Genomic DNA, 288358 nt, shown 5'->3' on the forward strand with positions numbered 1-288358 from the left:
ACAGTCTGTGTCTTTGGCACCGGGGTGAAGCCCACTTTGGATTTCTGCCCTATGAACCTGCCAACGCGGCCACACTGATGTGTCCGTGTCCACTTCAGGGTCTTAAGTTCTCCTGAAGTGATGATTCTGCCTTCAGTAGAAGGAGGAGGAAAAAAAAAGTAGGAAAATTTGAACTGTGTGAGTTTGACAAAGGCATGTTGGAGTCACATAATGAAAAAGCAGATTTTTTTATTATGATGTTTCTCCATATTTGGCATTGCTGTAAATGGCTAACTAACATTTACTGCCAATTCAATACAAATGTGTGGTTTGGTAATACCAGAACAGCAAATTTAAATGAAAAATAAAAGTTAAACATTTCCACACAAGATTTTACAGTCTGACATTTCACTGTGTAGGTAAAAAGACATTTTTTTTTTTTTTACTACAGATTATTATTCAGCATGAATAAAAAACTACAACTTTTATTTTTAAACAGGAGTCACTGGTTTTAATTTTTACACATTTTTAAAATTACTGTGATAAAAAATAATGAAAAAGCTTCTTAATAATGCCATACACAGTATAATATAGATTTGTCCCCATTATATAGCATTTGTTTAATATACAAAATAGAATATTGACACACTCGAATCTATATGTAGTTAAGCAAGTTATTTGAGGAGGGTATTTTCATACAGCCTTTCGTCACAAAATAAAATCCTTCTTTCAGGCATTTTCTAGAGAGAAGCTAATCCTTTCCTGAAAACCTGGTCACTAATCCCTGGTGGACCAGGCTGACTTAGCAATCTGGAAAACAAGACAACTTCCATTCAAAGTGGTTCAAGTGTCCTCCTCACACTCCTGTTCTCCCATCCAACTCTCAAACCAGGCACGTTAAAACACATTCATTTACAGCTGCAGTCTTGAGGGTGATGGGCCAACACGGAAATCTCACTGAGGGCTGCCAGGGTTCTTGAATTTGGACAGATCAGCATATAATCCTATTGTTCATTCCACAGTGATGTAGTTTTAGGGTATTTAACATAAAACTAAGACTGATGGATAAGAGGTGCTCTAGGTAAGTGAAACTAGAAGTGCCCTTCCCCTCCCGCCCCCCAGTCCTGAAGTGACATTGGCTTCCCTCTGTACGCACATCCAGAGCTCCCCTTATGCTAACTTTCAAGCTCTTCAGACGTGAGGTGTGTTGGCTTTCCTTTTGGGGTGTCTTTTCTCTCTCTCTAGGAGAAGGTAGATGATCCTTCAGGTTCCCCTGCCATAGGTTTGGACAAGCACTTCTACAGTATCCCCGGCAAGGCCTAAAAACACTGAGAAGGTCACATTTCTCCACCACTAATTCAAAATACTTTTCAGGATTTTCTGTAAGTCACTGAGGCATGTTGCCAACTCTCCCTGAAGTGGCTACAAACTTAGTTTGGCATGGCAAGACACCACATAGGTAGAAAAAAGCACCGGATCTTTTCTCACTGAAATTGTAATTCTACTCAAATGTAATTAAGATAACTTTCTTCCCGCTTATTTTACAAGGGCCTGGGTTCTTTTCCATTTAGGGGACAGTTTCCTAGTTTCACGAATGTCAGCTGATTTTCTTTTGACAAATGGCACGTATCTTTTTTTTTTTTTTTTTTTTCCACTGAGCTCTGTTTCTTGAGAACCGAGGTTGGGACTAAAACAAGATTAACATGTGATGTGCTTTCTGGTTCTAACCATGTAACTTTCCATAAATGAACAATAATTTACCTTCCAGAAGCTCTTTTTGAAACTTAACCCTGTCATTGATAATATTCAAGCGGTATTTCTGAGGCACCAAAAGTTTCACATCCAGCTGGGTTACAAACCATCCTAAAATACTTTTGAGATCAATTTAAACCATTAAAAAAGGCGCATTACCTTTTTAGAGAGCATTCGAAAAGCAAATTACACTTTTTATTAATTTCTCCAGATACTGAAAAATAACAAACAACATTCAAAAAAAGCACTTAAGGAAAACAAACATGTACTCATTTTGTTTGGAAATGAACTCTCGCAGGATAGAAAGCAGTTAGTGTGTTATCTGGCAACCTGTGGGACTCTGCGCTATTTACATGCTGCGGGTACCTCTGTGCATCTTACTGCCTAACGCCTCCAGGCTCTGCGTTGGGCCACACTGCCAGGGGGGGCTCCGTGTGAAAGTGACCCTGATGGCAGGTGTGCTCGCAGGCGCATGCTTACAAGCGCCACCTCTCTGCCCTCCCCCCGTTCGTTTGCACATGCGAGCGCCGGGGGAGACCCGGCCAGCGGACCTGGGACCTTCGGGGACAGACTCACTGGAATGAGGGGGCGGTCACCGCGGGTGGCAGGGGATGACTCACTCTGTGATCTGAATGGGATGGAGCCTCGCGGCCTTCATCGCACATGGGGCCAATCACTGTCTCCCTCTTCCCCTGGAGCAAACCTGTTGCGTTTCTGAGACCACTGCCTGTATGAATGCTTACACACACTATAAATCATATGGGTTATCCATCGACATTTCTTTGACCCCTACAAAAAATATATAACATGTCGTGATAAAACAATCTCGTCTAAAAATCATTCTTATTTTACACTATACAAGCTATTTTACAATCATTTTAATAAATTGCATGTAAAGCTGCAGTAGCCCTTCCCTTCCTAGATTAGTGAATACCAATATGATATATATCTGAAAACTATAACTAAATATAAAAATATATTAGAAGTTTCATATTTTTAATATTAGATTTTCAGTTTTCTATTACACAAATAATTTGGCCACCTTGAATAGAAATCAGATTTCTTGTGGCTTAGTAAATACAAGTTTTGAGTTTACAGAAAGTTGGTAAGGTGCACACAGAAAGGGCTACTACAGCTTCTATTTTGTTTAAAATGATCATTCTCAATAGTGAGGAGGAAAAATTCACAAGACTTTTGTTAAACTATGGCACACGGAGGGATGTGAGGCATGTGTAGTCTTACAAACATGGAAGTCTGACAGTTCTAAATCACAAAAATCAGTAGCTGAGCTTTCCTGCATCGCCAGGAAAGGTAGACCAATTGGTGACAGATGGGAATGTGAAAATGGGTGTCTGGCTACATTTTCCATATTGAAGATTGATTTGGGGGGTAAAGTTGAGTGAGAGGAGATACTTGGTCTGATTGAAATCTCTCAGCTGTGTCTCAGCTGGTTATCTGGAATCCTGACTTTCAAGAAGTTATACAAACTACAACAAAAGGTCCTGAAAGACGGTTGACCAACCTTCTTGCCATCCAGTCATAGCAACAATAGGGCATTAAGTACAAACAGGGCCTCTTGGTAGTTTTTTTGTGTTTTGTGTGTTTGTTTTTAAATTAGTTGTTTGCAACCATCATCCACAGTTTACCCAGCAGGTCACTGGACTAGGTGCTCTATACCAGTTAGGACGGTTAATTTGCACAACCTAGAGAATTCTCCACTGAAGCAGATATATACAAAATATGAGCTTTTTTGATGAGAATACTGGAGATATGAGTCAATTTTTGTGGTCTTCTGATAGCTAAGTGCCATCAGGTTAGAAGCACCAACCCATTTTCACACAGAAGATTAATGTTTAGAGTTTATTTAGGAAAGCTATGAACTAGCTGCCCATCTCAACAGCTGTACAATGACTTGAATACAAAAATTATGTAAGAAAAAATGAGCAAGCGTAGTTCACCGAATATAAAGGAAATTGTTAAAACCGGACAGTAAGAGCTATAAAAGGCACAACTTCCCTTTTCTGATATACACTTGTAAACTTTTTTTCGGGTTTCCATGCAAAAAAATCAAAAAATGCTATCCTAACTATACAGGGGAAAATACACCCACATAAAGTCTAGAAAATTTTGTCCAGCCAACTGTGAAAAGTATGAGCAGAAAGTTTACACGCAGAGTTTGGGCACTGGTGGCTTAGGTGCCATCCTTCCCTGGCAGTGGAGATCACCCCCATGACTGCTGCTAATTTCTGGGCTCCACCAACTAGCACTCTCTACTCTGCCCACCACAGAGAAGTGATGGTTCACCTGCTTCTGTTGCCAAGTCTTGGCCCTCTATAAACCACATGTAGTGCGTATTTAAAACAAAACAAAAACAAAGACCAGACAAAAACAGAAAGGAAAAAATAAAACAGCAAAACCGCTACAGGACAGATTGATAGTTTGTACAATAAAAGCTATAAATTCAACTTTCTTTAAGGCAACCTTTCTTATTAAGGCAGTCACTTTTGATGAAACAGAAGTTTTTTGATATTTCCACTTGAATATTTTGGTATCTGATTGGTGATGATTTCAGCTAACATCTCTGGGAATTCAATACTCATGGTCTTATCCAAAAATGTTTGGAAGCAAAAGTTAAGGAGATTTTCAACCACCTGCAAGAGAAAATAATACAAACGATTGTTGAAAACTTACTAGTAGAAACATCTCATGCTTTTTGGCCTTTAATTTTTAAAAATATATCTGACCTAGAGTATACCAATCTTGGCTGGAATCCACCAGCTAAAAAAGAAGTTAAAGTGGGCATTCAGGTACCAGGCACATTTTGGATTCTGTAGAATTGTAGAGAATTATACGGCCTTAAGTGTATCATGATGAACTGTAGTACATACGACAATATGTGAAGGCCATATGCTAATTTAATTAGTCACATAAAAATAGGGAATTTGGCATTTTTGTTTTTAATAGTGCTATTAAATTTTGTCCTGGCACCATGATGTTCTAAGCATGTAACTAGATATTTCATAATTGGCCTTAGGAGAAATGTGTACCAAACCGAGGCTGACAACCTGAGCCTCAATCACCACCAAAATGGATCAAAAGGAAGAAAACCAAACCAAGCCAAAACTATTGGTATATCATCATATACACAAATCAAACGTCCCAAACAACACTGCGGACACCTGGATTCACGTGTGACACTTACATCATGCATGGAGTCCAAGAGTTTTGTCAGTTGATAAAAGCGTTGCCAGTTCTGGCTGGAGTTCCCTTCCCTCTTGACAATGGCTTTTCCTAGCTCTTTGATGTAGGTCATTCTAATTTCATCAAACAGTTCTTGGCTCTTCAAACCTTCCTTAGGAACTAAAAGGTTAAGATGTGGTCAAGGAAAGAATTTTCTTAAGGTAACTCTGCCTATGTGCCTGTAGGGCATTTATTATTAACAATAGCATGCTTCAGGACATGTATTGTATATACACTCTAGATACATTCCATGAAAATACAAGCATCTCACAGGATCCTGAAAGTACAGGCAAGAGAGATGAGGGGATAATAGAAAATCAGAGGATTTAACCTGAAGTCTTGCCTTGCTGGGGAGCATGTATCAGCCTTCCCTTACGCACTTAGAAAAAACCTTATGGATTCCAGATTGTAAAATCGGTATAAAAATGAATCATTTATTGCTCTTCAAAAACTGATACCAGTAAGAAGGACTGTGAACAGAAGGTTAATCATGTTCATGAATCCTGCAAAGACTGACTGATTTTTGTACATGGCCAAATTTCTCCAAGTGTGCTCCTCAGAACTTTGGTTCTGTGTTAATGGTTAGGGAAAAAAGGATTTGGTCAAAATGTAAGCAAAATTAAAGGTTAATACAAAGTTAGGTAGACTATTGGTTTTCAGGATTTATCAGAGCCAGAATTAGGGAAGGAAACATGATGTTTCCCCAAACTTAACTTCATTGTTGATGACATCTTAGAAAATGCTGGAATTAAGGTAAGGAAAAGCAGTGGTTTTAGGAGCAGGAAGATTTAATTCTTACTTGTCCTGGGGATTTGAGTATAACCTGCCTTAGCTGCATGTCCTACTCTTTCTCATGGAGTTTTAAGTTCTAAAAATTTAGATAAAATTGACATTAGTTTCAGGTTGTACAACAGAATGACTAAATATTTGTATATATTGCAAAACGATCACAATACATCTATAGTTAACATCCATCATCAGATAGTAAACATTTTCTCATGATGACATATAATATTTACTGAGCAACTTTCATATATATATATTATTAATAACTATAGTCACCAAGCTGCACATGACATCCATGTGACTTATTTTATACCTGGAAGTTTGCACTTTTTAACCCCCTTCCTCCATTTCTCCCACCCTCCAAAACACCCTCCTCTGGAGACTGCCAGTCTGTTCTCTGCATACAAGAGCCCGTGTCCCTATTTATTTTTAGAGTCCACATATAAGTGAGATTATATATTTTTAAAAAAAGATTTTATTTATTCATGAGAGACACCGACAGAGAGGCAGAGACATAGGCAGAGGGAGAAGCAGGTTCCTCACAGGGAGCCCGATGTGAGACTCGATCCCAGGACCCCGGGATCACAATCTAAGCTAAAGGCTGATGCTCAACCACTGAGCCACCCAGGAGTCCCTATATATATATTCGTTTGTGCTCAGTTTTCTCTGACTGGCTTATTTCACTTAGCGTAGTGCCCTCAAGGTCCATCCAAACTGCTACAAGTGGCAAGATTCCACTCCTTTCTATGGTGGAATAATGGTCTATTGGATATATTTACCAAACAAACCATAGGTGGACTCTTGCATAGGTGGACTCTTCGGCTGCTTCTGTATCTTAGCTACTATCAGTAATTATGCCATGAGTATGAGGCTACATATATTTTTCGAGTATTTTCATTTTCTGTGGACACATACCCAGAAGTGGAACTGCAGGGTCGTGCAGTAGTCCTGTTTCACTTTGTTGAGGAACACCCATATTGTTTCCACAGTGGCTGCATCAATTTGTATTCCCACCTGCAGTGAGTACAGCTTCCCTCTTCTCCACACCTTCGCCAGCACTTATTCCTTGTCTTTTGGTAACAGACATTCTAATAGAGGTCAGGTGGGATCTCATGTGGTTTTGATTTGCATTTCCTTGTTAATGATTAGTAATGATGAGCATCTTTTCATGTGCCCTTTGGCCAATTAGGATTTGCAAGGATTTTCTCCCATGCTGTAGGTTGCTTTTTCATTTTGCTGATCATTTTCTTTGCGGTGAGAAAGCTTTATAGGTAGACGTGGTACCGCAAATGTTGTGGTATCTTAGGCTATTCTGGGTCTTTTAGAGTTCTATACAGAATTTAGGATTTCTTTTGTGAAAAATGCCACTGGAATTGTAACAGGGATTGCACTGAATTTGTGGGTTGCTTTTGGAAATGTCAACATTTTAAGAATATTCTTCTAATCCATGAGTATGGAACATCTTTGCGTTTATTTCTGTCATCTTCAATTTCTCTCATTAGTGTCTTACTGTTTTCAGTGCATGGGTCTTTCACCTCCTTAAAAACATTTTATTCCTAGATATTTTATTATTTTTGAGGCAAATGTAAATGGAGTTATATTCTTTAGTTTCTCTTTCCGATAGTTCTTATTATTAGTGTCTCGAACTGCCGCAGATTTTTGCATATTGATATTGTATCCTGCATCCTTATGAACTTACTTGTTTTTAATAGTCTCTTTGTGGAGTCTTTAAGTTTTTCTATATATAATATCATGTCATCTGCCGAGAGAGTTTTATTTAGTACTTTTAGATTTGAATGCCTTTTATATTTCTTGTCTAATTGCTCTGGCTAGAACCTTAATACTGTGGTGAATAAAAGTGATGACAGTGGATAGCCTTGTTTTATTCCTGATCGTAGACAGAAAGCTTTCAGCTTTTCACCATGGAGTATGATGTTAGCTGTGGGTTGTCATATATGGCTATTATGCTGAGGTATGTCCCTCTGTACTCACTTTGTTGAATGTTTTCATCATGAACAGACACTGAATTTTGTTAGATGCTTTTTCTGCACCTGTTGTTGAGATGATTGTATGACTTTTACCTTTCATTTTGTTAATGTGGTGTACCACTCTCCCTGGATTTTGAATAGGGTTAGACCAAGGAACACATATGATAACGTTCAGATTCTATAAAGCAACACTTGGCACTTCTAAGATGTCAGTATTACTGTGAAAATGAAGTCTACTTCATCAGAAGTGCTAAGAGCCTACTATGTTAAAAGTGCATTAATATATTACAGATAACCTAATTATTGCTAATTTCTTAAATACTAAAATTTAATATTTTCATCGATTGTTGAGCTGTATTTTTTTCCTGCTTATTACCTGAACTCTAAAAATAATGATTGGCAAAGCCCTATCAGTACTTATATTTAAAAGAATTCCATCTATCCCAAATTACCCCTAATTATCCTTGGAGCTTCATTAATTTTTGCTCTATGCATTTAAGCGACATACTTAGAATTACTTTTCTGGTAAGTAGAATGCTTTATGTAAGGAGTAACTTTAAATAAAGTGAGAAAAAAAAAAACCCAGCTCTTTAACATCTGTGCTGATCATAAATGAAGAAAGCTGCCACAGCTTTCTTCTGGTTTCAAAGAGCACTCAGCAAAACACGACTGGTGGCCTGGTCACACCAGCAGCCTGTGTTTGTAAATAAAGTTTTATTGGAACATAACCATGCCTGTTCTTTCTTTGGGTGATGACTGTGTTCATGCTGCAAGAAGCAGAGTTGAGCAGCTGTGACAGAGTCTTGCAACACTTAGAACATTTACCACATGCTGCTCTACAGCACAAGTCCGCCGCCACTGGGTTACTGGAGGGCCTTTAACGTCAGTCATGGAAAGAACTTTTTTTTATTTTTTATTTTTTTTTTATCCAGTCTTGGATTTCTTTGTGTATCTTTTGACGTTGAAGCTTTTAGCTCCTCTCTATTTAATGAAATTGCAGATAAATTTATCTGTTCACCATTTGTTTTTTTCCCTTCCTGTGTGCTTGTTTACCCCCTTCCCTTCATTTCATGTGTTTGGGTTGCTTTTCCTTACAGTGTTTTCCTTAAGGGCTCCACCCCCCACCTCGGTGCTTTGGTACTCTGCGTACCTTTCCTATCTTTAGCCATCGTCACTGAAATTTGAACATTCCTTATTGAACTATCCTTCTAGCGTTCTGGTTTTAGATCTTCCAAAACACTACTGCTGTTATTTTATATAATAGATGTCAGCTTAAACATATTTACATATTACCATTCTCTTTGTTCCTCTTTCCTTCTTAGACATGGGATTCCTTACCCTTAAACTAAGTAGACCCTTTAGTCTTGTATTATATTGAGGATTGGTGGTGGCAAACTTTTCCTTTCACCTTCATTAAAAAAAATAAAAATAAAAATAAAAAGACTTTTTGACTATACACATGTCAGGTGACCATTCGATATATTTGGGTTAATAGGTACTATGTTTGTAACCGTTTTTGCACTCTTTGCACTGATGCTTCCTTTTGTAATCTTTCCCTCTTTTCTACTTCTCCAGTTTTTGATGAGCATTTCATATGATTCTATATTCTCTGTTCTCAGGATATCAATTATTACATGTATTTAAAGTGGTTTCAGTGCTTGCCCTGGAGTTCCACATATACATAGACACTGGATCTACAGCTCCTTTAAATATGACCATTCTACTTGATCCATATAGTGCAGGTACCCGCTAACAGTATGCCCGGGTCCTCTCTCCTGTTGTTATGATGTACTGGTGCTGTAATCACCTTCCACAGTTGTGTGGTAGATCAGGTAAGAAGAAAAGTCAATTTTCATCTTCATCGCTTCCTCCTCTCATGTTCTCCTTTGTGTAGATCCACATTTCTGAACTGCATCATTTTCATTTCCTCTGAACTTCCTTAAACATTTCATGCAAGACAGGTCTTCTAGTGACTAATTCTGTTTTTGTTTGAGACTGTTTATTTTACCCTCACTTTTGAAGGACAATTTCACTGAATACCCAATTGTAGATTGATATATATTTTTTTAACGTTAAATGCTTCACCTGACTCCCTTCCTACATGTGGAGAACATTCTGATGTCATTTTTATCTTTGTTCCTCTATGAGAAAGCTGATTCTTTTTCCATCTGGTTTGAGGACTGCTTGTCTTTGGTTTTCTGCAGTTTGAGTAAAATATGCCTAGATGTAGATTTTTTTTGGTATTTTTCTTGGAGTTTTTTGAGCTGTTTAGGTCTATGTTTTGGCATCTGTCATTAATTTTGGAAAACCCTCAGCCATTATTACTTCATATATTTCTTCCATTCCTTTTTTTTTTTCCACTTCTGTCCCTGTTACTTGCACGGGACACATTGTATAATAGCCCTCACCATTCTTGAGCACCATTCTTGCTCAGTTCCATGTTGTTTTTATCCTTCTCTTTGCACTTGAGTTTGGGTTTCCACCAGGTCCGGTCTACTGATGGCCATCCTCCATTTTCATTACGGTATTTTTAGTCTCTAGCATTTCCTTTTGATTCTTAAGAGTTTCCACCTCTCTGCTTACATTACTCATGTGTTCTTGCATGTTGTTTACTTTTTCCATTAGGGCCCTTAACATAGTCATCATGGTTGTGTTCACTTCCCTATCTGATAAACATCTGTGTCATAGATGAGCTGGGTCAGATGCTTGACTGTCTCTTCGGAGTCTTACTGCATACGTTACCTTTTTTTTTTCTCCCTGAAAGCTGCATAGTGATAGAGCAGAGCTGAGATAATAATGCTTTTGGTCTTATGTTAAACTGGCTAGAGCTGGGCTGTGTTTCATAACTGAAACCTGTTTCCCTGTTTTGTTTTTCTCCTGTTGTTTTTGGGTTTCCCTGAGAACTTCTCAAGAGGCCATGCTCTGTAGTTCTGGCAGGTGTAATCCAGTTCCTATCCTGGAGCCCTACTGATACAGTGGTAAGGTGCTGGTGATGTGGGGTATCTTACCTTTTATGATAAAACCTGTTTTGTCATGACCTTCAGAAGTGTTTCTGAACCTCCTCCCCCACCTCACACTCCTGCTTCCCTTACGTGAGAGAGGAGGGGAGAGGTGGCCACAACGATCTTTTTGCCCTTGCCCTCAGGTCAGATGAAGCTCTCACAGCAGCTTCCCTCAGAGAGCAAAAAACAGAGGGGCTTTTTCTCTGATCTTCCTGGTGAGAACCTGTTGTGGCTTATGCCTTGGAGTAAACCCCAAGAAAGTGTGAGGAGACAACCCCCTTAGTTTTGAATTTTCAAGCTCTTCCTCCCTGTTCAGCAGTTAATCAAAATTATTGTAAGCATTTCTAGTAGTTCCTGGCTCCAGATTCTTCTGTCCCTAATAAACTGATCATGGCTGTGTGTCTCTATGTTTGCCTATTTCTCCAGATTCTGATGTGGTCATTTGCCTCGTGACCTCAATTCTCTGATAGATGATCACATTAGACCAAAGCTTTTTTTTTTTTTCAACTGGTATACTGTGAATGTAGTTACTAATAACAGTTAGTATGTATGAATGTAGTTACTAATAGTTATCCTAACTAATAGGTTAGGATAATCATTTGCCATGGTGGTCACAAATGGATCACTTTTTTAAAGCACGGTTTCAGCCCTCTTCCCTCACTCATATCTCTTATTCTGTTCATTTATGTACATGGTACACACATGTACCTATATATGCATTTAAAAAAACTACATTCTGACTAAAAATTTCATGTATGTTTCCTGTCTTTGAACTTATTAAATATACCCTCTTAGTATAGCTAACCTCTTTGGTTTTTTGCCTGCCTGCTTCTTCAGGCATTTTTAGTGGGAGGTTAGGGTATCTATTCTAATATTCCATCAGAGTAGAAGTCTGATTATATCTTATGGTATATATTTATTTTTTTTTTTAATTTTTATTTATTTATGATAGTCACAGAGAAAGAGAGAGAGAGAGGCAGAGACACAGGCAGAGGGAGTAGCAGGCTCTATGCACCGGGAGCCCGACGTGGGACTCGATCCCGGGTCTCCAGGATCGCGCCCTGGGCCAAAGGCAGGCGCTAAACCGCTGCGCCACCCAGGGATACCTATATATTTATTTCTTGTTAATTCTATCTTTTTTTTTTTTTTTTTGTAAAGGACCCAGTGATACATAGTAGTTCAGTTTACTTTTTTATATCCTATGCAATGAAAAAAGTACATATAGCTAGTGAATCTGGTATGTATACAACTTAAATTACCATTTTTGACAAGTAAGATAGGTTAGTATTTTGCACTGATCTGTATCTGGGCATTATCAGAATTTTAACTGTTAAATCACATTGAGCTCACTTCTTTACCAAGTGTGCTGCCTTAGGTAACCTTAAAGTCTCTAGCAGTGATCTTTTCCTTTAGGGTTTCTGTAGAACAAAGGTAATATGAAAGCTTAATGATACGTGTGCCTTAGGAAAGCTGGAATAGATCCAGTTGCTTAAAGTTATCTGGCAGTTCTGAAACCAGAGTTATTCAGGAAAGAAGACTTTAAAACACTGCAAATTTATTTATTTGCATATGAAAGAAATATTCAGTCATCAGCTTAGTACTTTATGAACATTAACCTGATACGTCATTTTTATTGGAATAGCCTATATGTGTATAACAACAACTGTTCACAGACCTTCTTGTACTGGTTGTTGAAGGTGCCTCCTTTTTACTGCCAAGAGACTTTGTATTTTTCAAAAAGCTTTCTAGGTTTAGTAAGGAATGCCTTTGCTAACCACAACGTGTCTCCCTGGAGTTGATATACCCGTAGCTTTATCTAAACTTTTAAGATTGTTGGATACCCTCTCACTGCTGTTTTTTAGGTAAACACCTCTATCCACCATGGCAGCAGCAATGCTGCATCAGCCAGGTCTCTAGTAGTAATCACATAGATCTTCCGTACGACCTATTTTTCTCCCATCATTTCTGGACATGGTAATATTCCTTGGGGAACTAATTTTTGACCAAGTTACAATATAGTAGAGAAACAGAGGCCATTCTGGTTGGCTCTATTTCTCCAGTTTTCCCCCGGTGCTATTACCAAAGGTCCCAGGGAGGAAGAAGCATGTCCTCACTCCAGATCGTCAGAGGCTCCTGCAGAGCTCATGTTCCTCTCTTTTTCTATGGCACCTGTCTTACTAATCTTGGTACCACTAGCTGTGCCTTTATAACACTTGACATTCACGAAAAATCTAAATTTCTGACTAGAAGGAAATAATAATGGTAGACTTGGGGCCACGTATACAAAAAAAAAAAACCTTTGTTTCTGCACGTTTACATTTCATGCTCTTGATGTACTTAGAAGTGAATTTTAGAAGCAAAGAGTGTTGCTCTACCAACCTGAAGAGAGAAGCAGTAAGGTTTTCATACAGAGATACTCTTCATAAGAGACCTGAAGCCTCTGTAACTCGGAGGAAACAAACAGCATGTGTTTACATTGGTCATACATGCAGGGGAGGGTCATTCTCTGCCTGTAAAAGACAAACACCGGCATTTGGGTTAGTTTCCCCCCAAAAGTATACTCCTTGGTTTTATTTTATAGAACTCTGAACTTACAAAGGAAAATAGAACTATATTGCTATTAATGCTAATCCCCTACAGGTGAGATCTATGGAAGACTAAACTTGTTCCTGGGTTCACAGCATCTACAGAGACTACTGAATAAACTGAGTGTACACTGGAGAAGTGTTCTGTTGTGCATGCTGTAGATTGTTTTATTCACTTACTTTCTGCAGGGATTGGTTGGAAGCATTTAAACCAAGGTAGGTTTCCTGGCAGCATCTGAATCTGGTAGTGATGGGGTAGACCGGAAGCCATCCGGGCCAGGAAGCTTGTCTGGCTTGTTCTCTGCTACTCTGTACCAGGCTGACTAGGAATGTGAGGAGTATGTGGTGTGCCCTCTGATCCATTCTCCAGCATGTTATGCTGTTTGAAAGCCTCCAATGGCTTCTTCTTGCTCCTAGAATACAACTGAACTCTATTCCCTGACCTCCAAGCTTCTGCTTGACGTGGTCCCTGTCCCCTTCTCTGAGCTGGTATGGGAATTCCAGCCTTTGCCCTAGTTTCTTCTGCCTGCAGGGCCCCCACCTTTCGCATGGCTTGTTCTTCTGTACTGTTTGGTGTTCAGCTCCCTAGATAGGTCTTCTGTGGTCCCCAAATCTAAGTAGCATGTACTCCTTCTTCCCCTTCTCCACCCCCCACCCCCCAGTCACACTCTTATATCATGGCTCTCCACAAGAATTTCGGTTATTTATTTAATTTCCCCAGTGGAATGTTAGAAGGGGCCTCATCTTTCATGCTCACGATTACAGCTCAAGCTCCTAAAATAGTGGCTAGCACTTGGTAAGGACTCCTGTATCACCAAGAGAATACTGTGCCAGAAAATAAGTATCACCAATAGAGAAAGGATACCAACCTTAACTCAGGATTGGGCTTAGCCATGGTCTTTGGACTAGTTTTTTATGCAGCTAGCTAGCCTGATAGCAGAAAGGAGAAACGTCTACTTTAGGTAGTTCCTATTTATCCTGCCAGATAAGCGGCCTTGGAATAACCTAGGAGCAGTATAAAGTTGTGTTCTAAATCTAGAATTACCCTAGTCCTTGCAGTTTCTTTCACAATGCCTAAGAATGTCTTTAAAAATATCTGGAGCTAGTATCATCCAGTTTCTACTATAAAACACTTAAAATAATGCAAGCTTATCACATGGTAAGGCAGGCCCCTCCCTTTAACACTGCTCAAATAGATGTTTTTCTGGAACTTCTACCCATTACTTTGGGCCTGGCACACCCAACAGATATGAGTGTCTCTGTGGGCTGTCCTCCTTGCTCCCAACTCTACCTTTCTCTTTCCTCCAAACATCCTGTTTGTCAGCTGATGTAAGTTTCCATACTCTGTGCCATTCTGGACATAACTAAAGTTGTCACTCTTAATTTTAATATGACATCTAGTTCTAAACACAAACTACTGACGATGGATTGACTCATATAGGGTGCAGTGGGACTATTCTAATGGATTTAACCCCAGAGCTCATAAAGAAATCGTTTCTTATTCTGATCTTGGGTATGTCTGTGTGAGAGTGAGAACTCCTTGTTTTCACTCTCACAAAGCAGATAAGTTGTAGGCACCAAAAATTGCAATATAGGGTAGAAAAGTGATAAGAGCTAGGGATATACAACAGAGAGGTCCTACAAGGTGCTAAAAACATCATGAGTCAAAATACTTGAGGAATAACAGATCATCAGAGTGAGAATGCTCCATTTATAAAAGATAACAGTGAGAAAGAAAAAGAGGCCAGGTTCTGGGAAGCCAGAAGCCATGCTGGGGATGCACTGAATAAGCAGGGCAGAGAGAATGAGGACATCTGTATGTTGGGGAGGTACGTGATGGGATCAGACTGTATTTGGAAGGAAAAAATTGTCAACATGTTGAAGGACACACTGGAGGCAGAAAACTACTCGGGAAACAAGTGCAATGAAGTCAGGGGAAGGGATGCCTCAAATATTTCACAGATGGAAGCAAAGGTCTAGAAGACACAAGAATAGCTCCTTTACAAAATCTGAAAATTGGATTGGTTCTTTTTTTTTTTTTAATAAATTTTTTATTTATTTATGATAGTCACATAGAGAGAGAGAGAGAGAGGCAGAGACACAGGCAGAGGGAGAAGCAGGCTCCATGCACCGGGAGCCTGACATGGGATTCGATCCCGGGTCTCCAGGATCGTGCCCTGGGCCAAAGGCAGGCGGCAAACTGCTGCGCCACCCAGGGATCCCGGTTCTCTCTCCTTAAAAAAAAACTTTGCAAGTCATAAACACTGAGTGGGCCTTGTCATGCTATGAGGGTCCTTCTGTCTCTGGGCCTGTCCCTCCTAGGGTAGGCCAAGATGTCCTCATCTATAGTTGTCTCTATTGAAAGTGAGATCAATTGACCCCAGAGATGCTCACTGTATTACAAAGTACCCTTTGAGGGCAGCCCAGGTGGCTCAGCAGTTTAGTGCTGCTTTTGGCCCGGGATGTGATCCTGGAGACCCGGGATTGAGTCTTGTGTCGGGCTCCCTACATGGAGCCTGCTTCTCCCTCTCTCTGTCTCTCATGAATGAATAAATAAAATCTTTAAACAAACAAACAAAAAAACCAAAGTACCCTTTGAAGTGCCTGGTGGTTCAGTAGGTTAAGCGTCAACTCTTGATTTGGGCTCAGGTCATGGTCTCAGGTCATGGGACCAAGCCCCAACATGGGTTCTGCACTAGGCAGGGAGTCTGCTTGAGATGCTTTCCCTCTGACTCTCTTAACTCTCTAAAATGGATAAATAAATCTTAAAGAAAAAAAAAAGTACCCTTCAGTGTGTCCTGGGACAGTAATAATAATGTTCCATGTACGTTTGGCCGGCCATTAAGCATTGATAGACAACTTTATTTCAAGTTTTTTCAAGTCTGCCCAGTTTTAAGAAACCTGATAGAATTGATTGAGTCCTGAATAATCACAATAGCAGTCCATCAGGAAGACATCAGCTGGTTAAAAATACCCTATGAATACAGGGAAAATGACTCATAAATAACTTACTCATTAATAATCAGATCAGGAGCAAAACACAGCATGCTTCCACTTGATTGTCTATATGATCTCCACCCCAGGGCAAATGCCATGAGGAACATCCATGAATACTGCAGTAGGGTCATTTGGTCATCCAGGTGTAAGTTCCTGAATCCTGAATGAAGAAGAAGTAAAGCTATGAGGAAACAACACTCTACTTGTCCAAGAGAAGATCATCTCTCTGGGAACTGCCACAGACCAATGAGGACTTTAGCCTGGTTGGGGAGGGTTGGGGGATGGACCCATGACAGAGTAAGTGAAGCACCAGGGGACATGGTTCTCCTTTGTCATCTGACACGTTAAGATCAAAGCCCTCAAGTGCTTTCTAATGGCATCCAATGTAATAAAAGTTACTGTCACTTTTTTCCTGTTTACTCAGTCACTGAATTTAGTTTTAAAAGTGTCCTCTGACTGTTACACCTCTGTCCCTCTTGACAGAGTAGGAATGACAGGAGGTCAGGTTACTTCCATCTTGCTCTGTCCCTTCTCTATCAGTGAGAACATGAGGTTGTCACATCTCTGCAGCTGTAAAGTCTGGGTTGACATGAACGGTAACCTCTGCTGTTTCACATCAAGTTCTTTCCAATAGGGGGACTTTTATATCATCTTAAAAATGATATTAACTAAGACTTACATTCACAATGCATCATTTTATAATGACTTTAGAGTTAAAGTCATTCTGTTTTAGTACATCCTGACCAAGTGTCACTATACCTGATATTTTACCAATTGTACTCCTGAGTCTTAAAAGCAATACGCTGATGGAAATCTAGTGGAATTCTGAGAAGCATTATCCGTATCCTTGCCCTGGCTTTGGGTGTGAAAGGAATTTTAAGTCCCGTGACTCTACTTCTGACAGGACCTCGTCCTACCTGAAATCACTCTGCTCTGAGCAACAATCTGAAAAGCAGGGAGCAGTGTACCAGTTTTATTATAAACCCTCCACTCCTATGCTTTCTGGCCTCGCCCCTGGCTAGGCCCTAGCAATGAGGAAGAGAAAACAGGACAGGTCGTGAGACTTGGATGAGAGAGCCTCTGTTTAAGACAATACGAAGCTTTGTGCCTTCGCAGTGTCGTCTTCCGCATCTTACCTGGTATTGCCTTGGCCCATTTCACTGCTGCGATCACTTGCCGCCCACCTAACATGTTGAGTGTGGTCATGATCCGCCAAGTCGAATCTGGGACAGAGCTGTCATACCCTGCGTATAACACCTCGGGTTCAATGACCTCCAGCAGGGACACCAGGGTAGGGGTGAGCTGTGGTAACGTTGCAGGAACTATTGTTTTGTTAGCAGGATTTTCAGAAGTTTCTTGTGACGCTCCTGGAGTGGCCTGCTGAATTCCTTTTATCTTTTTCTTTGTTTTTCGAGCTGTGGGTGTTAAAAAATACACAGAAGTGAGATTTAATGGGAAGGTCTGGGTGGCAGAGTTTATTCAGGAAGTACTTTAATTTCTGAAACTACTTAGCAATTATAAAGTGACACAGAAGAAGAGAAAGCAGAGTCAAGAGGAACCCATTTGTATATGAAGCCAGGTAATTCTTCATCAGTTACACTGTACATAAAATTAAGTGTCTTTCAATATTATGCTAAAACAATCTAAACAAAGCCCTTACATAGATTCTTGCATAAATTATTTTTACATTTCACGCCAAAGTTGAAATTTTCATTGGTTAAATAAGGTAATACTTTTACTAGCATTTGAGAGAAAGAATCTAAGCTTGTAATAGCAGACTAGAAATGGGGTTTAGGGTTAATCTTAATTATGGTATGTAAGGAAGAGAGCTATACTAGGGATAACCTCACACAAAGTCCCCTTCTTCTCAGGAAAATATTAACATGACATTGCAGATCACCTGCTAGAAGCAATATTAACTCCGACAGCAGAAAAGTCCAATTTTTACATTTATATGAGGGATATTACTTGGTTCTAAAAACATTTGAGGAGATGGAAAACTTTGCATTTCTTGACATAAATTAGCAGTGGGGAATTTCCTTTTCTAAAGGGATTTATATTGATGACTCCGCAAACCAAAAGCATCCTTTCTCATATTATATACAAAGTAAAGCTATCTTCTAACTCTGACTTAGGCTGGAATGGTGTAATCAGATTACAATAGGGATCCACACTCTTGAAGTTACATGTTTTAGTAACAAATGGGAATGTTTCTTTTGTACTCTATGTGCTGCTAAAAGGAACAGAGTATTATTAAAGAGAAAGTTCTGAGATCCAAGGAAGTACAGCGAGTAGAATTTATACTAAAATTTATATGAAAGAAGACCTGCACCTGTCTCACTTATGATACAACCCATTTTGCTAAGAAAGTAAATACTAATCACCTTTTAAAATAATTATTAGATTCTTTGTCCTTCAAATGATGGAATGGTCCCATTATTGTACTCTGTGTTGAATATGGTAGTGAGAAGTTGAAGAATTGTCATGTAACATTTCAAAACACAGCAAAAGGATCATGACAGAGCTATTTATATTGTACCATGCTCTACTGAAAACACAGTATGGTGTAGCAGTAATGAGCATAAATCTGAAGCCAGCATGTTTGAATTTAAACCCTGGCTCTGTCACACAGTCGGTGGGATCTCCCTGTTATTCCCTGGGACTTAGTTGCCCTCTTCTGTAAAATGATGATAATATTCGTACCTCACTCAGAGGGTGGTTGGGAATGAAACCATTTAGAATATGTAAAAGGCTTAAAACAGTTGGTGGCAAATATTAAGTGCTACAGAGCTATCATTACCTCCACTGGTGGCAGACTACAGCATTAGAATATTTTGAATGCAGATGGTACAGGTAGATAGAGGTGTGATCAACTTTAAAAAAGGAAACACTACTGCATGTAACATAAAGGAACACTTGAGACACCAGAGGTACCGCACGGAAACCCAGATTTCAACATGATGGCAAGTACTTTATGGAGAAGGTAGACGAGAACATGCATGACCCAAATCAATATCCTGGAATAGTAAGGAACTCAGCTAACCATGACTTAATGCTCCACATGAAAACAGGGGAAAGGACAGTGATGAGCTGGTGGATTTGCAAGAATCTTCTATACTTGGTAAATAAGTAATTTCTTACTATTTTTTCTATGGTGTGAAGTGAGACAGTGAATGATTTTGAATAAAGCTCAAAATACTTACTAGAGCAAGAATGTAAGAATGTGTACTAATATGCTTTCATATAACTTAAGAAGTTGTTAACTGAATTAGTTAAGCAATCACTGTTTGTAAGCACTTTACTAAGATTTTTACTTGATAGAAAGTTCCTGATTCCTTGGAGCACAGAGATTATAGCATCTCAATTCTATAGAAGTGTTCCTGAGTCTGCAAAAGTTCCCCTCCTTTCTTAAAAAAAAAAAAAAAAAGTCTTAATTTAAAACTTAGCTTAAAAATATTAGGTATGATATCTGTTAAAAACTTCCTTGTTAAGTTCCATTTGACTCTTTACACCAAAAATAAAGCTATAATTTGGAATGATTACAATACACCTTAAAATGAAGTAGAACTTTGAGGATTACCCTTAAAAAACTGATGTGTACTCAAATGCCAGGCTCTCGAAGCACTGAGAAAGGCTGTCTTAAAATAACTCTGGAGAATCACTGGTATGGGGGCAACAGTATGGTGGAAATAGACCACTCTGATCATAAGCTACATTTATGGAGAGAATCAGGCTTTGAGAAGAGCTGAGTTGTTTTGCGACCTCATTTTGGTTCAGTCCTGAAAGGGGAGAGTCAACTCTATGGACAGACACATATCTACTCCAAATAAAGGTTTTTATCTATACAGAAATAATTAAGAACAAAAATGGGGCTTTCCCATTAAAACTTCACAAGAAAATCTCTATAAACTTATTAGATTTTTAAAAAGCCTTTCAGTTTTTCTACAATTAAAATTCAGTTATCGTGTATATGTGCTACCTAGTATCTAATACATTCTTAAGGGACAAACCAGAACTGGGTAGTACAGAAGTGGACACAGCTGAATCTGGCTAAGTTCCAAAGTGTTTTTCATAATGTAAGAATCTCAACCTCTCTGAGAAGAAGAGAAAGTATATATATTATATAGAGAGACAAGCATGTAGTGGCTCTTAACAAATGATAGTTTCTCCACTATTCTCATAGCTTATATTGACATTTTATAAAAGCATACAATGTATTTTTTTTTAAATAGTGTTTTGAAAAACTGCAGCTCCGTCTAAACTGTATGCTTAAATTTCAAGATCTGATTGGAAAGGGCAGTGATGGTATTTTGCGAACACAGAAACTCTGATGTCTCTAGCTGCCCTGGTTGTCTTCTAGTGAGGGAAGGCAGTGCAGTTGTTACTGGAGAGAGAAGTTTTATATATATATAAGTAATACAAAAATATATTAATATATATAATATATTTTTAATATATATAATAAGTTTTATATATATATAAAGAAAATGGTGGTCAGCAAAGTGGTCATAGAGTTTATATATATAAAGAAAATAGAGAGCAGCAAAAAGAAACTGAGTAAAATTGGGAATGAAATAAAGATAACAAAAAAACCCCATCCTTGTGGCACGTGAAAATGAACTATAGGAACACGTGATTCATCTCTGAGCTTCTGGAACACCTACAAGAAGATGGGCTGCTAGCACTTTCTTTAAATCAGTGCTTAAATATGCTGGCACTTTGCAGTAAAGTTGAAGCAACCTAGTCACACTTAGAAAATATTGGGTTAAGTGACTGGTGTGCCACGACTTTTTTTTTTTTTAAATATTTTATTTATTTACTCATGAGAGAGGGGGGGTGGGCAGAGGGAGAAGCAGGCTCCATGCAGGGAGTCTGATGTGGGGACTGCATCCCGGGACCCAGGGATCATGCCCTGAGCCAAAGGCAGACGCCCAACCGCTGAGCCACCCAGGTGTCCCATGACTGTCTTTAACACGGTGCATTTCATCTGTTATGTTACTGCAGTGCTGTGAAGGAGTGAAGATAACTGTGAACATGGGTTGGGGAATTAGACTCTTCACAGTCAGACCCATAAATCTATTTAATAACAGGTACACACATACAATGTGTTCTAGAGGGCACAGTGTCAGTCTCTCTTCTACTGGAAGAACCACACACTCACTCTTCTCCCTCTAACATCATGCTGTGTCCTCTGGATTACTTCTATAGTCGTTCCATTGGTCTCTCTATGCGAAATGAGCTTTTTTGACATATAAATTTGGTAATACCCCTGCCTTTTTTTTTTTTTTTTTTTTTACCTAACTCCTCCTACTCAGCTTTTCTAGACTTCCAATTCAGTGTTCCTTCTGCCAAGGGAGCTTTGCCAGCTTTCCAGGACAGAACTAGGTGACCCTGCTTGTGCTCCTGAGGCTCTAGTCTCTTCTGTCCTGTGCCATGCCATCCTGTGACTCTGCAACTTTAAATGCAGGCACTATTTCACTCGGTGTACGTCTCTGGCCTGCCTCCTTGGTGGCTTCTGGAGAAGCAAAGTGCTAGCGTCACAAGTACTAAGTGTGGGGGTTACTCCAGCACCACCACTAACTTCATGGACCTTGTATTTTCAATGAAAGCAGAATTCCAAACTCTTTTCATAGCAAAGTTTTTAAATAATGAGATAAATGTTAATTATACAACTTGTTACATAAACAGGGATATAAAACTCAAAATTTCTAACTAATTTCAAGTTTCTTCTTCACTTGAGAAAGAAAATCAAACCCAGCCAGTACCTCCTTGAGGAGTTACTTCCCCAGGCAAACTGATTATCCATCTGCATCTCTCCAGCTACAGAGCCAGGGAAAAGGTAAATGATAGGAACATGGACAGGTAAACACTTTTGACAGATAAACATTTTCAACTCTATGGAAGAGTTTGGAGGCTGCAGAAAGGGAGGAGAAAAAGCTACGAGTAATGTTGCTTCAAGTCATTATTATCTTGTTGACTTTCTTAGTATGTAGTCTGGCCCTAATGAAGGCTGTGTGTGCTATACGAACTGGTGAAAAGACTTATGCAGAATAGGAAATATTCATAAAAAATTCCTAGTTAACAAAGCAGTCATATAAAATTATGTTAGTTAAGCATATATATTGTAATAACTAAATTATTACTTTGGCTTACTTATATTTTAGAAAGGAAAAGAATGCATTTTTAAATGAATGCCAAGACCATTCCTTTCAGGCATTTACATTACCTTCCAAGTTCATCCCAGCTTGAAGACATTTCCGATAGCGGCATGCTGGACAGTTTTTTCTTCGAATCTTATCAATGATACAATCATTTCTTCCAGCACAAAGATAATTGTGTTGTCCTAGATGGAAAACAAAGGTGCTATCAAAATTTCCCAGGTTTTAAAGGATATTTTTAACGTGGAGACTTGCTGCATTTGCACAGCCTCAGACCACAGGCACCAATGAAGGAAGGTATAGTGCCCTTGCTGACATGGCCCTTACAGAGCTGTGAGCTCAGCTTACAAAAAGTCTCTTTCTTGTTCTGTTCAACAAATAAATGTAGGTATATGTAGAGAAAAGCACACAAATGGTAAGTGTAGCATCAGAGACACTTTCCTAAACTGAACACCTCCTGATGGAGAAGCAGAACACTTCCCCACCCATTGTCCCCCTGCCCCTTTCCAGATACCACCCTCCACAGCCACCTCGTTCCATCAAGCAGTTTCACAGTGATGGAGGAGGCCTATCATCACTCTCTCATTAGGAGTTCTCACTTAATGCTAAGGAGGGTTAAACAAAGAGGAAATGGCTTTTGAAATGCTCCCAGAGTCCCACCCAGAAAAAGACTCTGATTCAACATCATGCCACCATATGCAAATCCAGTGTGCCCCGTCTTCAGTTCCAGGTGACAGGTAGCACACTTACTCCTCCTGAACATGAAGGCTGCCAGCTACTAGCGAGGGGAACCACACACCTGGTAAACTCACTACCATACATGGATCCGACAGATACTTGTTCATTATTCCACATGCTTCTAGGATGTAAGAATGTCTGAATTCACCATTGACCCCAAATATTTACAACTGTTGCTGTCTAAAATCTTCTGGCACCTCGGATATAATAATGTGGTGTAAGAGGCAGAAGTGCAGTTTTTACCAGGCAAAAAAAAATTAACAGGAAAAAGACTCAAAGTCTCTGTACCCTAACCCACCCCAAAATGCACATTCTGGTAATTTTCTTTTAATCTGGTTATTGAATGTTGAAGAAAACTCTGAAGATCTGTTGGCCTGGCAAAAACTCTGAAACGATCCTCCTGCAAAGGATCAGTGCAGCTAAATGGACCCCGGGTAGATAACTCAGAGTCCATGAACCTTACCCCAGAGGGGATGGTATTTACAGGACTATAGGACATCTCTCTTCTCAAAAAGACATCTCCTTCAGGGGAAAGAGAAAAATCACCAGTATCAATTCATGAGATTGAAGATACCTCATTCTGATTTCTGGGTAAGGATTCTTTCTGCACAGGACACTCTCAGACTTGGATGGAAACATACTCTGTTCACTTCTTTAGAACAAGATAAATCACAGTGCTGTTAAGCATGTGTTTTGGGTACATGGCTAACTATCAAGTTCCATTCTTTGTGAGGAGTAGGCCACTGAGTTGACTAATGGCCTACAGTTGAGCTTTGTTCTAGCGCTGCTCTCCAATGCCAAACATCTGTGCCAGCTGTTTCAATTCCTTTCTACGTCGTGTAGGTTTTGTAGCTTTTCTGTGTGACCTAAAATGGAAGCACTAACCCAGCATTCTAACCTCTTTAAAGCAAAAGTAGGAACAGTGGATGCATCCATAGTTGGAGCAGTTAAAAATATAAAGAAGTTCTGCTCCGTAAGCATCTCCCCAAATCATTGTTCTACAGAATCTGAGCTATTGGATCTGGGGGGCATGTGAAGTTGGGCAAATCTGTTTGTGTCTTATCTATAAAGTGAGAAGTTTTGACTAGTGGTCACTATCTTACAAGACATGGACCTGGACCATTAACCGTCACTCCTGGTCAGTCCCTTTTGATAACAGTGAATCATCTTAGTTGGGAGTTCCTGTGTCTTCTACCTAATAGGAGATGTGAGAGAAAAGACTTGGAGACAGGTGGAACTTTTTAACATTGTTTTGTTTGCATTGTATTTATTTTTATGGTTAAAACCTATTTTTGGCAAGAGAGTCTGTTTTCTATTTGTGGTTGGTGTGGTAGCCAGCCTCCAAGACAGCCCCCAATGGTCCCTGCCTCCTTGTATTCACCCTCTTGTGTGTCCCTTGTCACACCCTCAGCCAAATCTGTGTGACCAATAAAATGTGGGAGAAGTCACAGTATGTCATCTCTGAGATGAAGTCATAGGGACATGATTGCTTCCATATTTCTAACTCTGTTCTGTGGATCATTTGTTCTGGGGGAGGCCAGCTGCTATGTTGAGAGCAGCCCTAGTGGAGTCCCACACAGTGAGGAACTGAAGCTCCCTGCCAAAAGCAGTGTTAACAAGTTTGGAAGTGGATCCTCCAGCCCCAGGCTGGATGTCTGCACCCCCAAATCTACAGTCTGAAGATGAGGGGCCCAGGATGGCCCTGCTCATGAGCTCCTTCCAAATTCCTGACTCAGAAACTGCAGGACATAATCAGTGCCTGCTGTTATAAGCCACTAATTTTGGCCTAATATGTTCCACAGCAATAAATAACAGTAGGCTCAGTAAAGTAGTTGTTTTTAAATTTAAAGAAACTGTGGGGGATCCCTGGGTGGCTCAGCGGTTCAGCACCTGCCTCTGGCCCAGAGCGTGATCCTGGAGACCTGGGATTGAGTCCCACGTCAGGCTCCCTGCATGGAGCCTGCTTCTCCCTCTGCCTGTGTCTCTGCCTCTCTCTCTCTCTGTGTCCCTAATGAATAAATAAATAAAATCTATTTAAAAAAAAAAAAAGAAACCGTGGTCCAGGGGCACCTGGGTGGCTCAATTGGCTAAGTGTCTGCTTTTGCTCAGGTCATGATCTCAGGATCGTGGGATAGAGCCCCACATCAGGCACTTGGTCAGTGGGGAGTCTGCTGCTCCCTCTGCTCCTCGCCCCCCCACTTGTGTTTTTTCTCTCTCTCTCAAATAAATAAATAAGATCTTCTAAAAAACAACAGTGGTCCAAGAAGAGGGCATGTTCTGGGGGTTTCTGCACTTTGTCTATCCTATTTGAAATACCTAAGTTCTAAACATGAACTCTGTGAGCCTGAGCTGCCTTCTTTACCTGCTCTCAGAAACCGTGTGGTGTGGTAGAGAGAGCACTTGTGAGCACCAGGAAGCCCTTGATGGGAATCGCAGCTCTGTTTCCCAGCTGTGTGGTCCCAGTAATGTTTATTACCCCGTCTGAGCCCTTAAATATTTCCCCATCTGCAGAGCTGCAAGGGTTGAAGGCAGTTGGGTAGAAGGCTACACATAGCACCACACGTTGTGAGCACTCAACAAATGCTCACTGGTAACTCCTGTGAGAAGGCTTTCATGTCTGTATCTTAACTCGATTATAGGAACTCCCAGATGACAAAACTTTTGTCGTCTACTCTCAGGGGGTCAGTGTAGCACTGAGGTGAAAAGCCTGTTTGCAGACAGCTAGCTGTGCTGGAATCCCAGCTGCCACTTACAGCCTCGGCCTCAGTTTCCGTCTATCAACTAAGAGCACAACAGCATCTAAGAGCTCACATAGTCCTTAATTCAGTGGTAGGATGGACATAAAACATAGTACTAGGTTCATGGTAAGTTGAGGGTAAGTGGATGCCTGTTCCCATTGTGATCTACCAGCAGAGATTACGTGTACTTCTGTGCAAAGGAGACCTAAAGGATGCTGGAAAACCGACTCCTAGAATATTGAGTTTAAAACCTCAAAATACCTATCCTTGATCTGGGTTGTAGGGTAAGTAATACATAAGTAAAACTGGTGCAAGAACAGTTGAATGTTTAGGGATTTATACTATGCAAATTTGAGGGGGGCGGGTAACTATTATTTCCAGCAGGTGCCGAAAATGGGAGTGCCAAATGTAATACAGATCTTGCAAACCACATCTCTGTAATTAGCTCAGACAGTGCTCCAAAATATGTACCTGGACTTTAGAACATTTCCATCATATCTACAAAGGAAAAGTAAAACTGCTGTGGGTCAGGTCATTGAAAGATTACAGATTTTTAGAGCTGGAAAGGACATTGGAGAAAATGAAAATCCAAATAGGATTTAGTTAACAGAGTCCGCAGTTAAACCTTTTCCTACTAATTATGTAATGGAGCCATCAGACTTAAACGCCAAATAAACATTTTGAAATGGTACAGCTAATATTCTAGGAAATTTTTTTACCGAAAAGCAAGTATAAGAATTTAATTCTAAAACAGGGGTTAAACCCAGAGGGCCATATGGCCTGCTGTGGTATTTTACTGGGGAGTTATGTTTAACTTTTTTTTTTTCCCCAATTTTTAAAGGGCACTGGATGCTTTTAGGTAAGCTTGCACTGACATCAGTGCGTGCCTGCCTTGCCCCAAATGTCTTCTCTTTGCCAGAATGACACAGACTTGGTCCCTGTAAGCATTTGAATTTTTAGTTCTGTTTTAAAGAATTTTTCATTCTCCTCCATTTTAACTAATATTTTTTTTGAAATATTCATTCTTTCTTCTAAGGTTCCATGGTCTTATTCTGAATTTCAGACATCAATTTGTCAGTATTACTGTAATACTGTATTACTGCTATCACTGCATTTGTATCATGGAAATAACTCCTGAGTTAATAAAGTGCTGAAGTAAATAAAGTGAGGAGAAGAACAGGCTTCACTGTCTTGGGTCTGTGGTGGATAATGTCTGCTTCTGTCAGAGGCATTGTACCAGGGAGGGGTGGGCTTTCCCTGTGACTCCTCCATAGGACCAGGCAGCTCCTGACTGGTCAGAGCCTGCATCCCTGCGCTCCATGTGGGGTAAACAGGAGTAATTTTATAGTTTGCTCATGTATTACAAACTAATCCAGACAAAAGAAAGTGACTCATCTAATTCTTAAGGATATGCAAACAGAACTCTAGGCAAATAATAATCCTTCTCATACTGTGAATGGATAGATAATTGCACTTCTTTAAAAATTAATCTAATCAGAGCTTTAGGTAATGCATTCAGGCCACACTGCCTTCAACCTGCTTTACAAAGAACTAAATAAAGCACATGATTTTTTCTCCCAAGACAATTTGCTGGTAAGATGAGGAAAATTTTAGAGTAACTTCCAATAATAGTTTGCTATGGAATGAATTTCTCTTTCTTGAAGGAGTTGATGTTACTGCCCTTGTCAGCGGGCTGAATCTGTAACAAGGGTAAAGTTCATTTTAATATAATATTCATATAGTGAAATCAGCTCCTCTGAAATACCTTCTTGACCTCCTGAGGCAGTTCTCCATATTTTAACCTCTGTACCTGTAAACTGTTAACTCATCCTTCACTTCAAGTAGACCGTGACCACCCAGAGGGCAGGGACCAGCTCTTAATGCTGAATAAGATACCTGGCTCAATAGGGGGGGGGAAAAAAACCATCCAGATACTTTTCCCCCTCATAGTTCTATCACTCATTTCTGTCACACTGGAAGAGTTGGGGGTTTTGTTTTTTACTTTTTAAAATTTAAATTCAATTTGCCAACATCTAGTATAACACCCAGTGATCATCCCATCAAGTGCCCTCCTCAGTGCCCATCACCCAGCTACCCCACCCACCTCCAATTACTTGATGGGAGTTAAAGTTCATGATTCTGGGACAATTAACATGATGTTACCCCCACCCCCAGCCCCCGAAACTAACACCACCATTTCACAGGACAGCCGTCTCTTACGTTTTACCTTCTGTTCTCTGATCAAACTCCCTCCCCTGAATGTATACTTTCATAATTTATTCTAGTTCTACTGGTGATGCTTTTTAAAACCTCCTTCCCGCTGGAAGGCCTAGGAGCCACCCCCCAAGCCACCTGCCTTTCTGGCTGTGCACCCATTAAGGGGGTTTGCATATAACAGAAACTTCAAAAATAAAACTCTTCAAAACACACACTACCTTCCACCGCTCTTTTGAAGAACACTTTGCAGCTTCCACAAGTCAAGACCCCGTAATGACACCCCGAGGCCTCGTCAGAACACACGAGGCAGAGTTTGGGAGGTGGTCCCGTTGCCGCTGAGGAGCTGGATGGAGGAGAGCTGACATCTGGTCTCATTCCAGGGCTGGAGGAGGAAGACAAGCAGGATTAGGATTTAACTGTTGTGATTGTCCGCCAAAAAGAGCAAAATACTCTTCTCTTACCTTCCCACTGGCCAGTGAGCATGGGCTTGGCGTCCTAGCAGGCCCACAACCGCCAGCCTGAATACATTCAAATAATGTGTTATTCTTCTTTAAGACAACATGAAAAAGAAATGACTTCACTCCTAAGTATTCCCTAAAAAGAAGGGCAAAAATGAGCTTTACCTAGAAATGCTGATTTTCAGTGGCTAAGGGCGGGTTTGTGTCCCTAATGCCCTTCAGGAAAGTGTCCTGTGCATGCAGGATCCTTTGCCCCTTGTAGGCGTGCAGCTGGCAAGTCCGGCTCCCCGTCAGCCCCACATCTACCGCTGGGACCAAGACGCAGTGTACACTCATCTGCTCAGAAGGACACCCCCTACTGCTGCCACTGCTTAGGACATTAATTTTTGGTTTTTCAGATCTCGTGCAGGCATCTTCCTAAATCTAGTGGAGTCAGGACAGCTGTACCTGCGGGCTCCCCTCAAGTCCTGGCCTCTTCCACGGTGTGGGTCTGGGTCTGGGTCTGGCCTTGAGGCCTACGGAGGGCTGACGGGAGACATTACCACCTCCCACCCTCAGCCAGGCTCTGGGCGGGGAGGACTGTGTTTCTGCCCTCCCCACTCGTGGAAGGCACGGCCTCAAGAAAAAGGAGCCAAAGGGGGCATCTGCTCCTCCCAGTTCTCGTTTCCCCTTTTGAGGACTGCTCAGCACACTGCTGTCCTGGTGTTGAAAGATCCTCTGTTCCTAATTTGTTCTGAAGATCTGCAACAAGCCCCAAAGCACCCCTCAATTCTATCCTCAAAGGAAGCCACTGCACCTTGCCAGTCCTGTTCTGTTGGTCTAAGAGGCTTCTGTCAAACGGACGGGGTTCCCACCACTCCCCTTCTGGGGATAGGCCTCAGGGTTCCACACAGGCCTCTGGACACTGTCCACAACTTCTGGAGACTTCTCTATCACAAGCTGTCGTCTCCCTGCTGATCTGAGGGAGCGGATGGAGCACCCACTGACAGCCCACAAGGGGAGAGAGTAACCCGAAATGACTGTTCTAGGCCTGGCGTAAGCAGCCTGTGATGAATGGAAACTCGTGACTAATGTAGAGGAGCTGCTCGGGCCAGGCTTTCACAGAGAAGGAAGAAGGTCTCAGAACGAGTGAAGAGAGCAATGTGTCAGGGAAGCAAAACTTCCTTGGCTTAAGTCCTGAAGATGCTCCTATTCCTGCTCAGCCCATCTCTGTCATCTGACATCTATTTTTAGGGACCAACAAGTTGTTTATGGAAAAGGAATGTAATATTTAAAGATCTGAACGGTTGCTTCTGTACTGTTTCCTCAACCCATTGTATACATTTGTATACCTTACACACAAATACATATGTATATTATACAATTAAATTTTTTTTTACAATAGTGCTTTGTAATAGAGACATACCAGAGTGATCAGATCCAGACCATCAGACAGCAAAAATGTATTGCAATACAGCAGCAAGTCAAATGACTTAGTTGGCTTCCTAGGGCATATTAAAGTCATATGTATACTATCTTCTAGTCTATTAAAAGTGTGCAAGAGCTTTATGTCTAAAAATGTACTGTGTATACCTTAATTTAAAAATACCTCATTGCTAAAAAAATGCTAATCATCTGAGTTTTTTCAGCGCATCATAATCACAGCTCACCATAACAACCATAATAAAGAAAAAAATCTGAAATACTGAGAATTACCAAAGTGTGACAAAGAGTTACATAATGAGCAGATGCTGTTGGAAAAATGGCACTGATAGGCTTGCTTGACTTCATGGTTTTGTTTTTTTTTTTTGTTTTTTTTTTTTACACAAACCATACATTTGTCCCAAACCTAGGCGCAATAAAGCAGAGCTCCATAGAACACGGTATACCTGTACTTTGTAGCTGTGAAACACTCTCATGAAAAAATCTCGTCTAGCCTCTCGTGAGCCCTGGTGAAGGATGCATCACCTTAAGAGGCCACAAGCTAGAAGGAGGGGGGTTACAGGGCCTATTTGCAGTCATACCGACATGCTTCATATCCGTGCCCTACCTACTGAAAAGCCCATGTGAATACACAGAAAATCTGGCACATCATTTCTTTTTTTTTCTTAAGATTTTTATTTATTCACGAGAGAGAGAGGCAGAGACACAGGCAGAGGGAGAAGCAGGCTGCATGCAGGGAGCCCGACGTGGGACTTGATCCTGAGTCTCCAGCATCACTCCCTGGGCTGAAGGCAGCACTAAACCACTGAGCCACCCGGGCTGCCCTGGCACATCATTTCTGCACTAAGCAAGCACACCACAGATGTTCCTTCTTTGCTGTTTCATGAAAACTGGAGATTTTATGAAAAAGCATTATGTAAGTATTATGTAATGGAAAACAGTATTAAGCCTAAACCCCAGGATGCTGTTCTCAAATTCTAGCTTATAAATTAGAGCACGTGCACAATGGGCCACTGAGCCCCGAGCTTCCGACGGCACCGGGGAAAGGGAAAATGAGATAACAAAGGCCCTGATGCAAGTGGAGCTAGGAATGGGTCATTCTGGCCAGCCTCGGCGTCCCCTCAGTCCTGTTCCACTACAGCATGTAAGGGCAGAGTATGTGGAAAACTGCCACGTGCAGCACAGATATTAGTGGAAGAAATGCGTTTCTGTCACACAGACAGGAGGACGGGCATGGCCCGTGATGAACACCACTGGGAAACATGGACGAGGCCTCCATGGGATGCAACTCCAGGCGTGACCCGATGATACTGCTCCAGGGCTGGGGCCCACCTAAGAGTCTGGGACTACAAACAAACCTCTTGGAATCACCATCTTTGGATAAGGGTACATGGCAAATACATGACACGAAAATGAAAATGCACGTAAGAACTCGAGTGTGCATGACTCCCTTCTGAACAGGAAAGCGAACACATACTGGGTCTTTGATGGGTGACTCTGCGCTGACAGCTATGCCAGACATCCTGCAGATCCTGACGGGTTCTCTGATAGACTATGTCCATGGGGCTTCCGTTTGGGTGAAAACTCCTAGGAACAAAATGCCTTATTCCAAGTGGATACTCGAGTGCTGTTGCCCATTTACGGTGGAGAGTATGCTCAACACCAGCTCAGTCCTGAGGCCCCAGGGTTTACATTAGACTTGGGGGGGCGGGGAGAGAGAGAAAGAGAGAGAGAGCGAGCACACACACACACACACACAAAGCTGGATTTTTCCTCTTGTGTTCTCCTGCAGGAAAAACAAGTGATGAGAGGAGGTGCATGGACGGATGGTGAGAACTAATCACATCTTAAGGTGCACCTTTCATTTAGCCCATGCTCACAAAACCTGACCAGCAGGCACTGTGACCGTACAGAGGTCACATCACACACGTAAGTGGTGCTGTGGGTGAAACACGTCCCTGAAATTATGAACCTTGAAACTTGGTAAATGTTTTTTTTTAATCTACCCCCTCTGTCATGGGACTACCTGGAGGACCTCAGGTAAGGGCAAATACTATAAACGCCTTTCCCTGTGAGCCAGGGGACGGTTAATGGTCCTCCAGGAGCTTAGTTAGTTCAGGGAATGGTAGATATTCTTTGTGATTCTACCTCAAAATACGATGTGATTCTACCCCAAAATACAACATTTTGGTTTTTTATTTTTTATTTATTTATTTTTAAAGATTTTATTTATTGATTGATGAGAGACAGAGAGAGAAAGAGGCAGAGACACAGGCAGAGGGAGGAGCAGGCTCCATGCGGGGAGCCCGACGTGGGACTCGATCCTGGGACTCCAGGATCATGCCCCTGGCTGAAGGTGGCGCTAAACTGCTGAGCCACCCGGGCTGCCTGACATTTTGGTTTTTTAAAGGTTAGTGCTGCTGTGTGGAATCTGAAACCCTATCTATGAACTTTTTGTAACATGGTTACATTAAATAATCCACTGGTCTGTCTTGCACTTTGAACGGATCTTTTCCCCATGCATGATTTTGTACTGTCATGCGTTAGTCATTTGGAAAATATTGGTTCACTGAGTTAGGCAGATTTTCCAAATGTTGACACAGTTCATTAAACAATATAAGAGTCACATCTGTCAAGCTCACAGTGGCAGATAGAAATCTTTCAAAGTCCTAAATTTTGTTTGAAAGCTCACAGTTTTATAGACTGGCAACAATTCCTATCAGTTGTCTTTCTTGAAGTGATAGCCTCACTTCAGTCATTTTTTAGAAAACCTCTGCAAACACTCAAGGCTAAAAACCATAGTTTGTTTATGGTATGTCATGAAAAAGGTGACTGTTCATTGTACAACATAAACAATCTTACACCTCCTCCTCTGACACAAGGCTACGTGCTCTGTGCAGCCTACGTGCGTAGTAATCTTTCTGCTTTGTCACAAATAGATCATAAGGGGACATTGTCCAAAATGGAGATTTAAGAGACTTAGTAATATTTTGCTTCCTCAAGGATATTCTTAAGTGGAATTGGCTTTAACTGTGAGTGCATGGCAGTGAATACAGTGACCACTGTACCCTAGGATGCCAGTAGTATTACTCATCGTTGCTTTTGTACCACCAATGCAAGTGTCAACACAGTGAAAAAGGCAAATAAAGACTGTGTATTATCATGAATGTATTTCTGAAAAGATCCTGGGGACTCCCCGGGGTCTGTGGACTACACAGGGAGAACTGCTGTTACAGAGAATAGTGAGGACTCCAAGGCAGGCTAGAATTCATATCCTAACTGCAATGTAGTAGCTTGGTGACCTTTTCATCTCTGACAATCTCAACTGCCCAACTTCTAAATGGGGACTGTAATGCACCTGGCAGAATGATCCAGTCTTGCTTACTGACTTAGCGCCTTTCTCCCCAAAGACAAAGGAACAGGAACGATAAACATTACAAACCCAAATGGTGGTGTTGGTTGGTTTAGCCTTCAAGTTAAGTGAATTAAATCAACATTTTTTTTTTATTTAGAGGAAAAAAAAAGCAAAAAAAAAAGCAAAAATAGTATGACCTCAGAAAACATTTTTTCCCCAATTACCATGGGAAACAATAATCCCGAAAATAAAGCTATTCCAACTGGATTTTTACCAACTACACACGGAACAGGTGTCTTCTCATGGGCTTACCGGTTTTTGTCAAAATACTATAAACCAGTGGTTCTCGTTTGGGAGCAGTTTTGCTCCCTGGGGAAGGGAAAGGAAGGAAGGGTGGGGGGGGGGGGGGGACACTTGGCAATGGGTGGAGACATTTTTGATTGTCACTACTGGGGAAATGCTACTGACATCTAGTGAGAAGAGATCAGAGTGCTGCTCAGCATCCCACAGTGTGCAGGACAATCCTTCACAACAAAGAATTACCCAGCTTCAAATGACAATAATGCTGAGGTTAAGAATCCTCTGCCATAAAGCTTTCAGCAACATAGAGAAAAGAAATTTTCACCAAGGACCAGAAACATTTTAAAACCTTTTAACTATCTTTAAGTGGAACAAATACCCTATAGAAGCAGCCTTATTCTTTGATTCAAAACAAGTCCGGAAAGGTATTCAAAACAGAGCTAACACCAGAGACTATACAGACAGGCCTAGTGATTAATTTATTTGTCCCTCTAGCACTAGTCCTAAAAGGTGGTTTTTACACACCAAAGTCTCCTGCATTTTTCTTATCTTTTTTCATTAGGAAGAATGTAAATATTCCAACTGAACACACACCAGGTGATGACATTTTCTGACTGCCCATTTATCCCTGCATTAGCTAAAGGATTACTGATTTGTCTGATAATGAGCTATGGAATAGTTTTCAAATCAAAAAGAAAAACTGTCTGCAGGAAGGCTTTCATGATCTTTCTGTGAAATGGTTTTGAGCGACACATTTTGTTTTCTTGTGACCTGAAGAAACACCGATGATTCCCTTTGCGTTTGTTGAGAGGGTTCTACTGGTTTTAACTTCAGGTGTGTATTAAGACAGTTCCTCCAAACTATGCATCCTTTATGCACACTCATGCTGGAGAGAAGGTTAGAGCAACAAAATTATACTGTAATAAGGCAGGACCATTTTCAGTAAAGGATGCTTGAAGGAGAAAATGCCTTTTTCACACCTTTGAGACACCAATGGCCTGTCACTTAGTGTTTCTGGGCTTAGCTGCAGTCTGTAAAATGAAGGTCTTCCATCAGTAAACTCCAAGAGCTTGCCCAGATTTCCCCAGGGGGGCTGTGGGGGTATGGTAGGGAAGAATACAGTGGGTCTGCAAAAAGTTTCTTTGGCCCTCTGTATTTATTTATATGAAGAGAGAATATGGTCACCTTATCTATGCTGCTTCTTTAAGTCTGATCTAACATGTTTCACAGAAGAAATGTATTTCTCTTTGGGAGGATCAGTCCTGTCTGGTCACTGTGTTAGGTAACTTGAAACCATAGGCTGCCTGTTCTCGACTCTGTTCCCTGCAATGGGAGTACATGAATTTTAACTACTAATGATGTGATGGAGTAAGGATATGTGTTTCTCACTTCTTAAAGAGCACACAGGGATAATGATGGTCTGGTACATACGGAATTAGGACTGTGACATCTTCAAAGAATTCCAGAACAGGTGTGACACAGTGGTATGCTGTGCATATCATACTGTGTATCCAAGGTTGAAGCTGATGGCTGTGGACCTGTGTTTTTGAGCTCGAATCTCACTTGTCATGTTTTCCATCTTTTCATGATTTGGGTTTTCTAACATACCAATGTATATGCAGTTTGGATTTTATTTTTGGGGAGTTGGGTGCCACTCAGATTGGTTAAGCTACAGTGGTATTCAGTAGGGACCTGACAATGAAGGTCCACAACTGAAGGCCACTGTTTTTATAATTATCTGTGGTCTAACTGTAAGCTTGAGTTTAGGCCCGTACCAGCATCTTTGGGAGTCATTCTGGGTTTCAGTCACATATGTCCAGTTTGCAAGATTAAGTAGACTTTATCAGCTATGGTTTAAGTTGGGTTTGTAGTTTAATTTAGAATTATGTGATTTTCTTTTTTTAAATTTTTTAAAAATTTATTTATGATAGTCAGAGAGAGAGAGAGAGAGAGAGAGAGAGAGAGAGAGAGGCAGAGACACAGGCAGAGGGAGAAGCAGGCTCCATGCACCGGGAGCCCGACGTGGGATTTGATCCCGGGTCTCCAGGATCGCGCCCTGGGCCAAAGGCAGGCGCTAAACCGCTGCGCCACCCAGGGATCCCCTAGAATTGTGTTAAATCAATGGTTTGTGTTGGACTTCATTTTACATTAGTCTGAAGTGAACTATTTTTGAATTCCAGAATTTTGAACATTTACTATAATTTGTAATAGAATTGCTGTGAAATACTTGAATAGAGACGCTAAGAAAACCAAATACTGCTCACTTCCCATCTACAAAAGGAATGCATTTCTAAATATTCCATACTTAGAAGGACATGAACTCCTTGCTCTGTACTTAGTAAGTTGTGCTTAAATGCAGACATTGTGCCAATTTCGACCCTTTTTCCACTCCCTGGAACTTGGTCACGTTACCTTTTCCTTCTTGTCCACTGTGACTGCAACCATCCTAATGCATGCCTTCACTCCTGCCTTCACCACGATGGTGGTGTATACTTAGTAGGCCTCCTGACTCTCCTGGCTGCTCCTTCCATTCCTCCCCACACACTGCTAAAACTGCTTCTGTCCAGCACGAGTCTTTTAATAAACTCTCTGGGAATCCTCCACTATATATAATTCACTATATATAGTTCAAGCCCATGAGGGTCCACATTCTGGCTCTTGTTTCTTTCTCCAATTGTAGTTCTTCCCTACTTCTCTACACAAACCGTGTAGTTCATCACTTAGGGATCCTGCTTTCTATAAATATTTATGAAGTGACTACTGTGTGCTACATGTTTCCAGGAGTATTATGCTAAGATCTGTTCTCCCAGCCTGGAGTGTCCACCATGGCTTTTTGGTTCCATGACCACCTCTAGACCCCATTTAATATTGCCATGTAGCACTTTACATAGTGATCCTAGGATACCTTCAGATGGAGGTTTCTGTCAGTAATTCCTTTTACATAAGATCCATGGCTTAGGCCTGTTTTTATTTCCAGCAGCTCTTACGGTGTCCAACAGATGTTACTGTATTTAGTTTATTTATACATTACATCCTTATCCATTCTGCAAAAGAATGTAAGGCAGCTACATTCATGGTAATCTCAAACATGGTAGATGTTTGAGATTATACCTGGGCTGGAGGTATCAATCACCTGAGTACTACTAGGAACTACTGTGGAAGCTCTTTCTTTATATACATCATCCCCTGTAATCTATTCCATGAACCTATGAGGAGAGTCCTGTGCTGTTTTTGAGATTTAGAGAAGGTGGCTTGCCTAAGGTAACATTGTAAGTAGCAAAGGGAGGTTTCAAACCCAGGTCTTTCTTGCCAACAAAAACAGTGTTCTTATCTGATATTCCACCTCTCTCACAAAGATAAAGCAGCAAAACTGAGAAGCTGAGGTAGATCTCGGTCTTCTCTGTGAGGTACCAAGACTGCCTACTTTGGAGGCTGAGGTCTGACAGCTCCCTGATACCCAACACAAGGTAGCAAATTCCCTGTGCGTGCTTCCAGCCAGGGTCTGCAAATCAACATTTCTGCCCAAGTAACAGTTGCCCAAACAGGTCAAATGGGTAGAAACCGTTGCCTTAAAATTGTGCAACAGTCTGTACATTGAGCTAAATTTTCAAATGACCCACACTAACTAATGATCATCTCATCCTACACAATTACCACAATTCCTGAATCCCTACAAAGACGTGTTTGTAAAATAAAACAAATTCAGAGCAGCTGTGTTCTTATTCATATTTGTATTAGTATAAGGGAAGGAACAAAACCCTCAGAACCACCCCCAGCTTGATCTATGGCCACATGCTTCCTCCCTTACCTTAGTCCAAAGGCAAGGATAGATTCTTCATTTCTCAGATCTTTAAATTAGTGTGAAAACTTCCTGGTTTCTCTATCATGCCAATCTACCAGATGAGAGGATTTTTTTTGTTTTGTTGTGTGGTTCATTTGTTTCTGATTTTTGCTATATACATACCCCTCAGGTTCTTTTTTAAAAATTTTTATTTATTTATTCATGAGACACAGGCAGAGGAAGAGGCAGGCTCCATGCAGGGAGCTCGACATGGTACTCGATCCCGGGTCTCCAGGATCACGCCCTGGGCTGAATGCAGCGCTAAATCGCGGAGCCACCAGGCTGCCCCACTACCCCTCAGGTTCTTGTGATGAGGGATATTTCACATCCTGGTTTCTCTTTTTAAGAGATTTTATTTATTTATTCATGAGAGACACAGAGAAGGAGAGACACAAGCAGAGGGAGAAGCAGGCTCCCTGTGGGGAGCCTGATGTGAGACTTGATCCCAGGACCCTGGGGATCATGCCCTGAGCTGAAGGCAAATGCTTAACCACTGAGCCACACGCCCTAGTTTTTAAATATCCACTGGAACAATTTAAAGGAACAATTTTAAGGACTGAATCAATAGTGAAAAGAATGGGAAACCTGTCCCTTGAGGATGAAAGGAAGAAGAAAGAAGCCTTTAAGATGTAAAAGTTACTTAGTGGACATCTGCAATCCAGGCAGGCAGATGAAGAACTGGAAGACAAAGGTTTTTAGGAGGTGAGACAAAACACTCCCATCATAGTCATAATCCTATTATAAACTAGTTGATGGATATCAAGGTACTTTAATAAATACATTTCCTCAAATAATCGCTCCTACTAGTCCAGTTTACTGATGACAGTTAAGCCACCTGTTTGCTCAGAGCATGAGCACAGCTTGGATCTGAATTCAGGACTGCCTTATTCCAAAATCTATGCTCCTCACCTTCCAAACTGTGTTGCCTGGCAGGGACCTGCAGGGTAATATCCATTCAAGCTGGAGAGTGGCTTTTAAAATCTTGTGTGAGTCACTAAGTAGGCAGTCTTGAGGTAAAGTTAGACATTAAAAACAATTTCTGCTTTTCTCTCTTCTATCATTAGTATCACAATAGAATGAAAACTGCCCATAATTAAGAGCCTTGAGAGGTGGGAGGAACAGGGGGATCCTGGGCTTACTCCCTCCCATGGACACACCAAGATCTGCAACTACAAGTGGAGCAATCATCTCACAATGAACCAAGGACTAGCATTAAAACTCATATACTCTGAAGGATATTAGAGAGCCCAACTGAGCTGTGCAGGAAGGGCAGAGACAGTCTGGTCACAACCCACACGCCTGGAGGGGGAGGCCCACAAGTGGGAGGGATACAATATCATAACCCCAGAGGTCCTCACTGAGGAAGGAAGGCTCTGAACCTCACATTGGGCTCCACTGCCCAGGTCAATGGCACCAATAATGACAGGTTTTAAAAAGCAACAGGGGCTTATAGCCAAGAGAGCCAGAGGCAGCAGGAAGTGGGGACTGTACTCTTCCAGGGTGTGCATGCCCTCTCCCTCCTGTGGAGGCCTGGTGCAGAGGCAGCAGTTTGAAAAGCACCTGGGCTAAACGTGAAGGAAGTACACTCACTGCTGTAGGGTGTGTGCCAGAGGGGCAGGGATCACTTGGGGCATTCCCCGGGGACAGCAGCCCCGGCGGCAGCATTCTGTACTTGCCGCTTCTAGCTAGCTGCACTAGCACTGGTGGGCACCACTTCTAACATTTTCTCTCTCTTGTGCTAGCGCTGTATCTGGCCCAAGTGTTTCCCCATGAATTCGCCCCAACCAACCAACTGGAGCCCCTCCTGAGTGGCTTACCACCTCATCTGTCCCACAGGTACCACAGCCCCTGCTAAGCACCCTGCCATGGGATGCCAGCCCAGCAAACTAAAACACCTACAACAGATGCAGCCAGTTAAGCAGGAGGCCCGCCCTGCTCCCTCTCCCCCACCCCAGCTGGGCCATACAGTTGCAACTGGGCATTGAAGTCAGCTCCTGCAGCCAGCCCTACACACATTAGTGGGAGTCCATATGAATCAAGACCTACCACAAAGGGGGGGTGTGTACAGCCCACCCAGGGGTCACTCCTTGGGCACCTGATGGGGTGACGAGGGCATTTTACATTACTGCACTCCATATGACACCTCCTGCATAAAGCCACTCCTTCAAGACTAATAGATGTACCTTATCTACTACCACATAGAAACAGAGAGCTAGGCAAAATGAGGAGGCAAAAGTATGATGCAGATGAAAGAATAAGACAGAAACTCAGGGGGGGGGGGGGGAACCCACCTAAGTGAAACAAAGATAGGCAACCTACCAGATAAGGAATTATAAGTATGCTTATGAAAATGTTAACTGAATTCAGGAGAAAAATGGATCAACACAGTGAGAATTTCAACAAAGAAATATGAAAAACCAGAGCTGAAGAATACGAGAAGTGAAAAATATACTAGAAGGAATCAACAGCAGATGAAACGATGCACAAGAAGGGATCAGTGAACCTGGAAGAAAGGTTAGTGGAAATCACCCAGTCGAAACAGCAGAGAAAAAAAAAAAATTAAAACCCGAGCAAAGTTTAAGACTATCCTCTGGGACAATGTCAAGCATGCTAACATTTGCATTGTAGGGGGTCCTAGAAGGAGAAGAGAGAGACAGGAAACCCATTTGAGGAAATAATGGCTGAAAACTTCCTTAACCTGGTGAAAGAAATATAGAAGTCCAGGAAACAGAGAATCCCAGGTAAGGTGGGCCCAAAGAGACCCATCCACATACATGATAGAGGATCTTCAAAACAGCAAGGAGAAAACTTGTTCCATACAAAGGAACCCGTATAAGACTAACAGATTTTTCAGCAGAAACTTTACAGGCTGGAAGGGAGTGGTATTGATATATTCAAAGTACTAAAAGGAAAAAACACACAACCAAGGATACTCTTTCTACCTGGCAAGACTTTCATTCCAAATTGAAAGGGAAATAAGGAGTTTCCCAGACAAACAGAAGCTGAAGACATATTCATCGACACAAAACCGGCCTTACAAGAAATGTTAAAGGGCCTTCCTTAAATGGAAAAGAAAAAGTCTTTATTTAGAAATAAGGCAATTATGGAAAAAAAAAAACCCTCTGGTAAAGGTAGTGGATCATTTCTGTCTAGGTGATCATAGTTGTATGAAACTAGAATTATAAGAAAATTGTTGTTCAGCCAAACCCATGAAGGCTGAACAACATGCTATTCAACAACCAATGGGTCAGTGAAGAAATCAAAGAGGAAATAAAAACTACCTTGAGAGATGGAATGAGCACTGGGTGTTATACTGTGGCAAATTGAATTTAAATTAAAAAAATAAGCATAGAAAAATAACTTGAGACACATGAAAATGGAAACAGAAGAGTGCAAAATCTATGGTCACAGCAAAGGCAGATCTAAAAAGTTTATAGCAAGATAAGCCCACCTCAAGAAATAAACAATCTAACTTTACACATAAAAGAACTTAAAAAAAAATGAAGTCCACATTAGTAGAAGGAAGAAAATAATAAAGATCAGAGTGGAAATCCATAAAATAGGAACAAAAAAAAAGCAATTGAAAAAATCAGTGAAACTAAGTGTTGGTTGTTTGAAAAGATGAACAAAATAGCCAGTTATAAAAAAACAAAAGAGAGAGAGAGGCCCAAGTAAACAAAAATTAGAAATGAAAGAAGTTACAACCAATACCACAAACATGCAAAGGATCATATGAGACTTCTACAATTACTTGCCAACAAATGGGACAACCTAGAAGAAATGGTAACTTCCTGGAAACCAACAATCTTCCAAGGCTGAATCAAGAAGAAATAAAAAACTTGAATGGACCAATTATTAGCAACAAAATTGTTGGGAGTTTTGTCTGAATCAGTAGTCAAAAAAGTCTAGGAACAGATGGTGACCCAGGTGAGTTCTACTAGATAGAGTTCATATCTATTCTCAAACTCATACACAAAATTGAAAGGAAAAAATGCTTCCATACTCATTCTCTGAGGCCAGCATTATGCTATTATCAAAACCAGAGAGGGATCCCTGGGTGGCGCAGCGGTTTGGCGCCTGCCTTTGACCCAGGGCGCGATCCTGGAGACCCGGGATCGAATCCCACATCGGGCTCCCGGGGCATGGAGCCTGCTTCTTCCTCTGCCTGTGTGTCTCCGCCTCTCTCTCTCTCTGTGACTATCATAAATAAATAAAAATTAAAAAAAAAAAAAAAAACAGAGAAACCACTAAAAAAAAAGTATCCCAGATGAATATTGATGCAAAAATCCCCGAAATTTTAACAAACCGAATTCAACAAAACATTAAAAGGATCTCACACCAAAAGGATCTTACACCATGACCAAGTGGGATTTACTCTGAGAAGCAAGGATGGTTTCAGTATCTGCCAATCAATATAATACACCCCATCAACAACAAAAGGATAAAAATTATTTGATAATCTCAATAGGTACAGAAAAAGCATTTGATAAAATTCAACATCCATTTCTGATAAAAAACATTCAAGAAAGTGGGCAGAGAGAAAACATACCTCGACATAGAAGGCCACACATGACAAACCTACAGCTAACATCATACTTAATGATGAAAGGCTAAAAGCTTTTCCTCTAAGATCAGAACAAGATAAGGGTGCCCACTTGCCACTGTTACTCAATGTAGTACTGCAGATTCTAGTACAGAAGTCAGATGAAAAAGAAGAAAATAAAAGAGATCCAAAATGGAAAAGAAGTAAAACCGTAAAACTATTTGCAGACAACATGATACTATATATAGAAAACCCTAAAGGGTACACCAAAAAAGCTAATGAGAACTTATAAAAAATGAATTCAGTAAAGCTGCAGGATACAGAATACACACTTGTTGCATTTTTAATACATTTCTCAGAGGAGAAATTAAGAAAACAATCCCACTGATAATTACATCAACATGAGATTATCTAGGAATACATTTAATCAGAGGTGAAGTACCTCTGTGCCAAAAACTTAAGATATTAATGAAAGAAACTGACAATGACACAAATGGGAAAATACATCATGCTTATGGACTGGAAAAATTAATATTGTTAAAATGTCCATACAACCCCAAGGAATTGACAGATGCAGTGCAATCCCTGTCAAAATACCAATAGTATTTTTCACAGAACTAGAAATAGTCCTAAAATTTGTATAGAACCACAAAAGACCCCAAATAGCTAAAGCAACCCTGAGAAAGAACAAAGCAGGCGGTATCCTGCTGCCTGATTTCAAAGTACACTACCAGGCTGGAGTGATGAAAACAGTATGATCCTGCCAAAAAAACCGACACACAGATTAATGGAACAGAAAAGAGCGCCCAGAAATAAGCCCATGCTTATACAGTCAATGCATTCATGACAAAGGCAAGGGAAAAAGATAATCTCTTCAATAAATGGTACTGGGAATACTGAACAACAGGCAAAACAATGAAACTGGATCATTTTCTAACATTATACACAAAATAAACTCAAATGAATTAAAGACTTAAATGTAAGACCAGAAACCATAAAAGTCATAGAAGAAAACATAAGCAGTAAGCTCTTGGGCATTGGTCTGGGCAATATATCTTTGGATTTGTCTCCTTGATGTGCAAACCAAAGCAAATATAAACAAATGAGAATACGTGAAATTAAAAAGCTTTTGCACAGTGAAGGAAACAAAAAGACAAAACAAAAGGACAATCTACTAAGAGAAAGTATCTGTAAATGATACCCCTGATAAGGGGTTAATATTCAAAATATATAAAGAACTGACATCACTCAACAACAAAAACCAAACAATTCAATTTAAAATGGATTCAGAGGATGCAAATAGGCATTTTTTCCAAAGAAGACAACCAGATGTCCTATAGACACATGAAAAGATGCTCAATATCACTCGTCATCAGGGAAACAGGTCATAACCACAACAAGATATTGCCTTATACCTGTCAGTTTGGCTGTTATTAAAAAGACAAAAAATAAGTTTTGGCAAGAACGTGGAGAAGAGAGAACCACTGTGCACTATTGGCAGGAATGCAAAATGGTGCAGCCACTGTGGAAAACAGCATGGATATTAATAAAAAGAATTAAAACTAGAACTACTATACGATCAAGCAATTTCCCTTCTGAGTATTTTTCTACAAAAAAATGAAAACACTAATTCAAAAAGATACATATATACCCCCACATCCACTGCAGTATTATTCTCAATAGCTAAGATATAGGAGCAATCCAAGTGTCCACTGATAGATGAAAGGATAAGAAGCTGTAGCTTATGTATAAATGATGGAGTATTACTCAGCTATAAAAATGGAATCTTGCCATTGGTGACAGCACTTATGAATCTACAGGATATTATGCTAAGTGAAAAAAAGAAAAAACAAAGATAAATACTATATGATTTTACTTATATATGGAAATCTAAAAACCAGAGTGAACAAACAGAAACAGACTCATATATACAGAGAACAATCTGATGCCTGCCAAGGGAAGGAAGGTGGGCAGATGAACAAAATATGGAAAGGAGACTAAAAGATACAAGATTCAAGTTATAAATAAGATAGGGGAATGCAATGTACAGCATAGGCAATATATTTAATATTATTGTAATAACTGTGTGGTGCCAGATGGTAGCTAGATTTATCTGGGTCATCAGTTTGTAATGTATATAAACATTATATCACTATTTGTATACTTGAAACTAACATAATATTGTATTCTAACTATAATTCAATTTTTTAAAAAAGGTACCAGAGTATCCACATCACCTCCATTTTTAAAAATTCTAGTTGCATTGACTTAAATTAGTATATTCACATTTTAAATCATTAAGATGATGTCATTCAATGGCCATTAAGTAGCCATTAAATAGTAAAATACATGGCAACCATGGATCAAAAATGTCAAAAAACAAACATGAATGTGTTGTATATTTATAATACCATTCTTGCCCTTAGAGGAGTCTTGAGGAAATTATGTTTTACTAACATAGTAGACCTTAGACTTTCTTGAGATACATTTGTCAGAATACATTGCTCCACGTTAGTATCCTGCTGGAGATACATGATATCTGAATAGTAATTATTCTACTTTTTTGACAAATGCATAACACTTTATATTACACAGCCTTAACTAGAAAGGTGCTATCTAGCCACACTACTACTTTTACAGATGGAAGGTTTATACCTGTTGACTAGAAAAAAATTATAGGTGTAAATTACCATGTCATCTGGTATTGAAAACACTGATAAAGAGGGAAAAACGTACATATTCAATTGAAGAGCATTAAGGTACTGTAATTATACGTTCAACTAGAGTTATAATAGCTACCTCTTATTTAACATTCTTAGGCGCTAGGCAACTTTTGATATACATGGTCTATTATCTTCATCACTATCCTGAAAGATCTCATTAATCCTTATTTTACAGATGCAGAAATTAAGACTCAGAAATGTAGAGAACTAGTCCCAGGGCCCTATAAAATATTACTGAAGGGCAAAGTCTAAGTTTCAATCAAGTTTGCAAGTTCTACGACTTTTTAAAGTTTTGGCTATCTCATTACATAGTAGATTAAATTAGAATAGGAGTATGTTAGAGCTCCGATTTCACAGAATGTAAGGTCCAGTGAGGCCCAAAATAACAGTCATCCTAGATCTACAATTAGTACTTTTCACCAATATTTTGTTATCTATTTATCTTGCAATCTACAGATAGATAGAAAAGCTGACTACATTTTTAAAAAATATATGTGAATTGTTTAAATTGGTTATTTTCCTTCCTTTGGGAAGAGCTCTTAGTAAATTACATAATCAAATCAGTGAAAACATACTAGAAAATATAATTACTGTGGTGTCATATATAATATATATGTACACTGACTTAAACATATTTGTCCGCATAACATTTGCTCAACAAAGTTTTATAAAAACAGTGATAAGCAACAAACATAAGCTATCGTGTAGTTCTACATCTGCTAAATTTAGCTTTGGTTTGTTTTTCATAGTCCATCTAAGTGTAGATAACTGTAGTTCATTCTAGAATATTCATTACAAAAGTACTTCTATTTTTTCTAAAGTAGTATCTGCTAACATTTTAGAAACTATATGGGAATGGAGAAGAAACTCTGAAAGCAAGTCATGATGTGATTTTTGTTTTAAAGTTTTGGGGATAGTTGGAATGTAAAAATTTCAAGGGCCTAAGCAGCACTTTTTGGAGATCAGATAAATGGTAACTATTGCTGCAGTGGAGAATCTGCAAGCTGGAAGCTCTGAAATTGAAAACAGTGTTTATGATCAAATAACACTAAGTCAATTTATAAAATAAATTGCAGACTGAAAAATAAAACCAATACTGTACTTTCTAACTTGTCTTAAATGCTCCCAAAGTTTCTATTTTCACGGAAGTGTTAACAAAAATTGTTATTTTAACTAAACCAGATCTCTTACTTAAAAGAATAAGAATGTGAATAGTCATTCATTAAGAAAGCATTTTAAAGTTTAATTCTAATGTAAGCGATTGGTTGTGTATGCAGGAAATAGGACCTGCCTAAGACCAGCGCAGATCTGACATTCTGTCAAAGGACAGCTCCAAAGTCTAAGAGAAATGAGGTTTTTGAAATTAAAGTCTTCAATTTAAAATACCAAAGGAGTTTTCAGACTTGTTACTTTCAACAAAATCATCACTTCAACTTCCCCATTCAACACAGTTAAATAAAGCAACAAAGAAATTGTAGGGTGTTGAGCACAGTAAGGGAGGAAGGGAACCAATGTCACAATGAATTGGACAAAATTTTCACCCATAGTTTATTTTTAAAATTTTTAAAAAATTTTTATTTATGATAGTCACACACACACAGAGAGAGAGAGAGAGAGAGAGAGAGAGTCAGAGACACAGGCAGAGGGAGAAGCAGGCTCCATGTACCGGGAGCCCGATGTGAGATTCGATCCCGGGTCTCCAGGATCGCGCCCTGGGCCAAAGGCAGGCGCCAAACCGCTGCGCCACCCAGGGATCCCTCACCCATAGTTTAAAACATGAAACATTCATCTGCCAAAACATTAATTACAACATTGATACTGTAAGGACAAGTCATTAATTTATAGCGTGAGTATCTGACAACTCTGGACTGAGTGTTTCATTGGTGATAAATGATTCTCTCACCTGAATACTGAAAGCTGACCATGTGTTTTAGAGCAGTAAACAACACATCACAATGTGGACTGCTAAGTGGATAATCAATGCATGTGCTGGCTGTACCAGGCTTATTTTAAGACAGCTTGGGCACCCTGACTGTTCATTTTGGTTTCTGTACTTTCTAGAAGAACCACAGACTGAACTATAACACCCAAGCCATAAGAATTAACAGTACTGAGAGCAAGATGGTAGAGCCAATCGCTTAAAAATTAAATAGAGGTGGTCTGCCTAGTTAGAGAGAGAAGGAAATGTGTGCCCCTCCCAAAAAAGGGAGACAAATGGCCGCACACAAATAGCAGCTGAAAACATCGCTGTTGAAAAAAATTTTCCAAAGATTTATTGGAGGAACAGAGAGAGAAAGAGCAGAGGGAGAGACAGAATCCTAAAGCAGACTCTCCCCTGAGCACAGAGCCCTACATGGGGCTAAATCCTAGGATCCCAAGGTCATGGCCTAAGCTGAAATCAAGAGTCATCCACTTAACCCACTGAGCCCCCAGGTGCCCCCTCCCCATTTAAAATTTTAATTTTTCTCACAATGCTTCAAAAGAACGAAATAAAAGAGTAAAATCTTCTGTGATTTCTAAAATGTTGTTGAAACCCTAAACCTGAAAAGAATGAGAAACAGTGACTAAGGGGAACTTCCGAGACAGAGACCATGGGTTCACACTTTGCTGCCACTGGACCAGGTAGCTGACACTCCTTGCTGGCTCTGTGTGTGGGCCTGAGGCTCTCAGTTGGGATAGGAAGCTATGTGCTTCTCTCCCTGCTAGAATGTTCCACGCTACAGCAGCTCTAGGTGTGGGGCCGCCCTGTTTTTCAATCACAGGGAAAAGAAACCTAAAGAAACTCTGTAACTCTTACCACTACACTGAGGAGAGCTCATTACATGTCCATAAAACCCCACCTCGTTTTGTCATAGTTTACTTCTTTACATAGGATCCATCATCAACTCCAAGATTATTGCTTTACAGTCATTTAGAAATACACCACTAGATATAATAATTTGGCAAATAAAACTGAATTACAAGGTGTTTTTTAAATTACTAAGTAAATATTTAGTTAGAAAATTTAGAAAGCACCATTAGTTTAAATGAGAAAATAAAGCTATCCTACTTTTGTCAGAGAAAACCAGCAAACACTTTTTACATATTTTATCTTTTTTTTTTTTTTAAAGATTTTATTTATTTGACAGTGTGTGCACAAGTAGGAGGAGTTGCAGTCCGAAGGAGAGGGAGAAGCAGGCTCCCAAAGGCACAGGGAGCCCACCGTGAGGCTCCATCCCAGGACCCTGCGATCATGACCTAAGCCAAAGGCAGACGCTTAAACCTCTGGGCCACCCAGGTGTCCCATTTTTTTATCCTTAAAAAAATTTGTACGCATTTATTTTGGGGATAGTATTATAGATGACTGCTTTGTATCTACCTTTTTCTATTTGAGGCACTGTTCATTCATTGTTCATTACTTAACGTTTTGAGAAAATGTCAATAGATTATGTCTTATTACATGACTCTTTGATGGTTGCAAGGTACTCAGCATAACTTAGCTCTTCTCTCATTACTGGTCCTTCTTTGTTTCTGTTTTTCCATTATAATAAACACCAATGCATAAACTTTTGTAAACATCTTTGACTATGTACTTTAGTTAAAATCCCAGAAGGGCAAAAAAAGCCAATGGAGAGTTTTACATACATGCATTTTCATACATGCTATTAAACTGCCCACCCTCTCTTGTTTCAGGTAAGCAGACACATGCATTTCCCTACATTTGCTCCTAATAGAAAACCTATCTGGTCAACTAGCCATTAATGAACACTCCCTATTTCCCTGCTGGGGTGTTGGTCTGCTCTTGATTTATAAGAACATTTTGGACAGTAAGTATTTTAACACTTAATCCACTGAGGACATACCTACAGAATCCTAAATTTTAAATAAAATTTTACAGTAATTCAAAATCTAATGGAATAGCTAGTTCAGAGTCTTTGTTGTTGCTCACGTGATACTTCTTTTAGCCATGTTACCGCTTCCAGTGTTACGTGAGCTTGAAAATAAATCGACCGGCCACATTAGTTTTGGTTAAAGGTGCTATCCCTACGACGACATGCTTTAATTTCAGCTTCTTTTGGGACCTGGGAAAATGAGAGTAAAGGTGTTTTTAAAAGGTTCAAACCTCTAAGACTAAAGGCAACCAGAAAACTGATATTTTTTGTCAATTATACCACAATAATGGGGGAGGGGGGGAGGATGACAGCAGCAACATTTTACACCAGAATGGGCATTCCAGGTTCTGTTAAATTACAGGGGGAAGCTACGAAGCAACCTAATATGACAATTTTCAAAAGGCTCAGAAACTGGGGACAAAGGCAGGGGTCAGAATCAGGTAGACTGATTTGAAGTCTGTTTAAGAACATATACAGGTTTCTTTTAAGGGATATGACAGGCCAGGTTATGGGGGCCAAGGTGACTGTCAAAATTTAAATGTTAGCTCAAAAATGGAACCGGAAAACCTTCTTAAAAGCACCAATGCACTGACAAAATGATAAGGATTTAGGTTAAAATTGAAGGGAAAGCAGCCTAGCCAACTGTGCATCTGACAATATTTACACCTTTAGGCAAATGTAGGTTTCAAACAAAAGGACAGAAAACCCACAAGCACAATGGACAACAAATTATACAGATACTCTACCAACTAGGAACTCCACACGGCCAATAAACATATGACAAGTTTTTCAGCTTCATCAGTATTTCAGGGATATGCAAATTAAAACCATCACACCCACCCACCAGACTGGCAAAAATTAAACATACTAAGTTAGGGCCTGTGTTTGAAGCGCACATGGCTTGGAAGACAGCATGGCAGTAGGAGGGAAGGAGGAGATGTGGTAGGAGGGAAGGCAAGAACCCCTGTGATCCGGCCACTCCACCGCAGGACATAGGCTTCCAGAAATTTATACTCTTAAGGAACCTCGTGTGTGGAGTATGTATACAGCGAAGCGTGTAAGAGGACAGCAGCTTTTGTAGTGGACCCCAGCGAGAAACTGGTCAGGGGCTCAATGCAACGGAAGGATGTATCATCACAGTGGTACAACTGGATACAGCACAGTACTCAGTTACGTATTATAAACCTGATGCAGTGGAAGCAACACAGACTCAAAATAAATACTATCTTATCTATCTATTTCCATTCTATTTATTAAACATCGAACATGTGAAGTAAGCTGCGATGCTGACAGACATATATTGAGGTGGTGAGGAAAGCAAGAACATAATTATTCTGTCAAGATAGTGCTCACCTCAGGAGTGGGAGCGAAATGCACCTGTCATCTTGGAAGGTCACCCTGGAGGCGCCCAAGGGGGAAGGGCCCTCTTCTGCTTATCTGAGTGCTAGCTTTGTGTTTCTTCTTATGCATGCTTCATTTCATAGTAAAAAAAAAAATTACTTAATTCCGAAGAAACCAATAGGAAAAGCAGGTTACTTAATAAGCACTCTGTTACCTCCTCTCCTCCAGTCACTGTTGGTTTCTTGTGACATTTTTTCCTCAAACTCCTAGACTGGTCCTCTTTCTTATTTTCTCTCTTATTTTCCAGCTCTGTCTTTCTGCTCTGATTTCTGTTTTTTTTTTTTTCTTCCTTTTATCTTCCAACCCTTCTACTGAGTTTTTCATTTATGATGTGACCTTTTAAAGTTTGGTTTTATTCTCTGAAAATTCTTTTTGAACACCTTACTCTTATTTGATGAACGCAGTATTTTTTTTTTCTCCAAGCATATAAAAACACTAGGTTTTGGGAAGTTCCTTTCTATTTTCTACTTCTTCCAAGGTGGATTCTTCTGTTGTTTGTTTTGATCTCTGTTTTTTAAAACTAAAAGCTGTCCTTCCTTTCACCCTCTGTCCCCTCCTTCTAGGCAGAAGATTGGAGACTTTTCTCTGTGAAGAGCAAAACAGAAAGGCTCTGGACAAGGATTCCAGACACAGTTGAAGGTAGAGGTATCTTAAAAAAAACAGGAAGATGAAGTAAGCTGTTATATATCATTTATCAGTGGAATTCCCGTGGTCTGAAGAACAGAGAGGAAGAAAAGATTGAAGGAAAATTAAGAGTGCCTCAGGGACTTAAGAGACAGTATCAAATTGCCTAAGATACACATAAATGAAGTCCCCAAGGAGAAGACCATGAGAAAGGAGCAGACGAATATTACCAAAAAAAAAAAAAATCAATTAATTTAGCATGGTCACAGGGCACAATATTCAAAAATCTGCCTTCTTTCTATATACTGCCACAAACAATTCAAAAATGAAATTTAATGTCATTCATGATAGCAGCAAAACACCAACAACACATTTACAAATAAAACAAGAGTAGGGGCACTTGGGTGGCTCAGTCTATTTGTTAAGCATCTGCCTTTGGCTCAGATCAGGATCCCAGGGTCCTGGGATCCAATCCTGAGTCTGGCTCCCTGCTCAGTGGGGAGTCTGCTTCTCCCTCTCTCACTCTGCCCATCTTTGGTCTGCTCATGCTCTCTCTGACTCTCTCTCTCTCTCTCTCTCGAATAAGTAAAATCTTAAAAAAAAAACAAAACACACCACCAAACAACAAATAAAACAGGAATAAATGGTGTGAGAGATGGGAGAAGCTATGTAAGAGCTCAAAGGGAAAATCAGAAGACATTATTGAAAGTAAGTACAGAAGATCTAACTAAATGAAGAGACGGACAGTCTGATTGGCCGATTTGCAAATTCTATGCATGACCAATCATAATCTCACCAGGCTTTTTTCTGTGTACAGAAACTGTCAAGCTGAGCCTAAAATTCACATGAAATTGCAAAGACAGAGAATATCCTAGACTTTGGCTCTGCCCTCTGGCAGAGGGCTAAATATCTTGAAAGATGCTATCATTCTGTTATCAAATATTTTTGAGTACCAGGCACTGAATATATAATGAATGCAGCTTATCCATTAAAATGGAAAAAATTCTTCAATCTGTGGGCATACACAAACTCTTCTGAATGTTTTTATAAGTTCTTGCAGTTTCAAAATAATGACGTGTATTACTTGGTTTAGTTAAAAGCCTAAAAAATATATATTTTGAAGATTTTACTTATTTGTAAAATAAGTTATTTGAGAGAGAGAGAGAGACAATCTCCAGCAGACTCCATGCTGAGCACAGAGGCCGATGCAGGCTCAATCCCAGGACCCGGAGATCATGACCTGGGCTGAAACCAAGAGTCGGATGCTTAATTGACTGAGCCACCCAGGTGTCCCAAAAGCCTAAAATGTATTAAACAAGTCACTGTTCCAGAGAGAGTATCAGCAAATAAATAATGGAATGTTAAAGGAAAGCCAACCAACTTAAAGGAAACTTCTTTTAGCAAGGCTTGGTGGGATGTGTTAACTTAGGATTACAGGTGTTCTTTGATTTACGAGGTTCTCTTTTGAGTACTTTTAAAAATTAAAGGTAAATGTTCTGATAGCTTACAGCAAAAGGAGATGCTTTACTTAAGCAAAAGTCATTACAACAACAGTGAGTCTCAGGTGAAAAGAGAAGTCAATCACTGACCAATGAGAATGGCAGGAAAAAAAAGACCAAAGTCAAAAGAACTGCATGCACCGTGGGTCCTTTCTGAGTCCTCTGTATACACGGCTCACAACTGCCCTAAGGATCATGCCTTCCAAGTGTGAGCAGATAAGTCTTCTAACTGCCAAAACTCTCTTAACAGAACACAGTCATCTCATCCCTTAGTTTTTGCCTCTCTTTGTTTTGTTGTACCATCAGAATGTTCATAGTAAAAGGACATTAAATACTTAATATAGAGCCTGTTCTTAAATATTCTTAGACAATTATTATTCTTTCATTATTAAAGTAGAAAAAACAGATCCATTTCAAATACACTGTGACTGAATACAGAATTGTTCAGTGTGTACAACAGATAATATATGCAAATGCCTTCAATTTTTATTATGAATTGAACTAAAATGTTACTTCTGTGGGCTTGACGTGAATAGTTTGTGGCAAAGAAAATACAGAGCAGGAAAAGGGGAGAAACGAATGCCTTTCATCACATCGTGTCCTGGCTCACACCCATCTGATGCCTGTCCAGGATGACGCAATTGTTGAGTCATAGACTGTTCCACTGACGCTGTGTTCAAAGTGACAAACTGGTCTCTCAGGCCCTCAACAGGAATCCAGAACAGCCACAGTCAAGAAGAATATGAATAACAAAAAGGTGCCATGCAGGTGTTTCAAGGGGGGCAGGGGGAAGAAGTCCTGAAACATAATATGTTTCAAGAATAACACAATTTCTTTCCTTTTCATTGCCTCACTTAATCTGTTAATTAATGTACCTAACTGAATTTACAATTGATTGTTGCTGACTTTCACTTGCTATGTGTCAGACACTGAACCAAATACTGTACAGGAATTATTTTGGTGATTTTCATCTTTGAGACATCTTGGATAATGGGTTCTGTTATTATACCTGCTTTAAGGATAAGAAAACAGGCTCAGATGGTCAGGTGTCCAAGGCCACTTGGGTGGTAGCTCTGTGAGAATGACCTCTTACTGAGGACCCTCTTCACTCGATTCTACTGCTGCTTTTCACTTTGATGACATACGAGTAATATTTCCAATGGATACACATTTGAAGAACCAACTTTCAGAAGCTGGAAAAGCCATCAAAAGGCTTCATGCCAGTAAGAGAAAATGTTAGCAAAAACCATGAGAAGGAGATGCTCCAAAATGTTTGCAGGTAGAATCTGAAAATCCTGAGCAAGAAGGGAAGATGGAGTTCTTAGCCAGGACCTAGGAAATGCATTGTATACTTAGGATTGTAAGACAGACACAAATTATGTTTTCATAAGTCTTCTGCGGTCCGTTGTAGGAGACATAAAATGAAATGGGCAATTACCATACACTCTGTGTGATTCACGTTACCATGGGAGAATATAGAATGGAAGGGCCTAGAGGTGGGGGAATCAGGGAGTCTACCTGGAGGAGATGGCATCAATGCTAAGACCTAGAAAGGTAAGCATGAGATGGAGACTGAAGGAGACAAGATACAGAGGTCTTTCGGTACATAGCACAGAGTAAGCTCTTCTGGAAACTCAAAGGCAACAGAAGATGACTGACAAAAATATTAAAGAACATTAGAAAATTATGTCCAACCAAGATTCCAAAGTGACCTCTAAGTCATACATTACCTTTCATAAGGTGCAAATGCAAGATAGCATCTAGGGAAGAGGGTAAGATAGAAATTTTAGTAACATGGTGGTCCTTGTGCTATTTAGAATAGCACAGCATTCTAGTGCCAAGCAGACCATACCCCACCCCAACTAGAAATGGGCAACCAGAGAGATTTCAGACATCCTACCACCAACTCCCTGGGTAGCCATCAAAAAGCCATTTAATGTCCCTGGACTTCAAGCTCCCTCTTCTGTTACTCACAAAGACACTCACACTGCAGGGAGCAGGATGCTCAACCTGGTAATTTCTTCAGGATTCTTTCAGTTCTAACTAACATCCATGATTCTCTCAGATACATGATGGCAAAGAACCAGGGAGGATGGCTACAACAACATGATCTTAATGAGAACCAGGAATAGCAGCAAATACAACATGAATATGGGCTTGAACTGCACAAGGTCATTGAGATGCCTATTTTTTTCAGTAAGTATGTGGAAAAGTTTCTAGAGATTTGGGACAATTTGGAGAAACTTGGAGATGGACTGCTTATCTTAGAAATATCAAAACAATTAAGAAAAATGCATGTCCTGAATGCAGAAAATATACATAGATATTAGTCTGTTTTATCGTTTGCTACAATAAAATATACAAATTGTAAAAAGTTCAAACTTATCAAAATTTATGCACTCACAGACCTTACGTGGTGCCATTAACAGTCAGGAGAAAAGTAAACAAATGTAAAGATACAGTATTAAATCATAACTGCATACAATTAACTGTAGTACACACTGTATTACTGTAATGATCTCACAGCCACATCCTATTATTACCCGCCTAAAACACTGTGTGACACTAACCTTCCAGGTGCAAGTAGTTCGTCTCTCTGGTAAACTGCGTATCACGGTAGAACATGATATCATGGTGTGTTGTGCAATACCCCCTACACCTTAATAACATCATGGAAGACATACAGAGTGCCACTAGCAATGCTGGAAGTGCTCCTAGGAATCAGAAGTCATGACACTATAAGAAAAAGTTGAATGCTTGATGGGTAGCGTAGATTGAGGTCAGCAGCTGTGGTTGCCCACCATTTTCAATACACAGGAGTTCAGTGCAAGGAACACAGTAAAAAATAATTTTAAAAATTTAGAAATAAAGGAAAGGAAATCCATGTTAGTATCACTGCAACTACTTCAGCAGGCACAAAAACCTTATGCTTTTTGTGAAGTACCTTTGTATTTTGTGTCGAAATGCAGCTTTTATGTGGATGCAGGATTGCTATGAGAAAGGCATACCTATAGACCTAAATATGGTTCCAAAAAAGCAAAGTCATTATAAGACAACTTAAAGCAAAAGAAAAGTGAAGGATTTAAAACTAGGGAATTTAACACCAGCAAAGGATGGTTTGATATTTTTTAAGCCAAACCTCTTTCTAAAATTATCAAGATAACAGGAGAAGCAGCTTCTGCCATTCAAGACGCAGCAGACATGTTCCCAGACACCAATAATTAAGAAAATCAATGAGAAGAAAGGGTATGTGCCTAAACATGTTTTTATTGCAGACAAAAGTGGCCTATTCTGGATAAAAGAATGCTAAAAAGGAAATTTATTAGGAAGAGAAGTGAACACAGGATTTAAAGGCAGGAAGGGATAGGCCAACTCTGCCATTGGGTACAAATGCAGTGGGGTTTATGATCAGAGCTGCCCTTATCTGTGGAACTGCTAAGCCCCCAGCCTTTGAAGGGAGAAGATAAACACCAGCCACCAGTCTTTTGGTTGTACATTAAAGCAGCCTGAACAACAACAGCCCTTTTTCTGGATTGGTTCCATTGCTGCTTTGTCCCTGGCCAGTAAGCAACAGCTTTCTAAAGTTCTTTCGATAATGGACAATGCCCCTGCTCACGGACAACCCCAAGGATGCCAAAGTAGTGCACCTACCGCAGACACAGTGTCTCTAATTCAGCCTCCAGACCAGGGGGTTATTCATAAGGACTTCTGCAACTGGTTACACAAGGTACTCTGTGGGAAGAGTCATCAACGCTATGGAAGAGAACGCTGACAGAGCACCATAACATCCGCATTACCCCACTGAATGGGGGTATCGTTTTTCTGGCATCATCCTGCCAGAAAAAGCTGTGAAAGCCATCAAAAGCTCAAAACAATAAATTCCTGCTGGAGACAACTGTGTCCAGATGTTGCTGTGCAGGACCCCACAGTATTTACAAAAGAGCCCATCAAAGACAAATTCATGCAAGAGATGGTAGATATGCACCCCCCCCCCCCAAAAAAAAAACAAAGAAAAGAAAAAGGTAGTGATGAAGGGTTTCAAGATATGGCTCATATAGAGGTTCAAGAGATAATAGATACCAACCACACCAGAGGAATTAATATGGTGACTTGGGGGAGATGATGCCAGACAATCAAGAAGACGACACAGAAGCAGCAGTGCCAGAAAACAAACTGACAGAGACAATCTGGCAGGAAGGTTCTGATTATTCAGGGCTGCTTTTAACCTCTTTTACAACAAGGACCTTTCTATGATATAAGCACAGACACTAAAGTAAACAATAGAAGATGGATTGGTATCACACAGAAGCACCTTTGGAGCAAGGAAAAAGCAAAAAAGGCAGAAGTGACGAGGTATTTCTATGAAGTGACCCCTGAGTGTGCTGCACCTCCTGGCTCCCCTTCCACATCTTCCACCTCTGACACCCAGAGTCACCAACCCCAACCCATCTTCTTTCTCCTCCTCCTCAGCCTTCTGAACGTAACAACAACAAGGACGAAGACCCTTATGATGACCCACTTCATTCCACTTAATGAATAGTAAATAATCATGGTGCTGTACAGTTAATAAACTTACCTGCTGTGTCTGTGTGTGTCTTCGTGTGGAAATCTAACTACAGCAACAACTGTAGGACATCACCACCTAAGTACTCAGTGTCTAGAACATCATGTGCAAGACACGTATATGGAAGCAGATTAGCCTACCCTTACATAGGCATAAGGTGAGCAATATTCAATATAAAATTAATAATGTGTTAATTTCATTACTGTTTTATAACTTTGCTTCCAAAGAACATTACCAACATTATCATATAGTTTGTCTCATCATTAGAGAAACAGCACATGAGCCCATCATCATGGTTTTTTTTAAAGATGTAACCATGTTTCCAATACTGTGTTATGAATATAATACTGAATGCCATTAAAATTGTTTAACAAATCATTCATTAATGTGTAGGCTAGGCTACTATGAAGCAATATTATCAATTACACTAGGCTACCCTAAAGCAATTGGACTGTTGCTTCTTCATTATCAATGCATGAATCCTTATAAAGTATGAATTCTTCATATATTTTCATTTTTGATGTATAGCATTCCTAATTCATAAAACATCTACATTGTTTCATATCACATAAGACTATTGATATAGGTAGTAAATGATTCATCTTGTAAACAGATGATGTACACTTACGGTACTGATAAATACAGTACAGAATTATAAAAACATCTTTATTTATTTTTAAGTCATTTCTACACACAATGTGGGGCTTGAACCTACAACCCCAAGATCAAGACTCATACACTGTACCAATGAGCCAGCCCAGCACCCCTAAATATATTTTCTCTTACGGTTTTCTTAATACCACTTCTTTTCTCTGGCTTACTTTATTATAAGAATACAGAATATAACACATAAACAAAATAACTGAAGTTATTGGGAAGGCCTGAAGTCAGTAGTAGGCTAATTAATTAGTACATAGTTCAGTTATTGAGGCGTCAAAACATATATGGAAGGTCAGCACCCCTAATCCCTGCGTTGTTCAAGGGCCAAATGTACTTTCAAGACTGAGCAGTGTGCTATCACTAACATCCCTTACCTTAATCTTCACCACAACCATATGAGGTAGGTATATTATTACTCCTACATAGACAAGGAAAATGCAGACTCCCGGTCATGTGACTAGCAATTAATGGAGCCATTTCTCTCTCAGGCGTTCCAGCTACAGAGTCCAAGCCCTTAACCAGCAATGTGTGCCCTATGCAGCCTCTATTTTGTGCACTGTTAGGAGCCAACAGTAGTACTGCTAGTCAATGTGCAGGGATAATATTTAGCTTTTTCAAAGTATTATCACAGTTAGCAATTTATCTTATTTTCATAATATTCTTGGAAGGTAGACTATTATTATTCCAACTTGGAGATGAAATAGCTGAAGTTCTCAAAGGTCCTGCAGGGAATTAGGAACGGTGCTAGGACTAGAATCCAGGTTTCATGACTTCCGTTTCCATACTCTTTCAAATATAGCACATTACACACAGGTTTAAAAATGTTAACATCATAGACAGAAGTTGCAAATGTTTTCACTCCCACTTTTGTATTACTTTATAAAGGGTGACTAATAAAATATTTTATTTGGTTTTAATCAATCAGTAATTTTAGGCTAGCATTTTTTCTGAGCAAACTTTATGTTACTTTACTCTGGTATAAAACTTACCATTTAAGTACATTTTGCTACTTTTCATTTGAGGAATCTAGGCTTTAAAAAAAGTAAGATAAATTGACATGGAAGTGAAAAACAGACTTCCTGACACAGTCTTCTATACTTGTATAAAAGTTTGCTTTTCTCTAAGATGAAGTCAGTTTTAAACTTCATTACAGTATATCCTGTTAATGCACAAGCAAACCAAACGAGAACCACATTAAATAGAAACGACAATGAATACTAAGTACGCACTATGTGTTATACACTGGTATAAGTATTTTATAAATATTAGTTCATTCTAATCCTTAAAAACCCTGTCTTATTCAATTTTCACCACAACCATTTGAAATAGATATTATTTTCCCTAAATAATAAAGGAAACTGCAAACTCAGAGAAATTACCTACTCAAGATCCTATAACTAACAATTAGCAGAGTTAGCATTCTTTAAAAAAAAATTATTTATTTGAGAGAGCAAGAGCATGAGCGGAGGGGAGGGGCAGAGGGAGAAGGAGAAGCAGGCTCCCCACTGAACAGGGTACCCGATGTGGGGCTCCATCCAAGGATGCTGGGATCATGACCTGAGCCAAAGGCAGATCCTTAACTTTTACTGAGCCACCCAGGCACCCCTAGAGTTTGCATTCTTATTCTATGTATTAGCTCCATTTTATGGATAAAGAAATTTAGGCTCAGAAAGGTCAGGTAATCTTATGAAAGGAAGTCACACAAGTAGGAAACAGCTGTATCTGGATCCCAGACAGGGTAGACCACTCTGGATGCCAAACTCTTAATTGCTATGCCACAACCTTAGGCCTCTAATGAAAGCTGGATTATTAAGATGCATGCACTGCATGCTGTCAGAATCTGGAGTCTATGTTATCAAACTAAGTTACTGCAAAGCTACAGAGAATTGGTAAGTGACTGAGCTATATCCACTTGGTTAGATGACTTATAAGCTGTGCTCAATCAAGGGGCTGGGTCAGGGTCATTGCTTCGCTCTCTCCTTTTGCCTCCCTTACAATAAGCTTACAATTCCATGGCATCTGTGGTTTCAGACATGACACAGCCTTCTAATGCATTCCTGCCTAGGTCCCACAGACCTGTACAGAAGAAAAGATGAGACAGGAGTGGAAAAGAGGCCTCTACCCAGCTACTCAGTGAAAGTCATAGTTTTCACCTTATCGTAGTTCATGATTTTCCCATCTGTCATGCCATCAGTACTTATAGATAATTTGGTAAGAGGCCTAGGGCCCTGAAGAATATACAGGAAAAAGGATTTTTGTGCTTTTGTAAGAAAGTTACAAACCTAGGAAATTAAAATTTCCCAAATTTGAACAATCTCTGGATTACAAGGAAAAGATCACCACCAAAATAATTTTCAGATCCAAAGTGAAGCTAAAATGAAACATCCTTATGTTAAGAAACTGGAGCAGCAAAATGGAAATGACCAGAGACTTCAAAACTTAACTATACCTTTAAAAACTAAAAACATAGCAAGCAGTTTTTCAATTTAGGCAGAAAACTATTAGGGCAATAAGAAAATCAAACAAAATTCTTTCATAATTCAAGACTGGGGCACCTAGGTGGCACAGTTGGTTAAGTGACTGACTCTTTTTTTTTTTTTAATTGTATTTATTTATTCATGAGAGAGAGAGTGAGAGAGAGAGAGACGGGGGGGGGGGGGGGGGGGCAGAGACACAGGCAGAGGGAGAAGCAGGCTCCATGCCGGAAGCCCAACGTGGGACTCGATCCCGGGTCTCCAGGACCACACCCTGGGCTGAAGGTGGTGTTAAACTGCTGAGCCACCGGGGCTGCCCTGACTCTTGGTTTTGGCTCAGGTCATGACCTCAGGGTCATGAGATAGAGTCCCTGCATCAGGCTCTGCGCTCAGTGTGGAGTTTGCTTAACATTCTCTCTCCCTCTGCCTGTCCCCACTGTGTACATGTGTGTGCGCGCGCGCTCTCTCTAAAATAAGTAACTCTTAAAGACTGATTGGCAGAAACAATAAATGTTACAAGGTTACTGAAAATGACTTCTAATACTACTCAAGAAGCAATTAAGAGGGTGACTTTATGTCTGCTTTACAATAATATAGGCTTTAAGAAGTAGAAAAGTCTGAAAAAGAAAAGTCCCTCTTAGGAGAAGAAGGAGCTCTTCTTAATGAGAAGTGTCTTCCTTCACTCCTTTCTTGATACTTAAACATACCAGTATATTAATTAGGTCATTAGCTAAAGAAAATGTCAAATGTCCACCTATCCATAAATACCTAAAAATCTTTTTTCAGCGTTCCTTATTGCAATTTATTCTGATTGTCTTTTATTGGAGTAGTAAGAATGTAGAGACTAATGTCCAAATTTTCTCATTTGTTACAAAAGGGGATACAATGTTTATGACTTTGAGCTATTACCATTTGTAAAAACTGAAACTATTACTGGCACCCCCCCCCCCCCCATTCCTATTACAAAACAGAGCAAAAACTTATACCTGAAAACTTCTATCTTAAGCCATTGTCACTACTTCTAGGCCTCAAGTCTATTATCAATTATTTTTAACATTTATCACTTTTTTAAAGAACTAAAGGCCTCTTCTTCACTTGTAAACCTCATTTAGATTACATGATATTTCTTGTATCTGTTATAGACATCAGAAGGCACGGACACTGACTTTTTGGGAAATCTGTTTCACTAGCTTTATTAGACACCAATTTTTTGCTACCTAAGAATTTTGGCCTAAAAAGGCCACGTACTTCCTCTAATCAAGAATACGTAAGGGCCTCCTGGGTGGCACAGTTGTTTGAGCGCCTGACTCTTGGCTTTGGCTCAGGTAGTGATCTTAGGGTCCTAAGACCGAAGCCTGCCTGTGGAGGGCTCTGTGCTCAGCAGGAGTCTGCTTAAGATCTTCTCCCCTCTCCCCCCTCTTGCTTATGTGCCCTCTCTCTCTGAAATCTTAAAAGACAAAACAAAACAAAAAACAAAGAATGTGTAAAACATTCCCAGTGTTGAGACTCAAGTCAAACTAGACACAGAGGAATACCATTTGGTGAAATGACACTGATACATTTGGACAGGTCACTGCTCTATCAAACATATGGTACAAAAATGGAGTTTTGCAACCCTTGAAAAACCAAGAGCTTTATTTTGTAAAGGATAAAGTCTGAATTTCTTCTCTTGGCAAATACAGCTCCCCACAGGCTGTGCCCAATATGCCTTTCCTCATTGAGCTCTTTCTCCTCTGAGGACACACTCCAATGTCTCTGTCCTCCAACCACATTCTCTGAACTTCTATGTGAGGAGGTCTTTAGGGAGGGGATGTGTATCAGAGAAGGTTTGATCAGGCATGATTTATAGTGCTGTTGGCTGTGCATTCAATGTTAATGAATCAAGGCTATTTATTAAATAGGGTGTCATTAAACAGAAACACATAAGATTATTTAATGATGGGTTGGCAAAAATATTGTGACCAAAAGCTTAAAGGAACCCGACTTCCTATTTCCTTTAGGAACAATAGCTCAGTGTTTACTAATTCAACATTTGCTGAGATGATTTCAGAACGTAACTAGAGTGAATATGAGAACTGCCTATATACCCATATGACGAATAGTATACATCCATTAAAAACAATGGTATAAATTGGGGGCCAGTAATTTTTTTCTGTAAAGGGTTAGGTAATATTTAAGGCTTTGCAGACTATGTGTTACATATTTGTTTGTTTTTACCACCCTTTAAAAATGTAAAAGCCATTCCTTAGCTCATGGCTTTTAGGGCTAGATCTGGCTTGTGGGCTATAGCTTGCCAATCCCTGATGTCTATTTAGATGCACTATCCATGTCCATCCATTATCCATATCCATTATGTATATAGTGCCTCTATTCATAAATATTACATGCATATATTTTTGTCAGAATATTAATCACTTTTCCTTTTAAAAAAATCTAAGGGCTCAATTTAAAATTTTTCTATAAATATAGAAAGAGAATGGATTTTCCTATATTTGTAAATATTTTCCTACAAATGGTCCTTGGAAAAAATACAGATAATTACTTTTCTCTCCATACATGCCATCCTAGTGAAATTTTATACAAATTCTTAATTATTGCTGAGTAAATGGGGGTAGGGGTAGGGGTGAGAAGCCTTTTATGTAAAGGTTTACTCTTCTTAGCTCTCCTAGTTGAGAAATGATGGGGAGAGGATGGTCATACTATCCTTTTGTGGTGGTGGTTCTTTAGCTGCTTCACTTTACAAAAACCCATTTCCCCACTGATACCATTTTCCTTGCAACCCTATCTGATGATGGCTGCTCCTCCTCTGTTTCAGTCTGAGAGATTCAAAGCCAGGAAGAGGCAGCAGATATCTCGTCCTGCATGCTACCATTGCTGTTACGCTCTTCCCTTGGCTCCATCACCCTGTAGATATGGGGTCTAGATGTGCAGTAGGCTCATCTTTCTATCCCCGAATCCTTCCAGCTGCCATCACTTTAAAGAACTCTGGAACCTGGCTGTCTCCTACTCCCCTCCAGTCTCCCATGACTCTCCACTCTTTGATGATTCTGTTTACACCCAAGGCCTCAGTTTTTTGCTTCAGATATCATGGTCTAAAAACACAGTATTTCCTAAAACAGACTAAATGTCTTTTCCATCTCGTAACCTGTTCCCTTCCTGCACAGTCTTGTTTCCTTGTCCTCAAACGTCATCCCTCACCATTTTGTCTCTTCCTACATTTAACAAATATTTACAGAGTGTCTATCATGTATGAGGTTCTGGGTTTACCTCAGTGAGAAAGGTAGCCATGGTCGTCTACTGTCACAGAACTTTGAGACTAGAGGGGGACAGACACAAATAAACAGAGAGTTGCAATATAAGGAGATAAATGCTAGGATAGGGGAAATGCCTGGTGCTGAGGAAGGGCCTCTAACCCAGATGCAGTGGTGGGGGTGGGGGTGGGGGTGTCCAGGATGGGCCTGCTTGGGGATATGATGTTTTAGCAGAGTTTTGGCTACCCAGGCAGAGGAGCTGGCTCTACAAGTGGAAAAGTTATGGGGGCTAGAGGTGGGGTGAAATATAGGGAATAGCATCATGCAAAGACACAGAGGCAAGAAAGAGGGAAGGAAAAGCAGTTTGGAAAGGTAACACAATAAAGAGCTTACCAGGTCATCATAAAAGCCACAATAAGCCATGAGACTGTCCAGAGGCAGTGAGAATCTGCGGTGTTATACACAGACTCTTGTGATCATTATCTGTGTGTCTGAAAGCTCTAGCTGCACGAGAGCGTACAGATCGAAGGGGACAACGAGAAAGGCAGTCAAGATGATACTGCACTTAGCCAACTATAAGGTTACCACAGCCTGAGCTAAGGTAAGAGAAGGGAAGGAAGGAAGTAGATGGGTTTGTGAGGTACTGCTCAATCAAGTCTCTGAGGCTTGACAACTGAAATATGGGGTTAGAGCAAAAAAGGGGTAAATGAGTGTTCATGTCAAGACTTCTACCCTGGGGAATGGGACTTATGAAGTACTGTACTCAGGAAGCATGACTTGGAATAAGCTGATGAATCATTCTGGACATGGAAGATTTTGGAAGATACTCAGTAGCTCGTTGGAAGTAAGGGTCAGGAGGTCAAAGGAATGTGTCTGACCTGGAGATACAGAAAATATGAGTGTCTGCTGCATATGGACAGGCTGTAATTAGAGCAGCAGAGAAGGACAAGATTACTCAGGAAAAGGGGGAAAGTGAAAAGAGGGCTGAGGCTAGAGCTCCGAAAACTCTAAAAGGAAGAACGTGCAAATGAGAGGCCAGAGAACTTGCTGGAAGAAATCTCAAGAGTATTATGTTACAGGCACCTCGGTGGCACAGTTGGCTATGCTTCTGACTCTTGGCATCAGCTCAGGTTATGATCTCAGGGTCCTGGGATCAAGCCCCGCATCAGGCTCCCTGCTCAGCACACAGTCTGCTTAAGATGCTCTCTCTGCCCTTCCCCCAATTCCTGTGCATGCTTTCCTTTCTCTAAATAAATCTTAAAAAAAAAAAATTGTACTGTGTTATGAAAACCGTAGGTAGATGCTGTTACAAAACAGGATCGTGGTGTCCAGCACAGGGCTCTGTACAGGTCACTCACCGGAAGTGTCCACTTAATTTAACAAGAAGGTAATTGGTAACCTTGAAAAGATGTCAGTGGAGTGTAGTCAGAAACCAGTGATTCTCCAAGGTCCAAGAGTTGCCTCATCATATCTTCTAAATGGCTCTCACACCTATCTCTGTACTTCCTTCTCCACTGCCACCATTCCAGTCCATGCTTGTGCTACTTGCCTTCACCTTTGTCAATGGCTTGACTACCTTTCCACGTAATCTTTTTCTGCAACTCTTCTCCCTTAAATAAGACAAAGCAATATTTAACCTGTCCTACACATGACGCCGAGTAGTTTTTCTAAGATATAGCTTAGAGCAAAGCAATCCTGGCTCAGAAACATAATGGTTCTCTACTGCCTTTAAGAGAAAATCTGACCTCCTTAGCATGACAAAGTCTTATTACTTTGTCCTAATCTGTGTGTCTAGCCATTTTGCTCCCACTCCTAATAGCTCACACTCCACACGAGTTTGTTAAAAAAAAAAAAAAAGCTACTATTAAAAAAAGTTTTTTTTTTTAAAGATTTTATTTATTCATGAGAGACAGAGAGGGAGAGAGAGAGAGAGAGAGAGAGAGAGAGAGAAAGAGAGAGAGGGGCAGAGACACAGGCAGAGGGAGAAGCAGGCTCCGTGCAGGGAGTCTGACCTGGGACTCGATCCTGGGACTCCAGGAAATCGCCCTGGGCTGAAGGCGGTGCTAAACTGTTGAGCCACCTGGGCTGCCCTCTTTTTTTTTTTTTTTTTTTAAACACTTAAGGGCAGCCCGGGTGGCTCAGCGGTTTGGCGCTGCCTTCAGCCCAGGGCGTGATCCTGGAGACCCAGAATCGAGTCCCGCGTCCGGCTCCCTGCACGGAGCCTGCTTCTCCTTCTGCCTGTATCTCTGCTTCTCTCTCCCTGTGTCTCTCATGAATAAATAAATAAAATCTTAAAAAAAAAATAAACATTTAAAAAGTCAACATTTTAATTATGGGCATGCAGGTGAGAGTAATTATTATTTTTCTATTAAAAAAAGAAGGTCCAGGGCCTCTACTTTCTTTATTCCACCACAGCAAAACAAGTAACACTTGACAAAGAATTGTCACATAACACAGAAACTCCCTTTTGTGCTACGGTGTGAAACACGTGGCTTAAGAAGGCAAAAATGGAGTTTTCATTTTTATTTATTCATTTTAAAGATTTTTGTTTATTTATTCATGAGACACACACACAGAAAGGGGCAGAGACATAGGCAGAGGAGAAGCAGGCTCCCTACAGGGATACTGATGCGGGGATCTCAGGTCCTCGGGATCACAACCTGAGCCGAAGGCAGATTTTCAACCACTGAGCCAACCAGGCGCCCCAAAACTGGAGTTTTTAACATTCAATAATGCACTTTATAAATACTAATCTGTTATAGAAAACACGCCACCCTATTATCAGCTCACTTCTTCAATTAGATTCTCAGCTAAGTAAAATGATAAGAAAAAGAACAAAAGAGATAATGGCTTTTTTAAAAGGATTCCCCTTACCAACCCTGAAGAAGCGGTTCAGTGACATCTAACTGGAAAGGGCAGTTTGTACATGCAACTCCCCCCCCCCTGCTGCCCATATCCACTGTTCAGTTACCTATGGTCCAACCACAGTCCATAAGCAGATGATCCTTCTGAGGTATCATCTTCAGGTCACCAGTAGCCTAGCTACATCATGACACCTGTGTCATTCACCTCACTTCATCTCATAGGCATGTTATCATCTCATAGGCATGTTATCATTTCATATAATCACAAGGAGGGTGAGTACAATACAGTTAAGTTGTTTGGGGAGAGAGAGAAACCACATTCACGTAACTTTTATTACAATTTAATGTTATAATTGTTCTATATTGGGATGCCTGGGTGGCTCAGTAGTTAAGTGTCTGCCATTGGCTCAGGGCGTGATCCTGGCTGGAGTCCTGGGATCGAGTCCCACACATTGGGCTCCCCGCAGGGAACCTGCTTCTCCCTCTGCCTAGGTCTCTGCCTCTTTCTGTGTCTCTAATGAATAAATAAATAAAATCTTTAAAAAATTGTTCTATATTATTAGTTGCTGTTGTTCATTTCTTACTGTGCCTAACTTATAAATTAGAGTTTATTATAGGTAAGTATCTTATAGGAAAAAAGTTTAGTTATGGTTGGGTGCTACCCAGTTTCAGGCATCCACTCTTAGAACATATACACTGGGGATAAGGAGGCACTACAGGACTACACTAAACCAGCAAGTGTCAGAGCTTTCCAGTTATACACGTGTTTATTAGGAAATAATTATATGGGTCAAAAGCCATTTAAGACTTTCAGATCAATTTTAATCCACACAGATCAAAGGGAAATGTGACACATCTGAGCAATGTGTTGAAGATGACCTAACACATTGAGCAGATTATGTCATTTTAGGCAGAGCTGTATCCCTCACAACATTTTTTTTTTTTACTATTCTAAGATTTTGCACAATCATACACATGGACAAAGACCCAAATGCTTAATGCAGTGCAGTGATGATAAAATATGCTTACCAAAGATGTTGCCCTTTTATAATTTACTATGGTTGGCTTGGTGAATGAAATTAATTATATATAAATATATGTTTATTATGTAAGGTTATATAAATGATGTATAAATGTAATTATCCTAGGATCAATCATCAAAAGATTAAGGTGCACTTTATAAACCCTACACCCAAAATAAGTAATATTTATGAAGAATCTTACTGAGACTGATAAAGAAAAATTTACCATTGTGAACTTAAAATTTCAATGAGTTAATCCTTGTTAACTTCTGACTCCCCCAAAACGAATAGCTACTGTTGACCAGAAGCCTTACTAAAAACGTAAAGTCAATTAACACATATTCTTTATGTTGTATGTATTATATCCTGTATTTGTAGAATAAAGCTAGAGAAAAGATACTATTAAGAAAATCATAAGGATGAGAAAAAACATTTGAGTACTGTACTGCATTTATCAAAAAAAAAAGAAATCTACATATAAGTTACCTGCCCAGTTCAAACTTGGTTGTTCAAGGGTCAGCTATAGTAGCATGAATTGATTATTCTGGACATATCTTCCTTGTTTGTAGAGGAATGCCATGAAGTCTGTTTTTTTTTTTTTTTTTGAGACTTTATTTATTCAGGAGAGACAGAGAGAGTGAGAGAGGCGAAACACAGGCAGAGGGAGAAGCAGGCTCCATGCAGGGAGCCTGACGCAGGACTCAATCCTGGGTCTCCAGAATCAGGCCCTGGGCTGAAGGCAGTGCTAAACCGCTGAGCCACCTGGGCTGTCCCTGTTCCTCTTCTGTAGCTGTAATTTAGCACTGACCCCAAACAAATGCCTTGTAACAGAGGGGATTTTTTTTTTTTAAGATTTTATTTATCTTTGAGAAACAAAGAGAGGGGCAGAGACAGAGGGAGAAGCAGGCTTCCTGTGGGGAACCTTGATCCCAGGACCCCGGGATCACAACCTGAGACAAAGGCAGACGCTCAACCGCTGAGCCACCTAGGTGCCCCAAAGGGTACTTCTTTAAGTGGGAAACAAAAGACAAAAATTAGGAAAAAATGATGAAAGGAAGAAACTTCCTAAGTAAAAGTGAACATACTGTAAAGATAGTAATGACTTATAATGCTAGTAGGAGGGTTAAAAGACAAAAGTAGTAAAATCAATTGTATCTAGAAAAAAGTAGTCAAGGATACTCAAAATAAAAAGTTATAAAATATGACAATATATACATAAAATGTGGGAGCAAAAATGAATTTCTTTTAGAATGTGTTCAAACCTAAATGACCATCATCTTAACATAGACTGCTATGTACTTAGGATGTTATATATGAACTTTGTGGCAAACAGAAACCAAAAACCTATAATAGATACACAAAAAATAAGGAGAAAGGAAGCCAAGTATAACATTGAAGAAACTCACCAATCATAAGAGAGCAAGAGAAGAGGAAAGAACAGAGAACATTTTACAAAAACAACCAGGCAGTAAAGTACATGGCTATCAATATGTACTTTAAATGTAAAAGGTCTGAATGCTCCAATCCAAAGACATAGAGTGTGTTCAAGAAAAATGGCAGAGGAGAGACTCCTGAGCTCACCTTATCCCACAGACATACCAGGTAACAGCTACATATATGCAGCCAACTCTGAAAACGACCTGTGACTGCCAGAACCGACCTCCCACAGCTAATTGAAGAGAAGAGGCCATGCAGAAAAGAGTAGGAGAGCTGGGATATGGTTGGGAACCAAAGCCCTGGCAAGACTAACCACAGCTGGGAGGAATAGCATATCATGGAGAAGCACAAGGTTCAAACCCCATACCAGGCACCCCCAGTACCAGGGACCTTCCACTGAAAGAAGAGTCCCTATATCTGGCTTTCAAAACCAGTGAGGTGAGGCTCAACTTCAGGAGCTTTTAAAATCATTAGGACTTAAAACTCTGGATACTTCAAAAATCAGTGGGCTCAATGGAACAGTACAAAGAGACCAGAAATAAACCCATATTTACATGGTTAATTAACTTATGACAAGTGAGGCAAGAGTGTACAATGGGGAAAAGACAGTCTCTTCAATAAATGGTGCTGGGAAAGCTGGAGAGCTACATGCAAAAGAATGAAGCTGGACCACTTTCTCACACCATATATAAAAATAAACTCAAAACAGATTAAAGACCTAAATGTAAGACCTGAAACCATAAAACTCCTAGAAGAAAACAAGGCAATAATCTCTCTGACATAGGCCTTAGGAACATTTTTCTATGTAGGTCTCCATAGGCAAGGGAAACAAAAGCAAAAAATAAACTATTGGGACTAAACCAAAATAAAATGCTTTTGCACAGAGAAAGAAACAGTCAACAAAAAGAAAAGGCAACCTATTGAGTGGGAGAAGATATTCACAAATGATATACCTGGTAAGGGGTTTATATCCAAAATATATAAATAACCTCCACAACTTAGCGCGCGCGCGCACACACACACACACACACACACACACACACCAAAACCAAATAGCTGGCTCAGTGGGTAGAGCATGTGACTCTTGATCTCAGGGTCAGGAGTTTAAGCCCCACTTTGGATATGGAACCTACTTAAAAAAAATTTTTTTTAAATTTTGTTTAAAAAATGGGCAGAGAACCTGAATAGGCATTCTTCCAAAGATGACATACAAATTGCCAAAAGAAACACGAAAGTGCTCAGCATCACTAATCATCAGGGAAATACATATCCAAACCATAATGAGGTGGTAGGATACACCAGTCAGAATGGCTAGCTAGCATCACAAAGAAACAAGTACTGGTGAGGATGCAGAGAAAGAGAACCCTTGTGCACTGTTGGTGGAATGTAAATTGGTACAACCATTTTCTTCAAAACACTAAAAACAGAATTATCATATGGTCCAGTAATTCCACTACTGGCTATTTACCCAAAGAAAACAAAAACACTAATTTGATAAGATATATGCAGCTCTATGTTTACTACAGCATTATTTACAATAGCTAAATATGGAAGTAACCTATGCACCCATCAATAGATGAATAGGGAAGATGTGTATACACAAACATGCACCCCAGAATAAAACTCAGCCTTGAAAAAGAATGAGGTCTTGCCATTTGCAACTACATGGCGAGACCTAGAGAGTATTAGCTAAGTGAAATACATCAGATAGGGGAAGACAAATATATAATTTCACTTACATGTGGCATCTAAAAAACAAGAGCAATAAACAAAAAAGCAGCGATAGACCCATGAATAGACAACAGATGGTTCCCAGAAGAGTTGGGGATGGGCAAAATGGGTGAAGGGGGAGTAGGAGGTAGAGATTTCCAGTTATGGAATGGATAAACCATGGGGATGAAAGGTATAGCACAGGGAATGTAGTTGATAATATTGTAATAGTGGTGACAACTGGTAGCTGCACTTGTGGTGAACATAGTATAACTACCTGAAATTAATGTAACATTGCATCAACTATACTTCAATTATATAAAAAAAAAAGAATTTTCTTAATTAGGAAAAACACCATTTTCATTCATATTGCTGAAATCTCAACATCTTCTATAATATGTATTTTTTTAAAGATTTATTCACTTTTAGAGAGAGTGCCCACATGCACATGTGCACAAGTTGGGAGGAGGGGCAGAGGGGGAGGGAGAGAATCTGTAGCAGACTCCTCACTGAGCATGGAGCCCAATACCTCACAACTCCTGAGACCTCACAACTCCTGAGATCATGAACAAACCGAACCCAGGGGTCAGATGCCAAAGTGACTGACCCCTGGCCCTATAATAGGTACTTATCTTTTTTTATGTGCTGTGTTTAATTTTCAGCCACAAAATATTATTCATATCTAAATGTGACAAACTACTTCTATAATGTTCACAGCTATAATATTACCAATTGTTCTCAGAAGACATGAAGTATTTGGAGGTCTTTATCAAAATACAGATAACCAATTCCAGGTCTCCAAATTCTGATTCGTAAGCCTGGAAGAAGCCATAGAACTTCCCAGATAGGCTGGTCCGAGTGCAGTGGTGCTTACAATTAATAGAACTTCCCAGATATTCTGATGTGTTGATTAGCTTATAGGATCCATTTTTCACTCATCACAGTCTTTGCAGCAATCCAAGGGGACAGAACACACAATTTACATGTTACATACTTGGGGGATATAACATAATTTCTGTTTGGAGCCTCTGTTGTTGCTAATTGTTTAGTTTAATTCAAAGATACATGTTTTTGTTTTGTTTTGTTTTTGGTAAACTGCCATAGATAATTTTTAGAGATAAAAGCCAATTTCTTAGTACTGTTTACATCATCACCTGCCCTGATTTTTAACCCACTGCTATATTTTAAATTGGGTAAAGTATCATTGTCTGAAATGGCAAAGGCTAATCCCAGTTTGACTTGCTTTTCTAGCTTTCAAGAAGAAAGGAGTTTCGCATTATTTTAGTTCCTTCAACACTGGCAAAAATAGAGATGTTCAAACCTAAACTTTCTAGGATTTATTCTGTCTGCAATGTAGACAGAACCATAGGATGTATTAACTTGAAATAGGTCCAAGGAGTTCCTCAATAATAACATTAAAATACTGCAAGTATGTGTGCTTTGTGAGGTTTTTTTCTTGAGGAGAAATTCAACTACTTTCATGGCCCAAGAAAGCTTAAAAACCCTGATCCAGGGATCAAAATGGAAAGGGTCACTAAAATATACTGTACACACAAAAATTATTTTCATATTTTAACAATGAAAGAAGCATGGGCTATCGAAAATCAAACATCTTTCTGTTTTGGACTTGCGGTTTTAAATTCACCGAAAGGACAGACAAGGATTTAAGTCATCTTATAAAGGGAAATATATATCAACTCAATAAATGTCTTTTTCATCTAAAGAAAACTTACTACTTTGTCTTAATAAAAATCAGATTTTTACATCATGCAGGTAAACCTTGCCCTGAGAGACTTTCAGATATGAAAAGGCATATAAAGGTCAAAGACATAAACTACTATATTACTGTATTCTCAAGTGATAGTATATAGTTTTACTGTAAAAAACAAAATATTTTTCTAACCTTTTAGTGTTCTGTGTTGTTTTTTTAAAGGGAGAACGTGTGCAAGCATGTGCATGCACGGGGGGGGGGGGGGGGGGGGGGAGGAGGAGCAGAAGGAAAGAGAAAGAATCCTAAGCAGGCTCCGTGCCCAGTCCAGCGTGGAGCCCAAGTGGGGCTCAATCTCACAACTCTGAAATTATGACCCATAATTTCCAAACAGAAATTATGAAACCGAATTCAAGACTGGGATACTTAACTGAATGAGCCACTCGGACAAACCCTAGTGTTTTAATTTATCAGATGAATTTTAATTTGGACAAAATTCCCTTCTTCATAAAATTTACAAGTAAAAAAATCCTCAAAAATCTTTTAGCAACCTTCCAATTAGCAACTGGATTCCATATAACTGTTCTAATCTTAATAAAAAAATAAGCACAGGCATTCGAGTTGTGAATACAATATAACAGAATACTCAAAACCACCATTAGGTCTTGGCCAGTTTTTCAATAAAAAGTTGTACAGAGTTTGGCAGCGTCCACTTTTCATGCAGGGATGACATTCAGCTGGGTTAGGTGGTTCAATGAGTCACCAGCTCCAAACAAATGCTTTGGACATAATACACTTTTAGAGACAAGATATTTTCTAAGATTTCTGTTTATCTTATAGAAATAAAAAAATAAAAATAATTAAGTTTTTATATTATGTAACATTCTCCCTGCAAATAGTATCGGACAGAGTAAATACTGTGGAAGTATGTCAGCGGAAATCCCAAATATAATGCCAAATAAATCAGACAAGGTGACAGCAGGCCAGTTTGAAAGACTCCTTTTATTAAAACTGTCTTTTAAAAACTGTCATTATTACAGGAGAGGGACAGCAGAGCCAATGTAACAGTACTAGTAACTTCTGGGGGTAGTGACAAGATTCTGTAAGCCTGAAAAGATCTTCTGCAGCACTTAATAAGTGAGTACAGTTGTGCCTTTTCTCCATGTTTAAAAGAAACGGAAATGAACAAGTTAAAAGGCATTTTCTGAACCCTGACTGCGAATCACAAGCCTAAACTTACTTGACGCCAGCTGGCACAACGCCCATTTACAGTAAGTTGTTTACTCCCTGTCCACCAATCACACCACAGAGAAAAAGTGCCTTCAGCCAGAGTCAGGGGGTCTTTTCAAGACAGAGCAACAGAGAAAGAGAAGTTTATAAGCTTTATTAAATTCTTAGAGGTATTATTTTTAATTCTGCTCCCAAATATCCCAATCCAGTTTCCATAACCTCAGCACTTTTAACTCCACATAATTATCTTTCAACAGCCAATCTGAAAAATAATAATTCATCAGTGGCATGGGTAGTGTCTTCTGATCATTTTAAGTGCCTTCTTAATGTAACTTTTAAAGGCCACAATGTCTGCCTTAAAATGGATTTTAACTTTAAATTAGACTGAAACCTTTAAATGAACAATATTTAGCATAAAAACTGAGAACGGTAAAAGAAACAGAATGTCCAGAGGAATAGAAAACAGAAAAAGTGAACTCTGAGTATCAAGAGAGAAACAGGTATGAGAAACGACAATTCAAGTAAGTGATTCCAGGACTGGCCCCAGAAGTCACGTTTGATTTGCCCTTGGGCCTCTTCCCACCCACATGGACCAGCTCAAGGAAAACTAGTAAGAAACTGTTTTCTCACGGCCAAACTTGTCTCCTATAGCTGTTCCCTAAATGTCTTTCTAAGTGACATGCCATTGCTGGCATCAGTTGCTTGGGAAAGTTCAGAGCCTATCTCCCATCGGTGTGTTCAAGGAGGGTTCAAATGAGTAAAAGACATAAAAAGAGATCATCTCAGATTTTCTCATCAACATCAACTTGATCCTAAGAAACAAAACAAGCAGCATTATATTTTACCAATAACAATACTGATTTTATTGGAATCTGGAACGCAAACAGATGATTTCAAGCAATCTAACCTTATAAAACTGTATGGCATTACTTAAGAGCTAATAAAGAAATCCTCAAGTATGAAGTGGACACCTTGAGCTCTAGCCTGGCTGTGCAAAGTCCCCACAGCTGTGGCATGTCTCTGTAGCCGGGGAGGGGAGGGGGGGGACCTGCCTGCAAACCACCTGGTGACAAGTCCCCAAAATGAAATCAGCCCTATTTTTTACTTTTAAAACAGAATCTGTCTTCCTTTGCTAACATGAATTTTCAACAGACCTCAGCTCAAAAGGCCCTACAAATGAGAACTACTTTTTAAGCCACACATCTGGATTGTTTCCCTCACCCCCAACCCCGTTTTAAGTATACTATGTCCAGTGGCTGCAATGTTTGGTCCTATAATACTACTACTGCTATGTATTTTACTTTTGTGTATTTCTCATAATTCCTATTTCTTCAAAAAAGATCATGTGCAAATTCTATCAAAATAAAATAATAAATTATCATATACTACATTCCAAATATTTTCTGGTTGGGGGGGCAGGTAACAAATTCAGTATGACATACTTAGTCTTCTTTTATAGGAGGCTCAAACAAAAAAGAATATACACAGAAAGTACTGGGAGTCGGCACAGGTCAAAGGGCATGTTGTTTCTAAGATCATACTAGGGTCTGAGGTTTAGACTTCATTCAGTAAGTAACAAAAATAAAATTATATCTTTGTTACAATAGTTAATAGCTGGAGAGGTGCCAGACTCATGGCCTTGGCAATTATATGGTTTGTAAACAGGATTTCAAAATAATGCTGAAGCAGCAGTAGTACTTCCTCACTTTCTCAGTCACTTCTGAATCCAAAGGGAAAAAATAATCAACTATGCATGAAATAAGTTGAAAGTTTTATTTTATATGTGTAATGGATTCCTAGAGCATTTGCTATGGGAAAGTAGGTTGATTCGTGAACACAATGATAGCTTGAGAGTAAGATTATGCATACCACTGACAAAGGATATTCAAATTTAACAGGTTCATAATAATTATTGTCAAATTTTAACTATTACTCTTTAATAATTATAGGAATAGTTCCATTTCTCAAGTTTCTAACTTTTTCTAACTTATTTTGATTTTAACCAATGAAAAATACAAAAATGAAAAACACCATTTCATTAGTTTAATAAAACTATTCTATACAAAATACAGCATCAAAGCATGAGAAGTCTGAACCTGAAGAAAATCAAAAGATGCTCATTCTACTTATTAAATGAAAATTCTTCAATTAAAATATTTAAATGGTCAACACAATATTATAAACCAAATTCAACAATACATTAAAAGGATCATACAAGATAATAAAGTGGGATTTATTCCAGGGATACAGATTCAACATCTGCAAATCAAACAGTGATTTGCACATTAATAAAACTAAGAAAAATCATATGATCATCTCAATAGATGGACAAAATGCATCTGACAAAATTCAACATCCATTTAGATTAAAAGCTCAACAAGGTGAGTATAGAAGCAACATACCCCACCATAATAAAGGTATTTGTCTATCAGCTGACATCTTAATAGAATGCGGAAAGTTTTCCCTCTAAGATCAAGAAAAGGCAAAGATGCCCCCTCTCTCCACTTTTATTCAGTATACTAATGGAAGTCCTAGTTTTAGCAAGTAGGCAATAAAAAGAAAGAAAAGGCATCCAAATTGAAAAGGAAGAAGTAAAACTGTCAATATTTGCAGATAACATGATACTATATAGAGATAACTCTAAAGAACCATCAGAACTAATAAATGAATTCAATAAAGTCCCAGCATACAAAATTAACAAAGAGGAATTGGTTGTGTTTCTAAACACCAATAAGAAGCTTTTGGAAAAAGAAATTAAGAAAACCCTATTTATAATTACGTTAAAAAGAATAAAATACATAGGAATAAACTTAACCAAGAAGGTGAAAGACCTGTACACTGAAAACTCTAATAAGAGAGTGATGAAAAAATTGAAGACAACACAAATAAATAATTTACTGTACTCATGGATCAGAAGAATACTATTAAAATGTCCATACCAGTCAAAGCAACCTACAGATTCAATGCAATCACCATCAAAATACCAATGGCATGTTTCACATAACTACAACAAAGAATCCTAAAACTTATATGGAACCACAAAGACCCTGAATAGTGTAAACAATTTTAGGAAGAACAAGGTGGAGGGGCGCCTAGGTGGCTCAGGCGGTTAAGCATCCCACTCTTGATTTTGGCTCAGGTCATGATCTCAGGGTTATGAGATTGAGCCCTGCAACAGGCTCCATACTCACTGGGGTGTCTGCTTGAGATGTTCTCTGCCCCTTCCCCTTGTGCCCCCACACACTCTCTTTGTCTCTGAAACTTCAACAATAGCAAAACAATGTGGAGGAATAATGCTCCTGATTTCAAACTATACTACACAGCTGTAGTAATTCAAATAGTATGGTAATAGCACAAAAAACAGACATAAATCTATAAAGCAGAACAGAGAGCCCAGAAATAAACTCACACAAATATGGTAAATTAATTTATGAAAAAGCAAGAATATACTGTATGATTTCACTAATATGGGGAATCTAAAAAACAAAACAAACAAAAAGTAGAAAAATATGCATAAATACAGACAACTAATGTCTGGCAGAGGCATGGGACAGGAGATGGGCAGAATGCATGAAGGGGAATGGGAAATACAGGCTTCATAAATAAATCACAGGGATGAAAGGTATGGCAGAGGGAATATAGTCAATAATATTGTAATGTTATGTAGTGAGAGTAACTAGACTTATTATGGGGATCATTTTATAATGCCTAAAAATACTGAATTAGTATGATATACACCTGAAACTAACTGCATATTGTATGTCAACTATACCTCCAAGAAAAAAAAAAAGAAAGAAAAAAAATTTAAGCATTCTGTAATCTTCAGCTTGTAGGTGAACTGAGGAAAGGCAATGTAAGCAGATATCATGAACTACAAATAAGGGAATGCCATGCACTCTTTTCCCCTCTTTTTTCCCCTCATCAAGTATTTTAAGTTTTCTGAGAAATAACTTCAAAATGGCATTTTGAGCACTCAATAAAAAAGAAAATTCTATGGTAATATGTTAGTTGCTCTCACTGAAAAATATACATCTTTAGAATTTCACTGTCTCACTTTAATTTGGTATTTCTATTCCTAAAGAAATCCTCTCATCTTTCTCCCATTCCTGACCATCCCTTATATAGTTGTTAGACTTCTAGAACTCAAACTAGCTCTGAAATTTTGGTTAATAGTTAACCAAAAAACCTGAGGTAAACAAGAAAAAAGCAGATACTTTCTTTTCTTTTCTTTCTTTCTTAAGAGAGAGCATGCAAGCCGGTGGGTAAGGGGAAGAGGGCGAAAGAAAGAGAATCTTAAGTAGACTCCACAACTGAGCTCCCTCTCATGACCTCAAGACTATTATCTGAGCCCAAATCAAGAGTGGGATGCTTAACCAACCAAGCCACCCAGGCGCCCCAAGCAGATTATTTTCCTGAAAAAATATTTGCTCAAGCAAAATGAACAGTTCTTTCATCTGAAAACAGTTAAGATGTCTTGATCTTTAGGTTATTGCATGCTACTGAATAGGATATTTATTTTTCAGTAAAGGATGTTGGGATTTGGCTACATGGGGCTACAAGGTAGGCATCTCTTCTCTGTGATATCCTCTTTTACCAGCAACTCTTTCCATTCCCTACCCCATAAACAAAACATATTTATAAGTGTTGTTTTGTTCTTTCGTATTTACACATCCTTTCAAAACTTTTGCTGCCATTTTCCAAAAGTCATCATTATTTAACACTGACTATATAGGGAACTCTCCACCAAAGATGTTTTTCTTAATCATATTCCGCAAGACCCAGGTTATCTCAGCAGTGAATAAGGGCCAAGAGGATACAAGAAAGAAACAAAGGGAGATGAATGGATAAAGAAGATGTGATATATGTATAAAATATTCCACTGTGTATCTATATATATAGATAGATAGATAGATACACAATTCAGCCATCAGAAAGAATGAATACCTACCATTTGCATCAACATGATTGGAACTGGAGAGTATTATGCTGAGAGAAATAAATCAGAGAAAGATAATTATCATATGGTTTCACTCATATGTGGAATATAAGAAACAGCACAGAAGACCATAGGGAAAGGGAGGGAAAACTGAATGGGAAGAAATCAGAGAAGGAAACAAACCGTAAGAGACTCTTAACTATAGGAAACAAACTGAGGGTTGCTGGAGGGGTAAGTGGGTGGGGGGATGGGGTAACTGGGTGATGTGATGAGCCCTGGGTGAATGATGAATCACTGAACTCTACATCTGAAACTAATGATGTACTTTATGTTGGCTAATTGAATTAATTTTTTTTAAGTAAAAGAAAAGAGAAAGAAACAAAGGTTTGGGGACATTGACTTTAACATCAAGCATTCCATATAAGTAAATCATTTAATTCTGAAGAGGAAGAGCCTTAATGTCATTTTGATCATGAGTCATGAATATGATGCCATCCTGTGAACACTTCAGCCATTACAATCCTCTAATATCTGATACCATTAAATGTTTATGGAAGGAATTCTATTGTGTAAATGTTGGCAAAGAATTCTGACCACAAGGGTCGCCTAACAGTTCTCTTCACCTCAAGTTTTAGTCTACTCTATTCCATTTCTTCCAGGTGTTTTTAACCCCTTACCAGCAAAATCTTTTCTTGTGAAGGATTAGGGCTTATGGAGAACCACCTGGCCTTCTATAAAACAGGTAGAAGTGATATTATACTAAGAAAGTGTATCTTATAAATTCATATTTACAATATTAATCTGTACAGGAAGCAATAGGTGAAATCAGTAAAGTTTTGATGAAACCAGTAAAACTGAAATTGGAAATGTCAGGCTTACCAAACTTTGTATTTTCAACAAAGTTTGGAAACCACTGCCCTAAACCCTCACTTCATCCCCATTATCAGACCCAAGCTTCATTTCCAAACTTCTGTCAAATCTTCTCCTAAAAATAAAGCCCAAACTTTAATAAGGCCCATCTAAATCTGGACCCTAACATTAGCTCTCACCAATTTCTTACAGCAACTGGCTTTCTTGTAAAAGTATGTTTTCCTAGTGTCCCTCAATATGCCAAGTTCATTCATTCATTAACAAGTATGTTCTCTGTACCTACCTACAGTGGGCCTCTATCTAGATTTTTGCTTATTCTGTCCATTACTGCCTTAGAATTTTCTTCACCTTCCTCAACAATAGCTTTCTCCTTTTACTTCCCAAAGTAATGATTCTTGCCACTTAGAAATTCTGAATTGAGTGTCTTTCATAAGGAATATGCCACAGGGTACAGAGTCAAGACTGCTAAAGGAGAAATGTTCTAAAATACACAATTGCTTCCTCCATTTGGATTTTTTAAAAAATCAAGCTTTTGGGGCACCTGAGTGGCTCAGTCAGTTAAGTGGCTGCCTTCAGCTCAGGTCATGATCCCATAGGCCTGGGATTGAGCCCTGGGTCAGGCTCCTTGTTCAGTAGAGAGTCTGCTTCTCTCTCTCTCTCTCTCAATCTCTCTCAAATAATATAATCTTTTTAAAAAATCAAGCTTTTATTTCTTTTGAAGAAAACAAACCCATTTCTAACTTTCAAAACTAAAGATTTAAGTCCTAAATATTCTATTGAAAAAGCATAAATGAATGTATAGTTTGATTTACATTTTGTGTTTTCACCTTACCCTGTATGATAATTAAAAGTTTAAAAGCCATACTTTGGCATAAAGAAAAGTTCCTACATTGAGGGGGAAAAAGCACATCTATCCATAGACATGATTAAAAAATAATCATCTAAACTGTTTTTCACATAATATTTGATCAAAATTTTAAGATACACTAAATGCATGACTTCTAATCTCTACCACAATCTATAAATTTAGTTAAAACTACTTCTAGTTTCTTGTATATGATTCAGTTTTGAGAGATATTTAAGAGATATTCTCTGAAAGTTTATGTACTATTAAGCTTTTTAAAAAAAAAAAAAAGTTCATGGGGTGACTGAGTGGCACAGTTGGTTAAGCATCTGACTCTTGGTTTTGGCTCAGGTCGGAATCTCAGGGTGGTGAGATTGAGCCTGACCTCAAGCTCAGAGCTCAGTGCAGAGTCAGCTTAGGTTTCTCTCTCCCTCTGCCCCTCCCCCGAGGTGTGCAAGCACGCTCTTTCTCTGTCTCAAATAAATATATCTATAAACAAATTCATAAGCGATGCCTGTTATGTTTCAGAAAGGACTTGAATCAGCTTTAAAAGACCTATAAAATTTGAGATGGTAATTTAGAAGAGAAATTTTCAAGCTTATCAATTACATTACTAAAGGAATATATTACTAGACAACTGTTAAATTATTTAAAAACAAAATATTTGGGATATTCAAAGATTCTTATCTTTCTTTACTAGTTAACATAAGCCTAATTTATAATTTTCTACTGCCACATAAAAGGAACATTAATATAAGAAAAAGGAATATGGATGTTTTATCACACAGATGCCAAAACTGATAATGAGGCTTTGTCTCACCTACATCATTTAATGAAACATTAATGACATTGCTCCACCTACTGACGTTACTATGGTTTCTGTTCTCTCATTAAGGGACTCCTGTAAAGTAACTGATAAATAGTAAGCAGAATGACTTCCCAGTTAAATACACGTAAGCACACAGCCTAGCTCTGTTCTGTTGTCTCCACTATAAATTGACAGCTACTGTTGTAAGGAAACCTTAAAAGTTTTGTTTTGATTCTATCCAGTGAAAAAAAAAAACCAAGTAGAGCACACAAGACTTACTGCATGCTGAGTACAATTTAAACTGAATAAAAATGTCCCACAGAAGAAAGAACAGGGATGAAGTAAAATAATGTTACAGGACACTTCTGCACTGAGCAGAATTACAGCAACTGGAGCGTCTACTGGATATTAGTTTGAAAATGATTCAAGGCTGTTTTTCTAAACTTAAGCAATTTCCTTTTTGATTGTTAGATTAAGCTAGTTTTAATAATCTAATTAGGAATCATTGCTGAATGACAGAAGACCAAACAGGGAGCAGCAATACAGGAATTAACTTCACTGGATTAGAACCTTGCTCTGGATTACAGCATAACTAAAAGGTGTTAAATTTTAATAGCATAATAAAAGGAAAGGAAATGAAAGATAGGTTAATTAGCAGAACTTTTCTATAAATTATTTCCTAGACAATGGAGAGTTCTTGATTTAGTGATAAATATAGGCATTCCCTACTGCTATACAAGACATATTCTTAAAAATCATCTTTGGTGAGTGAGAAGACTTACATTTTACAAGGGGAATGGTGGAATGCTCTATCCTAAGAGAGTTAAAATATATTACAGAATCCCTATTTGTATTTAATTCTCAAGACTCAATATTTAGTGATATATTTCTGTACTTCACTGAGATTCTCTGATTTTTTCCCATTTATTAATGAACAAACATTCCACCTAAGTGTACGGGAGCATAAAGGTGAGGCCAAAATTGATTGGTGCATACTCACATTTCTATTGATGTCCTTATCTTATTAAATATAGAAACCCAAGATTGTTATCCCTCTATCAGTACCATAATTTTTTTACTTTAAATCCATTTCCCAGAAGAAAAACATAAAAATTCAACACAATATAATAAGTAGCATTTGAAGTATTTTTTAAACCATAGAACTCTTTCTTCATAGAAAAACATCACGGGAAATCAGGTATATACTAAAAGCTGGGAAGATTTCTCTATGCTTGACTCCACCTCCCTACGTTACCACTGAAGTTCCTAACGGCTCTTCAGAGTTGTCTGAAATACGCTGTAATAAAATAATGAGCTGCTCAAATGCCAGCATCCAGATAATGATGTACTATGACTCAAAATGTTGGCTGGCAGTTAAGTACCACCACACAGTGACTTGAAATGTCTGTCAGCTGCTGTAAGAAAGTTCTAGATTTCCCATTAAAAAAATTTTTTTGTGGCTACAGCATCAATATACACTTCTCAAACAAGCACAACTTCTCTACAGAAAAACCCTCCTTTGTTCCAAAGTTGAATGTATGACAATTCAAGACCACCTGTAATTAGACAATACATAAGACTGAATGAATTCTGAAGTTCAGATAGTTTGCCAGAGCTCTAGTGCTGGATTTTGGCCAATATGAATTCATTTTCCAAACTAAAGGGCCATAGTAGTCTTTTTCATTATTCAGAGCTGGAGAGACTTTAAAAAGAAAACATTTGGATTTTACAAAAATGCTTTTAACATAAGAGAGTGAAGTCAGCAAAAATGGTGGAGTAAGCAACTCTAGACTCCATGCCTCCATAAGAGCAAAGAGAAAGGTAAAAACTGTCAGAACCAACTTTTTCTGAACTCTAAAAATTAACCAAAGGCTTGCAGCAACCCAGAGTGTTATTCCATCCCTCACCCCCCACACATACATTGATTCTTGGTAAGAATAGTGAACTTTGTAGTGTTTTAACTTACCCAGTCCCAACCCCTGCTCTCCAGGCTCTGCAGTGGCTATGAAAATAATTGCCCCCATTCCTAATACCAGAGCTAGCAGAATGAAACTCACTTATAAACAACCATAATTAACTATGGGTCCCTGGAAGACTACCTCAGAAAGACTGCCTTTCCTCTGCCTAACTCAAAACTGGCCTAGTGCTAAAAATGTTATACTTTTGGAGTTAGGGGATTGAGGGGAAGGAAGTAATTTGTTGAAAACATTCATGATAATACCTTAGTGTGTTGCAGCCTGAGGTGATGGATATTAGTACAGTTGGGGGCAAACAGCAGACTAATCAAAATGGTTAGGAAGAAAGGCTGGAGGTTTGAAAAAGTCTCACATATTCCTACAGGCCTGACTAGAGCTGCACATATGCTCTGGAAAGATCTGATAAGGCATGAGGTTTTCACCTCCTATTGACACTAAAGTTCTACTAAGTTGAAAAGTAAAGCCTTAGGCAAAGCTGCCAACTGCAGGGATGAGAGCTGAAGACCTGCACACGGAGCCCGAGCAAAGGTGGGATGATTTTTCTTTGCTTCCAGCTATTTAATAAAAATCTCTGTGTAATCCTTAGCTGACCACTAAGCCAATGCAACAGAGCTTCACAGTCCACATGGACAAAGAATACAAGCTTTATAGAATCAGTTCAGAAAAGTCACAAAACAAACAACATTCTGTAACACCCAACAACACACACTTCATAGGAGAAAATCTGATTCCCAGAGTTGCTTCAGTCTTAGTATTTCAAATGTTCAGTTTTCAACAAAGAATGTATAAGATACACAAAGAAATTTTTTTTTAAAAGTACGGCATATCCACAGGAAAAAAGAATAGGAACTCCTAGAAGAAGCCTAGATGTTGGACTTTCTTGACAGACTTAAAATCAGGTATTATAAATGTGTTCACAGTGACATATAGTAAACTACATCTAAACAATTAAAGCAAAGTCAAAAATAAAGTCTCATCAGGTTGAGATTAATAAAGATAGTCTAAAATTGAACCACAAAGATGGAAAAGTACAATAACTTTGTAAATGAAAAATTCACTCAAGAGGCTCAACATGAGAGGTAAGCAGGCAGCAAACCTTAAGAGAAGTCAATTATTTAGTTGAAAGACCTGAAAGAAAAAAGACCAGGAACAAAAAGCCAAACAGAGTAACAGATACCTATGGAATACCATCAAATATACCAACATGTGCATAATGGTAGTCACAGGAGAAGGAGAGAAGGAGGCAGCAAAAATATGTCAACAAATAATGGCCAAAAATATAACCAATTTAATTTAAAAAAAAATCCAGGAAACCCACAAACCTCAATGGGAGAGACTCAAAAAATTCCAAGCCTAGATATATCATAATCAAACTAGAATGACATATTCAGAGTGCCTAAAGAACTAAATGTCAACCAAGAATTCTATACCTGGCAACACAATCCTTTAAAGATGAAGGAAAAAGTAATGCATTTCCAGATGACAAAAACTGAGGCAGGGAGTGCCTGGGTGGCTCAGCTGGTTAAGCAGCCAACAGCTGAACTCAGCTCATATCTTATCTCAGGGTTGTGAGTTCAAGCTCTATAGTAAGTAGTGAACATTACCACTTAAAAAAAAACCAACTGAGGCAGTTCATTTCTATCAAACCCACCCTCCAACAGATGCTAATGGGAGTCTTCCAGGCTGAAATGAAATTATACTAGATGGTAACAACTTCACATGAAAAAATAACACCAGGAGAGGTTACTACTTAAGTAAACTTGTGAGACAGTATAAATGTATCCTTTGTTTTCAGCTTTTTCCCCATGTGATTCATAAAACAATTTGTGAGCAATAATTATAAATCTAGATGGCTAGGGTACAACGTATATAAAGGAAGTCTGAAACAATAATAGCATAAAAGGGAGGAAAAGGAGATGCAGAGGGATGTTTCTGTAAACTACTGAAATTAAGTTGGTATTAATGCAAACAAGAGTATCCTTATTAGTTAATATGGTAATGTAATCTTAAGGGCAAACAGTAAAAAAATAATTCAAGAAATATGTTAAAAGAAATGACAAGGGAATTATAATTGTTACACAGACAACATCTACTTAACACAAAAGAAGGTAGTAATGGAGGAATTTAACAACAAAAAAGATACAACATAAAGAAAACAAACAGCAAAATGTCACAAGTCCACCTTATCAATAATTACATATCAATGGATTAAACTCTCCAATTAAAAAAGGCAGAGATGAGGGGTGCCTGGGTGGCTCAGTCAGTTGACCATCTTGGTTTCAGCTCACAGTTGTGGTACTGAGGCCAGTCAGACTCTGTGCTCAGTGGGGATCTGCTTGAGATTTTCTCTCTTCCTTCTGTCCCTTCCCCAGCTCATGTACATACACACTCTAAAAGATAAATAAATCTTTAAAAAAAAAAAAAGGCAGAGATTGGCAGAACGGATTAAAGAAAACATGATCCAACCACATGCAATCTACAGAGACTTATCTTAGATTGAGACACAAATAGATTGAAAGTTAAATGATGGGAAAAGAACAGTACACAAAAGAGGGCTAGAGTAGCCATATTAATAACAGATGAAATAGGCTACATAAAAATTGTTCCCAGAGGAAAAAAAGACACCATATAACAATAAAGATGTGAATAACAGATATAAACATATATGTACCTAACAATAAAACCCCAAAATATATGAAGCAAAAACTAAGAGAATTAAAGAGAAATAATCCAATAATATTAGTTGGAGATTTTAATACTCCATTTTCAATAATATAACTAGATAATCAGCAAGGACACAGAAAAACATGACCACCACCATATACCAAATAGATCTAAGATACATCTATCAAACACTCTGCCTAACAAAATATGAATATTCATTCTTCTCAAGTGCACGTTGAACATGTCATAGGACAATATAGTAGGCCATAAAACAGATCAGAAAGAATTTTGAAGGCTTAAATCATATAAAGTATGTTCTCTGACACAATGGAATAAAGTTAGAAATTAGTAACAGAAGAATATTTGGAAAATTTACCAACAAACCAAAATTAACACTACAAAATAACCAATGGATTAAAGAAAAATTATCACAGGTAAATTAGCAAATGCCATGAGACAAATGAAAATAAAATTACCACATACCAAACATTATAGGATGCAGTGAAAGCAGGGCATTTATAGAGGAAGATTTATAGTTGTAGATGTCTAATTCAAATCAGTAACTTTATCTTGCACCTTAAAAAACCAGAAGAAGAGCAAGCCAAATCCAAAACAAGAGTAAGGAAGGAAATAATAAAGACTAGAGTAGAAATAAATAAAATAGATAAGAGAAAAATAGAGAAGATTGAGAAAGTCCAAAGTTGCTTCATTAGAAATCAACACAACTTTAGCTACATTGGTAAAAAAACAGAAAGCAGACTTAAATTAACAAAATCATAAATGAAAGTCTGAACATCACTACTAATCCTATAGGAATAAAAAAGATTACAAAGAAAAATAATGAACAAACCAATTAGATAACACTGATGAAATGGATACATTACTAGAAAATACACAAACTACCAAAACAGTCTCAAAAAAATTAAAAAATTTAAGAGACCTATAAAAAGCAAAGACATTAATTTAATGATCAAAAACGTTCCAACAAAACCCAGATGGCTTAGCTGGTGAATTCTACCAAATATTTAAGAAGAATTAACAATAATCCTTTACAAACTCTTCCAAAAAAACCAGGAGAGGCAACATTTTTAACACTTTCTAACAGTCTGAAGCCAGGATTATTCTGATATCAAAGCCAGACAAAAGTATCACAAAACTACTGGCCAATATCCCTTAGGAGGATAAATGCAAAAATCCTCAACAAAATACTGGCAAACTGAATCTTAAAAGTATACACAAATGATTATAAACCCTGAGCAAGTGAGACTAATCCCAGGAATATAAGGTTTGTTCGAGGCATGAAAATCAATTAATGTAATAAACTATATCAATAGAATGAAAGTAAAAAATGACATGATCATGTCAGTGATGAAGAAAAAGCATTTGACAAAATCCAATATCTTTTCACAATAAAAACACTAACCAACAAGGAAAAGGGAACATTTTCAATCTAATAAGGACATCTATGAAAAATATGGACGTCTATAAAAAACCCACAGCTAACAACATACTTAAACTCAAAGTTTTCCCCCTAAGATCAGGACCAATACAAGTATGCTCAACTCTTATCACTTCTATTCAACATTATACTGGGGGGTTCTAGCTAGGACAATCAGACAGGAAATAGAAGTAAAAAAAAAAAATCCAGATTAAAAACAAAAAAGCAAAACTATATTTGCAGATGAAAAGATCTTATATATGGAAAATTCTGAGGCATCTACCAAAACAAACAAACAAACAAAAACCTTTATTTAGGCTAACAAATGAGTTCAGCAGTTGAAGAATACAAAATAAAAACACAAAAACCAGTTTAAAAAAAAAAGTTGTACTACTGTGCAGTTGTAGTGAACTGAAAATAAAATTCAGAAAAATTCTTAATAGCTTCAAAAAGAACACAATAAAATTTATTAAAATAACTGTTTATTTAGGAATAAATTTAACCAAAGAAGTACAAAACTTGTATACTGGAAACTACAAAACATTGTTGAATGAAATTAAAGATGTACACAAATGGAAAGAAATCCTGTTTCTATAAACTGGAAGACGTAGTGTTAAGACTGCAATACTTCCCAAAATGATCTACAGATTCAATCCAATCCATAACAAAACTCCAACTGCCATTTTCCAGAAAAAGACAAGCCGAACCTAACATTCATATGGATTTGCAAGGAACACAGAATAGCTGAAATAATTGGGAAAAAAACAAAGTTGGAAAGACTGACACTTCCCAATTTCAAAATATAGTACAAAAATACAGTAATCAAAACAGTGTGGTTAATGGCCTAAGATTAGACATATATACCAATGGAACAAAAGTGAAAGCCCAGAAACAAACTCATCCATTATGGGCAATTGATTTCAATGACGGTACTGAAATCATTCAATGTAACAGAATTATCTTTTCAGCAAATGGGGCTAGGACAACCAGCTATATACAAGCAAAAGAATAAAGTTTGACCTTTGCCTCTCACTGCATACAAAAATTAACTCAAAATGGATCAACAACTGAAACATAAGAACTTAAACTTGAAAATTCTCAGACATAAGGGGCGCTGGGATGGCTTTGTCAATTAAGAGTCCAACTCTTGACTCTGGCTAAGGTCATGATCCCAGGGTCCTGGGATGGAGCCCTGTATTGGGCTCTGTGCTCAGGGCAGAGTCGGTTTGTCTCTCTCTCCTTCTGCCCTTCCCCCTGCTTGTGCTCTTACTCTCTAAAAAATAAATCTTTAAAAAAAATTCTTATATGGAAAAATAGGTAAAAATCTGTGGCAAGGAATTAGGCAGCTTTTTAAATATTGCTAGGGCTATGACACCAAAACCATAAGCAATCAAAGAAGATAAATGGGACTTCATTAAAATTAAAAACCTTTGTGAGTCACATGACACTAGAAAGTGAGAATACAACCCTCAGAATGGGACAAAGCATCTGTAAATCTTCTCTGGTAAGGGTTTAGTATCCAGGACATATAAAGAACTCCTACAAACAATAATGGAAAAGAGAAGCCCAATTAAAAAATGAGCAAAGGGTTTGAAAAGACATTTCTTCAAAGATATACCAATGGCCAGGAAGCCCATGAAAAGATGCTCAATATTAGCAGTCATTTGGGAAATGCAAATCAAAACCATGAGATATCCACACTCACATGGCTGTTATAAAAAAAGACAGACAATATCAAGTATGGGCAAGGACATGGAAAAACTGAAATTCTCACACATTGTTGATGGGACTGACAAATGGTTCAACCACTATGTAAAACAGTTTGGCAGTATCTCAAAAGGTTAAACAGAGGGTTTACCATCTGACCCAGCAGTTTCCCTCCTAGGTATACCTGCATAAAAAATGGTACACGAACGTTCATAACAGCATTACTCACAATAGCTAGGAAGGGGAAACGACCTAATTGTTCATCAGCTGATGAGTGGCTTAAAAAAATGTGGTATATTCATACAATGGAATATCATTGAGTCAAAAAAGGAATAAGCACTGATAAATGCAACAACATAGAAGAACCTTGAAGACGTGTACACTGAAAGGATCCAGACACAAAGGCCACAAATTGTATACCATTTATATGAAATATCCAGAATAAACAAATCCATAGAGACAGAAAGATTAATGATTGCCAAGGATGTTGCTAAACAATCCCACGATGAACAGAACATCCCAGAATTGCTCAGTTCAAAATGTCAATAGTGCTGAGGTTGAAAAACCCTGTTCTAAGGTGAAGTTTATCTATTAAATGGGAAAAAAATAACCCATCATATAAAATCATAAATACTCTAAACTTATTAAAGTTGTAATTCCTCCTGCATTTTGACAATATGAAATAAGATGATGAAGGTGTGTTTCAAGAATCAGTCTCAAGTTTAGAGTGTACCTTTAACGTCGCCAATTTTAAGACATCTTTAAGACCTTGCAATTCAAATAAATTTCTTTTCTGAAAAGACTTAGCCATATTGGAGATGAGGGTTTTGGGAAATTCAAATGTCATCACAGTGTTTTCAGAACCTGTTTTAAGGAGGTTTCTTTTGTAGAGATCTCCTTCCTGTTGTACCTTTACATCCAGTCACTGGAGATAAAAAACTTCAGAAGTGGCTTGGAAATATAAGGTCATGTGTGTTGCTTGCTGGAGTTGCTCTACACAATATATGTGTAACAGTAAGAAAGCTGTGAGCATACTGGTACTTGTGCGTCTTTTCTAATCTTTTCCCTAGAACTGGAACCTGACTAATTACTAGTTCTTTTATTCTTCTTTGAAAGATGTGATTAAAATGTGTTCACAAAAGCTTTCTAAGGCAGCTGTTCATGGATGAAGGTGTTTGTAAACCATGAATATGGGCAGAAATGCGTTAATTTACAGAACAGATGCACTTCTGAAAAACAGGAGAATATATTCATGTGTATAATTCTGTAAAGCAGAAAAGCACCTTAGTGGGGAAAAAGCACAGACTCAGAAGTCATGACCTAGTTTCAAATCCTGTTTCTACTGAATTAACATCCAAGTCACTTAATCTCTCTGGACTTGTTTTCTCATCCCAAAAATAGGGATAATTTTATATTTGCTGTAAGTATTTCACCAGATTAGAGGATCAAAAAATAATTTGTAATACAATTTATATTTACCTAATAAAGGATGCATTTTAATGTTTTTTTTAATGATCAAAATTAAAAATTCATGGAAGATAACACGGAGATGGAACCTGGCTCTACAGTTTATTACAATACTGAAGCAGTTCAATGGATCTTCCTAACAGTAGTCCCTCAAATCCTTTTATCCTCAACCCATAAAAAGATCGTTTCTGGTATCTATTTAAAAGTAAGATTTCCAAGTAGCTCTGAAACACGTTGATAATGCTGTCAACTTGGGACGTCTGGGTGGCTCAGTGGTTGAGCATCTGCCATTGGCTCGGGCTGTGATCCTGCGGTCTCGGGATGGAGTCCCACATTGGGCTCCCTGCATGGAGCCTGCTTCTCTGTGTCTCTCATGAATAAAATTAAATAAAATTAAAAAAAAAAAAAAGAATGCTGTCAACTTACTAAGCTTACTCTTTTTAGCTGACTTGTTGTCACCTTGGGCTGGCAGCCAGGTGCCAAAGATGGTACCCCTTGCACAGCCACTGGCAGGAGCCTACTGAATTTTTGTTTCTTAAAGGCCTGAAAATGTTAACTCTGAGGAAAAATGTGCACTATCATCTTTCTTCTCAAAATCCACTAATTATAAATATGCCATTATTATTTGGCCAACTTTACTTAACGTGAGAGGATAAATTATTTTTGAGAGTCTCTGTTCTGGGGCAGAATGATAACTTGAATTTCCTCAGCTGTATATTTAGGGAAGGGAGTCTTGAGACATGAAGCCAATATATGAAGAACACTGGCTACAGATCCGTGTATTATAACACAGGAACTCTCTCAGGCTTTAGCAATGACTGGCATTTAGCTGAGGCTGTACTGGTCTGGCTTTAGGCTGTTACTGGACGCACCCCTACTCAAACACCTAATTATCTGAACAGTTTCATGACAATGCAGAAGCTCAAAAATTCCCACCTGGAAGTTCTTACTGACTCTCAAGAATTCAATAAAAGAGTAGGAAGGAAAGGAAATCTAAAGTTTAAAGAAAGTGAAATTAGGTCTATACAAAAGCAAAGCAACAGGAACCTATAAATGCTCGGAAGCTTAATATGTGATAGTGAAGGCCATATGATGCTAGAGGAGTAACCATTCAGAATAAAGCTATTAGAGTTTGTCCACGGATTCTATAGAGCACAGCTGAACCAAAAGTCAAGTGCAAGGCATGGTAGGCTATTAATAGAAAAATTTAGAATCTTCTGTTTCTCTATTTTTAAGAGTCCTACTCTGATCACTAAATGAGTCTCTAATTGACCGAAGGCCAAAAAAGGGGAAAATCTTTAGATTCTGTAGTAGTCTTTAAAAATAGAATGGTTGGTTGTTTTTTTTTTTTGCATTACGTGGACATCCTCCATTACACGGAAAGGCAAATGTAAGCAGATATACCTTAAGTAACCAGACAAATTAGTAATACTTTACATACCAGAATGAAAAGGCAATTTTTTTTTAAAGAAAACTCAATTAGAATTTTGAAAATAACTTGTAATTTCAGTTCTCACATTTTTATTCCACTACGAAAAGTGCCCTTGCTTTCGGCTGACAACTAAATCAGGTTTTTACTACATCATCTAGCATTCCATTAGAAACCACTTTGATCTTTCTTATTTCCCATCAGTCTTTTCCATTGTTCCATAAGACTGTATGCTCGTGGGCAGAACTGTGGCTTTCTCTTTTTAGTCCTTAGCAAGACCTTCAAGCGCTCCGAAGGCAAAGGATTAGTGCTTGTTGACGGACATGAGTCAGGGCAGACTGCGGCTGTGGCGCTCAGGAGGCAGAGAAGTGAAGCAACAGAACTGTCGGCTTGGCAAGAAGAGTGCTGAGGACACACTCCATGTGTCACTTACCAGATGCGTGTCTTTGGTCAACCTGCTTCGCCTCTCCTACCTTTTGTCTCTTTATCAATAAAGCAGTGGTAAGTGATACTCTTCTTTTTGCATTATCATTAAACAAGATCACAAATGGGAACATTCTGCAAATGTTAAGAGTTCTAGGTGACTGTAACTTACTATTACCCATGCCACTGTTCAAAGGGTGAAATATCAACCCTAGTTCTTTGTCCTTTCCCAAATAATTTTTTGCCTACCCACAAAGTGCTGAACTGATCATCCCACCTCTCTTCCTCAGCCTTCACTTAGCACTTGGTAGTAAATCTCAAAATTTCTTACACAATTTATGTTCTATCACAGCTGGTCAGCATCATGCTCGCCTAACATGAATCTTTAAACTTCGGTACAACTGTTGGCATACAAAAGTTGGGGAGACTGAAACTGACCCAAAGTATCCTCCGTGCAACCTTGCAGCAACAGCTTACTACTATTCTGTTCAATAAGCAAGCATGACTACTGGTCTGACTTTTAAACCACACATGCGTAATTTAACCTACTAGTTTCATTTGCTGAAGAAGAGCAGCTCCAGAATATACAGAAAGTTTTTCTTCTAGGCACTTTTGTAACCAATGTTTACTCTAAGTCCTAATCTCAATTTCTGCATTCAAACAAAACAAAACAAAAAAAAAAAAAAGGAAAAACAACCTTGCTTTCATTTTTAAGTATTTTTTAAAAATCTACTTAGAAGGTACTGTGAAAAACCAAAATGTAAATACTTTACACCCACTACTCTGGCACAAAACTAAGAGCACTACCACATGTTGGTGAGGGCAAAAAAGAACACTCCTAACAAATTGTAGCTGCATATACCTTATGACCTGGAATCACTTCTAGATAGAATTCCCTAGGAAAACACTCTTACAATACGTACAGTTTCAGAGAAGCACTGTTCAAAAGAGAAAAAACAAAACAAAACAAAAACCCTAGAAGCAACCCAAATGTCCATTAACAGGAGAACAGATAAACGTGTACTTCTCCATTCAGAGGCATAACATACATCGCTATTAATAAAAGTCAGGTTACACAGATGAATCCTATGATGTTAAGTTAGAAAAGAGAAAAAAGAACAGGCTGTAAAAGACTACATTCAACATGAACCGTTATGTGAATTTACAAAACATCTAAAACTAAGTGATGCATTATTTAGGAATATGTAAATAGGTAGTCAAGTCATAAAACAGAATAAAAATAAACAAAAAATTCAGTTCCCACAGGTGAGGAGGGAGGAGATGCGACCGAGATGGGGCTGACGGTGAGCTGCTAACATAATGGTAACAATATCTTCATTACTTTAGGTGGTGAGTACAAAGGAGTACTTGCTCTACTATTCTGTAAATCCTACCTGTACGTTATAGATGTTTTCTATAGGTATGAAATAACTCGCCAAAAAAAAACATGCTGCCTATGGTAAAATTAGAAAATGTGTTTTCAAGAGAGGTCATAAATTTAGTTTCTCTTTCTGGTCTTTCAGCTCCTGCAAAGGTCTCTTTTTGCCACTCTATTACCATATAAAATGTGTGACTGCCTTTAGAAGATGTTCCCTATTCATTGTTTATATTAACTTCCCATATTCTAAATTGTTAGTAATTGGCCTGAGTCTCACCAACTTGGGGATTATTTTGCAGAGCAGTAAATGAAACCAAAAGATTAAACACTTAGGATGAACCACAAAGAAAGAAGAGAGCTGAATTTAGGGCCTGAGACTTGAATTCTCGAGTCATGTTTTATTGAGTATCTACATTATGCCTCTTCTCCCAAGTCCTTTGGGCCTTCATATTCTACCTATTTTCAGAAGTGCCATCTTATAACTTGGGGCAGTCAGCATGAAGTGAGGAAAACCACAAATCTCAGCCATGGGATGCTGGCATGCAGACAGTTGCTAGATTGAAGACACCGCCATGCCAGACTGCAGGCCAACATCATCACGTCAGCAGCTATATTTGCACACCTTCTCCAAAATCCTTCCCAGGCCCTCACTCTTTCAATGTAAGAAAGTCTAGCCATCCCACCTATGCTTACATGGAAGATTTCAGGAATTTTGCACAAAACAAAGCAGTGAAAGCCAGTCCTGCGGATGACACATAATTTTAAAAGAAAAATATAAGAAAGCTATTTAACACTTCTGATGTTACCTTAAAGCAAATTTCAAACTTTACCTTTGTTAAGAACTTTAACCTAAAGAAATACCTCAAAAGGGGGGAAAATATGTACACACACATACACTACAACATTGTAATAACAAAAAAAAATGTTATTCTAAATTCCCTTCAGTGGATGTCTAGTTAGACATATAACAGCATATCTACTTAGTTATTTAAAAAATGAAGTAGATTTGACAAGGAAATAGGATACGTTTTTAAGAGAATTTATATACATACATATTTTATAAATTACTCAAAATTTTTAAATATTTTAAAGTATTAAAAAATGGGCACTTTTATTTACAAGTAGATCGTCAACTTCTGGAGACTATAAAAAATACACAACATGCTGCCACTCGACAATTCTGACGGGAATCTACGTCTCTGAGAACTGACTACTGTATCAGTTTGCACTACGTGCTGAACTGATTAATGAAAGAGGAAAGTATAAAGGGCTTAAAAAAAAACTAAGAAAAAAGTCTTTATTTCAAAATCATCATGGTAATTTCTTAATCGTCTCTGGATGAATATTTGGGACAATGTGAAACACGGGATGGTTTGGTATTTTGCAACTTTTTGCTATTTATTCCCTGTTAAAGTGGGCACAGTGCTCTACTCTATTTTCATAAACCCTCACTGTTATTTGGCTTTCATGGGAGGCTCCCTGAAATTAGGTCTTTGCCCATTAGAAGTTTTCTAAGGCAAAATGGGAAAAAATCATTACCTGTTTGAAAGGTGTGTGGGGGGGGGGTGCAAAGCCATTACAGGAAGCTGAAAACGTTCTCTTATTTGACACACAAGGGCCACGGGAGAAAATAAACTGAAAGGTTAGGAACCAGGGGAGAGTTAGAGCACCGCAGGAGCAGCGGATGGTTAGAGAGTGTCCAGGAGCACAGAGAAGTTCTCACATTGGGATGGGGAGGTCCTCACGGGGCTACCGCACCTCATCCATCTACAGCTACCCCTGGGGCTGTGCCGCCGCACCCCCCCCCCCCCCCCGATGGTGACATCCCGGGAGAAAGGTCAGGTCAGATGAGCAGGCACGGGGAGCCAGTGCCCACCGCTCTGCTGCCTGTGGCATTCCTCCTGGGGGTGTAACTGGGGGCGCTGACTCCCAGGCTGTCACGGGCTTCCCCTCATCTCAGCGGGGGTCCAAATCCTACCCTCTGCTCCTTGCCAAGGGAGTTTACTGGCACCTCTGTTGTCCTTCTTGGAGCAGGGACTTCAAACGTGAGTCATCCCCCTGGGGTTTTGTGGAGTATCTGAAAACATTCGGAATCCCGGTGCTCCGCCCCGCCCTGCCAGAACTCTTAAAATAGAGCGAAGGCAGGAAGGAGAGAGGTCCTGTATAGAAATCAGTATTTTTCTTATAGTATGGCAGGAAGCTTGGAAGCTCTTGGAAGAGCTTGGTACCACCAGCTCTTAACAGCAGTCCTGATGGATTCACACTCTCCAACTCGAGGATACCAGGGTCTGGAGGGGCTCTGGTGAGACACTAGACATGAAAAATGACCAGGGACAAAGGAGAGCCAACAACGGGGCAGTCTGCTCCCTGGGCAAGGGGCGGTGGTGCTGGCTTCACATACACGTCAGGTAGGCACCTGCCGTGTATGTGACTGGGGTACACTGGGAAGGCTCTGGTACCTCACTAGCTTTTCACTAGAAAAGGGGAAATGGGGGATCCCCGGGTGGCGCAGCGGTTTGGCACCTGCCTTTGGACCGGGGCGCGATCCTGGAGACCCGGGATCGAATTCCACATCGGGCTCCCGGTGCATGGGGCCTGCTTCTCCCTCCTCCGCCTGTGTCTCTGCCTCTCTCTCTCTCTCTGTGACTATCATAAATTAAAAAAAAAAAAAAAAAAAAAATTTAAGAAAAGGGGAAATGTCTGAAATTCCACCATTAGGATTTCACTCCTTCCTTAAAGTTGTGTCACTCATTAAAACAAAAACAGCCCTCGGTATTAAATTGTTATTTTCACTGAGGTAGCTAAAATTCATTCACTTCTTTTTCATAAGCCCCTAAAAACAAAGGAGGTTGGTAGGGAGGAATGTATCCCTTGTCCTGGGAGCCTGGGGAAGGGGGTGATCTGGCCACTGCCTCAGGCCAGCCTCAGGGCTGGCAGCAGCCGCCTGTCTGGGACAAGACTCTACCCACAGGAAGTGTGCATCTGCTTAAAAAAGAAGCACCTGAGGATGAATTAGGCGGTCCCTTCTCCCACACTCACGTGACCGTCCTCTGACCTCAACATGCTTCAGCACCTGTTACAGCGAATTGTTTCTCACAATTTGTATTTGACACCATGTCCTCCCAGCCAGATGCAGGCTCCTCTGAGATCAGAAGTTCTGAGCTCTCTTCCTTCTCCAGAGCACAGAGTGCCACGCTGAACGATAGTAGTTAAAGGAATTGAGTACATTTGAAGTTTCTGGTCCTTCAGTTGGTGATACTCTAATTGCTTATGAAACTTGCCCAGGGTGGAAAAGCACAGTGTGACCAAAAGGATAAAAGTATGGAGTTTAGACACTAACTGGGATTCAAATTCCAGCTCTTGCACTTATTTCTGAAATCCTGCACAAGCCACTTAATCGCCCTGGTAGGCACTCAGTAATGATTGATGCACCTGAACTTCGGATTCTTCATATGTAATTTATTAAAAAGAAAGGGCTAGGTATCTGCTAGGTACTTAAGTAATGACTTTTATTCATGCAAAATAAAAAAAAGTAATGTCTAAAGTCCATAAAGACCAGTAGTCTTAAAAACCAACCAACCAACCAACCAAGGCTTCTAAGCCAAGGACTTTCACTGTCCATACTAAAATATTTAATCCATCATTCATCAAAAAAGTATAGCCAACCTTTCTTAGAATAAAGGTCATCAGAAACATGAAACATAGTTATGGTACAAATAGCAACAGACTTGCTTGCATTCATGTGATTAGCAAATGCCAGAGGTGGTTCAGTCAGTTTTCAGTTCTGGACCTCTCCTGAGAGATGCAATGAAAACTCCAGTTAATATTTCTGAATATCTGGATTCTGAACTATCTGGCTCTTCTTGTGAATTCTGTATATGTGACCTTTCCCATTTCCTATTAGTAGGATGGAGAAAATAAAGTGATTTCTAGATGTGACAAATCTATCTAGTGTTAAGGTACCCAACATGTCTAAAAGGAGCCAGAATTCTTAAAAAAATGAATAAAATCCAGATTTGCATCTCATCCCATGAATCACAGTGAATCCTACCCCCTTGGCTTTTTACTTAACTATGGGTCTCAGCCACTCTTTTCTTATAGGAAAATACCCTAATGAGTAGTCACTTCATTTTGAGGCCACAACTAGTCAATTATTCCTCTTTCCTAACATACTTTCCCTTTCTTTTTATTCCAAGGAAGTGACTGGAGTGTGGGAAATAGGAATGAAAGCAATTTCTTTTATTTACAAAATAAGGTTGAAGCATGTGACTTGATTAATTCAGGAACTTGCAAGGTGCTTCAGTATAGGTAATAACTTTTTTTTTAAGATTTTATTTCAGAGAATGAGCAAGTGAGCATGAGTGGGGGGAAGGGCAGGAGGGGAGCAGACCTCCCACTGAGCAGGGAGCCCAATGTGAGGCTGATCCCAGAAACCCAAGATCATGTCCTCAGCCAAAAAGGCAGATGCTTAACCAACTGAGCCACCTAGATGCCCCAGGTAATTAATAACTTTAGACATGGACACAAACAATGGTATATTTGAAAACTGACATCCAGAAAGTCCTTTTCATTGAAGGATTTAATTCATACTGAATCATAAAAACTAATTTTTAAGTTTTTCTCTAAAGAGGCAGAACCTTTGCATTGTAATGTGACTCTTGGACAGTTAATATTCTCTTTTAAAAAAAGCCAAAGATGGGGATCCCTGGGTGGCTCAGTGATTTGGCACCTGCCTTCAGGCCAGGGTGTGATCCTGGAGTTCCGGGATCGAGTCCCACATCCCTACGTGGAGTCTGCTTCTCCCTCTACCTGTGTCTCTGCCCCTCTCTCTGTGTCTCTCATGAATAAATAAAATCTTTAAAATAAAATTTTAAAAAAGCCAAAGACATACTAAGAAATCAAACAGGAGCAATGGAATTATAATACCCCAAGAATCTGTCAAGAAATGAGAAGATTGCTCTTCCTTAGTTATTCTGATTTACCTTAGTCAAGTTTCTAAAAGTAGTAAGAGAGCAACTCTAGAGGAACAGTGGTGGGGATGGGGGGCAGGCAGGAATGGGAGAAAGCCAGACAGGAAGCACTCAGCACTCATTTTAATGAAACATCTATCACATATGCATTTTTCAGTTCCTCTTCAAACTTAACAGTCCAAAAAAAAAAAAAATCTGATAAATGATCCCAGAGGTTCAAGTCTCCATTACATAACTATAAATACTTAGTAAGAAAGTTAAGATCACAATGAAGCCAGTTTAAAAACTATCTATTTATGGGGGTAGGGGGGAAGCTTAAGAAGAGGGTGGTATGGCACAATGGACAGTGCTGCCAAGCATGAACCTTTGGCATTAAGGAGCCGTCTCCTTTTAGCCATCTCACCAGAAATAATAGTGACACTTCGTAAGTGCTTTGTAAATGCCAGACACTGTGCTGTGCAGTATATGTGCATTATCTCATTGTGTTCATTTTAAAGGTGAGGGGTAGGAGGGTTTATAGGTTATAAACTTGCTCAAGGTCACAGAACAGTTAAATAGACTCACATCCACAGAGTGTGATACAGTCCTAATTCTGACCCACAATACTACTAATCGTACTAGGCCCTAGTTTCCTCATGTGAAAAAAAAGTAGGTATCAGGACTGCCTCCAGTTGGAATTCTAGGATTCTGGGACAGCAACAGGAGCACACTCCTTGCGGTCCATGTTTTGAATAGTAACCAGGCTTGGAACCTTCTCCTTGCGGTATATGCTAACATTAACCACCCTATCTACACTTTTGCTTCTACACACAGATACAGAAATGGTGAAGCTGGTTTGGGAAACAAGTCTCCTATCCACAAGCAGTCACTCTGGTCTATTGGCTACCTCTCAGCAAAGGCCTGGCTACCCCTGGGCCTTCCATTAAGTGCCTAGAGGGTAGGCATTGAATGAATGGATTAATACTCCACAGCCTCTGTTGGAAAGAGCCTGAAATTGGTTACCACTGCTTTAAGATTTCCTACAAATCTTTTAAATGTAACATCCATAGACCATAAGCTCCACAAGGACAGAGACAACGTGGCCTCACTCCCTGCTCCATCCTTTGTAACTTGTGTTGTGCCTCAGATATTCTAACAGCTTAATACAAGTGTTTTTACTGTTGTAACTGGATTTTTATAGTTCCTAACCACCCTAAAGTGGGTAAAAACTATGATTAAAGGCCAGGCCATGCTATTTGCTTCCTCTCCTATATGATTCTTTGTTCAAATAGCCAGCCTGAATTGGGCTTCTCAAGTGTGAGGTTCTGTAGTGAAAACACTCCTCATCCTTAAGAATGGATCTAGCAGAAAAGATAAGTCAGAAACATATAAGGCAAAAGGGAGGGGAAAGGAAATATATAAAGAAATCAGTATTAATTCAACAAATATGTATTGGATATCTACCATGTGATAATCATGGAGTTAGGTATAAAGAACTGAATGGTGAGCAGCTGCTACAGATACCATCAGAGAGGATACCAAGACTGAGAGGGACTGGCAGGGACACATAAAGGAAACTGCAGAAACTAAGTGGGCATTCAAGTGTAAAGAAGGCTACACAATGTGAAAAGCAGAGGAGGAGCCTGAATTCCAGACCACAACAAACCTCAGGTCCATCATATGGCATATGCTGGTGCGCTGTGATCAATTTTAGGATTTGCGGAAAAAATGTCAGTAATCATTTTTTAATTTCATTGTAAAAAAGAATATAAACACTGCAAGATCAGACTGTGGTTTGCTGTAATCCCTGTGAAAAGTCATTTGGAAATACACATTAAAGATGTAAATACACATACCGCTGACTCAGCAACCCTACTTTGGGAGGAATCTATCCTTAGAAACAAAGGTACTACATGTTAAGTATTCATAGAAAAGGGTGTTTACTGAAGCCCTGTTTGTAGTGGCAAAAAAATCAACAACTGAACAGAATACTCTACAACTACTAAAAAGAATGGGAAACACATCTGTTGATCTGGAAGGATGTTCAGGATGTCCTGTTGGCTGAGAAAAGCAAGCTGCAGAGAAACTGGTATGTGATGGTACTATTCTTATTTCCAAGCAAATAACCCAGAATGCCTTCTATGTGTGTGTATACACTTACATGCTGGAAGAGGCAGGCAGGTGATAAGGGGAAGACTGGCAGGAATGGGTGGAATAAAGAAGGAAAAGACAGGCAATGTAAGTTTATTAGTGTTTTCTTGGTATAATGTTACTGAAGGGAAGAAAGACATTTTTGCCAATTTTGAAAAGGCATTTGGAAAAATAATAATGAGTAAAAACCATTTGAATAGAACCAGTTCCCAGACTATCCCTATACATTCACTCACATGCAGATATTCTTTCCTGGATAAGACAGAAGAGCACAGAGTGGTAGGAAATTGTGTAAAAACCAAATCCTCCAAGGATTCTGGCACATGGCTCCTTGCCATGTGCCACATTTGGCACATGGGTCGTAGTGGAAAGAACACTGGAGAACCACTAGGCCAGGAGCAACAGAACCACAGACATTTTTTGATTAGGCCAATTATATTGAAAGCAGTGTTGTAGAAGATTAATTTGGCAGTATTGCACGGAACGAATTGAGAAAGGAGAGGGGGGAAACTAAGAAAATGATTAAGAAACTACTGAGGTGCAAAGAGTTCAAACTAAGGGATGGCCAGATTTTTTTTTTTTCCTGTTGCACTGACTTCTTAAGTAACAGACACTTATTTCCTCCCGATTTCCAGCCTTTGCCCCTTACTCCTAACCCAGGATCAGGGTCTCTGTGGTTTCAGGAGTGTGTTTCTTATTATTCACTTTAATAGTTTAATCTAAATTTCAGAGACTGATTAAGCTCTCAAATTTAGAGTTTCTTCTTTTAAAAAAGGAAAAGTATACACTAATCACTAGTATGTTGTTCCATTGAGGGTTTTACTGACTTCTCTTTGACTTCTGAGAATGTTTACACATTTGAAGGACTGGCTTCAGCAAGGATTTCTTCTTCTTAGAAAACTCTGTTCTGTCTCTCCTACCTCCACTGCCATGATAGCATGAACTACTCTGTCTCCACCCTGATTTAAACCTGCTGCCTTCTAATTCTCCAGCTATTCGTTCAGTATCTTTTGTGGCTGCTTTCTTTGGATGCCTTCCAGAGCCCTGTCCTTGGTCCTCCCTTCTTTTTTCCCCTAAACACTAAAGTAGTTCATTCTTAAATGACCTCATCCGCTTCTCTTGCTTTAGCTATTACCTACTTACCCTGCATTTTCTCTTTTCTGTGCCCTGACCAAATGAAGCTTAACTCTCCTACAACTCTTAGTAGGAGAGATAACTTCTCTTACTGACCTTTTCGATTGCAGTTATGTACTATAGGTGAAACAAGTCAAAACCATACACAGAAGAAGGTAAATCTAAAATGTAACTAAGTTAGAGAAAGGTAATTTAGAATTCAGGCAAAAATAATCTACCTCTCAGAGTATTCGGTATAATTATTCACACACTTACATGAAAAATGGGCAAATCAAATTCTTGTTGGACTTTCAAGTCAACACAAACACATATGGTAGGTATCTGCTAGAATCATCCCAAATCTTAAACAGAAAACAGAAAGATGAGACAGCTTCTGCTATGAAAGGTTACTATCTTGAACAAGATAAAGAAAAAAAAAAACTAAACCTCAACTTCATTTACAAGTTTGGTTACCCTGATTTGTTCAATGGTGAATGTACCAGAGATGTCGTAAGAAACTATGAAAAGTAGTCCATTTCAAAGTCATAAAGCAAAGTTAAAGAATGACAATTAAAAAACACATTTGCTTTATGCAGTCTATGTATTCAGAAGTGCTTGTGCATCTTGAAACCAAAACTGTGGAGGAGATAATCTGTGCTGTAATTCCTGTTAGTGATACTGACAATTTCTCTTCCTCAGGGAAGACAGAAGTGTGGTCCATTCCTACTCATCTTCTTGGTATCTGTATCAATTTTCTTTATTCATATATTCGACATGTATCTGCAGGGGTCTTGCTATGTGCTAGACATTCTTCTACTTGCTGGGGTACAGGAGTACAGGATACTGGAAGACAGTATCACTGCTCTCATGGAGCTTACAGTCTAGCAGGTGAACAGCTAAGACACACACAATCACTCAAATGTGGAAGGCAAGGGAACAGCGTATGAAAGATGCTACTATTTTACACAGAGCCATCTGAATAGGTCTCTCTTAGGGAGTTGACATTTAAGTGGAGACCTAAATAAAGAGAGAGAATTAGTGTGGGTATCTGGGGAAAGAAGATTCCAGGCAAAAATTCCTCAAGTGTGGGCTCATGGGAGATCCACAAAGAGGACTATGCTTCTAGAGCATAAGGCAATATTCTGAAGTGACTAGAAAAAAGGTGTCTAACACCAAGGGTGCATAACCATAGGCCATGTGTTAAGGGTGAAAATCCTGTTTTCTCCCTATCTTGTATCACAGAACGACAGACTGTACATACCAGTTTCCTCCACAAGTGACTGAAATCTGCTGGCTCATTCCTAACTACACAGTCCTCATCTGATGAGCTCATTTGTTCTATCTTTTCCTTCTTCTGTCTCAGACTCCTTATTATCACCCCCACTCACCCACCCACCCTTTTTCCCCCCTAAACAACAGAATCAACTGTTTCCCATTCATCCACACTTTCCTCTATGAAGTCTCAGTCATGCCTCTCTGGGGCAAAATTTAACCTCCTCCAAGTGTACATTTCGAAAAGCCAATTGCACAGGGGTTGGGGAAAGGGACAATGAAAGAGGTACAGGGATCTGGTGATGGACAGAACATCACCAGACTGCTGTGTGAGGCTGGAGATTTTTGTCTTCTTCGTCTCTGTATGCCCAGTGCCTAGCTCCATAAACGTCTGCTGCCGCTACTGCAGTCGGAAGGCTCTTAGAGACCATGTAAGTTAACCTCCCACTCCACCCATTTCAAGAATTCCTTTCTCAGAACATGCCTTTGTAGCTCTTCCTCCTATTAACACCGTGTAGCTAGGCTGCTTATATATTTCCCAGTGCTCATACAGAAGCACTTAGGCACAGAAATATCAAATTTAACCGGATGCTGGAATTGGAATTTAGAACTTTCATTTTCCTTTTCCATGGGCCTCTGAGTTCTAGCTTTTCCCTCCAGCTTCATTTACTGTTTTCTCTTTCAAATAGGTCTTTGGTAGCTCCAAAGCACTGTGCGGTTCTATTAAATGACATTATGAATCAAAGGGTCACTCGTCCCTAATACACTGAATTAGAAACTGCTTCACCTATGTTTTTAAAGAACATTTCTTCTTATATTTAAAATCTAGTAGACTGCACCAACACCAGACCACTGTAAGTGCTTACTGATAAGGAACATTATTTTCTACCTAATAGGAAAACAGAATGTAACAGAATGGTTACAAAAGGAATATCCTATTACAAATGCCACTGCATGTATCTTTATGACTTCAAAGTCTGGGATCTACTTCAACTTTAGCATTTTGTAAATAATAAACATGACTAAATTTAGAAAATAGTGACAACCAAAATTTGCTTCTTAATTTTTTTTTTTTCTTTTAAAGTACTTTCACTATGACCAGGACATTTCAAGCTATAAAGAATAAAAGAAAATGTGTGAATATGTGAATTTTATATTGTAGCTTTAACTCAAACTATTTTATGGGCATAAATAATTTAAGTGTACTCTGAGTTCTTGACACATCAACTGTCACTTCGTTAATTCCTCCAAATATTGAGGATTAAAATGAGAAATTAAACTCTGGGAGATGAGGAATTACACATAGGTATTTACTTTATATTACCTATAGTTAAATTTCCTTCAAATCTAAGGGAAAAATAGGCACTTCATTTGAACATAAACATGAAAAAAAATCAGGCCTCGGGCAAATACTATCTATTTGTTCTGTACTATGTCAAAAGGGAATATATAAGCTGTTAACATAAAGCTCCTGGGTAGCCTAAAGCAAATAGATCACACCTTAACCATTGAGCACCATCTATTTCAGACTGGTCACCCTGGGAAGCTAGGCTTTTATTCCAGGGAAATTTAACAGTTTTTTTTTTTTTTTGAAATTTAACAGTTTTAAACATCTAAAGAAATACCTACATGGGTTCTTTTAAATAACTTCAATGAAAACAAATGTTATGATGTGTGAGAGGATTAAATTTCTAAATTTTTGGAAATGTTGAAATCACCTGGAATCACATAAAAAAGGTGAAAGGTAAACCATGAAGCTAAGGAATAAATAAATTTTCTGATTAAGCAAGAGCATTCAAGTGTTAACTATAGTGTAATGAGTCCAGTTTCTTTTATGGCTTACATGGTGGGTCTGAAGGCAATTTCAAAAGAGAGATAATATATATACCATTTCAAGGTGGAGGCTTAGAAATACAACATTCGTTTTGGGTTTCTGTTTAAAAAAAAAATCAATCTATTTTATAGTCACACTTTCTCCTTAATAAACTCAGCTGGATTCCAGATGACAAATTTCACATAAAGTTCTAATTAAATTTTTTATTGTTTCCCTTTTTAAAAAGCTGCTTAAAAACTTAAGTTATATTTGACATTGGCATGTTTACCATTTTAAACTGCCATTTAACTTGTTTCTGTACTTGGTTCTTTGTGATATAAAAAATATTCATAACTTTGGTTTAATCTGCCAAATGTTTTTTTTTTTTTTTTTTTTTTTTTTTTACCATTTGATCAATAAAGAAAAAGGTTACATAATCCTCCCAAAATCTATACACTTTAGATAAATTTTGGTATTCAATAGGGTCAGAAACTCCTTTCACCCAGCTTTGCTAAATAAACATGAAAAAAATTTAAAGAATTTCATTCTCATTTTCAGGCAAATTAAAGTTTTTTAATGAAACTTTAATGAATCTTTGCATACATCATTTAAGAATACTGACAGTAAAACATCAAGGGGACCTTCAAGCATTTATTAATAAAAACCTAACAATGTAGCTGACACTATCAATACCCTATTAAATTTAAGATGACAGACCTAATAAACAGAATGCACTGAAAAGCTAACAAAAAAACAAAAGTGAAACAAAATTAACCTAAATACAATTACCTTGGTGCCTGAAAACTTTCAATATAACTTTCCTTATGGCACTGGCATCCATGACCCTTCGAAGATTGCACACAGTTGCTGCAAAAGTCTTAGTGACCAAGGAACAGGATACACCTAACACAGGCACAGATGTCCTAATGTATTTGGCCAATGAAAGTCATGCTGGTTTGAACTCAGGAGAACTTGGCAGAGCTTGAAAACCTCCACCTTGAATTTTTATAGTTTTGAATTTTTCTTTTTTTTTCTTTTTCTTTTTCTTTTTATTTATGATAGTCACACACACACACACACACACAGAGAGAGAAAGGCAGAGACATAGGCAGAGGGAGAAGCAGGCTCCATGCACCAGGAACCCAACGTGGGATTCGATCCCAGGTCTCCAGGATCGCGCCCTGGGCCAAAGGCAGGCGCTAAACCACTGCGCCACCCAGGGATCCCAGTTTTTAATTTTCAAAGTAAACATACATGCACAAATCCTGTGAGGCAAAAATGCCAGGCATGCTGTTTTACAGAATCTGAAAATGTCATAGAAAGCTGTGACTCTACCAACATACACAGGACAGCATAGGCTTGATCCCATTTCTCCTATACATATTGTTTAAAGATTCACGGATGACAAATAAAAACTTGTAAAGACCCATTGGAAATTTCTAACCAGTATTTATATAAATACTCCCCTTCAGATCAGTATTCAGTTTTTCTGACTATTCTTTTTTCTTGAAATGTCTTGTTTTTCCACCTGTAAAGTTAATAACAGCTGTCTCCTCTTCCACATAGATAATAGCAGAATAACTTAATACAGAAACTAGAATTACAAACCTTCACAGGTTACAAAGGAGTTTAAATGAGATGAATGCATACAAAGAAAGCCCTTAGCATGGTGCTGCCACTTAATGCACACTCAACATTAGTGGAGGAAAGGGTTAAAAAAAATACAAGAAAGAATATGGATATGGTACATTTTCAAAATCCAAAGTTGTTGATTTCATAGCAACTTTTATGAAAATACCTGGTAATCTGTATTACCTTTCAAGTCTCTAGAACTAGAGAGCAAATTAGTTAAGAGAAACCTGCTAGAGAAATTTAGACAACAAAGAATTACAACAGTCCACTCAGCAACACCACAAACTAATTCTGCAGTGTTTCTCTAGGCATTTTGTATGGGTCTCATTTCCTCATCTGGAAAAATGAGAATGTGGGAGATGAGCTCTCAAGAGCCTTTGTGCTCTAATTTAAAATCATTGTACCTAGCATATAAAACAAGTTCCGAGAACCCAAGTGCTCCACCTTTCCAGCTCTACCAACAATGGTAGAAACTATCTATCCTTTTCTGCCACCAACTACACTAATTCTTATAAAAATACCAAATCCCAGTTTGTTTTTTGTCTTGTATTTCATAATAAACAAAAGAAGTCAAATAGCCAACCTGTGTCATTCCCTACCCCACTGCCTCCTTCACTAAGGACAGGTTAAGAGGACTGTAAAATTTTAGAAAGAGAAACACACATACGTGTTAAGAAAATAATGCATCTATAATTGTCAAGAAAGTACTTTCATTCCATAATCTCTAATCATTCGAGGTTAAAGACTGGCTCTGCTCAGCTTTAGAACTTTCTGATTTTGAGTCTAGTTCTTTTCTACTGGGACACCTGGGTGGGTGAGCAGATGAGCATCTGCCTTCAGCTCAGGTCATGATCCTGGAGTCCCAGGATCAAGTTCTGCATCAGGCTTCCTGCATGGAGCCTGCTTCTCCCTCTGCCTATGTCTCTGGCTTTCTCGCTCTCTCTCTCTCTCTCTCTCTCTTTTAAAAAGTTATTTTCTGCTATTTCTATTACTGAATAACTAAATCAAATTGGAAGGAATTTGAGGGTTTTTTTAAAGTAACTAAATTGCAATTTAAATCATAAAATTAAGACCTTTCCCTCAATAATTATAAAACATTAAAACAACAACAAAATCTGTCCATAACAAACTGGTAAAGCTTTAATGTTCAACATGTGACAATCATAAGGTCACAAGTCACTGTGTTGCCCCAACAGCATGAAATAATAAATCAGGAACTAAATTAGATGTCATTTCAAAATAGCTTTAAAAAAATTGGCTATCAAACACACTTTCATAATAGCCACCATTAAATATTATGGATGATTACGAAAACAACTAGAAGAAAAGCTCTTTTTATTATAAAAAGGAGTAAGAGTTAACATTTATTGCAGCCAACTATATGTCATACAGCATACTCAAGTTGAATACTCATAGTATTAGTCAAAAAAAATAAAAATTCATCTAAGATCATGGGCTAAACAGCTGCAATTAATCATTAACCCTTTCTTTCCCTGTATATATACACATGTAGACATGCATGTATGTATTTGGTGCCTCATAGAATGAATTTTAAAAATTCTAGGGATGCCTGTGTGGCTCAGCAGTTGAACGTCTGCCTTCGGCTCAGGGCATGATCCTGGTCCTGGGATAGAGTCCCACATTGGGCTCCCTGCATGGAGCCTGCTTCTCCCTCTGCCTGTGTCTCTGCCTCTCTCTGTCTCTCATGAATAAATAAATAAAATCTTAAAAATTCTAAAATAAGAAGTACTTCCACTAAATTTACTGCGTTATTAGGTACTGTCAAATCTTATAATATCTTGAAACTGGCTCAAAAAGTATTTTAAAGCACTCAAAATTCATATTTGAATACTCTGAAAAAGTATGTTTAAGCATACAGCTCTACCAAGATAACCAATTAATATTTAAATTGGCCCAGATATAAAATTAGGGAAACACGCACTTTCATTCAAAATAACTGGCTTGAAGACCTACATTGCAATACAAATAGTTTAAATACTGTCTAGCAACTGCAGAACCCCCTCATTTATTTCATCTATGTACCATTGAATAAGAATTTAATTTCTTCAATATTACAGCAGAGAAACACACAGCCTCTTGAAATACATTACTGAAGAAAAGGGCTGCATTCTACAGTCAGATGAGAGTGTATATAAAGGGTAATAGTGAATATAAAGTGCTTCTATCAATGTAAGATGATCATTATTTCAAATTCATTGCAGTAACTCAACTTTCATTGATTAAAGAGCAGATTAAGTTAAAAGGGACAAATATGAACCTGAACTTAGCTGGAATCATGTAAATGGCATTAAAATCATCCTTTTTGGAGGGAATGAAGCATAGCAAAAGACAATAACATAACCCCCCTATCCACAGTTAGGGCTGTACTGCCACCCATTAGCTTTAAGTTTCCACCTCAAATAAAAGCAGCTGAATTGTAATCGTGGTTAGTGCACTCCCTCATACATAAACACAATCCCAAAGTTCTCTTTTTTAGTTCTCTGAATTTCTTAACTGTTGATCCAAATTGCTGTTTTTTGGAATCATTCTTGATATTTCTAAATATATCCCTCACCATTCCACATTTCTAGCACTCCTCCCTCTCTCACTCCCCTGCCCCCACCACCCATTAATTCACAAACTCCATGGGAAATCCTGAATTTAAGGGACATAGTGATGACAGTAAGATCAAGATGACAGCCTGTCAAAATTAGGTGTTTGGAGGTTGAAATCACTGTCTACAACTCATTTTGAACAGCTATAAAATTGCATATTTTCTAAAATGTATACTGTAATGAATAAAATGAAGATACAAATCTCCATTAAGTCACAATCTAATCCAGTTCAGCATAGAAATGATCAACTCAAAAGGAGAAGAAGTCTTAATGGATCTTTCCTTTAAGTGGAAATTCTTAGGAATATTTTTATTTACTTGAGAAATACAAAACGTAAGCAGAATAAGCCAGAAGAAAATGAGAGTGGTTGGCTCTCTGAAACTACAGAAATAAGAAGAGCATGGGCTTTCAAAACCTTTCTGAAGGGCCAATAATCCGGAATTGATTTTTTTTCCCAGCTAATAGCTTAATTAAAAAAAAATTTTTCAAGCAGCCCTGGTGGCTCAGCGATTTAGTGCCGCTTTCAGTCCAGGGCATGATCCTGGAGACCTGGGATCGAGTCCTGCGTCGGGCTCCCTGCATGGAGCCGCCTCCTCCCTCTGCCTGTGTCTCTGCCTCTGTCTCTCATGAATAAATAAATAAAATCTAAAAAAAATTTTCTTGAAAACTCTTGTGCAACACAAGTCAGCAATATGTCCTCTCCATGATTCAGAAATGTGGAAGCAGGTGCCTGTTAATACGGCAAATACCTGTAAATACTACCTGATACAATTATCAGAATGCTTATTTAATTTGTTCACATGAGCAGTACATAGTACATAAAGAGAATTCACTGCTAATTAAAACTAGGTGTGATCTTTTAAAGAGAAAAATGTTTTAAGAAACATGCCCCAGACTTTTTTTTTTAAAATTTTTTATTTATTTATGATAGTCACAGAGAGAGAGAGAGAGGCAGAGACACAGGCGGAGGGAGAAGCAGGCTCCATGCACCGGGAGCCTGACGTGGGATTCGATCCCGGGTCTCCAGGATCGCGCCCTGGGCCAAAGGCAGGCGCCAAACCACTGCGCCACCCAGGGATCCCCCCAGACTTACTTTAAACGTAATGTAAATTAAGATTTCCTAACAACTAGGCTATTTCAATCACCTGCGGCCAGAGTGGATTAGGACTTATATAACCAACCAATTAATACAGATGCTCTTTCACATTAGGTACTCACACTAAAATAAACCCTTTTGATCCAATCTCTCCTTCACTAAAATCTCAAAAGGCCCCTACAGTGATCTCCATCCACATATGAATTTCATTATTAATACAATTTGCATTTAACCTACATTTATATGAGGTATGTTTCAGACTAACTCATAAAATTTATAAACATACAATGATATATTTAAAATGATCCAACTAAAGTATCTGGAACACCAAGAGACAAAACCAAAACAGCATCACAATTATACAAATATCATGGAAGAGCCAAAGAAACATTTCAAGAAGTAATTTTAATAAAATAGGACCCATGCTAATCACATATTTCTATATTGGAGTCATTCCACACTAAATTGACACACCTGAATACACAGTGTGTTTTATCTTTTTTTCTTTTACTAAGACAGCCTTAATAAAGTACAAGTGTTAAAAATGAAAAAGATATCATAAAGCTAAAAATATGTAAATAACCTAAAGCAAATCTCCTTTAACATAAATTCTTTAAGTATCAGAAATATTAAACCCAAAAAAGACAATGAAACACTCACTCCCAGAACCTTTGGGAGGAGATGAAAAACAAAAGGTAGGAAATAAACCATAGTATCCTTTAAAAAACGAGGGTAAACATGACCAAAACAAAATCTCTTCCTTATGCCTCTTTTTCAGAGAAAACATTCAGCACAGTGTTAACAGGAAAAAGAAAAAAAAAAGAAAAGAAAAGAGAAAGAAAGAAAGAAAGAAAAAGAATTTGCTTCCCTCATCCTGTGTTTGTACCACACAGGTCTTCAATTTCATTATGTTAATAAAATTGGACATGGATGCAATTAATACTGAGAGATGTTTAAAATGTACATAAATTTTCAGGGCTTTATACATCAAAGCCCTAAACTCTAAGATTGAGTTTACAAAGTCATCTTGCATCATTCCTTTTCTTCAATAACCTTACCCTTCACAAAATGGTCAACCTTTTAACACTCAAGTTTCAACATAATCCCAATAAAAGCTCTAATTCTACCTAAAACCACTTACTCCTCTGCCTCTTTTCAGCAGCTTCACCATTAATGCTTAAGTGCAAAAATGTGTTTTCATCAATGTTATAAGTTTATGCCAAATTTGTTGAATTTCAGTACTTAAAAAGCATAACTTAAAAAGTTAGTATGGCTAGTTTGTTTTATTTAAAGAATGTATGATATCACTAATTTTTCTCTTCTTTTACTGTCAATTAACCTAATCCTTAAAAACAAGGTATTTGACTATGCTCAATTATGACAGTCATAATTTTACAAATAAAAATGAACTGAATGTTAACCTATGTTGACACATCAGTAGGAGGTGCCTTTCCTATCAAAACAGAGTAAAGTGTTGTTTTTTAAGCATTTTGAGAAAAAGCAACTTTAGGTGACAGCTTAAAAAATCAAATTACAATTTATTTTTTAATTAAAAAAGGAATGCAAGTGAAGTTATTATGGTATATAATATTTTTATATGTAAAATCAGAAAGTCAGTATTCACTATAGTTGTGGTCTCAACATGTTGATCATTTGGGTCACTGCTAACAGCTATTGTTGAGCTACAACCATGTAACATATACAGAAGAGAAAGCAACCAATTTTAGTCATATCAGGGCTGTTGTGTGGAAACAATAGACTAATTCAATGCTGGATAGAAAAGGAACATTGTTTCAATTTACTTGGAAGAAGCTTTGTTCTGGGTAATCACAGTTATCCATGTTAAGTTAATGCCATAAGGTATGAAATTTTCAAACATGAGCAAATTACCCTGTGCAAGATATTACACTTTTTCATTAGGACACAAACTAATTATAATTACAAATCACACATCAGTATTAAAATCATCATTTCATTGGATATTAAATACTCTCGAAAGAGCCACATCACTGCTTTGCCTATCACCATGTGGTTGTTATGAGGCTCAAATTAAAAGTGAAGACACTTTATATGCTTTAAGTTCCTATGGAAAGCATTAAAATCATCTTTAATGATTTAAGGGTATTTTGTTCATCTAAGACTCATGCTCCAGATTCCAGATTTTACAAGGCTTAATGAAAGTTCACCGTGAATGAAAAATGGTTAAGTCCTGTTCTATACTTTTTTTTACAGTAAAAAATAAAATAAAATAAAAACAGTACCATAGTGATTATTAGAAGAAAATGCATTAATAATCTCCTAAAAGTTTCCTAGGAGGTATGTTTCTTTGTACCATTCCATGTTTTATAAATTAGTGTGAGTTTCCTACAGATAGCTTAGGCGAGTCAACTACACTTTTTTTTAAGATTTTATTTATTCATGAGAAACACACAGAGAGAGAGAGAGAGAGAGAGAGAGAGAGTCAGAAACACAGGCAGAGGGAGAAGCAGGTTCCATGCAGGGAGCCGGATGTGGGACTCGATCCTGGGTCTCCAGGATCACGCCCTGGGCTGAAGGCGGCGCTAAACCACTGAGCCACCCGGAATGTCCTCAACTACACTCGTTAAGAAAACCAAGCAACTGAATCATTAATTCCACTGCCAAAATTTTGAGATTGAAAAATTTAAAACACAGCATGTCTTTTAACATTTAAACACAGCAATTTATAAAATAACATCTCAACTCTCCTTACTGAAAACATTTTAAACCTCCATTCAGAATGTCAACAATAAAAAGTTCTATTCTAAATAAAAGATTATTATTAAATAATAGATTACTAGTTACACAAGAACCAAAGTCTTTTGATAAGAAACAGGCCTTTTAAAAGGAATAGAACATAGCCTAAATCTAAGTTCAAAGTTTTTCTCCCAACAAGAAAACCTTCCTCCTTAAAGAGAATATAAGAAACAAGTCAGTGTTATATGTTTAAAAGAAAAAGCATCTTAGAGAGTTTTAAAGAAAATCTTCATTGACTAATTGCTGAAACAATGAATAACACTAAAAGAAAAAAAAAAAAAACCTTGAGAAGCTCACCTACAGATTAAATCACTACTACTATGCCTTTCGAAAAAAAAAGAACCCCCAAAAAACAAACCCCACTTATTAATCAATCCTGTGTCTCTACAATCACATTTTTGTATTTCCTTCACACCTTAAATGTGATACACAACTCAGTATTCATCTGAATTGGGTACAGGTGTACAGGGTAGAGAACTTAACCCCGATCAAAAGATTTATCTAAATTTAGCACCTTTTCCTGGTAATTCCATTTAACAGACCTTTTTGAGGTCAAACGGAAATGACCGAGAAAAAAAGAATACAGAGAAACAAATCAAATAAATGACAGCTGAGAATTGAAGCTTCACAATGTTGGCCAACACATATCTATCTGAGAACTTGTAGGAACTTTTCAAAATCAGATTTTGTTTTGTACCATGTTGTCACCAATTCCTTTCTTAACAAGACTGAACAGCAGACACAACTGTGTACTTTAGGTCAGTTTAGCATAGTTGCCACTGGGCAAGTCCCACGTCTAAGCCTACGGTCAGGTACACTGCTCACTGCATTGCTTTAGCAATCTCAAAATTCAAATTCTTCCACAGAAGGTTCAGTTTGAAGAAAAGGCTCATTGTTAGACCTTCTGATTTTTAACCCTTCGACCTCCTCAAGCTAATATTTTATAAGTGAATGAATAGAGCACACAACTTTTTACTTTTCACTCTAAAGTAAAAGCATATTTTAAGAACACATCAATGGACACAATCAAAATATTAGGTATCAACCCCCCTTGAATTTATGTAATTTTTACTCAAGATAACTTAATGAGCAACATTATTTTGAATTTTTAAATAAAGTGTTCAACTACCAAATGCCGTTATTTCAGAGAAATGCTTAACATACAGATAAACCATTTAGGCTGTCTTTCAGCCGTGCCTACTTTCAAAGGACCACTTAAACTCAGTCACATGAGAAAGCAAAGGAGTCTTTGGAAAACACACACAAATCACTCAATATTTAAGTCTATCAATCCATTTTAAATCCATTCTTAAGAAATAGAAAGCATTCATCTTACCTTGAATAGCCATTAGAAAACACCGACCGACCAGGGAAGTTCAAAGTCCCCAAGGAAGCCAAGTTATCATCTCCAGATCCTTGGCACCTATTCCAATTTTCTGAACCAACAGGAATTGGTGGAATGACATTAAAAATAGGCTTCTGATCCTGCTGTTGAGAAAGGGATGCTGTATTCATGTCATAGTGGTACATCTGTCCCCCAGAGGTACTCACACCATGAACAGAAATGGCAGACATTTTATTACCAATTATATTTGCCCCAGAAAAGCTTGCCTGACAGTAAACTGGGCCCAGTTTCTCCTGCTTAATTACCCCAGGGGTGCAGAGTTCAATGAAATCTTCTTTTTCTGTTTTCACTTGGGGCAGTGGCACACTGTTGGGGCTGGCTAAGATCAGATCTCCATTATCCTTAATTTTAGGTTTTGTGTCCGGCAAAACGAGAGGTTTACAGTCCTTGTTCGAGTTTCCTTCCAGAAGGAATGGATCGTCCTCTCCTGCCAAAGGAGAGAGCAAACAGTTTTCATCTATCAAGAGGTCTGATCTCCAAGGGCTCCCACTCGCCTCTTTCTCTGGGGACCCAGAAGTAAAGTCCAAATCCTGGAGTTTTTTCCTCCAAATGTCAAAGGTGCTTTGGTCTGTGGTATACAACTTCACGTTGCCCCCATTGGTGCCCGTCTGGCCTTTTAAATGTTGCTGTTCTGAAGACACATCAGAAAGAGTTTGTGCAAACTCCTTCTCTGTGGGGGCAGCAGAAACAGCAGACACTGAGCTCTTGGGGTTCTCTGGAACACTGGTCGACCTATTGAGGTTTGCGATGCTTTCTTCCAGAAGCCGAAAGTCTGTTTCCCCAGAGGAAAGGCTGATTTGGCCCTGTTGTGGGAATCCCAGGTCATTTCCCATCACTTTGGTTTCTGTCTCGCCCATATACAATCCCATTGAGAGTGAAACTGCCTTGGACAGATCTGGCTGCTGTGCATGGCTTCCTGAGCCTTTTGGAAAATCAACCAAAAGTCTTTGCTGCTTGGAGTCTGACTGAGAAGCAGCAGCCAGTGAGGGTGAAGACGCAGAAACCTTCACAGTAGCTCCTCCCCTCAGGGTTTTATAGAAGTCCATCACATTTCCCCTCTCCCGACCAAGCACACTGCTAGAGATTTCTTCTTTACTCGGGGGACTTAATGATTCCTTGGAGTCCATCAGTGATTATCATCAGCTACCAGGCAAAAAAAAAAAAAAAAAAAGGAAAGGAAAGAAAAGGGGGGGAAACAGAATAAGCTATAAAGTCACATTATCTCAGTGATCTGATTAGTAACAGCCTGTTAAATGAACCTTTTAGTTAACTCTGAATCTAATTCCTTGTTATCAAAAAAGTAGTTTCTGTCTTCCGGAATAAAAAAAAGCCATGTCCCCTTCTCCTATTCAGCGTTCCACATTTAAAAGAACAATGCAGTTCAACTGCACAGCTGAGGGCAAAATTGTATCAAACTAAGCTTGGCTATTCATCCTGCCACTCACAGAACTGTAACTTTGTTAATCACAGACATTATAATTCATTACATCTGATTATTCTAAAGGTTCAAATTGATGTCAAAGTATTTCATTTAAAAAGAGTATTATCATTAAAATTCCTACTTCCTTTCAATCAGTCAAGGCTGTTTGCTTTTCTGAGAATCAAAACACATAAAATTTGATAAATACTATGATAGAATTCTCTTTCAAACTGCTCACAAACTGCCCTCCTACCTGCTAGTCACACATCCAAACCTTTGGTACAATCTACTGGTAAACCATGCACATTTTATTTGAAAAATAAACAATGATGATCTTCCAATACACTAAGAAACGCTCTTATTTTTAACCCATATTTCTTATTGAACGTGTCTGTTTCAAATGCCTGCCTTCAAATTTTGAACAGAACGAATGAATTATGTTGTATACAGGCCGACTATAATTTGGATTTTATAAAGCAAAATACAACGTGCAGTAGCTTCTCACTACAATTTTAGCGTAAATACAACAAATATACAGCTCTCTGAACCCTTACAACATAATAGAATCTAAAGCGACATTTATTTTTTAAGTCGCTTAAGACCCTCAGGATGTGACGCTATTCTACCTCTAAATTGAGGGGTTTTTTTTTTTTTTCCCTTTCCAAATAACGAAGCGTTAAAAAGAAAAAACCCACAACTGTAAAATCACGTTCATATAAACCCAGGTAAAACGACAGCCAATAAAATGCTCAGAATCCTTTTCTCTGTATTCTAAACCTTCACCAATCCCCATTCGGAGGCTGTGCTCAGGAGTATTGGGTCGGTAGTATATTGTTTATCATCAGGATGTTGTAAGAGGCAGGTGAAGACTCGGAGAGGCACATCCAGGACATCATAGTCCGATCCTACCTAATGAAAAGAAACTTTTGCTCTACGGAGACCATCCCGGACATAAACTTCACCTGCCCTCCCGGGGAGCGGCGTGGGATCAAGGCAGAGGGAGGGCTGGGGGGCCTGCTTGAGCACCCCTGGAGGGTAGACTGCTCCCCTCCCCGCCCCGCCCCGCCCCGCCCCGCCCCTCCGCGGCGTTGATCTGATAACGATCTCCAAACACAAGGTATCAAATGGAGCCCAAATGAATTTCCACGCCGCTTTGACAGCTGCCCTCAAACCCGAAACCAAAACAATACTTCCCCAAAGGAGCCCTGCAACGACTTTAGCCCCCAGTGTAAGCTGCAAATAGCTGTCACATTAATGAGCCTCCAGGAACCACGCCAGGGGCTCAGAAGCGTTTTTTTTTCCAAGGCGGCGGTGGCCCAGCCCGCAGACCCACACGTCAAAACCAGCGCCGGGCAAAAACCGCACCACGAAGCTATTCCGGCGGGGGAAGGTCTCCTTCTACCAGGGGCCACTTGTGCGCGTCCGGCGCGCAATGATGCCAAGCGCTCAGGAGCAAACCCTCTCCCCGGGGACGGAAAAAGTGCAGGGGTAAAAAGAGAAATGCGTCCAGACCTGTTGAGTTCTTTCTCCGACACGCCCACTTCTACAGATACCGCCAGCCCCGGCCGGAGTCTCCAAGTTGCAGGCTGTCAGCCCCCTGCGTGTGTACACACACACACACGCACACGCACACCCCGCGCGCCCGCCAGAAAGGAGACGCGCTGGAGCCTCGACAGAAACCCTGCTCGCGCTCGGGCGCACTAGGGTGGAGTGGAAATACTCGGCCGGCTAGAGTGCAGACGCGGCCCGGCGTTCACCATAAAACGGGTGTCAGGGCGGCCCCCTGCGAGCACAGGGCCGGGGGGCCTGGGGGGCGCGCGGGGGCCCGGGGGCGCAGAGGCCAGGGCGCCTCGCCAGGGAGCCAGAGGGGCCGAAGCCCCGGGGCAGCTCCAGGAGGCTCCACTCGCAGGGAGCTCGGGTTCCTCCCCCTCGGCCCGACCCGGGGACGCCGGCCGACCAGCGCTGTCACCGCGCGCTGCCCTTTCGTCACCATCACCCGGCCCCTCGCCAGCCCCCACCCCCAGTCCCCGAGGCTAATAAAAGTTTGCAGGCTCCCGCCGCGGCCCCCGAGCCGGCCTGGCGGCCCCGGCCCTCCCCACGTCTTACCTCGGGCAGGGGCGCCGCTCACCCGCCGCCGTCCGCAGCTCCCACCGCAGCCGAGATAAACAACTTAACGTGTGAAAGCAGGAGCAAGAGGGAGAGATTTTTTTTTCTTTCTAAAAAAAGGAAGTAAACAGCCGCCCCCTTCTCCATGGAGGGGGGGGGAGGAGGGGAGAGCCCCTATTTGAGAAAGTCTTCCATTTCCCGGCTGACAAGCCAGCCCCCCGCCCCGCGCCCCGCGCCCCGCGCCCCGCGCCGATCCCCGCGAGCCCGGGCTCTCCGGCGCGCGTCCTCCGTCCCGGCGCCCGCCGCTTCGGCCGCTCCGGGTGCGGCGTCTCCTTCCACCCACTAGAATCCGTCCCCGACGGGCGGGTGGTGCCTCGGGCTCCAGTCACAGACTCGAGCTCGCAAAATGGAGGAGGAGGAAGAGGAGGAGGAGGAGGAGGAGGAGGAGGGGAGGGAGCGCGGACACGCGAAAGGGCCGCCCGGCCGCGGCGAGCGAGCGGGACCGACCGGGGGGCGGGCGGAGGCGGCGCCACGGCGCGCACACACTCGCTCACACGCGCTCCCACTCCACCCCCGGCCGCTCCCCGCCCGAGGGGCCGCGCGGCGGCGGGGAACGGTGCAACCTGTTGGCGACGCTCGGCAACTGCAGGGGCGGCCCAGCCCCCGCCCCCACGCCCTCCGCGGGGGCCCCGCCACCCCGGCCCCGACGGCGCCCGCACGCCCCCGGCATCGCCCCGGACTGGGCTGCGGCCGCCGCCCCAGAGCGCGCGGGGCTTCTGCTCGCCCGCCCCCCCCCCCCCCACGCCACCCCCGGCAAGCAGGAGAGACAGCGGCGGCGGGGGCCGACCTGGTCTCTCCGGGGCGGGCTCGGGAGGGAAGCCGAGTTTCTCTAGTTTGTCTCCTCGCCGCCTCGTTCCCGCCCCCGCCCAGCTCCGCGACTCCCGACCCACTCCGGAGCTGGCCCGGTCCTCGGGCGGCCACGGCCGGCGGCGCCCCTGCGGTGACAGCGCGGGGGCCGGGGCCGGGGCCGGGGCGCGGCCCGCAGCAGCAGCAGCAGCAGCAGCGCCGCGAGGGGGGTCCGCGCCGCCGCCCCGGGACCGAGTTGCACGAAGTGTGTCACTTAGCGCGGGGCTACCGGGGTTGCACGGAAACGGTGCCGCAGCGTGTCGGCCGCTTGCGGGGCCGGCCCGCCAGACACGCCCTCTGGGGGGGCAGCGGAGGGGGTCGGCGCGCACAGACTCTCGGCCCGGCGGGGAGTCGCGGGCGGGCGGGTCCCCACGGCCGGGTGTGCGGCCGCCGCCGCCGCGGTCTCCCACCGGGAGAGAAGTTCCGAAGCAGAGCCCCCCGCCCCCGCCCCCGCCCCCGCCCCCCGCGCTGCGACCGGCCCCCACCCTTTCCCCGAGTCTGCGAGGCGGCGGCGGCGGCGGCGGCGGCGGCGGCAGAAGGAGGCGCCGCCTGCCAAGTTCAACCCCCACCCTCCCTCCCTCCCTCCCTGCTAGGGCGCTCACACTTGAAGGAAGTTGCACGCCAAATGCAAAAACCTCCGGCGAGCTGAATTTCTTTGCACTTTTTTATTATTATTTTTAAAGGAAAGCGGCGGGGTGGGGGTGGTGGCAGGCCTACAAGCAAGTTGCAGGCGAAACAGTAAGTTGCCTGCAAAGTACGCCCTGCCTCCCCCGCAAACTCCTGACCTCTCCCCCGCCCCCTCCAGGGCCCGCGTCCAAGTTCCCGCGGAGGCCCCTCACCCGGATCTTGACATTTGCCGCACGCGGCGCGGCGCGTCGCCCACCCCTCGGTGTGCACCGGACCCCGGCCCCTCCAAACGAAACAAAACACGCGCAGCTTTAAAATGTCAGCATTTAACTCCCTCCAGCTGTTCCCGTTACGCGCCTCCCCCTCAGTCCGAGGGAAACACGTGGCCGGTCCCCAAGGAGAGGGGCGTGGGGCGAGGGGAGTCCGCGCGGGAGACGCCCGCCCCAGCCCCCGTCCCCGGCCGGCCGCGTCCGGGGGCGCTGGGGGCTTTGCCGGGACCGAGCCTCCTACCTTGTGCGACACTTAGTATGATTTTTGTGACTCGGGGAAAGGTGGTGCTGTGTTGCTTTAGGGTTTGGGGCGGTAACTTTTGCGCCCCCACAGGTGACAGCGCTTGCCAGCTCCTGACGGGGACGGGGACGGGGACGGGGGCGGAGGCTGCCGCAGCTCCACCCTAGTCCTCGCCCGGCGCTGCGCCTCAGCCACTCACTCCTCGGGCGGCGTTCGGACGCCGGCGGCGGCCGCCCCTGCTCTGACATCTCCAAGAGGATTGGGGAGGCGCGTGCCGGAAGTCGCCCGCCGCCATCTTGGTAAAGGACGCTGACGCCGGCCCAGCCTCGCGGCCACCATCTTGCCAGAGGTTCTCGGTGGCGGCCCGCGGAGGAGCCCTCGCCGGGTGCTGGCGGGTGGACGCCGCCCCCGCGCGCCGTCCGATGTGAGAGGAGGGAACTAAGCGTCTTAGTTACCGACCTGCTCGGAGACGATCTACTCGGGCCGCCTCCAGACGAGTCTGGGGCCGCCATCTTGGCAAAGGAAGACCCGCTCTCGGCCTCGGGGAAGAAAAGGGAACCCAGACCTTTGCCAGCGTCGAACCCTCGGCCCGTGGAATTTTCACGAAGGGCGCTGGGCCGCCCAGTTGTTAAGACGACCCCTTCCTCTTTGCCTTGGCCCAAGCCAACTGGACGGAGGCCCTTGCCGTAGGACCCGCCTCAGGAGCGCTGGCTGCTTCGCCCCCGCCAGTTTTTCCCGCGTAGACGCCTCAGTCGCTAAAACCAGATGCCTCGCTCCGTTGGGTCGCCAGACCACCAAGACCTCATGGGGAGGGGGGAAAGAATCAAGACCCAAATTTAATGTGGTGTGCATCTTCGAAAAGTGCCTTAAAGAATAACGCAAGCCAGTGTGGTCAGTCACCCTTCCATGTCTGCTCAGAAGTTGTCCTGGGAATCACTATATGTAGGAATACCTTATAAAAACGTAAAATTTGTATAAGATGTAAAGGGACAGTAACAGTCACCAAATAGAATCCTGCTCCTCATACCATAAACCTAGTCCCTTAATTGAACCTCGGCCATAAGGAAAGGACCCACCTCATCAATTACCTCTTTGAATTTGGGTTGCCTATTGCGTTTTAAAGTAATACCGGATTTTACAAGAGTTCCGCGTAGCTTTCTTGCCGCTCGTTTTGTCTGCAAGTCCAGCAGATCGCCTTGAAATGCAAAAAGACTCCCATTGTTTTCAATTAAAAATCGCTATTGAAAACACGCAAAAGAAAGAAAACATTTTCAATTGGGCAAATGTGTGAAATTTTCAGTGGTTTACATATGCCTGTTCATTTTTTAATTTGATAGGAAAAAAAAAAAAAATCTCCTCTTCAGTCTGTCCCGTTCATCTGGAAGCATGAATAGACTGCAGATTAACCCAGTGTCTTTTTCAGAGAATTGTTACATCCTATGGCCAACGTTTATGGACCATTCTGTTGGTCCGTTTTATCATTCCCATTCCAATAACCCAAAGCTCATTGCCAGATGATTCCTCCAAGACATCAATTAAATCGTGTTGTACTCAAGTACCTACAATAATTCCCTTCCATTGTAGAGAGATCCCAACTCCCATTCTGTCATTTAAGACCATCATCTCTCACTTGCCCATTTCTTGAAGGCAAAGCCTTTTTGCTGATGCAATCGGACTAGTATTTCATTAAACTAAAAAGTCAGTTAAAGCAAAGAATTAAAAAAAAAAATCACACTTGGACTGGACGCTGAGTGGCTCAGCGGTTGGGCATCTGCCTTTAGCTCAAGGCATGATCCTAGGTCCAGGGATCAAGTCCCAATCAGGCTCTATGTGGGGAGCCTGCTTCTCCCTCTGCCTATGTCTCTGCCTCTCTGTGTGTGTCTTTCATGAATTTTTTTTGTTTTAATCACACTTAGAAATGTGAAGCTTTAAACCTAAAACCAAACATTTATGTCCTGCTTCTTTGGTGAAAGTTTCTGTGAGCCCACTGATGAATTCGTCTTCATTTGTGTACAAATTGTACCCATATTGCATCAGTACATCACAGCAGTTAAGAGCCACACTGGCTGGCTGACTTCTACCACTCTGAAGACTACAACCTTGAGTGACCTAATTCTTTGTGCCCCAGTTTCCATCATCTGTATAATGGGGATAATATCTGTATTAACCCAAGTTACTAGAAAGATTAAGTGAGTTCCATATATGTGAAGTGGTTAGACTAATTTCTGGGACATATTAAGTGTTTAGTCAGCAGCACCAATTATTATTAATGTGTAGTATTGGTGCTTCCCCCGTTTTTTAATTGGAACAAAAAATTAAAAGCACTTACAAATACATAGGAGTCTAAGTTTCTAAATTTGTTTCATTTATACCTACTGACCTTGCCCCAATCTGTTAAAATTGTCCTGCATCCACCTGATTTGACAGTGATTGTTTATATGTCATCTTTCCATTTAGATTTTATAGAACAGCTATTCCTTTTTTTAAATCCTATTTCAGGGATCCCTGGGTGGCTCAGCGGTTTAGTGCCTGCCTTTGGCCCAGGGTGCAATCCCAGAGTCACAGGATCGAGTCCCACGTCGGGCTCCCGGCGTGGAGCCTGCTTCTCCCTCTGCCTGTGTCTCTGCCTCTCTCTCCTCTCTCTGTGACTATCATGAATAAATAAATAATCTTTAATAAATAAATAAAAAATAAATCCTATTTCATCATTTAATTATTTAAGTAATTACAATAACAAGCACAAATGGAATGAACATGTTTCTTGGTGAGAAAAACCTAAAGAACTTTGGTAAACATATAGCTCAATTAGTGGGAGCAGAAATATGTGGAGTACAAGAATTAATCTTGGCTCCAGTGTTCAGCATTCCCTAAGCATCAGTCGGTTATGTTTTCCAGGAAGGATGGAAAACTTGAAATAGTTGAGGTAAATGCTTTGAGTAGTGTCATTTAAGAGGAATCCATCCTGCTGAAGAAAGAGCACAGTAGATATAACATCCATTCCCCCCTCTACCATTGTTTATCACATATATTTCCTATTACAAAAGAATACCTCTTTGTGACTTAGTTTCCTATAGCCCATAATTGTCACAGCTCTATCTTACAGGTGTTCTATTACCTCACCCCTGTCCCGAACACACACACTTTAAATCTATGACAGTAAATGTAAATCGGAATCAAATAAATACCATGTATATATACATATACATAATAATAATTTTGAATATTATGGTTCATTGCATATGCTAATGATATAGTAAGCCAACTCCAACAGCTTCTGTGGTTCATCAGAACTTAAAAAATTATTTCTGCAGTTATCATAGCTATTAGATGCCTCTTCACAATAATAACTTGACTTTGGGAAACAGTACTATTCTTGTTTAACTTTGTAAAGTAAAAGTTTCAAGAGAACCCAGCTAAGCTTTAAATGTCCCATCTTTTTCTGCTTCGATATTTGCATTTGACAGCAGACATGCCTGTTATAAACAATTCACACTTAGTACAGCAAGTTCTTAATTATAATGAATTCCACTTTGGTACCTCTCTTTGTAAATGGAATTAACATTCCCACATGAACTGGGAAATGCTAAATTGTTACCAGCATCCCTGGTGTTTTGTTGCTTCTCATAGTGCTTTCAATGATTTCATCATATGCAACCTAAAATATCACAATTTGAGCTCATAGGCCTGAAATGCTCTATGGGTATCCCATTAAATCTATATTCTTTATGCTAGCAGAACTTAGTTTAAGCAGTACCAATTCAAGGATAAAGTAAATATAAGCAAATAAATGAGGGAGATGTTGAAATAAGCAGGAACTTCATGTTTTTAGATTTAGGAAACATTAGAGCAAGTACACTGAATAATTGTAACAAATATTATGTACTTTGTTTTGCATTTGTGGCATTTGTGGCTGGCCATTATGTCATTAGCTTTCTTCCTCTTCTGATTTAATCTCCTTTTTTTCTGTCCCATGTTCCTTTGGTAGAGATTGTTTCAATCTGCTCCATTTCTAGGTGGAATCCGTCAGCGAATTTTTGAAAACCTACGTTTCCATTTTGGTGCTTACACTTTATTTATTAGGTCACACTGGGTTGTATTTCATTTTTAAGCTCAGTCAGAAACAGTGGAGTTTAAAAGATCAAAACATCCTTGGTATAAGGATCCCTTCACAAGATATGAATATTCTTGATATCAGACCCTGGAGTGTTATAAAAGATATTTGTCACATTTAAAACAATTTGGTATCAGTATTAGTTAAATTTTCTCTAACCTCCTGTTTACTTTTCAATATAAGCCCTGGTTTTGAAATACTGTTGTGCCATCTAACTGAATGAGCTGAGGCCAGTTATTCACCCCTTCATAGCTTGTTTTTCTATTTGTAAAGGAAGGATAATGATATCTACCCAACCTGTCATCTCATAGGAAATCTGTAAGGTTCAAATGGGATGATGCATGCAAAAGGAGTTAAGAAAACAGGGATGGACTCATAGAATTTTTGCATCATCAATTCACCAGAGCAAAAGTGATTACTAATTTTATTGAAAATGGGCATGGCCTCTCTTTGCTCCTTCCCCCAGATAATCTGTACAATGAGCAGCTTTAAAGTTTAAGTAGAGGAGTGACAATTCAGTAGAGAGTTGGAGCCAGCTGTACAGCTTGCAAGAGATGACCGGTAAATTTTCAGGAATTTTGTCTGTCACTTGTTAATCACAGCCAATACTAAAAACAACTATTTACAAAATTACAATTAAATATTCTAAAAATGAAGGTAATAAATGCTCAAAACTTCATAATTATTTTACTACATTTTACTGCTAACTATGATTTAAAGTTCTGTCCATCTGTTCTTTATAATGCATGTACTATATAGTAATATGATACAGCATATCTCTTCCAACTCTGTATTCAGAAATGCTATTTTGGTAGTATGAAATCAACCGTGGTAGAGTATTTACACTACAGAAACTGGAAAACTACAAATCAGAGCATGGTTTATTTTGTTGATTGTCTAAACTTAAATAATGAAGTTTAAATCTAAAGCTGTGTAGTTCATGAATAATGCAAAAAATTGAAATTTTTTCTCATCATCGAAAACTATTATCTGATCAGCAAAGAAGTTGCTCATATCACTGACAAATGAATATTGTCCTAATATACATCTTTGTTGTTTCACTTTCGTCTTGCTTGTTAATGTAAAAAACATCAATCAGCATTCATGTTTAAATTTCAATGGCATGAGCGACTTTGCTGAACTGGGTTTTTTTTTCTGAACTGAATTCTGATAAAATATTTTGTCAGAGTCTGCTTTTGCCACTTATGGTTAAATTCCAACTGTAGGTTGACAATGGCTACAAGTTTGCTGGAACCAGTCTGTGAAAATCAATGGACTGTACAAAATTTACTTTAGAGTGTTACTTTTTTTATGTGTGCTACACATCTTTTATATCAGCAAAATATGTTATAGACACATGGATACTCCCTCCCTGCTTCCCTGGACAGCAGTTGTTAAACATTTATCAACATGCTAATGGACATAGCTGAATTTACAATTTGAAAATATCATTCCACCTGTAATGTGAAGCCTAGGTGGTAGGAACTAAGAGAGGAAGACGGGAGAGAGTGAGGAGGCAGGCACATAGTCCAGAAAAAGAAGGAGATTTGTACTGGGTAGTGGCAGTGGGGGTGGGGAGCTATGATTGGACAGGGGGAGCATTTTGGAGGCCAAAGGCAGGCAAACCAGCCATTCAGTGGCTCTAGGGAAGCCATGAAACTCTCTATGCTAAAGGAAGACCATGCGGGAAAAACTAAGAAGGCTCAGTGGTTGCAGAAAGTGAGGGCATGGGAAGCTGGACCTGAGAAAAGGAGTCAGGAGCCGCACGTAGAAGAGGAAAGGAAAGAGAGGCAGTTGTAGAGTTTAAGTCAGTATCTCTGAAGCACACAGAGAAAGTTAGGCTTGATTGCCTTACAGTGGGAGTGGGGAGGGGGAAACCCCAATTACCAGTAATGTGTCATAACTGGAACTCACATAGTCAGAAGTTTTCTTACTCATCTAGAAATTAAGATTTTTGTCTATATAGAAGGATTATTTGTTCATCAATAGATCAATGCCTTGATCTATTGCCATGTCTGGTGGATATTTTTAGCGTTTGTCCATTTTAATGACAGAACTCTCACGCACTTTTCCTATGCTACACAGATAGTGCTGCCTTTCTTATGCTTCTCATGACCTGTTCCCAGTTTTTCTTTGCTAGGTCATAAACAAGGACAACACCATAAACTACCCAACTGTATAGCCTATGAGGCAATACATAGAAGTTTCTGGTGTACCACTGCTCTCCCTGCTTCCTCCCTTGCAACTTACGACCTATACTCCACATGACAAGGTTGTATGTTTTGGTTTTACATCATATTACATACCGTTTGGGTTTTATGTCATATCACATATCTGTAACTTTTTACAATAGAGGTTATTACATTTTATGGAATTTTTAAAATAGTAAATGTTTTGCAAAAGAAAGGACCACGTCTCTCCCCATTCATTAACTCTACTGACTGGAAAAATAAAACATTCCCAATGAAACAGCTATCAATGATTGATACTTAGGATTTGTTTTGGGTACAGCAGTTTCGTTTACTTTGGTTCTTCTGATATTAGCTATTTTATTGATGGTTTCAACTAATCATGGAATCATTACTAATAGAAGAGACTTTCTGAAATAATTTTCTCTCCTATTCATTCATTTCTTCAGCAAAATGCAATTCCTTCTACAAAATAGCAACTAATACATGATAGGCCCCCCTATAAGGCAGTAGGGATATAAAAATGATTAAGATACAATACCTACTTTGGAGGCAGACACAGTAATAAGTCATTATCGAACAATGCAGACTCGTGTGAACAATGTGGAACTACGTGATAGATGCATAGGATACTACATATGCATCAAGAAATCATCTGGGTGCCCAAAGATAGTGATGTAGTGAAACACCGGCATACTTGCACCCCAAAGTTCATAGCAGCAATGTCCACAATAGCCAAACTGTGGAAGGAGCCACAATGTCCTTGGACAGATGAATGGATAAAGAAGATGTGGTCTATATATACAATGGAATATTACTCAGCCATCAGAAAGGATGAATACCCACCATTTGCTTCAACATGGATAGAATTGGAGGGTATTATGCTGAGTGAAATAAGTCAATCAGAGAAGCACAATCATCATGTGATTTCAGTCATACATGGAATATAAGAAATAGTGAAAGGGGTTATAAGGGAAAGGAATGAAACTGAGTGGGGAAAAATTAGAAAGGAAAGCAAACCACGAGAGACTCCTAACTCTGGGAAATAAAGGGTTGCTGAAGGGGAGGTGTGTGGGGGAATGGGGTAACTGGGTGACGGGCACTGAGGAGGGCACTTGATGGGATGAGCACTGGGTGTTATACTGATGTTGGCAAATTGAATTTATAAAAAAATTTTTTTAAAAAAGAAGTCATCTGGATGTTTAAAGGTAGCAAGGTAGGTGTGGATGTGGAGATGATAATGATCAGGGAGTGCTTTTAGCATGATTGATTTGAATTATAAAGGGCCACCTCCAGGTAATTTGGTTATTTCTAATGGAAGCAATACTTAAAAAGAAAGCTTGTAATTCATATTCTAGCAGGATGAGTTTCTGATGCATTTAAAAGAAAGCCCACTGTTAATGCAAAAAGAAAGTTTATTGATTTACTTAAAATCCAGAGGATGTTAGTTTCAGGCATGTCTGGATTCAGAGGCTCAATGATGTCTAAGGAGTTTGGACTATCTCTTAGCTTTACTCTCCTTTGTTTTGGCTTTTCTCCTGAGAAGGCTATCTCCACTTTGTGGCCTACAGCACCTGGATTTAAAACATCCTATTGGCTTAGTAACTTCAGCAGAGTTCTTCTTTTCTACTAATTTTAGTGCATGACCCTGGGAGGGGCTTCATTGCTGTAGTTAGGCCACATGCTCAAGCCTGAACTGATGACTATGACCAAAGATGTAAGGGGTATATAGTGTGATCGGCAAAGCAAAGCCTAGGTGTAGTTCTCACCATTGACATCTAAGAGTGGAGTAAAATGAGAGAGAGAGAGAGAATGACAGGCTCACTACCATAGCTATTTATCAAAATATTACCACTGATATATAAACATTGTATTTTACATTTTAAGAGAATTAGTCGTGACCTAAAATGTTTGTCAGCAATGGAAAGATCCCTGAAAATTAAGCATAGCTGTTAGAGGTCTTACCGATTTCCCTTCCTGACTTTAATAGAAAAAGAACGTGGATTTGTACTTTAAAATTTTTAACTAGTACACACATGGATTGACTGCTGCTTTGCAGAAATAGTACTTCTACTTAATTGGGCCCTTTTCAGATGATACAGTGATGTCTACGACTTTTAAACTAGTTTCATTGTCTTTCACAGAAGGAACTGTCTTGCATGACTATGATTCTAAGGAACATGATGAGTTAGAGAAGGCTGTTGTGAGCCTCTGCCTGCTTATTTTGCTACTTCTGTCTTGACAAGCTGAATGTCATGCAAATGTCTCCAGCCTGGGCACTGGGCAGGCAGGAAGCCAGAACCAGTAATAGAAGCAGGAGGCACTCTGTGAATACTTGCTGATTAATTTTAGCTCCATAGGCCTGATGGGTTTTCCATCCCTATAATTACCATCAGCAAATAGTTGTTGAATGATGTCCAGCATATTTTTATTCCTCTTTCCTTGGTCCTGATTTTCATTTTCTATTTTACCTCTCTGTGATTTCATCCCATTTGTTTCTGTTCATCACACCAACAGAGCCTCCTTGATCAGTCTCTAATTGCTTAATTGTATTCTGTCTATGAGATATCTGTACCTATCTGTCTAAATTTATTTTTATTATAAATAGTCAATGTCCTCTCTGGAACTAGTGAGGGAATAAACTGTGGGGAAAAAATGGGTTACTAAATGGATATTCTGGTAGTACGTTCCACATATGCCTTATAAATCAGTTTTTTAAATTAGAAATAATGCCTAATAAGGCTCTGTGTCCTGACTAGATCACTGGATAGAGCAAATGGAAAGCAGTGAGGAGTGAGGGAAAGATTTTACAGAAGGAAGATCAGGGGTTTCCAAGAAGAATGGTTATCTGTGTGTAAATAGCTGTAGGAGAACAAAACATATTTTTAGATACTACTTCTGTCTTTAAAAAAATCCTTTAAGATAATGCATGCTTAAAAACACATACTTATTTCAAAAATCCAAACATAAAAAAGGCAGAAATGCATAAAGGAAAAAGTAGAAACTCTCTCCCCGACGCAATCCTATTTTACAGATGTAACTATTTTTGAGTTGCTGTGCATTCTTTCAGAACCTTTTAGTCTATGCATGTATACACACACACAATTTTTTTAAAGATTTTATTTTTTAAGTCATCTCTACACCCAACATGAGCTCCAACTCACAACCTCAAGATCAAGCGTCACGTGCCGATTGCACCAGCCAGGCACCCTACACACTCTTAACTATTTTAAGTGGGACTTTACTATGCATATTTTCCAACTTCATCAAATGTTCTTGGACATCTGACATATTCAGGTAATAGTAACACACTTTTCTATTGTTTGGCTATATTGTAATAAATTTCACCTTTCCCTTGATGACGAATATTTAAGGTGTTTCCAATTTTTCACTACTGGAAGCCACAGTACAATGAATGAATATTCTTGTATTTCTATCTTTGCACAATTGTGAAAGTTCTTCTGTAGTATAGAATTAGAATTATTCAGGCAAATGTAATTCATAACAATCATTAAGAACCTTACTGTGCCATATTAGTGGGCTTATTAAAAATATGCTTGTCCATTACCAGCTTGTTTTCTACTTTCATCTTCCTTTAGGTGTTCTAGAAAAATTCAATTAGTGCAAGAGTCATGGATGACTGTGCAGAACAGGCTTCTACCTGAAGATCGCTCATGTGTTGCTCGTGGACACAATTTTGCTGAATCCATCTTTATACTACCTGTATTATAAATTCAGGAGTATCAGTTTACATATAAAGTGGGAAAAGTCACCTGTAAGGCATCCTTTAGGGATACTACAATGATTGTGAGGATCAACTTTCATCCTTTGTGGGTATCTGGTTGGTCCTCTACCATGACCAGGTGGTGGATAGATATTGTTTTTGTCTGCCACTAGTCCACTATCCACATATGGTACTAGAACTTCATTTTTCCTTTGGAAACTATCCTTTCCCCAACTTCAGTCCATGTATTTGTGGTGAGATTAACCCCATCCCAAACTCTATAGATGGGTAGGGCCTGTCTTATCAGAGCCTTAGTTTTGAAACAGGCCCATAACAGGCACAAATGAGCCTTCATTTTAGGCCTTCTGGACTATTTAGAAACTTGCCATTTTCTTTCTTTCTTTTTCTTTCTTTCTTTCTTTCTTTCTTTCTTTCTTTCTTTCTTTCTTTCTTTCTTTTCTTTCTTTCTTTCTTTCTTTCTTTTTTGAAACTTGCCATTTTCAAACTGATAATTAATGCAAAGTTGGAGGAGTGCCATTCTACCACCTAGCACCTCCATTGCAATGAAGCTGATTAAAAAATAATTTAAAAAACAGGGGTGCCTTTGTGGCTCAGTCAGTTAAGTACCTGTTTCCTGATCTCAGTTTGGGTCTTGATCCTCAGGGTCAGAGATTCAAGTCCCACATTGGGCTCCATGCTTCATGTGAAGCCTACTTAAAAAATAAATAAGAAAACAAAGAGGTCTGGAGATAGATTCCCAATTATATAATTTGAATGTCTAGATCCTGAGGCTAGGGCTACTCCTAGACTTCACTATTTCAGACTCTGAAAAATTCCTCCTCTTCCTTCTCTTTGCTTTTCTTTTCTCTTCTCCTGCCCCCCTCCTCCTTCTCCTTCTTGATCTCAGCCAGTTGGAGTTTGGACTTTAATATTTGCATCTGAAATGATCCTGGCAAAAAATGCAGGATCTAAAACATGGCTGCTCCTTCTGGAAGAAAAATACAGGCTAAGGTTACTAGGTATCTAGGGTGGCCCTAAAAGAGAAGGGGAAACCAGAGAGAGAAGCCAGTTGGATGCCTAAAAATAAACTTTACCTGCTTTAAGAGTTTGGCTAGAGTTTCCTGTTAATAATTAATCAGGAATTAATTAATTCCTGATAAAGATTAATGTTAATGAGATGGTCAAACTGTTTCTTTTAAAATACATGTACATAAACAAGAATATCAACCTCATTTCATTCTGCCTCAAATTTCCATTTTTAATTAATTGCTTCTCTATTTTAGGCTGTGCTTTAAAAAAACAAAAACAAACAAAACTCCAAAAATCCTCCAAAAGAAAAATACTTTACCTAGTTTCCTTTTGGATAGCCTAAATTATTACTCTGCTTTCCATATCAAGCCAGCTTTATATTTTATTGCTTTGTTTATTGTAGACTTGATTCTATATTAACTTAAATACAGTACCTATATCTATGGTCTAGTGAAGTATGTATTAAAATATTTTAATATCTTCTTGTTATTTGTTTTTGAAACCTAAACCAGATAGCTGAAGAAAAAACTCTGCTAATATAAAAAAATCCATCCTTTATTTGAATTAAATATGCAATTCTTATAACACATATTACTAATGTTTTACATATATAAACTTTACATTTCTCTTTCATCTGTTGCAGGGGAAAAAGGCATGGTGGTAGATAGAGATATCATTAGTTGGATTCAGTAAACATTTATTTAGTTAATAGCTCCAGCTCAGTCTGAAATAGACCTGAGATTCTAGCTCTTAGTAGACATGTGTCTTCATGCAAGTTACTTAACTTCTCTGAATCTCAGTTTTTTTCTAATCTGAAAAATAAAGATAATACTAGTACTTGTTTTATAACAATCACATACGGATTAAATAAGCTACTCTAAATAAACCATGATCTCTGACATTTTATAAGTGCTGTTGTATTACATGATTATTGTCATCATTAACCCCTGGGCTAGGACTGGCAACATAAAGAAACCAACAAATTACAATCTCTGCAGAAAGTGAGAGGAAACGTAGGCATACCCCAGAGAGGACACACACACACACACACACACACACCCCACTAGGTCTGTCTACTGTGTTATACAAACTTGGATGGTGAAGTGAAAGGGGTTTTGAACTTTAAACTCAGCCATTTTCCTCCTCATATGATGGATTGCAGTGTGAGGCTCACTGAGCACCTGCTGGGGATTCTGTAAAAGAAATTCTGCCACTAGCTGGACATTTTCACCCTACGATTTATCAGAATCCCCACGGCTTTGGGGTCCTATAATTCTATAAACCACACAAGTTACATAGCCCTGTGGGATCTGATCATTATGAAACCCAGGAAAACCATAGATCTCCCACATCCAGCTGAGCATGTCCAAATAGGGAAAGACATTTAAAAGCAAAATGCTTGATCTCATCATGCTCTTCAACCAGCAAAACTCTATAGTCAAAAGAAAGAAAAGCATAAAGAAATGGAATGATTTGTCCATAACCTCACCGATTTGCCAAGGAGCCAAAACGAACATGCAAGCTCTCTTAACTCCTGGTTGAGTTCTCCACACACTGAACACAGTGATTATGTAATCTTCAGATGTCAATATTTACCTTCCATGAATTTATGGCTGGCGATGTGTCAACCCACAAATTCATTTGTTTACTTAAGTCCACACCATCAAAACCCCTTTCACTTCACCATGCAAGTTTGTATAACACAGTAGACAAAAGCAATGAGTGAGGCAACAGAAGACTGGGTTTTGGTTTTGACTTTGGGACCCGTTTCTGCTCCACACCTCGATTCTCAGGGATTCAAAATGGCTAGTCCCCTGAGGTTGGCTTCTGTGGCCACTGGGGAAAGGGAGCTAAGTACCTTGGAATTCCCATAGTTTTCCTAACACCACTCCTACTGGACCTGGGCCAGCATCAGGGGGTTCAGAAGGGTTTGTGCCTTCATTTTGCTCAAGTGAGGGTTTGCTTCAAGTAGCTTTTCCAAATTGCAACATTAACGGGCCTCATCCTTCATTCTTTTATCTTCCTTCTTGGAGCAGCATCTTGGTGAAGGGGATCAACTCTGGAGCAAAACTGCCTGGGTTGGAATCTGGCTTCCCCCTTTGTTACCCATGGGACCTTGATAAGCTTCTTACCCTCTGTGTGCCTCTGAGTCCTTACCTGTCACCAGAGTGATGACAATAGTACCTGCCTCGGGAATGTTGTGGAGACTGAGTTCTTCCATGTAAAGCACTTAGAACTTAGCCTGGCGATGACAAGCAATAAATACATGTCAGTTGGTTCTAGAGCTTTTGGGGTTCATTCATTTGCTCCTAGGATACTCTGAGGTGGATATCAAGTGTGATATGGACTTGGTAGAAGGTATGTGCCCTGCAGGGTATACAGCACAGGCACAGACAGGGCCAACCGGAGGCTGGTGGCTGAAGGGGTGCTCATTGCTTGGTCTGGTCTCCTGGGTTAGACCACAAATAGCTTGTTTTTCTTCCCCCTCCTTATCTTTACTAGTATCCAGGTGTCTCTTTTTTCCCCTGGCTTTTCCTTGCAAGTATGACATCTCACCAAAGTCTTCCCTGCCTTGACCCCTCATGGGTGTTTTATTTGGCCATCCTTTGTAGTGTTAGTTGCCAACAGAGTTGTCCTGCAAATCGTTTGGTAATTTGTTTGAAGTAAAGGCACCTGGGCACCACCTCAAACCTACTGAGCCAGTCTGTAAGAGTAGAGCTCAGGGGTCTTTATTTGAGTCTTTATTTGACAGGTAGCATGGTGTGTTACTTAAGACCATGACCAAGGAGCCAGGCTGCCTGGCTACTTGCTAGTGGTATAACTTTGGGTAAATTATTAAACTCTTTGTCTTATTGTATTTAGCTGTAAAATGGGCATTATAAAAAATGCACTGCTATGAACTCGTAAGATACTCATAAGTATACATGGGATGATGAGTCTTACAACAATGTGTAGAACATTATAAACATGTAGTAAATGTTAGCTCTTTCTTTCCTTTTCTCTTTTACTTTCCTTTCCCTCTTACCTTCTCACCCATCTTCCCTTCCTTCATTATTGCCTTCTCTCCTTCCAACGAAAACATTGATCCTCCACTCAGGGCATGAGTAGGGGGACCCAGAGATGAATTTGGTGTGATTCTAGTCCTTTAGGGGTTATAGACTAATGGGGGGAAATAGACACATAAACAAATAAATATAATAAAATGTTCTAGGTGCTCCAATAGATGTATTTACAGAATAGGAATGAAAGAGTTATTTTCTTAGAAAGGAGATAGGCTCCAAAGAAATGACTTTGGCATTCAGAGTTTGAATTAGAGGTGACATTGATCTATTCCATGCAACAAGCATTTTCAAAAGTACTATATACAAAGCAGAGGTTATAGTGTCTTTTTGAAAATTTGTCTTCCTTTAGAGAGCTGCAGCTTCATTTTTAACTTGATGTTTAAAAAGTTATTAAACAAGAATAGCAAAATAATCTTTAAAAAGAAGAGTAAGTTTGGTGGACTCATAATTCCTTATCTCAAAACTTACTACAAAGCTTCGGTAATCAAGATAGCCTGGTACTGGCATAAGGATAGACATAAAAATCAATGGAAGAAAGTGAGAGTCCAGAAACCCACAAGTCTGCTGTCAACTGATTTTTGCCAAGAATATCAGGACTATTCAATGAAGAAAGAATAATTTTTCAACAAATGGTGCTGTGACAACTGGATAGCCATATGCAGAAAAATGAAGTGGGACCCTTACCTCATCCCATATACAAAAATTAACTCAAAATAGAGCAAAGGCTTAAATGCAAGAGTTAAAACAATAACACAGTAAGAAAAAAACACAGGGGTACATCTCTATAATTTTGGATTAGGCAATGATTTCTTAGATATGACGCCAAAAGCACAAACAAGGAAAAAAATGGACAACCTGGACTGCATCAAAATCAAAAGCTTTTCTGCTTCAAAGGATATAAAGAACATGAAAAGACAAGCCACAGAATGGGAAAAAAATAGTTGCAAATCATAAGGCTCTAGATCCAGTATATATAATAAACTTTTACTACTCAATAATAAAAAGACAACCTTATGTTTTAAAAAATAGGCAATTGACTTAAATAGACAGTTTTCTAAAGAAGACATACAAATAGCTGATAAGCACATGAAAAGATGCTCATCATTAGTCACTAGGGAAATGAAGATAAAAAACACAAGAGGTATCACTTCATACCCACTAGGATAGCTATAATAAAAAATTGGAAAATATTGTTGGTAAGAATATAGAGAAATTGAAACTCTCAAATTTTGCTGATGAGATGTAAAATAATGCAGCCACTATGAAAATTCTCAAAAAGTTAACCACAGAGCTACCATCTAATGCAGAAATGCCACTCCCAAATATCAACCCAGGAGAAACAAAGACATATATCTACAGAAAACCTAATACATGGATGTCCATAACAACATTATTCTTAATAGTCAAAAAGTAGAAATGACCTAAATATTCATCAACTGGGATCTCTGGGTGGCGCAGCGGTTTAGCGCCTGCCTTTGGCCCAGGGTGCCATCCTGGAGACCCGGGATCGAATCCCACGTCGGGCTCCCGGTGCATGGAGCTGCTTCTCCCTCTGCCTATGTCTCTGCCTCTCTCTCTCTCTCTCTCTCTCTCTGTGTGTGTGTGTGACTATCATAAATTAGAAAAAAAAAATAAAATAAAATCTTTTAAAAAAATATTCATCAACTGATGAATGAATGAACATAAATATATCCATATAAAAGAACACTATTCAGCCATGAAAAGGAATGAAGTATTGATTGATATGTGTTGTATCACATTATTTCAGTGAAAGAAGACAGACACAAAAGGTCACATAAAATTCCATTTATATTAAATGTCCAGAATAGTCAAATCCATGAAAATGGAAAGGTGATTAGTAGTTGCCAGGAAGTTTGGGAAGAAGGGAATGGGGAGTGACTGCTTACAGGTAGAATTTATTATTGCTGGAGTGATGGAAAAGCTCTGGGATTAGGTAGAAGGGATGTATGCAATCAAGAAAATATTAAAACCCAGTGAATTTTATTTTTTAAAATGGTGAAGTTTATATCGTATGAATTATATGTCGATAGCAATAATAAGAAAGAAAGAAGTTATTACAACCAGCATACACTTTCTAGTTTCTTTGGAATGTTGATACATCAATATAAATCAGCTAAAATAATAAAGCACAAGAGTTATGACATTAATATTTGTTGTATAGAAATATATGCTTCACTTGAAGTGACAAGTTAAAGTTCATTCAGATTGTGACCAAGAGTAGGCAGGGGCCAAGGGAAGGCCAAGATTAAAGGATCTGGTTGTCAAGATTCCTTTGACTAACTTCTAAACTCCCATATATTAACTCATGTGTTTATCGAAGCAGCACTTTGAAAAAAGTTTTTATTAAAACTTCATGGTAGACTAATTAGTGGGTCCAACCTTGTCTTATGGGTATCAGTCAGTTACTTTTGGACATGTACTAGCTCTTGTGGTGCCTCAACAGCTGTTAGTTTGGGGCTAACCCATGGGCTCTAGTGTGCTACTGCCTCCTCTCAATGTGTCTCTCTGTATGACAACACCAACAGTGTATGGTCTGTGCCTTACATGTGCCTTTACTTCCTTATTCTATGGGCAGAGCATCCATGTGACTAGATGTAAGATTTGACTTGTTCTTGGGAATATAATTCACAGATTGTATAGACTTAGTCTTGTCTGTTCAAGCAGATCTTGTCATTCATTTCTGCTCTTTTAGAAGAGTTCAAGGTCGCCTGGGTGGCTCAGTCAGTTAAGCATCCAAATCTTGGTTTTCAACTCAGTTCTTGTGATCTCAGGGATGGAGTCTTCAGTGGGGCTCTGCACTCAGTAGGGAGTCTGCTTTCCCCCGCCCTCTGCCCCTCCCCCTACTCTTGTACACACACTCTCTAAAATAATTTTTAAAATTCTTTTTAAAAAAAGTTCAAATGCTAATTCACTCTCTTCAGTGAGCTCCTGAGCATACCTAGGCAAGTGCAATATTTCTAATCCTTAAGGAGGAGCCCTGGTCTACATAGTAGGAGGTTAGGATTTTCATTACCTAATGTGGCAAACCCTTCTTACTGTTGATTGTGCTCTAGATATACCCCCCCTTTTCTAACCCCATTAAGCTATAAATAAGGATTCTGAAGTATTTTGCAGTCTTACTCAGTGGGGAGATTAATCATGTGGGGGACTCCCTGATGGTGGGCCGGGGCCGGGGGGGGGGGGGGGGGGGGGGGGGGATTTACCCTCAGAGTTAAATTATGAAATTCATGTAAAATGGATGCAAAGTCATCTAAAGGCACAGAAGGGCAGATAAGATGAGACATAGTGGGAAAAGGGAGTTGGTAAAACAAACCTCAGCAGTACTTCCTCCAGCCCCAGCCAGGAGATAAGAGGGGTTGGGAATTCCCGTGTCCCAGAAGGAAGGCCAGGGCCTGGTGTGGTGTGGAGGTGGATAGTGTTATAACCACCAGACTAGGAGCTGAGGACCTGCTGGCAATGCTCTTCTTAGGTGAGATGAATGCCTCTGGCTTTGTTCACCTGAGGACCGTAAAATTGGATTTCCCTGCCTTCCTTTCCCCCAGCTAATTCAAAGGGGGCTAAACCAAGGTTCCTACCAGCCAGGCTCGTTGTGAGGATTAAATCAGGTAATTGTATAAAGTACTTTCTGCCGCAACCTGCACATTGTTAATAAACGCTAACCATTGTGTCACTGTTCTATTATCCAGGTGCGGTCCTGTCTACCAGCGGTGAGTAGGCTGCTTCCAGGGGCAACTGTGTTTTGAAAGGCCGCTTACTTAGTTGTGCTTCTGACTTCATATGCTAATCACCTGAATGCAGTGACAGGAAGTGAGCGATGGGGGACTGAGATTCAGGGTCTGATCCTACCTGAGGACAGTGATAAAGCCACAGCAACTTCACCTAGGTTATAAATGCCACCTTGTGAAGGCCCATGGGGTCTGCCCGGGGGCCTTTCCTTGAAGATACCATCTCGGTCAGGAGCTTGCCTTGAATCTCCTTAGGAAATTCACAGAGCAATTCCTAAATGGGGCCAGTGGTTCACAGGGTGATTGAAAGCTGAAACACTGATCTACTGAGGACTGGGTTTATATATATCAAGTCATCCCCTTTTCTAAAACCTTCTGAAGCCTTCCCTCATACTCTGAGGCTAAAAGCCAAAGTTCTTGTGAGGGTTCTTGAGGTCCTTCCTATCTGCAAGTTTTGCCCTTCCAGTCCCTCGGTGTAACTCTCCCTTGCATGCCATGCTCTAGTCCAGGGCTTGACAAACCACAGCAAAGTTTTGTGAGGTCTTATTGGCATACAGCGCACCCATTTTTACATGTTGTCTAGGGCTGCTTTTACGCTCCAGTGGTAGAGTTGGGGTAGTTGAGACTGAGACCACAAGGCCTACAATGTGGCATGGTAATCTCAGGGTCATGGGATGGAGTCCTAATTGCAGGGGACTTGGGAAAATGAGGTCTAGTTTTGCATCCAAGATGAAGAAATTATTTTGTTTGTCAGCTAACAATTCTTGCCATCAGAACAAACCTATACGCGTGGGGGTCCTGAAACCCCGCTTGCCCTTCCCAGTCCAATTACCATCGCATCCACCACCAAAGGTTCCCTGGGGCACACCCTACAGAACTTCTGGGGCACATATTTTGAAAAACACTGACATTACTAATTTGATTTGACACTTTGAATAAAGTTACTTTGGTATCCTGGTTAAACTTTACTCATACTACCCATGCTTCAAGAATATTTAACAGGAAGCAAATGGCAGTTTCACATTGAGTCTAAATAATAAGTAACAACAATAATAGTAATGAGCACACGATGCACGCCTTAAGTGCATGATTGTACCCAATCCTTACCTATGAGGCAAGTGCTATTGTCATCTAGTTTAAAGATGAGGAAAAGAGAAGTCACTTGGCTAAGTTACATAAGAATATATGATGAATGATGGACGCAGGATTCAAAACCACAGTCTGACGCCAGGGCACCAATCCATTCACTTCAGCTCTATAACCACATGATACGGTTAAACTAATACCTCAACCTTGCAGAGTCTTTTACAGTTTACAAAATCAAGGAGCTTATCCTTACTTTCCAGGTTAAGTAAGCAGAGGCAGGACAAAGTTACCTGACTTGACATGGTTATGCATCTACTTTCAGGCAGAAGAATATTAGAAATTGCTGGCAAGGTTCCTCTTACCAGAAGCAAAAGCTGAAGGGGCAGTGTAAGCCACTGCCTCCTTCCTGGCACATCACACAGCTGGGAGTTGTCGGGCACTAGGTCAGAACAAACTCTCTGGATGCATTTCAGCTTCATATAGTAGTAGGACAGGCCAAATACATATATCCCTTGAGAAAGAAATTCTCCTAGGAATATGTTCTCCCTCACTGATTAAGAGAGGCAGTGTAGTGATATTAAAACATTGGAAACTGGGCGCCTGGGTTGCTCATTGGTTCAGCAATGACCTGCCTTCGGCTCAGGTCATGACCTCAGGGTCCTGGGATCAAGCCCCACATTGGGCTCCCTGCTCAGCTGGAGCCTGTTTGTCCCTCTCCCTCTGCCTGCCGCTCCCCCTGCTTGTGCTCTTTCTTTGTCAAATAGATAAATAAAATCTTTTTTTTTTTTTAATTAACTTTTATTGGTGTTCAGTTTACCAACATACAGAAAAACACCCAGTGCTCATCCCGTCAAGTGTCCACCTCAGTGCCCGTCACCCATTCCCCTCCAGCACCCGCCCTCCTCCCCTTCCACCACCCCTAGTTCGTTTCCCCGAGTTAGGAGTCTTTACGTTCTGTCTCCCTTCCTGATATTTCCCAACATTTCTTTTCCCTTCCTTTATATTCCCTTTCACTATTATTCATATTCCCCAAATGAATGAGAACATACACTGTTTGTCCTTCTCCGATTGACTTACTTCACTCAGCATAATACCCTCCAGTTCCATCCACGTTGAAGCAAATGGTGGGTATTTGTCGTTTCTAATTGCTGAGTAATATTCCATTGTATACATAAACCACATCTTCTTTATCCATTCATCTTTCGATGGACACCGAGGCTCCTTCCACAGTTTGGCTATTGTGGCCATTGCTGATAGAAACATCGGGGTGCAGGTGTCCCGACGTTTCATTGCATCTGAATCTTTGGGGTAAATCCCCAACAGTGCAATTGCTGGGTCGTAGGGCAGGTCTATTTTTAACTCTTTGAGGAACCTCCACACAGTTTTCCAGAGTGGCTGCACCAGTTCACATTCCCACCAACAGTGTAAGAGGGTTCCCTTTTCTCCGCATCCTCTCCAACATTTGTTGTTTCCTGCCTTGTTAATTTTCCCCATTCTCACTGGTGTGAGGTGGTATCTCATTGTGGTTTTGATTTGTATTTCCCTGATGGCAAGTGATGCAGAGCATTTTCTCATGTGCTTGTTGGCCATGTCCATGTCTTCCTCTGTGAGATTTCTCTTCATGTCTTTTGCCCATTTCATGATTGGATTGTTTGTTTCTTTGGTGTTGAGTTTAATAAGTTCTTTATAGATTTTGGAAACTAGCCCTTTATCTGATATGTCATTTGCAAATATCTTCTCCCATTCTGTAGGTTGTCTTTTAGTTTTGTTGACTGTATCCTTTGCTGTGCGATAAATAAAATCTTTAAAAAAATTGGAAACTACCTTAATACCAACCAACAGAGAATGTTTAATTCTGTTGCATTCATAAGACAGAATGCTGCTCTCAAAGATCATGTTCTTCTAATTATCTGGGAAAATGCTCACAATAAAATATCTGCATTCACAAACATTTCTTATTTAAACTCATTAGTATCTACTTATGCTTAATAAATAATATATACTTATTTTATATACACATATACACGTGTGTATAAATTGTATGTGTACAAGACTATCTTTGTTTTGGACATATCTTTATAAATTTTATGCCTTGTATTAGATGTTTCCCAAATGATGCCAATTTATGCTAAGTGATTTCACAGGAAATGCATTAAAAATTTAACCATGGGGCAGCCCAGGAGGCTCAGCGGTTTAGTGCCGCCTTAAGCCCAGGGCGTGATCCTAAAGAACCAGGATTGAGTCCCACATCGGGCTCCCTGCATGGAGCCTGCTTCTCCCTCTGCCTGTGTCTCTGCCTCTCTCTCTCTGTGTCTCTCATGAATAAATAAATAAATAAAATCTTAAAAAAAAAATAAAATAAAATCTTAACCATGGCTATCTGTGGGAAGTAGATGACAGTTGATTACTATTTTCTTTAACATATTTTTCCATACTTTGCTAGCTTTATGCCATGAAGATATTTAACTTTTATGAGGTGGGATGCCTGGGTGGCTCAGTGGTTGGTGTCTGCCTTTTGCTCAGGGTGTGATCCTGGAGTTCCAGAATGGAGTCCCACATCGGGCGGAGCCTGCTCTTTCTGCCTGTGTCTCTGCCTCTGTCTCTCATGAATAAATAAATGAAATCTTAAAAAAAAAAAAATACTTTCATGAGGAGAAAAGTGTCACAGTGCTTGTGATGTTAAGGAAAAGATGCTGGTGCCCTGTGTTTCACAGACCGAGTCCTCAGCAAGGCCCTGCCCTATTCAGGAGCACTGAGCACTTAAATGCAACCTCTAAAAACATATCCCCGCTTTGAATCAATTCTGAATTGCCCTCAGAAACCCCCAGTTAACCATCAGTACCAGCTAAGCGTGTTGTGAATTTAATCATCGGTACTGTTGCTTATGCAGAGATATGAGGAGCAGGGGGAGGTTTGAATCTTTGTGGTTTCATGGGATGTACTGTTTGGGGTCCCTTCAGAGCAGAAGAGGGAAAAGGTATATGCAGACCTGATGTAGGACTGCATGGTGCCAGGAGCTCCTGGGGTGGCAGAGGGCCACGTTGATGCATTCATTTCTATCTACTGATTTTCAAGGGCTTGGGAGCCTCCTGAGAAAAATCAAGATCTTTTCCCCCAATGTGCAGAAACAAGGGTGCTCCTCATGGAGGACAGTGATAGGGTGGAGCAGGTGCCACCAGGGAAGAGCTAAACGGCTTCCCATGATAAAGGTTGTCAGGAGTGTAGAGTGGGGTTACAGAGAGTATCTCAGCTGACATCAGAACTTGCCCTCACCCAGACAGCCACCAGCCATCAGCAGCCTTGGAGAAAGGCCCAGTGGCTGTGATGTGGAAGAATGATAACTGTAACAGTAGTAACACAATGGGGCTCAAATGGCTTCGCGCCTCCCCGCCCCCCCCCTCCCACCCCCCCCCACCCCCCCACCCCACCCCCCGGCTCCGAGCATCCTATCGCCATGACCCTGCTTTGAATCACAGTTACATTGGTTGGCTTGGGCACGGAGGTGACTGTGCCTGAAGTGGGGATGGTATTTGTAAAGGTGACAGGAGCATGCTTTATACCTTGCGGGGGCAGTACCTCTGGGGAAGTGTCAGGGTGTGGGGTGATGACCGTGTGGCCGCCACACTTCCAGTGAGAGAGCCCCTGCCACAAACCACCATCACATCCGAGGTTGAACAAATTTGCTGTGGGACTCCTCAGCAAGCCTTTAGCTGTCGCTTTGCTGAGTTCCCAGCTTAGCTGGCAGGTATTCCAAATTTACCAACATTGGGCCCACAGGGTCTCCAGGTGCTGGTCACTGTGATAACAATGGCAATGGGGACAGACCAGGACTAGAAGTCCTGAGGGACATTTTTGTAGAACCATCAGAGCCCAGGTCCATGGGTTCCTGTCACAGTAGGGACACTGGATGGAATGATTTCTGATTACATGTTACCACCCCTGGACATTTCCAGAAATATTTAGGGAAAAGGAACTCTTTAAAGGCTCAGGCAAAGCAGGGACACCCATAATCGAAGAAATGTGCAGTGGGGACCAGTTTGTTTAAACAAAGCAAGCCAAAGGGGCCATTAGAACTTATGAATCTCCATGAACTCTATGTCTTTCTGGAGCAATTTGGCTTCTGTAGCTACTTGTAAAAATTATTCCAGGGAGGTGTGCTTCTAGGACTTCATTTTTATTAGATGAGAGAAACACCATGATGTCAGGTAAATCTGGATATTTCACCATCGACAGAGTTTATTTTTAGAGGCTCCTCTCTCAAGGAATCTTCTCAATCTGTCTACAGTATACTCAGCAACCCCCCAACTGTTGCATTCTCCACCCCATGTTTATTCTGTCCTTTCTCCCATTGCAACTTAAGTTGGCTGTGATGGCAGAAAAGCAATCTGATATGTATATTCACCCAAAATGACAAATGACTGACAGCGGGTCAGGTTAAAATTCCTATTTTACAGGAGGATGTCTCAGATCTACAGTGTCTTAACAGAAAGGAATCAGGCTCATTGTGAAATCCTTTCATCATGACAAGCCATTGGCGAGAGAATTTTGGCCAGGGGAACTTCCTAGAATCCCTTAGTGATACACCAAAGGCAACTCTACTGACTCACAATGTTAACTCTGATGGTGCTAATGATGTAACTAATAATCCCTAAGTTTGTGCTGTCTCAACTCTATGGAGTTTTATTCAATATCCTTTTGAAGTAGGAGCAGCAGAAACGATTGTCTCTGATTCACTGCTAAGATCCCGGGGAGTAGAGATTGCTACTCATTTGCCCTAGTCTTTCAGGTGGTAATAAGTGGAACCAGGACTGAGCACAGTGTCATCTCGTTTAGGCCAAGAGACTGAGTGCCCAAGACAAGAGTACTTTCCTGGCCTCTGATGGCTATCCTGCAAAGCTAAGTTGTGAAGGATTTACAGGTCAGCTAGATTATCGGATCTGCAAACCTCTCTTTCTTTCCTCATTTCCAATCCTTCAGCAAATACCATTGACTTCACATCTAGAATGCATGCTGCAAATGACCGGTCCCTTCCAACTGCGGCCTGTTTCCCTGAGTCCTCACCATGTCTCAGAGTAGAGGATGGCAAATTTCCTGACTGCTCTTCCCACTTCCACACTTGTCCCTCTACAGCCTGTTCTCACACTGGCCAGAGATCCTCTGAAAACCAAGCCACGTCCCGGCTGTCCTTGGCTCTAACCCCTGACAGCTGCCCATCCCACAGAGAGCCAGCATTGCCACCCGGCCCCTGGCTGCCTTGGTGGCCAAATCTCCGTGCCTTAGCCCCAGGTCCTTTCTCCAACTACACTGGTCCTTTTGCTGTTTCTTAAACATGTCAGGCACATTTCTCCATGACAGCCTTCCTCCTTGCTGTGCCCACATCTGGAGCCCCTCAGATGTCCACATGACCTTCTCCACCTCATCCAGACCCCAGAAGCCCCTGCCCTACTCCATCCCAAACAGCACCTCCACTCACTACCCTCTCACCAGATTTTTCTTTTCTTCCTGGCACATTACATATTTTAAAAATGCATTGTCTGGCTTTCCCATCTAGATGCAAGCCCCATGTGAGTTTTGTTTTGTTCACTGCTATATCCTTGTTGCCTAGAATAGCGCCTCGCTCTTACTTGCTGAATAAATGAAACTGAGAAAACGAGCAACACATTTCTTTTTAGATAAGCCCACACACAAAAAAATGTTTTCTTCCTTTTCAGTTTAAACTATCGAGCGTATGACACAGTCCTGTGATCATTTCTTTTTTCTTTTCCTTTTTTTTTTCTGCTGCTCTGACCTCTGGGTGACCTTTAGCAAGTAGGCCTGACTTCATTAGAACTCACTTTACCCAGCTGGAGAATGGGAATAAAAATACCACCTACCTTCCTTTCCTGACACTTAAATGAGGCAGCCTCTGAAAAGCTTTCTTTGTATTTTAGAGAAGGAACCACACAGATGAAACTTCTCATTATGAAGTTACAATTAAAGCCCCAGGAGGGTAGGCGCCTAGCTTTGCTTCTCTCCATTCTTGCCCTGGAGGAGGCATTCAGTAAGTGCTTACCAAAGTTAATATCTGTGGGCAGTAAACTGCACCTGCTCTGGTAGCAGTCATCACAGAAACCGGCCCCCTTTCTGGGCCAATGCTCTGACAGCAACAGAACAAAATCTAACTTAGAAGTGACGCAGATTCCTTTTTTCTAGAAGAAGCCAACTGCCCCACATTTGGTGGACAAAAGCTATCACTGGCGTGTTTTCGCCTTTGAACACAAAGTAGGGAATTTCACAAGAAGAGGAAAATTCAGATCAGAGGATTCTTTCTCTTGGGTATAACTTGTTTCGAAGTGTCCCTGATTAATACAGTGACTCTCCTAATTTTGGTCAATTTCCTGGTCCCCCTGAGGGCTACTGAGTCAGCAGATACTCCCCACCCACGCCCTCCCCCAGACCCTAGTGAAAACTAAAGTGTGCGACCCTGAGCGGGCGCCGGGAGCTCTCCGATGCCCAACGAGGATTTGTTCGCTGGATGCTGCAGGAATATTCACGCCAAACTATTTGCTTCCACCTCCCTCTAAACCCTTTCTAGCTCCTTTTTATTCCTTCCCCATCCCGCCCACGTGCTATTCTCAGACTCGCAGGCATATTCTGGTGCTGCTGGGCTTGAAAGATTACCGATCCTCTGAGGTCCAATAATTTAGTGTGTGAAGAATCTGAGTTTTCTCCTGGTCTCTGCCAGTTAAAGAAGTGTGTTGTAATTTCCCCGGCAGAAGTGAAAGTGATCTGCATCTACGCGAGCATCTGCACCCGCTAAGAATGAGTGAGCGCCCGCGGGGGACCAGGAGGAGGGGACTTCTGAGGGGGGGGGGGCGACCCTCCCAGCCTTCTGACCACCGGAGGGAGGAAATGAAAACCTGCGTTCAAGGGCAATTTGGCAATTGATGACAATTCTGTCATCAAACAGGTGCCAGGGGGAAAAAATTTCATTTTTATTTTTATACATTAATTTTAACAGCTCATTTGCCTGAGGAGGAGCTAGCTATACAAGGATGTACAGTTTATAGTGAATTTGAAGGTGAATAAAATATTAACGTGCCCTTTGCTTCCCCTAAAAAGTAACAGCTAAATCAGTGTGGTACCCCATGGCTATCCTGCACATGCATTTAGATTGTAAATTAGCTCAGTTTTAACCCCCTTTGTTACAGTTGAGCAAGTTGAGAGATGCATTCTGTGGCCACATTGATGCTAATGATGGTGACCTTCAGAACTCTGCTAACACCAAGAACACCCACAGCAGAACCAATAATCTTGGCTTCCTTGGCCCCAATCAGAAGATTTTCATCTACTGCATTCGGCTCTAATCGCAGCAGAATCTTTCAAATAGATTTGTTTCCAGAAAGCTTGCTTGACACAGGTCAAATGGCAGACGTTACAAAGGATGTCATTGTTTTACATAAAATATCTGTGGAAATTACACCTAGAAACTGTTGCCTTTTTATCCTATTAGCTGGCATAAAGAAAGTGACAGCTAGGTCAAATTGTTACCACGGTGGCAAGGATCATTTTATAGTACATTTGTAATAGTTCTAAAACATATTAATATGAAAAAAAGTTATCAGAATTAACTAGTGATGTTTCACTTAAGACATGGAAGAGATGAACAATTTATTAACAACATGAGAAGACCTAAAAGTGAGACTGGAAACCATAAAACTGCTAAAAGAAAAGATGGGCAGTTATCTCTTGGACAATACCATTATGGATGTGTCTCCTCGGGCAGAGGAACAAAAGCAAATATAGACTATTGGGACTACACCAAAAACAAACAAACAAACAAAAAAACCTTTTGTACAGCAAAGGAAACCATCAACAAAACAAAAAGACAACCTACTGAAATGGGAGAAGATACTTGCAAATGCTAGATCCAGTAAGGGGTTATTATCCAAAATATAAAAAACATATACAACTCTATACCACAAAACAAAACAATCCAATTAAAAAATGGGTGGAGGACCGAGTAGACATTTTCCCAAAGATATCGAGATGGTCAACAGACACATGAAAAGATAGTCAACGTCACAAATGATCAGGGAAATGCATATCGAAACCACAGTGAGATACCACCTTGCATCAGTCAGAAGGGCTAATATCAAAGACAAGAAGTAACAGTTTTGGAGAAGTATGGAGAAAAGGAAACTCTCATGCACTGTTATTGCATCTGCTAAAAGAATACCGTCAAGGTCTTTATCTGTATGACGTGGTTCCATAGAACCTGGTTTCTTTAGATTTTAGTCATAGCTTTCACAATACTGCTGGTTTGTTTTAGTCTTATAGAAACTGTAGGTTTTTATTTAGATCATATTTTCTTCTTTGCTTTGGTTGGTAGGAGGCACAAAACCAAATTTACAGACTAACTCTAGTGACTCCATAGAACATTACATATGCATATCATTTCCTTTCTTTTCTGGGGGACGAGTGGGAGTGCATTAATTTTATCCTTGCCTTTATTACCAGTATTTTCTCTTCACTCTTATTTTTACAACTGTTTTCTTTTCTACTTTTCTATCATATACATTCTTTTTAAAAAAGGTTTATTTCTTTATTTGTGATGGCGGGGGGGGGGGGGGGGGGGGGGGGGGGGAAGGACGAGTAAGGGAAAGGAGCAGAGGGGGAGGGAGAGGGACAGGCGGACTCCCCACAAGCACAGAGCCTTGCTGCAAGGCTCCATGTCAGTGTCCTGAGATCAAGACCTGAGTGGTAATCAGAAGTCTGATGCTTAAATGACTAAGCCACCCAGACGCCCCTCTATTATATACATTCTTAAAAGCTGTCATGCAAGGAGATGGAGCGTAAACATATAAACAAATCTACTCTTAAGGCGATAAACTTAACACATCCAAAATCATCATCCTGGTGCTAGTATTTATCCTATCTTGCTGTCTTTTTAGAATTAGAAATTTAGAATGTTGTCTCCTTGAGGTTACAAAGACAGTTTCTTTCAGTTAGCATATACCTAACTTAGGTTTTCTTCCTATTCTTTTAAATTTTGCTTCTTGTTTTTTATCCTTTGCCTCAGTAAATTAATACGAACTAGGACTGTAGCTTCCACTAGTCATCAGCTTGGGGAAGATGCCACTGCTACACTTCCAGTGAGCATCTTATCTTTTTTTGATAGTTGTGGGGGGTGATGGCTCTATTCTGATCCATCACGTTCTTTCACTCTGCTCAGTGAGTGTGTTCTTGCAACTATTTCTTCACTTTTGAACTCAACTAATCAATTTAATTTTTGGCCATTGCATATTCTCTCTCTCAACACCTTCTTTCTTTGTCTCTTTCCCTTTATCTCTTTCTCCTGTCCATCCATCCATCCCGCGCACGCCCCTCCACCCCGTTTGCCTCTCCAGATGTTTCAAAGTAACAACAAAGCCTCATATATAATCAGGCCATTAAAACAGAAATAACATTCTAGAAACCATAGAAAAGGAAGAAGAAATGAGTACAGCTGAAAGCTAGTAATGATTCTGGTCTCAAAGTCAATGTGGACTCTGCTAATCCACATAAAGGGGAAAACCAGGATCGATTCTGTAAGTTCTACTGGCAGGCAACTTGTATTAACATGTTGGCTGTCAGTACAACTGGACCTAGGGTGGGTGGCGGTAGAGAAGGAGATAATTGGGGTGACTATTGGAGATTTATTTAATGGAATGAAAATAACTGGACCCATTTTGGAATCATCCTGAGTCCTCTCTTTCTTTCATACATCACATCCAACCCTAGGAATAACAAGTTCTGTTATTCCTAGCCTCAAGACACATGTGCATATGTCTTCATATACCAGGCGGCATCTGCCATATATTTCTTCCTCCATTGCTACTGTCCCAGGCTAGTCATCATCATCTCTTGCCCGGGTTGGCACAGCCTCTTTTAGTGCTCACTCTGCCCCTACCATTGTCTTTGAATGTATTCTTCTTGACCCAGCAACCAATGCAATGTGATCATGTGAAAATGTGGATCTTGTCTCCCTGCTCAAGCATCTCCAGTGGTTTTTCTTCTCATCTCACTCAGAGTTAGAGCCAAAGTCCTTCCCATGGCTAGTTGGCTCTACAAGATCTGGACCCCTAACCTTTCTGAGCTCTCCCCATGCCTCATGGTGCTTTGGTCATGCATCCTGAATGGGTGTCCTCAGGCATGTTCCTTTTGCCTGTAAAGATCCCTCAGTTATTCTTAGGTCTCACTCGTTATCTCTTTCAGGCCCTTGCTCAAGGGTTTTCTTATTAGAGACCATCTCACCTGAATTCCTTATGATCCCATCTAAAATTAAGGCTCCTCTACTACCCCTCCCCTCTCTGTCCCTTTGTTTGATTTTTCTCCATAGCACTATTTTTACCTCTCTAACATATCACGTAGGATTGCATCAATTTATTTATCGTCTATCCTCAGCTACACATTAGAGTGCAACCTCTGTCAGTTGTTGCTGTTTTAATCTGTGTTGTTTATGACATAGGCCCAACACCTAAAACAGTGCCAGGTTGGTAAGTAGTGCAACAAATGATTGTTGAATGAATGAATGAATGAATGAATGAATGAATGAATGAAAGTAAATATTCTGGCCTCACTGGCACAAATTCTAAACAGCTAAGCTAATACAGAAGAATGTCATCCAGAATAAATTAACAGAATGAAACAAGTTCCCCGTTGCCAAAGTAAAATAGAAAATTAAAGCAATAACCAGTTAATTAGGGCACAGGGATTGTGTACTCTTACAGGATCATATAGAATCATGGGACTGAAAGGAAATGTGAGCTCTCTCTCAGCCCTGTCTCCTGACTACAAGGAGAGGGCACATCTACACCACATGGAAGGGGATATTTTCTGTGCTGTAAGTGCATTTGGAGAAGTAGTTTGGTTCTCCAGTCATGCACAATTTTTCCTTTTGATGTTCAACAACTCACTCTCCACTTCTCTCCTGAGGAATGTCATATTTCTACCTAAAATCCCACTCACTGAATGAAAAGTCAAGTGTAATGACATCAACCTCTTGCTTTTATTTGTCTTTGTCTATCTGGCCTCAAACAGCAATAGGAAAAAATACAATGTTCCTCAGGTATCAATGGCTAAAAAAATAAAAATTCTACCAAACTGTATTGAAGACTAGCTTTTTCCTAACTTTACGTCAGCAATTTCCTCTGAAATACCTTTTTCTATTATAGGTTATGAACAACTTTTCTTTTTAATTTTTTTTAATAGGAAGGAACTGCTAGCTCAACTGTCTTTTTAAAATTTACACATTAAAGGTCAAATTATGTTATGGCAATGTGCTGCAGTTAAAAAAAAACACAGGGGGTAAGATTTTCCAGTTTAGCAGAAGGCCCATTTTTGGCTCTACTCTTATTTACATTAGATATTGCTTTGAGTCAATTTAAGTCAATAGCAAGCTTCCAGTGACTTAAAGGAGTTTGAGGGAAGGCAAGCTAGATTGGAAATTGGAAGACCTGGCTGAAATCTGGTTCTTGTTCTGTTATGAATCTGCTGTGTGAGTGGGTGGCAAGTTACTCAGCCTTTCTGGGCTTGAGTTTTTTCTTCCAGTAAAAGAAGAGCTTTAGATCTAAAAAAACCGTGTATTCTCTTTCATCCACAGGATTTATGATCCTTTGTGTAGTTAAAATGGATTTGGCCTTACTTTTTTTTTTTCATTTTCTCCTCTCTCTCCCTCCCTCCCATCCATCCATCCATTGATTCTCTACTTTCTTTCCTTCCTTCTCCTTTTAAAAAACCTTTCCTTTCAATAACTTTCCTTCTTTTTTTTTTATCTTTTTATTTGTCCTATTTCCTTCCTTTTCTTTTATTCCTTCCTTTTCTCTTTCTTTGTGCCCTGCCTCCTTTCCAGCTTTCTTTCATTCTCTTTCTTTCATTCTTTCTCTCAGCAGCAAATCACTTGACATTTCAACAAATCCATAAAGTAGCAGTAGTTTTATGGGCTGGTGTTAACACCTATTATGACCAGCCAGGCATTGCAAACTGATGGGAGTGCTGATAGAGTGGCTGTAAGGCGTTGCGTGGAAAGTAGCCAAATCAGCACATGGCTATTATTTAATGATGCCCAGAAACTAACAGGAAGCTTTCGGCAAATTGCCTCACAAATTATACAGTGGCTCCCTGCCTTCTCGTTACTGGCATGAAATTGATTTGTGACTCTGGGTTTGAATCCAGATTCTTTTCCTTGTCACTGGAAGCCTCCAAAGCTACCTTTTAAACCTCAGTATTAAAAGTATCCTAATACTTTTAATATACTTTTATTAAAGTATAATAAAATGCCATAAGCAAAGAAAATGCCATAAACAAAGAAAGTATAAACGACAAACTTGGGAAATATTTACAATATAATGACAAGCAGAGGCCTTATTCCCATAATATATCAAACATTCTTGCAAATTATTTATGTATATACATGGAGATTTCCTTAAAAAACGGCAAATTTTATGAATAGCTAATTCACAGAGAAGGAGATAAAATGGCCAACAAACATAGGATGTCAACCTCAACCATTAAAGAAATTCAGTTTTAAAAGGTAATTTTTTTGAGGGGTGCCTGGCTCAGAAGAGGTCAAGAATGACTCGATCTCAAGGTCATGAGTTTGAGCCCCTCACTGGGTGTAAAGATTACTAAAAAAATAAGTAAATAAAAACGAAACTTAAAAAAATAAATAAAAGGTAATTTGAAAAAAGAAAATGCACTTTAACAAGGTATAATGCTTTATACTGGCCTGAAGACTAATATTCACATCACTTTTCTTTAACTTTTCATCTCACCATGCACGCCTTTAGAAGTGAATCTAACAATACCTTCTCCCAACAAATAGCTTTGCCAAATAATATCCCTTTATTATTTTCTTGAAATTCTAGCTTGTAAAACCACTTGGGTGGGTGGGTGGGGGGCATGTGTTTTTCTGAGTGTTGCTTTATTTAAGCCCCATTCTTCACACTAGATCACCAGTTAGTTTTCTCCATTTCCCATCTCTTGCTGAAATACTCAGAGTATTAGTTATCACTGCCATTTTTCAGATACAGGTTGGAAAGAAACTGGGGCATCTTTGAGAGCCCCTGCACTTTTATCTCTTCCTTAGTATAGCAGAAAGGTAAAATCACAGGACTTGGAGTCAAACCCAACCTGGCTTTAGCTCTGATATTTAGGACTGTGTGTCCTTGGGTAAGTAACTTACCTTGAGCCTCAATTTTCTCATCTGTAAAACAGGACTCCCATCAGCGCCTCTTTCATAATGTTGTGGTATGGCTTAAGTGATGCATATAAAGTGCTTAGCGGAGTCTCTAACACAGGACCGAATAAATACACTGCAGGGATATGGTGAGGACAGTGGGGATGGTGAGGAGGAGGAGGAAAGATGAAGAGAGTGAGAGGACTGATCATACCCATGCAGGGGACTCCACGTGGTATCTACACATTTAGAAGGAAAAGGCTGAATTTCACCCAAATGCAAACAAAAGAACTTTGCAACTTGTTCATGGTTTGAGGCTAAGTCCCTTGAAATCTCACCTAGTCAGTGTAATGCACAAGGATATCTCATTCTGGTGAAGAGCCAAGCTGTAAAATCTCTCGCATGTCTAAATGCAGTAGAATGAGGGAAGCAGATCAGAAAAGAGTGATAATAGTTGAAACAGTGGGGAAGGCAAACACACATCCAGGTCTCTGTATAATTTTAACACAATATGGGTCAACATCTAATAATATTCCAAAGATGATGAGAGGTAACCTTGACAACTCAGCAGATGCAGGCAGTAAAAGAATAAGAAATTCACAGAGAGATGCAGAAGAAAATCTGGGACATTTTCTTGGTTCATGGATGGCTCATAGCTCTTGCTTTGGAAAGAAATTTGCTGTAACTCATACACCAAAGTCTTTTTTTACTTAATCAGCAAACATCAAAGAAACATGTGTGATACGCAAAGGCGCTAAGTTAGGCATTGGGGCTGTAGGAATATCTCCTGCTCACAGGAAGCATCTCCAGAAGGACATTCTCTTTTATTAGCCAAACAGGATGCAATTTACCCCAAACAATAACCCTGCGAGTTTTGGCAGATTGGTGCCATTTTCTTGGCTAAGGAAAGGGAGGCTCAGAGAAAATACAACTAGAAAGGGCCATGGCTAATATTTAAACTTCCCTCTGCCTGGGTTCATTACTCATGCTGACAGCAACAAAAATGGAGTGATTGATTTTGATTAGGATAATACAAATGAGAACAAGAATAAGGCTAGGTTTTGCTGCCGTAGCAAACAATCTCCCAATTTCAGTGGTTCATCACAACAAAATTTTATTTCTTGACAATCTACGTGTGTGTGGGTTGGCAGGGGACCCTGCTCCACGTTGACACTGAGCTCCACCAACTGCAACAAGCAACCTTCTCAGCTGCAAAGAAAGAGAATCACTGGGTGCTGGCTCTCAAGTGTCACTTCCAGTGGCAACTCACGGGCCAGACCTTGTCATGGCCTTACCCAGGGCTGGGAGTAGGTAAGAGGAAGGAAGTGGCTGGTGAGAATTCTAGGAAGGTGCTGGCTCCCAGGGTCATGTAAGTGGAGGGCTGGCACTTGTGTGGCCCTGAGAGCCAGTGGCTCCTCAGATTTTTCACCTTAAGTACCCTTTTGGTCTCGCCCTAATTTTGGCCCTTGTTAACCAAAAGGGGGCTGGGCAAGGGGCTAGGAAATTTCTCGTGTTTAGGACTGAGAGGTGAGGAGAACATTGGAGAGTACTAGGAATGTCTAGTTACCTGGGCTTGAAACCTCATCCTCATCTGTGACACTGCCTTTGTTCCTTTGTCCCACATCTTCTGATCTAGGCAGTCACCAGCTCTCAGGATTTTAACCAGATATAGCAAAGTGCTAACCTGTCAGCTGCTTGCTATGTGTCATGCATTGTACTATGCATATGCTTATTCTCATCAATATACTTATTCATTACTCACAGCAGTTCTATGAAGAAGTTTCTACCACTAACCCAGTTTTAATTTAATTTAATTTAATTTAATTAATTTATTTGAGAGAGAGAGAGAGAGAGAGAAAGAGAGAATATGAAGCAGACTGGGTCCTGAGAACAGAACCTGACTCAGGGCTCGATCCCATGACCGTGAGATCATGACCAGAGCAGAAACCAAAAGTAGTATGCTTCACTGACTGAGCCATTTAGGTGCCCCACTAATCCAGTTTTTAAATGAATAGACTTAGAGAGATTGAAAACCATGCCCCAGGTCATTGTTTTAAGAGGTCAAGTTGAGATTTGGACTCCTAGCTAGCAACAAAGCCTTTCCTCCTCTACGTCTTCACTAAATGCCACTCAGCCTCATGGGAACTAACACTCACTTTGCTTTCCAAATCTATTAAAGAAGAGTTTGGCTAGATCAGCACCCCCCCCCCCCCACCCGGACCCCGGCCCCCCTCCGTGAGACAGCCAGAGCCAAGACTGCTGACTTGCAACTGTTAGGAAGTATAGACAGGCATCATCCTCAATGGTCTCAAGCTTATGTCATCGATAATAAGTGATGGTATTTTGTCGTTTTCTTTTGGGTTTCCACAGGAAAACTCAGAGCCATCCGTTAGCAGCAGATGTAAGATACAGAATAAGACTTCTGATGCCTTTACTAATCTAATCAGACGCACGATGAGGGCAATTACCTTCGATTCAGTTTTTTGTTTTGTTTTGTTTTGCCACCTCTCAAATAAAGGGGCTGAGTCAGATCCCCTGAAGCCAGCTCCTGGTCCTGGCCATCCAAATTCTGTGTGTGGATGGTAGAGATCGATAAGATCACCAGGAAGGAAAAAAAATATTTAAAAGAAACATAAAAATATCCTCTAGCAGAGCTGAAAACACTGTTGTCTCAGACAAAATAAAGAGACAGCGCCTTGCCGCCGACCCTGATGCAAATTCATCATAATATTTCCACACGGAATCATCCCTTAATCAGAAGAAAATGTAAGGTTAATCGGAGAGACAGCAGCTGTTTCACGCGTTCATTTGCAGCGAACGAGCGAGTTTTCTTTTGTCAAATGTTCAAGGGTTTATTTCGGGGTTGGTGGCGGAGCCGCACAGGAGTGGGGCTGGGACTGCTCGTCTGACCCCTCCTGCGGCCGGGGGACAGGGACCGGTGGCCTGCGAGCCCGGCCGGGACAATAGGTGTTCTTTACAAAGGAACTGGGGGAGAACTAATTCGCTTAATTAAGGAGGAGGAGCATTTCGAGGCAGTCATTAAGGATGAAGTCATACGCGCCAGCGCACACAAGAAACTTTGCCTTTACATTTCTTTTGTGGAAACATCTGGCAAAAACATGTCGAGAAGAGAAAACTTTTCTGTTTTGTGCAGCAGGATCTTGATGGAAGATGAAAACTTGAGCTAATTACAGGATGTCTGCCAAAAGAAAGGGCTCGCTTTATGGTTTAGACCCATTTTTCTCCCTACAGGGTAGAGTGTCTAATGGAAAAGCAGTGGTAGGCCGTGGAACATAAATATGGGGTAGGAAACAATGAATCGTATCTAATGTATAATACTGTACCATCAGGGTTATTAAAAAAGCATTCAATTTTGCTCACTTTTATAAGTGCGCCCAGGGAAAAACAGACAGTTCTGAAACCCGTATGATCAATGCACCACAGCATCCTACCTTTTCTTAGATGGAAAATGTTGCGGACCCGTTCTCAGAAATGTCCCAGCTGTTGTTCTAGATAGAAGTAAATAATGCACATTTTGGAATTTTTTTATATGTATTTTAAGACCACAACAGGCCTAAATTCTTTTCTCCTTTCAAGGTGTCCTTCAGCTCCTTTGCCATTCTCTGAAAATCTACTTTGTTTTGTGTCTTTTCCAGAGCTTTATAGACGATTCAGTCTAAAAATGCAAAATTATGGGGGAAAAAAAGGAAAAAGAAAGGTTGGGTGCAGACTGGTTCTAATCTGTCTTGGAGCATCCCTTGTGACCCTGTCAAGATTCTAATCATAGACTTCCAGAGGTTAAGACCATCCCCAGCCACAGAACAAATCCTATGGACAATTAACCATTCTAAAAGGATTAGGATCTAATCTAGGCAGAGTGATGCTTAATTCCATTGCTTCTTCCTGTAGGAATAAGATGCTTGAAATCACCCAGAGCAGGGTTTTCTGAAAGCTTTCTCAAAGTGATTGAATGAAAAAGTTTTTTCCCTCTCATCTGTAGAATTTGGGTGAATATTTAAAAAAAAAAGTCTTCATAAGGACATAGGCTACTCATTATCTACCTGCTAGTTGTGTGACGTCACCTATGCTGCCAGGCACTGGCTGAGACTTTGGGGGCACAGAGAAGGGAATTTGGCCCCTGTAACCCAGGCTCCTGAGGCTGATACTATACCCTCCTGCCTATATCTCTTGCTACTGTGCACCATCCTCTGTCCGTTATAAACACCCCACTGTCAAAAATCCATTCTCCTCAGAGCCAGAAATCTCAAAACCATATGGAGAATGTGCCACCTTTATCATTCAGTAGGGAGATCCTCCTCTGTACCTTACCATACTCCCATCATTCCCTAGTGTCTCAAACTGAGACCATGGCATCTTTTGCATCTTCCATTTATAATTATCCTTGCAATGTTGGTTTTCTTAAAGTTGAGAATGATTTCTCTATAACTGAGTGTCGATCGTAAGTGATAAAGTTAAAGAGACCAAGAAGATTGTGCGGCTTTTCTGACATCTTCCTATTTCCTGTGTTTTTTATTTGCAGTCTTTGCAGTAGGACTGTAATCTCTATGAGGGCCTGTTCCTTCTCCTATACCCTAGAACTGTTGCTGGAACCTTGTAGATGTTCAAGAACTTGTCAAGCATAGTTATGATTGAACTTACTCTGGCCATGCACTGTGCTAGGTGCTTTGAATATAGATACGAATAAGATAACAGTTTTTGGGGCAGCCCCGGTGGTGCAGTGGTTTAGCGCCGCCTGCAGCCCAGGGTGTGATCCTGGAGACCCGGGATCGAGTCCCATGTCAGGCTCTCTGTATGGAGCCTGCTTCTCCCTCTGCCTGTGTCTTCTACCTCTCTCTCTCTCTCTCTCTCTCTCTCTCTCTCTCTCTCTCTCTCTCTCTCTTTCTCTCTGTCTCTATGAATAAATAAATAAAATCTTAAAAAAAAAAAGTTTTTGTGGGCCACCTAGGTGGCTCAGGAGTTGAGCATCTGCCTTTGGCTCAAGGGCGTGATCCCAGTGTCCTGGGATGGAGTCCCTCATTGGGCTCCCTGCAGGGACCCTTCTTCTCTCTCTGCCTATGTCTCTGCCTCTCTCTCTCTGTGTTAAAAAAAAAAAGAAGATACAGTTCTTGTTACCACAGCCTAAAAATGGACTAATCTCTCCAACATGCCTTTCAATGCTGTTGGCTTTAAGCGAAGCAATTTAAATGGATGTTCCCATGAAAGCTCTGGTTCAGGAAACTGTGCTCTTAGTTGTTTCTCCAATGTATTAGGCAGAGAGCACATGGTATTTTCTGTACTTGTTAATAACGACAACAGCAATGGCAAGCATAACTGAGGGGAGCTTATGCTACATTGGACACTTGTACAAAGTACCTTGCATGTATTCTATAATTCTGGCAATCCCCCTTACACAGTGGGCATTGGGATAATTTTATTGATAACAGAAGACCAGCTCAGAGAGGTTATGTGTCCTAGTTGGTAAATCACCTACACAGCTGGTTGGCACACACAGTTGCTTCCAACCCTGGCTTGTCAGATTTCAAAGACCAGACCCATCACCACGCTCTGTTCTGCCTCCCACTCCTTCATTAAGGAGAGTAATTTTATCCAGAAAGGGCAATATATTGAAAGGCATTACTTGGTCTGTCTGTCACTTATGCAAAACATAATCGGGTAGTTTCCGATTTGATTCTTCCAACCATCTCTGATCTAGAAGCCCAGTATCACATTTCTACCATACAAATACAGAACTTGGGGCTCTCCAGAGGTCACACAGGTAATAAGCAGCAGACTGCTGGTCTGACTAGATCACCATATACTGCTCTTTCCATTGGATGGGGAGAGAAGCCTCTTGGGATTTCAGAAAAACATTTTCTGTCCTGTGTTTTCATCAAAGGATGGGATACCATGAAGTATTGTTGCACCTGACACAAAGTGGGCCAAATTGGTGATTGGAAAAATATCTGACCGAAAAGGCCAAGGATGTTAGTCTCTACCATGCTATAAACCAGTGGTTCTCTAAGGGGGTGATTTTGCCCCTCCCTGTATTTAGACATGTCTGGAGACATTTTTTTAAAAAGGATTTTGTTTATTTATTTACAAAAATGATGAAGAGAGAATGAAAGAGAGTTGGGGAAGGAGCAGAGGGAGAAGGACAAACAGGCTGTGCTGAGTGTGGGAGCTCAACATGGGGCTCCATCTCAGGATCCAGAGACCATGATCTGAACAGAAAACAGGAGTTGGCCTCTGGGCTGATGGTTCCACCCAGGCGCCCCTGGAGACAGTTTCGTTTGCTATAATGGAGGCTGGGTGGGTGCTACTGGCGTGTAGTGGGCAGAGGCCAGGGACCCACCTCCCATCCTATAAGGCACAGGACAGCCTCCAACAACAAAGGACTTACCTGGTCCACAAAAATCCTGCTGTGAAGCAATGTTCTGCCTGTCTCATAAAAAGAAATCCTCATTCTTTGAAAAAGTATAGACAGACAGGACAGTTCAACAGCAAGGATATCCAGATTAGCCATATAAAATATGATGTGGGGATCCCTGGGTGGCGCAGCAGTTTGGCGCCTGCCTCTGGCCCAGGGCGCGATCCTGGAGACCCGGAACGAATCCCACATCGGGCTCCTGGTGCATGGAGCCTGCTTCTCCCTCTGCCTCTCTCTCTCTCTCTCTCTTTCTCTGTGACTATCATAAATAAATTTTAAAAAAAAATTAAAAAAAATGATGGGTTGGACCACTGAAGAGAACGAAGATATATTCCTTATTTATTTCAACATGATATCCTTCAAAATACTTTTCCTGCTCCCAAAACACATGCATAGCACCCTAAATGAAAAAAAAAATCCAGTATTTTGAGCACAAGCTATTACGTAAAAAACTAATAAAATATCGATTGGGGTCCTTTTTCTTTCTTAATAACTAGAAGAAAAGAGAACGATGAAGCTAAACCCTGATAAAGTCAGTGAAGCAGACATCAAAGAGATGGACAACGGGAAATTAAAACAGTTTTCTGTAAACCAGAAGAAATAGGAAGTTGTGAGTTAATATAAACTGCTTCACGGACTCCCTTCTGAGGCTTCGAGGAGCATTTCATTTAGAAATGACTCCCCTTATGTGGCACATAATCTGTGCTTCTTTGCCTCTGCTGTCTGTTTTGGGGATGTATGTGGGTGACCAAGAATTCACCATTTAGTGTCCTGCAAGAGGGAGGACAGGACAGGGTTCGTTGGGTAGGTTTCTGGAAGGAGGTGTTTAAGCTGAGATACGTAGGATTAGTGACTGGACCTGGGAAAACGTGTTCCAGGTGCATCTGCTGCCTCACAGCCCCTGCTTGCTTACACCTTGGGCTCAAAGGTAAATTTCCCTTGCACATGAGTCCTTGTGACTTTTGAACTCCTGCTACTTCTGCCTATGGCAGGGTTCTCTGATCGTTCTACCTTTACAGTCATAAGGGAGCGGAGGGGATTAGGTTAGTTCATCTTTTTACCCCTGGCTTGTGCGACTTTTGAGTTATTCCTATGTCTGCAACTAGAGTCACATTTCTTCTTGGGTAGAAGCCAGGGTCCTCAGACAACCTTGCTTTGCATGCTCTGGAAGTCTTCTGGCCGTTGCCACATGGTAGTCCTCTTTCTTACGGACAGAAATGGGGTTTTGGACCATGTGGCGATGCAACACTTGGCCTGGTCCACTGTCTTGTATAATTTACTCTAGAGACAGTGAGAGGCAGGAAGGAAGGCATAAGATATTCTTTGACATTTTTATTTTGTTTTTTATATAAAATATTTTGGGTATGGGGCATCTGGCTGGCTCAACCAGTTGAGCCTGCGACTTTTGATCTCGGGGTTGGGGGTTCAAGCCCCACGTGGAGTGTAGAGATTATTTAAAAATAAAATGTTAAAAAAATTTTTACGTACAAAAGAGAAGACATGCGACTTTGTCCCCCACCCTTATCCCTCCCACCTGCCATTTCTACTGAACTGAGCATGGCTGGAAACAGATTTCTCTGTCTATGCTTCCTAAAATAAGGTATGGTCTTGTAAGCAGAAGGCCCAGAAATAATATGGATAATATCTTCTTGTTATTTAATATTATCTCTAGTAGCAAATGAAAGGGACTGTGTTGAAAAACGCTTTTGGATGATTCCTGTCTTAGAGTTCAGATTTTTTCCACCACGTCTTTTAAAATAATTACTTTAAATTAATTACTAATTACTTAATTTATGATTAACAAGAAGAAGGGAATCCTTTAGTTTAGGCCATAAATTATCCTAGAGCACAGAGGGATACCACCTGACACTCCTTCCATACTTACTACAGGATATAGCAGAGGTGAAAAGAAAGTGATACCTAGTGAGATAACTCTATTAAAGTTTGTTTAGTCAGTGAAGGAGGGAAAGCATGAAGTCTTAGCACTGCTTAACTCTTCGGGATCTCATCACCATCCTGCCTGGGACTTTTTTTTTTTTTTAATTTTCTGTTATAACACTGATCATATTACATCATCAAATTATTAGTACTGTTACCATCATTGCCAACACTCATTTTGGGTTGCCCTACTAAGCATTGTTATCAAGGGTGGCACTGGCTGGCTTTTAGAAGCCTGATTGTCTTGGTCATTCATCTGTCCACATATCTGTCCATCTATCCACCTAAACACCTATCAAAGCTTGATTGTCTCGGTCATTAACTGTCTATCCACCCATCTATATGTCCACCCAGCCATCCATCTGTCCATCCATCCATTCTTGCATCCATTATCCATCCAGTCATCCAAATGTCTATCTGTCCATTCAAACATCCAGCCCTCTTAATAAGAGAGTCATGACCCCCAAGTTATTGATAGTCCAGTAGTACCTTTTTGACTACAGACAACCACTTCTTAGTGCTCTGAGTTCTTAAGCTACATACAAATTGGAGAAGAGGGTGGAGTGGGGAATAGGTGAGGGAATGGGTATGTTGTTTGGGTGTGCATGAATGTGAGTAGATGAAGTCATGAGGATGTACAGATTCATGTGGCAGCTACTTTTGAAATAAGAGACCAATAAACATATTAAAACAATTTTGGAGAATTATACAGCTTTCCCTCTGAAAAGACCAAATAAAAGGTCTTACACAAAGACCTTTTATGAGAAGCCACAAATAATAAAAGCCACTTATTTAAAAAGAGCTTGCAGAGAGAGGAGAGACTAACTCAGGGGAAACATTGAGAAATAGGGAAGGACTGAGAAATAAGGAAGAAACTTCATGAAGAGGAAGTGGAGTGTGAAGGGGGGGGGCAAATAAAACCCATCATGCTTAAAGACATCATGGTAGCTATCTTCTTTGCCAAGCACATTCTCAGACATCGAGGCAGCAAGTGGGAGTCCAGATGGACAAGGGACCATGACTTTGGCCTAAAACATTTCCTGCAGTTCCCCTACACTGTCCCCACTCCCAGCCCACCACTCCACAGCTCTAAATCTGCTTCTGCTTCTCTATGAAGCCCTCTTTGATGTCCCAAGAGAGAATAAAACATGACCTCATTTCTGCACCCATAACTCCTACCCTATTCACTCTTTTACTAAGGATTAATTGTTTTATTACATGTTACTTCCTTGTCTAACCACAGCTAGCCAGGCTGTGGACTTACGGGCAAGAATTTTATTTACGGGCAAGAATTTTATCTAAGTCATCTGTTAATTTCCGGAGCCTAGTGTAGATATCCTATTGGTCCTTAAAAAATGTCTAAGAAAAGGAGGAAGAATAATGGAGTTCAGTGACTCTATTAGAATTACTAGCTAGAAAGACACATTCAATGAAACTTTAGACATTCATTCACTCATTCATGCAACCAACCAACAAATACCAGTATTGACTACATGCCAACCACTGCAATAGGAAGTGATCCTTGCCCTTGGGGATTGAAACCCCATTGACAGGCAAATAAAATGCAATGTTACACAAAGAGGTAGATAGTGGTGTTGATTGAAAACATTGTGAGTGTAATTAATGCCACCAAATTGTATACTTAGTAATGGTTAAAATGGCTAATTTTATGTTGTATACATCTTACCAAAATAAAAAATATTTATTTTTTTTAAAATTTTTTTATTTATTTATGATAGTCACAGAGAGAGAGAGAGGCAGAGTCATAGGCAGAGGGAGAAGCAGGCTCCATGCATCGGGAGCCCGATGTGGGATTCGATCCCGGGTCTCCAGGATCGCGCCCTGGGCCAAAGGCAGGCGCCAAACCGCTGCGCCTCCCAGGGATCCCAATAAAAAATATTTAAAAGCACAGGCTACATACTAAACTCACATGCAGTCCAGTGACTGGCAAACTAAAACCTATAGCCCTGGAAATCTGAGATGGTGGGATCTTTATCGGAAAGGGGTAACTAAACTTTTTGGGAAGAAGAAAAAGGTTTTATGTTGTCTGGGTTGGTGACTACATGAGTGTATACAAATGTCAAAACTCATCAAACTCAACATTTAATATCCGTGCCTTTAACTGTATGTTAGTTATTTCTTAATCATAAAGTAAGGTAAAACAGAAAAGGAGGTAGAAGAGTTTATTTGAGCAACACAGTATGTGGGCACCAGATCCCAGGGCAGCACAGGAGTTAGGGAAGGTTTCTTAAAGGCACCTAAGTATGTGCAACAGCAGGAAATGTTTACACATTTGAGGGAGGGGTAAGAGACTCAGAGATGGGAAGTGACATGTCCAAGGTCACACTGTTGCCTGATGGCAGGGCTGGAAATAAAACCCAATGTTCTGATTCCTAACCCAGAGCTCATTAACTAAACCTGTTTTTCTGATTGTCATCTCATTTCTTTCAGCCCCACTGCTCCATGTTCTGCTCTATGGTTCTGCATTTCCCAGACACTTGAGCTTCAAATTTGGTTCTGTTGATGGGAGGCAGCAGCAGAAAACTAGAAGGAAGGCAGGAGGCAGGAAAAGGGTGCAGCACGCCGCTCCAAGCCTACTGTTTTCCTGTAGTATTCTAAGTCAGTGGCAAACATGCATTAGAGCACCAGCCTTGCAGTATCCGTTGAGAGGTTCAAGTACTGACTACTGGCGAACTCACCCGAGACTCCAGAGATATGAGTTCAGGCAATGCAGTCCCCCTCATGAGATGATAACCTAAGTCATAATCTGTTCTCCCAAACTATGTCATCTCCCAGTGCTTTCAAGCTTAGTGAATGACATCAGGTTATCCAAGGAGTGATCCTTGACACCTCCATCACCCTCACTCCCTCTATCTCAAACCAACTCCATGTCCTGACCATTTCACTCCCTAGAAATCTCTTAGCTATGTTCACTTATTCACCCCTCCCTCCCATCCTAGGCTTTGCTGCCATCATCTCTTGCTTTCTGTAATAAATTCCTAACTGATCTGGCATCCAATGCCCACTCTTGTTGACCTATCTTCCTTTGTTTTATTTTTTTAAAAAATATGTTATTTCTTTATTCATGAGACACACACACACACACACACACACACACAGAGAGAGAGAGAGAGAGAGAGAGAGAGAGAATGGGAAAGAGAATGGCAGAGAGATACAGGCAGAGGGAGAAGCAGGCTCCATGCAGGGAGCCTGATACGGGACTTGATCCCAGGTCTCCAGGATCACGCCCTGGGCTGAAAGTGCCGCTAAACCACTGAGCTACCCAGGCTGCCCATCTTCCTTTGTTTTAATGCAGTGTTCAGCCAGTGAATCAGGAGACTGGATGTCTAGCCACAGCTCTGTTAGTATCTGCACTAATAGTATCTGGTACAGATAGTACCAGTTAGTATCTGGTACAGTCATGAGCAGGTCAATTCATTTCCCTAGTTTCTAGTTTCCCCAATTATAAAATATTAGGATCTGTACGTACATCTGCATCTTACTGACCAAGGACACCTTTACAGATAGCACTGCACCTAGACAACGATGGAAGGGAAGGATTTTGCCTTGTGGTTCAAGTGGAAACCATAGCCTGTACCCAAGGTATTGTGCCCGTGGGTTTGGGAATAGCAGAGAGACAGTGAATGGCTGACCACTGCATTACAAAGCTGACTTCCTGGGATCCGTCATGAGAGACCCTTGAACGGCGCTCCTTTCCTGGTCCTCCTCATCTTAATAGATGGTGCCACCATCTATGAATTGCTCAGTCTAGAACCTAGGCATCATTTACGATTCCTCTCTTTCTCTCCATCAACCCACATTCAATCCAACAGTAAATGCTGCTGACCTTACGGCCAAACCAGCCGCCTTGCTTCACACCTTCTACTTGCCTCCTCTGCGGCCCTGGAGTCCAAGCCACCGTGGCACTCACCCTTTATATGCCTTCTCTTCTTCCACACTTGTCCATCTAACCTATGTGCATAAAGCAGCTAGACCAGTCTTTTAAAAAATGTCCATCAGATCATTTGCTTGCTTGAAACTCTCTTCGGGCTTCCTCCTGCCCTTGGAATAAAATGCCAATTTCCTCCCGCAAACTCAAAGGCCCAGAATGATGTGATCTTATTGTGGGGGCTGTGCTTTATGTCCAGGTTCCCTTCCAGGGAAGAGAGACTTACCCTCTCAGCTGGTGGGAGTGCAGCTGCCTGACAGCCCTCATGTCTTGGCCCTGGCCATCAGAGACTAGCCCATGTCCACTGACTGCTCACAGTGGGACATGAAGGACTGTCCCCATTCTCCCAACCCTGGAGGGCCATCCAGTTCAGAGCTCCCTACAGGGTTGACTGAACTTTCTTGGGACTGCACCACAGGCCAACTGCCCCCTATGCCCAGTCTTCCTTCCTCCTCTTCTCCCCCAGGCAGTGATCGCAAGAGGCCAGGGAACCCAATGGACAGTAGCCCCTATGTAACTTGCATGGCGTGGTCCTCCGCCAACCCAGTTACCTCCCATTTCTTCCATTTCCCATGCTGCACCATTGATCCTCCTGGCCTCAGCGCCCTCGCTCTTCTTGTGTGTTCCTCCTGTCTGGAAATACCTCTCTGCTTTTTACCTGCTTAGTTCCCACTTAACCCTTTATAGTTCAGTTCAAAAGGGACTTCCTCAGGGAATTCATCTCTGATCCATCAGACCATGGCAGGGATCCTGCTTATAAATTCCCACAACACCCTGTATGTTTTCCTGGCACTTAGCACTTAACACGTGTTTGAAAGCTAGCTTTCCTGTCGGAATATAAGCTTCGGGAGGGTAGTGATTCTGTCTGCTTTTTCACCGTAGCTATTTAGTACTGAGCAGACTGTCTTTCATTCAACGGATGCTTCCTGCATTGATTCGGTGGATGAGTGAATGACGGAACGATTTAATTCTGCTGTCTTGTCCCTGTGTGATAGGCAGAAAGAGGCAGGAATGGGGGTCTCTGAGTAATTGTGGCTGACAACAGCTTGTTTTTCCTACTCATGAGAAAACAAAACAAAATAAAACAAAACAAAGCAATAGCAACACGAGAAACAAAAGCAGCAACTTAAACAGAAAGAGTCTCTGGACCACATCCAGAATGGGAAGCACAAGCTCCTGGTCACGGCAGCAGTCAGCTGAGGTTGACTCGTGAACATTTTAGCCAATGGGGTAATGAGAGCATCATAACCTTGGGAGAGAGGAACAAAATTCCTTTTCTGTGTCCACTGTGGACTTAAGTGCATCCCCAAGCATGCGTAGTGTGCCAATTAAGTGAGACTCAAGTCAAGAAGCGTTGTCTTTTCTCTCAATGTTCTTGAAGTTTCCATTTTTATATTGTAATTGTTAATCTTTTCGGAATGTGATCTGGGCTAGAGTGAAACAGCCAACTTAAAAACAAAGAACATATGAAGGCCCTTTAAACTATGACTCAACCTCTAGAAACCACAAAATAAAAGATTAATAAAGTATATAAACATTGAAACCATTTTGCATGGCAGGAAGCTCATAAAGCAGAGACCAATACAAATGTCACACTGATAAAAGGTAACTGCACTTCACATCAGAAAGCATTTATCTCTCTGATATATACGGAATGACTTGAAGCTGATAAGAAAAAGACCAGCAACTGTGTAGAAGAATGGGCAAGGGATAGTACAGATAATTCACCAAGAAGGCAAAACGAATGGCATCCAAGCATGTAGTAAGATTCTGTTTCACTATAAGAGGCACCATTTTCTACTAAAGACATTAGCAAAACCCCAAGTGTGTGATGGCTGATTCATTGGCAAGGGTTTGGGAAGCAAGCACCATCATTCCTTGCTCACGGGTGTGTAAATTGGTAAACTCCTAGGGAGGCTGATTTGGCAATATCAATTAGCAATGCACATATCCTTCATCCCAGAAATTCCACTTTTAGCAATTTTCCCTATAATTGTACCAGTACATATGCTAAGGGTCTATGTAAACAGTTCTCATTATAGCAGTGTTTGTAACAGCAAAAGATTAGAAGTCACCTATAGCACATCAATCAGTGGGACACTTTATGACTGAGTTCTAAGTGGTGATCTGTCAAGAGATGCAAGATGTGTTAAAAAAAACAACAACCCACAAAATGCACAAGTGTTAGGGTAGTTACCTTTTATGTAACACCGGGTGAAATAAGAATGTAGATCATATTTTCTTAGAGAAATATGGAAGTAATAGGAAGTTTTTTCCTCTTTGATGGTGGCGAGGGGTGGTGGGAATTTGGTAGAAGAGAGTTTGGGAGGGCTTCATCACTGAATTTCTTTTATTATTTTTAACTCTGAGCCATTTAAGACTTACCATTGAATATTCCCTTGTGAAACATTGGTACTATGTATTCACAAATGAAATAATACCACAGAGAAGCACCTCACACCCTGCCAGGGCCGGAGATAGCAAAGATAGCTCTTGTCTCAAAGAACTTGCAACCTATGGCAGAGATTATATTGAAACTCAGGACACTGGGGAGAGGACCAGAAAGATAATGAGGATCGAAATGTGAGGTGAAGGAACCAAGCGGTGAGCCAGGGAAGGATTAACAACAAAGCCAGGAGGGCTGGTTTAAGAGGCTGAGTTCAAGGAAGAGAAAGGAATGAGGTCTTGAAGACTGAGCTGGTTTGAGAACGCATAGGTCAAGCCAGGCACCGCCGAGTCCTTTCCAGGGGGCCACGTTCTTTAATTTTCCCCACAAGCATTATCATCTCCGTCCCTTAATGGGAAATGAGCATTGCAGAGGTGGGGGTGCTTAGCTTGCAGGTAGTGGAGCTGGGATTCACATCCACATTTTCCTTTGACTGCACACCCTCTTTTTGAAAAAGAGAATATTGTTTTTACGGAGGTAAAATTTACATACGGAGAAAGGCAAAAATCCCAAATATGTGTTCATTTTGGCGAATTCCGACATATGTGCATACTTTTGCAACCGATACCCCAATCAAGACACAGAACATGGTCATCACACTAGCAAGTTCTGTGGTGCCTCCTTCCAGTCAATCTTCGAGCTGCTGTAGAAAACCCCTCCTCTGGTTTCTATCACAGTAGATTAGTTCTGTTCATGTTGTTGAATGTATTAATATTGTGTTCATTTTTATTGCTGAGTATTCCATATAATCTACTGTATGACATTCCACAATTTGCTTATCCACTTCTGCTGATGGAGATTTGAGTTGTGGCCACATTTGGATATTAGGAATACAGCTGGTATGAATATCTTTGTACAAGTCTTTGTGCGGATGTATGTTTTTATGTCTCTTGAGTAAGGACCCAGAAGTAAAATTGCTAGATTATAGAAGTATATCTTTAACCTTAAAAAGGAATTGCCAGATTTCTTATTGAACAATTTTTCATGTTTTATTAGCCACTCAGACATCCTCTCTGTAAAGTGGACAAACACTCTGCCCATTTTTATTGGTTCTTTGTTGTTGTTTTATTGATTTGCAAGAGTTTTTATATATTTGGTACAAATCTTTTATTACATATAGGTATTACAAGTATTTTATCCCTATCTTCGGATGATCAGAACTTTCAAATTTTCACAAAGTCTCATTTATCATTCATGATTACTGTTTTTTGTGTCCTATACAAAAATCTTTGTATATCCCAAGCTCATGAATATATTATCCTTTTTTCCCTTATGGGTTCTCATGTTGATATCTATAGTTTAGGTTTTTGTGTTTAGTCCTAGGATCCATTTAGAATTAATTTCTGTGTACGGGATGAGGTAAATATTGAGGTTCTTTCTTTTTTCCTATATGCTTATCTAGTTTTCCAGGACAAGTCATTGAAAAGATTTTATTTGTCCCAATACATTGCCTTGGATTTGTTATAAATCAATTGAAATACATCTATTTTTCAATCTGAAAAATATAAAAATATCTATAGGTCTGTTTCTGGACCCTGTACTCTGATTCAAAGATCTATTTGTTTAACCCTCCCGCCAGTGCCACTCTATCTTGATTCCTGTAGCTTCACAGTAAGTCTTGCAATCAGGTAGTCGAGTCTTCTCAATTTGCTCTTCCAGTTCAAAATTGTTTCAGCTGTTCTAGGTTCTTTGCATTTCTCTCTATATATTTTGAGATCATCACATCACTTTCCTCAAAATAATCCTACTTGCTTCTTACTAGGAATGTTTTGAATGCCTTTTAAGGAAAAACAAATGACTTTCAAGGAATTTGTCCAATTAATCTAAGGTGTCAAGTTTTATTGGCATAAAGTTGTTTATAATATTTCCTTATTACCCTTTTAATGTCTGTGGGGTCTGTAATGACGATGCCCTCTTCCGTTCCTGATACTAATAATTTGTGTTCTCATTCTTTCTTCCTTAATCAGTCTTGCTAGGGGCTTCTCAATTTTATTAATATTTTCAAAGTATAAGCTTTTGATTTGTTAAGTTTTTCTACAGATTTCATTTCATTGAATTTTGCTCTTTATTATTTATTTCCATTTACTTTGCAATTTGCTCTTCTCTTTCTAGTTTCTTAAAGTAGAAACAGAGACTACTGATCTTTGCCCTTTTTTCTTTACTAATATAAACATGTGAATTTATGCATTTCTTTCTATATGCTGCTCTAGCGACATCACACACATTTTGCCAGGCTGTATTTTCTTTAGCACCGCTTTGAAATATTTTCTAACTTCCCTTGTAATTTCATTCTTGATGCACATGTTATTTAAAAATGCATTGTTTAGTTCTGAAATATTTGGAGATTTTCTAGGTATCTTGTAATTATTAAGGTCTAACTTAATTTCATTGTGGTTAGAGAATCTACCTTCATTTCAATCCTTTAAAATTGACAGAGTCTTATAGAGCCCCGGATAAGATGTATCCTGGTGAATGTTTCCTAAGCACTTAAAAATAATGTATATTCTGCAGTGATTTCACATGGTTTATAAATACCATTTAGGTTAAGGTGATCAGTAGTGTTTGGATATCCTATACACGTCACTTGCTACTGTCTACTTGTTTCCTTGTCCTGTCAATTACTGGAAGAGGGAGGTTAAGATCAACTATAATTATAAATCTAATTCCCTCTTTACTTCTGTTGGCTTTTGCTGTGTATACCTGGAATCTCTGTGTCTAAGTTAATACCCACTTATAACTGCTATGTCTTCCTGATGAAATGGCCCTTCTGTTATTATGAAGTGTTGGTGGTTCTTATTAAGTCATCCTTGATACTATATAGCCCCATTAGCTTTCTTAGGCTCACAGTTGCAGGTCTCTTTTTTCCCATCCTTTTATTTTAAACCTAACTTCATATTTAAAGTGTATGTCTTACAGACCACAAATAGTTTGGTCTTGCCTTTGTACCCAGTGTAAAAATCTCTTCCTTTTTAGCTGTGGTCTTAGTCGATTTATTTCTAATGTAACTGTTGGTAAGGTTGGTTTTAAGTTTACTATCTTGCTATTTGTTTTCAATTTGTCTATGTTCTTTCATGCCTCTCTTTGCTCTTTCCTGTTTCCTGTTAGGCTAATCAAATATGAAAAAAAAATTTCACTTAATTCCTCTATTGATTTTTCTGTCTTGTCTCTAGGGATTACAGTAGGCAGTCTATATGTATCCCTTTATATAAAATACTTAGAAAAGTGTTCCATTATCTCTATGTCCTTTGTGCTATTCTTGTCATATGTCTTCCATTCAGTACCTAGTAGAAACATGAGAAATCTACACTGAATGCACCGGTTGCAGGTCAGAATAAAATATCTAAGGGGAGGGAAGTGGCACATTGTAACTTTTTTTTTTGGCACATTGTAACTTTGACTACAGTTAGTCTTGCTGTGTTTCTAGAGACCAAGGTTGGTGGTACTTTTATGGATTCACTGAGATCATCATTCTCAGTTAATTGCCTATTAAATATCTAGCAGGTACAGTTGTGACAGAGTAGAAAGAACAGTAAACTTACAGTCAGTGCTCTTTGTTTCAAGTGACAGAAACCCAAGTCAAAGTGGCTAACCTAAAAACAAAACGAGAACAGGTTTTTACCAGCTTTCAAACTTGAGGAGTTTAGGAATGCTGCATCCAGGGGCTCAACACATTCTTAAGCCTACCTATATGTCTCTCTCTCTCTGCTCTCTGACCTCGGTTTGCCTCTGCTTCCCTTCTGTGTGTTGGCTTCACTGTCTCTGCTGGAGTTAGACTCCACCCATTCAGCAGGACAGATAATTTCTGGAAACCCAGGCTGTATTTTTTTCAGCTCAGCAAAGTTACAAGATTCTTACTGGCTCAGCTTAAATCACAGGATCTGCCCTGAACCAATCATTGTGTACCAAGGAATGTGGTATTATGATTGACAAAGACTGAGTCATGGGCTCTGTTGATAGTTGGTCAGGGAATAATTGATATCCCTGACAGGGTCTCATGGAATGAGGGATGAGATACTCAAAAGAATCTGGAGAATACAAATGAAAAAGTTCATGGGCCAGAAAAATCCAGTCTACTGCAGGTTACTAGAATGTCTTTTAGAGTCCTGTCTCCCGGATTTTCTGTATGACTTTAGCCAAATCATTTCCCTTGTTTAGCTACATTTCCTCATTTAGCTCATTTCCTCATACTAAGAATGATCTCTTAGATATCTTCCATTTCTAACATTAGAAGTGGTATATCTGTCCTTCAAAAGTGGAATGAATAAATTAAAGAATATGCATATAATGAAATATAGTCACAAAAATGAATTAACCAAGGTTACCTATTTCAACATGAATACATCTGAAAAAAAAAAGGTTAACCAAAAGAGTAACTTGAAAAAGACTATGCCCAGTGTTATACATTTAAATAAAATTTTAGGACACAGATTAAAAATACAAGAGCATGAGTCACCCACAGTTTGGAATGGTAGCTACTGCTGTGAAGGGAGGGATGGGCACAAGAGGTGGGAAGAGTACAGGAGGGCTTCAGCTCTGTAATACCTGTAATGTTTTGCTTTATTTATTTATTTATTTATTTAGACAGAGAGAGATAGAGAGAGAGAGGTGCAGAGACACAGGCAGAGGGAGAAGCAGGCCCCATGCAGGGAACCCGATGCAGGACTCGATCCCGGGTCTTCAGGATCACAACCCAGGCTGCAGGCAGCGCTAAACCGCTGCGCCACCAGGGCTGCCCTGTTTTGCTTCTTAAAAAGGTACCAAAAAAGTATGGCACCTTATTATATTTGATGAGGTTTCATGGCAGGGGCATGGGTATTTGTTACTTTATACACTAAACTTCCCTATATCGTTAAAATATTTCAAGATCATAACAATGATACCTGTTGATACAGCACTATTACCATGTCCTAGGTACTCAGCTAATGACTTTACATAAACCAACTCATTCAATCTATGTGTGAGTTATCTATTGGACGGCGCACAGCATGACTGGGGAACTTGGCATCACTGCACAGGCAACCAGTGGGAACCAGCTCCAGAACTATGGGATGTAGTGAATTAATGGAGGCCAGAATAGTAGCCCAAAGCAGAAGGAAGTCTAGGAAGACTTCAGGGTAGAAAGAGACACTTCAGAGCTGGGGTTTTGGAAGGCAAGAGAAAATTGGGAGGTCAGAGGGAGGAGCCTAATGGGAGATAGCCATTGGAGGCTGTCCCACAGTGGCGAGGGCAGTAGAGTGGTGGCTGAGAGGTGGATGGGTGGAGATGGATCATGATGTCCTTCTGTGTGTTGGCTTCACTGTCTCTGCTGGAGTTAGACTCCACCCATCTTTTTTATTCCTCCCCGAGGCCCTGAAGGATTAGTCCTATAATGCCCGTCTTGTTGATGAGGAAACTGAGTCCCTACTGTCTACTCTCTGAGACATAGTTCCTGGTAGTGAATCCCTCTGTCCTGAAAGGGAAAAAGAATTGATGACCTTTACCTTCTGTTGGCTCTTCCCAACTTGCATAGTTTCTGGGAGTTCCCTGTGATGACCAAACAAAAAAACAAAAACAAACAAAAAACCTCTTTCTTGCTGCTAAATATAGACCAGTGAAAAATCTCATTAGTAGATAATTTTTGCCTTAAAAATATGCAGCTAGATTCTTGGAATGATGGTGTAGGGAAGAAAATAGCCTAATTTAAAACTAAATAAATGGGACTGTTAGAGGTGACTAATACATTCAAATTTCACAGGGAGAGCTAACCCCAGGTAAGACCGTGTTGTCAGGAAGTTTGCTTTGGTGGTTCTCTGCCTCTCTGCCTGGACACTCCCAGGAAGAGCGCTGGAACTTTCTCAGGATTGCTCCTGGATGTATCACCATAACCCCACCTTTTAGTGAAGACTGGCTAGAGGCCAAGCCCTGCATGTGGATAGGTGGCACAGACAGGGTCCTGCCCTCAAGCTGCTGACAGCTCAGTACCAGGTCACATTTCTCATAAAATTAAATGTCGGTTAGCTTGCCTGTCATCACACCCCAGGAAACAGCTGGATGAATTTTTATGAAATCTGGAGGGTATGTCTGAGAGAGTCTGACATCAAAAGTAGGCTCTACAGAGTGCACAAAAATGAACTTTGAAGGAGGCCTAGGAGGGCGTTTCAAGCAGATGAGCAATTGCCCTCTGGTGCGCTTGAAACTGAACAGGCCTGCAACTGGGAGCATAATGCATGGCATAATAACACTATTAACAACGGCTAATATTTGTTAAGTGCTTAGTATATATTAAGATGAAATGGACAGAGAACAAAACAGTGGTTTTATATATGAGCCTCAAGAGGAAAGTCACTGAGGGTAGATGCTCCCAATTGTCAACACTCATTAGCAATGATCCAGTTGCTTCTCATGAAGACAAATAGATGAACTGCTCCAGGATGAATAGCAGCAGGAATTTATTTATTTCACTCTATTTAATAAGTCTCCTGTGCATGTCAGGGAGGCAGGTTACCTCTTCTATTGCCACCATTAACAATAACCACCACGGGCCACATGCCTGTAGTGTGCCACACAAGGAGATACATGCTATTAGAATGCTTATCTAGCCACAATATAGAGGAAACTGAGGTCAAGTATGCAAGCACTAGCATGGACTAGGCTGCCGTGATGGTGATAAAATCTTCTCAAACCCAAATCAGACACACGGGATGACAAAAGAGTTCTGTGTGATTTATGCATTTGTAAGCATTTTATCAAGATATGAATTCACGCATGCTTATTCAATAATGAATCCCTTTTATTGAAAATATTAAAATAGTATCAAATCAACACATTCTTGGAAAGTCCACTTTGAAGGATTACTGGCTTGAGGCACAGAGGGGGAAATTATTCCTATCACAGGGGTCAGATCCTGCCCCTTGACTCCTCCTGGTACCAGCTCTGCACCTGCTTGAGCATCTCTGCCCAGATGAGTCCAACCTCTTTCCATTGCCCAGTCCTGACATTCAGATCCAATCACACTCCTATTCGGCTAAGAAACCTTTAACATTTCACCATCTTCAGAATTAAATCCAAACTCCTTCATGCAGCTTCTGAGGCTCTCTTGTCTGGTCACAGCCTGTATAATCAGCCTTTATCCAAACCTCTTGCCAAGAATAATTTTTAAATATTTTAAAATAATAATTTCAGTTACAAAGAACTTTAAAAATGAAAGAAATTTAATTTAAATAAAATAATGCTTAAATATTTATATTTGTGGTGCACATCAGAGTTTAGAAAGTACACTCACATTCTTCATGTCACTTGCTGTTTGTAACACCCAAGCCAGGCAGGAAAGTAGGTGTGAGCATAATCACCTGAGCATCCTTAGTTTTTAAAATCTACTTTTGATTTTAGAATAGATTTAGATATGCTGAAATGTTCAAAATGTTCTTCATTTTGGGAGTTCCCAAAATGACAAATCCAGTTTCCTCCCTTACTTATGTTCTGTGTTCGTATGGGGGCATTTCACACCTTTATGAACCAGTGTTGATATATTAGTATTCACTCAAGTCCCCATATTGTCGCCTCAGTTTTTACCCACTTTTGTCCTTTTTCTGTTCCATGAACCCATCCAGGAAGCCACATTACATTAGTTGTCACATCTTGTTGGGCTTTTCTTGGTGGTGACAGTTTTTCAGACTTTTCCTTATTTTTTGTCCTTTACAATTCTGGTGAGTACTGGTGAGGTATTTTGTAGAATGTCACTCAGTTGGGATTTTTCTAATGTTTTTCTTATGATTATCCTGAGTTTCTCATTCCCTTTTTCTTTCTTTCCATACTATATTCTTTGGAAGGTAGTCACTACACACAGCTTCCACTTAAGGGGTGGGGAGGTGGGCTCCTCCTTCTGGAGAACATCTGCATAAATTCTGGGGTTCTTCTGCATGGGGGACTTGATTTGGTTCTTTCTCTCCATTCATTTATTCACTCCATTACTATATCAGTATGGACTTCATGAATATTGATTTTATACTTTGGGTTCTAATTCAATACTACTTTACTCATTTTGTTCCTCAAAGGTTGCCAGCTTTGGTGGCTGAGAGCTCTTTCAATTGGCTCCTCTGCCTGTTTGACGGGCTCATCTGGTATCTTCCCTGCCCCAGTTCTAGGATTTGTCATTTCTTGAAGCAGCCCTGCTTCCCTTTTTTGGAGAAAGATATTAGAAACCAAGTTCTAGGCATTGAGATACAATAGCTCCTGGGCCCTCTCAGTTGACATAACGAATTACCCCTACTTAGTGACGGAAAACAGGAGATTCTCCTCCTTTCCTTTTTTTTTTTTTTTAAAGATTTTATTTATTTATTCATGAGAGAGGCAGAGACATAGACAGAGGGAGAGAGAGCAGCAGGCTCCCCAAGGAGAGCCTGATGAGGGACTCGATCCTAGGATCTTGGATTATACCCAGAGCCAAAGGCAGATGCTCAACTGCTGAGCCATCCGGGTGTCCCTCTCCTCATTTCTTGAAGATGCCAGAGACTTCCTACAGTCTCCGCTGCCTTTGAACACCTCTTCCTGGCTTCTCTGCCTAGAGAAGTAGCTTCTGTGCTCCATCTTGTGAGGTTCAAGTGCTCTATCCTCCTCTCATCAGCCTTAACCTTCCTCTGCTCCCACTGCACTTCGTTAACACCGTCAGGAGGGGCTCAGCACAGCATCTGTCAAAGTTAGTTAACACGTGCCTGTTCTGCGGCCCTGTGTCACCCAGCTAGTGCATCTGTAGCTGCTCAGTAAATATTGCCTCAACTGTTTTTATACACATGGACAGTGTTGGAACTGGAAGAGAAACAATGAGCAGAGACAGCAAGAGGATGCCTGAACTCTCCTTACCTCTGCCCTCCCCACTTCCCATTTAGAGTTTTTCCTCTTGGTTAAGATTTATGGCACCATGTGCAGAAGCCAGAGTCATAAGGGTCCCTGAAGGCTTTCTTGGTCTTAGTCTTAGAGCAGTTGATCCTAAACCTGACTGCACGTTATAATCACCTGGTAGACTGTGACTCTATGACACCCCGCAGCCTCCACTCCAGAAATGTGATTTCAGAAAGTCTGGAATGGGGATCAGAGATCTGTATTTAACATCCTTCCTCTGAAAAGAGAAAGTCAGTAAAACCAAAGCGGGCAGTCTGCAATCTAATAATTTTGGTGCTCCTGTGACATACATCCTCTCCAACCCAATCTGTAATATTGGAAATGTTAAAAAAAATTATACCAGAATCTGTATCTTCTCCCACAGTGGACATACGGGGTAACTAAAATATCTACACGTAAGTGAGGGAGAGATATTGCTTCAGAGGAGCGTCTTGGCGACTTCCCAGTATTGTAACATTAAAATTCTCTTTACAAGGTTAAACTGGGCCAAACCAAGTTTAAAAGTGACAGTTTACAGTTTGCTAATGGGGCAGCCTGTTTGGTCTTACTGCTTATGATTTATTTGAAGCTCCCTGATCTTGTGCTGTGATTCTGAGAAAGAGACTACCGAGAATAAAAAACTGAGTTAACAGGGTATAACCTGCCAGTCATTACAGCTTTTCCAAAGTTGCTTACTAATGAAGTCTGGCTCATTTTCCATAAGCAGAGATTGTTTTATAGTAAACCTGTTTTCTAGCAAATGTCTTCTTTTCACATAAATTTATGGAGACCTTTTCTTCCTCTTTTTCCTTACCCCTTCCTCACCCCTCCTCTTCCTTCTCCTTCCCTCCCCTCCTCTCCCTTCCTTTCCTCCTCCCCTCCTTCTACAGCTGCAAAACTAATTTGCTTGAACTAACTGTATTGACTGAATAAGGTAAAATCTGAGTTTCAGAATATATTAAAAAGAATTGTAGTTTATAGCTTTCGGCTACTGTCTATTTAGTGACACAAATGACGCTGAAAGTGTATGGACAGAAATATTGATACAATGAGGTTTTCCAAAGTTAAGGATTAGAGAACAGCAAGCTTGTAAATAATTTGAATGCACGGTCTCTGGTTAATTGTTTCTACAAAAATTAATGTTGTTGATGTCTTAACATTTTTAAAATTATGGACATATGTACCTCCTCTCATAATCTTGTTTATTGGATTATTTTCCTTAATAGGATGATTTCCTTTTCATACTCAGGAAAGGCAGACATTTTAGTGCTGCCCCAAATGAGCATACATCATACTAAATTTTGTGATGATGATGATGGTAATCATCAATTGATGATGACAATAAAGATAGTCACTGATTTTGAGTGCTTTCAATATACCAGTCACGTCACATGCATTATTTTATCCAGCCCTCAGATCAACTCTCTGAGGTAGGTAGGTGTTATTATTCCCAATTCCAGAGAGGCCAAACAACCTGCCTAAAGTCAAACCAACAAAAAAGATTTAGCTTGACCATATAGCATGACACACTATGCTTTTGACCATTACACCATAGTATCTCCAGTGCCTCACAGGTGCTAGAGTTATACACATGGGTGCATGACAGTCATGCTGATGAGAGGGAGGTAGGAGAAGCATCCTATACACCAAATGTCCAAAGTTTTCCCAGACTTTCACTGAAGAGTAGCATCATCAAGATGGATGATGATTCTTATTCAGGAATTTCCAGCTGTCATTTCCCCATAGAACATAGATTTGACAACCTCCAGGATGAAAGTAGGCATCCAGGAGTTCATTGGGAAAGTTCCAGCATACCAATGCAGCAAAAAAACCCCCAGGGATAGACACACTGAAGAGGTAAAGGACAGCAGTTTCACTTTATTCACATAACCCCCTCCTGAGGGGGCAGGGCTTGATGTCAGAGAAGACCTCCACGCCCTGATTTCTTTCATAGGGGAAAGCAAGAGTGTAGTGATTAAGTACTCAGCTTCCAAAGATGCCGCCCCCAAAGCCCACTTCCTTCTCTTTCATCCAGAATACTGTGGTGTGGGGGGATCAGTAAGTATGGCGGAGTCTGAAGAGCTGGGAGGTGGGAAGAGAGGTGGAGACTCACGAGAACCAGGATTCAAAACTCAACAAGGGGATATGAATCTTATTAACTGCTTCACAGATGCCATTGGGAGGTCAGCACTTGGGATGTCTTGCTTGTGGGTATCCTAAGTGGCCCATACACAGCTCTAATTCTCTGCCTCCTCTGTGCAATGGCTGGCTATGTGCAGACTCCCCAATTGGTAGTGAGTGCAAGCTTCTAGACAGCTCATAACCACATGCAGAAAGCCAGCTCAACACTGGGGCTGGGAGAGGGCAAACCAATTTAAGCGTATTAGGACACTACGCTAGGAGAAACAGGGGAGACTCCTGGCATGGGTCTTGGCAATGAATTTTTGGGTATGACACCAAAAGCAAAGGCAACAAAAGCAGCAAAACAAAATAAGACACCAAATTACAAAAAAAAGTGGGGTTACAATAAAAACTAAAAAGGTTCTGCACAGCATTATTTTCATCAATAATGAAAAGGCAATCTGTGCAAAGAAAGAAAATACTTGCAAATCATACATCTGATAAGAGGTTAGTATCCAAAATATATAAGGAACTCCTACAACTCAATAACAAAAAGAAAAAAAAAAAGCAATTAACCTAATTATAAAATGGGCAAAGAACTTGAATATAAAAGAAAGAAAAGAAAATATACAAATAGTCAACAGATATGTGAAAAGATGCTCAGCATCACTAACAGTAAGGGAGATGCAAATCAAAACCACCACCTCACACTTATCAGAAAGGCTATTATCAAAAAGTCAAAAGATATCGAAATCAAGTATTAATGAATATATGGAGAAAGAGGAACGCTTGTGCACTATGATGGGAGTAAAATTGGAATTGCTATGATAGAAAACACAATGGAAGTTCCTCAAAAAAAATAAAAAAGAACTCCCATGTGATCTACCACTCTCACATCTAGGTATATATACCAAAGAGAAATAAAATCATTACCTTGAAGAGATATCAGAACCCCCATGTTCATTGAGGCATTATTCACAGTAGCTAAGATATGGAAACAATCTGTGTCTGTGTCTATTGATGTATGAATGGAGAAATAAAATATGAGTTGTATGTTGATATATACACACATAATTTATATATTTTTATTATTATAATCTGTATGTATTATTTTAGATATATTTATAGATTATATCTTATATTTCATAATATAAAAATGGAATATTATATATATCATGGAATATTCTGTGTGTGTATATATATACGTTATATATAAAAATAGTATATGTATACACACACACACACACACACACACACTCACACCCACATACACAATGGAGTATTATTCAGTCAAATATGGTCAATCTTGCCATTTGGAGCAACATGGATAAACCTGGAGGACATTAGGCTAAGTAAAGCAAGCCAGATGCAGGAAGACAAATACTCGTGATCTCACGTGTATATGGAACCTAAAAATGTCAAACTCAAAGACATAGAGTTATTGGTGGTTAGCAGGGACTGAGGAGGCGGGAATTGGGAGAAATGGGGAGATGTAGGTCAGGGGATATAAACTTGCGGTTATAAAATGGGTAAGTTCTGGAGATCTAACATACAAGGATGGTGATATTGTTAATATAGTTAATAATAACTTATTGTATACTTGAAATTTGCCAAGAGAGTGGTTTCAGAGTGTTCTAGCCATGCACATGAGTGTGTGTGCTTGAGGACATGTGTATGCACACACACACACAAATGATAGCTATGTGAGGTGATGGGTATGTTAATTAGTTTGTCACTGGTAATCATTACACAGTGTATATGTATATCAAGACATCGCTGTGTACACCTTAAAAAAATAAAGTTGTTTTCAAACTTTCAAAGCTGCTTTAGGGAGTCTAAAAAAACTTTAGCTTGGGGACTCATACTTCAGTAAAACATATTTCACCCATTTTTTTCCTTCCATACCAGGCTAACTGTAGAGTAATAGTTATAGGGTATAGTTAATTTTGACAAGAACTGCTCTTTGCAAATCCACGATTTTTAACTCAAACTTCTGGCACCAAGTCCCTTTAGGATTTTAACTTTTCATTCTGTGAAGCACCCCCCCCCCCACACAAGAACTGGTTTCAACATGCTTTTGAAAGATTCAAATAACTCAGAAACTCAGAAATTTAGCACAAAGTTTTCCCAGTGTGTGTTGATTCAGTGGGAAGAGAGAGGAAACCTGTCACATATAAGCACCCACTCATTGCTGTTTCCCTCCTGGTACCAGCATCTCCTTTCTCATCTAATGAACTCTTGGAAGACTCCCTGGGGTCACTTTGCAGAAACGTGTTTTCCCATGTTTTATTATTGCTTCTGGAATGAAAATAGTTTCCATCATTCATTTGGCTTCCCCTTGACATAAAGCATGTCTCTTAATTTCACATTCAAGAATGATGTGGGGATGTGGGGATGTGGGGATGTGGGGATGTGGGGAGAAAGCTATAGTCTGACAATATCAATGCACAAAACTTCTTTTTACAGAAGAGCGAACATGTTTACCAAAACCATGCTGTTCTCAACATCAAGTGGTTATGGAAGTAATTTGATAATCTACCCCTTTCTGCCTCACATGCAACTGCCATTCTTTCATCCAGGTGTTCAACAATGTTTGCAGAGTACTTCCCTGAGGTAGTAGTCACTGTTTGGTAAATAAGCTAGACTAGATCTTCACCCGCATGAGGATCGCTGTTTACCACAAAAGGTATGAAAAGAGAAGAATAATGTCACTCAATTTTCTTTACTGACATATGATATGTCCAAAATTAAAGAAATAAGGGAATGGATGTTTTTGTTTTGGGCTTTTACATGAATGGAATGGCCTCCATTTCAGTTTGGGCTGAATGTACTGTTTTGCCATGGTCAGAGAAAAAGATCTCTCATCCACCAAATCTTTTGCAAAATACATTTTATTGATCACAAAGGGCCTGCTTAACAGGATGGATGGATGAATCTGCACTAATCCTAATTCTAAGCCAAGAAGTGAAAGGGCATAATGCATCAGACGGCTTTTTCTGCAGCCCCTGAATTGTCTTCTTCATGCCTCTTGAACCCTTGCTAATAAGATAGAATTAAGCACAAATTAAACATAGAGAAATAGATAATCTCTGTACGTCCTTTGGAGTCAAACAAGTTTCATGAAGAGGCTTCAAATTTCAAAAAGAAAGACACTCTACTTTAGCAATGGAGAATAATAGAACATTGTCATTTGGTCATGAAAATAATTCCAGTCTTTCACACTAAAACAATAGAACTGAAGATCCATTTGTTCATTCATTCATTCATTCATTCATTCACTTGTTCTTTCCATAAGCCTTTTTTACCTGCCAGAAGCTCTGCAGGCACGGCTGACAGAGACACAGATGATATTTTGTCCACAGTCTGAAGCATCTTGCAAACTGGAGAGGGAGACAGACACATAAGTGGAGGGAGTGTGGAACTCAGGCCCCCTGGGGATGGGACCTGAAGGTGGGGCAGGGCCCTGGGGTTTGGGCCAGGCCTCGGAAAGAAAACTGGGTTGTAACCAAGTTTTGAAAGACTGGTAGATTTTTTTCCAGGTGGAGGGAGAGGCATTGAGGAAGAGCATTTTATTTATTTTATTTTATTTTATTTTATTTAAATATTATATTTATTTATTTATTTGAGAGAGAGAGAAAGAGAGAGAGATTGAACATGAGCAAAGGAGGGACAGAAGGAGTGGGAGAAGCAGGCTCTTTGCTGAGCAGGGAGCCTGATGTGGGACTTGATCCCAGAACCCTGAGATCATGACCTGAACAGAAGACAGATGCCCAACTGACTGAGTCACCCAGGTGCCCTGAGGAAAAGCATTTTAGACAGAGAAAACAGCAGGGTGTGCTTGAGAAACAGTGGCTTAGGTGGTCGCTGCACAGTGTGGATGAGGGGAGATTAGTGGTGGTGGGGAGCCAGAGAGGAACACACCACTGAGTAAGATCATCTCCTGAGGGTAGCAAGTCCAGAGGGCCCTCCAGCACACAGCTGATTAAAGAGTTTTGCTATCTGTTGTCTAAAAGGACTCTCAGAGAGGAGGAAGTTTATGAAAGCCAATTGATTTTTTTTTTCCTCTTTGCATCAGTATCAGGCTGTTTGGGTTCTATTTTGCTTGCACTTGGACAGACTTTCACCTCCATCATAATGCAGTCTCACTGCTATAGTTTTCTGTTCTTGACTGTAACCTCTCCAAGCGGGTCAGAAGTACTATAGCAGGAAGGAAAACTTACAGAGTCCAGCAACTTTGTACCTCAGATCAGAGAAAAAAATCCAGTGTGGGGCTGCCAAACTGGCAGCTTTCCTGGTGCTGAAATTGGTGTAAATTTGTTGAACTTTTTGCAAAGAAATTTAAAAACATCAGAAATTATGTAACTTGGCTTTGAGAACCATTTTTTCCTGCTTTTGTGTGTGTATGGGGGGGGGGGGGGTATTATGCCTCTCCTCTCTGCCCAAAGAAATGTGCCCATCTGAATCCAGGCCAGAATGGGCCTCACACCTATGTCAGTCGATTTTTCTCACTGCTAGTGGGACTCTTCCTCAGTGTGTCCAGATAAGCTCCTGGAAGGATCTTGGCAGCCATTACCTATCAGTAGGAGCAGCAACCTGTGTGCTACTTGAGTCTGAATGTGAGCCCTCAGATAGAATTTAGAATTTTCCAGTATGTGCACTAAAAAAGTAAAAAGGGGTAGGGGAAATTAATAATATGTTTTACCTAACCAGAAATATTCCAAAATACTATCATTTCAGAAGGGAAGCACTTTGAAAACATTAATAAGATATTTTATATTCATATTTTCATACTAAGTCTTCTAAAACTGGTGTACAGTTTTATACTTAAAGCACATCTTATTTTGCACATTTCAAGTGTTTAGGAGCCACATGGGGACAGTAGCTACTGTATCAGACAGCCTGGTTCTAGACTTTACCCCATGGCCCAGAAATATTTTTCTCCCTTTGATGGCCAAACTCCTTAGGTGCTAGAGGGGGCTGAGTCAGAGAGAGATTAGAGAAAGCCCATTTTTAGGCTGGTTCCTATAGAGCATGTCCTTGGGCAGCAAGAATTGCCCTTTACAAAGTGGCAATGTTTGTCAGTTGGCAATTGACAGAGCCAATAAAAATTATCACACATTTCTTATGAGCATTATAGAAGAAAAGTCCATGATCGGAGTGAAAAACATTCTTTTAATGCAGCTCTTGCTTTAAGAATAAAGTTGGAGATCACAAGCGTGCTATGAACAGAATACTGGCACTTAGAGAAGCTTTTAGAAGAAATCAAAGATTCCAGAATATCAGGACCGGATGAAATTTTGAGGAAGGCCATGTTTACACGTTTGGAAATTAAGACCCGCAGAATTTCATGGGCTTTACCAGCCAGCAGCCGGGTAGAGGCAATGCCAGGTTTAAGACCTGGCTTTTTTTTTTCTCTTAATTTTTTTTTCTTTTTTAATAAAGTTAAACAATAAAACAAAAATTCACAAGCTGCCTCCCTGTCCACCCCCCACCTCCCTCCCCTCCCCTCCCCGCAGTCTTCTGCAGGCTCCTACCCCCACCCCCACCCCCCCCCCCACCCCCCCCCCCCCGCCAGACACAGGGGTATCAAACTAAGAAAACGCAACTGCTCTAAGGACGGGGAGACGAGATGAAGGGAGGAGGTGAGCTGTGGTTCTCCCAAATCCTGACCCTAATAGTGATGCCTTGGTCCTTTATCATGCAGTGACACAGCATTAGGAATGCAACAACATTGGAGGAATATACAACTAATTTTATGGCTGCATCCTTAGAGAGTGAGTGGAGACTTGGATGTCACGTGGCCAACCTTATCTCTGGGAACAAATAAATTCTTACCATAATTTTTTTTTTTTTTTGGAGGGTGGGGTGGAGGTAGGTAATGGTTTTCTTCCTCAAATGTATTTATTTTTATCCTGGTCAATCTACCACGCAACAGTTACTTTGCTCTGCGCTATGGAGAAGAGAGAGAGAGAGAGAGAGATACACAGAGAAAGCAAAAGAAGGAGTAATGGCCAATCTTTGGGTAAAGGAGGCCAAATAAAACTGTCACGTGAAGGCTGGGGCTGACAGCCTTATGGCTGCCCTTCCCACCCACCCATTTTGCTGGAATTCACGACCTTGAGGAGTTCCTTGAACCTCAAGAGCCCAGGAATCTAAGATCTGTTTGACACTGCCTCCCAGAACTAGGGGCAGGAGGGAAGATATTGGGTTCTGAGCGATTTTTAAAGGGAAAACTAGAAGCAGATGATTTAATTACCAACTCTTGACCCAATTTATTTTCAGCAGCAACAGCAAAGTCCTACAAACCAGTGACACAAGTCAAGTGATTATTGTTTAAATGTGAGAGTTGAAAAGGAGAGAGAAAGGGGAAAAAAAAAAGCTCTGACTTCATATTATGGCTTCAGGCCAGACTGCAAAGAAGGAATCTGTGAAATTCAAGGTCCTTGAGTCTATTATTTCTCTTTGCTATTATTTCTGAAACAAGACCTGGGCGAAATCAATTCAGCTTCAGAAAGAATATTACTTTAATTTTCTACATAAAATTGTCAGGAAGTCGGGTTAGAAGAGGGGAAAAGACAGATGACTATCACCCAGGCAGAAATTAAATGAATAAATTAAATGAAGCAAAGTACATTTATATTACCAAAACTCTGGTCATGAGACAAAACACATCTTTTGGCACAAACTCCTAGGGGCTTAAAAAACAAACCATCAACACAAATGATGAGGTAATGCCCCTGAAAATAAACTCTCTCTTGAGTATTAGAGGATCAGCACGAGATCAAACAGAATTAATTTTATTTTGATGCAAATGTATCCTTAAAGCTTTTAATTAGAGTTCATCCGAGAATATGAGATTTTCATAAAAATGTGGCTTCTATTCCCTCTTCTCAAGTAACTGATATACAATTTTTGAAAAATGGAAAAGCTCTTGGGAACATCATTCTGCTCAACAATGATGAAATACTAACTTTCTCGTCCTACTTTCAGAGTGGGTTTTCCACTAACCATAAATTCAATCTGCCTCTAATTCAATCTCTACCAGATGTTGAAAGAACAGCAAGGAATCTGAGGAAGGCAGTGATAACACTTCTGTGAGTGTTCCCCGCAGATATTGAAGTAGCTCACGGTCTGGTGGGACCATTTCATTGCTATTAAGCTTTTGGCATTTAAGGGACTTAAGCTTTTATTCTTTACATCCTTCGCCTTCCCTCTTGGTTGGCAGAAACCTTTGTGAGTTTGTTCAGGCTGAATTGCTGGCATGGTGAGATCATTCAGGATCATCTATGGCTGTTTGTATGATACAGACAGATGGTTCCATGGCTCTTCCCTTACTAGGTAAATACCAGTCCATTCTCTGGGTGGAGAAGTAGATAAAGTTGATTTTTGGCATTCAGTTCAACAAAAATGTTGAGTGCTTACTCTGTGACCAGCCATGCCAGATGCTGTGTCTATGAGTGCCCACATGTTCTACATGGTGAGCTTACAATCTGGAGATCCAATAGCTCTATTTCACATCACCTTTTCTTCCTTTTTTTTTTTTTTTTTGGACACACACACACTAACCTTGTTTCCTTTTCAGGATATAAAATTCATGGGCTGCCCAACTGGGGCAGGGCAGGCGTATGCCCTCTTGTTTAGGATTTATTCTGAATTTCTATCCCCCAAATAAAAACTGACCTTCCCTAGGTCTCATTCTCTCCTGATTTTGCTCTCTAGTGACAAGAGCTAGTTTGATCCATGATCTTCCAGAGCTGGAAGGAATCATATAGCTCACACAGTTCAATGTTCTCATTGTAGATATGGGGGAGTGGAATCCTGAAGTTTTTGGTTCAACAAATGTTTAAGAAGTATCTACTTGGGGCCAGTGAGTATGCAGGCACTGGGGGCTGTGCATCATAGTGAGATGAGATTCCTACCATGATTATTTTGTAGAATATAATTACAAGTAGGTAATTAGAACACTTTAAGTGCAAGAATGGCATGTTTTGGATATCATGGTGCTCATGGGGAAGACGCAGGTGGGCGCTTCTTGGATGTGATGACTTAGGCTGAGTTGTAAGGATGAGATGGGATTGGCAAGGCAAAAGCTGGGAGAGGCAAAAGGACACTGCAGGGAAAGCTATGAGCAAAGTCATGAACAGACTCAGCTTAGTGTGTGTGAGTCTAGAACCCATGTCACTACCTTGTGAACCTAGTGCTCCACTGACCACCCCACATTGCCTCCATGGACTCACTGGAAGCAAATGCCTGGAGAAGGTCCTAAGTGATTTCCTTGATTTTGTGGACATCTGCTATTGTTACCTGATGGGTATCCATTCCTGATGATAACAACACTTCAGTTTCTTTTTTGAGGAGCCTTCTCTATCCCCCTCTCCATTCAAGTTTTCGAGGGACGCTGACCCCTGCCCCAGGATTTCAGGGGTTAGTCCCTGACCTGGCTCTAGCTGATCAATACATTTCTCAATCATTCTCAATCATCTAGCTGATCAATACATTTCTTCCTAGGAAAGCGACCAGCTCAGCAATGTGCATAGGAACCAAGTCAGGCCAATGAGACTTAGTTCTATCATGGATTTAGTTTTTTCAGTTTTGTGAATCCCTTTTTTGGCTTGAGACTCTTTCATCAGCTCTTGGGAGGTTCCTAACCAGCACATCATCTCTGAAAGCTTTCTATGTCACAGGCATTGTTTTAGGATAGAAATTACATGCAGATTCCAAATGCTATGGGACGGGCATAGACCAGGACATTTGGGAGCTTAGAACTCATGGATGGCTATGGTCTATTCTGGCCAATCCTGAAAACGAGCTCTGACCTCTTGAACCAACTGACCATGGCAACATAAACTTATTAAAAGATTAGTCTTGTGAAATTACTGGCTTCCTTGTTGGGTGGGATGGGTGGTAAAACATATAAGGGTGAAGCTTGGTGGGGGGGTCTCCTGTGGATGGTGACCCATTTCTCTCTTCTTATCTGAATCGCAGTCCTTGGTGCTGAGAATGCCACTCAGTGATTACTGGTTGAGTGGAGAATGACTGAGTGAGCCCTGTCCTTGTTCCGTCTATATTGCTGTTTGAGTTCTTAAGGAGCAGAGTGGTTGTCCTGAGAGAAAATGGGTCAGGAGAGGCTGAGCTTTCCCTCTCAGATTACCTGGGGCAGTGGTGATGCTGAGCAAGGGGGTTGGGGATGTGAAGACAAGGGGAGGGTGGGATAGGAGCCAGTACCAGCTGAGACCTCCAGGATGGCAGTGGAAACTGTGAACCATTGGAACCATTCGCTAACTTCCACTAAAGAAACATTTGGAAAACTTGGGAAGACCTAAGGAAGAATAGAAACGTTGCCAGAGTCCCACTATGCAGAGCTAATGTTTGTTAACAACTTTGTGTGTATTGACTTCTAGGTTTCCTTCCCATGTAAATACATTCAGGTGCACCTGTAAGTGTCTGAATACACAGAGACACACAGGGCGCTGGGTACTGCTTCTGCTGCCTTATCCCTGGCTTTGCCTGCTGCACAGGGTATCCTGGGCATTTCCCTCATAAGCAAAGTATTCTTAAGCCTGCTGGATTAACCTCCAAACAGTTCCAAGATGCCCTTATCTGACTCCCACGTTTCTAAGTATGTGCCAGCTGCCCGAAAGCAGTTTTCTCTTGGCCACTATTTCAGGGGAACATCTGCCGGCTGCCTCTTTCTCCTCCTTCTGCAGCAGCCAAGTGTTTTATTGACCCCAAGAAAAAGCCCTGGGCCGGGATCAGGGACAAGCCCTAGGGACAGGAGGACAAGGAAGTCCAAACATGTATGGAGAGCTAGTAGCGGTACCATTCATATCATTGTTGATGAAGATTCAAATGCAGATCTGATCTCACTCTCTGCTGCCTGCTTAAAAATGCTCTGTGGCTGCCCATCGTTTTTAGGACAGCTACCTAAATCCTTACCACTGGGGGACCCTGAGTGGCCTGGCCCCTGGGGACCTCCCTGGCACCATCTCCTCTGTCTGCCCTGGTGACCTGGACTTTCTTCCTCTTTCCTAGCACTGTGAGTCGCTTGCAGGCCTAAGGGGCTCTTCTCTGCCTCTCTCTTCCTAATCCTGGATGACTAAATTCCTATGTAACCATCAGCCCCAGCTCCAGCAACATTCCTTCAGGAAAGGTGCCCTTAGGATGGGTGTTCTGGTTTGGTTCTGTGCATCTGCCCTTCACTGCACTCACTGCATTCACTGCACTTGCACTTGCAAGTGCATATCAACCTATGTGCCTGCTTGCTTGAATCTCTGTGTCTCCTGCTGGTCTGCAAAGATGGTGTCTGTGCTGCTCACCGACTCATCCTTAGTGCCTGGGTCAGCACTGAGCATACAGTAAGGTCTCAAGAAATCAGCGGAGGAAGGAAGGAATGATGTCATTATTGTTATTGGGGTGGGAGGGGAGGCAGGGAGGCACACAGACAGAGATGGGCTTTGTTGCCGCCCCTCTTTCTTCTCACCTCTCTTCTCCTGCCAACTCTGTTGATTTTTCCAGCAACCCCTTTTCCTCTGCAAAACCCCCAGAAGGACTCCAAACCCCTTGACCTTGCTTCCCTTCTCTAGTTCCCTGCCAGAAACAGGAAGCAGGAGGGAGAGGGGTCGGGACCATGGGGTTTTGTTTCTACAATATGGAGAGGCCCCAAACTGTCTAGAGAACCCTGAGTGTCCTGGAGCAAGCAGAGACCTCATACTTGTCAAATGAGCCAAGGTCATGAGGCAGAACTGATGGAGGCTCTGCAGTGGGAACCAGGTCCTCTCAACGCCTCGAATCCAGCACAGGCCATCCTTGCATAACTCAGTCAGGTCAGAAACTGGAGGGGATCATAGTTACTATTTTCCTGTTTTTGGTCTGGAGCTCTGCTCCCCTTTGGAGAGGTGGTGACCACTGCTGTGATAATCACACCCTTCCCATCCCGGAGCCCCCAGGACAGTGCAACGAATCTGCTCACTTAAATGTGCATTTTTGTCCTTTGCTGCTGAATCTCAGCCTGAATTTGAATTTCTGAAGTGCATCCCCACCCCGTTACCAAAAAGGAGAGTGTCTCCCACAACTGCTGAGCCTCTTTCTGGGGTAGGTGTGCAGTTACTTCTGGGCTCAGAAGCCACCAATGGCTCTTTTTGCTTAGGCAGGAAAATCCAAGTTCTTTGCCACACATGCAGGGCCCTTCTGACCCTTCTGGAAAGTTGCTGTGCAGGCAAGTTCTGCTCGGACACACATGGCTCCCCGCCTGCGGCCCCCTGCCCGGAATGCCTGTCCTCCTCCTGCCCACGTCTGACCCCACCCCCACCAGTTCCTTCAGGATCAGCACAAACCTTGCCCTCTCCTCCCTCCAAGTCTTTTCCAGCTCCCTCGAACCAAAGCCAGCAGGCCCCTGTGCCCTCATCCACTTCACTCTCGCCAGCATTCACCTCTGCTGCTGGCCTGTCCCCTTCGCCTCTGTGATACCCACCCGTCCTTGTCTGCCTTTGCTCTGGATACGTGCTTTTCCACCCAGACACTAAAGGTGGCACTTCTCCAACCATGGCTCCAGACTCTCTCCTCTCATTTCCCACCTACGTGTGACTGACTCACAAATTTCTATCTCCATCTTAGATATTTCCTCTGGGTTCTAAACACTTCTATCCAACTCTTAGATTCTCCACAGCATCTCCCACTAAGGGTGCCTAAGACAAGCTCAGGATCTGCTCCCTATTTCCTCTGCCTTCAATCTTGTCCTTTTTAGGGTTCCCTTTCTCAGGAAGTAGCATCACCATCCATCCAGGCATGCAAGTCAGAGAGAGCTCCGGGAGTCATCCTGGGCCCTCTTGTTACACACACACTTATTCATGTTGGACCCTGGCTTTTGCTCCTGTGTGTCATACTGTCTTCGTTCTTTGTGAACATGTGACCTCTCTCTGTACTAAGACTGCAAGTTCCTGGAGAGAAGAGATTCTCTTATGCATCATGCCAGGCCCTAACTTTAGCATACTGCTACATTCCTAGCAGGCACTCAGTAAATGTTTCCCGATTGTTTAAGCAGCCATAGAGCAATCTATGATGCACAACCAAGATAGATATGCAGAGGCTAAAAGGGGACTGTTCGGTGATTCTTCAGTGCTGCCTAATACCAGATGTCTGATCTGAGAAAACATAAAGGATTTTAAGGTCTCTTTGTGCTTCTTTTTTTTTTTTAATTTTTTAAAAATTATTATTTATTTATGATAGTCACAGAGAGAGAGAGAGAGAGAGAGAGGCAGAGACACAGGCAGAGGGAAAAGCAGGCTCCATGCACCGGGAGCCCAATGTGGGATTCGATCCCGGGTCTCCAGGATCGCGCCCTGGGCCAAAGGCAGGCGCCGAACCGCTGCGCCACCCAGGGATCCCCTCTTTGTGCTTCTAAATCTGTGATTCCAGGGAAGTGTGTGTGTGTTTTCTAAATTTTTATTGGAATTTGAGTTAGTTAACACTTGAGTGTGTGTGTTTAAACTGATAGAGAGCCTAATTCCAAGCATTAAACTTCTAAATTTTCAGATGCACACATGGCCATGGAAGGGCTGTGTTCCGAACAATACTTTTGTTCCTTACAGTGCAGTGTTGGGATAGGAAGCAAATGTTTCTTCCTTGTTTTTTCAAGTTCTGTGGTGCAATGCATCAGGTCATCGGCATGAAATGAAAGGTTGAGTCCATTCTGTCATAATGTGAAGGGTTATGTAAGGTAAAAGGGCTAGAAGGGAAGTGATTTATGAAACTCACCACAGACATAAGAAAGGGCCAGATTTATGGCATTTGGTAAGAAACTACTGGCATTTTATTTTACTAAAAATATTTATTTATTTGAGAGAGGGAGAGAGAGCATGAGACAGCATGAGAATGGGGGAGGGGCAGAGGGAGAGGACAATCAGACTCGGCACTCAGGATGGAGCCCAACACAGATGGGCTCCATCCCATGACCTTGAGCTCAGTCATGACCTGAGCCCAAGGCAGATGCTTAACCTATTGAGCCACGTACAGGCCCCAATTACAGTTTATTTTTAAAGATTTTATTATTTATTCATGAGAGACACAGAGAGGTAGAGACATAGGCAGAGGGAGAAGCAGGCTCCTCGCAGGGAGCCTGATGTGGGACTCGATCCTGGGACTCTGGGACCACACCCTGAGCAGACGCTCAACCACAGAGCTATCCAGGCATCCCAACACACTGAGGTATCCAGGCATCCCAATCATAGGTGTTTTAATATGAAAATTGAGAGATTTTTTTTTAAAGTGGGATCTTGAGTTAACTACAGTGATACACTGAATTTTCTAAAACTTCAAGAACTAGAAGAGGACCCACCTAGTCCAACTCCTTAATTAATGCTCAACTCCTTATACAACAGGTTTGCTAAGTAGTTAATCAGGCTGTACTTGAATGTCTCCAGTGATGGTGGGTTCACTACCCTATCTTTGAATACATCTGACTATTAGAACATTTTTGTTTGGTTTGGGCCAAAGTATTTCCATGTAGCTTTTATGTGTTTCTACTCAGTCTTCCCTTTAGAGCTGTACAGGGTAAATTTGAGGACTTGTCTACATGAAGCAGAGGACAGTTCCCAGATTCCTTAGAATTCTACTTATTTGTTGTTTATTCATTCAACAAATTTCTTCATGTTCCACACCTAGCTAAAGAATTGTAAGACACAGAACTATCTCCAGGGCCAGGATCTGTATCTCCACTGCTTCCACAGTGTCCAGCACATGCTAGGCATTCAGTGGATATTAACTGAATGAATGGTGGAAGTCATGACTCTTAACTAGAAATGTTCACAGTCTAGTTTGAGAGGCTTATAGTCATAGACATAGCTAAAGAAAAGATAATAAATCTGTGAGAAAATGGGCAAATGATATCAACAGGAAATTAATGGGAGATGAAAGCCAAATGGCCAATAAACATTTGACATAATAAAGCTCAATCTCACTAGTAATCAGGGAAATGTAAATTGAAGTGACAACATACCATTTAAAACTCATGAGACTGGCACAAATGGAAAAGTCTGACAACACCAAGTGTTGGTAAGAATGTAGAGCAATTAGAACAATAATACCCTATGTTGGTTGCATAATGGATAAACCAGCTTGTAGAGCCAGTTGGGACTCTCTTGTAAAATCAAAAGTGCAGAACTTTGACACAGAAATTTTATCACCTGGTATATTCCTTAGAGAAATGATTTCGTGGATTCAGAAGGAGGCATGCATAAGATATTCATTATAGTTTTGTTGTAGTAGCAGAGAACTGTAAATCATCTAAATGTGTATCAGTGACAGAATGGGTAAACAAATTGTGCTATATCCACCAAAGCACTACTTATCAGATAGCAGTAAACTTGAATAAACTAGATTAAATGTATAAACATGAATAGTTTTCAAATATTGCAATTAGCTAAAAAAGCAAGTTGAAGAGGGCTGGGTTACAGTATTCACACAAAATTTTATTGTTTTTTTAATTTTTAATTTTTTAAAAAAGATTGATTTAAATGTCTATGCTACCCAGGGCAATTTACATGTTCATTGCAATCCCTATAAAAATACCATGGACTTTCTTCACAGAGTTGGAGCAAATAATCTTAGGATTTGTATGGAACCAGAAAAGACCCTGAATAGCCAGGGGAATATTGAAAAAGAAAACCAATGCCGGGGGCATCACAATGCCGGATTTCAAGATGTATCACAAAGCTGTAATCATCAAGACAGTGTGGTACTGGCACAAAAACAGACACATAGATCAATGGAACAGAATAGAAAACCCAGACCTGGACCCTGAACTCTATGGTCAACTAATATTTGACAAGGCAGGAAAGAATATCCACTGGAAAAAGGACAGTCTCTTCAATAAATGGTGCTGGGAAAATTGGACATCCACATGCAGAAGAATGAAACTAGACCACTCACCATACACAAGATAAACTCAAAATTGATGAAAGATCTAAATGTGAGACAAGAATCCATCAAAATCCTGGAGGAGAACACAGGCAATACCTTTTTGAACTTGGCCACAGCAACTTTTTGCAAGATATATCTATGAAGGCAAGGGAAACAAAAGCAAAAATTAACTATTGGGACTTAAGATAAAAAGCTTCTGCACAGCAAAAGAAACAGTCAACAAAACTAAAATATAACCTATAGAATGGGAGAAGATATTTGCAAATAACATATCAGATAAAGGACTAGTATCCAAGATCTATAAAGAACTTATCAAACTCAACACCCAAGAAACAAACAATCCAATCATGAAATGGGCAAAAAAGCATGAACAGACATTTCTCCAAAGAAGACCTACACATGGACAACAAGCACGTGAGAAAATGCTCCACATCACTCGCCATCAGGGAATTACAAATCAAAACCACAATGAGATACCACCACACACCAGTGAGAATGGTGAAAATTAACAAGACAGGAAACAACAAATGTTGGAGAGGATGTGGAGAAAGGGGAACCCTTTTGCACTGTTGGTGGGAATGTGAACTGGTGCAGCCACTCTGGAAAACTGTGTGGAGGTTCCTCAAAGAGTTAAAAATAGAGCTACCCTATGACCTAGCAATTGCACTGCTGGGGATTTACCACAAAGATACAGATGTCATGAAACAATAGGACGCCTGCACCCCAATGTTCATAGCAGAAATGTCCTCAGTAGCCAAACTGTGGAAGGAGCCACAATGTCCTTTGACAGATGAATGGATAAAGAAGATGTGGTCTATATAGACAATGGGATATTACTCAGCCATCAGAAAGGATGAATACCCACCATTTGCTTCAACGTGGATGGAACTGGAGGATATTATGCGGAGTGAAGTAAGTCAATTGGAGAAGGACAATCATATGGTTTCACTCATACGGGGGATATAAGAAATAGTGAAAGGGATTATAAGGGAAAGGAGAGAAAATGAGTGGGAAATATCAACGAGGGTGACAGAACATGAGAGATACCTAACTCTGGGAAACAAACAAGGGGTAGTGGAAAAGGAGGTGGGCAGGGGGTTAGGGTGACTGGGTGACGGGCAGTGAGGGGGGCACTTGACGGGATGAGCACTGGGTATTATACTATATGTGGGCAAAGTGAACTTCAATTTTTAAAAAATATTTATTTATTTATTTATTTATTTATTTATTTATTTGAGGAAGAGATGGAGAGCACGAGTGAGAGAGACAGAGGGAGAGAGCAAGAATCACAGGCAGACTTCCCACTGAGCATAGAGCTGGGTGTAGGGCTTGATTGCCCAACTCTGAGATCATGACCTGAGCTGATATTAGGAGCTGAATGCTCAACCTACTGAGCCAACCAGGTACCCTTGCACAAAATTTTAAAACAGTCAAAGCAATATTATAAAAATAACCATATATGCTGGAAGTAAGTTTGGGAGTGATAGATAATACATTCAGTGTAGTACTTGGTTATGAGGCCAGGGTAAGGAAATGGAACTGAGTATACATGAGTTTTCAGCTGGATTTGTGCACGTGTGCTTGTGTGTGTGTGTTTAGTTGGGTGTGGTTGCATGGGTAAACATTAATTTTTTATGTTTATTGTTTTGTAGATGAACACATTACAGCCATGTTTGTATCCTCACCATAGCTGGTTGGATCTGATGGATACCTAACTTCCCTGGACTCATCCGATATTTGATATTTTACATATACTTGAAATATTTCTTTTTTCAAAAAAGGAAAAGGAAACAGTGGCAATGGTAACAGATAGTGGTGTTTGGCTGAGCTATACCTACTGATCAATTTCCTTTTCCCTTGCTGTCTTTTGCCAAATACCTTCCCAGTCTCTCTCGCAGTAAAGGTGGCCACAAGACAGAGTTCTAATGAATGAGACATAGACAAAACTTCTTGGACTCTTCTTGGAAAGCTTTTACTTTTCTGATACTATGGTCAAATCTAGCTAGCAGCACTTGTCCTCTCCTTTCTCCTGTTTTTAACATGGATAAGATGTCTGGAGCTCTGATGGCCATCTTGCAACCACGAGGAAAGTTCAAGAGAATCACAGGGACACTAGCTTTAACATCATTGAACCACTGATCCAATGCCAAAAATTACCTGTCTCTCCACACCTTGCTATGTAAAGACCAACCAAGCAACCAACAAACCAACGAAGGCTGTTCAAGATTCTATAGATCCTAGAGATCGGTGTGTTTTAAATCCTTTCTAATTGTTATGATGCTATGCTATAGCAAAATATTATTAAGTCCCACCATATCTTGTTCCACTTGGCTAATATCTCTTTAAGTGAGGCAGCTCAAACTGAAGGCTATATTCCAGGGGAGTCACTTTTTTTTTTCCAATTAAGGAAGACTGTCACCTGTCTCATTTTAATGTATATATATTTATATTATTATTCTCTAAGACCAAGCTCACTTTTTTGGTAGCCTCATAACACTGGAGATTCATCCTAAACTCACAGTCAACTCAGGTTCCAGCATCTTTGACTACTAGTTAGTTTAAGGTTTACAGAGCAGTGATCCTTACAGTAGGAGGTAGAACTCATTTCACTGATAAGCAGAGGATCACAGGGGCCCACTCACTTTCCCCAAAGCCACACGAGTCACAGAATTGCCGTGATCCTTCCTTCCTCTGAGTACTTCTCAGTCTGCTCCAGCATTCAGTGGATATTAACTGAATGAATGGTGGAAGTCATGACTCTTAACTAGAAATGTTCACAGTCTAGTTTGAGAGGCTTATAGTCATTGACATAGCTAAAGAAAAGATAATAAATCTGTGAGAAAATGGGCAAATAAAGCATTCTTGGTCCTAGGTGGTTGGCTCAAGGGTAGGTACCTGGATGAATCTGGACCAATTGAATTATCTCTTTGTGATGCTTTCAGGATTTGAAACTGCTCTAATTTCTAGGAATTCGGTGCAATGGATGTGGTGAGGAACTCGAAGCTCCAGTATTTCAGGAAACTGCTAATCCGACAGAGTGGCCATGCAGAGGTTATCAGAGATGAGAGTGAAAAATGCCTTCTGCAGGGACTGGTGTTCCCCTGATACTGTGCTCACCCCTTCCCTGGCCCAGCCCTAATGAACCCTGGCATCCAGCCCCAACACCACCGTGGCTTAGATTCTTAGGCTTATTTCTCTCTCCACATGCAACCTGATGTTCTTCCTTCTTCCCTTGAAAGAATTATGTGCTATCACGTCTCTTATCACAGACTAGGAAGTGAACATTTTCTTGTCGTCATTCATCCTATGTATCTATCTATAGCAAGATCTACAAAAACACTCTTCATTCCAACGTACAGAAAGATTTAAAGAACGAATGGACTACAAGCTATTAGGAATTGATGATCTTCTTCCTGTGCTTACTGAGGGTTTTAAGGCAGTTTTCATGAAAGTCAAAATTCAAAGATTAGAAGGAAAGTAGTATTAGTGCAAAGGCCTCTTATGCATCAAAGGGACAGCACCTAGGGTTTGGCCTTCTTCACATGTGCAGGATTGTCCTTGAGCATTTTTGGTTTATGCAATAACTTGGATGGATCTTGTATTTTCATTCCTTAAGAGTGCAGCAAGCTTTTTCTGCTGAGAAAGTTTACAGTTGAGTGACGTGTTTTAGATCACAAGAGCCCTCAAATCTCAACTTTAATTAGCTGAAACAATCTATTTTCTTCTTTCCTTCTTTCCTTCCTCCCTCTCTTCTTCCCTTCCTCCCTCCCTCCTTCTCTCTTTTCTTTTGGTATAGAAGCTTTGAAGAATAATGATTACTCCTGATGAGTAGTCTTCAGGAAGAATAAAACAGTTAAGGTAATTTCTATAAAGACCGCTGCTCAGGGTCACAACCCCCATTGATAATTGAACTCATTCAAAGAGATGGGTATGAAATTCAACTAACAAATTGTTCCTCTGCAGAAAGTGTTTAAATATCTACCATATTGCCGACTGTCACTTGGGACTAAGAAAATTTTAGAATGTGAGGGGAAGATAGAAGACACTCCTTGGAAGCAAATAAAACAGCCTATTAGGTCAAAACGATCATACAGGGAGTCCCTGTGGGTTTTGCATGAAGCATAGCTTTATCGAAAATACAGATTGAGGCAATTAGTCCTTTCCAATTTTATGCAAGCAGTAGCAATGGGAAATATGCCAAGAGAGATGATTAAGGATTAAACAACAACACGGGAACTTGATCAGAAGCTCCAAAATCCTGTTGGCAGCATCTGATATTTGTATATCACCTCCTCCTTGATTGTGAAAGGCAGGGGCCCTTTGCCTGGATCCCACCCCTTAGTCTGCTCACTGCTCAAGGGAAAGTAGAGGAAGAGAAGGATTCCCGTCTCCACCAACTTCTGAAAGGGACTCCAGCCAAGAGAGGCAGGAAGAAGCATGTTCACTTCCAACCTTTTTGGCAAGCTTGAGTGGGAGCAAAAACCACTGCCAATTCTATTTTTTAATACAGATTTAAAAAGGGTTTTGTCCATACATGCGAAGGGAAGTGCACAGTGCGCTGCATTAATTTAAGCAGCTCAACAATTTTTTTTTTTTAAATTAAAGAAAAATAAAAAGGAGTTAAACCTTTGCCTGACTATCCAGGTACTTGTTTTCCAGGTGGTGGATCCAAATTGGAATGAGAGCCATTTCTTCCCTAAGTGATGAGGGTGCTACCCAGCTCCACATCCACCACCCTTCCTTCCAGGCTGGGCTAGAGACAACCCCCAGGACTTGGTCGTCTGAGCCTCAGAGTGAAAACCTCTGTCCTCTTGGAAACAGTGTTGAGTTTCTAGATCTGGTGGACCCTGACCAGAGGGACATATCTGTGGTTTGAGTTGCAAATCTCCATAGTGAGGCAGAGAGTGCAAGAAAGTGAGCGCCACAGGATACATGACACCCAGTTCTCCCTCTGCCAGTCTGCAACTATTCCCACAGCCTGCTTCTTCCCCAGCAATATTTCAAAAGTCTATTTGACATTTTCCATGAAAACCTGTGCTCAAAAGATCATATATGGAAAAACATTCATTTACTTATTTTGTACCAAATGTCACAGCCTATTTATTTATTTATTTATTTATTTATTTAAATGTTTGTATATTTATTGGAGTTTGATTTGCCAACATATAGCGTAACGCCCAGTGCTCATCCCATCAAGTGGCCCTCTCAGTGCCCATCACCCAGTCACCCCGTCCCCCCGCCCCACCTCCCTTTCCACCACCCCTTGTTCATTTCCCAGAGTTAGGAGTCTCTCATGTGCTGTCATCCTCACTGATACGGAAGGATGATACGGAGGATCCTCACTCATTTTCTCTCCTTTCCCCTTTATTCCCTTTCACTACTATTTATATTCCCCAAATGAATGAGACCATATAACGTTTTTTTCCTTCTCCGACTGACTCATTTCACTCAGCATAATACCCTCCAGTTCCATCCATGTTGAAGCAAATGGTGGGTATTTGTCGTTTCTAATGGCTGAGTAATATTCCATTGTATACATAGACCACAGCTTCCTTATCCATTCATCTTTCGATGGACACCGAGGCTCCTTCCACAGTTTGGCTATTGTGGACATTGCTGCTAGAAACATCGGGGTGCAGGTGTCCTGGTGTTTCACTGCATCTGGATCTTTGGGGTAAATCCCCAGCAGTGCAATTTCACAGCCTTTTTATATTCTAGTTTTTTTGCTGAAACATAACACAAATAATGTTGCAATGAGCATCCTTCTACCTATGCCTTCATATATTTGTTCCAGTTTTGGTCAAGTTCTTCGAAGTGAAACTGTTGTCAAGTGGTATTTTAATTGGTTTGTTTCTCTTTCTTTCTTTCCTTTTTTTTTTCTTTTAAAGATTTTATTTATTCATGAGAGACACACAGAGAGAGGCAGAGAGAGAAGCAGGCACCCTGTGAGGAGCCCGATTCGGGACTTGATCCCAGGACCAGGATCACGACCTGAGCTGAAGGCAGATGCTCAACCATTAAGCCACCCAGGTGCCCCTGCTTTTGTTTCTTTTGAGTATCCCACGGTGCCCAACCATGCTCACTGAGTAATGAACACATGGTATATGCCAAACAAAAGGCGGTATAGCTTCAGGGCTGAAGTACTAGCTCTGCAATCAGCCAGGCCCAGCTCTGCAACTTGCAGCTTGTGTGACCTTGAGTAGGTTACTTGAGATTTCAAAACCAGAGTTTACCACCTGTGAAATGGAGCAATAAGTGGTGACATATTAAAGTACCTATATGCCAGGTAGTGTTTTAAGCACTAGACTCATTTACTTCTCAGACAACCTTATAAGACAGATACCATTAGTATCTCCTTTTAAAGCTGAGGAAACTAGGAACAGAGAGGTTACATACTTTACCCAAGGTCACACAGGTAGTAAGTAGTGGGGTCAGGATTTATTCCCAGGAAGTCTGGCTATAGACCCCATCTTTTAAACACTTTTTCATAAGGGACTTCCACATGATAATGAGAACTGATCATGAAAAGACAGGTAGATATGTAAGTATGTGGATAGGCAATGGAGAGAGCAGAGGAAGGGAGGTAGGAAAGGAGGAAGGGAGAGAGAGAGAGAGACAGAGAATGAATTTAGCATGGTGTGTGGCCTTCAGTGAATTCATGTGGCTTGGCTACAGCAGAGATACAATACTAATCCTTCGTTGTGCAAGGCACATCCTCAAAGAATGGACAAGCTGGCCTGACAGATTTAAGATTTCATTTCTATGAAGAGGAGGGGTGGGAACCAAGAATCCTGTGATTCTGAGAACTTTTAGAGTTAAATCTTTTAGCCCAGAAATCAACAGAACCATGGGAATATGAATATTTCTTAGACTGAGAATCAAATGGCATTAAGAAAGTTGTAATAACTATGAAAAATTAGCTTTTCATCTGCACAAGCCAAAACAAGGGGATGAAGCTAGTTAGGAGTGTGACCCTGGCACAGAACAATGGTCTGTGAGGCCAGACCATTTGGCAAATTTTTTTCCAGTCTGGTAAACTGCGATATTACAGAGGGTTCGATGGGGTTCCCAAAGGATAAGGTCAGTTGTCCCTGGTTAAGTGCTTTTCATGCATCATCTCATTTAGGCCTCATAGTAGCTGTCTGAGATAAGCAGGATGGTTGTTCTTGTCTGACCAATAAAGAAGCTGAAACACAAAGGGGTGATATGACTTCCCTAGGAGTCTGTGCTTTTATCCCTCACAGTTAGCTTGAAGAGGATGTAGAAATTCCTCCCACAGAGAGCACAGTCAAGATGGCAGAGATTATGGTTTGTGTCCTGTGTCTGCCACTAACTAGGTGACCTTGAACAGCATATTTGGTAACTCCAAATCTCTGTGTTCTCACTTACTCAGGGCACCTGAGTAGCTCAGTCAGTTAAGCATCTGCCTTCAGCTCAGGCCACGATCCTAGGGTCCTGGGATTGAGCCTTGTGTCGGGCTCCCTGCTTCTCCCTCTGCCTGCCACTCTCCCTGCTTGTGCCCTTTCTCTCTCTCTCCTTCTCTCTGTCAAATAAATAAGATCTTAAAAAACATTAAAAAAGAATCAAGAAATCCAGATTTATTGTTATTATTTTACTACTGTCAAAAATCACATTGTTTAAAATTAGGCCCTTTATATCTAGATTGTAACTATTTCCTAGAGTATCAAAGTGTGTCTTGCTTAAAAGTGGAATAAATACAGTGTAGACCATATGTCAAGACTTCTAATGAAGCCAAGACTCCTGTTATGGATTATTTTTACCAGCAACTTGCCAAACTCCATGTGGCTTCAGACTTGCCCTCTGTGGGACTCAACTATGCCATCCATGGAGTCAGGATCCAGCTGTAATCTGTAAATTATTAACAAGACTGAGAAATCTAAGGGAAATTCACAAAATAGTCACCCTAGCATAAAGAATAAACCCTTGCTTGGTTTTAATTGATAGAAGAACTTGTCTTAGTGGTAAAAAGTCAGGTACAGAATTTTTTTTTTTTTTTAAAGAGAAATGGTCTTTCATCATAATATAATGATAATTGTCACTGCTTATCAGCTCCAACTGTGACTTAGCCTGGGCCACGAGGCTGATACGTATCAGCATGGCCAGTCCTCACAGTGGTCCTGTGAGGTCCACAGATATATTTATCTCCTTTTAATTAAAAAAGAAACTAAGAATCTCAGGGAGAAGTGACTTGTTGGACTTATCACCTTCTTTGTTATGTCTTCCCCCAAACCTTGTTAAAAAGGGGTATGAGTATTGGGAAGTTCCTGTGAATAGCTGGACTACACAGCCAAAAAAACTTCTGTAATGGATTATTTAAAAATCGCTCTACATATAGTTTTATTGTATGACATGATGACATGTGGTAAGTAGTTTCCTGGCCTAGTTCAAATCACAGACTTTCTCAATTATGTGCTATAATGAGCTTCAAAAATGTAGTGCCGTGCTTATTTTTGAAATCCTGAGGAAAAAGGATGGGGAAAATAGATTTCCTGACTTCCTGGACCCCTACCGAGGAGGTTCCCTACGTTGCAGGGTTGGCCCAAGGCCATCTTCCCCTCCCACAACCTGATGGAGACTCTTTCAGGAGGGCTCCCTTGCCCTCCCCTCCTGCTGTAATGATGAGGAAAAAGGCTTTGTCGAAGTTGTTAAAAGAGAAAAACTTAGGGGAAGATTGGCTTGAAATGAAGAACCTTAGTGTGATCCCCAAGTCAGGGTCAGCAAGTTTCACAGAAGTGGGTGTGGATGGAGCCTTGAGTGTGACTCTTACATTGGGACAGCCCGGCAGCAAATAGGAAACAGAAGGCGTGAAGCTGAGGCTCCCTGAGGAAGTCTCTGCTGGGAACCCTTCTTCCGCCTGAGAGCACCAGGCTGTGGAGAGGGTGCTAGGCTGGCTCACTGTGGTGCCCGTTATTCTGGCCTTAAATGGGCTTCCATCATGAACAGCTTTGTACATAACTTCCAGTTCCTCTCTTACATTTCCTTGGGCACCCTCATAAGCTTCCTGTGTCAGAACTCATGACCTATTGATTTCCCTGTAAGGAAATTTCTTCCCTCAGCTCCTATTTCTGGAGCTCTCTAGACCTTTTCCCTGACCACCTTGGCGGAGGGAAAGCTTTCCTGATATCCCTCCTTCACTCTTTGTTCCCTTAATAGTGCATGGTGTGAGCTTAATTCCAACTCCTTTTATTTATTCATCTGTTCGGTGCCTGTTTCTGCCATTAGTCTGTGAATTCCAGAAGGGCATGTCTGATCATTCAAGTGCTGATTCCAGGGCCAAGCACAGAGCTGAGAACAGAGTAGGTGTTCAATACATGTTTGCCAAATAAATAAAGGAAGGAATGAAATGCCCAGCCACCCCTTGGGCAACAACAGATTTGGAAGAAAATTTCAATATACCCATGGAGCAAAGAATTATTAAAAGCCTTTGGAAAGAGGTTAATTCGATTTTTAAAACATTCTGGTAGAAGAATCCCAGGAGAAAAAGAAACATAAATAAGTTGGTTTGTGGAATTTCCTGGAAATATCTTAATGAGAGCATCCATCTGACATACAAGAGCTGTGGGAATGCTGTGTCTTTTATATGCTGCCTCTTATGAGCTCCATTTCCAACAGGATTATAATGACAAAAGTACTAAAATATCAGAAGAGTTTGGTTTTCAATTATCCTGAAATTACACTTATGGCTTTGGAAGGACTGTCATGGCAATGTTCACATCTTGGCCACTTTGCTACTTCTCAGCATGAGGAAAAAAAAAAAAGTAAAAAATCTGGTTATTTATTAACCATTCTAGTAAAGATGTGAGAGGAGAGGTTGTAAAAGTTATTGGCCAATGTTACATACCAATTTTACCTCAATAAAAAAAAAGTTATTGGCCAGACTAGGATTTATTTTACAACACTAAATTTCATTTATTTAAGATATCCCTATGCCCCACAACCATAGAATATCTGAATCCGAAAACTCAGCTCCAGATTGACACAGTGGTACTTGTAGCTATGATCGGCTGGGATGAGGCCTGGACCTGGTGGAGTCAATTGCAAGTTGCTTCACTGACCTGCTGGCTGGGGACCTTACCGTAAGCTTCAGGGCTATTATTAGGGCTACAGAATAATTTGAACACAGAAAGCAAATCTACTCCTTGGAATATGGCCAAGCATCCATATAGGGGAGAAACTATGGCAAATCACACTGGCAAGGGAGGAAAAGAATATTCTCTTTCATCGTAGTTTTTATATAAGTGAAGCCCAATTAGAATTCATTCATTCAGTCATTCACTCACTCATTCACTCATTCATCCCAACTCAAAACTGTAACTGTGAATGTGTGTGGTAACTAACTGCAGTGTAGCACTTCTCACTTTGCCCAGTATTGCAGGACCATGAAAACTATCATGCAAGCTGAAAGGGTGCAAAGTGATCACCACTATTGAAGGGGAAAATTATGGTTGTTCCATGACCTTTAAGAAATCTACCAGTTATAAATGTACAGGGAAATGAAAAAGATAGTAAAACTGATATTTGTCTAGTATGCTGTAAATTTAAGATGTTAGAAACATTGAGAATTAATGCAAAAAAACTCATATCAAGAGTCAAGGGCTTGTCTTCTCATCATATAACAATACAGAGCAGACGTCCTTTCTATGTCTGGGCAAAGTATCAAACTTTTTCTCAATTTTGATCAGTTTCTACCATTTTATCCTTCATTCTTTGTATGTCAATGTGAAGTGTTGCCAAAAGTTCCTTTAATGTGAACTGGTTTGCCAGCACCACTTCTTCTGGAACATCATCATGTTTTTGGTCATCACCACTGTGCTCATTTATGTTGAAAATTTGTCTTCACTATGTCCCTCTGGCCGCATACATAGATTATATCCAATGAGAGTGATGTTAACATTCCACGGTCAGCTATGTCTTTTGTAACCCCATTGACGTCTGATTTGAATTTGACTTCCAGTGTAATCACTTTTCAGTTCTTTGCTACACTTTTATCTTTTCTGGCTAATTCTCCCTTTTGATTACCCATATTTGTAAAATGTCACATGGGTTCATCACTGGGAGACAAGGAGGCAACACGACTACTATCTTTACTGTCTTCACGTGAACTCAGTAACAAACGTGTAGTGACCCATCACCAAGGCCCTGGGGAAGGAGTGACATAAAATGTCACTGATCGTGATGTAAAATCTGTTTTTTTTTTTTATGAAGTGACATGATAAACCAAAAGCAAGCGGTGAAATGTATACTTTATGCAATTACAGTTTACATATTGTGGAAACTAAAGTTTAAACCGTGTCTTTGGTGGACTGGTGTTATATAACTAAATATGGTAGTAAGCGAAGTTCATGTTTACTGGTGCTCTGCAAAATAAGGACTGCCCCATATAATGGGGAGAACAAGAGAATGTCTTGGAGATACCCTCCCAGTCTGTGGAGTCAAGAAGCCTTCTTGAAGAAGGTGATATGCAAGCTGAGACTTGATAAACGAATAGGAATTGGTCTAATGATGGAAGAGTGTAGGGAAGATTGTTCCAGGCAGAGGTTAGAATATGTATAAAGCTTCCCAAGTAAGACAGCGCTGGGGGTGTGGGTTGGCAGCTGTGGTTGTTTCAGGTGGATTGTGGGAGGTAACCCCAGTCCATGCCTTGGCTGTCCTCACCCCCGCAGGCTGTTGCTCTTGGTTACCAGTCAGCACAGGCTGCTGTGGGTGGGAAACCTCAGACGCTCTGTTTTGGGACAGTCATACCAGGGCACTCTGCTGCCTTCTCCACATAGAGAGGCCCACCTGTGGCAGCTGAAAAAGTCACCAGGAAAATGGAACCAGACCAAACAAGATGACTTTAGATACTGGTTTGTGTACATGATACAGCAAACACCAATAATTCAGAAGCAAATACTCTAAGTACAGGATGATGTAAAGCAGAAAGAAAATCCCTTTCACAAATCAGAATTCAGCAGGTTGGTTGAAACCTTTAAATGACAAACTACATATCTAGTCAAGATAAATGCAGAATACAGTATCTTTCTTATTCTATTTGGCTAAAATCTCAATGGTTATTGTGAGCCACCCAGCCCGGGCAATGCATTGAAAATAATCTCATCTAATTTCCACAACACTCTTAAGAGGCAGCTATGATTATCCCCCTTTTACAGATAAGGAAACTGAGGTTGAGCCACCATAGAGTCACAGAGCTTTGGATTCAAACCTAGGATTTATTCCAAAGCCTGTGCTTTTAGTACCACCAGCATGTTTAATTAATTAATGAAAATAAACACAAATGTCAAATTGAGAGATTATTTTAAATAAGGCAAACAGATCAAGATAAATGCTAGAGATCAGAGCATGAATGCTCCATCCTTGTTGGAACACTGAGACACAGAGAATGCTTAGGAGAAGTAATTTTAAGAAAAGATCAGTGAAAATGAGTGGAATCCCAGGCATGAGCAATGAATTCAAGATTCCATTGGGAAAGCAAAACAATGAGATTATCTCAAATACTGAGTTAACAATGAGATTTCACCATCTGCATTCTAGCCATGAGTAAGACATTTATTTGAATTAGATAAGAAGATATAGTGTCATTTGAAGGAGGCCCAGTAAATTTAAGGAAATAAATGAAACTGGTAATGATCTCACACCTTATAAATCTAAACATGGGACCAAGGTTAGACACAGAGACCTAGTGGTTGATGAATGAGCTTGGATGCTGCCTTTTGGACTGTCTACTGCAGACTGGACCTGATTTTTGTGTTTCCTTTCTCTAACCAAGGAGATTAAGGAAGAATTAATTCAGTTCCCTTTAAACCAGAGCACAGGAGCAAAAAAGCAACCTTGAACCTCCCTTCCTCAAATAACAGCTCTGTTGGCTATTTAATCACTAACCGAGTTGTGTAACTTGTCTATGACAAAATGGTAAAATACCTATAATGTGGAAACCTGCCAGAGCAATCCTTCATAGGAAAGGGAGGGGAAGCCCTTGGTGGCTCACATGCACCTGCTGCCTCCATGTCCCTTGCTTCCGGCCCTCACTTGCTGTAATTGCTTCTGTGATAGGCTGGAACATGGGAACAGTTCTAGATCTAGACCGAGAGTGAAGTCACTGAAACATTTTAGGATGCTCTGCTTCCTTGCTTTTTGCTCCGGGGCTAACATGTAGCCCCGGACCAGGCACATCATCACTGGTGCTCCAACAAGATGCAGTGTTAGTGAGGATAGACCTATGTGCACAGAGAGCACACTGATGGTCTCCAGAGGGGAATGGGGTGGGGGTGGGCAAAATGGGGAAGGGGCGTGGGAGAGACAGGCTTTCATTCCATCATGGAATGAACAATTTACAGGAATTAAAGGCACAGTACAGGGAATATGGTCAGGGGTGCTATAATAGCATTGGATGGTGACAGATGGCAGCTATGCTGGAGGTGAGCACAGAATAACATACAGAGTTGCCAAATCACTGTGTACACCTGAAACCAATGTATGTGTGTCATGGTGTGTCAACTGTGCCAAAAAAGACCCTCTAGGTAGCACTGGAAAAGACTTGTGAATTCATAAGATATTCAGCAGATACTAAAAGAGTGATAATAAAAAAAAATGTTAGTAAGGAGTGAAGGAGTGAAGGTGAGGTCCTGTCTGGTCTGGCTTCTACTTCTGGTTTGGCCTTAGCTCACGCCTCCTCCTCCCTTGCTTGACCTGACACTTCGCTTTAGACATGGGCATTTTGAGTAGAATTTATCTGAGCTTTTCTTCCCTTCCCTAATACCCCAAACTTTTCATTCTTCATTTTCAGTTTAAGCTTCATTTTCTCTGGGAAGCTTTCCCAGGTCATCTGAACTCTGTTTGTCTCCTTGTCACAAGCTCCCATGGCTCGTGTGCTTCCCAGCAGTGCCCACGCTTCCATCTCCCCCGCAGGACTGGAGGGTCTGAGGGCAGGTGCCCTGTCCCCACCATATTCCAGCAGCGGCACAGTGCCTGGTGAATGGTGGCTTTCTTCATTTTCATTTTTTTTTTTTAATTTTTATTGATTTATGTATTATAGTCACAGAGAGAGAGAGAGGCAGAGACACAGGCAGAGGGAGAAGCAGGCTCCATGCACCGGGAGCCCGACGTGGGACTCGATCCAGGGTCTCCAGGATCGTGCCCTGGGCCAGAGGCAGGCGCTAAACCGCTGCGCCACCCAGGGATCCTTCATTTTCATTTTGAAAAAGATATTATAAGATATTTAAGACATGCCTCAACGCATAAAAAAATATCACAACCCCCAGGTCCTGACTGAAGATACAAGTTGAAATCCCTGCTTAGCGCTCCCTGACCACACTCTGCTCTCTAGAGGCGATGAATTGTGGATTCAGTGGCTACTATTCTTGCACATTTCTTAATACTTTCCCTAGACATATATACAAACTTTATTATTTTGCGTTTTCATACTTTATTGCAGTCTACTTATTGTTCTGGAAATGGCATGTTTCTTTCAACTTTTTGTGATTCATTTCTACCATTGCATTTGGCTGGAGGTCATTTATTTTTGCTATTGTGTACTATTCCATCACATGACTACCCTGCTAATAATCTGTTCACTCGTGCATGGAGTATTTTCTAAATTTTTGCTATTACAAAATGCCACAAATGTCCTTGTACTTGCAGTGTTTTGTTTTTTTTGTTTTTTGTTTTCTCTTGGATAACACTGTGGTCTCCAGTACAGTGGGAGTTTTCATTGTTCATCTGTTGAAACTACCCTGTACTTGGTCTCCGAAAGCTGTACAAGAGGCAGGGACCTGGATGACCCAGTGAATGTCTGTGTGAAATGTCTATCCATGACAGACTGATAGGCTTCTCCTCAGAGAAGCCACGTGGAATAGTGGCAAGAAAAAGTCAAGCTGAGGTAGATTCCATCACCCACTCAACTGGCTGGCAGCTAGGCTGCACTGGAAATACAAAGCCTCAGCTTTCATTCTGTAGAAATGGACTAAGAGTCTCCCTCCCATCCACCTATCTCATAAGGTAGTTACAGTGATCAAATGAAATAATGTTGCTTAAAAGATTTTGGAAGCCTGACGACATTGGAATATCAGCAACCAAGTTTCATTAGGTGGAATATGGCAAAGGAGTTAAAATAAGGGATGCCTGGGTGACTCAGTGATTGAGTGTCTGCCTTCGGCGCAGGGCATGATCCTGGGGACCGGGGGATCCAGTCCCACGTCGGGCTCCCTGCATGGAGCCTGCTTCTCCCTCTGCCTGTGTCTCTGCCTCTCTCTCTCTCTCTTTCTGTCTCTCATGAATAAATAAATAAATCTTTAAAAAAAGAGTTAAAACATTACAAGAATATGAAATAATTTATTATTTCCTATACTTAAATTTGTTATCCTCTACAATTTATCATCCTCTATCTACATTGAGTGGGGTATTCTAGAAATATCTTACTCCAAAGAAACAGACTGGGGAAAAATCAGACTCTTGAGAGATATCTGTTTGGATCCGTAGAGATATCTGTTTGGATCTGTGGGTTTCCACTGCCCATAACATCCTACCAAGTCAAGGTGGTTCCAGAAAGATATTTGTTGCAAAGATCGTGTCTTCATGCTCAGGTACACGGGTATTTTTTTTTTAAGATTTTATTTCTTTATTAATGAGAGATAGAGAGACCCCCCCCCCCCAACACACACACAGAGGCAGAGACACAGGCAGAGGGAGCAGCAGGCTCCTTGCAGGGAGCCTGATGTGGGACTCGATCCCAGGACTCCAGGATCACGGCCTGGGCTGATGTCAGGTGCTAGACTGCTGAGCCACCCAGGGATTCCCAGTACACGTGTATGTTGAAGTTAGAGAGGTGGAATGGTTAAAATATGGGTTTTAGAATGCAAAAGACATGGGTTCAAATATTGGCTCTATTTTTTTTTTTTTTTTAAATTTTATTTATTTATGATAGGCACACAGTGAGAGAGAGAGAAGCAGAGACACAGGCAGAGGGAGAAGCAGGCTCCATGCACCGGGAGCCCGACGTGGGATTCGATCCCGGGTCTCCAGGATCGCGCCCTGGGCCAAAGGCAGGCGCTAAACCGCTGCGCCACCCAGGGATCCCTCTATTTTTCTTTAATCAGGAGGATACATAATCTTGTAGGACTGCAGAGGAGATGAAATGGGCTTACGTATGTAAAGCAGTGCGCTCAGCTCTTCAGTGAGTGGCTCAAAACCAGGCTTTGTGGATATTTCCCAATAGGTGAGGCAAGGTTGCTGGGCTTTTGTTCCACTCACATGATCTCAAGCTATCTCAATTTAACTCCCTTTCATTTTTTTGTTTTTTCAAGTGTGAGTGCAGGATTTCTGTCAGGACCTTCAGCTCTCATAATATCTATTGACACTTTCTCCAAAATGACTAAGGTTTGTTCAGAGAAGCAAATAATGCTGCCACTATCATGAAGTTTTAAAGGTTCTGAATTTTTTTGACCTGCAAGTAGCCTTCTGGTTTGGAAACTGAGAAAGAGCAGCCTTGTTCCTTTGTCTAATTACTTTAATTACTTTAGCAAGGCACCAAAGAGAGGGTTTCGCATGACTTCCTAAAGTCCAATGTTAGTCAGGCAATCTTAGTCTCCTGCAAATGCTAGGAACAGATAAAATTAAAACCCAGTATCAGAACTCTGGGTTCCTACAGAATTCTTGCTCTCCATATCTGCTTCACCAGAAATCCTTCTGTTCTATTCTTATGGTCATAATGAGTCAAAGAATAGATTTGCTTTGTCCATCGCACACTGATGTCTGGGTTCCTGGGAACTGGCTGGCTTCGCTAGCACACTTTTCTCCCTATAAGCACATCTGTAAAGGTCTCTCCATGACTAAGGAGGAGGTGAAAGAGCAGGGAGGAGGGAGGACAGAACAATGTCCTTTCTATTCTCATCATCTGGGGAGGCTTCCTGGAGGGCATATGCCTGGAAAAGATGGGTGGGGTGAGCCCATGGAATGCTGCTGCCAGAGATTGCTTTTGTTGCTCTGTATCCTTCACTTGTTCACTCGAAGAGGTTCATTAAGCTCCTGCTATTGGGCATAGGGCCTTGGGAGCCAGACTCCTGGGTTTAAATCCCAGTTCTGCCACTGAGCAGGTGTGTGATCTAAGGCAGTTTTAACTTCTCCGTATCTCAATGGGCTTATCTGTAAAATAGGGATAATAACAGTACTTGTTTCATAGGGTAAACCATTGGGCTTAAGTAAATTAACTCTATATCTATCTCTGTATCTTTCAACGGTAGCTGGGCCATTGCGAGCATTCAACAAATATCATCTGTTATTATTATTCTCTGCTAGAGACTGCATTGGTATTAAAAATAATCGTCCTGTAAAATTTAAAGACAGAGCTTTTCTGATGAGCTCATCAGTTCTTCAGGGTTAAGAGGCTTTTCTTTCTTTTTTTAAAATAAAACAAAATCACTGAAGTTGTAATCTTGGCCATGACAAGCCCCTCACGCTTGGAAGGCTGAAGCCTAGAACTGCTCTGGGAGGCAGACACCAAACTATGTTTAATGGTAAAGAAAATAAATGCTATTATGTATTTGCTAAATAAGCCATCCTTTCCAAATGGAAAACATCAGTCATTTCATTTTGCCACTGAGCTTGGCCAATGCCGTTGGAGCAGCACAAATGGAATGTAATATAAAAGTGTACACATAATGTACTGTTCTAAATTCAAAAAGTGCATTTCTCTTACATGGCTATTCCCCGAAAATTTCAGAGAGATGATGCATGGAATGAGGTGGTTATTAAGCTAAAAATGAACAACAGTAAAACAGAGGACAGATCGAAAGCCCTGAAAGAGTTGAAGGGAAACCATTAAATGCAGGTGATAGGAGATGGAGGGGGATTTTAAGAAATCACAGTTGCCTGCTTACTTCAAGGAAAGATTGTAGCCTGGATTCACAGACAGCAATCTTCAGAGAAACAAACAAACAAACAAACGGCCAGAGATGGAGAATTTACACATTTGCTCAATAGCACATTGTTCAGAAATGCTTCTAAGAAAATGACTTTTGTGTAACCTGAATTCCTCACACGGCAGCCAAAGTCTGCCTTAAAGTTGCTGCTGTGACTATAGAAAAAAAAAGACCTCACATAACTAGAATTCTTCGGAATGGGTTGGGTTTATTGTTGCTGTTTTTGCTGTTCTGCTTAGCTTGGCCTATGAAGAAAATTTATTTCAAGCTTTCTGCTCCCAGACTTCTGGAGGCTGGGGTAGGTAGAAGCCTTGGTCTCAAACTTCTCTGAAGAATTCAGGAATCTACAGCCTTTAGGAGGAAGCCTCCTTCCTTAGGAGGAAGATGATTATGACCGGGCAGGCCTGTAGATGCAGAGAGTTGTGAAGACCTGACCTAACCTTCCTTGGGACTCGGCAATCTTGGAAGTAGTGCATTTTATGGGAGGAGGAGGAGTGGAAAGACACTCAGTATCAGAGCCTTTCCTTGGAGCTGAGAGTAAAAAGGGAAAAGAAAAAACGCTGTTCCAGTAAACTTGAGGGTTGTGACACTACTTCTAGTTCATATGAATTTTTTTTTTTTTATGAGAGGGAGAGAGAGTGAATCCTAAGCAGACTTCCTGCTGAGCACAGAGCTGGCCTGCAGAGCTCAATCCCAGGACCCTGAGATCCTGACCTGAGCTGAAATCAGGAGCCTGATGCTTAACTGACTGAGCCACTCAGGTGCCCCTAAATTTTAAAAAATATATCTGAAATATAACATATACCATAAATTTCCCTATTTAAATCATACAATTCAATTTTTTAATATACTCATAGTTTAATATACTCACAACCATTACCACAATCAATTTTAGAACATTTTCATCACTCCAAAAAGAAACCCCATACTTATTAGCAGCCACTTCCCATCCCTATACCCCATCCCTCTCCCAACCTCAGGAAACCACTAATCCACTTTCTATCTCTATACACTTGCCTATTCTGGACTGTTCACATAAATAGAATCATACAAAATGTGGTCATCAGTGATTTGCCTCTCTCACTTGGCATAATGTTTTTAAGATTCATGGATATTATTAAAGGACGTGTCAGTACTTTACTTCTTCTTGCTGATGTATAATATGTCTTCATATAGATATGATATATTTTATTTATCAGTTCATCAGTTGATGAACATTTAGATTGTTTCCACTCCTCAGTTATTACTGATAACATTTATGTGAACATTTGTGTATGAGTTTTTATGTAGACATGCTTTTATTTCTCATAGATACCTTAGAATCTGTACCCAGTAGAATTGCTGGGCCATCTGGTAGCTCTCTGTGTACCATTTTGAGGAGCCACCAAACCATTTTCCAAAGTACTTGCACAATATTTACATTTCCATCAGCAATGTACATTTCGATCTCCACATCTTTGTCCAATATTTATTATGGCCACTGAATGAGAGGGAAATGGTATCTTATGGGGATTTTGATTTTCTAGTCCCTAATGATTGATGATATTGACTAAGCATTTTTTCCTGTGCTTATTGGCCATTTGTATACCTTCTTTGGAGATAGATCTATTTAAATCCTTTCCCCGGGTTGCCTGGGTAGTGTAGTTGGTTAAGCTTCCAACTCTTGGTTTCAGCTCAGGTCCTGATCTCAGGGTCCTGAGATCGAGCTCCATGTCAGGCTCTGTGATCAGTATGGAGTCTGCTTCAGATCCTCTCGATCCCTCTCCTTCTGCTCCTCCTGCATATGCTCTCTTTTTCCAAAATAAATAAATATGGGCAGCCTGGATGGCTCAGTGGTTTGGTGCTGCCTTCAGCCAAGGGCATGACCCTGGGGACCCAGGATCGAGTCCCACATCAGGCTCCGTGCATGGAGCCTGCTTCTCCATCTGCCTGTGTCTCTGCCTCTCTCTCGCTCTGTGTCTCTCATGAATAAATAAAATATTTAAAAAAACAAAATAAATAAATCTTAAAGTGTTAAAAAAACTTTTCTCATTTTAAAATTGGGGTATTTGTCTACCACTGAATTGTAAGAGTTCTTTTTATATCCTGGATGTCCCTCATCAGATATATATGATTTATAATATTTTCTTCCATTCTGAGAGATGGCTTTTCAATTTCTCAAAAGTATCCCTTGAGGTAACTCAAATCATTTTTAATAAACTCTTTTTAATAACTGTTTTTAAATTTGCTGAGGTTCCATTTGTTTATATTCTTGACTGCTTGTGCTTTAGGCACCAGCTGTAAGAAACTGTTGTCTATTATAACATCACAAAGATTCACCCTTAGATTTTCTTCTAAGAGTTTTATAGTTTTAGCTCTCACATTTAAGTCTATGATCCATTTTGAGTTATTTTTGTGTATAATGTCAAGGAGGGGTCCAACTTCATTCTTTTGCATGTGGATATCCAGTTTTTCTAGCATGATTTGTTGAAAAGACTAGTCTTTCCTCATTGGTTCATATACTTTAAAAAATTATAGCCAAATATTAGAAAAACAGCTATAAAACCTATCTGTTCGTATTATATCTGGAAGAAAAATAGATTTGATAGGTTTTTTTCCCCCTCCCTAGTACACTGTTTGACTTTGGACCAAGCAGTTTTCATGCCTTTGTCCACTTGTTTTATTCATTTATCAGTCATATATTGAATGTCTATTGGGCAACACAGTAAGTAATTTGATAGTGGGTGGGTTTAAACTGAGGCTAGCTCCACTTTCAGTAGGGAGAATGACACAAAGAGGTATGCGAGAAAAGACGAGGACAGTGGATGGTTGTTTTAATAGATTCTTATATCTCCTGTTACTATTCCTCTCCAACATGCCAATATTGGTACATCAAGGCCTTCAAAAAGGCTGTTTCTCTCTATCTGAAATGCTTTTCCCTTTTCTCCTTTCCTGGTTAGCAACTACTCACTTCAGCTCTAAAGGGAATCATCATTTTCTCAGGGAAGATGTCCTGATTCCCCAGGTCTATTGCTCCTGTTCAACACAAACACAGGGCTCTCTACCTCACCTGTGTAGTACTTTCCATATTGGTAATGAAATAATTAGTCAGGTATTTAGTGGCTTAATGTCCATCTCCTTGATTGTTGTGATTGCTTATTCAGGGTGGGTACTATGTCTATCTTTTCATGCTTACTGTTACATAGAGCTTGAGAGAGCAAGCTCCGGAGTCAACAGATAGACGTGGTGAAAAGCTCAGCTATAGTTAAAAACTGTGAATCTTTATTTCCCTGTCTATAACATGGAGGTAATAATGGCACCTACCTCACAGGGCCTTTGGGAGAATTAATGAATAACTCATGGAGCTTCCGGCATGGTGCTTGGCACACGGCAGTCAGATGCTTGGAATCTACTGAGTGAATGAATACAACAGCCCTGTGGGGGAATCTGTCACCCTTGATGGACCCGGGTGGGAAATGAGCACTTCAATGGAGGTTGGGAGAGAAGGCTTAATGATTGAGTGGCACAATGACTCCTTAATATTCTGGAGGAACACATGTTCCCTCAGTGTCCTGGGTAGAGGTCAAATCACTCTGATAAGAAAGGTATGATGTCTTTCAGAGGCATCGTCTGTAGACTCATTAAAAACAATTAGACAAACTATATTTTTTATATTTCCACAGAACACCAAGCAACCAATTTGGCTAATTTAAAGAAAGATTTTTTCTGTGCCAACATTATTGTAGCTTAGTGTTCAACACATGGCTTAGGAAGGGAGGCTCTGGAGTCCAATTGCCTGGGTACCCGCCCTAGCTCCTCCACTTAGCATTTAGGCAAGTTATACAACCCCACTGAGCCTCAGTTACTCTATCTGTAAAATGGAATCATTAATCATACCTTCTTTGTAGGGTTGTTGAGAGGACTCAGTAGGATGGTGTACTTAGCTCAGTGCCTGGCACATCCCACAGGCTCCCAGAACTTGAGTTCCTTCCAGTTGTTAGCATTGGAAAGGCTCTGGTTTCTGGTTATGAGAGATCTAAATCCCAAAGTATTAGTTTCATTAAGCTCTTGACAATCTTCCAAGGAAAATGAGAAACAAACAGCATATAAAACACCCATTTAGTGCTATTTTATTGTAAGTGACAGTTAATCGGATTGCCAAATTTTCCATTCATTCCCAAGAAGTCATAATTAGGAAAACAAATACTGTGTGTGTGTGTGTGTGTGTGTGTGTGTGTGTGTATTACTTGGGGGTGGTTAAATTCAGCCAACTTCTTTTTGTCTGAGTTTACAGAACATGAAAAAAGTCAGTCTCTGGAGGATTTCAATTGTTCCAGATTAAGGTAAAAAGTCAGTTTCCATTTATACTATTTCTGATCCTCAGAGAAATTTCTTTGGGCATGAGGCCTTCCTCAGTCATTTTTCTTGCTATCCCAGAAGGAAGCTAAGAGCCCTGCCCTCAGTCCTTCTCTCTCCCTCCCTCCTTCCCTTCCCCCCTTTCATTCCTTCTCTCTCTGATTTTCTGTAAAGTGACAGCACTACTTCTCAGTGTCAAATGGGGATAACTGAGACAACCAACATCGACTTCATAGGGCTGTCGGGAGAACTCAACGAGACACGTGGCTTCCTTAGTGCAGCGTGTACAAGTGTCTCTCTGTGTGACTTGATTCCTATTACCATTTGGAAAAAAAGCAAGTTACCTATCTTGTTCCTTTCCTCTTGATTCTCCCAGTTTTGTTTTGCAGACTCCATGCCTTGGGAACAACGTGCCTGGATTTCTTCCCCAGTTCTTTCCAATGAGGGGAGGCTAGCAGCTTTCAGCAATGGAAGTGAATTGCTAATAAGTGATTTGTGTATGAACTCCTTGGGAGTCAGGCATCAGGCCAGCATCTCAGACTAGAATTGGTTCCCAGCTGGGATGTGCTCCAGGCATTGGTTAGTGTCTGCCTGGGGCCTGGCTGCCACTGTCATGTTAGAACTGTCCCAAGGGTGCTGGGGCAATGGCCTTCACCATGCCGCAGACAGGCAAAGGCAGGCACAGAAGCGAGAAATGTTTCCATAGGGACGGGTCAATACCCCCGGGGTCAATTGCGAGTGCCTGCAGCTTTGTGCATCACATTAACTAGCATTGCATGGTTCTCAGGTTCAATGTTCTAAATTGATGCACGTGGAAAAGCCAAATTCAATTCCTCACCCGTCAGTTGTGTAGCCTACTGGAGAGGGTTCTCGCTATCTGCCTCTCTGTCCCTCAGGATGAGGGTGATAGGAACTGTAGGAAAGATGTTCCCTTTTCTGATTCCAGCCCCGAGCCTCACCAGGGAGAACAGTGGCCCCTAAAACTACAGAGAGTATATGAATGGCCTTGTTAGATACAGAGTTCCAAGACCTGCCCCCAAGACTCAGACTCAGTAGGCCCGAGGGGAGACCAAGAGACTGGATCTTGGAGGAGCCCCTTGGGTTTAGCACTTCTGTTATCCTTTCCTGGCTCGTAGTCTGTTTGATCTCCCTCCAGCAGGGAGGAGGCTGTTGGAAGGCAGGACCTTGTCTACACTGCTTACTGCTATATCCTTGTGGACTGCTTTTGAAAAGGGAGTGAACTGAATCCAGCACCTCTCAAGCTTCAATATGTACACCAGTCAGCTGAGCCTGTTAAAAGGCCCACTGTCATTCAGTCTGGAGCATGGTCCAAGAGTCTGCATACCTAACCATCTCCAGGGCAGTGCTGGAGGTTGCACTTTGGGGAGGCAAGGTGGAATCTCTGAGTGCAACTGGGGTCAGATCACTTGAATTTGAATCCTGCTTCTACCCGTTGCTAGTGGGGAGATCTAGGCGGTCTTTTTTTTCCTACAAAACATGAGATCTTCCTCAGAGGGTTCTTTGGGGGCACTTAGAAGGCACATGGGAAGCACTTGGCCCAGTTTATGGTGTGTCCTCTATTACAATGAACTCTTCTTATAATTGTTATGAGTAATTCCAAGAAGTTAAATCTCAGGTAATAATTTAAGAAATTGGCATTGTTTCTTATGCCAGAAAATTGGCATTTCATTTGGTATTATGGTCGCTGGACAGAGTCCAGCATGACACTGCATGTGTTCACATCCTGGCACCACCACTTATTAATTGCATGACTTTGGGAAAACTTCTTAACCTCTCTGGGCCACAGTTTGCTCATCTGAAATGGTCATAATAGTGGCACCTGCCTCCTGTGCTGGGAAGACTGGCCAAGATAATGCATCCAGACTCCTCACGCAGGTACCCGGCATCTGTGAGCCCCTTTCATGTTATTATTATTGATCACCTGTAGTTGAAGATTTTGGGTGTGAGGTTGTGAATTCCTGGGACCTCTGGCCTGGCTAATTCAAACTGTTGGTCAGGTGCATCAAATGTCTTTGACTAGCCATAACATGTCAAAACAGCTACCCCCCTTCAGCTATTCCTCTGGAATAATCACAGCGGCATTTATTAGCTGTGTGCCTTTGGAGAAAAATTTACCATCTGTGGACCTCAGTTTCCTAATCTGTAAGTAGAAGAAGATAATAGCAGCTGCCTCACTGCATTATGGTAAGCATACAAGGCAAAGAATAATTAAAACAAAGTTTGGCACGTGGTAAGTGCTCAGTGGATGTTAGTTATAATAGCAATTACTATCACTGTTGGATTATCATTACATTACAATATGGTATGCAAAGCAGGCATCAGCTATGATAATCACTGTATTATGATGCAGTTATATATTATATAAAATGCATGTTATATAATAATTAATATCATATGCTGGTGCTTGTAATTATGCTTTTTTTGCCTGAAAATGCCTTTATTATTATTATTTTTAAAGATTTTATTTATTCATGAGAGACACACACAGAGAGAGAGGCAGAGACACAGGCAGAGGGAGAAGCAGGCTCCATGCAGGGAGCCTGATGTGGGACTTGATCCCGGGTCCCCAGGATCACACCCTGGGCTGCAGGCGGCGCTAAACTGCTGTGCCACCGGGGCTGCCCTGAAAATGCCTTTATAAATTTGAAAACTGTGATAAACGCACATAGCATAAAATTTAGCATTGTAACCATTTATTAAAGATTTATTTTATTTATTATTTATTTGGGAGAGAGAGATTGAGAGATAGTGAGAGACAGCATGAGCAGGGGGGGAGATGGAGAAGCAGGCTCCCCACTGAGCAAGCAGTCTAACATGGGGCTCCATCCCAGGACTCTGGGATCATGACCTGAGCCAAAGGCAGATAGCTGCTTAACCAACTGAGCCCCCCATGCGCCCTGCATTGTAACCATTTCTACAGGTATGGTTCAGTGGTACTAAGTACATTTACACTGTTGTGCCAGCATCACTACCATCCACCTCCATAACCCTTTTCCACTTGCAAAACCGAAACTCTGTACTCTTTATTTTTATTTTAAAATTTTTAAAAAGTTTTATTTGAGAGAGAGAGAGAAAGAGCACACACACACACACACACACACACACGATAGGAGAGGGAGACAGTGAATTTCAAGCAGATTCCAAACTGAGCCCAAGGCAGGGATGGATCTCATGACCCTGAGATCACAACCTGAGCCGAAACCGAGAGTCATTTGCTTACTCTATTGAGCCACCCAGGTGCCCCAAAACTCTGTGTCCTTTAATCAATATCTCCACATTCTCTCCTTCCCCCAGTGCCTGGCAACCACCATTCTTCCTTTTATCTCTATGAGTGTGTCTACTGCAGGTACATCATATAAGTGGAATCACAGAGTATTTGTCTTTTGGTGACTGATGGATGCCAATTAGCATGATGTCCTCAAGGTTCATCCATGTTGTAGCATGTGTCAGAATTTCCTTCATTTTTAAGGCTGAATAATATCCTATTGTATGTACACACCACATTTTGTTTATCCATTCCTATGTGGATGGACATTTGGGGTGTTTCCCCCTTTTGGTCATTGTGGATAATGCTTCTGTGGATGTGGGTGTGCAAAAGTCTCTTCAAGATGCTATTACATCTGAGGTCATAGAGCTGTATATGTTCTCACAACTTCTGGCCCTAGTCAGAAATATTTCTCCTTATACTATCCTACCCCATGTTAAGGAGAGAGCTAAGAAACAAATAAGCAACCGAAACATCTTTCATTTATTTATCCATGCCTTATCTATTCACTAATTCCCAATATTTCTTCAGCCATCTACCATGTGCAAGGCATTAGGTCAGGTACTGTCCAGCTTCGACAGGGACCAATATTCCATCTGCTATTGTGTGTAGAAAAGTTACATGCTTTTTATTCTTTCTCAAAAGGTGACCTGGGAGCTTCTCTGGTATTTGGATACAATCCAGCCTCATGCATGCTCAGAAACTTTGCTGGAGTCCCAGACTGAACAGCCCTCTCAGATGAGGCAGTTTTTCTACCCAGAGGATTCTAAAACAGTCTCAATCAAGACTTTGCAAAAACTGGGAGTCTGTTGAGGTCAAACCTGTTAAAAATTGTATAGAAGTAAAAACCTGTGGCCATACTTTTTGTCACTGAGAAACGTTATTTGGACCTTTTTGGGGGAAGGAGGGGGCATAGGTTATTTTGATTTAACTTTAGGCAAACCACACACATAAACTTCTACACAAGAGCACCTTCCAATGCCCAGTGTCTTAAACCTTCTGCGGTGAGCGGCCCAGCAGTGGCACAGCCTTAAGCTCTGGGGAGGAGCAGGGGTTGGCCTGTGAGTGCTCAAGCCCGGCTGGCCCGGGTTGAAAACCCAGGTCACTTAGAGGATGTGAGGCCTTGGACTCAGATCTTAATATCTGAATCCTAACCTCTCTCATTTGCAATTTCCCCATTAGTAAGATGAGGTGAACCACAGTCCCCAGCTCATAGGATTGCTGTGCAGATTTAATGAGCTAATACTCATAATGGGTCCGCTTGTCACAGGGCCTGGCACAGAATAAGTGCAAATTAATGTTGGATATCCATCACGAAAATGAATGTGTGCCATGCTCCCTGCCTGCAGCTGCACAGACCATTTTTAATCCCTCAAATATGCCACACTCTCGCTCTTCTGCTGGACCTCTGCCCATGCTCATCCCTCTCTCCCTCACTCCCACCCTGGCCCTTACTTGCCTTTCTAACCCTATTCATTCTTCACACCCCATCTTAGATATTTTCTCTAAGCAGACTCATCACCCCAAGGCTAGTTGCTTGTTTCTTTCCAGAGCTCCACGAATACCATGCATGGATCCCGGGCAGGCACCTACCCCCCTGCGCTGTCCCGCCGGTGGCTCACCCTCTTATTAAGCTGTGAGCTCCGCGAGCTCCAGGCCCATCCACCTTGTCTCTACAGGAGCCCAAGTGAAAGACAATCAAATGTGGACCTGTACGTGGCATGAGCTCGCACCGCAGGGACCTCTGATGTGGACGCCTCAACCTCCTGCACAGTGGAGACGCCCCTAGCACCCCATACCTCGTGATCCTCCCTCTTAGTCCTGGAAAGGGGTTTAGTCAGTTCCCAGGTAAAACGTCTACCTCCGCATGTATGGTGTTGTTGGCTACCAGAGAGCAGGCACCGGTATGATGGGACCCATGTAACTTCTCAGGACTCTGATTCAGTGTTTGGGTGGAGTGGTGAGGATTTTCACAGTAGTCTCTTGTCTGGGAGCTGCGGCCAGAAGCTCTGTCCACAGCACGCTGGACTGATTTGCCTTTTCTCTTCCTCAAACCCCTGTCTCAATCCTTATTAGCAATTCTTGATCCTGGTTCTCACAATGGCACATTTGTCTCCCTTTTATTCCAATGAATTATAATTAGTGATTGGGTTTGCTGGGTAGCTTATTTCTCAGAAAGGCTACGTTCTCAGTGATAAGACACTTCTGTGCTATTTCTATTCTATCCATCAACCTTCCTGCCAAATTAATTCCTCTTGGATTAATGTAAGAATCATAGCTCTAATAATAAACATTTTTTAAGTGTTTCTGTGTGCCAGGCATTTGGTGAGTGCTTTACATGGGTTATCTCATTTAATTTTTACAGCAACCCCATGAAATAGAAACTGTTAGCATTCCCTTTGCAGCTGAGGAAATTGAGGCACAGAGAGATTAAATAATGAGTTCAAGGCACACAGAAAGAAAGTGACCAAACAGGAACTGAAACTCAGGTCTGCATAACTTCAAAGGCTGTGCTCTTAGCCACGAAGCTCCATCACTGCCCTATAATTTTCAGTTATTATGATGTCCTGATTTGAAAGCACCAGGTACACTCAAAAATATACACTTTGTACCCAAAGTGACTTAGCTACTGTGATCTTACTAAACCCATGCTTTTCATATTACACCCTAGCTTGCATTTTGTCTTTGTTTGAAAAGTAAATGGGACAGACATATTTCATTTTTCTTGTCTTCTTCCTTTTGGAATCAGGCACTATTTTGTTTGTTTTGGATGAATGCAGAAGGTTATGAGATTGTCAATGGATGGTTAGCTGGACTGGTACCTGGCCAAGCAAGATTAATCTGATGATTGTGTTTTTATGAGAGCCACTTTGCTCCTCTTTGATTTCAGAGCTGACTGGCAGGCCTAACACACACCAGCCCGTTAGCAGAAAGTATTCTTGGATACAAGAGGAATGGAAGGGGCAGTGAAGTTCTGTGTGTAAACCCACTTCTATTATTGAAAAAAATATGCTCGTATGTTCTCTATATTGCCTCTGTCATCCCTGTGTGTGTGTGTGTGTGTGTGTGTGTAGACTGTGTTTTGAGATTAAGAGTGGGGAGAGAAGGGTGCCTGGGGGGCCCAGCTAAGTGTCTACCTTCGGCTCACCCAGGGTCCTGGGATCAAGCCCTGTAATGGGCTCCCTGCTCAGTGGGGAGTCTACTTCAGGGGTAGAGGCTTGTGCTCTCACTCTCTCAATAAAAAAAATCTTGGAAAAAAGAGTGGGGGAGAGGAGCGAAGGAGATAGTAAATCAGTAACTCCTACTTTTTGCTTTCAAAGTAAATTCTTTTGATTTACCAAATTCAGAAAATCAAGTTAAATAAATACAGCAACTTGTTCGTTCTTACTCAAATTGCTTTTATGTAAAAACTATGGTAGAGGAAGAGCTTAATACTTTTCAGGAACAAACAATAGGGAGTAATTGTTTAAATCTCAGATTCATTCATTCTTCAAATACTTATTATATGCTAGGCACCATGTTCAGCCCTGGGGTTGTAGAGGTAAATAAGTCAAAACGCCTGCCTTTGCTAAGTTTATGGTCTGTATACAAATACTTAGGGATGATGAATGAAATTGATTTAACATAGGAACATAAGAAAGCCAGAACTATTTCACAGGTATTATTGATACATGGTTGGTTGAGACCCTTAGCTGGAATGTGAAACAGTAGAAGCAGTAGTCTTTTGGCTTTGGTCTATATAATCTGTCATTAGGAAAGTATTTTCCATCTGGTTTGGTATCAACAGCAGCCATAGTTAATGTTCTATTGCCCTTTTCCCCTGTATAATTTGATAAATTATTGATTTATTTTGATTTTACCAGTCAAAATATGGGGAAAAAAACCCCACAAGAGGCTAACCATTGTTTTTCCTGTAAGCAACAGGCCACGGATTGTTGTTGTGGGAAGGATGAGAACCTGACAAAAGTGACCCTGCCATTAAATGGGAGATTCTAGGCACTCATATATGTGTTTCAGGGTTTGGGAAGATAGCTTTCAAATGACTTGGGTAGGCTTGTCATGGGCAGAAATTCTAAAATAGATCTAGTTCAAGAGACGCATAGATATTAAAGACTGTGATTCTGACTGCCCACTGTGAATAATTCTAATGAAGAGAAAAGGGAACATCTAAAGCAGGCACAGTGAATAGATTTAATCTCAAATGCCAACTAGATTGATTGGTAGCAGGAGTTGAAACACTATTTGAGAAGGATTCTGAACTTTATCTAGAATGCCATGGATAGCAGGCTAAATGCTAAATACACTGACGTTAGACCCAAATCCCCTTGTATAATGTAACTCCACTGGAGTGTTTGACTGAATTAGGATTCAGAATAATCTTACAATACTAAAGCATAAATCAAAGTCAACAAGATGAAGGCTTGTGAGGATAACTACATATTCACATATTCATGCACTTAAATTCAGAATTTGGTAATGGGTTACATTTTGGGATTGAGCAAACTTGGCTTAATAGAAGTCCATGAAAGAAGGCTGGACCCTAAGCTCCATATGAATCAACAAGATGGTGTACCTACAGAACATCCTAGAGCAATGGTGGGCTGATAGAGTTGAACAAGGTAGTTCATCATTACCCACTCCACTGGGACAGAATGTCAGTGTCTCTTTTTTCCAGTCTACTGCTTTGCTTGTAGACTCGAGGGTGTGGATATAGTCCAAGTTTTTGGACTTGAACATTTTCTCCTTCTGAGAATAGGAAGGAATATGCTTATATAGAAACAAAGAGGGAAGGGGCCTAGAGCAGGAACTCTTTGCCTTTGAAATAGGCCAGATTTGGAATCAGTTGAAAAAAAAAAGTACATCAAATGATTTTTGCAAATATATGGGTTTTTGAAAAGCTTGAAATGCATTTTGCCCCAACTGCTCTACCCTTAAAACATACCCACATGCACTTCAGGAGGAATTTCATCCATATGGTATATACATTGGCAGTTAACTCATCAAGATCACTGTTGTGTCAGAACTATTTGATTTTCGACTTGCCATTTAAGTTGTTCCAAAAAACTCGTGAAAGCTGATTTTCTTGAGCTGGGATATGGAGTTTGGTAAAAGAAATAAGGAGAGTGTACATTTTTCAGTTTCAATTTAACACAGAGGGAACTTTCAAGAATCTTCAGCTTGCTGGAATCTGTTCTTTTAAAACCAGTCTGGCCTTTGCCACCATCTTAGAAAGATGATGATGATGATGATGATGATGATGATTATGGTTATTGGGCTGATTGGGTTTGGGTTATTTTCTGATTGTTCCTGGAACAAACTTTTTCCTAATAAATATTGCATAAAAATAGAGCAGGCAGGGCAACCCTGGTGGCCCAACAGTTTAGCACTGCCTTCGGCCTGAGGTGTGATCCTAGAGGTCTGGGATCGAGTCCCAAGTCAGGCTCCCTGCATGGAGCCTGCTTCTCCCTCTGCCTGTGTCTCTGCCTCTCACTCTCTCTCTCTCTCTCTCTCTCTTAAATAAATAAATAAATAAATAAATAAATAAATAAATAATCTAAAAAAAATAGAGCAGGCAAAGAACTGGAAGAGAAAGTTAGAACATAGTCAGGGAGTGTTGTGCTAACAGCATTGGATCATTTAAAGAACATTAACTTTGAAGGCAGAAAATTTAGTTTGTGGCTAGATGTCTTAGTAAAAGACATCTAATTAGCTCCCACTTAGTCTCCTTGTAGAAAGCCAAGTTCCAGGGTTAGGAAGCCAACAGGTGGTTTGGTAGCTCCCATCCAGTGGCCATCTATTTGACATCCAACTCCCAAGAGGACATGGAGACCTGGCCTAAACGAATATAGTTAAATGCAGGTTGGAGCAGAAGTTCCCAATTGCTGTGTAATGAATATTGCTGCTTTTTGACTAATTTTCATATTCTCCTCATTTAATTACCTTCCCATCAAGGGAATGAAGAAAGGCTAGAGGAGCATTCTCAGGCATTCTGCATAGTTAAATAAATTAACTGATGGGCAGACTTGAATCTACTATTTAGGTCTAATTAAGATATGCTTTAATGATTGGTCAAGTCTTGTTTTTTTCAAATCAGTGTCCTGGCTTTCTTTTGACTTAATAGGTGACGACTTGAGAGGGGTAAGTAATTTTACTTTATAGTCTTTGAATTCATTTCTTTCAACCTATATTTAAGTAAAGGGCCATGAAGAATCTTAGCTAAATTGAGATTCATGATAAAAATTACAGAATAGGTGCCAAATAAGAAGGAAAGGTGTAGGCAGTTGCAAATAATATCAACTTGGGCATTCTAAGTGGGTACATAATGAAGGGCCACAGAATAATATTTAAGTATTGGATGGTAGGGAAGAGGAGGGGATTTTACATCTTTCATTTTAATCCTGCATCCTCTGGAAAGCCTTATTTGTTATGTATTATATTATTATTCCAGAGGAAGAGTTAGCTTCAAACAGGTCATGCCTCATCTCCTATGCTTTTTTTAGCCAAGAAGCTTTGAACATTTTTTAGTGACAAGAAGTCATCACTGTAAGCTGTAAGTTATAATAGGCATAAGCAAGTTGCAAGTTCATGGCTGTTAAGGTGTTCATTTTCCCAAGGATGTCATAAAAAATACATATTACCCTAGCAACTCTTTATAATATTCTAGTTCTGTGCTCCTTTCTGAGATCCCAGTACTTTCTTTAAAGGCCAATGGAACTGTTAAATTGGCTTCCACATTTTATAAAATAGCAAGAGTGGTTTTGACTTTGAAAACAAAAATATAAGTGTGCTGTCCAAGAGAGGAGACCAGACGTTTTTAGATGCCCTAAAACTCAACTGTCTCAGGAAGAAACTTTCTAGATAACTGGCTAAGTCAGACTTACTTCATGATCAATTGCTAAAAGCAATTAGATTCAAGCTTTTGTTAAAGTGTGAATTCTATTTATACACTATGGGTTCTTTCGTACTTTCATTAGTTTGGTCACTGATTCCCACCCCTTTTGGGCAAAGAGTGATAAATAAGGAGGGGAAACGGGAGAGTTTTTGGTTTAACATTCTATCCAGCCATAAAAAAATCAGATTTCAAAGAGCTGGGTTTTCCCACATCATCTAATGAATTCTCTGACCAACATGCTGGTATTCTTTGAGTAAACAAAGAATACTGTTTTTCAGAAATTACCATATCAGAACGGTAGAATTCCATTGTGTCTGTGGCTGATAACCATCACTTTCTTTGCCAAGCTCTTTTTCTTCTTTTTTTCTATTTTAATTTTCAAAGCGTTTGCCTTACTTCCCTTTTATTTTTCCCCTGTCTGTCATTTATAAGCCCAATTAAAAAATCTCTATGTTATGTCCTGGTTATTACTTATTTTTATTTCTATTTGCCTTAAACCACTCTTTGAAGTACACATAAAGCCACAGGAAAGGAAACTATAACACATGCCCTAAGAACAGAGGAAGTTCTCAGTAAAAGTTTCTTAAATTAAATAGCAAATATAAGGTCTAATGAAAGAATCTGACCAGGAAGACTTGATTAATTCATTTATTAGTTAAGCAAATATTGTTGATCACCTAATATATGCCAGGCACCTGCTGTAGCACCTACCTGTTGTAGGTGCTGAAGACCCAAGGTAGACAAGAGAGTTAGGGCCTTTGTGTACTTGGAGCTTACTTTCTAGTGGAGGGAGGCAGACAATGAGCAATCAACCAAAGACATAAGGAAACCAGAAAAGAGTGCTGTACAGAGGACTAAAATTAAGTAAGGTGACACAATAAGTAGATCACAGCTTTAGGTTGGGAGGTTAGGGAACACCTCTCTGAGGTCACTGAAGCTGATGTCTTATTCCGGTTACTATGGCTGCATAATGAATTACCCATGAACTCAGTGGCTTAAAACAGTTTGTTATGCTCCTGGGATTCTCTGGGTCAGGAATTCTGAGAAGGCATAGTGGAGACAGCTTATCTCTGCCTCACAATGTCTGGAGCTTAGCTGGAAGATTCAAAAGGTGGAGCTTAGAAGCATTTTATGGTTTGTTCAAGCACATGTCTGGTGGTTGATGCTCACTGTCGGCTGAGTACTAACTGGGACTGCTCCTGGCCCACCTACATGGAGGGTCTCCAAGTATCCTGGTCTCACTGTGTGGTGGCTGGGTTCCCAGGGCAGGTGTCCCCAATGAGAATAAGCCAAGAGGAGGCAGTATTATTTTTTAGGACGTAGCCTTAAAGTCACATAGTGTCACTTCTGCTGTATTCTGTTGGCGAAGATAATTACAAAGCCTTGCCTAGTTTCAACAGGGAGAAACATACCCCACCTCCTGATGGAGGTGCAGCCTCCTGTAGACGCATGTTGTAGGATACATACTGATGTGGCCAAGTCTGGAAAATCCAGTCTGCCATAGGTCTGAATGACAAGAGAAGTTAAGAATGTGAAAATCAAGGGAAAGAACATTCCAGGCAAAGGCCATAGGTAAAAGGTAACTTGGTACGTGTTTGAATCACAGAAAGAAAGCTGGGGTGCAGAATACAGAGAACAAGGAGAATAGTGGGACAATATAAAGGTGGGAATATGGGTGAGGGCAAGAGCTTGAAAAACTAAGAGCTATCTTCACTCCAGGTAGAGGGTGGAAGAAAACTGGGTTGGTTTTGGGACTCATTCATATCTTCTTTGGGAAATCTCTTACTCCTTTGTGTCATTGTGTCACTTTTGCCTCCGATCTCTCTAGCTTCTCATAGTTCTCTTCTTAGTGGTGCTCTAATGTGAAATCGCTTCTCGGTCTAAGTTTCTCATTTCTAGATACTGGGCACTGTGGGGTGGGGTTTCATTCCTCCAGGCTTTCAAGATGCTTTTAATCTAGTTGGTGGGATTAACACACACACACACACACACACATGTTAGCTAACATACAACTCAGTAAAATTTAAGTGTCAGTTACATGGTAAGAATCACATGTGTTCCAGAAGTTAGAAAAAGAAGAGATCATCAAACGTCTACGAGAGTGAATATATTCTTGCAGGTATTAAAGCGTTGTATATTTATCTACATAAATCAAAAACTTCTATAAGAAATGCCACAGGCAAAGTAAAAGGATAAATGATAAACTAGGAAAAAGTACATGCTGTACATGTGACAAAGGCTATCTGTAGAGACTGTACCATTCACTGTGCAAAAGAGAAAAATAAAGAAATTAGCAAAGATTACAAAGAGGACACTTGTAGAAAAAAAATCCAGGTGACTAATAATCCTGAAAAGATGCTCAACCACGTCATAATACAAGAAACCTAAAGCAAAACAATATAAATCACTAAAATGACAAAAAATAATGTAAAAATAAACCATTTTTAATGAAATTAACATCACAAACTTTGATAAAACTCAGTGCTGGTGAGGATGTGGGAGATTAGTGGCATTCTTGTACACCATTGACATAAACTTCTGCAGTAGGAATTTGGCAATATTTTCAGAGTTTAAAATGTTTATTTTCTTTGCTTTAGCAATTTCACTGTTTGAAAATAATCTTATAGATATACTTCTATATGCAATGAGATATGTTTGAGGATGTTGAATTCTGTATTATTTATAATAGCAAAAAGTTAAAATTATTCAGATGCCCATCATTAAGGGACCGTATTTATAAACTATAGCATATTTAGATGAGGAGGGACCCTTGAAATATCTACCATACAGCTATTTAGAAGAATGTGGAAGATAAAAAGTACTAATTTAGAAAGTTGCCCAAAATAATGCATTAAGTAAAAAAGTAAGTAAAGATATAAGATGATATTATTTGAAGAACTTATATGCACAATCATCTAAGTATATATGTCTATCTATCTATCTATCTATATCTATCTATCTATCTATCTAATATATATTACTCTCAATTTCTGGAAGGATGTATAGCTTATGAAACTTTAATGGTAGTTTTTGAAGTCTGAAATTCTAGTCTCAAGGAAGTGGAGTTTAGTTTTCATTGTATGCTTTCTTTAAGGTCAGTTTTCTCTTTAAAATCCTGTGCATGTATTAATTTTAAAATTAAAGGGTAATACCTAAAACATTATGAGTGTGTCTAGAAGGCCCTTAGGAAGTAATGTTAATGGTGGGAATTTCAGAAGCTGATATGTTGTCATATTTTAGGCCCTTTGGTGCCCCTCAAATTATACTGTTTGCCCTCCTTGTTGGCTGGATGTGAGTCATAAACCATTGTTCCTGTCTCTTTGACTGCTATTACCAAATCTTAAAGTTTCCACCCTCAAGGAAATTATACTCCAGGCTGCAATTGCAAAAGTTCTCTGTTCTAATTTCAGTGGTGGACTTTTACCTCTCAATCCTACTCTCTCATTTTAGTTTGGTATCAGAGATGTGGGGGTGTTGGAGGCATTAAGGGCTGGTATTGGGTGGACTGAAGCATCATTTTATTTAAGAAGACAGTAGTCTTTTTGGGTCTACTTGGGTTTTCAACACTTGTAGATGTCTGTCTTTTGCCTTCCCATTCTTTAAAGTTACACCACATAATACACCATCACAAGACCCCTGCTTAGATTTTGAAGGAAACATGCATCTGAAGTAGCGTGTTTATAATTTTTATGTCTACATCTAAGTCTGGGGTTTCAAATGTTCTTGAGCTTGGACTAAATGGTTACAAATTGGTCACTATCTTGCTTATAAATATCCTATTGCTGTTTAGTGCAAATCTGTCACCTTTTGTGAAAATGCATCATTGTGATGTGTACACTCTATTTAACAGTCTGTCAACTGGCTGTCATTTACTGACTTCTTTCTTATTAAATAAAAGAGTTCTTTGGTTTTCCTATTAAAGAGAATTCGGTGATAAAACATTCAATGGTAAACATTCAATGATAATATGCCTGTCTTCCTCACCCACGTGTGGGCACACTCACATTCTAGAACAGTTAGAATAGTAACTTCAGCAGAATACAAAGGGAAAAAGAAAGCTCAGGAAGGCAGAAGGCAGCCTTTGGATTAAGAAAAAGCCACCGTAGTTTTAATCTTGACAGTGGATGGGACTTAGGGGCTGTTGGCATGTACACAAATATCAGAGGCTTTTTAAAAGCAGTTAATGCACCCACCTCCTTCATTTCCTTTTTGACTTTCTTGAGTCATTGGGGGATACCCTCCCTATGTGCTCTTACAGATGAGTGTTCTTTGCTCATGGCTTGGCAGCACATTTGAAAATGAAAATGAGCCCTGGAAAGCACCAGGAACATTGCTATGTATCTCCCCTAGTGATTCCTTGCTTGTGCTCAGGAGACCATTGACCAGGATGTTCATTTAGCATTGTATTGCTTAGAATAGCCCCACAGTGGAAGTGACCTCTACAAGTCCAATAGAATAGAAATAAGTAAATTATGGTGGAATCATAGAAGGAGATGCCATACAACACTTAAAAGAAATGACTATATATATATCAATATGGTAGATATCCCAAACACATTTTGCAACGAAAAAAAAAACAAGTTGCAAATAGTACACCATTAATGTAAAAAAACGCATATTATGTATTTTATATAAGTTATGAATGTGTGTGTGTGCTCACGTGTGGAGCTGTAGCATACATGTACAAGTAGGGGGCAAAATCACTCTCATTACTTCTGAGAACAGGGGGAAGGGACTGGAATTGAGGATATTGGATGAAGGGGACCTTAGATTTATTTGCAATGTCCTAATTTTTTAAAAGGAGAATTGAGTCATGTAAGAACATTAACCCCAAACTGGGTTCTGTGGAACACTAGTGCTCTATCGAGAATCAATGGGTATTTGTTGAGTTCTAATGTTATTAATCATGCAGAGGTCAGAGAGGGAAAGAGAATTAGTAGTGAACTTAGAAGGAGCCTACAACTCCGAATCTTTCTTTCCATCTTTAATTGCTTCCATGATGATCCCAGTGGTTTCTTCTCTTTTAGTTGTGTTAGGCTACTTCTGTGACACAAATATGTCTTTAGACTTCAGAACTTTGTTTTTAGATTCCTGTAAGTAAGAGTGAGGGAGATAGAGGATATATGATACCATCTTTATGTAAATTCAGGATTCTGAAAGCTAGTGAAGATCCAGAGAAGTCTGTCCATGGCCCATATGCAATATTAACAAATGAGATGGGACTCAAGAAGCTAGTAGTTGCAGTCTCTCTGCATAAACTCTTCTTCCTTCTCCCCAGCTTCATCATGGTGCAGGAAGCCATGGGGTACATTAGGACTAGGTTGGAACTGGTGGAAGAGATTTGGGGCAGTTTTCATTTTGGAGCTTTGTGAAAACTATTCTGGGTCAGGTGTTCCACGACTCTCAAGAAGGCGGTCAGGTGCCATGAAGTCAACGGAATTCCTACGATTCCACTGATCTCTGCGTGCTTCTTCATTTTCATTACCCCAGAATCCAGAGGTCATGGGCACGTGGGAGAATGTGTTTTTTATGGCCATATGAACTCTCATCCTCCAAGAGTTGGGTACTCAAATGACACCGGGAAGCACTGGGTAAAAGGAAGTCAGTATGTGCCTATACAGCAGGACCATCAGAGCCTCTAATAAAGGCTAATCCCTGCCATGTCTTTCCAAGAGGGGAGTAGCAAATGCAGTGAGTTTCTACATATACTTGACCTTTTTCTTCCCTCGCCTTGCCTACCCCTGCCGCAGACAGCACCTCCAGAGCACAGGATGATAAAAGGCAGAATTAGGAAGAACTACCTCACCTTGGTGAAGGTATAGTCCACAAACTGCCAAATGAAAGTGATGCTTTACTAGACTCAATAGTTGGCTCTCCCACTGATTCTAGCAGGAAAAGAGTTGAGACTGTGTGTAACTTTGCTAATAAGAACTCACATTCCACTTGCATAAAAGCTTGCTGTCAAGTCAAGCAGAAACACCATGCCATTGGTATGTGCTACTGCCGCCAAGTTGGCTGGCACACGGCAGGCACAAATGGCTGTAACAATGACCTTTGAGAGTGAGGTGAGGAGTCGGGTAACCAAGTGGGCAGCTCTGCTCCGGTCAGAGGAGGTGATGAAGGGGCGGAGACCTAAAATTCAGGTTCTGGGAATCTGTGGGCCTTGGGCAGAATTCAGTTCTGTTCTTTTTCAATTTCTTGCAGGACACAGAGGCATCTCAGCCACAACTGACTTTAGTCTGAATTGTGTGGGAGCCTATGATGACAAATTGCTGAAAAGACTCAAGGCAATTATCCCGTTAATTTAGGTTGAGCACCTACCTCTATTATCTTCAAGTCCACAAAAATGGCCTTCTGCTAGCAATAGAGCTCATCTATTCACATTATGGCCGTGTATAAAAAACGGTGATGGAGAGCAGAGGGCGAATGGGTCTTAAAGTCTACATGTGTTTGCTGACACTGAACAGCTCAGATAAATGGTGACAGGTAATGATTCACTTCAAGTGTCTAAACACATCTGAGCCTTGCAGAACGAAATATGTAAATCTAAGAATGGCCATCAGTACAGTCGAAGCTCGTGGAGTCATTCCAGGGCCTGTTTTCTTGTCCCAGTGCCCCATGTCAGACAAAGTGCAGAGACGTGATTGCAAGCACAGGCTTTGGAGTCGGGGGCCTGAGGCCAAATCTCAGGCCTGCCGTGTCCTAGCTGTATACACTTGGGCTGGATTTTTGTGTGCCTTACAACACAACACACCTGGCTTGTAGTAAGAATGGAAAGAGTCAGCGCGAGAATGCAAAGTGCTTGGCACATGCTGAGCACTCAACAAATGGAAGGCATCACCACCACCACCACCACCCTCACGTCATCATCTCATTTACAACCTCATGGCTTGGATAGGAGTGTAAAACATAATTTGGCTTCTGATCTGAGAGGACTGTTAAATAGGTTTGATGCATCTATTCAATCCCTGTCAACTACGGGAAAGTGGCTTTTTCCTTACTAAGTTTTAGAAATAGTTTTTTGTTTGTTTTGGTAAAGCTTAGGCTTTGGTGATTTAGTCATGTGTGTGGTGGGGAGGAGACGGTTTTATTTTATTTTATTTTATTTTTTATTTTTTTTTTGAGGAGACGGTTTTTTAGTCACGTGGATATGGGCTTGAAGTCCAACTCTATTGACCAGGTAAGTGACTGCATGCAATGTGCTACATCTCTCTGAGTCTTGGTGGCCTTATCTGCAAAATGGGGATAACCATTCCTGGATTTCAGGGAGGATTAAGTGTCAGATAACATTTGAACAGTGCCAGGCACATACAGACTCAGTAACTATTATTTCCAGTGCCTGGGGGTAACTGGATGAGCTCATGGGTCTTACAAGGGAGCATTTTAAACTGCCTCACAATACAAAACACCTGGCTCACATGTGGCTCAGTCTAGGGTTTCAGCAAACATCAAGAGCATAGCTAAATCACAGCCAAGGTGATCTGAGCCATGAGGGACACTTAACTCAGCAGAAAAACCCTTAACAAGAGAATAGAGCCAAGAGAATCTTTTGAGAACATGTAAGTCACTCCGCCAATACAAGGTGTCTTTATTAGAGGCTAATTCCTAAAACAGCCTAAATCTGTGGCTGCTAGAGTTGTTCTTCAGGCCATGGATTAAACCACCTAGGGTCTATCCACATACTTAATGGCCTGGGTGTTTTTTTGTTCCCACATCACAGTCAAAATGGCTTCCTGGCATGCCCCTGCTAATCTTGCCTGAATTCCTACTGTGGGAATCATGGCAGCAGCAGGACTTTGGGTTGACAGTGTCTCAGGCACCCTGGCTTGAGCATCTCAGCAGCTTGCCAGCCCTCTTTGGCTTTCAGAGGGGCTTCTACTCCAGCTTGGCCAGACTGACAAAGGAAAGATTGGGAGCGAGAGCAAACAGTCAAGGTGGCCCATGGCGGAAATCCCTATCTGAGGAGGGATCAGGGGCAAGGGGCGGTTTCTGCACAAAAGGGAAGGGAGAACTGGTTGCTCTGAAAGGCTGATGGCGACAAAGACTGCTTGTCCTTGCTGCTTTTGCAGCATTTGTAGTAGTAGAACTCTCAAACCCACGGGAATGCCCATCACTAGGGGTAATGGCTCACTAAGTAGGAGGGGTGCATCCATGCTAGTGTAAAAAAGTCTCCAGCTTTTTGAGAGCTAGAGCTCTATCTGACCTGGAGGAATTCAGTGCTGTGAGGACAACAGGGTTCAGAGAAATGTAGGTAAAAATAAACTCAGTACGTGCTCAATTATGGCTTATGTTTATTATTATTGTATGCCAAGGACTGTGCTCAGAGTTTCTCCTATGTTAAATAATTTAAATCTCACATAACCTGATTGTAGGTATTATTATTATTCCGATCCTACAAAAGGAAGATTCTAAAGCCTGGAGGTGCATGTGGACATATTGTTGCTAAGACTTGAGCCAGAATTTTCATCTGGATCATAGCCCGTGCTCCTGACCGCTTCTCTATACCATTTCTCATATATGTTTGTAAAAGCACAGAGAAAGCTGTAGTAAGATTTATATCAGAACCTGGTTGTCAGTGGTTAGCTGGAGGAGATAAGGAGAACATCTTCCAATTATATGGGAAAACTATGATTTTCCATATGTTTATCTGTTACTGCTGCAACACAAAAAATGAATGTGTAGATGAACAAAGTTCAGAATGGAATGAAAAAAATGAACACTTTGATTTGACAGGAAATGAGAGTCTGGGCAATATCAACCATGAATTTCATTAATGATTTTAGTTTTGATCTAGCAATAAAGTGATTTTTAAAAATATTTTGTTTTTTTTTTAAAGATTTTATTTTTTTATGAAACAGAGAGAGAGAGAGAGGGGGGCATAAGCACAGGCAGAGGGAGAAACAGGCTCCATGCAGGGAACCTGACGTGCGGCTCGATCCCAGGTCTCCAGGATCATGCCCTGAGCTGAAGGCGACGCTAAACCGCTGAGCCACCAGGGCTGCCCCGAAGTGATTTTTATAAAAGGGAATAATCCATACGGTTGTATTAGTGATATGCAGACTGGTCATTCCCGCCATTCTCAAAGTGTAGCATCTGGATGTCAGCATCAGCAGCAACTGGAAACTTGTTAGAAATGCAGATTCACCCCAGATCTATCAGAAACTTCAGGAGGGGCCCAGCAATCTGTTTTAACAAGACTTCCAGGTGATTCTGATGCACCAAAGTTTGGAAACCACTGGATTAAATAAACAAATGAACAAACTTTCCAAGGGAGAGGAAATGTTAATGAAAGTGGAGCCTGCAGAAAAGACAGTGCACGTTATTGATAGTTTATCCCCATAGAAGGATGTATTTGATTCTTTGTGGGATCCTCTCTGAAGATGCGCAAATCATTTTGGCTCAGTCCAGCCTTTAACCGTGCATGGTTCCACCATTGTGTTAGGTGACTCCTGCCACCAAATGCCCTGGGATATTTCACCACAGCCCTAACTGGGTCAGAGTAAAGACTAGTGGCCATTAAATAATGGTCACAAAGTTGGTAACTAAGTGGTTACCAGTTGTTAGCTGATGCTGCTTTTAGATCATAGAACTGACTCTGGAGTTAAAATTTTTAAATTTGGTTTATCTCGGTGATCAAATTAATCAGACACTTGATCAGTTTCTTTTTTCTCCCATGTGGGTATAGCCTTTTGACTACTTTCTCCCTCCCAATATGGAACTAGTAGAGGCTTAGTGTAAAAATTTTAGAAGCTACAATATAAAGAAGAAAATGAAAGTCATCTGTAATTTTATAATCCAGAAGTAACCACTGTTAAAAACTCTAAGCATTGGAGATATATCTTCATAGGCTTTTATCAATGCGTATACACACACACACACACACACACACACACACTTTTAAAATAAAATATAATCACACATTATTCTATAATAAGATTTTTTTTTCACATTACAGCACAACATGCCAACAATCATCTTTCTGTGCCAACAAATAGGGATCATTTGTGAAGACTGCAAGAATACTCCATTATTTGGATAAAAATATTACATTTAATTAGTTACCATACAGATTTTAATGCTTAATATTACATACAACATATGATTTAAATTCAAGTACATGTATTATAGAAAATACCAGTCTGATTACTTCTGTAGTCTAAATTATTAAAACTGGTGTTTGTTAGACAAGGGGCTTTTAGGAATATTGACACATATTGCTAAATTGGCCCCCAGAATTGACCCAATATATACTCTTTCTAGTTATGTACAAAGGTGCCTGTTGCTCCAACCCCTTGGTAATGCTGGGTGTTATTAGTGTTTTCATTTTTGCCAAACTAATGGGTCATATGTGTATTTCATTGTTTTTGTCACCATTCTTTGATTACTTGTTATAGACAATTTCTTTTTTTTTTTTAAAGATTTTATTTATTCATGAAAGAGAGAGAGAGAGAGAGAGAGAGAGAGAGAGGCAGAGACACAGGCAGAGGGAGAAGCAGGCTCCATGCAGGGAGCCCGACGTGGGACCCAATCCTGGGACTCCAGGATGACGCCCTGGGCTGAAGGCAGGTGCCAAACTGCTGAGCCACCCAGGGATCCCCAACAATTTCTTATATTTACTTATAGGTCATTTAAAATTGTATCCTCCATTCTTTTGATGGTTTTTCTTTCTTCACACAGTACCTTACTGATGAGGCAGTTTCCTTAAATACTTGCCTTTAAAATTAAGTCTCTAACAGCAGTTACTGACTAATTATGTAAGTAGTCGATGGGAGAGTAATAGCTAGCACTCTTCTAAATGTGCTTAAAATATTAACTAATTTACTCCTCCAATAACCCTACAAAGTAAATACTAATATTATACCCATTACAGATGAGGGAAGTGAGATCCAAGTCCTAGTCCGTACTAATGTTCCAGAAGTAAACACATGCAGCCCATTTCTCAGAGCCTTTACAATTACCCATTGCACTTTACTACCAGTCTTCTATCATCACCACCACCAGCCACATCACCACCACCATTTCTACTGCCGATAACCACTGTCATTATAGTAGTACTATTCATTAAACACCTACTAGGACATATCTAGAATATAACTAGAACATACCTAGTTCTAATAGCTAAAAAAAAATTAAAAATTTCTTTTTAATCGACATTCAACCAACAAATGTTGCTTTTTTTGAGGACCTACTAAAATATTAGCACTATTGTAGCTGCTGGAGATTATTATGGTAAACAGAGCCAACAAAGCTCCTTGCCCTGATGAAGCTAACAGCTTAGTGGGGAAACAAATAAAAGTTACATACATAACTATATAAAATACGGTGATTTACTGTGTCATCTCCCTTAATTCTTATGGCAACTGCATAAATTAAGTGCTGTTATCAGGCCCATTTTTTATATTAGGAATCCCAAGCTGGAGAGGTGGAGAACCTTACCCAAGATCACCCCACTTAAAGTTGTCAAAGCCAAGGTCTATGTCTTCAGTCTCTTTCTCCCTTAATATTTTTATGCATCCATGTAATGATGAGGGGGGCCTATGTGCCATGTGCCATGTTCTCAAACAATGTTCTCCTCTTTTGGAAGATGAGGGCAGAGAATTGTGTGAATGAAAACATTGTTTTTGTGTGTGATTTCTAGTCTCTCTCAAATTAATTCACTGTAGGATCCTGTGGTCTCCTTTATTGATGTCAAGCAAAAGTACTGATGCCCCTAGAATTATTTCAGTATGATTGAAAGACAAAGACAGGATGAAAAATATATCATCCTGTGATTATATATATATATATAATCTATATATAATATATATATATATCTTAGAAATTTCCCCAGAGAACTGAAGACATTTAACTGAAAGGAGAGGATAGTAAAAATCCTTCCCTACACATACTCTCTCTACCTCTTTTTCATTTGTTTTAAAATGTATGTGAACTAGCTGAAACTGTTTGGCTGTGTCTGTTCAATTACTGGATTTAATTTGTGTTTTCTGACAGCTTATCAAAAGAAAATAGCTTCATTGAATCCTCAGGACCCACACACAACACATATTAAAGACCAAACAGAAATAAGTCACCACTCACCGCAAAATACCAAGAAAAGCTTTTTCCTCAAAAAGTACATTTTTGAAGCCTTTAGTGAAATCTACACTGCTTAATAAAACCCATACTTGAGTAGAGAGTAAAGGCTGTAAAAAGGCAAGCAGAATAAACAACTGATGTTCTAAGAGGTCAGTTGCAAACAAGAAAAAAAAATGTACCCATGGCTGGCTATGTTAAAATGTCCTTTTTATATAAAACAAATTGGTATAAACCCAAAAGGGCCAGATAGTGCCTATTAATTATTATTACTTAGAAAACATTGGGAGTGCACAGGGAGATTCAGGGCCATGTAAAGGTTATGATTTCCCCCTGGAACTGCTTTCTCCTTGTTTAAAGATGAATTCAGTGCCTGAGAAAGAAGTCTGCCCAAGGATTCACCAAATACCTCCTTCTCATGGGGCATGGGTGTTAGAAAATAATTCCTGAAATTAGGTAAGTTTTACGGATTAATTTCAACTCAAGAGAAACAACTTGAGTTGTTTTTGATTATATAAAAGCAAAATCTCAGTGTAAAGCATAACAAAAAGAACATAGAACATATTAAAACATAAATTATTTTTAATCCTACTCTTCATGATACTCCCTAACATTCTGGTATATTTCTATTTATCATAATAGAGAATTTTTATGATCAGTAATAGCTTAGTATACTTGAAGACCTAGTTAAAATGAAGAAATTCCTAGAAGAAAAAGCTGAAATGCTACACTGATAGAGAAGAAATATAGAATTTGACTATATCAGTGTATATTAAGTAACCTGAAGTGATAAAGATCTATTTTTCTCAATGAATTCCAGACCCAGATGGTTTTTTGGAAAATTCTACCAAAATTTTTAAGGAATATTAATCTCTATCTCACACACATTTTTTTTTTTTTGGAAAATAGAAAAAGGGCAAAATCTATGCACATCATTTTGCAAGGCTAGCATTGCCTAATTCAAAGTTAGGTGAGGACAATACACAAAAGAAAGTAATTGGCCATTTTCACTTGTTAACATGGATTAAAACATTGTAAATAATATATTAGCTAACCTAACTGTAGATTTGGAAATAAGACATCAGGATTCAGAGTTTATCTCAGACGTATATAGGATGGCTCAATGGAGAAAATTTATTACATAAATTTATTACATAAATTTTTAGCATATTACATATGCTAGTGTACTAACAAACTAATGAAAAAATGTGTGATGAAATCAATCAAGAAAAATACATTTGATAAGATTCAACATGAATTTATGAGCAAAACTCCTAGCACTAGGAGTAGCAGGGAATTTCCTTAAATTGATGAAGTTTCTTTATATTAAGTGTTACACTTGATAGAAGAATTTAAGATTGATCCTCTTCAAGATGAAAGTAAGACAAGGATGCTCACTCTTACCACTAGAGGTCTTGGCTGAGGCTAAAGAATAGACAAATAAGAATGAGAGTTGGAGGGGTGGTAGATTATATTCTTGTTCCCAATTATTTATTACTCCCTTCCCCTACAAAAGAAAGCCCACTGATTGCCCAGTGCTGTGTAATATGCCAGGCCCTCTTCTGGGAGGAGGAAACTTTTAACCCTCTCATCATCAGGTTTGACCATGAGACTTGTTTTGTCCAGTGATGATAAGTGGATTGGATTTGACAGTGTGCCAGTTTTGAGAAGAAGCTTAACAAGCATTGTGTGGATTGACACCCTTGAGCTTTTCCCCTGCTACAAGAATGAGATGGTCCTGATTAGAACTGCGTCTTCAGCTTGGATCTCGGATTAAAAAAACGTATAGAACAGAGTTGCAGCCAACATGTATTCAATGTGTTATGTGAGTGAGAAATAAGGTTTTTTTTTGTTGTTGTTGTTATAAATCACTGAAATTTGGGGATTATTTATTATTGTAGCATAACTGAGTAAGAACTGACTAACAGAGATGGTAAGAGCGCTGTATTTGTTCACATACGATAGAATCTTTTATCTAGAAAAACCAACAGATTCCAGAGACAGTCTCTTAGAACCAGTGAGAGAAGTAAGATCACTGAATAGAAGGTAAATCTTTTTTGTTTAGCATTAGCAACAGCCAATCAGAAAATGGAATAAAGAATAATACATCATTTCCACTCTCAAGAAATGTATTAAATATCTAAGAGTTAATTATATTAATAAAATAGTATACAAGGTATCCTCAGAGAAAACAGAAAACTTTAAAATATGAATAAGGGATGTAACAGATGATCTGAATAAATAAAGAAAATCCTATGGTTTTTGATGACACTACTTCATATATACGATAAAGGCACCAATTCTTTTATTTAATTGATATATTTAATATAACCCTAACAGAAATTCTACTTAGGTGTTTTTGAGGAACCTGGTAGCAACTTACTTTAACATTTATTTGGATAAATCTGTTAGTATGTTATCAGACCAACAGAGAAAAGTTCACAGTTTGTGAATAGCTAAGTCAAGCTTAAAAAGCACGAATAGAGAGGGAGCTTGTCATCTCTATGAAAACACACAAAGCCACAGTAACAAAAATAATGGTGCACTGGTACAAAAAGCACATGATTGGGCCGATAAAAAAGGATAGAGCTCAAGCACTGACCTGTATATGTATAAGTGGGAATTTAAATATGATGAAAAAAATATCATGAGTTAGTACCTAGCAGCTTACATTGGGAAAACTGACTCACCATGAAACGGAAATAAAACTGGAGCCTTGCCTCACATACCACACAAATGTGGACTCCACATGGATTAAAGACCTAAGGGGGAAAGGTGCCACCATAATGGTAAATGGAGCATCATGTAAGAAAATATCTCAGTGACCCAAGGGCAAGGAAATCCTTTTCAAACAAGATTTCAAAGCCACAAATCATAAAGCAAAGCACTGGTGATTTCGAGTCTGTCCACATTAAGCCTTTCGGTTCACATAAGACCCCCTGCACACATTCACCACACAGAAGGCATTATTGGAAAAATATTTAAAATGTCTAGACCTCATTAAATGAATCACACAAGGACCTTCTATAAATCAACAAGAGAAAGGCAGCAACAGCAACAGAAAAGCAGGTGAAGGATATAAACTGGCAATTTATAGAAGAGCAAACTTCGGTGACTAACTCAACACATGAAGGGAAATAAAGCCTCAAATCATTAGTAATCTAAGAAAAAGAAATTAAAACAGTGAGTTAACTCTTTATTAGACTGGTGAGGTTTATAAAGATGGATAGGGTCGAGTGTCGGTGGAGAAGTGGGGATACAAGGTACATCATCATTCCAGAAGGACTACTGCAGAATTTCTGGAGAGCATCTGGCACCACTTAGTCTAACTAAGAATACACATATGCCAAACCCAGCAATTCTATCCCTAGGTATGTATGTCAAAGAACATCTCACATGGATCCTTAAGGGGATGTGCTCGAGGAGATTTATTGCCATGTTATTTGTAGTGGTGAAGAGTCAGAAGCGAGCTGAGTCCAACTGCTCAGAGCTGTTGGATAAAATGTTGAGGACACCCACTCTGCAGTACTAAACAGCATTTAGAAAAAATGAATTAGAGGTATGCATAGAAGCATGGACAGATCTTAAAGACATAGTGCTTAGTGAACAAATTGCTATCAATGAGACACATTATGGTTTCACATAATTAAAAATCACATTAAAAAACTGTCAATTTTGTAATCATATATAAAAAGTACATGTTAACACATTAGAATGGCTGACTAAAGTAGGGATGGGATCTAAAGAATACATAAAAATCATTCTTAAGTCTATATCCAGAGATAAGAGCTGTTGACATCTTTGTATCTTTTTACTTCACTGTCATCACGGGTATCAATTATAGACTACTAATTGTGGGCCAGGCACTATGCTAAATGTTTTACACACGTCGTGCACTTAATCTTTCTAATAATCTCAGGAAGTAAATTTCACTATTTTTCCTTTAAGGAAGGAAAAAAAAACGAGACTGAGAAAGTATAAACAATCTGCCTAAGCTCATGCAGTCAAGCAGAGAATGGATTTGAACTCGTGTCAATCTGACTCTAAGGTACTTAATTGTGACCTGAGTGTGCTTCCATCCAGCCCTTTAGGTAAGTGATAATACAGGTTCACATCTTCTATTACAAGAATGAGATTATGCTGTAGTATTGCTTCATCACATGCTATTTTTTTCATTTAATATTTAACTGTATAATGAATCTCCTCGCCTAAATAAATATAGATCTTAAATCTTAGTATTTCACTGTCTGAATGCATGATGGAGGAACATAATAGTAGGGAGAGAGGGATGATTTCTAGCTTCAGATGCTACATATTTAACAGGCAATGAAAGACTCCACTATGTCAGACATGTGTCGATTGAGGAGGGATTCTTGACAACAATTAGGAGATAGGAAATCTAGAGCTACTACTATATAATCTTTAGTGTAATTGAACCCTGGAAATATGAATAAGATGTAATTCTGGTGGTTTGTTACACTGAAAATAATGACACCAAGTAATGGAACTAGTAGTAATATAATTTTAAAAAAATTTAAGGCGAAGGCTATCTTTTAAAAAATAGACTTTATTTCTTCTTTCTCAAGACTGGTTTGGCTATTTAGGAGTCTTTTGTGGTTCCAGTTTTGAGATTGTTTTTTCTATTTCTGTGAAAAATGTTATTGGAATTTAGATAGGGATTGCACTGAATCTATAAGTGACTTTGGGTAGTATAGGCATTTTAACAATATTAATTCTTCTGATCCATGGACATGGACTATTTTCCCATTTGTCTCTGTCTTCTTCAGTTTCTTTCATCAAAATCTTGTGGTTTTAATTGTATAAATCTTTCACTCCACTCCCTTGGTTAAATTTATTCTTAAGTCTTTTATCGATTTCGATGCTATTGCAAATGGGATTATTTTCTTTATTTCTTTTTCAGGTATTTCATTGTTATTGTACAGCAATGTAACTGATTTTTACATGTTGGTTTTATGTCCCACAACCTTACTGAATTTGTTTATAGTTACAACAGGGTTTTTGTTGTTGTTGTTGTTGTTGAGTCTTTAGGATTTTCTACATTTAAGGTCATATCATCTGCAAATAAAGACACTTTACCTTCTTCTTCTCTGATTTGAATACTTTTTATTTCTTTTATTTATTTATTTATTTATTTATTTTTACTTATTGCTCTGGCAGGACTTCCAGTAATATGTTGACTAAGAGTGTTAATAGTAGTCACCCTCATCTTGTTCTTGATCTCAGAGGATAAGCTTCAACCTTTCATCATTGAGTATAATGTTAGCTGTGGGTTTGCAATATATAGCCTTTATGATGTTGAGGTGTGTTCCTCCAATGCTAAATTTGTGGAAGAGAACAAACCTGGATGCATCACACTTCCTGATTTCAAAACATACTACAAATCTATAGTAATCAAAACAGTATGGTACTGGCAGAAAAATAGATACACAGACCAAAAGAACAGACTAGAGAGCCCAGAAATAAATCCTCACATATATTTGACAACGGAGTCAAGAATACTCAATGGGGAAAGGAGAGTCTCCTCAATAAATGGTGTTGGGAAACTAACTGGATAACCACATAAAAAAAAAGAAAAAGAAAAAAAAGAAAGAAATTGGACCCCTATCCTACATACTCACAAAAATTAACTTAAAATGGATTAAAGTCTTAAACATAAGACCAGAAACTGTAAAACTTCTTGAAGAAAACACAGGGTAAAAACTCCTTGACATTGAATTTGGCAATGATTTCTTGGATATGATATGAAAAGCACAGGCAACAAAAGCAAAAGTCAATAAGAAGGACTACATCAAACCAAAACGCTTCTGCACAGCAAGAGAAAAAATCAACAAAATTAATAGGCAACTTAAGGAATGGGAGAAAATACCTGCAAGCCATGTATTTGATACAGGGATTGATATGCAAAATATAGAAAGAATTCATACAATCAGTAACAGAAAAATAAACAACTTGATTAAAGAAATGGGCAGAGGAACCAAAAAGGCATTATTCCAGAGAAGATATACAGATGGCCAGCAGGTGCATGAAAAGTGCCTAACATCACTCATCCCCAGGAAATGAAAATCAAAACCACAATGAGATATCACCTCATACCTGTTTGAATGGTTGTCATCAAAAAGACAAGCAATAACAGTGTTGGTGAAGGTGTGGAGAAAAAGGAATCCTTGTGCGCTCTTGGGAGGAATGTAAGCTGATGTAGTCACTATGGAAAATAATACGGAGATTCCTCAACAAAGTAAAATACAATATGATCCAGCAATTCTAACTCTGACTATATATCCAAATGAAATGAAAATAGGGTATAGAAGCATTGAAGCATTATTCATAATAGCCAAGATATGAAAATTACCTGCATGTCCATCAATGGATAAATGAATAAAGATGATGTATATATGTAGACACACACACACACACACACACACACACACACACACACAAAATGGAATATTATTCAACCACAAGAAAGAAGGAAATCCAGCCATTTGTGACAACATGGAGGGAACTTGAGGGCATTATGCTAAGTGGGAGAAGTCGGACAGAGAAAGACAAATGCTGTATGATATCACTTACATGTGCAATCTACAAAAGCTGAACTTATAGCAACAGAGATGGTTGCCAGAGGCTTGGAGGTGATGGAAGGAAATGTCAAAGGGTATAAACTTGCAGTTAGAAGACGAAGAAGTTCTGGAGATATAATGCACAACATTGTGACTATAGTTAATAATCCTGTATTATATACTTCAAAGTTACTAAGAGACTCCATCTTAATTAAATGTTCTCATTCCAAAAAGAAGTGATAACTATGTGAAGTGATGGAAGTAGCTAATGCTACTGTGTTAATCATGTTGCAATATATATGTGTCAAATCAGTATGTTATATGCCTTAAACTTATACCATGTTATATGCCAGTTATATCTTAATAAAAAAAGTAGACTCTGGGTGATGCTGAAAGATGCTGAAGGTAGATGATAAACTTCACTCAAGTGTATTACAATTTTAGCAGTCTTAAAAACGGTGATATCCTCAATGAACTTGCCGGGAAGGCCTCATCGGAGCTGATTCTTCTCAAGTAGGTGACACTAGCTCCAAAGGGTTTAAGTTCATGAGAAGGGGAATGTTTATCAGCTTGTGTTGGTTACTCTTCATAATCGTCATAGCACATGGCATTGGGAAGGAGCTTTACACTTCTCAAACTACCAGCACAGGCACCTGGCCCATTTGATCCTCACAGCGGCCAAAAGGTCAGGGAGTGACAGTGCCACCTCTTTGAAGATGAGGAAACTGTAAGCCCTAAAAATTTAAGAGATTTAAGAGATTTAAAGATTTGAGAGATTTCCCCAGGTTCACAGTAGTGTTTTCCTGGAACTGTAAATCTGATGTTCTTCCTACTGCTGCATACTTCCATATCTCCTCTGACCCTAAAAGAGAACAGCATTACTTACGAATCGTGCAAAATTATGCACCTAAAAAATGATTTGGAGATTGCACAGCAGCAGGAAATATCAAATGATTTCCGTGTGTGTCTAGATGAGTTTGCTTTGTGGTGAACAGGTGTAAGCGAGCTGATATGCAAATCACCATTTTAAGCCCCAGAATGCAGCTCAAGTCAATACCTTGTCTGCATTCCCACCTGAGATTTTAGTGAGGGAGGAGTGATCAGTGAGAGGGTAGGAAATCCATACTACTTTAAAGCACAGAGGGTGGAGTTTATCTGAGAAGCTAAGATGTTACATATTTTGTGTTTTGGTCTCTCTGTGAGTTAGACAGAGGTCATTCACTGTGATGTCAGATAATAAAAGAAAACCATCAACAACAAAGATTTCCTTCAGATCACAATCTTCTGCAAAAAGCAACTCTATAGAAGTGAGCAATGACAGTCTATTTAAAACACGTAAGTTGGGTGCCCACCCAATTATCACCTTAATATTTTGCAGAGACAGTAGAAATACAACCATTGCTATTTGGTAAACAGAAGAACACAGCTGGTGTTTCCATTAAAACTGGAGATACAAGCTACTATCAGAATAGAGGGGGAGATGGATTGCACTGGGGTGGGGTGGAGAGAAGGAAAAGCAATGTGAATTGGGTCTTTGGATCCAGGAAATGGTTTAATAGGCAGAGATGGAAGGAAGAGACAGGATAAGATGGGAATGACAACCTCTTAGGTCAGAGGTGGGGCAACTGGTACCATTTTCAGCAAGTCTCTGTTGAGCTGGAATGGTTGTGGAGAACAGAGTTCTTTGTCCCCTACCTTTTTCTATTCCCATCCTGTTTCCTCTATTTTGCAAGCATTGCTTACTCGTCTCTCCTTGCTCTCCTGGAAAATCCCTACTCATCTTCAAGAGTTAGCATAAATGTCTACAACTTTGAATGTCCTTTTTCTCACCCTCCTAAATGTGACTCATCCCTGTTATCTTATCTAAACACACATCCATTGCACTGGTTCCTAGGTGTGGCATCCATTTGCTTGGGCGCAGTTTCTCTCACCAGCCTGTTGGCACTGGAGAGTGGGAACAATACATCTTACTTTGTGTTTCTACTACCTAGCAGTGCCTGGCACACTGCCAATACTTAATAAATGTCCTCTAAATAGGCTTATAATTTCCTACACAAAGTTTTACACCTCTTTTGTATGATTTGTTCTTCAATAACTTGTATTTTGGTAGCTATTATAGTGGCATCTTTTAAAAAATATAGATTTCTACCTGCTTATGGCTGGTAAGTAGATTTGCAACTGATTTTGTTTTTTTTTTTTGTTTCTTTTTTTTAAATTTTTTTTTATTTATTATTTATGATAGTCACACAGAGAGAGAGAGAGGCAGAGACACAGGCAGAGGGAGAAGCAGGCTCCATGCACCGGGAGCCTGATGTGGGATTCGATCCTGGGTCTCCAGGATCACGCCCTGGGCCAAAGGCAGGCGCCAAACCACTGCGCCACCCAGGGATCCCTGCAACTGATTTTGGTATATTGATCTTATATCTAGTAATATTGCTAAACCCTATGGTTAACTTTAAGAATTTGTAAATTTTTTAAAAAGATTGTATTTATCTCAGAGAGAGAGAGAGAGAGAGAGAGAAAGAGAGAGGGTGTATGTGTGCAAGTGGGGTGGGGGGACGAAGGGACAGAGGGAAGGGAGAGAATCCCAAGCAGACTTCCCACTGAGCATGGAGCCTGACCCAGGGCTCGATTCTATCACCCTGAGATCATGAGCCAAAATCGAGAGTTGGACACTTAAGTGATTGAGCCAACCAGGCACCCCTGTCTGTCAATATTTTTGTGCTATATATATAAAATCATATCAATTGTGTGTTTTATTTATTTTCCAATGCTTATATATATATTTTTTTTCTCTGCTTGCTATTCTGCCTAGAATCTCCAAGAAATCATTGAATACAAGTGATGATTGATGGTGGCCATCATTGTTTTGATCTTGATTTTAATAGGGGTGCTTGCAATGTTTCTCCACTGAATACAATGGTGGCTCCAGGTTTTCTGCAGTTACCATTTATCAGGTGAAGACTGCTCCATTTCTAGTTTACTAAGAGGTTTGAGCATGATGGTTGTTAAATTTTGTTGACCCCCTTGTCTAATCTATTGTGATGATCATATTTTTTCCCTTTTTACTAGATGATGTGGTGAACTACATTAATAGATTTTTTATGAATTTGAACTAAATTTGCATTTTGGGAATAAGCCCAAAACCTGAGTTATGAGTTATGCTTCTTATACATTGCTTAATTTGGTTTGCTTAGAGTTTTTTGTGTCTATGTTCATGAATGAAATTAGAGGTTAATTTTCCTTTCTCCAATTTTTCTTGTTGGTTTCTCTATCAAGGTTATATAAGTTTTTAAAAGTAATTGGAAAGTGTTTCTCTTTCCACCCTTTCTGCCCCCCCCCATTTTCTAGATAGTTTAAGACCAAAATGATCTGTTTTTTGAATATTTGATAAAACTCACTTGTAAAACTGTCTGGAGCCTATGTAATATTCAAGGAAGATTTGTAACTACTGTGTGATTTTTATTAAAGGTCATAGTATCAATCTAATATTCTATTTTTTCTAGGAGGTTTTGGTAATTTTCAGTCCATTTTATATGCATTTTCAAATTTTTTGACATAGTGTTATTTATAATATCTTTTCATCTTGTTTTATTTTTAGCATCTTTCAAGCTTTTATGTGTAATTGAAGTGCAATAAATTAATCCATTTTAAGTGTAAGTTCCAAAGAGTTTTGGTAGGTGTGTTTAGTCATGTAAATAACACTAGGTATGCTTTAGAATATTCTGGTCACCTCAAAAATAATTTTTTTTGTTCAATCCCTGCCCCTAGGCAACCATATATTTCTTTTCTGCTTCCTATGGTTTTATGTTTTCCAGGATTTAATATAAATTGAATCAGATGGTATTTAGTCATTCGTACACTGCTTCTTTCATTTAGCATGATGTTTTTGAAATTAATCCATGCTGTTGTGTTGGTAGTTTCTTTCTCTTTATTATTGAGTAATATTCCATTGCATGGTTATACTACATCATATTAAATCCATTCTCCTGCTGAGGCACATTTGAGTTGTTTCTACTTTTTGGTTATTTTGTATAATGGCTACTCTGAACATTGTGTACAAATCTTTGTGTGAAAATATGATTTCATTTTCCTTGGGTAGATACTGAGGAGTGAATCTCAGAGGTCACATAGGAAGTATATGCTTACCTTTTTTGAGAAACTACTAAAGTTGTTCTTCAAAGTAGCTATACCATTTTGTATCCCAATTAGTGATATATGAAATTCCAGTTGCTGCACATACTTGTCACACTTGAGATCCTCAGATTTCTTTTTTTCTTCCTGTCTTCCTTCCTTCCATTCATTCATTCATTCATCCCCCATTTAAAGAATTTTAGCCATTCTAATATATATGTATCTTACTGTGGTTTTCATGATCAATGATATTGGATATCATATCCTATATTTTTCTTTGACAGTATTCTTTTTTTTTTTAAAGATTTTATTATTTATTCATGAGACACACACGTGCACACACAGAGAGAGAAAGAGAGAGAGAGAGAGGGAGAGAGAGAGGCAGAGACACAGGCAGAGGGAGAAGCAGGCTCCATGCAGGGAGCCTGACATGGGACTCGATCCTGGGTCTCCAGGATCACGCTCTGGGCTGAAGGCGGTGCTAAACCGCTGAGCCACCAGGCTGCCCTGACAAAGTGTTCTTAAAATCATTTTTCTGTATTTTATGCATATGTCCATTTTAATTTTTGTGGAGTGTGTTTTTTTTATTATTGAGTTGTAAGAATTCTTTATATATTTAGGACACAAATCCTTTGTCAGACTCTCTTACATTTTTAGTACCTACACCATATGTTGTTTATGTTCTGGTTTGCATCTATAATATTATGTGTGCCTTCTTTCATTCTTACATTGTTCTGTCTTGCCAATTATTGGCTGTATTTTAAATTATGTTAGTTCTTCCAAAGAGCCATATTTTGCTTTTTTTTTTTTATCATTTCTAGTGAATGTTTTTTTATTTTATTAACTTCTACTCTGTATTTATTATTTATTTCCTTCTTCTATCCTTTAAAAAATTTCCCTGATGTTTAAAGTAGATAATTAGCTAAGTAATTTATAGTATTTCATATTTCCTAATATAAGCATTACATTTCCCTTTAACTGCTGCTTTAGAAGTAGTGGCACTTTTATTATTATTATAAAGGATTTTAGTTCATCTTGACTTTTAAAAACTGTACAATTAGACCTTTTCCTTTCACTTTCAGTTATGTGGAATCCATTACATGTCTAAGCATGTGTTATTTCTTTTCATTTGTTCGGACCTTTCTCTTCCCTCACCTTCTTCTTTTTCCTCCTTGCTTGAGATCTTTGAATTTGAGTGTTTATTTAATCAATTCTGGAAAATGCTAAGTTACTTTCCTCTTCAAATGTTTCTATCTTATGCTTTCTGTAACTCTAATGAGCGTATATCTAGGCTTTATCACTCTTTTCTCTGTCACTTATGCTATCTTATTTTTCTCCTTTTATTTTTATATGCTCTTTTTTCTCTTTGTGCTTTTTTTCAGGATATTTTCTTCTATCTCCCAGTTTATTAATTTTCTCCTTATGTATGTCTAATTTGCTTTTTAATCACCCCACTAAATTTCTTTCTTTTTTTTGAAGATTTATTTATTTGAGAGAGAGAGAGAGAGCCTGCACACTTGCATATGTAGGGGGGTGGGCAGAGGAGAGAATCTCTGAACAGACTTGGGGCTGGATCTCATGACCCATGAGATCATGACCTGAGCTGAAACCAAGAATTGGATGCTTCGCGGACTGAGCCACCCAGGCGCTCCACTCCACTGAATTTCTAATTTTAATTTTTATGTTTTCATTTCTGGGAAATATGTTTGTTTTTTTTCATATCTGCTTCATCAGTTTTGATAGTTTCTTATTTCTTTCTTACAACTTCAGTACCATTTAGACATTTATTCAAACATCTTTCTGTTTTGTAGCTGATACATTGTTTATAACCAGACTTTCATTTGTCTGATTCTATGCTTTGTAGTTTTATCATCTCTCATTCATTGTGTCTTATTTCCTCATGCATTCTTTTGATTTTTGATGATGATCTCATATTTTTTGCAAACCTTATTTGTGAGGTGTGTCTTATCCCCAAAAGGATGTGTGTTGGTGGAAGGAAGCAGGCTTCTGGGGAAACTCCTAACCTCATACCAATTTAAATTTTCTTTTTCTTTTCTTTTCTTTTCTTTTTTTTGCCACAAAAGTTTTATAAATTATAGTCCCAAATCTATGTGACTGAAGCATTATATTTAGGAACTTTCAGAGGGACTTATTAAATTTTTTTTTACATGCCACCTAAGGCCTTAAAAATCAAAGGCATCTATCACCACCATCTCCTATTGTAGGATGGTTCTTTTTCTTTTAAAAGATTTTATTTATTTATTTGAGAGAGTGTGAGCACAAGCAGGGGGAGCCGTAGGCAGAGCGATAGGGAGAAGCAAATCCTGGTGCTGAGCAGGGAGCCTCCTGCAGGGCTCGAAACCCAGAACCTCAGGATCATGACCTAAGTCAAAGGCAGATGCTTAACCAACTGAACCAATCAGGTGCCCTGATTCTTTTCTTTTTTAACCACTGAGGTGTCAACTATGAGTTTCATGATCTAGTGTACTGCTCTGCTTGTATCTCAAGATTTGCCTTCATTCTCTACATGAAAATCCTTTTACTTAATTTTTTTTAAAAATATTTTATTTATTTATTCATGAAATACCCAGAGAGAGAAAGAGAGGGAGAGAGAGGGGCAGAGATACAGACAGAAGGAGAAGCAGGCTCCATGCAGGGAGCCTGATGTAGAACTTGATCCTGGGACTCCAGGATCATGCCCTGGGCCAAAGGCAGGCACCAAACCACTGAGCCATCCAGGGATCCCCCATGAAAAGCCTTTTAAAGTACAGATAGTAAGTCACAGGAATTAGCTGACAAACCAGTGGTAATGCCACCTCCAGTACTCACTTAACTTTCTTCACTTATATTTTTAGCTTCCAAGGAACTTCCTTACAGTTAGGACAGGTCAACGTACATTTGGAGTGTATGTCCATCACTTTTTGATGTGCTATTATAAGAGGAATTCCCTAAATATCTAGTCCACCTTGACTGGAAATAGAAAATTTTACTTGGATGGTTTGAATGTTGTTTGGAGGGATTAATCTAGAGTTTCATCTGATCATGCCTTACCCAAAGGCTTCCAGTAACTTTCCATCACACTTGCAATGATAGCCAGAGTCCTCAGCATGGCCTGTAAACTCTGGCAAAATGTGACTTCCTGCTATCTCTTCAACCTCATCTTTCATTTCCTCCTCACTCATCCAAACATCCTGGGTTTCTTACTATTCCTTGAGAATTGCCAAGAATGTCCCTATCACATGGCCTTCACCCTCACTCTCCTATCTCCCTGAAACTCTCTCTAGATATTCGTATGCCCTGGACTCTCATTCCATTTCAGTCTCCAACTTGAGTGTCACCTCTTCTGAGATGCCTTTTACTCTGTAAAATGGCCTCTCTTATCACTTTATACCCTTTCCCTACTTTCTTTTTTTTCCCCCTCAGTACATTACATCATAAAGCCATCTATTTGTATTTACTTTTGTTTTTTAAAATGTAATCACCATGAAAGCTGGTCTGCCTTGTTCACCACTGCATTCTCAGTGCCAAGAATAGAACCGGACACATAATAGATGCTCAAATATTTACTGAATGAACAGATGAATAACACCATCATCTTAATAAAAAAATTGAGTCATTCCTTCTTAGTAAGGGAGATATTTTCTGGGGCATGTGCCTTTGAAACTAACACTCAAAAAAAATATCGAGTAACACATGGATTCATTTGTTTTTATTAACAAGTCAATTCGGTTTTTGTAAAATGCACAATTCCCAAGCAGCTGCTTAAAAATGGGGCAATTCATTTCCAAGCTGTTTCCTGCAAGCACGTGTGATAGTGTTAAATATTTATTAAGTGCCAGGGTGCTAAATTAGGTGATGGTGGAGAGCGACCACATCGAAATCCAACCAGTGTGGGTTGGGAGAGCACACAGAAGAGGGGTGTGAAGCTGGCCTTGGACTTCAGGTTTCACTCCCTGGAAGGGGAGAGGTAGTTGTAGAGAAAGTGGAATCGTTGTGTGCTGAGTATTAGTGATCTCCAATGTTTCCCACCGGATTGGTGTTTCTTGTTGCAGAAGTCACTTAGACAGGAAGGTGGCCCCTTCTCCTGGGCCGCCTTGTTGTTCCTGGAATGACCAGGTGCTTCCAAGTAGCAGGAACCTCAGCAACGTCATGGCATGAGAATGTATGTATTTCTGAAAATGGGACTTGTTGAAGTTGTGTTCCTGGGGCTGCGCTTTCCCGGTTCCTTCTGCTCCTCTGATTCGGGACTCACCTTGGGCTCTCCGTGTTTCCAGCTGCAGGTGACCCTACTAGTCTACAGTAGTGTTTCCCAGACTCTTGATCCTGTTGCCCAGCTCCCCCAAGTCCCTGGTTACCTGCTGATTTTAGCCCTCTGTTTTGTCAATCATCTCCTAAAGAATGCATTGAGCCTTCATAGAACTGCCTTTTTTGCAACACTTTTAAAAATTATTTTATTTTATTTTATTTTTTACCCTTCCTTAGCTTCTTGGCTGTGAGTCCAGCTCCACTACCAGCCCACTTTCACCAGCCACTATGATCAGGACTGTACGGCAAGGCCAAAATGAATGACAGGAAGAGGCCAGTCATGCAGGGTCACAACCCACTAGGTTGAACCATACTCAGCTCAGGATGGTGCAGTGGGGTCCCCTGGGTCTGAGCGCCTGGTCTGCCTGGTATAGCATGAGGGGCTGAAGCTGGGTGGTACTGCCTCCAATCTTGGCTTGAGTTTAAAAGTATATATAAACTACAGGCCATAAAGGGTCATTTCATCTATTCACTCAGAAAACTGTATCAGAGACATTATTAAAAAGAATTGATTCTATACAGAGTGGTTTTAACCAGAGTATGCATATGCTATACAGAATTCTGTAACATAACTGACTTCAGCTATCATCACACACAAGTAGATACTACGGGCTTTACATAGTTTGTGTATGGAAAGATATGGGGCACAGCCTGCTCTTTTAGGATATCCATCCACATAGGCTATTTACACAATGTGTAGACACATGTAAACATGTATTGTAGATACATATAGGTTTTGAGAAAATCCGATCTAATTTACCAAAAAGTTACTGAGTGCTCACTATGTGCCAAACAATTGTTTTAGAATACAAAGATAGATAAAAAATAGACTCTGCCCTTAAGGAGTTCAGGGTGGTTAACTAACATAGACTTATTCCCTAACTCTTCCCTGGCAAAACTGGATATTGTTTCTAAGACCCAAGAGGGGTTAAACCATTCACTCATTGTTTCAGCAACAACAATGCTTCCAAAGTTGTCATTTGGCTTGGGTCGGGTGGTAAGTCACAGTTGGCTTTTTCCTTTTTTTTCTTTCCAGTATGCTTTCAGAAAAAAAAAAAAATCCAAACCCTGCAACTAATTTAAATAATTAAATTATTGCTTAAGGTTTCTTGTATTTTGGCATAGAGTATGGAAAGTTTTTGATTATGTGAAGTGAAAGACTGCTTAGTGCTGAATGTTTAAATTAGACTCAACCCAGCTTGGTTCCACTTATCAAATATCACAGATAGCTAAGAAAAGGGGTGTGAGGAGGAAAGAGAATAAAAAATGCTGGAAAAATGGTGTAATATGTCAATGAACTGATGACACATTTTATTTCCTAGAGATAATCTTTGACAGTGCTACATGAACCAAGGAACACATTTGGTAGAAACTAGTCTCTTTAATCTCTGTGTAGTGAAATTTCATTAACTCAACAGACAATGAGTCCTCACTATGCCAGGCACTTCACTAAGCGCTGAGGAAATGGAAATAAACCAACTATAGCCCCTGTCTTCAAGGGATACATAATTTAATGGGGGGGGGGAGCTAATTGTATAATGAATAAGCACTAAGTAAGAAAGAGACATTGAAAGAGATTGAGGGTGTGTGGAGAAATACTATTCAAAGTTTAATAATGTCCATATGCAGAGGTAATCCTGATGACTAATCAGAACTTTTCAACTTATCATGATGGACACTAGGATTTTTTTAAAATTATGCTCATGGCATTTTCTATTAGTAATGTATTCTATTTGGCAAAATAGGTCTATGTTTTGTTATAGACCTGGATTCTGGTTGGAATTCTTCCAACTTATAGCTGAGTGTCCTTGGGCTAGTTCCATCATTTCTCTAAGCGTATTGCCTTATTTGCTAGAAATGGAGTCAGCTTCCTACAGGAGAACACTGGTAGGAGAAAGCACTTTACAACTGAGAAGTATGATAAGGTGGTGACTATATTCATTACTACAGGACATCCATCCAGCTGAATGATTTATAATTTTTCTAGTTGCCCATCTTGCACTTCCAGTGGACCAAGAGAGCTTAACCTAGGTCCAAAGGTTAATGGTTAGCTCCCTAACTTGGAATGCTAGAGCATTCCATTTGTAGCATATTGGGTATATATGCACATGCACATTGTCCTAATTCCATGGTCTTATCAGGTCCTCAAAGGGGACCATGGCCACAAAAATGGTTAAGAACTGCTGGTCTGAATGGAGTGTTTTTTGAGGGTGCAGAAGGTCCCTTAGTTATCTTTACATTCCAATCCCTATGTTACAATGCCCAGTAATAGTATGGGTTCCTAAATTGGTTACATTAGTGCATGTCAAAATGGATGAAGTGTTGTGGTGACAAATATTAACATTCAAAATAATACTGACTTCATGCTAGGGATGAAGTATTGAATTTTGATGAAGTCTGTCATTGGCTGTCAAACAGGAATTGGTGCCAAATTTAGAAGGCCTGGCAAATGCACAGTTTTAAGCAGCTGGTTTTGAGAAGTTCATTATTTCTTTGCTTGTGTTTTCAACCAACTTGGGGAAACTCCTTCTCTCTTTGTTGAACTTGTAGATGTTTGTTTGAGTGTGTCAAGGTTGAAGGCTGCTCAGTCACGCAGGCCTCCTAAAGATTGTCCTCTGAACACAGAGGAAAGATCTGGTGAATGTGTACTCCCTCCAGGAGAAGCCCCAGCCAAAAAACAAAGACACCTTTAGGCTAGCATATACACAAACCTTTCCATAATTTGTTTATGTCCGCTCTGACTAGGTGTTTCTTATAAAAATGTGAATATGTTAACACAAAATTTTCCTAGACGTGATTATCTGAATTTGTGAAGTTTAGACACATGTCTCATACAGAAGAACAATTCAAACAAGGGAGGTGCTCAGCCTGTCAAAGTGTATTACAGTCCACTAGCATCATTATTATAACAACAGAGAACCAGATAACAAAATACATACCCATCAAGAGGAGACTAGTTAAAAGAATTATCATATATTGGAACAATAAAATATTACTAACCCAGTCAACAGAGTGAGGGAGTTATAATGTACCAAAGTGGCACCAAAACTAAGGTACATTTTTTTAAAAAATTAAAGTTTTTTTTTAAAAAAAATTTTATTCTGAAATATTAGTGGGCTCACAAGAAGTTGCAAAAATAGTACAATAGGTACAAAAAGTCTTTTGTACCCTTCATTCAGCTTCCTTCAATAGGACATTTAAAATGCGTCCTCGGGAGCCTGGGTGGCTCAGTGGTTGAGTGTCTGCCTTCGGCTCAGGTCATGATCCCAGAGTCCAGGGATCGAGTCCCACATTGGGCTCCCCGCATGGAGCCTGCTTCTCCCTCTGCCTATGTCTCTGCCTCTCTTTCTGTGTCTCTCATGAATAAATAAATAAAATCTTAAAAAAATGCATTCTCAAGGTAAACAAAGTACATTGCAGAATCACATACAGAGTAGGATTCTATTTGTATAAAAATAAAAATAAACATGTCAGATTGTTAGTGTGGGATTCTCTGGGGAAGGGGATATGATACGCAGTAGGAGAAGGAGTGAATGAAGGGTACTTTTTAATTTATAAATATCTGTACTACTTATTGTAGATACCTATATCTATATATCATTATAGATGTCCCCATATCTATATGTAAATGTAGATACATATTTCAATGAACATGTATTTGCTTTTATTTTTAAAAACACCCAAACCAATGCATTTAGGTGAATGATTTCTATAATGGCAAATCCATGCAGATTACTTCAAGCTTTAAGATATTAGGTTTTCTAAGTTTGAAAATCTCAAAAGAAATGGAAACTATACTCCAGACTTGCATTATGGATGCTTAATGCCTATTGCACTAGAATTCAACACTACAGTCTTCATGGAATATATCCTATAAAGAACATTTATCATGAATCACACAACAAATTTTCCATGATTCCATGGACCGTTAGATCCTATAGGCAAGACTAGACTACATACTTGGAAACCAAAGTGTAAGATAATTCTAAAATGCCGTGGTTTCTGTATTTAAATGTAATTTTACTAGCAGAATGCTACCATGACCATTTCTCCTTAAGCCAGCTTTTGGATGAGCATGAGCAGTTAGTTAGTAGCCAGAATTCAACCCGGCCTTGGTATGCAATCTTGACTATTTTAAGCTCTCTGATTCCCTATGTGCTTTTTTATCAACCTTTCTCCATTCTGCAACTATTTGAATTATCTGGTACACAATAAAAAATGCATTCCCAGCTGTATTGTACCAGTCAGAGTGGGTGACGGGACCTTCCCATATCATTTCTCCGTAAGCATCAGCATACGTATTTGTACTCTTCACCCTGTTTGGAACTAACCCAAATTCCACAGGCTGTTCCACCAGGGAGGTGGAGAGGTAAGGCGCCTGCTGCTGAGTGTACAGGGTGTGTAACAGAACATTCAGTTGGTCACTGCTAATGTACTTAAACATGTGTTTATTGAGTGATTTATCTCTGGCACATTACAGTCTGTGTTAAAGAGAAGTGATTGCTGTTTTGTAATTAAGTTGAAATGAACAAAGATGCATAGTTAATAAGACATGGTATTTATATCATTTTCATAAGTCCTGTAAATAGATTCTTCCTTGAATGCTAACCAGAATCTTTCGTGGTGTTTATGTGACCGAATGAATGCTGATTCCATAAGGAGAATTAGCAAAGAAGCTGATTCATATGAAGAATAGTGTCACTTCTACTTTTTGTTGATCAGAATAGTCTAAAGAAAACTGAAAACCTACATAAGTTACAGTAGCAATATCCCCATTACCTGACAGACACACAAATGCAATCACACATATCCATCCATCCTTCCATCCATCTGATATTTACTGTAAGTCAACTATGTACCAGGCTCTATGCACAAGGCTAAGGATACAATGGTGAACAACAACAACAAAAAGATCCAGTATATGTTTGCACAGGATTTATAAAATCTAGGGTGGAGAATGCCATTGATAATGAATTACCCAAATGGTTATATAATTGCCAGCTGAGTCAAGTGCTCTGAAGGAAGAATAGGTGCTATGACAATGTGTAAGATAAGAACCTAATTAACCTGGGAGGGTCAGGGTTGACTTTGCTGCAAAAGTAGTGCTTGAATGAAGATATGAAGGATGACTAGGTGTTAACTGGGTAAAAGAGGGTGTGTGATTGATGAGTGAGTGTGGTTGGTGAGTGTATGTGTGTGCGTATGTGTGTTTGTGAGGTGAGTTGTCCAGCACTGCAACTGAATGTATAAAGGCTCCGGAGTGGGACGGAAGACAAAGGTGTTGAGGAAGTATAAGGATGATAGGTGGCCAAACCACAAAGGGACAAGGTCAAGTAACTGAGCATGAAATAAGGAAAGGCAGGGCACATAATATGTGTGGCATTGTAAGCTATGGCAAGAGGTAGATATGCAAGGGGCAAACTTGGGAGAGGTCTCAGCAAGATCAAACATGTTCCCCTTACCCAATACACATTATACACAAAAAAAACAAAAAGGAAACATATGTCCAAAATGTGTTGGGGCAATGTGTTATGTTTTACACACCTATTAAAATTGTCTTGCATCCTTGTTCAGGGATCTGAGCATAACCATGGTGGAACAATTCCCAGAGGTCTTTAAAAATTACTTGTTTGTTTACTTTTGTGATCTGTCCATCACAGAACTCCTTTGTCAAGACATTTCTGAAACCAAGACACATGGGACACCTGAGTGGCTCAGTGGTTGGGTGTCTGCCTTTGGCTCAGGTCGTGGGATCAAGGCCTGCATCGGGCTTCCTGCAAGGAGCTTGCTTCTTCCTCTACCTATGTCTCTGTGTCTCTCATGAATAAATAAATAGAATCTTAAAAAAAAAAGAGAGAAACTGAGACACATAAAAGTATATGGCCCCTCTGTAGACATCAAGAAGCTACCAAATTCCCAGCTGGACCCATAAGGCTCTCCTAGTGAAGTGCCTGGTTTGGGCTTTCATCCTGTATTGAGCTAATAGAACTTCACGCTTAAGAAAACAGATGAGAAAAACCAATAGAAATTGGCTGCTTCGCAAACTGAGAACAATGGCAATGAGCGTGGACATTTCTGAGACTTCTGAACAACACCTTTAGTATTAGAGAGGCTGCTGCACTCTCACTCTGTTATTTAAATCCCCCAAATTTTGATGGTTAAGAGGTATTTTATGTGGCTACTGCCTTGGAGAGCATTTGGCCCGAGAAGATAGCACAGCCTCTCAACTGTTTCCTCAAGAATCGTGCACCATCTACAGATGCACCCACCCAAGAAAAACCAACATGCTACAGTCAAAGGAGGAAGTGGGAAGTGATTGAGTTTACATGCTGTTTGTTTAGTCATCCAAGCTTTATGACCTGGAAATAGCGACATGGACATGCACCCACCAGTCATCATGGCACAGATTCAAAAACCCACTGTGTTGCAGAAGGACACATCTCAAATCTGGAAAGTCAATCTGAAACTTGTGAAAGAACTCTCTGTAAGCTCAGCCAAAATATTCACATCAGAGAAATAGACAAATGGACAAATGGATAAAGGAATTGTTGGATATATGTACACACACACACACACACACACACATCCCACAGTGGAATATTATTCAGTCATAAAAAGAAGGAAATTTTGTCATTTGTGACAACATGAATCATCCTAAAGGGCAGTATGCTAAATGAAATAAGTCAGGACAATATGATCTCACTTCTGTATGGAATCTAAAGCAATAGGATGCCTGGGGTCTCAGGGTGTGATCCCGGGGTCCAGTGAAGGAGCCTGCTTCTCCCTCTGCTTATGTCTCTGCCTCTCTTTCTCTGTGTCTCCCATGAATAAATAAATAAAATCTTAAAAAAAAAATAAAACAAAAACAGGCAGAGAGAGACAGAGATTGGTGGTTGCCAGAGGTGTGAGGATGGGTGAAGGTAGAAGTAGGGGTGGGAAAAATGGGTGAAGGGAGTCACAGTTAAAAAAAAAAAAAAAGGAAATCTTAAAACCCAGCACAGGACAAGCTCAGGAGGACTGTCCAGCCAACAAGTTCTGAACGAGGAAGTTGAGAGGTAAAGGAAAATCCACGCTTCATATACATCTATGAAAATAATCTCCTGTGCTCCTAGCTCTTGAAATCAAGATAAAATAACAGCAAGTCTTGGAAGTTGCTAAAATGAGGGAATTATATTTGTAATTTGTAAAACAATAGCATCTGCCTTTAGCAACTAATCTCAAGAGAATCGCTTTCCTAGTTCAAAGCGGAAGAACACTTAACTTGGAAATTGCTCTTTATAAATATTAATCAGATGGCTTACAAAAGTCTTTAAGATACGAAAGCTATTTTAACCTAAGTAGGCAAGGCAATTGATTGTTGTAAATATCTGTGTACCTAGCTGTGTGCTAGGAGCAACGGTGTGTGTGTGCGTGTGCCTGTGCTTTGTGGGATGGAGAGAGCGTGCATACATTCAGGTGCGCGGAAAGGCTTTTCTCTTTTTCTCTTGACTGGTTATTTATTTATTTGCTTTTGACAGAATGGATGAAACTGACTCTTGTGGTGTCATGGAAACCTAGCCATGGAAACCTTATAGAAATATCAGGGGATTAAGGGAGGGAGAATTGAAGAAAGCATCAGAGACAGACGGCTGCCAGCTGATTCCTGTAAATACTATAGAAGTAACCACTCTTATCATCCTATTTCCAGGGACAGAATCTCACCATTGGGAAAATCAAGCTTGTTATTCCACAGCTTTTCTGTACAAATAGCTAATGAACAACTTGGAAAATAGTCACTCTTCTCGAATTGAGCTGGGTGTCCAGTTGGTAGGGCTGAGCCCACGAAGCTCAATTCCGTGCCTGGGGCGCTCTCCCAGCCTCCACTTCAGCTACTCCAGTAAGCCCTGTTATTTTTTTTTTTTTTGGTCACCAATATGCCTTGAATCCACCTCTCTTCACTCTCACTGCCAAGCTAATAGAGCAACAGACTATATCATCACCCTCCCATCCCCAAATTCCCCTTTTATGTGCTTTCCTCCCACTCTATGCTTTTCTTTTTTTAAAAAAAAAAAAATTTATTTATTCATGAGAGACACACAGAGAGAGGCAGAGACACAGGCAGAGGGAGAAGCAGGCTCCATGCAGGGACCCCGATGTGGGACTCGATCCCGGGTCCCCAGGATCACCCCCAGGCCTGGGGCAGGCACTCAACCACTGAGCCACCCAGGCATCCCTATGCTTTTCTTTCATAGCACTCAACCAACTTGATGATCACTCATGTGGCACTTTGTTCATTTTCTTATTCTTGTATTCATTCATTCACTCAACCAGTATTTATCAGGAGCCTAATCTGGATCAGATACTGTACCAACCACTAGTGACACAGTTGTGAAAAAACAGACACGGTCTCTACTCTTCATGGAGCTGACACCCGAGTGGGTATAGACAGATATAAGGGAATAGAAAGTGAATCAGAATAGTGCCTCCTGTCCAGTTGGGAAGACAGACTTCCATATCCATTGTCCCAGCAAGAGCATTAAACACAGATCGGACTAGGTCAGTTCCATCACAAAATCCTTTCCATGGCTTTTGGTGGCACCTAGAATAAAACACAACTTCCCAATATAACCTATGTTGAGCCACAGAACATAGCATTTTGGTCTGAATATATCATTAGGTGAGCCAATAGGGTTTCAGGGCTACTTTATGAAAAGCAAATGAGTTCTTAGAAGAATGGGTCTCCCTCCCCCTCCCCCACTAAGCCCTTTATTTTCAACATCCACATGAATGAGCTGGTGATGCTTTTTGTTTTGTACCAAGTTTTCTTAGTTCCTTTCTCCTTTCTTTCTTTCTTTCTTTCTTTCTTTCTTTCTTTCTTTCTTTCTTCCTTCCTTCCTTCCTTCCTTCCTTCCTTCCTTCCTTCTTTCTTCTTTCTTTCTTTCTTTCTTTCTTTCTTTCTTTCTTTCTTTCTTTCTCTCTTCTTTTTCTTCTTTCTTTCTTTCTTTCTTTCTTTCTTTCTTTCTTTCTTTCCTTTCTTTCTTTCTTTCTTTCTTTCTTTCTTTCTTTCTTTCTTTCTTCTTTCTTTCTTTCTTCTTTCTTTCTTTTTTTCTTTCTTAGATTGGTTTTCTTTTGATTATCAGATTTTCTCCTGGAAAACTGCTATATGATGAGCGATTTTGCCTCCCCAAATGTCAGTTTCCTCAACTGTCAAATGGGGATGTCTCTATTCTATTTTATACATTTGCTTTGGAGATTAAGTGACCAAAAAAGGGGAATATACCTGCCAGCATATGAACACTGCATTCTGTCTTTCTCCCTGTGAGCAAATGAAGCAGCATGCATCCTTTGTTGTTGAAGAGAGAAAAACTGATATGGGAATAAGAGAATGTCTCTGAAATAAGGATCACGTAATTGTTTACTTCCAGCAGGGCAGCGGTTGGGGCCAGGAGCATCTGCAGCCTGGGTCACTGGTGGCTTGTCATAGTGACTGAGCTGACACCAAGCCATACTCCAGAGCAGGTATTTTTGTGCAGTTAACCTTCTCTAGGCCGGTGATTATGCAATGTGTTTGTTCCCTGAGAACACATTGTTCTCAGGTGGCTGGCATGGTCACTAAAAATCCTACCTACTTTAGAATATTCCTATTTGCAAATCCCAGGCAATGTCACCAAAAAAAGCTTCTAGCCCCAGCAGGGGAGCTGAAAGGATTGTGAGGTGAACCTGTGTCTTCTTCCTGTGTACTACTTCATGAGGGAAAGCTGTCTTCATGTGCTGGAACCTCGACCAAAGGCAAGCTCCTGCCCCCCACTTGCTTCCTCCACCACCTCATTCCTACAGACCCGCTCTTCAGATGCTTTTATAACCCTAGTAGCTCTTTCTCATTGTACAAGTTAAACAAGATCAGGGGAGGGAGAGGTGGGAGAGTGAGGGAGAGGGAGAGAGAGAAGAGTGAGAGCGCACACGCATGATGATAGAGACTATAGTCAAGAATAACAAACGAATCACCAGGCATTCTATTCTCCCCCCTCTCCAAAGAACATATGGCTTCGACTGACTTTGGTTATAGCCAAAAGTTCTCTATTCATCTGTAAATACTTGGGTGAATACATGGATTATGGAATAAGACTGCCTGACTTAGATTCCGGCTGTGTCTGTTCTTAGCTCAGAGCCTCAGGGCAAGTACTTTTAGCTCCTCTGTGTCCATTTCCTCATCTACAAAAGAGAAATTTAGCCTGGGGTACTGTGAGGATTAGTGAGATCATAAATGTAAAAATGGTTAGAATAGTGCCTGGCACATAGTAGGTGCTCAATACATGCTATTTAGATGTATAATTACATATAAAAATTGAATTGGGAATGTATAACTGTGTAACTTGAAGAAGAGAAGAACCACGTCCCTTGCTCATAGCCGATATCCCAGAACATGTAGTAGGTGGTCAATAAACATTTGTTAAATGAATGATGGATTAAGCCAGTTCATGAATTAATAAGAAATATATGAGTGGATATGCCTGGAACAAAGGTGACATCGTGTTTGTCAACTATACTCAAATAAAAAAAATAAGAAGAGTTGCAATGAATTGAAATCTTAGAAAAAAAAAACGAGTGGATAAACAATGAGAATGGGTCAGGGTGAATGGAACTCAATGAAAATCACTGGCTGAGGAGAACCTTTGGATGCTGGTGATTTTTCTAGGAATATTGATAAAACTTACAGTAGGCACTTAAAGCCTTGGGAAAAGTAGAATCTCATGGAATCAGCCTGGAAGGTGGCAGGGGGAAGAAGAGGGATCAGTTTAACCAGGTCAGTAACTTCCAGTGGCCATTGGGATCTCCTTCTGCTCAAATATCATGCTCATTGTTCTGAGAGGAGTGGAAGGTCTGGCTTCTGGTCTGCAAATGCTAGGCACCGCATTGCCTTCTGCTACTTGGATTTATTTATAGTCTTGAAGAAATGACAGGCATTGGTCGCTCACCACTTGGTCTGTGACAAACTTCTACAGAATTTCTTTAAGCCAAGTGCCCCATCTTACCTTCCAACTCAGACCAGGGAGATGCTTGCAGCTGATGAACAACTCCAAGTTCTCAGCAAAAGGCAGTGCTGGGGATGGCCTACACATTAATATTTTCAGTCATGGGGTTCTAAGAAGAGAAGGGGGGTGCTAGGAGAGGGCGTGTGAAGGGTATGAGTGCCAGAGACGCATGGTGGTATGGGCTGAGGGCCCGTCTGAGACCTGGCATGATGAGGGGTGGTTCACACACCGCTCCTGGTGAGGCCTGTTTTCCAGCCTGGTCAAATACCATTACATCAGCTCTCCAGTTCCAGGAAATCCAGCAAGTGCCTGCCACAGCAATTCCCTGAGATCCAACTCAAACACGCTGCCCCTCCTCAGTCCTGGAGGCTGATGACATGTGAAGGAAAAGCCAATTCACAACACCCTTCTATTGGGACCTGAGAGGCAGAGGGTGAATTCGCTGGGCAGGTGGATGGTGCGTAGTTTTCTGAGGGCCCATACGACCAGACGTCAGTGATAATAGTCTTGTCTTTCTCTTTCTTTCCTTTTAAAGAAACATTATTTGTATTCCGTCTCTCCATTTGACAGACTCCCAGGGCTGGAGTAAGCTAAGTTAGTAAGCTCTGCTGCTTACTAACTGTAAGACCTTGGGCATGTCCCCTGATCTTGCTAAACCCAGACTCTTCATCTGGGAAATGGGGAGGATAATAATAGGACCAATACTCGTAGGAAGTGTGAGAATAAATGAGAGCCTCCACATAAAGCACTTAGCACAGTGTCTGGTGTGTGTTACATGCTCAGTAACACCAGTGAGGATGTAGGGTTTTTACTGTCTTCTCTCCCTCAAATACAGAATTCTTTTTTTAAAGCTAAGATTTACTGAGGTAAAAAATTCACACTGCAAGGGGCAGAAACCATGAGTGGCTTGATGAATGTTTGCAAAATGAAGGCACCCAGGTAACCATTACCTATCCAGATACATAGCTTCTTTTATCATCATTAGCTCTCAGAATCATCTGTGTGCCCTTTCAAACTCACTATTCCCGCTATTCCAGACTTTTAGCACTAGAATTAGTTTTTTTTTTTTAGATTTTATTTATTTATGAGACACACACACACACACACACACACACACACACACACAGAGGTAGAGACACAGGCAGAGGGAGAAGCAGGCTCCATGCAGGGAGCCTGATGTGGGACTTGATCCCGGGATTCCAGGATTACACCCTGGGCCGGCGGCAGGCGCTAAACCGCTGCACCACCCAGGGATCCCCAAGAGATTAGTTTTTAAAGTGAAATCATTGTCCTACCCACCACCCAAATAAAGATATAGAACGTTTTCAACAAGCCCAATGTATCTCTATTCCACCAAAAGAGAACTACTCTTTTGATTTCTATTACAATAAATTTTATTTTGGCTTTACGTGAATGGAATTAGACAGATTTTGCAGTGTGTGCTGTTCTGTATCTGGCTGCTTATACTCGACCACATGCTTACTTGTGAGATTTGCCCATGTTGGCTCATGGAGCAGACATTCATTTCTTTTCATTGCTCTATTGTACTGCATTATATGAATATTCCATAATGTAATTGTCCATTTTATGTTGACGAGTATTTGTGTGGGTCCCAGTTTTTTGCTATTACAAATAATGCTGCTGTTCTTGTACATGTCTTTCAGTGCTCTTATATACACATTTCTGTTTTTTATATATCCAAGAAGGAAATTGGCAACTTCATAGAGTGCTAATGTGTTTTTAGTAGACAATGCCAAACAATTTTCAATGTTGTATCAATTTACATGCCAGCAGTACAGGAAAGCTCTAGTTGCTCTATATTCTCACCAACACTTGTAATTACAGGTTTTTTTTTTTTTTTAAATTAGTGATTCTGGTGGGTCTATAGTATTATCTCACTAAGGTTTTAATTTGCATTTCCCTGATAAATAAGATGTTGAGTCCTTATATTGGCCATTTTCATATCCTTTTTTATGAACTACCTACTTAAATCTTTTTGTCTATTTTTCTCTTGTATTATCTTTCTCTTACTGATATATGAGAGTTAAAAAAACACATTATAAACACATAATCCTTTGTTGATTATGCAAATATCTATTCCCATTCTGCAGCTTGCCTTTTCATTTTCTTGACAATGCCTTTTGATGAGAAGTTTTTATTTATTTTATTTATTTTATTTTTTAAAAGATTTTATTTATTTATTCATGAGGGACACACACACACACACACACACACACACAGAGGTAGAGACACAGACAGAGGGAGAAGTAGGCTCCATGTAGGGTGCCTGACGTGGGACTCGATCCTGGGTCTCCAGGATCACACCCTGCACTGAAGGCGGCGCCAAACCGTTGAGCCACCTGGTTTGCCCAGGAGTTTTTATTTTACTGTAGTCCAATTTGTCAATTATTTCCTCATAGTTGGTACATTTCATGTCCTGTTTAAGAAATCATCACTTGGGATGCCCGGGTGGCTCCATCTGTTAAGTGTCTGACACTCTGGGTGTGGAGCTGTGCAAGATTCTCTCTCTCTCCCCCTCCCTCTGTTCCTTCCCCATCACTTGTGCTCTCTCTTCTCTCTCACTTAAAAAAAAGAAAAAAAAAAAAGAAATCATTGCTCATCCTAATATGATGAAAATCTTTTCCTTTGTTATCTTCTAAAAGATGAGTGTTTTTCCCTTTGTATCTGGAGGTGATTTTTGTGAATAGTGTGAGGTAGGGATCATGTTTCCTTTATCCCCCTCTGCCTCATCTGGAAACTGAAGTGACTCAGCCTCATTTGTTGTAAAAGCTATCCTTTCCTCATTGCAGAGTAATGACACTATTGTCAGATATAACCTTCTATGTGGACATATCTGGATTTTATTCCATTGATTTGTCTGCTCTTATGTCATTATTGCACTTTCTTAATTACTCTAGCTTTCTAATAAATCTTAAGATCTGATAATACCAGTCTTCCTGTTTTCTTCTTCTTAAAGCTTAAAACAATTTGCTGATGTTTGTGTGTGTGTGTGCACATGCACCACACACACACTGAGAGACAAATCTGTAATTTTGATTTAAATTACATTAAATATATAGACAAATTTGGGGATATGTTTATGTTTATTGATTCCTTCAGTCAGTGTACATGGAAGAACCCTTGATTTATTTAGATTTTTCTTTCATTTCTTTCAATAATGTCTTGTTTTCAGTGTAGAAGTCTTATATAACGTTCATTAGATTTTTCCTAACTTATAGCATACTTGTTTGATGCTATTATATATGGTATTTTAAAAATTTCATTTCGTAATAATTGCTGGGATATATATATATAGAAATACAATTGGTTTTTTGCTACACTTTGTATTCACCAATTTTGCTAAATCCATTATCAAGTCAAATCTGTAAACCTATAAATGATTAAATCAATCTGTAAGTTAAAAAAATTCTGTGTGCACAATCTTATCATCTGTAAATAATGACAGCTAAAGTGCATTTTGGGAGGACTTAAATTACTTGTGTTTCCAATCTCCAGAGAAGACACATTTAAAATAAAATATTAACTGCTTTTTATACCCTTAAAATGTTTAACTTACAATTTTGCGATTATGTGAGATAAACCCATGTCTTAAAAGCAACATCTACTTCAGTCCACAAGAAAATTCAGCACCTAAATAAACCCCCACATTTCTTATAATGAAATAAAGTTTTCCTTTTGTACTTTCCATGCTAAGGTGGAACCTAATTTCCGGGGACAAAAAATACTGAAAAGTAAATTCAAGTTTGCATGTATACAGGTAAGTGTCCTCCTGTATGATGTCATACAATCTAAATATTTTTCAAGATATACCATTTTCTACTTACCTGTAAGTGGACACTGAATTCAATATAATTGTCGATATCAACTGAGATTCTAGCACTTAGGGAAGGGATGATGAAATATAAGACACATGGTCTCCCACATCAACCTTCTGTGATCATGGCAGACATTGCTAATCAAACATGACGTTCTCTACCATTTAATCCAGAAGTGGTCTCGGAATCCTTCTTGATGCAGGGTTCCAGGCAATTACTATCACCAGTTGACTGGATCTGTTACTTAAAATAAAAGCCATTTACCATCTTTAGAATTTCTGGCAGCACTTAACTCTATAGCCCTAAAGCTCCTAGAAGCTTACTCCTTCAAACATAATCATCCTAAACTTTTCTCTTAATTGTCTAATATTACATAGCTATGATTGAATTGTACTGCATTTAAGGTGGTATGAAAGAAGATAACTGGCTGGCTGGCTAGCTGCCTCTAGCAGGTCTGCTCAGGTAGGCAATTCTTGGAGGGGTAATCTCAGGACAGGCCCTAACCCTCACCTTTGTATTTTTAGAAACCTTATTCAATCAGCTGTCCCTGAGTTTATCAAGCTCCCAGGCACTGATTCAGAAGGATACTAAGTGGAGACAGATTTATAAATGAGAATGTTGGCTGACTGATTCAGAGTAGAAGTGCAAAACTTTCCAACGAGTTGAATGCTTACTTGGAGAGATTCACTCCTTTATATTGAGCCACCTGGAAAATTATTTTAGGAATTTGAGGTTTAGTGGTTAAGAACTCAGTTTCTGGGGGCAGGGGGCGGGATTTCAAGTTTGAAGTGAGGTCTTGGTGATGTCAGAAAAACTAGGTTTAATTTCTATATCTCAGTTTTCTTATCTGGATATTGAGGGTGGGGGAAGTAAGAGTAATTACTTCTGAGGGTTCAATGTATTGATGCACATGTATCATTTCATAGTTTAGAATAGGTCACATAGAAAAAAATCAATACACAATGAATTATTAGTGCAGAATTAGCACAAAGGGAAGTAGATATTTTTAAGGACTGTTATGCCCAGACTGTGGAAAAGTTTTGAACTGCCCTTTCTCCTTATAAGGAGCCCAAATTATTAGGATTCCTCTGGTAAAGTATCTGTTACTTTTTTATTAGATACTTTCGGATGAATACTAATAAATCCTTTCTTCTTCTTATTCTTCTTTCTTCTTCTTCTTTCTTCTTCTTCTTCTTCTTCTTCTTCTTCTTCTTCTTCTTCTTCTTCTTCTTCTTCTTTCTTCTTCTTCTTCTTCTTTTAGGGAGGGAAGGGCAGAGGGAGAGGGAGAGAGAGAGAATCCCAAGCCGACTCCCCACTGAGCGTGGAAGCCGACACTGGGCTGGATCTCACAAGCCTGAGATCATGACCTGAGCCGAAATCAAGTCTCATGCTTAACTGACTGAGCCACCCAGGTGCCCCAATACTGATAAATGCTTAAACATTGAATCTTCATTCTCTAGATTTCATGCCTACTTATACCCTCTTCTGATGGCAGTCACCATAAGATTAGATCAGATAAAAAGACTAGGTTATAATTTTTTTCTGTTGGTCACATTTTAACTCTGAGGAAAGAGGCTGGCCATCTCGATTAGACAATAGGCTGAGGCATATTTTGGTTTTTGCCTGGCTTTAGGAGATGCCTTGCCCTCCTTGATAAAGTCTTGGGAGAGACAAAGATGAACATCAATGTGCAGGTGTGTGCATTTCTACTGTGATTATCCTGGAGGTGGGGGGAGAGGAAGAAGGGAATGTTTCCTGAGTCATTGGTGTATATTACAGTCACTTCACATGTGCTTAATCTTCAGTCTTTTATCCACATTTTATGTACAATGTAAAGAAGGTGTGAATAATTACACTAAAACTCCAGGGCCAGCAGGTGCATTTGAACATCTGGTGGACTTAAACCTATAGCTGTCTGATATCATAGTCCACGCTCTTTCCACCACACCTTACTGACTACTTTTTGCTGGATTTTCAGAAGTTGACATTTCTTCTGACATCAAAGTTACAATGTTACAGTCTAAAGACTCCATATCAGTTGGTGTGATCACAAAACTTCTGTCCATTTATATAAATATTAGAAGATGGAGCTGTGAGGATGAATCATACCATGTGGGAGGCTGATCCTCGGGGGGAGGAAGAAATGACTTAAACTAGTGATTCTCTGACTTGAGTGTGCATCAGACTCACCAAAGGACTGGACAAAATATAAGTTGTTGGCCCCACTCAGAGGGATTCAGGGGGTCTGGGGTAGGACCTGAGAATTTGCATTTCTGATGAATTCACAGGTGATGTTGCTGCCTCTGTTTTAGTGATTTCACTTTGAGACACACAGGCTAATTTAAATGAGAATGGAAAAGACACTAGGCCAGAGGGCTAAGTATAAAGTAAGACTTTTATTCCCTACAGCCCCATATCCTTTGTTTTCCAGGGTCCACATCCTGCTGTCATTTCCAATGGGCCGTCCAATGTGGTAGCTATTAATTCTGGGAGTGGGGGAGAGATGGCTGAATGCAATAAAAGCAAGATGGGCCAACTGATGGAGAAGGAAGAGGAGGCTGTTAGCTTGGCGAATGAGATAGCAGCTCTATTACCTGCCAGCATCTAGGTTGCCCTTTCCAGAGGGCAACTGACTTTGGCCTCATCCTCTGCAAGGAAAGGTGGACCAGTTTAGAGATTGGTGCTGGGCCCCCAGAGCTGCTTGGATCATCCCAGATGAAGGGTGTGGACAGCCAAGCTTACAACAGGAAAGGTTCAAATCACAGAACTGCCTCTTGAATTTCTCACTCGTGCTTCTGTACTGATGTATGAACCAAGCCAAGCCCAAGTTTTCCTATCAAACTGCTCTCCATGTGTATCCCACCATGTTGTGAAAGAGAACAAAACCCAGAGAGGAGACTCGTGGGACTCTCCCCATAGAAACTCGCGTAGGGAAAAGGAGCCTGAGAAGTTTAAGCAATTTGCTTTACTACTTGCTATCCAATATTGGACTTCGAGTCTGGAATGTAGTTTGAAGTAGATAGGGAAAAATATTTTCTCCTTAACAGATTGTCCTTGGGCAAAGAAGAATGTCAACAAACCTAAGAAAAAGCTTTATCTGCAGTTATCTGCCACAGCTGAGGTGTTTGTTTTTCTATCTCTCTAGCTTCATATGTTGCTTTAGGTGAAAAAAGTAGTGATTAATTTCAGGCATTGTTGGCTTTTACTAAGCAGTAGGTTTCTAAGATTCCTGAGAGGCTTTGTTTTCTTGGCATTAAAGGAGAAATGCCAGCATTAGATGATCTTAGTCATTTTGAGAAACACTGTGGTGTTAATTTATGTTTTGCAAGTATTTTTAAAATACCTATTATGTGCCAGGGCCTATTAGGTATTAGTAGAATCAGTTGTGGAAAGACCATTGAGCCCAAAGTATTAAGACCTTGGTATGAGTTTCTGCTCTGTGGCTGACTTGCTGTATGTCAAGTGGCTTTCCAGAGCTCAAGTCCCATCTGTAAAATAAACACACCCAGCATATGGGGTTGCTGTGAAATGGCTTTGAAAATCATAAAAAGCCATAAAACTACAAAATAGCATCCTTGTAGCATTGGAGCCATCTTCCCTTGGCATTATTCACACAAACTTCATTGCATGGCCTGGGATGAACACAATGCCTGGCACAGAGTGGATGCTCCAGAGCGGTTTGTAGAAGGAGGGGAAGAAGGAAAGATAGGAGGAAGGGCAGTAGAATGAGTAGATCCTTGGCCTCTGCATTTCAGCTTCAGCTGCCTCAGAGCAAAGGTCCATGATAAGGTGGTCAACTAGCTGGTGAGGCAAGAGCTGAGTTATGTCATGGAGATTCACCCCAGGTCAGGCCTGGGCACCAGTCCACATTCTCTCTCCTACTGACCACTAAGCTTTCAGAGCACGTCACTTCTGAGCTGTAGTCTCTGAAAAATGCACACATGACTCTCACTCTACTCACCTCACTGGACTATTCTGAGGATCAAATAAGAGAGATGTGACTGAGTCTTGAAAATCACAAAGACCTGATGAGGTCTTATTTCTACTTCTATTTGCACCTGCCTCTTTTCAATGAAAGGTTCAAAAAGAGATTTTATAGTATCTTGTTGGCTTCCTAGGGTCCTGCTCACTTATGAACTTGGAAACTAATTGTGGAAAGTTGAAAACAAGATATCTTAAACAAGAAACAAATGGCCTTCCCAAACAGTTTTAGGATGAAGCCTAGAGTAAAAAAAAATAAAAAAATAAAAAATAAAATAAAATAGGACTATTGTGAAAGGGTAGGGAAGGAACTAATGGTCAATAGGCAGAAGGAGGGCAGGTAGAACCAGGACTGGGGGAACAGGATGCCCAGGCTAGTGGTGGAACTGGTCAGAGCAAATAGAATGATCTTCCTTGGGCGGAGATGGCCTCCTTCAGGAGGCGATCCACAGGAAGGCTGGGTGCCCCAAACTCTCCTCACTGTTGGCATCTACTGGGCAAGGATCTCTGCTCTGTTAAGCAGCCTGAACTGTGCCCTGGTCCACATGTGAGCTTCAACAACAGGGCACTCTTCAAACAGCTGCAGGGTCAGGCCAAGTGTAAACAAACACAGTCCACAGGCAAAAGAAATAAGGAGCTCTGGGCGCTGGGCAAATGGAAGAAAATATAGGTAGGAGCCATCCAGTTAATTGAAGGCATTCTGAAATATGATCCAGTTTTTCCAGGCCATCCCATTTTCATAGAGAAGCAAAACATCTGGATTTTCAAAGGGAAATCTCCTGCTCTTAAATGCAGAAATATTAGGCATGGCCAACAAGGGATCTCTCCAATCTGCTTGTTTGCAATCTCTAGCTTAAACCCTCATGGGTACCTCAAACACAGTTCTGTTGATGTGTGTGAAATTCCTCATAAGAACCCTCAGCACAAGCTCTACGTGCCCTCTACTATTTCAGAGCGCCCTGACCTCTTAGAATAGCTACTGTACATCTGGTGAGAACCCAGGCAATACGGCGCAGGGGTTAGGAGCTGGGGAAATGGAATTAGATAGCCCTGGGCTGGAATTCATTCCTGCTTTTGCCCTTCCCAGACCTTTAGCTCTTCTGTGTGACCTCGGATGAGACACTTAACATTGGAGCCTCGGGCTTCTCTTCTACCAGGGGGCTAAGTGTACTTTGTTCTTCCAAGGGCTAGCATGAGCATTACATGAGATACATATAAATGACTTGATGCCGTGCCTGGCACAGAAGTGGACATTGAACAAATGTTACATATTCTCATTCTTAAGAATAAACAGTAGTTTATTGAGTGGTGGGTTTTCAAGGATTCTAGTGAAACCTCACCAAACTTTGTGCTTTAGAGAAGACTTTCTCTCACAGGCTTCCAATTTATATCCCACAGAGCCGTGGGGCCAGCCAGGCCTCTCCTGTGCTGGATGATGTTTACCACCACCACTGCCACCAACCTCACCATCATCACCATAACTACCACCATCAACGTCGTCTCTGTCATCACTAGAGCTACCAAGATGGCCCAGTCTCTGTAGTGGTGCTTTCCATGTCTGCTCTGTTCTGTTTCTGTTCTCACAGCAACTCTTAAGAACTAAGAATTATTCTCCCTCTTTCTCTTCTTTGTGAAGGAGAATGACAAGGCGCTAAGGAATTAAAGACCTAGCCCAAGGTCACCACCGGGGAACATCAGGGCTAAATTCAGACTGGGTGGTCCTGAACCTGCCTGGTTCTGGGGTCTGAGCTGTTGCCCTTGCACCATGCTCCTGATTACTGAGGAAATGCAGGTCGAGGAAGTTACAGATTATACAACTGGAGTTGGACGAGCCGGAGTCTGAGGTGCGCCTCTCTGCATTTTGGTGGACGGCTGGTCATTTGGTCTTTCTCAGATGGCTCATGGTGGCTAACTTGCAACCAGGCACCGGTCGTCTTTTCACCCAAATATATCTTTGAAAGGGTCCAGTTATGGTTCCACTGCATTCTGAAGGCTAGAGAAGGTAGAGGATCAAAGTGATGCTACCCCTGCTGCCCGCCTAGGTCCAGAACACAGCAAACCCCATCCTCTGAGAGGAGCCCTGACAGGGGCAGCGAGAGCCCCTGGGGCCCCAGGGGAGGCCGACACCAGAGCTCTAGCAGAGATGCCGACCACCTGCCAGCTCAGTCCTCACCGGTGGTGAAGTCTCCTGGACAAGCCACTGCACCGCAGACACACCCGGCAAGTCCTGTGTCTTGCGTGCCTTCTAGAGTGCGGGTTTCCCCTGGGCCCTACCTCACAGCCCCGGCCCCGAGGCTGGGGCTTCCTTCCCGCCTCTCCGCCTCGCCCCCGGGACAAGCCCCGGGATCCGGGGCACTCGCGGTGCCAGAGCAGCTGCGCGGCCAGGGTGCAGCCGCCACGCACTGAGCGGCCGGGGTCGGGAGCCTCGGCCTCGGAGCGAAGCCGGGCGCTTCCTCACGGGACGGAGCGACGGCGTCAGCGCCGTAACCGGAACCGGAACCGTGACCGTGACCGTGACCGTGACCGTGACCGGAACCGGAACCATAACCGGGGCGGCCCGGGGTGCTTGCCGGCCGCTGTTGCTGCGGAGGGAGCCTGCATTTTGAGTAAATGCCTGGAAACGAAAGAACCTCGGGAGTCCGCCCGTCTGCCCGCGTCCCAGCTTTGCCCCCGCGGCTGCGCGACTCCGGCGGACTCACGAAGGCCTAGCGCCTCGCTTCCCTTATTCGGAAAACGGGTATGATAGTAAATCTCTTAGAGTCGTTACGAGAATTAAATAAAATAGTATATGTGGGATGCTTAAAATGCCCTGCCTGGCACCTAGTGCTATTTAATCATCATCATAATAATTAATATTATTATTAGTGTGTTCCAGGCTCAGGGCTAAGTTTTGTTCTGTTTTACAGATACATTTACTCTGTAGATGACCTCAGCTTCTCGTGACTATAAATACTATCTCCAGGGGCACCCCGGGTGGCTCAGTCAGTTAAGTGTCTGCTTTGGTTCAGGTCATGATCCTGGGGTCCTGTGATCGAGACCCCCCATCGGCTCCCTGCTCAGCAAGGAGTCTGCTTCTCCCTTCCTTCCCTCTGAACCTCCTCCTCCCTTGTGCTCACTCTCTCACGCTTTCTCTGTCCCAAAGAAATAAATAAAATCTTTTTTTTTTTTTTAAAGATTTTATTTATTTATTCATGAGAGACACAGAGAGAGGGAGAGAGAGGCAGAGACACAGGCAGAGGGAGAAGCAGGCTCCATGCAGGGAGCCCGATGTGGGACTCGATCCCGGGTCTCCAGCATCAGGCCCTGGGCTGAAGGCGGCGCTAAACCGCTGAGCCACCCAGGCTGCCCTAAATAAAATCTTTTTTAAAAAATAAATACTGTCTCCAGATTTATACAAGTCTCACCCGTGTCCTGAGCTTCGTATTCACACATACACATCTATATGAATATACATATTGTTTTCCCACAGACATCTAAACAAGCCCCTCACCTGACTCGTCTCTACCCCGCGCTGCACCAAAGCTTCTCGTCTCCCAGCTCAGCAATGTCAGCTCTGTGTTTCCCGATGCTCAAGCCAGAATGTTTGGAGTCATCCCTGATGACTGTGTCCCACTACCCTCTGGCTCCTCCAGCAGCAAATCCTGTTGACTCTGTTCAAACACATCCAGAGTCCAACCACTTTTCACCACCTCCCCCACATCGACTCTACTCCCAGCCATCCTTCCCTCCCCCGCAGAGGACTCCTATGGCCTCCTCTCTGGCCGCCCTGCTTCTGCCCTTCCCCAACTCGGTCGGCCCAGTAGCCAGAGGGAGCTTAGTAAAACACAAGGCACATCACTGCTCTGTTTGATACCCTCCAATGGCTTCACATCACCCTGGGAATGAAATCGAGTTCCACACAGCCTGCACGGCTCCTTAGCCCTGGCTCAGGGCTGGCTCACCCATCAGCTCCCTGCTCCCGCTGAGCTCTGCACCAACCAGGCCCCACTCAGGGCCCTGACACTTCTTGTTCCTCCTGCCCGCCTGGAATGCTCTTGCCCTGGATGTCCACATGGCTCGCCAACACCGCCCCCCCCCCCTTCTTAAGATCCCAGCTCAAATAATGCCAACCTACGAGGTCTTCCATATCTACAGCACAAAGGAGAAACCCCCTCTCTTGTCCTCCTTGGCTCTTCTATCCTTTATCTGGCCTTATTTTTCTTCATGGCACATATCCCTTTTGACCCATCGTATATTTTCTGCTTATTGTTGTTTATTGTGTCTCTCCCTTTATTAGAACATAAGCTCCATGAGAACAAGATTTTGTTCCGTTCACAGTTGAATTCTTATCATGTGAATGGTACTTGGTATATAGCAGGTGATCAAATAAATATTTGTCTTGTTAAGAAGGAAGGAAAGAATGAAGGGAGGAACATTAAAACTTCATTTTTATTTCTATTTCTAAAGAGCAGTGGTTGACTTAGATGCTTTCTGAAGGGTCCCTTCTAGCTCAAACCCTATCACTCTGGCAGGTCAGTAGAATTCTCACGGCTGATTCTTAGCTCCTATGTCTCAGCAGGGCCAGATCACTCAGAAGACTGCAGTGTTTCTTCACAATAAATCAAGCCATCTGCAACCCGAGTCTCCTAGACTGAATCAGACTGTCCTTACAAAAGACAGTTTTGAGCAGATTTCAAACCTGCTCACTCTTAACCCCAGGACTGGTTATTTTCCATCTGCTCACTTGCAGACATCTCTTTCATGCCATCCATTCCTCCACCTTCTCTGTCCCAGGAGCCTGATCGACGGACAACCCACCACTGGCTCCCTAGCTGGCCAGCATTGCTGGTTGGGTTGGGCCAACAGAAGCAGGAAACGAGAGGCAGAAAGGGAGAGAGGCTGGACTATTTCATGCCTGCCTCTTCTTTGTTTCCTCACTGCCATCTGGCCACACGGGTCTGCGACCCCATCTCCCGCCCAGCAGCTCTGTCCCCGTCTCCAGCTTTCACTGTGCTCCGGAACACGCCTGCCTTCCCTTCCGTTCCAGCTCAAGGGCTGGAAATATCTCCTTGCTGTTCACTGGCCATCCCTGAAGTTTCAACATCCTTTGTTGGATCCATTTATCATAAATAATTTCTTTATTAAAGACGCTTTGATGAAGCCCTGCGAGTGGAATTCTGTTTCCTGCCTGCCGAGACCCTAACAGTAGTGAGTGAATCCAGTTCCTTTGTACTTGGAAAGGTGTATATAAGTTGAGATGATACGAGATTTTTTTTTTTTTTTTTTTTGATACGAGATGTTTTATGAGTAACTATGGGACTGCGTGTTAGTAGGTCCTAAAGTTGTTTAGAGCTGGGCCTATAGGTCTTTCACAATCTGGTAAGAAATCTTTGTGTCCTTTTCACTCGGTTCAATTTCCAGACCCATGGAACAAAGATTTCTTGGGGGGAAACGTCTACAGATTAACACACAGTGGAAGTTTCTCTGACACATATTTAGGGTGAGGGTAGAAAACTCTGGCTGAGTATTAGTTAATACTAATATTCTTACTGCTCAAAGGCAGTGCTTGACTCAACCTCTTTACTGTACAGGTATGAAAAATCACTCTGCATACCTTTCTTGGGAGAAGAGTTTTGAATTCTTTACTTTATCTGTATTCAGAACAGTTCTGCACATTCCTGAAGAAGCAAGCCTTAAATCCACAGAGTGGGCTGACGGGCCAGGGGCAGAATGCCAGGAAACATATCATCATGTATGCTAACCCTGTTTGAGAAAACAGATCATTTTAAGCCTAAGCAGGTTACATTAAAAAAAAAAAAAAAAAAAGAAAAAAGAAAAAAGAAACTAAGTGAAGCATAATCAAGGAGCCCTCACACAGAGAATGTAAAATGAGACCATAGTATAAACCATAAAAAGAAAAAAAAAGGAAAATATAAATATGTGGAGAATGAACAAGAGCGTTAAAGAAGAAGCCAGGTTAATGATAATGTAAAATGTTTTATTCTGCTAGTGATGGAAACATCTCTCTCAATAAGATATTCCAGCTACTAGAGGCTATCCCACCATCACCACAATAAAAAATGAGCTAGATTTCCCTGTGTGGTCACAGGAACAAAAATTCACAAATGTGGAGTTGTGGGTGGGAAAAGTTTTATAACGTGGAAGGTAGCAGTGATTCGTGCCTGCTTATTTCACCTCTGTACGCTGCTGAACACACACATCATTCAAAACATGAAAGGTTTGAATTCATTAAATACTTAGTCCTCTCACTCCTACCAGAGAGGAGAGAGAGGAGTGCGCAGGCTGAAAACTAGGGTGGATGCCTGGTGAGGGGAGAATTGCTCTCTCAGCCAGACCCTTTGATTCACCAGATGCAAAGGCTCCAATGAGCGCTCTTACGTGAACCTCATAGCAGATCTGTGACTTGGGCCTCGGCCAGAATACACATACTTTCTTGTTTCAATAAAGCCCTGAAAGGACCTTGTATTCTGAGATGATCTCCTTGTCTCCTGCTAGTTCCATAAGCAAGGCCATATGAGAATCTTTCTGAACCTTCTGGAAATGACTATTTATGCTATTTCTGTGTCCCTCCTTCACACCAGGGTCCATTGGACACTTTCCGCCTAGGACTTAGTGCTAAGCAAGTCTCTAAGCAAATCTACAGCCTTCCTTTTCCCAGCAAACAAAAGCTACACACATGGCGCCTTATATTTATTCTTTATTTCCTCTTAAGAGTTCATGTAACTCACCATCTTTCTGTTTTTTGTCTGTTTTTGTCTTGGTGGACAGGAATCTTTGAGCAAATGCAACCATATTCAAAGTTTTAATTTTTTTTAATAGCAAGACAACGTCTTCAATGCAAATCTATGCAGGTGTCCAAATATAAAACAGACATATGAGGTGCTATTCTGAGTAAGGCAGAGACAGAATAGCTCACAAGCTCTGGCCCCTTCTCACCTCCCTCTTTCCTTGGTGGCCTCAAAGGCACCTTTAAGAGCCCTCTCAAGGTAGAGAGGGTTCTACAAACAAGATCCAGAAAGCACACACCACAAAATAAAAGATTGATGCATTTAACCTTGCTAAGTCATTTTCTGTATTTTAAAAAAGAGGCACCCAAAGTAAAATTAAATAAGTAAGAAATAAACTTGGAGAAGATATTTCTAATTCTTAAATGAGCAAGGAATGTGCTTCTGGATTATATAACGAGTAACCAATGAACCAGAAAAAGACAAGCCTTCTAATTTAAAAAAAAAAAAAAATGGACAAGGGACATAAATAAGCAATGTCTGGAAGAGAGAAACTGGCCAGTTAAGATATGGAAAGATGGTGAATCTCACTAGAAATTAGGAAATTATAGTTAAAAGAACAATTTCACAAATATCAGGGAAATGTGTTTGTTTGTTTATGAGAGGGAGTAAGTGGGAGGAGGAGCAGAGGGAGAGGGAGAGGGAGAGAGATAATCCCTAGCAAGCTGCATGCTCACATGGAGCCCAATGTGGGGCTAGATTTCATGACCTTGATATCATGATCTGAGCCAAAATCAAGAATAAGATGCTTAACAGCCTGAGCTACCTAGATGCTCTGGAGAAAGGTTTCAAAAGTCTGATAATAACTATTGCTGCAAAGATGTGGAGAAATTCAGCTATGCTGCTGGGTGGTGTGTCAATGGGTACAAGCACTTTGGAAAACAAGTGTTAGGGCCAAGGGAAGGTGAAGCTGCACAAGTGTACATGGCATATGCAGCAGGAGCTCTCTCCTAGATGTGGGTTACAGATACATAAACTAGACACAGATTTCACACGTACACAGTAATACATGGATAAGAGAGCTCGCAACAGCAGTTTTTGTTGTAGCAAAAATGTGGAGACAAGTTAAATGTCTCTCAATATGTAAGTGAGTAAATAAACTGCAGTTAATTCATTCAAGAGAATGCTGTTCAAAAAGTTAAAACAAATAACTTATATTTGCAGATATTGCTGGAGATAAATACTGGAAACAATGTGGAGCAGAAAAGGCAAGTTGCAGAATGCACAACATAGCACACAACCATTTGTGTAAGGCTGGCGTACCAACAGTATATAATGTTAGGTGGGCACATGCATATGTAGTAAAAGTGTGGGAATCTGGACAGAGAGCATTCCTACCACTTCAAGAAGGTAGGGACCTCTGGGAAAGTAAGGAGGGGATGAGAGGAGGCCAGGCACAAGGGGGAACTACAGCATATCTGGGATGTTCTTGTTTTCATTATAAAAGAAAAGATCTGAGTCAAATATGGCAAGATTTGGATGATGGGTAAATTGGTTTTTGTCATATTATTCTCTCTCTATTTTACATCTTCAAAATTTTTTTCAAAATGTTTAAAAAATTTTTAATAATAAAATAATGTATTTTAATGAAGACTACTATCATTGTGAAATGAGTAAATGAGCCATGACTTCTGGTGCTAGTTTTCCCTTTCATTGTCCAACTCTTGACCCTCTCTACTCTTTTGTAAAGATCTTGCTATATATGTGCACTAGTTTCTTTGTATTTTTCAATGAAATGACACATGTGAAGATTCTAGCATGGTGTCTAACATGAGGCAAGCACGTTCGTTTCTAATCACACCATCCCAAAGAACAGAAAGCTATTCTTTAGGAGTATGGTGTATAATAAATGGTAGAGTATATACAGTATGTACTAGGGGAAATCCACATCCAGACTCATTCAGGTGGTTGGCAGAGTTCACTTTCACATAGTTGTAGGGCAGGGATCTTGTTTCCTTGCTGGTTTCTGGCTGGGTTTTTTTCTTAAGTTTCCGGAGCCTGCCTGTATTCCTTGGCTCATTGCCTCTTCATTTTTGAAGCCAGCAACAGTGGTTTGAGTCCTTCCCATGCCTCATTACCTTTTAACCTCTTCTGATTGTTTCTTCCTCCTCCTCTTCTACTTTTTTTGGGGCCTATGTGATACCACTGGGCCTATTCAGATGATCCAGGAGAATCTCTCTGGCTTAATTCCATCTGTAACATCCCTTTTTGCTGTGTAAAGTAACACACTCACGGCTTTCAGGGTTAGGATGTGGACATCTTTTGGGAGCCATGATACTGCCTACTATACCTCCATTCAATTATTTTGGGAACAAGAACAATTAAAAGGACAATACAAGTAATACAATTGACAAACTGGAAGCCTAGTAAGTCCTGGGCCCATGAAAATAAATCAGCCAATCTGACCCCAAAGCTTGTGTTCTTAACCACTATGCCACTGCTAAAGTACTTGAACTATAAATTCTGCAATTTGGAGAGACAACAGATTATTTTAGTTCTGCTTATCACTATCTCTTGGTAATATCCTTATGGTATTCCAATATAGATATGAGGCTTCGGGATGGGTCTGGAGAGGTGGGAACTTAGAAGTCCTTTCCACTTAAAAAGAAAATCTGAATATTTTTCCTTACACAGTAGTGACAAAGTCATGGAATTAGGATCTTATGTACATCACTTACACTTGCAGGATGGGACACAGAATCAATATAAAAAGATTAATCATATATCAGGAACAAATAGAAAATTTGAACAGACTGATTACCAGCAATAAAATTGAATCAGTAATCAAAAAACTCCCAACAAACCAAAGTCTGGGAGCAAATGGATTCACAGGTGAATTCTATTAAACATGTAAAGAAGAGTTAATACCAACTCAGGAAATGACAGGTGTTGGTAAGGATGCAGGGAAAGGGGAACCCTCTTACAGTTAGTGGGAATGCAAACTGATGCAGCCACTCTGTAGAACAGTATGGAGCTTCCTCAAAAAGTTAAAAATAGAACTACCCTGTGACCCAGCAATTACACTCCTAGGTATTTATCCAAAGGATACAAAAATACTGATTTGAAGGGACACATGCCCTCCAATATTTTATAGCAGCAATGTCCATAATACCCAAATTATGGAAAGAGCCCAAATGTCCATTGACTGATGAATGGATAAAGATGTGGTACACACACACACACACACACACACACACACACACCAGAATATTACTCAGCCATCAGAAAGAATGAATTCTTGCCATTTGCAACAATGTGAATGGAACTAAAGGAATTATGCTAAGTGAAATTAGTCAGAGAAAGACAAATGCCATATTATTTCAGTTATATGTGGAATTTAAGAAACAAAATAGAGGAACATAGGGGAAGGGAAGGAAAAATAAAATAAGATAAAAACAGAGTGGGAGGCAAACCATAAGGGACTCTTAACTATACAGAACAAACTGAGAGTTGCTGGAGAGGTGGTAGGTGGGGGGATGGGCTAAATGGGTGATAGGCTTTAAGGAGAGCACTTGTTGGGATGAGCACTGGGTGTTGCATGTAAGTGATGAATCACTAAACTCTACTCCAGAAACCAGTACTACACTATATGTTAACTAACTTGAAATTAAGTAAAAACTTAGAAGAAACAAAACACATGGATAAAGAAGAGTTAATACCTATTCTTCTCAGCCTATTCCAAAAAATAGAAGAGGAAGGAAAGCTTCCAAATTCATTCTATGAGGCCTGCATTACCCTGATACCGAAACCAGATAAAGACATTACAAGAAAAGAAAACTAAAGGCCAATATCTCTGATGAACATAGATACAAAAATCCTCAACAAAATATTAGCAAACCTAATCCAACAATTACAACATTAAAATGGTTCACTGCAATCAAGTGGGATTTATTCCTGGGATGCCAGGCTGTTCAATATTCACAAATCAATCAATGTGATACAACACATGACTGAGAAAAAGGATAAAACCATGTCTTCATTTCAATAGATGCAGAAAAAGCATTTGGCAAAATACAATATCCATTCATGATACAAACCTTGAACAAAGTAGGTGTAGAGAGAACATACCACAACATAATAAAGACCATATATGAAAAACCAACAACTGACTTCATGCTCAATGTTGAAAAACTGAAATCTTTCTCCCTAAAATCAGGAACAAGACAAAGGTGTCCACTCTCACCACTTTTATTCAACACAGTGCTGAAAGTCCTAGCACAGCCATCAGACAACAAAAAAGAATAAAAGTTATCTAACTTGGTAAGGAAGAAGTAAAAGTTATATTATTTGCAGAGGACAAGATATTATATACAGAAAACCATAAAGACTCCACCAAAAAACTTCTTGAACTGGTAAATAAATTCAGTAAAGTTGCAGGATATAAAATCAATGTACAGAAATCCATTGCTTTTCTAAACACTAATAATGCAGCAACAGAAAGGAAATTAAGAAAGCAATCCCATTTGCAATTGTACTAAAAATAATAAAATACCTAGAAATAAACTTAACCAAGGAAGTGAAAGACCTGTACTTTGAAAACTATTAAACAATGATGAAAGAATTTAAAGATGACACAAATGGAAAGATGTTCAATGCTCAAAGATTGAAAGAACAAATATCGTTTAAATGTTCATACTACCCAAAGTGATCTACAGAATGAATGCAATCCTGATCAAAATATCAACAGCATTTTTCACAGATCTAGAACAAATAATTCTAAAATTTGTGTGGAACCACAGAGGACCCTGAATAGCCAAAACAATCTTGAAAAAGGAAAACAAAGTTGGAGGTATCACAATTCCAGACTTCTAGTTATACTACAAAGTTGTAGGAATCAAACAGTATGGTACTAGCACAGAAATAGATACATAGGTCGATGGGATAGGATAGAAAGTCCAAAACTAAACCCACAGTTGTATGGTTAATTAATCTTCAACAACAGATGCAAGAATACGTCATGGGAAAATGAGAGTGTCTTCAACAAATGCTAAGAAAATTGGAGAGCAACATGCCAAAGAATGAAACTGGACTACTTCCTTACACCATATACAAAAAATAAACTCAGGATGGATTGAAGACCTAAATTTAGGTTAAGAAACCATTAACATCTTAGAACATAGCATAGGCAGTAATTTCTCTGACACTGGCCATAGTAACATTTCTTTAGCTGTCTCCTGAGTTAAGGGAAACAAAAGAAAAAATAAACTACTGGGACTACATCAGAATAAAAAGCTTCTGCATAGCAAAAGCAAGCAGGCAAGCAAGCAAACAAACAAAAAATAATCAGCAAAACTAAAAGGCAACTTACTGAATAGGAGAAGATATTTGCAAATGCCGTATCTGATAAAGACTTAGTATCTAAAATATATAAAGAACTTATACAACTCAACACCCCAAAACCAAATAATCCAATTAAAAAATGAGCAGAAGACATGAGCAGACATTCCTCCAAAGAAGACATCCAGATGGCCAACAGACACATGAAAAGATGCTTAACATCCCTCATCATCAGGGAAATGCAAATGAAAACTACAATGACATACCACCTTACCCCTATCAGAATGGCTAAAATGAAAAACACAAGAGACAACTGTTGGTGAGGTTATAAAGAAAAAGGAACCCTTGGTGCACTGTTGGTGGGAATGCAAAATGGTGCAGCCACTCTGGAAAACAGTTTCCTCAAAAACAGAACTACCTCATGATCTAGTAATCACACTAGTGGATATTTACCCCAAAAATACAAAAACACTAAATAGGTGAATTAGATTAAGGATTAACAAGCCCCACTTGTTGGGGCTCCTGGGTGGCTCAGCTGGTTAAGCACTGGACTCGATTTTGGCTGAGGTCATGATCTCAGGGTTGTGAGACTGAGCTTCATGTTAGGCTCTGTGCTCTGTGCAGAATCTGCTTGTCCCTCTCCCTCTGCTTTCTCTCAAATAAATAAATAAATAAAATCCTAAAAAAAAGGACTGCACTTGTGAGGAGTACTGGGTGATGTATGGAATTGTGGAATCACTAAATTGTACACCTGAAACTAATATAACACTCTATGTTAACTAACTGAAATTTAAATAAAAACTTAAAAAACCCACTAATTTGAAAGGATACATGCACCCCTATGTTAATTGCAGCATTATTTACAATAGCCACATTATGGAAGCAGCCCAAGTGTCCATCAGTAGAAAAATGGATAATAAGATGTGGCATATATATATATACACACACATACTATATATATATATATATATATACACACAATGAATATGATTCAGCCATAAAAAACAATGAAATCTTGCCACTTGCAACGACATGGATGGAACTAGAGGATATCATGCTAAGTGAAATAAATCAACCAGAGAAAGACAAATACCATATGATTTCACTCTTAAGTGGAATTTTAGAAACAAAACAAGCAAATGAAAAAAAAAAAAAAGAGAGAGAGAGAGAGACGCAAACCAAAAAACAGGCTCCAACTATAGAATTAAGGGTTACTAGAGGGAAGGTGGATGGGAGGATGGGTGAAATAAGTGATGGGGATTAAAAAGTACACTTGTTGCAATGAGCACAGGGTCATGTATAGAAGTGCTGAATCATTATATGCTACACTGAAACTGATATAAGTGTATGTTAACTGTACTGGAATTAAAATAAAAAACTTAATAAAAGAAAGTAATCATAGCAAATGGTCACAATGCATAAAGTGAAAACAGCTAATTATAGAATAGAAATCAATTACAATTTATTGAGCACCTAGTAAGTACTAGGCACAGTATTAGGCATATGGGATATAAAGTGGATTAAACAATCATCCCATCCAGGGCTTCCATTCTACAGGTTGATAGGAGACTGACAACAAACAATAGGCACCCAAAGTAAGTAATTATATAGTATATTAGAAAGTAATAAGTGCTTTGGAAAAAATAGAACAAAAATAGAACAAGGTAAGGAAGACCGAGAATGATGGGAGGTGGGCAGGCTTCACTGTGAGGTGGGATGCTCAAATACGATTCACCAAAAAGGTGACATTTCAGCAAAGATTTATAGGGGGTGAAAAAGTGGTCATCTAGATGTCTGGGGGAAGAATAGTCCAGCAAAAGGGATATCCAAAGGCCCTGGAGCTGGGAACATGAAAAGGGTGCTTGGGAAAGAGTGGGAAGGCCAAAGTGCTTGCTGTGGAACTAAGCAGGGAAACACAGTAGGAGAGAAATCAGGAAGTAAAGTGAGACTAAATATTTGGGACCTTGGTTTTTGCCATGAGTGAGCTACTGGAGTACTATGACATGATTTATTTTATGTGGATTGGTATGGCTGCTGGGTTGAAAACAGACTATGGGGCCAAGGTGGATGTGTGGTAGTCAGTAATCCTGGTGAGGTCTGGACTACGTAGTAGCAAGTGGAGAGGCTAGACTCTGGCTCTATTTTCCATTAAAAAAATATTATTTATTTGTTTATTTATTTATTTAGAGTGAGCAGGGGAGGGGTAGAGGGAGAGAATGAATCTCAAGCTGACTCCATGCTGAGCTCAGAGTACAAAGCAGGGCTTCATCTCACAACCCTGAGATCATGACCTCAGTTGAAATCAAGAGTCAGATAATCAACTTGACTGAGCCATCCAGGCTCCCTGGCTCTATTTCCAATATAGATGTGCTGCTGTATTGGTTAGACCCTTGAGCAGAAAGGAGTCCCATCACCTAAGATGGAGAAGACTAAGGGTAAAACAGGTTTGGTAGGGATGGGAGTTAGTTGAAGGGGGATATAAAGGTTCATTTTCCACATGTCAAAATAATTTTAAAAATGTTTATGAGACATTCAAGTGGAGGTGTTGGGTTGGCTCTTGGTTATGGGTGTGAGGTACGGGGGAAAGGTCTGGGCTGGAAATAGAATTCTTGGCATTGTTAACATAAGATTAAAGTCAGGAGATGAATGAGATCATCAAGGGAGGAAGTGTAAAATGAGAATAAGGGAGTTCCTGGAGCACTATGACTTTGTAGAGAAGGTGAGGGATAAGCAAAGGAGTCTGAGGAGGAGAGCCTGGCAGGTAAAAAGTATACCAAGAGAGAGTGGTGTCCTATGAACCAATGTCAGAGCTGAATATCGACCATCGGATTTAGTAACATGGAGGTCACTGGTAACTGTGAAGAGATCTCTGTCTGTGGGTTGGGGCAGAAGAGGAAATCTGGCTGGATTGCATTTAGGACTTCATGGGAGGGGGGGAATTAGTCTCCAAGAACAGACAATTGTTTTCAGGGGCTTTCTTGCCAAAGAGAGTAGAGAATGGGGGTATAGCTTTGGGGAATTTGGAGTTTAGTAATTTTATTAAAGGTAAGAGAAATAATGGCATATTTCTTGGCTGATGGAAATGGTCCAGTATAGAGGAAAAAGTTCTGAGGATGTGGGAAAGGGAGGGAAGAATTGCTAAGGCATTGTCTTTGAGTAGCTAAAAGGGGTTGGGTCAATTGCACTTAAGAGGAAAGACTGGATTTGGATGGAGCACAGGATAACAGAGCTATCCGTCAGTGGGGCTGAAGGAAGTGACCTCTTGAGTAGCTCTAATATTTCCTGGTCAGAGAAAGTACCTCTTTCTCTGAGAGGTCACCACACAGCAGCTGGAATAGTCAGTGTCTGGGGGGCTGGATTCTTTTGGTGACCTCAACACTGCTTTTGCTAGATGTAAGTAAGCTTCCCTAAGGCTTCTACCTGTTTTTGTTTGTTTGTTTTTGTTTTTGCCAGGTAAAGTTCACTCGGCCAGTTAGGATAGCTAACCTCCCTGGGCAAAGGTAGCTATCTGATCCAGCCTTCTAGACCCGTGGCTGGATAATTCAAAAGATAAAATAGTCATGTACTTACAGTTCCACCAGCAAAGCAAGGACACGACAGAGACGTGTGGGGAGGGAGAGGAGAGAAGAATTCAGATGAACTGAATGTATTCAACATTTGCCATTTGTAAAGCCTAAATGTAGTTATTCTGATTTCTGCATGTACGCAAATTCAGTATTCAGTATTTTCAGTTAAGCATTGTTTTGTTTTTAATGACAGAAGGAAGAGTGCCATAATCTGCCCATGCTTATGATTTCTAAACATCATAACCTAGTCCTGTTTAAACCAGTTTCCTTTGAGTAGAAGAAATCCATAGCCACAGATTATACCCCAGACTATACAAACAGATTTTTGCCAAGTGCTTGTCCCAAGGGGGACTGAGAAATTGCACCTGTAGCTCAGCTTTAACTCGTCACCTCCACATGAATAATAATAGGAAATGTACATCCTAAAATAGCAGGACAAATGGCACATGTTCAGTCTAAATTAAACTTCGTATTTTGTGAAATCCAGTTGCATCAAGGCCTTATGCAGCATCAGGTCTGGCCACGTGGCTTCACAAATGGTATCTAAGTTCATGGATGGATGCCTTTTGCTGTTCACATAGGAACACATCTTTCTCCATGTGGCCCTCTTAATGAAGTCATTTCACTTGATCACACATGTAAACATTTACAATCTTTTTTTCCAAATTATATTCTCCAGAAAAGGGTGGTGGGGGTGGACAGGAGACTTGTTTTTCCTTTATCGTGGACCTTTTGAGGAGATGGAAGGCAGGTCTAGGGAAGAGGAGGGTAAACATGAAGACAGTCACAGGAGAGGGCAGAGGGGGACAGCTGAGCAGTAAGGGAGACCAGGAGTAAACCTGGGTTATACTTGCCACATGCTATGGCCACAAGGAACAATAGCACACAATTCTTGCCTGTGAGCTGATGGTTTAGAACAGGTCCTCAACCCTTTGAGTCTTATCAATAGGTAAGGCTCAAAGGTAATCTAGGTAATCTACTAGGATAGGTAATCTAATAAGATAATATGTCACATCCTCAGCCCACTCACATTATTAGTAAAGACACTTCTGGGCTGTGACACTGACGAGGTACATTCCTCCTTCTCCTCCACTGCCTTCTGTTGGGGGCATTCCTGCTGATCTCCCCATCCCCATTTCACACCTCCCCCAGGGCACAGTAGTCACTGGGTTAGGCTGATCCTAACCCATCCCCAGCTCTAGGAGTAGGCTCTGACTGGCTTAAGCAAACCTATGAACATTCTGTTTGGCGTGTGAGCTATGTTTCCCTGGAGAGAAAGCCAGGACTGTGGTTCAATGGTTGGGTAGAGGAGGGGGTTATGGAAGAGAAACTCTTTTTCCTAGACGCAGTGCAGTGGGGATGTGAAACCCAGGACTGCTGTTATTTTGCTACCTTGAGTGAAGCCAGCTAGAGATAAACTCAGCACAACTGAGAGAATTACAGGTCAAAGGAGCTGGAGCCATATACAAACATCTGAAGTTCACACAATATATGTATAATCGATTCTCTCTCTCTCTTACTTACAGGGGCTAATATGTTCCTTTTATTGTTTAATCCACTTTGGGATGGGTGATGGGAACTTGCTACCAAAAGCACCAGTACACATAACAAGTCTTTCAATGCTGTGGTTAAGAACTTCTGGTTTTGAGGAAGTTCAAATATGTTACAAGTTGGGCAGATGAAAGAGATCATAATATGCTTATAATAATGATTATTATATTATTATACATGACATAGCTCTCCCAGTTGTATGTACTTATGTAAAAATAAATAATACAAATACATACAATCAGAAAGCCTGGGATAGCATTTAGAAAGATGTCCTTGTGTTGGAGTGCAGGTAGTAGTTGTGGTAAGAGCACACACAGAAGCACACACAGAAGACAGAGAAGGAAAATCCCAGATAAGAAAATACTTTTATTTCCTAACTGGTTCTCAAATATAGAGAGTTACTAAATGGATCTTCCAATTACAAGGCTAACCTTCAGGAAAGGTAATGGTAGAGGCGTAGAAGGGAAAGCACCTGTGGATTGTAGGTGGTAGAGATGAGCAGAAGGTACTGAACACTGCCAGGGGGAGGCTGATGCCCAGGACTGCTGC

The 288358-nt window shown here is 40.3% G+C and overlaps 1 protein-coding gene across 13 annotated transcripts; it reads right to left on the reverse strand.

Moving 5' to 3' along the window:
- Nucleotides 1-211: 211 nt before the first annotated feature.
- On the reverse strand, nt 212-119846 carry NR3C1 (nuclear receptor subfamily 3 group C member 1). 13 transcript variants are annotated; one of them, XM_026018359.2, is made up of 10 exons: nt 119469-119644; nt 113831-115042; nt 28642-28698; nt 28396-28562; nt 22556-22672; nt 17466-17744; nt 16345-16489; nt 13127-13257; nt 4934-5091; nt 212-4382 (listed from the first exon to the last, which is right to left on the reverse strand). In XM_026018359.2, exons 2-10 carry the CDS (start codon nt 115024-115026, stop codon nt 4230-4232), a joined length of 2403 nt encoding a protein of 800 aa, XP_025874144.1. In that variant the 5' UTR covers nt 115027-115042; nt 119469-119644; the 3' UTR covers nt 212-4229. The 13 variants fall into 13 exon arrangements, with proteins under 13 accessions (XP_025874144.1, XP_072605985.1, XP_072605991.1 ...); XM_072749884.1 differs by lacking the exon at nt 119469-119644 and adding an exon at nt 118273-118384; XM_072749890.1 differs by lacking the exons at nt 28642-28698; nt 119469-119644 and adding exons at nt 117426-117535; nt 118273-118362 and having other exon boundaries at nt 28399-28562.
- Between the last annotated feature and the right edge of the window lie 168512 nt (nt 119847-288358).

Source organism: Vulpes vulpes, chromosome 2, assembly GCF_048418805.1.
Source record: "Vulpes vulpes isolate BD-2025 chromosome 2, VulVul3, whole genome shotgun sequence".
In the NCBI taxonomy this organism is placed as follows: Eukaryota; Metazoa; Chordata; class Mammalia; order Carnivora; family Canidae; genus Vulpes; species Vulpes vulpes.

Excerpts from the sequence above, each read along its gene's own strand:
- NR3C1 (XM_026018359.2), bottom strand. The coding sequence starts at position 115,026 with ATGGACTCCAAGGAATCATTAAGTCCCCCGAGTAAAGAAGAAATCTCT. Across the intron at positions 17,745-22,555 it reads AGCTGGGATGAACTTGGAAG|CTCGAAAAACAAAGAAAAAG; the intron begins GTAATGTAAATG and ends TAACACCCACAG. Across the intron at positions 16,490-17,465 it reads ATGGGCCAAGGCAATACCAG|GATTCAGGAACTTACACCTG; the intron begins GTAAGATGCGGA and ends TTCTTCATTCAG.